At 36.9% G+C, this 288,358-nt stretch overlaps 1 protein-coding gene and 1 pseudogene across 37 annotated transcripts; one reads left to right on the top strand and one right to left on the bottom strand.

Moving 5' to 3' along the window:
* Nucleotides 1-13,154: 13,154 nt before the first annotated feature.
* LOC106145101 (large ribosomal subunit protein uL6 pseudogene) lies at nt 13,155-13,792 on the bottom strand (annotated as a pseudogene).
* A 74,013-nt stretch (nt 13,793-87,805) lies between these two features.
* Nucleotides 87,806-238,010, top strand: Arpp21 (cAMP regulated phosphoprotein 21). 37 transcript variants are annotated; one of them, XM_078038162.1, is made up of 22 exons: nt 88,205-88,612; nt 88,878-89,518; nt 131,198-131,374; nt 133,080-133,246; nt 134,209-134,250; nt 135,045-135,134; nt 139,177-139,321; nt 140,706-140,784; nt 141,460-141,519; nt 142,241-142,381; nt 158,904-159,012; nt 160,915-161,016; nt 167,141-167,178; nt 169,243-169,302; nt 173,068-173,300; nt 181,182-181,415; nt 187,508-187,689; nt 188,560-188,664; nt 189,668-189,931; nt 193,495-193,621; nt 236,032-236,180; nt 237,223-238,010. In XM_078038162.1, exons 4-22 carry the CDS (start codon nt 133,118-133,120, stop codon nt 237,478-237,480), a joined length of 2,547 nt encoding a protein of 848 aa, XP_077894288.1. In that variant the 5' UTR covers nt 88,205-88,612; nt 88,878-89,518; nt 131,198-131,374; nt 133,080-133,117; the 3' UTR covers nt 237,481-238,010. The 37 variants fall into 37 exon arrangements, 31 of the variants coding, with proteins under 31 accessions (XP_040145892.1, XP_077894288.1, XP_040145893.1 ...); XM_040289958.2 differs by lacking the exons at nt 88,205-88,612; nt 88,878-89,518 and adding an exon at nt 87,806-88,029; XM_040289959.2 differs by lacking the exon at nt 88,878-89,518.
* The last annotated feature ends 50,348 nt before the right edge of the window (nt 238,011-288,358 follow it).

Raw genomic sequence — 288,358 nt, 5'->3', positions numbered from 1 at the left:
TCCAACTGTTGTCATATGATGTGGATAGTCTGTTGGGACAGAGATCAATAATTTAAAAAGATGGTGATGTGTGCTGTGACAGGAGGGCTTTTCATAATTAGAAGGGAGCTTGTGGATGGGCTCAGGGATCAAAAGGTCTTTAATTTCCATGATGAAAATCATAGCTTGCCTGATTAGTCTTTGTCATCACTTGATGACCAAGAAGAAGATAACAAGAAGGGAGAATTCACTGTGGGAGGATATAATGGCATGAATACGGGTTTACACAGCCTTCCTCCAAACCTGATACTTTCTACCAGTACATGTTTCAAATGTACCAATAGTATAAAAACTCATGTAATAAAATTTTACTATCTGAATCAGTAAGAAGACTAAATCCTCAAAGATAAAAAGGAATCAAAAAACAACTATAAGTATAAACACCTCTGTGCTAGCCACCCAAAGAAGGATATGGAATATTGAAATCATTGCTTGGACAAAAGAAAAAGAAAAACATACTTGCCACTGTGGATAATTAATGATTCAGGGGAAAGGGGGAAATTTCTTTAACTTGCAGCTTATTTTGTTCTGGCAAGTGGAAATAAAAGTGAGCAGATAGAAGCTTCTCCCTTTGCAAATCATTAACAAAGACACTTAGGAAATGTGGTTTGAAACCCCTCTTCCTGTGAAGAGTGAATATTATGTATTCAGATTCGTAAAGCTCTGTGTGTTGCTTCTTTGCTGTCTGTCCTACTCTGTTGTTCTTGGCAGTAGAAAAGTAGAAAATGAGCCTTCAAATAAGACCCAAACTAAGGAAACTGGTAAATAATAACGTCATGAGAAATTCTTAAAATGTATTTACTGGAAATAGTTTAAAGCTATCTCTTGAACAACATTTGAATCAAAAAGAAAAATCAAAATCCCAACCACACACTACAAAACAACAGGAAGAGTCTCTGAATATGAAAATGTTTGAACAGAATGAAAAGACATTATAGAGTATTAAATACTTACATTATTCAACAAGAAAGAGAAAAATAAATGACTTGTGTTTTTTTTTTTAACCCCAAAATTATGGAGAAAAAGAACGCAATAAGGAAAAGAGAAGAAAACCAACAATAAAAGAAACATGAGGCTGGGGTTGTAGCTCAGTGGTAGAGAGGTTGCCTACCATGTGTGATGCACTGGGTTCAATCCTCAGCCCCACATAAAAATAAAGTTAAAAAAAAACTCATGAAAATTAATGAATTAGAAGATACTAAATTCATAAAAGCAGCCTTCATTTATAAATATCAGAATCAATGATTATTTACTTTAATAACTTCTAGCTTTTTCAAAGAGATATTAAGACAGGGGAAAAATCACAAATTAATGAAAAATAAAAGTAATCATATCACCAGAAACAGAAATAAAAAATTTACTGTAAACTGTATGCTAAACTATAAAATCTGGGTGTATTTTTTAGGAAATTAGAAATCAATTTAATTAGTGCCAAAGGTTAGTAAAATACTTTCAAAATTATTCAGCAACAATTTCTGATTATATATATCCTTAAAAAATAGAAAATAGATGAATAATTTTGATATTATCTCCCCCCCTCTGCCTCCGTCATCACACACACATGCACACAGTTACGCACATACTCATGAGCACCCAAACACAATTTCTGCAAATATTAAAAATGTCAAAGAATTTCATTATCATTTGATAGTAGTCTGATTACACTGGTCAATAGATTCTGAGAGATAAAACAAGAGACAGAAATATTACATTGGAAGAGACAAGATCGTTATTATTTGAAGATGCTATGTATACATACCTAGAAAACACATGAGGGGGACATAAAAAAAGAAAAATAAAGAATCCCATAGGGTGACTGGTTATAAAATTAATATATAAAATTAAAACATTTTTATTTCTATGAACAACAGCAAGTTAGAGAACATAGAGGAGATTTCCATCATGTTGGTGACATGGAGCATAGCATGCCTTTGAATGAAGCTCATAAGTGATGCAATACATCAAGAAGGAGAGAAAACTCTACTTCAGGGTATCAGGGAAGGGCTGGAGACTGCAAAACACACCTGGGCTTGAACAAGAGGGCTCCATACTGCTGACAACAGTATTCCCTGCCCTGCTCCAAGGGAGTTTACAAGAAGTTTATTAGTGTGTGTATGAGGTTGTAGGAGCTGAGGTTAGGGAAGGATATGTGTGTATGTGTGCATGTGCACACACTTGTGCCGGGAGACACACAAGAGAAGAGTGGATGATAATGAGAAGAAACAGACTCGGAAAATAATACAGTCAAATTAATAAAAGAATGAGACTAGTGGGAATTTTTTTTTCTTTTTTTACTATAACAAGAAAGGAAGAAACTGACCAGATAATAGACCATACAGAGCTTATTTTTTTTTTTTTGATTCTGGTAATGAGACAGAAAAAATGAATGAAATAAAAAATTCAGACACAGTCTCAAATAAATATGGGATATGAGACAAGGATCTTATTTCCAACCAGTGATATAGCTGTCTACATTTGGAGAAAGAAGAAAAAAAAAAAAGAGAAAGAAATACTGAACTTTTCTCTCTCTCTCAACTAAAAAAGCTGCTATATTAAAATATTAAATATAATTAAGTATTCAAAGGAACTCAAAGAAAGCATGAGTGATTTATTTGCCTTCTTTTTGAGAGGGAAAGGCATTGCTAACTATAACATGAATTCCAGAAAATATTCAATTTGTAGTAAATATTTAAAATGTTTATACTAAAGAAAGATTTTGTAAAAATACTGATGACAACTAAAGATATTATATAAGGATATTTTCATATTTATAAAGTTAGAGATAAAAATACCTTTCAGACAAATTACTTTCAGAGATTGTGAGAGACAGAGGCTCCCTAGAGAAGAAAAAGGTAAAAAAAGAAAAAACTTGAAAAGTCAGTACAGTTAAAAGAAAAGCAGAAATGGCAGATGGTGATGAGAAAATACATTTTATTTCATTAGCAAACAAATGCAAATAAAATAATCAGCCACTATTTTTTCATAAATATTTTACTATTTATAAAGACTAAAAGTTTGTTCATATTTAAATAAACTAATTAAAAGAGGATATTTTCTGAGTCAACCGGGAAGATATAAATGGAGATTTGGTGTTACTTCATAATAAAGGATTTGTTAATTTTGTTACATTTAACAATGATATTGTAGTTCCAAGAAAAAGTGCCTTTACATATTCTAAACATAAATTGATCATTTGAGGGATGATATCACATGATGTCAGAATTTCATTAAATTCTTCAGAAAAATAGAGGAATTAAAAAATAAAAACTGCTCATATTTTCTCTATATGGTAGACAGAGTTCTCCTCTGAGGTGGCTTTGAAATTTTTTTTTTGCAATAGTTAAATAAGATAACGTGTGACTCATAAAGCATAGGTCAAGATGGGATTGGCGGGGCTGGGGAACTAGCTCAGTTGGTAGAGTGCTTGCCTCAAATGTACAAGATCCTGGGTTCAATCCTCAGCACCACACACATACAAAAAAATATGGGACACAGGGCATTGTCCTGCAGCTATCAGCCAAATTGAAATTGAGTGCCCATTTTGAATCCCTGCCCTGATTGCCACAGTAGCAAGCTTACTTTAAGCCTGTGCTTTCGTAAATCTGGATTTCCCTCTGCCCTGGGGGACCAACAGTGTCTGGAAATGCTCCTCACCTCTGAATAGATTCCCTGGGTTCCTTCTGTAGACACTTTCTCTTCTACTGATCATTAACCGATATTATCCTCAAGGTGATATTTCTGGACTCCTCTGGTTTAATCCTTATTCCCCACCCTTCAGTTACAACCATACAATGCAAATTTTCATCTCATGTCCTGGTACATTGGTGTAGATCCTTGCTATGGTTTAGATGTGGGGTCCCCCAAAAGCTCACAAGTGAGAACATGCAAGAAGGTTCGGAGGAGAAATGACTGGGTTACAGTCTTAACCTAATTAGTGAATTAATCCCTGGTGGGATTAATTGAGTGGTAACTAGAGGCAGGTGGTTGTGGCTAGAGGGTGTAGTTCCTTGGGGGCATAGCTTTGGGTATATATCTGTATCTGGAGAATGGAGTCTCTCTCTCTAGGCTTCTAGATCACTTTGATGTGAACTGCTTCCCTCTGCCACACTCTCACCATGATGTTCAGCCTCACCTCAAGCCCTGAGAAATGGAGTTAGCCTTTTATGAACTCAGACCTCTGAAACCATGAATGCTCAAATAAACTTTTGCTCCTTATAGTTTTTCTGGTCAGATCCTTTAGTCACAGCATGGAAAAGTTGACTAAAACAATACTCTCCTAAGGAGATGAAGGGTTAGAATTAGCAGTCCATGAGCTGCAGGATCTGAAGCCTCTCTAGTCCTTCGGCTTGGCCAAGTGGTAATAGGACATGACAAATTAGTTAAGTTTATACATATGGCAAGTAACAGTTCTCAGGATGTAAAAAGGGAGTAATTAGTGAAAGTTAATATTATTCCCAAACACATACCCCTAAACTTATTTTCATACAATTAAGTGACTATTTGATATCTCCAACGACATGTAAATATTTTCCCCAAATCTGGCTCTTTTTTGATGTCCCTTCTGTTGATACATAATTCCACTCCCCATTTTGTTGTGAGAGGAAGAAACCTGGGGGATTAGTTTCTGATTGCTATTGTTTCAAATTCTCACAAAATGGGTGGCTTAATGACACAAATTTATTAACATGTATTTCCAGCTGTTGGAAATCTGAGAAGAGTTTTTCTGAGCTAAAAACCAAAGGCATGGCAAGACAGCATCCCCCAAGAGGTTCTAGAGGAGAATACATATCTGGACTTTCCCAGCTTTTAAAAGGTAGTTCATGGCCTGTTCCTTCATCATCAAAGTCAACTCAAATCCTTCTCTAATTCTGATGCTTTTTCCTTCCTTCTCTATATTTAAAGAACTTTGTCTTTATACTAAGCCTGCTCTGATAATACTGAATAATATTAGCCAGTAGCTGGTTTGCAACCCTAATCCCCTCTTGCCATGTAAGATAACATACCCATGGGTTCTGCAGTTTAGGAAACAAAAATCTTTATTGGTCATTATCTTTCAAGAATACCTAGTTACCCTTATTTCAGTCATACAAGTCCTCATCAAATCCATATAACTTTGATCCCCACACAAACAGCTTCCCTGTATTCAATATCCCATACCAGAGTAGATACTTGTTAAAATTGGTTAACCTATACTTGATACATCATTGTCACCCAAAGTTCTCAGTTGACCTAAGGTCCCTTCTTGGCATGGTGCATTCTATGAGTATGGACAAGATTATGACCATATACCTCCGACATAATTGTACAATACAGAGTGCCTTCACTCTGGTGACCCTCCCTGCTCTACCTGTTCACTTCTCCTTTCTTCTTAGTCCCTAGCAACGACTGATCCTTTCACTGTCTCCACAGTTTTGTACTTTCTAGAATGGCATATGTTAGAATCATAGAGCATGTGGCCTTTTCAGACTGGTACCATTCACCTCGCAATGTGTGTTTACGTTGTTTCTCGGGCACCTTTTCCTGGCTTGATAGCTCATTTCAGTTTCGTGGTAAAGAACATTCCCTTTCTCATAGTTTACTCCTCCATTCTCCCACTGAAGCACATCTGGTTTGTTTCCAAGTTTTGGCAAATATGAACAAAGCTGCTGTAAAGATTCATGTGAAAGGTTTCACGTGAGCCAAAGATTTGGAGTTTTTCACGGGGTGCAAAAATCCTTTAGTTTTTAATCTACTTCTGTCCAGTCATTTACCTCAAAGACAGCAACATCTGTTAACAATTCTCCCTAATTGCTGGGACCTATCAATCAATTATAGATACCAAATATTGAAACCAAAGCAATTTTCTTCTAAGTGAATCTTAACCTATGTCATGCTCTTCTTTAAATCCTTTCTTGGTTTACTAATACTTCTTGCTTTTAGGATATGATCCCATATGTTCATATGTTTCATAAATTCACCCAAAATTCTTAAAAAACAAAACAAAAACCATTTCCTAGAAGAGTAGTGTATCAGTGAAGACCAACCCCCACAAAGTAGACAATGCACTCCGACCAGGGCAACTGATGTGTAAGTTGAGGTTAATCACAAGGGATAACACAAGGGCATAAGATCAGTAGTAGCAGTTCTGTTTTTACCCTGAGTATGAATGAGTAAAAAAAAAAATGAGTTAAAAAAGTTAAAAAAAGAGGTGATTTAAATCTAGATTTTTAAAAAATTTTTTTATATATTGAGCAGTTCATCTTGGAAAAAGTTCTCTCTTCCTCGAGGGGAAAAATGTAGTTTGAAGCAACTGCATAATAGGGAACATATATTCTTAGTTTGTCTAATCCCCAATTCTCTGACACATTATCAGATCTCCTTTTGGCCAAACCTGCTGGCAGAAAATCAATGGGCGTGAAAGACCTGTTTCTTAGCCCAAGCAGGTCAACCTCCCATGGGTAACAGGTGGGCAGGAAATCTTTAGAGAAATGCAAATAGAGCATACCTGACTCAGGTAGGTAACAAAATATGTTGTCTTCAGTTGTAAGATTCATTCTGAAAAGTAATAAGACATCTGTCTATATAAGGAGAGTCAGGGAGAATATGGAATATATCCAGATACATTTGTAAGCAGATGCCTTAGTCAATAGACTGTGACAGCAAATTCTCTCTTTAAAAGTTTATTTATTTATTTTTATTGGTGTTTTTTAATTACTCACAAGAGTGGGATTCATTGTTACATGTTCATACATGTATACAACATGATTTTGTCAATCTCATTCCAGTATATACATATGTATCCAATGAGTGTCAAGGTATGGAATGCATTCACTATTAGGATCTGTAGATTTGGACTCCTGATTCTGGATGATAATCAATCTAGAGAAACATGAAGAAATGGAGGGACAAGACAAGAGTACATAATGGATCTGAATGAATGAAACCATTGCATGAAGCCCCAGGATAAAAGAGTTGTTTTGGTGAAACTAGCTGTGATTTTGATCAGAGGTCATTCACGAGGAATGTAGCCATGTTCTAAGGTGGGAGAGAGAAGTGGGAGAGAAAAAGCAAATCCCTAGGAACTTCATACCTAACCCTGGAAAAAACTTAAAGCCATCAGCTTTATGAAAGACCACGGATGATGGAGAAGATATAATAATTTGGTAAAATAATGAAGAATCTATCCATATGAGAAGAGACAAATGCCTTCCATGTATATAGGAGGAATATAGTGATACCACAATTTAAAAGGTAATATCACTTGACATCATAACTAGAAAATCAGCTTAATAGGTATATTGTTGAATTTCTTATAATTAAAAGATTTGGCATATGTTAAATAAACCTGTAATATCTGGATTATTAGTCTGTTCAATTAACAGTTATATAAAAATTAATAAAATTTTTAATTTTACTAAAGTACTTTTAAAAAAACAAATATAGGGAAAGAATTTATTAATGAAAGCAAAATGAGATGGGATTTGCTTGCATTAACATAGAGTCTCCCTAAGATCAGAAAACTTCAGCTAATTTCACCTATATATCACCTTCATTCCCTCTCAGGTTGTAAAGCCCTCTATGGGAAATAGCTTATTGCAATAATTGTATACTGTATAATAGACATTAGTCTTCAGGCTACAAAATTGCAATCTTGTTGACTTCAGTTTTCTTCACTGGGAAAAACAGGCAATTAAAAATAAAACTCTGTGTGTGTGTGTGTGTGTGTGTGTGTGTGTGTGTGTGTGTGTGTACATGTGCATGCATTGTATCCATTAACCAAAACCCTACCACTGTTAGGAAATGAATACACCTGGGATGGGTACCAACTGTGGCTACTAACTGTATTTAAATATGTGTAAGAAACTAATTCAGACCAGAAACATCACAGCTGGACATTAAATGGTGAAGGACAGTCTTTGTCTCTGTGAATTTTGTTGCAACTGAGCAGGATTCCGCATTTGAATGCTTGTGCTTTTGGCTACTTGGTCTTCTGTTACCCTTATGCTTTGCAAAACTGGCCTGATTCCTCCCTGTTATTCTGAATGGGAAAGATAATGTTCATTCCTTTCACAAGAGAACTTTCATTCTAGTATCTACTTATTTTGACATTAATTTCCTATTTAGTTTCCCAGTGTGCTGATTTGTGTTTCTCTGATCTTTACCTAGTCTGTGCTCTGATGAGCATTCTTATATTTTTTTTTGACATATCATACATTTGAATCAGATGGGATATAATTTCTCATTTTTCTAAGTATACAGGTTGCAGAATCACATTGGTCATGCAGTCACATATATACACACAGTAATAATAATGTCTGTTTCATTCTTATATTTTCTTGAAAGATTACAGCTAAGATAATGAAGCATATTCAAATTCGACATTCCAACACAAATACCCACCACTACAGGCTTGCTCTGCCTACTCAGTCTCCTTCCTCCTCTGCCCCACTTCCTTTCTCAACTGCTTCATTTCCATCAAAAGATAGTCTCTCCCTCTGTTTTCTATAAACTAAAACCTGTGAAGCTAGAGGATAAAAACACTAGAACAATAAGAAATATTGGAAAACATTTAGTTCCTACACTGATTTCATAGTGAACGCAGAATTCCTTCAGTTGGTACGGATTTTCCAGAGAGCTTAATTGAGAAAGATTGTCGTGAGAAATAGAAAGTCCATTTTCAGAATATAGTATTTAGCTTTAAGTGTAAAATTACTGGGGATGTAAAAAGAAAACAGCCAAAGGGGACATAAAACAAATGATTACCAGCAGTTAACACCTGAGTGTAACAGATTTATAGCCCCTTGACAAACAGGAGGTGAGGGGAAAGGGGTTGAACTGACCAACAAAATAAACTGTATATGAGCACTCACCCCAAGAAGGCTTTCCCGCTACAAGAGAACAGAGGGAGGTGGAGACAACTATAGGTATATTTCTTTATATAATCCAATAGGAGATGGTAAAACCTTGGCAACTATGTACACCCCATAGTAATTAGCCAATGAGAAACTGTAGCCGGGAGTTTGTGCACTAGGTAATACAATGTTGACTGAATTGCTTTGGATGCCTGCTCACCCAGACAAGGAGATCTTGCAAGACCATCAGTAAAGGCCTCACAGTTTTGCCATACCTCATGTCTCTTAGTTCACTCTTTGTGGTTGGGCCGGTAAACTTGTTTGTCACAATTGTGAAACTTCGTTTATATCCACTAGGAAAGAGCTCTCTGATTAACTAGTGTTTTCTGGTTCAGATATGGACTACCAGAATGAGATCCCCTGCACCAGAAATGGCATATTCTGGTCTGATATACCTCCTTTTTTTTTTTTTTTTTTTTTTTTATTAGCTGAAGGGTTCAAGATTCCTAGTGTTGAAGTAGCTATTTTCTATCCCATACCTAGTGAATGAGAAATAAGACTTTCTTAGTCCTAGGGACCCTGAATCTGGATATCAGAGGAAATCTCCAAGGGCCAAATTATCTTCACTTCTTCCTTATTCCAGCAAATCACGTTCATAACTTATCCCCTTCTTAAACTTATCATTTCTAACTTCTCTGCTCTGTCTCTTTCCTTTTTATACAACTGTATGTCAAATCCTTGGTAAATGGGTTTCTTTTTTGTCTCTCACTGATTATTGATCAACTCTGTTTTCAGCAATAGAAGAATCTTGGTGGGGCTGGGGATGTGGCTCAACTGGTAGCTTGCTTGCCTAGCATGCGAGAGGCACTGGGTTCGATTCTCAGAACCACATAAAAATAAATAAAGATATTGTATACAACTAAAAAATAAATATTTTTTAACAAAGAAGCTTTTTAATGCAATGTAATGTCATATTCCTATAATTTCAATCTCTAGCTTTAAAAATAATCAACACTATAAATATTTCCAAGATAAATGTTAATTACTGAAGCTATATGAAAAATTTTCATGATCTCAAATTTATACCTGGGAAAATAAAAGTCTCCTACCATGATCCAATGTACAATGTATTCACCTGCTATTTTGGTTTTGTCACATACTGAATGTGATCAGAAGTTCTCCCCAACAAAACCCCTAAAATATTTTCCCTATCCAGTTGTTGGTGACTGCCTCTCTATTTCTAGCACCAATTCTTACCTCACTATACATTGACACATATAAATTCAGTTTACTTTTACCTAAGAGAAATTTCATCAGGAGTACAGAAGCCATTTGAAATAACTGGGAGACTGAAGTTTCACATGAAGACTTCAGAATATGAAGAACCACAAAGAAAGTTAGCTCAGATGGTTCTGTACATTTTAAGAAACACAAATAAGTATTTTTCTAATAATGATGTTGATATCAAAATATTGTATTCAGTTTGGTCATAATTTCATTAGTTAGAAGTATATCTACATACTGATTTTCTTCTAAAATAGACCATTTGGAATCCCTAGCCAATTCTTTTCATTACTTTTCTGAAATTGATCAATTTCATCCCTGGCTTGTTTGACAGTCAACAAGGAAATTGAATTGCTTTTGAACAAGTAAATGGGTTCCCACTCCTTTCCTTACTTGAAAGAAAATACTTATTTGTAGCACAAATAAACACCACATATGTCCATTTCCACAATACAAAAAAATCTTTGAAGAAGTCACTCAACTAGAAAATATACTGGGAGTAAGAAACTATACACAAGTCTGGAAAATGCACTGGGGTAAGAAATAAATCAGTGTCTGTACCTATTTATTTCTTATGTAAAGGACAGCTGTGGTACCAAAAGTTCTAGTTATTTTAGGCATCTCTTCAACACATGCTTGGGTGGGGTTAGTTTGGGGGATATCTACACCAGACATACCAGAATATTTTCCCTTTCATATTATTAGTTGATATTGTTCTCATTTTTTCCTCATTTTAAGATAAAATCAGAACATATTGTATTTAATAATGTTTAAATTCTGGGTACTTAAAATCTCATAGCATCCTTAATTGATCTATATTTCCAAAGACCAGAGTCAACTTCAGCCTGTAGGAATCATGATTTCATACCACTTTTTCATGGATCATTTTCATGGACTTTGCAGCAAAGCCTTCTACTGTGTGGTTAGCTACTGGTGCCCTCCCTGAAGAGACCACGCCACTGGTTAAGTGAATCCATGATGCCCACAATCTGTCCTCTGTGCATTTTGCTGTCTGTGCTTCGCATGGTCAACCTTGTTTTGTTTTCCCAGTACTCTGTGGTGTCTTTGATGTTAATCCTAGAGTTATCCTGCACTTTGATCACTGAGCACTACTATTTTATGGCAGTTTCTTTGGGGAATGAGGGATCTGTTTAGGAATTACAACTTCAGAAATCTATTGATATATATTTTCTTTTTTTTTTAAAGAGAGAGAGAGAGAGAGAGAGAGAAGAGAGAGAATTTTTAATATTTATTTTTTAGTTTTCACACAACATCTTTGTTTTATGTGGTGCTGAGGATCGAACCTGGGCCGCACGCATGCCAGGCGAGCGCGCTACCACTTGAGCCACATCCCCAGCCTCGATATATATTTTCTAAGTGGAAGTTGCTTTAAATTATCATTATGAGAACAGTGCATGTTCTAGAAACAAAGAAATTATAGCAGTTTATATAGATTTATGTATAAGTAAATGACTGACAACAATAATATAAGGGATGGGAGTTTGGTATTTTATGGGATTTTATGTTACCCTAGGAACAGGATCATACTATTTGAAAAGCAGAGTTGAATTAGTTGTACATATATTTATTGCAAACTTTAGGGCAACCACTGAAAATGGTCAAAATTGAAAACATAATTGATATGCTAAGAAAGGAAAGAAAATAAAACAATATAAAATGCTCATTTTTAAAAAATAAAATGCTCATTTAAATCACAGATTCATAAAAAATGAAGAAAGAGAACATGAAAAGAGAACAAGTGTAACAAATAGAAAAGAGAACAAGGGTAACAAATAGAAAAGAGAACAAGGGTAACAAATAGAAAAGAGAACAAGGGTAACAAATAGAAAAAAATAACAAATATGATAGATACTTCTCCTATTATATCAATATCACTTTTAATGTCAATGGTCTAACTATATGAATTACATGATAGATATTGTCAGAGTGGATCAAAAAATAAGATCCAACTATATGTTACTCATGAGAAGTCCATTTCAACTAAGAAGACACATGGAGATTAAAAGAAAGCAAAGTACTTCCAGTGTCTGGTTTGCCATATAAAAAACTTATAAGTTGCCGGGCATGTAGTGCATTCCTGTAATCCTAGTGACTTAGCAGGCTGAGGCAGGAGGATTGCAAGTTCAAAGCCAGCCTCAGCAATTTAGGAAGGCCTAATTTAGGGAGATGCCTGTCTCCAAATAAAACATAAAAAGGGCTGGTGATGTGGCTCAGTGGTAAAATTTAACTTATGGATTAAATCCTCAGTACCAAAACAAAACAAACAACAACAACAACAACAAAAGAAAAACTTATATAATGTGAAGTTCTGTCCTAACAATTAAAAACCTGCAAAAAATGAAAAGTCAACAAATTTGAGCAATAAACAGGTTGATATAAGGAACCAAAACATATCAAAGCATAAACCCAGACATAAGACCCTTCCAGAGAACAATGCTAAGGTCAGAAAACCTGAATAGTAACCAGCAAATTTTATCACTATCAACAACTTTGAGTTATAACTCCAAGGAAACCCAGCATTTTTGTCGCCGTAACCAAAAGACTTGACAAGAACAATTTAAAGGAGAAAAAGTCTATTTGGATGCTCATGGTTTCAGAGGTTTCAGTAGGTAGACAGCTCCATTTCTTCAGGCACACGATGAGGCAGAACGTCATGGCAGAATAGCGTGGTGTAGGGAAGAAGTTCACATGATATTTAGAAAGCAGAGAGAAAGACTCCATTTGCCAGATACAAGCTATATACCCCAAAGGCATATGCACCCCAATGACCCACCTCCTCCAGCCATACACTATCTACCTTTATTACAGCTCAGTTAATCCCATCAGGGAATTTCTTCCCTGATTGGGTTGAGGCTCTTATAACCCAATTATTTCTCCTCCTCTAAACTTTGTTTTTTCCCCTTTGAAAGGACACTAAAGTTTATTCAACCTGTTGCAAAGAATTAAGTCCAAAGTCAATAGAGATCTTTTATTCATCACTGAAATATCAAATTGACTCCAGGACGTGTTTCTGTGAGTAGACAACTCTTAGATCTTATTCATCAGCCTGCTGCATTGTTCCTTTTCCAGAAACATAAATGCCATCCCAAAATTTTCTGATATCCTTGTTTTTTACTGTTGTGGCTTGCTGAATTAAAGCAGCTGAATTTGAAGCAAGTTCAAAATCATTTCCTTCAAGGATTAATTCATGTTTCTGAGCTTGAGACACTGAACAAGCAACACCTGTCCTCATCTGAACCTTGTGGATGTATTTTTCACCCAAGAAATTTTAGATTTCGACAAGAGACCTATTCTCCTGGATAACAAGGTTGATGGGGAAGTGAGCATACACAGACCTCACCTTGTAACAGAAACCCAGTGTAATACCCTTGATCATGTCCTGTACATGACTACAGATGGTGCAAACAGTGGCCAGTTCCTTTCTATTTCCCCATCATTTGTCAACTCATAGCCTCTTCTTTTTCTTTTCAAGGAGGCTGAGTTCTACATTGATATGATTGAAATCCCTCCAGGGGTTTCTCTTGGGCCCTTCACAATAACTGTGCATCCCTTCAGAGTAATATCGACATTTTCTGGAATGGTTCAGTCTGATTGATGAGAATGGTCTTCATTCTCGCAGTAGATGTGGCAAAGCTCACATGTAAAACAATGCAAAAAGGTTTAGAGGTGCTCTCAAAAATGTCTGCAATTCCCTTCTCAAGATGGGGTACTCTGGTTTGGATGTGAGGTGTTAATTGCAGACATTTTTGTAGGTTTTTCCTACAAAAGGTCTACCTGGTGCTCATAGTGACTATCAGAAATTAAAAAAAAAAAAAAAAAGAAATCCCCTCTAGCTTTCAGCAGAGGGAGAATAGAAAGCACCATCTTTAAATATGCCAGTGAATTTTTTTCTCCTAAATAATATCTGCACTAAAGAGAAAACATTTTTAGGCAGAGGCAAATCTGTTGGGGTTGTATTAGAGAGCCTAACTTACCTGAGGGAGAAGAAATACTTAATTCCCATATCTGCACCCTCCCTCAGTTAGCCTGCCCCACCTGAATAGGAAAAAAAATATATATATATATATACATATGTGTGTGTGTGTGTGTGTGTGTGTGTGTGTATCTGAGAAGCGGAGGTGAACTTCCCAGTCCAGGGACATAGCTCACCAAAAGAAGGAGAGCTAACATAGGACAATAGAATGCTCTCCCCTCACACCTTACCAAAACATTAACAAAGCCCAATGAACTCAGTTCTTTTACCCGATACATCATTTCTACCTTAAAAAAAATAAAATTAAACTAAAAGGCATACCAAAAGACTAAATACACAATAGGAGGAGACTAAGTCATCATAATTCAGAGCCAGATATGGCAGAATTGTTAGCATCATCAGACCAGAAATTTTGAAAACCTACTATTAATATCCCAAGTGCTTTAATGCCAAACATAGAAAATACATAAGAACAGATAATTAATGTTAAAAGAGAAAAGGAAAACATGTAAAGAACTAAGAAGTAATGTTAGAAACCCAAGCACCATAATACAAGTGAAAAATAGCCTTAAAAAATGGCCTTGTAGACAGGACAAGGTTGAAGAAAGAATCTCTGAGCTCAAGAATAGACAAGAGAAACTTCCAAAACCAAAAAGCAAAGAGAAAAAAAATTGTCAAAACCAATACAAAACAGAAGAAAACATGAAAGAACTATAGGACATAGAACTATAGGACAAAGGTATAACATCCAAATAACAGAATTCCAGAAATACAATGCAGGGAAAAAGGAAGAGACAAGTGTCTGAAGCAGAAATGAATAAGAATTTCACCCAAATCAATGTCAGATACTAAACCAGAAACCCAGAGAGGTCAGAGAACATCAAGCCAGGTTAGAGAAACTATACCTAGGCATATCATATTGAAAAGTAAAGAAAAAAATGCTTTCAAGATAGTAGGCAAAAAACTACTTTACCTATAGAAGGGAAAAGATAGTATTATTTCCAACTTCTATGCAAACTCTAAGTGATATATTTAAAATGTTGAGAGAAAAAAAACTACCATTTTTTTTCTAGGATTCTATCCCTGAAAAAATAAAATCTTCAAAAGTGAAAAAAAAAATAGTTTTTTTAAACAAACAGAATTGAAGGAAATTTTAGCAGTTAAAAATGATTTTTATTAGTAAATTGAATCAAACAATTTATAAGAAATCTGATACAACATGACTAAAATTATCACAGGTATTGCAAGACTGATTCAGTGTTTAAAAAAATAAATCAGTCTGTCATAACAGACTACAGGAGAAAAGGAAAACTTGATCACATCAATAGATGCCCCCAAAATGCATTTAGCAAACTTCAAAATTATTCCATAATAAAACTTCTTAGTAATCTAGAAATAGATGCAAACTTCTTCAACTTGATAAAGGATATCTACAAAAAAACCTATATGCAATATCCTACTTAGTGGGAATAGATTCAAAACTTTCTCATTAAAATCAGGAACAAGGCAAAGTTGTCCCTTCCCAGCTCTTCTTTGCAGCATTGCACTAAAAGTTGTAGCACAAGAAATAAGACAGGGGAAGAAAATAAAAGGTGATTGAGAAAGAAAATTAAAATTGTCTTTATTCACAGAAAATATCATTATTTTTGTAGAAAATCTATTAAGAATTGACAAACTCTTGGAACAGTTTGCAAAGAGCAGGTTGCAAGGTTGTTATAAAGTGTCAATCACTTTCATATGTACCAGCAATGAACAAATATAATTTGTAATTAAATAAATAGTATTACATAAACACGCTGAAAGAGAAAATAGTTAGGTATAATCTAATAAAAATTGTATACAAGCTATATGAAGTAAACTACAAAATTCTAAAAAAAGAAATCAAAGACAGGGAGATTCAGTTCTTCCCAGCTTGATTTTTATATTTAGTGAAATTCCAATAAAAATTCCAGCAAGTTATGATACTAATATCTGATTCTAGAGTATTTTATGGGAAGTACAAGTCCCCAAATTGCAAATACATATTGAAAGGGGGGTCCAAATTTGAAGGAAGGCACTACTTGACATCAACACTAGTGGACGGCCACAGTAAGAAAGTCAGTATAGTATTGGTAAAAGAGTAGAAAAATCAATCAATAGACTAGAATGGAGAGCTTAAAAATTCACCCACAATTGTTCCTACAAAATAATAATTGAAGTCACAAACTTATAACCTTTACAAAGATGAGTGGAAAATAAATTACAGACCTAATTGTAAAACAAAACAAAACAAACAAATAACAAAACCCTTAGAAGATTACATAGGGGAAAATTTAGATAACCTAGAGTTTATCAAAAATTTTTTAGATACAACACTGAAAACTTGATTCATAACATAGAACAATTGTTAAACTGGACCTTATTAAAAATTTCTACTCTGTCAAAAATATTATTAAGGGCCATAAAGAGAATCCACAGACTTAAAGGTAAGATTTTCAAAAACATATCTGATAAAGGATTTGAATTCAAAATACAAAGAAAAGAAACTCAACATGGAAAAACAACCTAATTTAAAAAAATAAGCAAAAGATCTTAACAGACTCCTCATAAAAACAATGAAAATTACATATTAAAATATTAAAAGTCCTCCAAATCTTGTCTGGTGTTGTGGCTCAGAGGCAAAGTTTTTGCCTTACACAAATGAGGCACTGGGTTCGATCTTCAGCACCACATAAAAATAAAGAAAGAAAATAAAGATATTGTGTCCATGTATAACTAAAAAAAAATTTTAAAAGAATCCTGCACATCATATGACATCGGAGAAATGCAAATTAAAGCACTAAGATACCTGTATATATCTATTAGAATGCCAAAATTCAGAACATCAACAACAACAAATGGTGGTGAGGAGGTGGAGCAAGAGGAACTCAATTTCACTGCTGTGGGAATGCTGAGTGGGTACAGTCACTTTGGAAGGCAGCCTGATAATTTCTTCCAAACCAAACCTACTCTTCCCATATGTTTCAGAAATTATGCTCCTTCATATTTACACAAAAGGCAGAAAACCTCGTGTGTATACAACAACCTGCACTCAGATGTACATTGCAGCTTTATTCAAAACATGGAAGCATCCAAGATGCTTTCCAATGCGTGAGTGGATAAGCTCTGGTACATCCAAATAATGGAATATTATTATTCAGTGCTGAAAAGAAATGAGCTATCAAGCTATGAAAATACATGAAAAATCTCAAATGCATACTATTAAGCAAAAAAAGTTGATCTGAAAAACCTGCATACTCTATGGTTCTAACTACATGAGAAATTGGAAAAGGAAAATAAAATGTGGAAATACTATAAATATCAGTGTTTCTTAGGGGTTAGGTAGAAGGGGAGTACAAATAGGTATAATACAAAAGGGTTTTACAGCAGTTCTATGGTACCATAATGATGGATGCTGTTTTAAACCCATAGACTGACACCAAGAACGAACCCTAATGTAAACTCTGAACTTTGAATGATCATGATGTGTCAATGAAGCCTTATCAATTGCAATAAATGCACCATTTATGATGTTGATAATGGAAGACCTACACATGTAGGGCAGAGGCCATCTAAGAAAACTCTATACCTTCTGCTCAAAGTTACGTTGAATCTAAAACACTTAAAAAATAAGGTCTATTATAAGAAATTAAAAATGCAGAAACTACATGAAACACATTGAAACTTTTGAGTGTTTTTTTAAAACTTTTAAGAATGTCACAATGTTATATACACAGATTAAGAAACAAATCAATAGAAAAGACCCCAGTAAAAGCGTTAGGGAGGTACCTGAATGAGAAGTTCATTGTTAACAAAACTTATGCATATATTGCACTTTTTATTGACTTGATTTTATATGTAAACAGAGAGGAACAGATCCTAGAACTTTTAAGGAAATCTATACACTATTAGAAAATAAAGAAAAACAAAACAAAATAAAATAATGAGGAGATTGAAGGGAAGTCCAGACAATGTAAGAATAAAAACAGTTAACCATGTTGTATTTGATACTTCTGAATGACAGGTGGTTGCATCTTTGAAAAACAAAAGGATGTTACAAAAAGCAAACAAAATCCAAGAAAGATATCCAAAAAGGTTAAAAAAAGTAGTGCAAAATATTTAATAAAATTACAGCATAATAAATCTGTGAGAACTTCAGTAAATATGATCTTTTCATATAACTGAATAGCAGAGAGGGGAAAAAAAAGACAAGCGGAGATATTATCGAGGAGTATAATTCAAGTTATTCCTGAAAGAAAAATCAGATGAAAAAGCTAGGAGTAATTTATTAAAATATTAATAAGACAATATTTAAAGAAATAAGAAAAATAATTTACAGATTAACCCCATAAGTACAATAAATGAAAACAAATAATGGCAAAATATACACTTAAAAAGTTTTGTAACACTTGGATTAAAGACAAAGTTTTAAAGTCTAAGAATTTAAAAAAAAAAAAAAATGACAAGGACTGAGCCTGTAGCTCAATGGCAGAGGGCTTGCCTAGCACAGATGAGGCCCTGGGTTTGATTGTCAGCATCACATAAAGATAAATTAATAAAATGAAGTTATTATGTCCATCCACAACTAAAAAATATTTAAAGAAATAATGGCAAACAACACACAGAAGGAAGAAACTCATAATTCCACTGCATTTCATACAATAAACACTGGGTGTTGGAAAGCAATTGGGGCAATAGATTAAAAAATCTGAGAATAATGTTGATCTGGAATTGTGTAGCCAAGCAGCTAAACGCATCCAAGAGTAAAAGCAGAAGAGATAATTTTCAAAAAAAAAAAAATATACAAAATTTTAAGATTCTCTAAATTCAATTTTTAAAATAATTTCCCCCAGATAAGTATATTTAAACAAGGTAATGACAAATGGACAAAATTAAATAAATAAATTAAATAAATAAACAAGGAAATCAATTGACAAAAGACATCCACACACAAAAAATAATGCTCAGGCTGCCATTCTTCAGAAAACATGCTCCACTATAATAAAAAATTAACCAAATAATAACAATCGTAATGTTAATGAGATAGCACATTGCCAGAATAAAATCGTCCCAGGACAGTAAAGTGAAAAGTCTAAAGAGTAACTAGTTTGGATCAAACACAATAGAGGACCAGAGAAATCTCTTGGGGTGAAAGTAGGGAAAAAGGAAATGGGATTGAAGGATTAGTTGAAGTTTAGACCATCTACATCATTTTAGAGTAAGTTAGTGACATTTGGTGACATGTGAGCTGCCAGTAAAAATTACAACTATTATTAATTTTATCAAAGCAGAAGTTTATAAGAAAGGAAATCTTACTCTAATATACTACATAATGTGATTAAAAATAGAGCCAAAACATTATAAATGCTAATTATTGATTTGACAAAAATATCTGATACATCTGTGTTTAATGATGAAGGAGAGAAAGCAGAGAAGGTATTTAAGAAAAATGTGGAAAAAAAAATCCGTTTTCCATATCCAAAATAAGCAATCATTAGATAATGTGTTACACTGAAAATATTGAGGTAGTACCCTAAGAATCTGTTTAAAAATATGGAAAAGTACTTCAAAAATACTAGAAATTACAAAATGTTGGAAGAATAAATAAGAATGGGAGAGGAGGATGAAGGGCCACTATCATCGTCCATTCTAAACTTTATAGTTCTTTTGATTTTACTTTTTTAGTTATAGTCTCATAATAATTTCATAAAATAAAATTTCACTTTCTGTACATCCAATAATAACTTGATGAAATTAAAAAACAATAACAAACCAAGAAAATGCCTGACATATACACAAAGCAGGTGTTAAAATCCTTGAAACATTATGTTTGTAAAAAAAGAAAGAAAGAAAGAGAGAGAGAGAGAGAGAGAGAGAGAGAGAGAGAGAGAGAGAGAGAAGAAAGAAAGAAAGAAAGAAAGAAAGAAAGAAAGAAAGAAAGAAAGAAAGAAAGAAAGAAAGAAAGAAAACTGGAAGTCACAATAGAAAATGGAGAAAAAACTGAAAATGGCAAAAGAAAAAATAACAATTAAAGCAAAAAAAAAAAAGTTCCATTTCAGCTGCCAACTGAGATTGCTAGGCCATTTTTATATACCATATTGTAAACTTTTTAAATATGGATCTATTTACACAGTAAGAAACACTGGATGATAGAATTTAAACTGAATAACTTTTCAGAAAGGCAATTCTTAGGATTATTGAAATATTTTAATAATTTTAGTTCCTTTAAAAATATTCATTCTGCTTCCAAGAAAGGATCCTAATCATATGATGAAAGCTGCCCACCATAGTATGATGGAAGAAATTTACATTGTATATGACTCCAATGATCACACCTGCAAACTTAGACCCTTAAAATAAACTAAATACCCAGCAAAGTGAATTCGTTTAGGTATTATGAAACATCCAAACAGTGCATGAACACATAAACGTGTTCATCTGCCTGTGAAGGACCTGAGGAGGTATTCTCTCCATATCATTTTGCTGAATTTCTGGAAGTCTGTTACACATATCGCTGCTTCTCATTACAGTACAGAACCTCCCTTTTGCAGCTTCTAGTACAAACTTCCATTCTGTGTAAGAGTTTCATTTTAATCCATTCTCCATGGATCCAGATTTTCGATAGCTTGACAGAGAATCCACCTCCAAGCCATTTTAGATGGAAAAGAGATAGTTAGCTTTAGAGGATGATGGAGGGATGTGAGTAGACAAGCCATTTTGTGCAAGGAATTCAGGTGAATTCCCTGGTGTTCAATTTGTGTGTGGCAGGAACCAGTGCAGCTTCCTGCCCCCTGAGAACTTTTGCTTCAGTGGACAAGCCTTTCTCCAGCTCTGCAGGAAGATTCTGAGCCCTTCATTTCCTCCTCTGTGAACATTTGACTTTTAGCTTCATCCACTCATGCCAGTGACCTCTTCTCTGCCTTCTTTGCACCTCCTTTTCTCATGTCCCTGTTGTCTCACTCTCGTTCTTTTTGTCTTTGCTTGAGTACATCTTTTCTTATTTTCATTTGCCTTTTTAATGCATTTGGGGGAAGGAAACAGAAACAGATATTTATGCAATCTCCTGTAACTATCGGGAACTAGAAAAGGTTCTATTTTTAGCAGGAAAAAACATAACTCAAAGTACTTTGATATGATGCCTGTGTCCTTTTTGAATTGAGCGATGCGCGATGTTATTGGAGTAATGATTTACCAAAGTCATATGAGGGAGGAGTGAAGAGCGGTTGTGTAGGATTTTTTAGCCCTGTTTTTTCTTCTCTGCCCAGGATCAGGAGCTGCATTGCTTCCTGCCACATACAGCTTCATTTATTTTTTTTTTTTAAAAAAAAAGATATCTGATTTTATTGATTTAAAAAATGACAGCGGAATGCATTACAATTCTTATTTCACATATATACTACAATTTTTCATATCTCTGTTTGTATACAAAGTATTTTAACACCCAATTCATGTCTTCATACATGTACTTTGGATAATGATGTCTATCACCTTCCACCATCCTTGCTAATCCCCTGCCTCCTCCCTTTCCCTCTTCCCTATCTAGAATTCATCTATTCCTCCCATGCTCCCCCTCCCTACCCCACTATGAGTCAGCCTCCTCATATCAGAGAAAACATTCAGCATTTGTTGTTGTTGTTGTTTTTTTTTTTTTGGAGGGGTGGGGTGGGGTGGGAGAATTGGCTAACTTCACTTAGCATTATCTTCTCCATTGCCATCCATTTACCTGCAAATGCCATGATTTTATTCTCTTTTATTGCTGAGTAAAATTCCATTGTGTATATATGCCACATTTTTTTATCCATTCATCCACTTAAGGGCATCTAGGTTGGCTCCACAGTTTAGCTATTGTGAATTGTGCTGCTATAAACATTATCGTGGCTGTGTCCCTGTAGTATGCTGTTTTTAAGTCCTTTGGGGTATAAACCAAATAGGATGGCTGGGGCAAATGGTGGTTCCATTCTCAGATTTCCAAGAAATCTCCATACTGCTTTACCACACAAATGCCCAACCACTTGCAAAGAGGAATCATGGCTTATTCACGGGTTGAGTCAACCTCCCTTGATATTCTAGGGCTCACACCAGCTTCAGGGAAACAACTCGGGCTTGATCTTGCTATCTAAGCATAGTCATTGGACCTGCTTATCAGAGATCATTAGCCATTACCATCCTACAGAACATGCCTCGTATATATTCCCAAGCCAGCTATCCATCTTTTTCTTTTAAAATATAGAATCCCATGGTTCAAACTGAACCATCCTTTAAAGCTTTGTCAAAGCTCTCAATTCCTGCACCCTCAAGCTTGGTTGTACTTCCATTCACCAAAGCTAGAACCTGTGACTCCTTGTCAGAGGACAGTCATCAGATAAATGATGTCTATTTGCTTACAGGAGTAGACAGCCAAAGGTGTCTGGGGATCTCATCCCCCTGGGGGCTCCTAGACAATGACAGCTGATGGAGTTTGGAAGCCCAAGTCCCTTGCTTTGGACCTGGATAATGGATGCCCAACTTATAGCCCTGAGTTCTCCTGTGGAAAGGCTGCAGCTATACCTCATGGAACTCCATCTGAGGTTACACCCTTGATCCCCTTCCTGTGCCTCCCTGTTCTGCTCCCCAGCTCTCTCCTGGTGGCACATTCTTAATACATTACTTCTACACACATCCTAAGCACTGGTTCTCCAGAACCTGACCCGAGAGGTGCAAGAATCAATTAGTTTCTTTTCTTATTTTTATGGAATAAATCAATATGTGCTGATTTTTTTAAAATAAAGCTGTGCTTCTACATCAACCATCTCTATAAGTTATTTTAACGGTAAGCATAAGCATAAATACCTCTAAGGATATTGATACCTACTAAGTTTTGAGAGAACATAGTTTTCATGGCAGAGTTTTAACAGGGGGGAGGTCAACAAAAAGATATCCTTAGATGTAGAAATAGGAGGAAATACGGCAGCTGTATATTATTCTTTGAACTTTCCTGAAGTCATTAAAACATTTTTTCTTTGAAAAATGAAATACAATTAGAATTCAAGAATGACTGACTTGTAGTGAGTATGTTTTCAGAAATTATTCTTTGTGTGGATGTACTGATCATGCAACCCATTTCATTAAGTGCTACAACTCATCCTGCAGGCAGTGCTGTCTCAGGAACACAAGTGAGCAAAGGAGCATAGGTCCTGCCCTCAAGAAACTTGCATTTTAGTGAAGGAGACAAACAATTGTTAATTATAGGACTATAACTTTCTTTGTTACTGTAGTATAAAAACTGACTTCCCAAATTCCTTACACTTTCCTCTGCTTTTAAAATGCCAGTTATTTATAGCCAATATCCATAAAACTGTTCAAGAGTTCTAACATACCGTTATTTTGGTGATGATCTGGTTGGTACTCAATATAAGGTTGTATAAACTCTATTTCTGTCCCTCCAAATCAGTGGACACTGATTTTTTTTTTAAATTGTGTTGGTTCTAATCAGTTATACATAACAGAATGCATATTTTCATAAATGGAGTATAATTTCTCCATTTGACATAAATGGAGTATAATTTCTCATTCTTCTGGTTGTACATGATGTAGCGTTTCACTAGTTATGTAATCATATATGCACATAGGATAATAATATCCAATTCATTCTACTATACTTCCTACCCCTATGTGAACACGGATCTTAAGGTCACCATTACCACCAGTCACCAGCTCCCATGATCCCTTTTATTTGAAAGTGTCCCAAACCACTGGATCCCAGCATGGGAGTCCCACTTCTCTTGACTTCTCTTACACTGTGCTCTTCCCTATCCTCTAGGGCTCCCTGTCCTACTCTTCTTTACTTCTGGGTATTCCTCAAGGACTCCACTCTCCTCTTGATCTACTCTCACTTGGAAGCACTGGGACTTCATGTGGCACCCCAGACAAGTCTCCTCCTAAACTGCATGTCCGGCCCTTGTTTCTCTAGCATCCCTCCTGGAAGTCTGTCTGCATGGGTATCTGATGCAGAATTCCAAAACACCTATTAAGAAGTTCACCCTCATTGAACTTACATAGAAGCATTGCCTCAAAATTATTTTCACAGTGATGCTTCTGCTCAAGTATTTTCCATTACTTTATTGTACTTATCTCTTGACATTTTTTGTCCTTAAAACCAGGATGTATCTTATTTCTGTTTACATTTTTAACTTAATGCTGTATCTACCAAATATCAAGAATGAAAATATATGTTAAATGAAAGAATGCAATGAAATATGCATGTTCATCAGGCCATTTGCTTATGGATTTGAAATTCTTCTGTATCAAGAACGAATGCATGAGCCAACTAGTTCCAAAAGTACTTACAATGCATGTACTGTATGTTAGTATGAAATTCTTTGAAGACCTAGACGTTAGTGTTATAGATCTTGCCTTGGAGGAGCTCACAGTCTAAGAAAAGCCAACAGGTCTATAATATCCATCCATAGTGGATTTTCTTCAAGAGGCAAGTTATTTTCTATTGCAAGAATCACTTGTAGTAGCAATAAAGACTTGTCTTCATTTAAATCCTCAGCACAATACCCATCACATAAATGACAATGTGGGGAAGTACTTCACTTTGGAGTGTATGCCTGGATTTTGAATTTCAGCTTCCTCTAAGCCTAGTTCAGTGGAAGACAGTAGATTGATTCTCACATCAAAAAGAATGTAAAGCTATATGTACTTAACCTTTGTAACCAGTGACTGCAAAAATAATAATAATAATAATAATAATAAGCAAGTCTGAGGAAGGGAAATGAGTTACTTGAAATTCTGCTTGAAGTTCTTTTAATCTTGTGAAGGATGGGCTATCAATCAATAAATAACAATAACATCAAGACATGCAATTATATTTTCTTACCATTTAAAAACACTGGAAAGATGTGGTTGGTTCCAGCAGCTTTTTACCTTTAAAAGTAATAACAGACTCAATCTCTACTTCTAAAAGTAGGGCATTAGTCAGGTCTGGGTTAGTGTCCTGTCATTGGGCTGGAAACATCCTTCCCACACACACACACACAAATTGGAAACTGCATCTATGTCAACATATATTTCCCCCTAAGCGTTCTCAAATTAGAAACATTTACATTTTGAAAATCATAGCTTAAATACTTGCACAAAGTAGGTATTTATAGTTGAAATATTAGAGATCAAGGTACTCATGTTGAGTGAGAAAAAGTGACTTACCTGAAGCACTGTTAAGTACTTCTTGGTGAACTATTATAAGTTTCATCTCAGTATCTAACATTCTGCTAACAAACTTGACTGAAGTAGGCCCAAGATGAATCCGTGAGTCATTTTGTAGTCAAGAATTCCTCTCTACATCAAAGGTATTTCATTGGCAGGTGGAGTCGAATGAGCTGTAATAAGTAAAAATGGATGGAATTATTATCAGTAACTGATGAAAAGTTTGTTTAAGTTGTTAGAAGTTAAATTAAGGAGGATACAGTGTAGAAGACCCTGCAGACTTGCTCTTATACCCATATGGTATTCATGTGTCCCCACCACTGGCTCAAATCCCCTTACCTCATGATCTGCTTTTCTCTGCCATATTGAGCAACCAATCCCTAGGATTTTTAGATTCTTTGACTTTCACCCATGTAATAAGGAGGATACTTAAATGGATATTTCACATGGCAAGTGGTCCTTTTAAAGAGATAAACAGATGATGTCAATATCTTAACTCTAGTGAACAAGTAAATTGAGGCACAGTGTATCCTGATCTCACCTCTTCCTCTTTCTTGCCTCATAATTCTGAGTTTTGAGTTGGAACCAACTATGTGACTTGGAAACCATCCCCCCCTTCTCTCTTTCTCTCTCTCTGTGTGTGTGTGTGTGTGTGTGTGTGTGTGTGTGTGTCTTCTGTCTTTTAACTATAAATTAAAACACAGGTGCAGAAAAAAGATAAAAAATTTACCTAGCAAATTATTAAAAGCAAATACTCTCATAATCACCACTCAGATCGAGCAATAGTCCCATTACAATCACCCAGTCCCTTCCTCCCTCCACACTAACCACTTTCTTGAAGTTCATTGTAGTTTTGCCTTTAAAAGCATAAAAAATGAATAGATGAATATGTTAAAAGGGGAAATAACTAATGAAGTAAGATATAAACAGAGGAATACTAAAGAGCAGTTATAAAAATTGCAATTGAATCATACAGGTAATCATCCTTTCATGAATGTGCACATTCAGTCCCTGCATCTGGGTATATATCCCTGTGCTTTTAGAGCTGACATTACATAGGAGAGACAGACAACAAAATTAATAAGTAGCACCAATTATAGCTAATGGGAAATTCCCTGAAGCACAACAAATGAGGTGAAGACATGGAGGGGGATAGAAAGGTACTGTCCCGGGAAGGGCTGTCTGAGCCATGAGCATTGGAGCAGGGTGGTATGAGAATTCCAATCAGAACAACAATGCAAAAAAAAAAAAAATCATTGCAAGAGAGCAAAAAGGCCAGAGTGGGAGAACAGTGGAGACTTATTTGAGGGGAGGAACGTGTAGATCATGTAGCACCTTGGAAACCACAGTAAGAAGCTTGGATTCTATTTTAATTGCATTGGGAAATCATCAGAAGGATTTGAGCAAAAAAGTAACCACCATCATTATGTTTTTGAGGATCCTGTTGGCAGTTGGAGGAGTAATATTTAGCAGGACTCTGGCTGTAAGCTTGGAGAAAGAGGATGGAACACGATTCTGCCCAAAAAATGATATGGAAAGGTCTCCAAGGCACACACTGATTTAGAAAAGAAAAGCAAACTATTTCTAATGGGTGATCCTAGTGATATAAAAATAGCAAAATTAGTACTTTCAAGTCACATAATATTAACTGGATATGTGTGTGTGTGTGTGTGTGTGTGTGTGTGTGTGTGTAAATGTCTATTTTAAAAGCTCCCCAGAGAGCTTTGAAAGGCAACATGCCAAACAGACCTAACTTTGGGAAACAGAGTGGGTTTGGCTGTGGGTGGGGGGGTGAGCCACTTTTGTATCATTTATTTTTGTTTTTGCAACAATAATGGATCCATTTGTTGTTTGAATATCTTAAATAATAATTGTAAGACTTTTAAAGCTGAAGCAAGCATTTGGGGAGTTGTGTACATAAAAATAATAAAGATTTTTAAACGGCTATCTTAAAACGATAAATATTGCAAAGAATCGGTGATTCTGGATGCACTCAATTCAGCAATTCTAAATTTAAAAATTTATTTTTGAATTATTTTCTTACAAAATTTATTTGGGAAAGGTTATTGACACATTTACATGGAAGGGGATTGGAGGAAAAGAGGAAGAACATGTGCACACTTATGACAGCTCACGAGGAAATTTTTTATCTAAAACTGCTGGTTGAAAACATCAGAGTACAAGTCAGTTTTTAAAGCCTAGGTGTTGGAAGGAGGATCTAGCCCCTGGCATCAAACTCTTGCTCCTGTAAGTGGATAGATTTGGAGAATATCATGCCAAGTGAAATAAGCCAATTCAAAAAAAAAAAAAAAAAAACAAAGGCCAAATGTTTTCTCTAATATGTGGATGCTAATTTACAATGGGGTGGGGGGTGTACTAGGGAAGAATAGAGTTACCTTAGATTAGGCAGAGGGAAGTGAAAGGAGGGGAGGGGAGGGGATTATGGGCTAGGAAGGATAGTAGACTGAAACAGTCATTATTTATGTGTATATAAAACTGCACGATCAATGTCACTCTACAACATGTACAGTCAGAAAAAGGAGAAATTATAGCCCATCTATGTATGATATATCAAAGTGCATAAATGACATACTACTGTCAGGTATAACTAACTAAAACAAATTTCAAAATTAAAAGAGAGGGGGGGGGAATTTAAAAACCTGCTCCTTCATTTTCTGTGGGGCTGAGCCAGGACAAGTCTTTTACCCTTTCAAAAGTTCCTTCTTCCTCTGCTAAAATATGGCTGAACATCTCTCCCAGATAAAGTTATTACAAGAAAAGCAGATGAAGGAGGAAGAGAGAGAGAAAAACTGTTATTTAACTGCAGCAGCAGCCTCTACCTTCTAAGTCAATGGCATCATTTCTCTGTAGAGCAGGTAATGATTTATTTACAAAACCAGAGATGGGATGTTTGGCTGTGGCAATATTGGTCTCAAAGTACAGGGAGAAAAACAGTCAGTAAAGTCAAGAGGATTAAATTGTCCTACATAATAAATAAGAATTCACTCATTTCTAGAAATGAGGATGAATTCTCACTGGAAACAGTGGTATTTGAGATTTAGAATTATTGGTTGGTTTAAAATCCTAGCTTGACCAGCAATATCCACTGTCCAGGTTGCCCCTATACAATGTAACAAATTCTCTGTGATTTTGTTTCGTTACATATAAAATCTGATACTAGTTTAACTTATATCTTTCTATTTTTACAAGAATTAAATAATTGAATAAATATACTGAAGCAACGAATGTGTTAATTATCTTGATTTAGCCTATCTACAATGATAAATATTTCAAAACATCAGATTATACATGATACATGCATAGAATTTTGTTAGTTTTAAAAAATAAAAGCCGAGGAAAAGTAGGTTAACAAATATAATGTGCTAAGAATAGCGCCCTGAAAGTGAAGTAAACAATAAATGCTATCATTATTAAATATTTATCTTCTGCATCTATTGTGCTGTAAAGTAACCTGGTAAGATTAAATTGCAATGTAGACAGGCATTTTGGAAAAAAGCAGTAACCCCAGGAGATCAGGAATCTAGACCCAGAGTACCATTTACTCACTGTGAGGCTCTGAGCCCAGTTGTCCCTGAAGTTAAATTGCTCTGTCTGCAAAGCATGAACTTTGAACACAATGACTCCAAATTTACATTTCTATTCTTACTATCAAACTTTGAATCTTTGATTCTAGGTAAACGTATCCATTACTAAAGTCCCCTTTCCTTTGTTGAAACACATTAAATACAAAGAGAGGTGATCTTGTTTTTCCATCCCAACGGCAGAATTCTACAAAGGTTCATAAAATTTTTAAAAAAGAGGCTTTTCATTTAAATCACATGTTTTTATTGAAATGCCTTTGCTTTAGTGAGACTTCATTTTCCTAGGTATACATAGAAAAAGTTGTTTTAGGAGGATGTGATGCTCCTTCTCTACTTTGGAGTTGACTTAATTTCATGGAAGCCAAAGTATGGGTATATGAAACCCTGGTTGGCTCTTAGAGTAACCAGAATGACAAGTCATAGTTTGGGGGAACACAGAGGATGCTCGAGGCATCTGTGAGTCCAAGTGAGTTAAGGTCTGAAAGGAAGAAGCCTGCAAAGGTCAAGGAGGATGCAAGGATTTTGTGGGTTGGAAAATGAATTCTCAGTTTTTCCCAAGATTAGCTAATAGGACCGTGACTTGCATGAGAGAAGAATAAATTCATCTTCAGACTTCGTGTACTGGGCAGGGGACGAGAATGCCTCAGACCACAGCATTGGCAGAAGAAACAGAGAAAAATGGACACATTTGAGGTATCATTATTCAAGGATATGGAATAACAATGCCCCAGAGAGAAAGAAGGCAAACAATGGGCTCTGGGCTCTGGACTTTTATCCTTTCCCAGTAACAATGAGCCCAGGGTAAAGAAGGCAAATGATGGCTCTGGGCTCTGAACTTTTATCCCAGTTACAATGGGTTTCAAGTTTTTTTGTTTGTTTGTTTGTCTTTTGAGAATTGAACTTGGAGGCACTTGACACTGAGACACATCCCCAGCCCTATTTTGTATTTTATTTAGAGACAGGGTCTCACTGAGTTATTTAGTACCTCGCCATTGGTGAGGCTGGCTTTGAACTTGCAATCCACCTGCCTCAGCCTCCCAGGCTTCTGGGATGACAGACATGCACCACCATGCCTGGTGGGTTTGGGGATTTTGAAATTTGTTTTCCTGGTTAGACTTCGAACTGCACAACTAGTTTTCTGAGTGCCCAGGTCTGGAATGATGAAGTCACACTAAACATTCTGCTATGATTAACTCTCCTTAAAACCAATAAAAAGCAGACCCCCCCCCTCTAGTAACCAATTGCCTTTTTCTCTCCTGAAAATGTGCTGTGTGCCATTTCACCATTGCCTAATAAAGACAGCTTGCTGATTTGTGAGGTCAGTTCCCATTTCAGTTATTTGTACTGACAATTATGAGTAACATTGACAGGACGATGTACCTGTGTATTTGGCTGGTCATGCAGGGAGAAAGAAGCCAACAAGGATGGAGCTAGTTTTCTAAATTAAGCAACAGTCTGTGTGTTGAGGTCATTGAACTAGATGGGAAAGATTAGAAAGAGAATAAACGTGAGAAAGAAAGTAGGAGAATCTTGATTTCCGTTTTGTATTATTTAATTTGAGGTGCAGGTGTGATTCCAAATGATAACACAAGCATGAGTGGGACAATTTGACGATAAAATCTATCCTTCCTATTGTGTTCCACCCATGGGTGACATTTTAAAGCTTTGGAAATGTGTGAAATTACTAAAGCAAAGCAAAGTGCCTAGCATCAACCCCAGGGAAGCCCAAATTTAGAGTGGGGAAGAACAAGGAGTACTTTTAATGGGAATAGAAAATGCTGAGTGGAACAGCAGAGTACAGTGAAGATGGGGGAGAATCTAGTGGACTGTGAACATGGAAACCACTGTTCGTATTATAAGAGGAGCTTCAGTGATGTCGTAGGGGCAAAATCCCCAGGTGAAGTTTTTAAAAAATGAATTGGAGGTGACTGGTTGTGTAATGCCAGATTCGTGGGACCCCAATAGACCTCCAGGAGCCAAATCCAATGCAATCACACAAGAGTCTTTATTGCAAGCTCGAGCCTGGACTCACATCCGTTCCCTAAGCAGTGGTCCCAGGGAGAGAGTCCAGGTCCTTTGTCCAGTGAGATTTTATAGGTTTGGGGGGATACTCTATGTGTCACAACATCACACAGCAAATCATTCCATACCTCGGGAAAATCAAACAACAACTCTTAACATTGATTAGCACATTCACTGGCGGGAACAAGTTGGGTAGGGGTGATTGGTTAGTACAAGAGGGGGATTACTTTTAACTGATTGGTTTAGGCCACGAGGGGTGTACGTGCTAAACTACATGGTTTCCCAACATGTTATCAACCACCATAAACTAGTGGTGTCAACTGGCATCCCAGGTATTTTCCCTGTCTCATGCTGATTGGTGGTTGCTAGGGGGTTGCTATGGGTCCTCACCTAGCCTAACTGAGTCAGGGACACCTGGCATGGCAGATCTCTCCTGTTATTTGTAGACAAACAACTCAGCAGAGTGGGTATGTGCTTAGGAGTGCTCTTTGGGTTTTTCCAAGGACAAGGGTCACGCCCCCTTCCTTGGACAGGCTTTGCTCTGAGGTAGAGTCTGGTTTCTCAAAAATGGAGTGACAGCAGTTTCTCAGTTGGAAACTACCATTGTGGAAAGTCCTTTTGCAAAAATTGGAAGCCAAGGAATGGAAGGGGTGCTTGATTAACTTGGATTTATTGCAAAGTTCGGGAGTGCTTTCTACTTGTTCTTTGGTATCTCTTCCTTATATTAACAATTTTTGACTAAAACTTTCTCATTTGTCTTTCTCATATTAAGAGTCTTTGGTTAAAAATAGTCCAAGGCTCACCATTCCTAGCTATTCTGTTGTGTTAAGTTGCTTGGAACTGATGGAGATCTCTGTTCCGCCAGAGCTTACAGAAGTTCATTTTGGAACTCTGGATCACTTCCTTATTGCTAACTAGAATCTAAGGATGACACTTGGGCAATTCAGTGGGGGTGTCTTATTCAGGTGTAGTGCTTGTTAGGAATGTGGTAGGAAATGAGTTGAGGAAAGAGCCACCTGAATTTTCCCAATTTAGCCCAAAGGGGGAAAAACCAGGGCAGCCAAGAGCAGCACCTTGTGCTGACTTTGAATGGAAATTGACTAGAAAAGTGTCTGAATAGGTGATGAACAGTTCAGACTATTCACCGGTCCTTCCAACGCCTATCCAGTGCATTAATCTTTTCCCCAAACTTCTTTTGTTTCTGAATAATCAGTCACTGGCTTAACCTCACATAATCCTAAGGACATTTTCTCTTTTGAACTGACTCAGAGGTAAGTGCTCTGCCCAAAGAGAGACCCACATGACTGGTATCTAGTAAGACAGGATATGAAAGGTAGAAATAACCAAGGAACTGTTAAAGAGTGAAGATTCCACTGATCAGTCTCCTGCTTTCACTCGATCCCACACAGATATTTCTGGCACAATTCAGAACCTCACGCCCCCCCCCCAAAAAAAAAAGATTATATTTGAGTAAATTGAGTTCAGGTAGCCTCTAATATTTATTTTTATTAGTGTTCAAGACACATTGTTTTTAAATATTTTGTTTTAGTTGTAGTTGGACATAATACCTTTATTTTATTTATTTATTTTTACGTGGTACTGAGGATGAAACCCAGTGCCTCACATGTGCTAGGTGAGCGCTCTACCCCTGAGCCACAACCCCAGCCCCTTGAGATACATTTTGCTATGCCCTTCGTCTGCATTTTCTTGCTTATTATAATGATCCTCTGATATAGAATGCATGCATGATGAAACGAATCTGAAACTTAAGAGATGTGCCAAGTCTGAAGAATGGGAAGAACACTAAGGTATTTTGGGTAGCAGCAGGAAAATGGGTAGGCTAGCAAAGGCCACAAAGATGCAAGCTGCATAGTTATATTCTCTTTTTGCTATCATCATTTCTCTTTCCAAATAATACCCTGACTTCATTTTGAAGAAATGTCTGTTGAAATCAGTTTTAAAATCAATAACTTTAGGGGCTTTGCTCTAGCAAAAGGGTGAATATGTGACTCAACTTTGGCCATTTCTTCCCTGGAATTTAAAACTTAAAAGATTGACATGTCTGAAGTCCACTCTGTTACCATGAATGTGGCCTGAATGACTGAAACTGCAATTGAGATTCTGAACTGTTTTGGTTTCTGCATTGCTTCTATAATCTGTCATTAGTTCAGTGAACTCCTGATATCCTTCTAGGGGATTTCATTTTGCTTGAATGTACTAAAGGTGAGTTTCTGTTGCTAGCAATCAAGGATCCCTGTTTGGTTCAGTGGAGAATTTCCATGAAAAGTTAGATTAGAAAAGTTAGAAAGGGAAATGTAAACACATACTCCTGATAGTGCAAGTTGAAAATGAACAAGTTGGAGCAGGCAGGAAAAAAATCTAATAGTGAGTGTGATGCTAGTATAACTATGAGATGGCACAAATAGGTTCCCGATGAATGAAAGGATGTCTAAACTTCTTTTATCCCAGCCTCCTACTACTGGGAGATCTCTGTAAACAGGTGTGAAAACTATGAATTCAGCTTTTGCTGGTTTGTGCTATGCAATGTTATAAACGTTACTGAAGAAATTGCTCACACACTATAATTGCCACAAAATTGTCCTGTACCCTTGAGCTCAGTAGGAACCACAGGGTCATCAGTTCCAATCTCATCCCTAGGAAAAGAAATTGAATTGAACTTCCCAAGAAAGCACAAGTAATTCTTGTTATTTTTTATCCAGAAGAAGTATATATTTTTTTCTCAGATAAAGGGTAGCACCTAAAAGTAACTAAGCAATCTTGTAAACTGTGACTCAAGGTTTAGAAGGGTCTGGTGCTAACAATCTGGAAGTCGACAAGGATCAGCCATTTTACAGTGTGATGTAGAGATTGCCTATGGTAATGCTGGCCATTCTATAGCAGGGCCAGTTTCCTATCTATTCCCACATTTCTTCCTCCTCCTTGCTCCTTATTTGACATCCCCAAAAATTATATATAAAATCATAACAGATATAGCACTAGATAGCAAGTGAAAGTAATGTTTCTCTTTATTTCTGCTAAACAAATTTAATCTTTATAGAGGCCCCATCCAGTTGAATGATAGAATACCCAATCTCAGTTATTGTGGAGGTCTCCTTCCTCCTACCATTAGGTATACAAACAATTGGAATTTATAGGTTGGCAGGGGAGAAAAGAGGAACTCTGCTCCTGGTCTGTATGGTCTCAACCTCTGTCCCTTGGGCATCTCTAATCGGTCCATGATACTGACCACAGACATACTGTCATATCTATTGTTCTGTCATCCCACCATGTACAGCACCAGGTGCTAAAAGCACTCCTGGCTGTTTCTCCCTCCCTAGGGCCTGATTCTTTAAAAAAAAAAAGTCACATTTCTTATCAGTCACTTCAGCCTCTTTATCTAAAAAAATTCATAATATTCCTTATCTTTACCCCAGCTAATATGGTCTCCTTGTACCAGACTTTAGAACAGTGGCTGCTTCTTTGTAGGTGGTGGTGGAGAAAGTTTTTTTTTTTTTTTTTTAACATCCTTAGTCTCTTTTTTGTACTTTGTTTTCCATAATGATATACTCTGTTAAATAACCAATATAGCATATACCTCGTCATGCCAAAATTATTTTGTTTCCCTTCAATTGTAAAATCCTTGAGGACATGAAAAGTTTGACATAACTTTATACCTTCCATTCCCATTTCCTGGACCTATTGAGCTCTCAATAAATGCTTGTTAAATAAAACATCACAAAAATTCACTATTGTAGTAAGCTCATCTTAATGTCTTTGCTCAGTTCCTGAGAATGGCTTTTTCGTGAAGTCATAAAAATGCATTGATGAGTATATAGCATCCCAAAACCAAGATTTTCAAGTGCTTTTCAATAATTAAATTCTGAGGAACAATTTAAAGCTTGCATAGTTTTCCTCTCAAATACTCTCTAGAGACAGCTGGTGCTCACTGGGGTTCATGGGCTTCATTACAAGTTCATTTTCCTGTCTTCAGTGTTGGAGGTACTGGCTGAAATGAAAAGGAAGCGGGTGGAGCACAGATTAAATAGGTGGAGTCAGGAAGGCAGCAGAGCCTTTGCACAGATCGTTAAATAGTAGGCATTGCATTCAGTCTTGGCCAAGCCAGGCTTTTGTTTTAAATGAAACCCCGCAAGTTGTTGCATGGACACGGGATGGCATTTAATGACTAAATTTCTGCAATCAGTTCAACCAATGTGAGGTCTTCAACAAATCCATTATGCACTTTATGCCTCATTTTCTCTCTCTGGATAATGAGGCCTATAAACTACTGTCCCAATGAAAAAGAGTAAGAAGTATCTTTGGATTTTCCAAATACCTAACAGCACATAGACCATAGTAGAAATTTACTATAATCCAAATCCCTACTTGGATTTGCCCCACCTAGAGGTTAGTAAAAGGAAGCCTGAGATCTTCTGTTCCCATCCACTCAAATCCCTGAAGCCTTGTCCCTGTGCTAGGACTGCTCAGAACCAATTTTCCATCTCTACCTTCAAACCATCCTAGGAATTCTGCTCAATCTTGAGCTACCCAGGCACATTCTCTTTCTTCTCCAACAAGAAATCTTTCCTGTCTTAGCCCACTGGTCCCAGTTCCTCCTTAATAATACTAGTTGGTATTGCTTATCATTGTTATTATAGCAGTGATTAATGCTAACTGTAGAAGAAAACTGTGTGTATCCAAAATGGTAGAGGGTGAAAATTCTTTGGTAAAAATTTTAGACTGCATAATATGGTGGTCGTACTGAACATTTGATAAGTAGTGATAGAGGGTTGACAACTTATCTCTAAAAACCATTTTTAGTGTATGCCTCGTGAGAAGGAAATGCTAAATACTTGCTTTGAATTATCAGCAGTATATATTTATGGAAATGCAAAAGATCAGACGTCCCAGTTCAATTTTCAAAGAACATCTGATCAATTATCTAATTTGATTCTCACTGAAAAGTTTATGAAGACTAATCCTTTAGTAGAAATTTACAAAGTAAGCAGACTGTGGATCTTAAGAGTTAAAAAAGAAAAGAAGGGGGTTCAGCTTTCTCCTTGTTATGTTGGGAAGTGGAATTGTAGGATGAAGGCTTTACATAATGCACACAAAGGCTTCAGGCAGGAAGATGGGCAGGAGCACCACACCTACACCTGCCATGGGATAGGAGGCCCGTGGGAGAGCTAAGCTACACCTATATTTGAACATCTTCAGATTCAGGGTTTATCTCCTATAAATACTTGGTAACTATTCATTGTTATGTTTCAACCTAAGATTTTTATCTTTGTTAAGTTCTTCACCTAGATCAACTTAAGTAGTAAATTGAAGATAAAAACCAATAAATGATCTAGTGCCTTTGGTTGGCCTTACCATCTCTGGTATAGAATAATTACTTAAAGAAACCAAGTATTTATTCTTTCATTGAACAAATATTTATTGAGCTGCTCATATTTTCGGGCACTTGTAGGGGTCCTGTGTTTGGGATTGGGATCTCTGATAGACTTCGTGTTGTGGCATGCTTGGTAGTTAGGAAGTTTCTGTGCAAAGGTACAGAATGCCTGGCTACTGGGAAACTCCCCTGTCAAAGACACAGGTTAGCTGGCTGCTGTAGCAACGTTCTTTGAGGAAGCTCTGTTTTAAGAGTTTTATCAGTTGGACCTTGATCTTAGGCATATAACTCCCGGGAATAGAGGAACTTGCTTGATAACTACCATGTTTCACTAAGCTCTGGTGCTTCTGAATCTGCCCACTTAACAGTAACTCGAGACAATGGACTCTCTTGGAGCTGCACAAAGCTCCTGACATTGCATATTGTAACTGTGGAATGTAACTGCAGAATGAGCAGCCTTACTATTACTCTAAACAATAATGTCGTTATGGTACTAATGACCTAATGTAACCTATTTGTATACATAAATGTGGCCGCTTGGGCAAGGAGCCACTTCTTTTCCTGCCTCTGCATTTTGTCTCTGTGGCTCCATTATTATTATTCCTTACAGGCACTCACTGTATCAGGGGCTAGTGATTCGCCAATAAGCAAAACAGGCAACAATTCTATTTTCTTAACGTTTATGTTCCAGGGGTGGATATGAAGTAATTGAAGTTGTCTGGCATCAGGTAGATCCTGGGCACTTTCAAGCACATACCTGGGCCAAGTGGACATAATATGATTGATTTAAATGTTTGCTTTCAGAAATAATGGGGGTTTTAGACTGTTTTTAAGTTTCATGTTGAAATTCCAAGCATGTAATGGCAAACATGTTCTCCATCTATTAATTTGTTCCGAAAACTTCTTCCTCATACAACCACTGCTGTCTGGGGAAGGGGCCTAAACTAGGGGATTGCATTATATAATCTTAGATCTAGACTCTTTTAAAAAATCTTTATTTTTTTTTAGTTGTAGTTGGACACAATACCTTTTATTTTATTTATTTATTTTTTTATGTGGTGCTGAGGATCAAACTCAGGGCCTCGCGCGCGCTAGGTGAGCGCTCTACCACTGAGCCACAACCCCAGCTCAAAGATAGACTCTGTTAAGGGTCTTTGGTAGATTACTAACACCAACTATTTCGCTGTGGAGACAACAATTGAGCCTACATGTGTCCAAGGAAATTATTTACAGAGTACCTTGAGTAGTGCTTAGTACATGTTGCATGCTTAATAAACACATATTTTTATTTATTTTCAAGAAAATGTGGAATCTTATAGGAATATCTTAGTCAAAGAACTGGCATGTTTTACTCAAATGTGTAATGGAAAGTATGTTCTCCATTTATTAATTTGTCATGAAAACTTCTTCCTCATGCTACCACTGCTCTCTGGGGAAGGGACCAAAGCTAGGAGGTGCAAGGTGTGGGTTCTATTCTTCTTGTAGGACCTGAAAACAAACTAAACTTTTGAATACCTTGTTCTTGTCATTTGAAAAAAATATCTATACTACCTCTTTCATAGAGATGAGATGACATTTGGATATAAAATTTTAAGTAAAATACAAAACATTGGAGTAATTTTTATGAATCTTAGTAATCTATAGACATAAAGAATTGGGTATGTTAATGGCCAATCTTCATGGCCCTGATTCATTGGTATTTTCTAAACCCTTTCATTCACAACCTTACTTACAATCAAAGAGATTCATGGGATTCATCTGATAGGCTGTAAAGATAGGCTGGAGTTGTGCTGTTGAGCATATAGAAGTGGCTATTATCTTTGACTTTCAGATGAATGTCATTTTTCAAGATGGAAGGCTCAGAAAAGTAATACACAAAGTGACTTGGGGTCAGAGTGGTCCTATTCTTTATCCACTATAGTCATTGTAGAATTCCAAATATTTAGTGTCATAGTGAGCACAGACACACACAACACCCACCCCTTATTTTATATTTACCTGGAGAACCAATTTGAGATTTGTTTGCTCTCTATTAATGGCAGATTTTTAAAAATGGAAGCAGAATACTAATAAATTTCCTTTGCCTCATCCACTGTGTATCATTCACAAATATTTTAATCCCCTAACATTCACTAACCCCTTGGTTTTAAAATCTTACAGATTTGAGAAGATAAGGGGCACAATATTAAAATATAAGTAAGAAATGCAAGGTGGTGGATGAACTTGGCAGCAATTTTGAATGACTTCATCAAGCATGACATATTTTATCAATGTCTTATGAAAGCTGTATCATAATATGGGATAAGGATAGAGGGGTTGCTCATCAATATTTTCCTGAAGCCTGCATTTTTACAGTTTCACATCAATTTTTTTGATGTCAGGTAGAGCTTCTACCTTCCGAGGAACATCAATTAAGTATGTTTTATAAGCTTTTACTTTGCTCACAGACAAGTTTTAAAGACATAAGTCAGCTCACACAAATGTAGACGTTTCTTTGGGTATCCAGAAACTTCTTCTATTGCATTATTTATTAGGGGCTGTATGGGACTTTAGAATGTCACTGAACATGCCAGAAATAAGCCTGAGCACAAAAATCTTGTGCCATAGCTTCCATAGCTGCTCATGTGATGGGATAGTGAGGTGCAAAAATAAAAACAAAACTAAGCCTTCTTTTCATTCAGTGATTCAATTGGAGTATATATATTATTTGACATACCTGTATCTAATGTGAGAGAAGTTTCTAGGTAAAAAGTTTTGCCTTTGTTCATCAGTTCATCAGAATCAAGTCACCACATGGGCAATAAACTGAGAAATATTTTGACTTATTTACTTTTAATTTTTTTAACCAACTACATTTCTTTGAAACAGTTATCTTACATGATACTCAATGCCAATGTTTTTATATAGTTCTTAGAGAAATATAAATCAAAATAAACAAGAAAAGTATTCTACAGCAAACATCTTTAGAAAGAAAATATGGAGCTAATATAGGAAGAGAAGTTAGAAACACAGATGATTCAGGGCTGAGGTTGTGGCTCAGCGGTAGAATGCTTGCCTAGCATGTGCGAAGCCCTGGGTTCAATCCTCAGCACCACATAAAAATAAATAGTGTGTGTGTGTGTGTGTGTGTGTGTGTGTGTGTAAATGCAGATGATGCAGTGGGTCAATTATTGTTCTCCACTGATTCTTACTATGGGTTAAATACCTTATCTCTGTTCTGTCCTGTAATATCACATTTTAATACTAATCTGCAGGTAGGTCAGCCTTCCTACTAAACACTGAAGTGACAAGGACAAAGCCTTACCGTTGAGTAGCAGAGGGAAAGCCTTGCATTCAGGAGAGGCAGAAAACAAAGTATGTTTGCCTTTATTGAAATATTTGTTCATTCTAATTGCTGTGAAAGAGGACCCTTCTCTGAACACATTCTTTAATAATTAGGATGAAAACAAAAAAGAAGACTAAGGCCGTAGGACTCAAGGGAGAAGTCTCAGAGCAATACCAACCAGAAGACAGAATAGAAGTTTCTAGAACTAGTCTCCTTACCAAACACAGATCTGAACAAACATTCAGGCTTGAAAAAAAAAAACCTTCACATAAGCTAAGGAATCCAGGTGAGAGATTATAGTATATTGGCAGAGCACAGAGGAAAAAACACACATTAAAGAAGGTAATTCCATATCACTCCTTTCATAAACCCATGAGGTGCAGCTCATGGAAAGTTACCCTTCCATTTGAGAGAAGGAGAGTGAATAGCCAATCTGCCTTGGACATTAGCACCAATCTGTCCCAATGAAACCCATAAACAGGTCAGCTGTCACAGACAGAAACAGCACAGGGCCATCACAGCATTAGACCAAGTCCTCTGGCCCCAATTCCTGGCCAACACTTGTACAGCTAGGCTCCAAGTTATCCCAGTAAAGGCTGGCATACATGACCTTGCTCCAGTGTGATGCGTGAGGCTCCAGAATCCAGGCCCATTCCTGTAGGCTCAGGCTCCAGGTCTACCCTACTGGACCCTGGCACTAGGCCAGCCTCATGGACTCAAGGACCAATCTGATCCCCGTGGGCCCATGCAGCAGGCTTGTCTTGGAGCCAGTCAAGCCTCTTTACTCAAGCTCAAAGATTGATCCAGAACTAAATAAATCCCCAGGGACCCAAAATTCAAGTTTGCTCCTGGGGATCCAGGCTCCAGATCTACTGTAGAGAAGTTTAGTGTCAGGTTGGCCCACTTGGATTCACATTCAAGGTCACTCCTACAATCCCAGGCACCTGGGCTGCCCATGCACACCCTAACTCTAGGAATGCCTCATAGACCAAGGCACCAAGCACAAAAGCACAAAAAGCAGTTAATGAAATCCCATGTTTTCATGATAAGCTTTCAGCAAGTTAATTATAGAATAAATGTAATTCAGTGTAATACGGCTGTATGTACCAAGCCCACAACTAATATCACACTCAAGAGTGTTAAATTAACAGCCATTCGTTTATGATTAGGAACAAGACAAGGATGCCTACTCTTACCACTTCTATTAAATATGGTACTGGAAGTCCTAGTTGGAGTAATTATGCAAGAAAAATAAGTAAAAGTCATCTACTATGGAAAAATAAGAGAATTTTTCTTTTTTGCAGATAACAACTTGTATGTTTAAAATCTTAAAGACTCTACCCAAAAACTTTTAGAACCAATAAACAAATTTGATTAAGAGGCAGGATACAAAACAAAAATTGCATTTTAAAAAAATATTTATTTATTTTTTTAGTTGTAGTTGGACACAATTCCTTTATTTTATTTATTTTTATATGGTGCTGAGAATCAAAATCAGGGCCTTGCACATGCTAGGCAAGCGTTCTACTTCAAGCCTCAACCCCAGCCCAACAAAAATTGCATTTTTATTCATTGACAAACATTTGTGTTTCTTTACACTAACAATAATCTGAAAAATCAAATTAAGATATTTTTTATTTACAACAGCATCATCATCAATAACAACAAACAAAATCTTTTAAATCAATAACTTTGGGGAGAAAGATCTGTACACTAAAAACCATAAAAAAATAGAGAAAGAAGATGACACAAATACATGGAAAGATGCTACATGTTCAAAGACCAGAAAATTAATGTTTTTAAATGTTCATGTTGTTCAAAATTGTCTACAGATTCAATACAATTCCTATCAAAAATCTCAGTGGCATTTTTCACAGAAATACAAAATAACACTAATATTTACCAAAAACTACAAAAGACCTAGAATAATCAAAGTGATCTTGAACAAAATGAACAAAGCTGGAGTCTTTACTACCTGTTTTTAAAATATTTTGCAAACTTTCAGTAACTAAACAGCACAAAAACTGACACATGAGTAATGGAACATAATAGAGAGCTGGGAAGTAAGTCTGCTTATTCCAGTCAATTAATCTTCAACAAATATACCACAAATACACACACAGGAAAAAATCTTCTTAATAAATGGTGTTAGGGGAACTGGATATCTGCATGCAGAAAAATGAAATAGTACCTTTATCTCATGCTATACGCAAAAAAACCCCAAAAAACTCAAAAACTCAAAATGAATCAAAGAATGAAGGGTCCGACAGTGAGAAACTATTAGAAGAAAATATTCTGAAAAAACTTCTCAACATTTGTCTTGGCAATGATATTCTGGATAAGCCTCAAAAGCACAGGCAACAAAAGCGAAAATAGATAAATGGGATTGCATCAGGCTGAAAGGCCTCTACATAGCAAAGGAACCTATCAAATCAGCAAGGATGTGACCAATGTAAAGGGAGAAAATATTTGCAAACTATGTGTCTGAAAAGCGTTAATATCCAAAATACATAAAGAACTCAAAACAGTTCAATTGTAGAAAAACAAATAGTCCAATTAAAAACGGGCAATGGACCTGAATTGATACTTCTCAAAGAAAGACTTAGAGATGATCCATAGGTATATGTCAAAGTATCCAATATCTAGAAAAAATTTGGAGAAAAAGAAATTCTTGTAGGTTTTTTGTGAGAATACAAATTTGCATAGCCACCCTGAAAAGTACCTAGAATTTCCTCGGAAATGTAAAAATAGAACCATCCACTCCAACAATCCACTTCTATGTGTATATTCAAAGGAAACAAAATCTCTGTCTTGCTCTCCCATGTTCAGGGCAGCTTAATTTGTCACTACCAAGATATGGTCTCTCAGTCCATTTTCTGTTGATAAATATAGAGATACACAGACCGAGTAATGCCGCAGTCTGGCTGGGCACAAATCTACGAGCCACTCAAGCAGCAACAAACTTTATTTCTGAACTCCACCAGCACACTCCACACACACTCCCCAGGAACTCTCCCGAACGCCATCCACGCTGCTCCTGCAGGAACACACCACACCAACCTAAAATCCCTCCCCCGGGCTGCGCACGCACTGACTCTCGAACCCGCAAGAACTCAAGGGAAACTCCAAAGTAGCGGGCGCCTGATGCAGCAAGAGCCATCCTATTACCGGACAGTAAAGGTCTAATATACAATTGAATCAATCCAGCATCATCTTAATGGCTTGCCTCTCAACCATTACTTCTGGCAAAATGCCAGGGGCCATTCCCACTGGGCTGTGGCTCTCAACAGGGTAAGTTTAAAGGAAACAAGTTTTATTTTTGTCCTTGGTTCTGATCCAAGATCAAGGTCACCTAATGATGGCCTTCTTGTTGGCAGAGTCCTAGATCATCCCAGGAAATCTCAAAGTGAGATGGAGTGTGATGGCCAAAGTAGCTTTTGCAGCAGAGCTGCTCTCTAGAAAACCTGCTAGTTATGTAGTCACTTTTTCAGAAATAAATCATCAATGGCAGAAATATTTTAGATAATGTTAATCATGCTTATTTGGAGACCTAATGATAGGAATTGGGTTACTTTAATGCTATTGATGTTGATGGGAGGAGATTATAGAGGAATTTCTGTTCTCCTATCAGTATATCAATATCAATATCAAGTATTGATATCAATATCAAGTATTGGGGAAAATAAATTTACAAAACAAATGGTTTAGTTCCTATTATCTATTATATTTAAGCTTATTTTAGAGGAATAATGATATAACACAATACTGCTGACAGTAGTAGTGATTTTTATTCTTGATATTTCTTATACTTTTGAAGTTGTTAGCAATGTGTATTTATTTCTGATAAAATTTGGTTAAATCTATTAAAATATTTTTGGATATATTTCCAGCAATCCACCTTTTCTTCCAGAGACTATACTTGCAATTTTGCTATAAATCATTCCAGATGACTAAATGTCTTTTGGTTCATACAATAATGAAGAGATCTTTATTTTTAACATTCAGCTGTACATTCCTCACTAGTACAGTTAATATTTTGATGGGATGGACTCTCTAGAATTTTCTTTCTGAAGCCTAACATAGATTCCTTTGTTGACTCAGAAAGTATAAATAGATTGCCTTGAATCTGAAAATCCTCTTCATAGTGTGATTGAGTCTATCCCTTTGATTCCATTAAAAATAATCTATACTCCCAGAGATGATTATTTTGGATTTATTAGTATATTTTATTTTTATTTTATTAATTTTGTGAGTACCATTATAAATTGCCTTTCTGAATATAAGTTCATAGAAAGATTTACATCTTGAAAGCCTAACTGTAAAGCAATTCCGGGCAGGATCAGAGAAAGTAGTTGGGCTGACAGCTGCATGCTTTAGCCATCTACACCTGCTCATGTGAGTCTGCTCAAGGCAAACCTGTAAAATAATCAAACCTGATCATTAGTGTGCTCTCTCTTTTTTTTTTTTCTTTTCACCCAATAACATCCTCAAGTCTTCAGAGGCCCAGGATTCCCTAATCAAGGCCTAATCTTCAGGTTTACTCCTTGCGAAGTGTCTCGAAAACTGTGTCTTACATCCTCTAACACCTGTCAAAAAGTAGTTGTTTTATAAACTCCGAGGAACTCTTTTCTGTGCGTTCCATGCTGCCAGAGAGCTGAACAGATTAGCCAATTGACACTATGTTTTAAAGGAAAAATAGGTATTTCCATGTCTCTTCTCTTTTCCCTCTGAATACATGAAAATTTCATCAGCAGCTATTTTAATATAAACAGCCTTTTACTTAAAGGCTTTCATCGATTAATGAACATTCCAGTTAAGAAGAGAAAGGAAAACAAAATCAGAGACCATAAGAAAAATTTAGATTTTATTTTTAGAAAAAGATATGCCCATACTGAATCTCAACTTTTCTTCCATATGGGAAGGAAAGATCACTGTCTATCTCCCCGCACTCAATGAAATACTGAGAGTCATAACACCTGAATTAAATAAAATCAGAGACTTTCTTCCTAGCACACACTGCCTCTTTGGAAAATGAGCTCTTCTAATTGCATAATGCAGACTTTCGTTTTTAAAATTTGCAGCAGATAATTCAATCGTCTCTGAATAGATAATAACCACCCATGTTGGATGACTCCGTGATCACAGTGTCTTTATTAATAGAGTTTCTTACACAAGAAAACATCACTACCCCATCCCCAAAGGCCGGAGAAGGTGTGCAAGGCAGAGAAAGACCAGTTGCCACAGCACTGAAAGGGAACTTAATGAATGAGAAGCAGTATCTGGAACAGGTAACCTGAGCTGGTTCTTAGTGGTAGGTAGGACTGTGGCTCTAACCTTAATTAACTGCTTTCCCACTCCATTTCATTTACAAAGCACGATCTGACAGGAATGGATAGGAATACTGAGGCACATGAGAAGGACCAAGAATTCTAGGAAGTAACAAAACTTCTCCTGCCTACTTCACAGACTAGGCAGAGTCAGGACCAGAACATACCAGGCTCTCTCCTTCCCTTGTCACCTTTCACTTCACCATATACTGATTTTGAAAATAGAATGTAGGGGCTGGGGATGTGGCTCAAGTGGTAACGTGCTCACCTGGCATACGCGGGGCACTGGGTTGGATCCTCAGTACCACATAAAATAAAGATGTTGTGTCCACCGAAAACTGAAAAATAAATATTAAAAAAAATCTCTCTCTCTTTCTCTTTAAAAAAAAATAGCATGTAAACTGAGTCTTTCAAGATCACTTCTGAAACTGAGTCTTTCAAGACCATTTCTGAGAGAAAGAGAGAGAGGGAGAGAGAGAGAGAGAGAGAGAAGAGAGAGACATCGTGAAACAATCAAACAATCATACATTTACCATGGCAAAAACATCCTCCGTGTGGATATCCTCAGCATCTAAATCTCATCACAATACCAAAGGATGATTCTGTGAACCTTTTTCATTCCACTTTCTATTCTAAGTCAGATGGTCCTTTCATTTTTCAGAACAGGAATTGAGATAACCAGTGAGCAAAAAAAAAGTGCTGGCCTCACTGGAGGAGCAGAGGTTTCATGTTTCAACTTTAATAAAACGTGTTCACACCTGTTGAACAGCATCACAGCCTTCCTATGGGTGCATTTCTTAAGGCTTAAGTCATTCGTAAATATTTAAAATTATATTTTTCCCAAAGACTCTTATGATTTCAGAATACCCATCAATTTTGAACAGCGAAACAAGGCAAAAATAAAAATCATGTAGAGAGAAGGGAACACAACTTCTGAGTTTTCTCCCACTTTGTACCATTTTTCTTAACTTTAATACACCTGTGTCCTTGGCCATCATACTTCTTTCACATCTTGAACAATCTTCTGATTTCTCTGCAGGAAATGAAAACTTTACAACCTGGTCCTTGCTAACCTTTCTAGATTCCCTTCTGGTCTTGATTTATATCCATAATGTTTTCAGCTATATTAAACTGTTAGGCATCCCACCAGCTTTTGCCTCAAGGTCCTTGCACCTTGCTCTTCTTTCCTTATATAATAGGACTTATCAGCAACCCTTAATCCCATTGATCCTCCTGTTAGTTCAATATCAATCTTCTACGTCCATAGATGAGTTTCACATGTGTTATCGTTTAGATATAAGATGTTCCCAAAAGTTTATGTGTAAGATAATGCAAGAAAGTTTAGAGATTAAATGATTAGGTTATTAGAAATTTAACCTACTCAGTGCATTAATCCACTGATTGGTATAAACTGGATGGTAACTGTAGGCAGATAAGGTGTAGCTGGAGGAAATGGGTAATGGGTATGTGCTTCTCAGATTTATGTTTTGTGGTAATGAAAAGATCTCTCTGTCTTTCTCTCTCTCTCTCTCTCTCTCTCTCTCTCTCTCTCTCTCTCTCTCCCCCACCCTCTCCTTTTCTCTCTCTCTCTCTCTCTGTTCCTGATGCCATATCTTAACCCTCTTTCTTCTGCCTCACTCTTCTGCCATGATGGCCTACCTTACTTGGGCATGAAGGATGGAGCTGGCCATCTGTGGACTGAAACCTCTGAAATGTGAGTCACAAATAAACTTTTCCTCCTCTAATTGTTCTTGTCAGGTCTTTTGGTCACAAAGACCTTATCTCCTGGTATTCATTCACTACCGTTGGTAGTCTCTTCCCACTTTTAATCAGAACTCATTAGGTAGGATGGAGTATAACTTCTACAACTAGTCAATAAGGCCTTGGGCTTCTGCTTTCTTCTTGTGGATTATTTGTTCTGGGGAAAAAACAAATGCCATGATATGAGCACATTCAAGAGGTGCATGATAGAGAAGAACCAAGGCCTCTGTTTACCACCAGTACCAAATGGGTAGCCATGTGGGTGAGCTGTGTTAAAATCCAATCCTCCAACCAGAGCCACGCTCTCAGATTATAGCAACCCTAGTCCACATCTAACTGCACCTCACATTACATCTTGAAATAGCACTTGCCCCATCAAATTTTGAATTCCTGACACACAGAAACTGTGAGACACAGCACATGTTTATTTATTTATTTATTTTTTAGGTACTAAGTTTTGGAGAGGTTTATTATGTAGCAATATATAATTAAAATAAGTATCCTTCTTGTAGATGTGATGATTGTCCCAGTGTGGATTGTATGACTCCTCACTGTGATTCTGTTGGCCTTAGCTCTTTCAACCCTCACACTAAAACATATCCAACCTTAGTCCTGGTATATGGAATGTTCTTATCTATTTCACTTGCAGCCTCAAGATGTTGAAAGGATTATTATTTGTCTCATCAGTGGAAGTTTTTGCCACAGAAGAAATTAAATGTTATAAGTGATGTATACTCTGTACTGGAATGGTTGGAGTGGTGATCTCAGTATTGCCACATATGAGAAAGGAAGAAAGATGTTTCTTCTTTCTCCTCTGTACTTAGATGTCCACGAGCATACAGTATCTGACTGTAGTTTTAGAGTCATGGTTTTCTTAGACAGTCTCTACAGTATGCAGTGATGGAAAGACCCCATCAGGACCCTTCTAGTTATCAGTTATAGATCAAATACACATTTACCTTTCTCCTACTAAAGTAATCACAAGGCAAAGACAAACTGTGCAGAGGATGAGATACAGAGAAATAACTTTGGGAAGATGAAGAATGGCTCAGTGAGGATTAATGTTACTTAGTAAAGTTGGTAAAGCTATAAACCTGGAGGATGGTTTTAAAGTTTATGTGAAAGGTAGTTTGATCCTTACCTCCCCTACAGATCCCACATAACCGGGCCCACACAATTTCTATAATGAACTGAACAAAAGAGAGTCTGGGGAGATTGAATACAGTGCTAAACTACAAATAGCAGCTGCCTGAAATTAGTTAGGTAGGCTCATACCTCCACAGTCAAGGCCTAGCAAAATATCTCATCCCGACATTGCCACTACTTGGAAATGCCCAGTCGATCCTCTCTCCCTTCATCACTCACCCAGAGGTTCCAACTGGCAGTCTCATGCCAGAATCTTTAATAGGACTAGGTGATCCATAATCAAAAACATGAGCTGAATGCCTCAACATTAGCAAGAGAGAGTGAAGCAAAATAAAACAAGATATCACAAAAGAAATAGAAAGTTGTCAGAGAAAACAGGAAAAAAAATCAGGAAGATAAATAACATGTCCAAAATAAAACTTTATCATTAATATTTCCAGAGAGATGGAGAAGATATTAAATCCATGAAAGAATAGGACATAGAACACAAAAATAAAGGGAGCAATTGGAGTACACTGAAAAGTTCATAGAAATGAAAAAATAGAAAAACTTAATCAACATGAGTTAGGTAGATTCAAAGGAATCTCCCCCAAAACTGAATAAAAATGCCAAAAAAAGGGAGAAATTGTGATAACATTAGAGGATCAGTGTATGAGTTTAACTTCTAACACATTAATTCAAAAAATCAAACAGAAGAAAGAAGTCAATAAAATTTCCCCCAAATGAAGGAGGTAAGTAGGTAGATCAGCTGGTCATTGGAACAGTGAGTTAGTAAAGACACAACATATGTGTGTCACGACACCAGAGATAAAGAAGAAACATACAGTAACACACACAGAAGGAAAGTGACAGGCTACATGTTTTTTAAATGAGAATAACATTAGCATCAACATGAACATTAGAAGCTAAAAGACCAACAATGAAGCCTTCAAAATTCCAAGGTGGAAATTTATTTCTACCCTCAAGATTTATATTTTGATAAATCATGAATCAAATACAAAGGTATAACATAGATCCTTTCAGAATGTAGAAGCTCCAAGTATTTGCTTTCATATATCTTATCTCAATAAATTACCAAACAGACATCTATTGAGATAGCCTGATCTTAGTATTCTGCTTCTTTGATTAAAGTCTTCATTGTTACATTACTTGACAAAGATATTAGAGGTTTCAGTTCTTCACAGGTGAAGTTAAATTTTTACAGAAATTTAATAAATTAAGATGTCCATAATCTGGTAAATGTTATAAAGTAAAATTAACTTGAGTCCCTCTCAAATGTATTCATTACAAGAAATTCAGTTGCAAAGTGATAGATATAAACTCATACTTTCTGCAGAATTTTTTCAATTTTAGCTAATTCATCAGAAATATTATAATAAATGGCATTAGTGACCTCAGTCTGGAGAGTGTTCTAGTCCATAAAACCCAAATCAGATAGTCACTGGCCTACGAAGAGAAATCATTCTCCAGTGATCATGCCAGATCTGCCTGTGTTTCACTCTGGACCAACACAAATGCCCCTTATTTTCCTGGATGCAGAGGAGTGTGTGTGTGTGTGTGTGTGTGTGTGTGTGTGTGTGTGTGTTTTCCTTTTAAAAAGCTGCACTGTTGGCCTCCCAGCCCCCCAAGAAGGTTGTATCACATCTTGGATGAGCCACTGTCCTAAGGTTCTGCCATTTGGGCACCTGTGACTCTTCACTTCAGCAATCACACAAAGCTCAACAGGGTAGAATCAGATGACCTGGCCATTCTCAAAGAGAATGAATTTTTGCTTCATGAATCAGACCTACATATTCCAGTTTGATAGAGTCAAGTAAATACAATTTGAGTCCCTTGACCTTCGAATGAATTCTATTCAGACCGTTCTTTTCTATGTAAATCTTATTACTTTCCTCTACTCTTTCTGCTAAGCACTTAGCATGCCTAGCAGAGGGCTTTGGCATATCTGGGTGATGTTTATTCTCACAAAATATTACTGTGTGTATAAATATTTCAGAAAGTATGTGTATGGCATGATACTGACACCCTAAATTTTAGATGCTGCTGGAGTAACGGGGTAGTCTGACTGCATAGTTTTGTTTGTTTGTAATTTATTATGGGCCTAGACAGATGCAGTCTTAATTACTCCAGAACAATTTGCTGCTGTTTGAATATTTAGTGGAATTTTCTAAGAGTACTTAAGATGCTTTCTCTGGCGAAATAAAGGTTTATAATGGAAGTTGTGGTTGTTGTTGATGACGACCCCAAGCCGGTATGTTCTTGTCTATGTGGACAGGGATGCAGCATGCTATGTTATTTGTGGCTTCAAGCATTGGCCCATTACCACTTTGTCTTTTGGCATGAACTAACTGTATAAGAAGGCTGGACAGGAGCTCCACTGAGGTGTTCTAATGAGGCTGGCCAACACAGACTCACAAACTGCTGAGGAAGATGGATTGTCAAATAAACCACCCAGTGTTCTGACAAGCTAGCTTGGTGTGATAATCCAGTTTAAGATCTTATTACATTATTCATTACTTTTCCCCCCACACTAATCTTCGCAGCATACTTCTGTTTTCTTACTGCCTGTATCCTCAGAGCCATGGAGATTGTTGTTTTATGTTAAAGATAAAGCCTTTCATTAGTTTGTCAATGCTTTTCAGTTAGAACAAGGGAAAACAAAAGATACCTAGTAGTTTGCTTTCACAGATTGCTTACTGCTACTGGAAAGTTCCCTGGCTGCAGGGAAATTAATTGTACATAAGTTAAAGTCCAGAGCAGGTTTAAAAGAAGTCCATGTCAAATAAGCATGGCAAATGGGAATAAATTAAAAGACTCCTAAACATAAAGCCCCTCACATAACACCGTTCCTCCATGTTAGTCTGTTTGCTTATGAGCAATTGGATATGTGGATGCAGACACCTAAACACTGCTGCCTTTCAGGTACCCAGATTCCCTCATCTTTTAACATTAGCACCATTGCAAGGTTAGAGAGAGTTAGCACAAAGATACAGTTAAGGAATTACAGAAGAAGAGTTGAAAAGTCTTAGAAGAAATTACCAGGATAAATCCATGAATATAACTCACGATAACAGCGACAAAAATTATCAAAGGAATTAAAAGGTTACACTTCAACAAACTCACATAATGCAAAATAAAATAGTAAGAGAGGGATAGAAAAACAAAAATTATATATACTTTAAAAAACAGCAGACATAAATCTAACCACATCAAAGACACTAAATACGATTAGATTAAATGCTCCAAAATACACGATTTGTCAGACAGGATTTTAAAAGAAAACGCAACTATGTGATGTCTACAGGACATACCCTTAAGATTAATAAATATTAGGTAGAAGTTAAAGGACGTAAAATATACAAGTGAAATGTGAAAAAGAAGCCATAAAGAAGCTGGAAGGGTTATTCTAACATGAAACAGAATGGATTTAAATTTTTCAAAAAACTGTTACTTGAGGTAACATTGTAAATACATATGCACCTTCTAACAGAGCCCCAAAATGCATAACACAAAAACTGATAGAATTAAAGAAAAAATAGACATGTCAACAATCATACTTGAACACTCTAATAGCCCACTTTTAACAATGGGCAAATCAGCTAGATAGAAAATTAAAAAGGAAGGAAAACACTTAAGAAACACTGCAAATCTGAGGCCTAAGAGACATCATAGAACTTGCCATGCAACAACACTGAGAACACATGTTCTCAAGTGCACATGGTGCACTCTTCAGAATGCACTATATACTAGGCCACAAAATACAATGCAAAAGATTGACAACACAGAGTGTCTTCTCTAACCACAGTGCAATGAAATTAGAAATCAATAAACAATTGAGAAAATTCTCAAATAAAATGGAAATAAGACACTCTAAATAATCAATGAACCAAAAAAGATAACACAAGGAAAATTAGAAAATACTATGAAATAAATGAAATAAGAATGTCCCATAGCAAAACTTAGGGAGTGAAGCTAAAACAGTGCTTAGAAGAAAATGTTTATCTGAGCACAAAGATGAAAGAATATAAATAACCCAACTTTAATAAATACATTGGAAAAAAGATTAAGCCATGCAGAAAGCAAGCAGAGAAATGGAGTAATGAAGATTAGACCAGGAATTAATAAAATGTAAAATTTAAAATGCAATATAAAATGAAAAGCCAAAACTTGAAAAAAATTGACAAAATTGATAAATCTTTAGCTAAATTGGACAAGAAAAAAAAAGAATACAAATTACTAAAATAGATTGCAGTGGTGGTTGCAAGAATCTCTGTATACACTAAAAGCCACTGAACATTCTAGAAAATTTAATGAAGATATCCATTTTGGGAAGGAAGAACGAAATCAGTTACTTTCAGATGACATGAGTTTTTGTATAGAAAGTTCTATGAATTCCACTAAAAAAATGATGAGAACTGACAAAGGTAGCTGATCATAAGATGAATAAATGATAACCAATAGTATTTATATACCATAGCAATGAACAATTGTCAGCTAATTTTTTTAAAAAGTCATTTATACTAACATAAAAACTACTCGTGAATACATTTATCAGAAGAGGTGCAAAAATCATAAAATGCTTCTGAAAGTTACAAAATATTTTTGAAAGATATTAAATTAACTGAAAAGTATCCAGCGTATGTACCTGAAGACTTAATTTTTTTAAATGGCAATAATTCTTTAATTAATCTACAAGAATCTATAGATTGAATAAGCTGAAAGTTACAGAACTCACTTTTTGCAATTTTGCAATTTCAAAACTTACTACAAAAGTAAAATTATCAAAAAAGTATGGTTCTGGAATGAGGATAGATTTAAAGATTAATTACTCTGGTCTGAATGTTTATGGACCACCAAAACTCACAAGTTGGAGCTTACTTACTGACATGATGATATTATGAAGCTGAGGCCTTTGGAAGGTGATTGGACCATGAGATAGAGCCCTCATGAATGGGATCAATACCCTTAAAAAAAAATAAAAAAAAAAGAACCAAAGAAATGCCTTGCCCTCTCAAGTACAACACAGCCAGAAGTCACTATCTATGAGACAAAAAATAGTCCCTAACCAGACACCAAATTACCTCATGCCCTAATCTTGGACTTTCCATTTATAAATTATAACATAAATTGATCTTATTTATAAGGTATTTATGGTATTCTGTGATAGTTGGCCTGAATGGACAAGGACATTAAGGAAATAGAATTGAAAGTCTAGAAATATTAGCATCTTTCTGTGGTCAATTGATTTTTAACAAGGGCGCCAAGACAGCCCAATGGGAATAAGAAAAGTTCTTTCAACAAATGGTGCTGGATATATAATTTGAAAGAATATCACTGGACACCTGCACTCTACCATACACAAACATTAAGTCAAAATGGATCATAAACCCAAATGTAAAAGCTGGAATTATGTATGCAAATAAATGTGACACTCTTAGAAGATAATATAAAAATCTCTCTGTCTTTTTTTTTCCGGAGAGCCCAAAATTCCAGGTAGCATAAGTGTGGTTCTCAGTGTTGATAAAACATCCAGGCGGCTGTTTTCTAGCACCCTTTCAGGTACTAATTAAATTACTTGAAATATAAGATGTATATATTTAAAAGGCTCATATTTGCCTCTTGAGACATTTTAAAAATAAGTCTTTCTCTTGGTCTCTCAATTAGTTTAGTATAATTCTTCTTCTTGAGAAGTATTCCTTGTACAAAACTTGTGCAAGTCTCAACACTGAGTTTTCTGATTGGAGGTTTTATTTGAATCTTCTTGCAAAACATGGAAGAGTCGTCCCCTGAAGAGGATATAAGCATTCTTTCCATCTCTTCCTTTTAATCTATTATTTTGTTTTCATTGGTATTAAATTCTATAAAGCAGAAGGATGCAAAATGAGGCCAAGGTGAGGCAAAAAGAGACAATGTGATGTAAAAATGGGTCTTTTCTACTTCATCACTCAACAGAACCATTGTAATGAGTAACAAGTACCAGGCATCCTTTTGGGCAAATAGAAGTGCTAAGTGAATGGAAGAAGAATGTGGTGAAAGAGGAGGAAGAGGAGAAGGCAGAGGAGGAAGAGTAGAAAGAGTCAGAAACAAAAGACAATAAGAGGTATGTGATACACATTACTTTTTTTATGAGTAATCGTATGTACACTTTATTTGCACACATAATCCCATGTGATCACTCTCCAAAACAGTTTTGAGGAGAATCAACTTTCAGAATTACATTTTGAACCTAAGAATTCTACAAGTGGGATTATCTGGCAGATGATAAATATGTGAATCTAGAGTTCATGGAAGATGTCAGTCTTAGAAGTATATTTTGAGAGTCACAAAATATATCACAGGATGGGATAAGATCACAGGAAAGGAAAGCTGAGATGTGACTATTTCAAATACAAAAGGAGAAGGGCCCACAAAGGAGGCTGGGAAGAAAGCATTCCTGCAGGTGAAGAGTTAAGAGGAGCCAGGAGATAAGGTTCAAGAGAAAGAGTGACTACGTGGGTCAAGTGCTGCTGGTAGAAAAGTAAATGAAACAACGGAAATTTGACTATTGCATTAATATGGAGATGAGTCAATGATGTTCACAGGGGGAAAAAATGTCCCAAGAGGCAAAGATGAACCTTTTAAGAACATTAGAGGGTAGGGAGAAAACAAAAATTGAGGCAACACGCCAGAATACTTAAGTATTGTGATATTAAAGTAGTCAGACAAGTGACAGCTCAAGGAAAAAAGGATCAGGGTTTTCTTCTTCCAGGATGCTAGATATTTAAGGTGTTTTTATTCTGACAAGACTAATCTAGTACAGATAAGTAACTAATCATGGGAGAGAAAATAGAACTACAAGAATAATATATTGAGAAGGCTAGCTTTCTTGGAAAAAAAATTCTTAAGAAAATTCCAATTTAAAATTAAAAAATTAAAATTAAATTAAGAACTGTTGTGGGGTGGGGAGAAAATGAGGAATACAATGTCAGTATCCAACAGACCAATTCAGAAGGGCAAAGAAAATCTCCCCGTTGGATTATAGTGTTGATCACCTGAATGGTTCTGTTGACTTTTAGAAAGTAAATCTAGTTGGGGAGAGAAGGGAAGCAACCTTTTAATTCCCACCAAACTCCATAAGTACAGATCAAATTACTAGTTAATGTGTGTAATGCTTAACATACTTTCACAGTCATTTTAAAAGCAGATAGGTGGTCAGAGGAAATTTTACAAACAGCTTTTTTTTTTTTGATCCCCAAACTAAAATAAGTGCTTCCACTATGCCCCTAGGCTCTTCTCATCTGAAATTAGGTCTTGGGTATAAGTTTCATACATAGCCTTTGGAATTTCCATTCTTTCCTAGGTTGTGCCATTTTATATCTTCTTGTAACTCTTCTACTCTTTTTGTTGTTGTTGTTCCTTGACCTTCCTCCCACTCAGTGCTTCTCTGACTACATGTAGAATTGCTGACTGGAAGATATTGCCCATGGCCTTCTTGTTCTACTCCCTGGTTATGCACTAATTAAGAAAATTAGGCTTCCCCAAGTGTGCAGCCTTATTCAAAACAGAGGAATGTGGGCAATCAACAAAGCTGTTTCTTTACAAAGGCAATGAGCAATGTATACTGAAGAGGAAAAGAGAAAGAGAAGATAAATGGAGGAAGGGGGGAGTGGAGGAAGGGAGAGAAATGATGGAGGTGGAAAAGCCACAAATCTAACACTTTTGTATAAAACATCTAAAAGAGAGGCTTTACTGGGCTTGAAAAGGTGGCCTGTGGATATTGTCTGATTAAAACTGATGACATTCAAAAGTTGAGGCTAATAAGAAAGCTTGTGATATGGAAGAATTATGATTTACAGGACAACAAAGCTTAAATGGCGCTTTCCTTTCCGTTTTGCTCTGCTATTATATATTATAATCAAAAACCTTTCCTCTGCAGCCCTACAGATCTAACTAGAAAGAGCTTCAGGACTTTATGAAGAATCAAAGATGAAGGTGTGTTTGCATATGTGTGATGTGTGTGATTGATGATTGTGAGAATCTCTCCACCTTTTACACTAACCTGGAGTTAATTTTTTTTTCAAATTATAAGAAGATTTGGGTTGTAGCCCAAACTATGGCTATTATGCATGATGGTTGGTCCTTTCTGATTTGCAGGGGAGATGTGACTATCTTGCTATTGGGAAAAATGCAGTTCAATATACATTTGAAAATGTCAAACAATATATTATCATTTATACTTAGGCAGAATAGAAACCACTATTAGACATCTGACTGGCAGTTCATATTCTTTGTCTTAGTCAACTCTTGCTGCATAACAAAATACCTGTAAACCCAGGGACTTAAAACAACTACTATTTATTAAGCTCACAATTCTATCTATTGGCAATATTGCCTGTGTTAGCTCAGTGAATACTCTGTTCTTAGCTGGACTTCTTCCTCTTGAATCTGTTGTTTGCAATAGTTCTTCAGCATAATTCCACTTTAGGAGTAGGCTGGGTTGGGTAGTATGGAGGCAATAGGACCATATGTCTTTTCTTACCTTTTGTTGTAATTGGATCACAGCCTAAATGAGTGCCTGAATCAGCACTATTACCCATGATTAGGAGCCAAGAGTGTTTAGGGGAATTGGGAGAGTGAAAAAAAATATGGAAGGCATTTAAAGGAATTCATTCATTCATTTATTCATCAAACAAAAAGATTGCTAAACTTGAGATGGCACTCAGTCTGATGGCGGAGAAAGATACATTACACTGAAAATGAACATGTGACAGGTTATTATTATTTGAGTAAAACTTAGGTGTTTCCTTCAGATGAGAAAAGTCTATCCCAGAGAGGAAATCATATTCATGAATTGATATTTGTATTTATGATTATCATTAGATGCATAGAAAACTCAGGTTTGTAAAATGATTCATTCTTCCCTAGGAGAAGTAGTACAGGATTCAGTGTGGTTTCACTGATGAGGTGGCTTGGAAGGGAAATCTTGAAAGAATGGGTAGGAGTGTGCCCCCCAAATCTGAAGCCACCTGTCTCTGAGTACTGAGGTGGCATGGGCCATGAGATGTTATTATTGAGCCATCCTGGTTAGTGCTCTGCCTTGTATAACAACAGAGGCACAGCATGACAAGTAAAGGGTAACAATTATGGTGTTCTAATCATGATTGCCGGGCTTGTTTCCTTGCCTTTGGGAGTTAGTTCTAATAGCTACAGAAATCAATGGGAAACCATGTTTTGCTGTAAGTCTTTCAGACAGAGAGGCTACTAATTGCTTCATAACTGCCGGTCTGACTGTGTTATCAACCTCACTTCTCAAGTGAATCTCTTCTGGGGTAATTCTCCTTTTAATGGCTATTTGTACAGAACCACCGCACAGCAGAGCCAGAATGGCCCTGGGAGACATCTTGTCCAGACTTTTATCTCTGAAGCCCTTTCTCCAGACACAATCCCATTTAACATTGTAAACGGATCAAAGAGGAGTGCTCAACTTGAGGAGCCCTTGTGTGGCCTGCTCTGTTCAGACACTGCCTAGACTTGCAGCTGTGGTGACCCAGAAGAAGCTTCAAGGACACCTGTCACCTGATAAAAGATAATGAAAATCGTTATCTTACCCGCAAGAGAATGGATACCCAGGAAAGTTAACTGATTATTCGAGGTCACACTTCAAAGATTTGTCATAGCTACCCAAGATTCATGTCAAACCTTCCACTTTACCATGGTTAGTATTCTATGTCCTGTTAGCAATAAGTATCGGGGACTGGGCACAAAGTCAAGAATGACATTTTGGCTACTTAGAATACAGTTCATCTAAACCCTTCCTCAGCTGAGACAATGTGCAGAACAAGGAATCTCAGAACCTCAAGAGCCTGCAAAGAACAAAGTGTTATCACTCTGGATATCTTTATCTCATTCCATACTCAATAAATTAAAATTTCCTAGGACATAATGAGAGATCAGAAATTTTGTAAGACTTTTCTGTTGATTCCTCTGTAGACTGTGAGGCAATGGACTCAGGATTTGACACTGGGATTATTGTTCCAGAGATGCTGTGACTTATAAACCCTTGGAATAAGAACTCCCCACGTGCAGAAGAATTTGTTATACATCACTTATTACAGGGAACAGATGACCTCAGTAGTGGAAGAATTACATGAAGAATTCACCAATAACTGCACTTTAGGTGAGCAGGGTATCTTCACACCAATGGCATTTTGTAGATTTCTGCTTGAACATCATTCCACAGTTATCACATGACCACAAGCTCCAAGGGAAAGGCTTTGGAAAAAAAAAAAATCAATGCTCTGGTTCAATTGCCTTTCCATACACAAATATCTGACAGTAAGAATCTGCTGGAGTTAGATTTCAGTCTCCAAAATTACAACTATGAAGATCTCTTGGAAAAGATCAACATATACATGTATTTTATGTACAGACAGAGACACATACACATATGTATGTATTCTAACTTTATAATGTTTAAATCAGAAAACTTACACCCACCCCAAATAGGTAAAGCAGTTATGCTTTGGTTTACAAAACAAAGGTTTGAGTTTGGAGTGTCTGTTTATCAAAGAGCTTATCTCTGTATTTTCATAAAGAGGGATCAGGACTGAGGGCCTCACACTGAGACAGCAGCAAGATTAAGACCTGAGTCAAAGTCCAGGAAAGAAAGGAAATAGCTGAATAAATTATGAAGTGGTAACCAATCATGCCTGCAATCCCAGTGACTGGGGAGGCTGAGGCAGGAGGATCACAAGTTCAAAGCCAGCCTCAGCAATTTAGTAAGGCTAAATTATTTGCTGTTTTAATTATTTGTGACTCTATCTCAAAATAATAAATAAATAAATAAACAATAAGGCCTGGGGATGTTGTTCAGTGGTTAAACACCCCTGGGTTCACTCTCTGGGGGAAAAAGAGAGAGAAAGGGCGGGGGGGGGGTGCGGGGAGGGGGAGAGAGAGAGAGAGAGAGAGAGAGAGAGAGAGAGATTTTTTTTAGTTTTTCTCATCAAAGGGGGGGAAAAAGTGACCCAGCACTCAGTTTTTTAAAACAGTGTGATTTTAGATGGAAAATGTTCTAGAGAAATAGCAAAGGGCCAATATAACAATGCCAATGATTCTGAGGATTGTTCAAAACCAAGATAAAACAAAAAAGCTTTGGTCCTTTCAACAGATACCCAGCACTTGTTATTCATACATACTTACAAATGACTTTTATACACTGAGTATAGAGTTGGAAAAAATTTATGGCTGTCTGCATGTGACACTGTCTATGGTTTAAGCAGCTGCCTCTGACTCTTATCAAGTTCATCAGCTCCTGCAAAAAGGTATATGAAGGGGTGATTCTATCTCCCAAAGAAGACAAAGAGGGTCTGCTATCCCTCATGTCTTCCCTGCTCTTTTTGTCATCCATGGCTGAAGCAAAGGGAAAGAAATAAGGGACACAGGATATGTTTCTTCAGAGGGTGAGATGGCCTTAGTCTATTTGCCAAGGCAGCAAGTGTAGTACTTGGATATGCATTGTCTCTGGAACCAGATAGTCCAGTAGGTTTGATGACTTTATCCGTGAGATCCTGCACGATGTATTTCATTGATTTGGTTTTTTGTGATCTCCAAGTCTTTGCTTTGTCATTTATAAGATGATAAAGATGTGAATGCTAGCTAGATCCCTCTCTGATTGCTAAGTTCACTTTTTTTGTACCTGAAACAAAATAAGTTTTCCTTCATGGCTGGTTTTCCCCTTAACCTTGATCACAGTCTCCTCTAAACCTATCTTCTTTGATACCTACATACTTTTGTTTATACTGTGTAATGAATCACTCAAGAGCATTTGAAACAACAAAAGTTTCCTGAGCTCTGTGGTTTTGCAGATTGACAACTTGAACTGGTCTTGGCTGGATGGTGTATTATAGTTTGGGATGATCTTGGCAAGCCTTGCTCAAGTATCTCTAATGAGCTAGTAAGTTGACTGGGCTGTCTGGAGCAATTGGGTAATCTACCTGTATGGAGAACCTGGATTTGTTCCCATGAAATTCATGGTGATACCAAGAGAACAGAGTCCGTGAGACCTCTTGAGTTCCAGGCTTAGATCAAATGCAAAGAAACTTCTGCCACATTCTCTTGGATAAATCAAATCACAAGCCCAGCCCAGATTTAAGGTATGCAAAGAAATTTCATCTCTTGAAGGAGGAGTTGAATCAAGAATTGGTGTAATTTTTACAATGTGCTGCAGCAGGCAAACTCTTTCTGGAGACCATCTTAATTGATGGAAGAAGTGTTGTACCGCATGGCAGGATGTCTGGTTTCTAGACACTTCCCCAAGTCACTATTATCATCCAAGTCACTACTATCATCCACAAAACAGGGTATTTGTAACAAATGATCTCTTTTCACTTAAAATTGCTTCTCCCTGTGATTGATCCCAAGGCTAAGACAAGCACGGACGCGATGCATTTATTTATTGGGGGGTTAGGGGCTTCACCTTTTTAATTTTTTTTTTCTTTCTGACAGGTGTCCTGGGAAATCCTTCTGGAGCAACAATCTGGCTCTTCTTCTCGTTTTGCCAATCTGATCACCCTAGGGTAGGATGATTTAACAGGAGTAATTAATCATTGTGTTTTCTAAAATTGGAAGCCAAGGCACATTAGCCTCATACCAGAGAGCATGTATGCAAGTGAGGGGGTTATGAAGGAGTGTGTGTAATGAGAGAGGTGAGAGTCTTATAATTAAGGAGGAGCATAAATAATAATGAAAGTCATTAGTGCCACTCGGTTGAAAGAATGTCATAAATGTAATTGGGACATTAAAGTGAAATCCATTATGACAAACATTAACACATACAAAGGAGGGGAAAAACGTGGTTATCTTGGGTTTGACAGATAGTGTCAGCTTCCAGTGGGGCCCAGATGGTACTCAGGAAAATGTTATGAGCAGTTTTATTTTAATATTTTTTGGTTATGTGATATTTGGGAATCAAATGACACAAACACATGAGGAATTTTCATATGCCTGGCCTTGAGGCAGCTGGCAGAGAAGAGAGGTGACCAAAGGCAGTGGCAGCCTGGAGGACTTCCATCTCGGGAGCATGCCGTTTTTTCCTTAGGGATTGCAGTCAGTCAAGACATCTGATGCAGGCTAGCATTTTTCCTCTGTGAGATTCCCTGTTGCACCAGACATGCAGTTTGGATGCTTGCTTTAAAAAAAAAAAATAGCAAAGTGTGGGGAGAGCGACAGGGATGAGAATGAGGACATTTAAACAATTATGCAGGAAATTATATGATGCTAAAATTGAACACGGACAGACTGTTCAATGGCAGGATTCCCACTCGTGGTGTGCTTTGCAAAGGGGAGGATATTTTACTTTCTCTACAGCACTGTAATTTTTGAGCATGAAATAATTTAGAATATAAAACAAAAGAGAAATTAAATATGTCTAGAAATGGAAGTAAGGAGAAAGAAAATGAAGAGAATTGTAAAAACAGTAAGAAAGAATTAAGATAAAGAAAATATGTATGCAAGAGTGTGTGTGTGTGTGCGTGTGTGTGTTCAAAGGAAGGGAGTCATAAAGGATGGGGATGGTTTGAGAAGGAAAATGTTTTCCTCCGGTGTTTCTTTTTAGGGCAGTGCAGAATCAAGGGGATCAGTTCCTGCCACACAGGGGTATCTTGAGGACTCAATGAGTCTATATATATATGTATAACAGGCTTAGCACACTGACTGGCAAATGGTAAACCCTCAATAAGTGAGAGTTATAATAACTATTATTATAAGCATTATTGTTATAGTATATCAAGGCTGGCAGAACAATCCATATATTTTGGGATCTAGAATTATTCATACATGATGGGGAAGTGGGAGGGGTAAACTGACATCAGTGTCAAGCCCACTGTATGCAAAGAGATTTAACTAATAAGTTAGCTCATTTAATCCACATTGAGAAGCTGCTCAGTAGGTATTATTGCCTATAATCAAGAAGACAAATATTCAGAGAGTTTAATGCATGTGAAGCAGTTAAAATAGTCACTGGCACATAATAAATGTTCAATAAATGTTACTTCTAGAGCTCCCCATTTGTGGGGGGAAGGAAGAAGCACTAGTTAAAACGCCATCATGCCTATGTGGTAGCTCCACTTCTCCCTCAATCCTGTAATCCTTTCCTTCCCCTCCACAGGAGTGGACCCCAAGAGCTGTCTTTAATAAGCATTCTGCACACTACACTGGCTCAGACTCTGAGTCCTGGGAAGCTCAAGTGGTGAGAATTTTGATTCTGCAAAGAGAAGAGGTATGACAATGAAAGGCCTTTCATAACTTCAGCGCTGAGCAGCATTAGTCAGGGGTCCCCTCCAACCAACCAGAGAAGATACAATCCTGTATTCAGGATCATCCTCAGGGAATGTGTCAGCTGGCAAAGGACATTGTTTATCTACCTCTGTACCTTGCTGAACCTCCCCCACTTAATGAGCTCTGATGTAGGAGGAACCTGTCTACAATGCACATCAAAGGCTTCAGAGGAGAGGGAAGAGGAGGAGGAGGAGGAAGAGGAGGAGGAGGAGGAAGAGGAGGAGGAGGAGGAGGAGGAGGAGGAGAAGGAGGAAGAGGAGGAGGAGGAGGAGGAGGAGGAGGAGGAGGAGGAGGAGGAGGAGGAGAAGAAAAGATTCATAAAGGAGAAACATTTGGGACAAGAAAGATATGCAGAGAACAGCCTTCCTTCCTTGTGTCTTGATTTAGAGAGCCTGACTTCTAACTCCAAATAAAAGAGAGCAAGACCTGAATTTTTCTAAGAGTAGGGCTAAAGAGGGACAGACATATGCTAGAGATTGGCTCACTTTTATTTGATTATTTGTTTGCTTGCTTTTAAATTACATTTTCATGCATCTTAAAGTAAATGAGTGATATAAAAATGATCTCATAATGAGAAGAGCAAATGGGTTGGCCCTTTGAGGATCTGGTGCTAAACCCATCCTGCTCGCCCTAGAGGTTCCCTTAAGGAAGATGATCTACCTACAGATTCTTTTCTACTAGGGGTAGCATTTTGTTTGTTTTTACGCTGAGACTTCTTCTTGTGTCTGCTTTTCCAAAGTTATACTTTTCTTTAAAAAATCCATATATCCAAATATCTACACTTATTTGTACAGGCTGTAGCACATTTTAGAATTAGAGAAAGGAAATTTCATGCATGGAGCAACACGCCCCATTTACTTCCAAAGAGTGTTAGTGTATTATCTTTTTCTTAGAAAATTAGCGGATTTTTAAATTATCAGCTATTTTGGAGGAAAAAAAAGATCTTTGTTATAATAAAATTAAAGTAAGTCAATATTAATCTTTTTTATATTTTTTAATTCTGGGTTTAACTTTATCTTATCTTTTTTTTAGTTGGATATTTAGATAATCATTTTTCAATTACTTAATCTACCATAAATCAATCAATGAATCCCCTCTGGGCATGGCTTAAGCTACCTTCCACTGATATGAAATGATCTTTTATTTTTAAATAGTTTTTATTTTCTGTTACTATATGCTTAGCAAATCAACTGTCTAGAAGCATATAATTTAATTTCCCAACATGTTTTAGAGGACATAAGCCCTTAACATATTATTGATTCTAATTTGATTTCATCGGGGATAGTAAATATTCTGCATTTCTTTTTTAAAATTAGACATAGATTTTTGTTTCCTTGCATATTATCTGTATTTATTATGTTCCATGTCTTTCAGAAGAGCATATATTTTGTTTTTGGAAGACTTGAGGTATTATAAAAAGCTATTAGACCATTTTTGTTAATTGTGTCATTAAATTCTGATAGCTTTATTATTTTCTCTTTTGGATTCAACCATTTACCCCATGAATTCTCTCATTTCAGCTTAAAATTTCTCATCCGTTTTCAAAAATGCCATCATTAGAAAGGGATTCTTTTGCATACTAATGATTTTTCATTTTTTTTTCACCCAAAACTATCTACTGCAGTGTCAGCAGCCTTGGGAAAGGTTACACTTCCCACTAGATTGGCAAAGGTACTTTTGCCATTTCTCTTTTCTCCTGGGCCTTTGCCAGAGTTGGCTAATTGATCAAGGTCTTTCTTCCTGTGGAGTCCAGATGCTACCTTGGAAAACACTGCTTGAACATACTGCTACCAACTGATCACAGTTTGACCTCCTTCCTTAAAACATCAGCAAGTCAAAGTAAGAAAGTAAAATTGAACAATTTATACTAGATTTGAAGGAAAATATCGAATCAATGTTTTCTGTTTTTTTTTTCCAGTCAAGTTGTTCAAAACAAGTAGGCCAACACTATTAAACATAGAAGATCTCATAGTGTAAATGTATCAATGAAATAACTACTGGGCAAAATCCAGAAAACCAAGAGATGAATCAAAATAAACAACCCAGTCTTAGAGAATCTATGGTCAATGGGATCCTTCAAAATATTATAAATAATTCTATTTATAACAGAATATACATAATTTGTACTTTGAGCATGGAGATAAAGAATGTTAGTGAGGAGAAAGAAGTTCAAATATCTGACCTATAATTCATATATCTCTAATTAGTAGGAGAAGATTACTGCTGAAGGAAGGAGGCTGTTGACCCAGTCTTGTCTTCTTGTGGACATATTGATAATTGAATCCTTCGGTAAATAGAGTAAGATATTTTCTATAAATAAAGGTCTTTATCTGTGGAATACTCTTAATGAACTACCCCGATTTAAGATTGTTGATGATGGACAAGACCAGTATCAATGAATTTATGACGTATGATCATCAAAGAACATCAAATAAACTATACAACTATCTAGAATACGAAGTAAAAAGGTTTTAAGACCCAAGAGTTTCCACTGTGTAAGAGTCCAACAAGTTTCAGCGAGAGTCCCATAAGGGAAATCTGATCCAAAGACCCTTTGTTCATAAGTGCAGGAAGAACCCAAGGAGCTTTGTAGGGTATCTGGCACCTCTCTGCTTTGCTTGATCTCTCCATTCCTACATATTGACAATATTAGTAAAACTTGATACTGGGTAAGACCATTTGTCTTACTTAGATTTGAAAATCAATTTTAGTGGTTAATAAAAATTAGAGAATCAAGGCAGAAGGGTAAAATTGCCTATTTCTTCTTTTGGCTGAACACAGAATCAAAAAATATGGCTCAAAATTGAAATATAGGACTAATAAATGTTTTCATCTCAACCTTTTATTGGTTTTCATAATTTTTTGATGTTTATAGGTATTTTTAGGAAATTTCACCTCTTAAGGTGAATAAATTCGTCTCTGTTGTTTAACAAAACTTTTGTGTCATTTGCATTGCTTTTCCCTTTACATTGAGGTATTTTATTATTATTATCATTACCAAAAGTACCATGTACAAAAATAACCTCCCTAAAGCAATTTCTTCCTTCACAGATATGAACATTATTTTTGTTTTTGTTTTTTTAGAACTCACACACTGGAGAAATTATTTAACCTTGAATTCTTTACAATGGGTATTAATGAGTTTTAAATGATAAAAATTTATCAGTATTTATTGTTAAATTACTAGCCAGCTTCTTACTAGGGACTTGTTTCAAAAGCATAAGATCTTTTGGAAAAGGAAGAAAATAAGGTTACTAACATTCCCAGTCCCGCCATTTTGTTTCCAAACTGAAACTTAATACAAATTCTTACTGTTTGTGTTCATTAATTCTTTCTACACTGAGTGGGCACTCATTATGTCCAAAGCACTTTTTAAGTGCCAACAACAACAAAAGAAGGATAATCTTTGCCTCAAGGAACTTACAGCCCAAAGGAGGAGTGGGTAATTGAACCTTTTGGTGGGTGTATGGTGAAAAACAACAATGCACAAAGTGATTTGGGAATTTGGAAGAGGAGATAGAAACTCTGCCTTGGGCAACTAAGGTAGATTTTCAAAAAAAGTAGACTAGTATATAAATTAAGATATCTAATCCATTGCATATTGGGTTGTTTTAAGACTTTGACATTCCATCTTTCAAAATAACACCTTGAATAAGGTGCAAAACAGAACTGCCTGCCACAGAGAAGCAGTTTCTTAGGCCATCTCCATAACAAAGTCCAGGGAACATTCCCTGGCAAACCGAGAGATGTGAGTTTTGATATCACTCTAGTGCCATAAACTTGTACAATTAACATTGTCAAAAATGTGCATTTGTGCAGTGTCATAAACTCTCTTGGTTTTTATTTCCATCATTATGTAGGAGATGGAGTTAAATAGCCTTGGCCACTACTTTTCAGACACAAGAATCTGAAGTGTAGCCTTGTGCTTGCTATGACTAATAATGCAGAAGAGAGAGACTGAGGTAACTAAAACCCAAACTAGGAGGCATTGACTTACCAATGAGACAGTAGGTGGTGAGAAACTGATACTAGAGGTTAGAAAGATGGCAAAAGGATTATCTAAAGTGTTACTTGCAGTAACCTAGGAAGCAAATCACATGTCTTACAAATGTTGAGGCTGGAGGGAGAGAAGATAGAGACAGACATGTTAGTAGGGTGTGAAGAATATTATATGGTTTATTGCCCTTTGGCAAAGGGTTAAAAGAAAGAGACAAAAATCTAGATAGAAATGGTGGATTTGCAAGTAGAAATGTTGGAAACATTATTTTGGAAAAGCAGACTGCTTCTAGACTTGGGGTAAGATTGGCTTATAGAGAGATTTTTTAAAATGGAAACATGCCCTATAGAGTTGATCGTTTGATTGAAATGATGTAAGTAAAAAGTCAAAGTTAGGCATAGCCTATATATTTACTGTTAAAATTTTCCAGAGGAATAATGTACATCAGGGAAAAGATCAAAAAGAGTCTGGCTTCACACCTATTTTTGCACAGATTATCTTGGAAACAGAGAGGGGAATAAGAGCTGGTGAGTTGGGTGTGAGGGGAAAGGGAGGAGGAGTGGAATAAAACAATCTCAATTTGAAAAATCACTACGAGTACAGTCATGAGCACATGGAACTTACTAAAATTAAAAAAATAAGTTTTTAAAAAATCGTCACTATGAAAACATGAAGAACTTGAGACTGATGATCCTTTGGCTCTCTGTAGGTAGAAGATAAAAATAAGCAACACAGCCCACCCAGAGGGACAAGGAGGAAAGTGGATAAAGAGGGAAACCCCGCAGAATGCATTTCTTAGAGACTTCAAGAGCAAAGGCAAGGTCACATCCCTCAGAGAGAATCACTAAGACCTCAATAATTATCTGCACCAAGAAGGTAGAAGACTTTAAAAATGTTGGAAGAATTTCAGAATTCCCACAAATTCATGACTCTGTGCACCTTCCAGTTTTGCAGTTTGCAAATGGAAATGTTTATTGTGGATTATCCTCTTTTTATCCAACTACTGCCTATCAGGCTGGGTTCCCAGCAGGACAGACAATCTCTTTGAACTCACAGATTTCTGGAATTTTCTCTAGAACTTTTACTGGACTTGCTATCATGACTCATATTCATTGCTGGGAGATGGTAGAGTTTGAATTAAATATGTTGATGCCTTGGTATTGTAGATTGTCTCCTGTGGCAATAGTGTATCTTTTATGTTTGGGAAGAAGGGAAAATAAAACATACTTTTGGTGTAATTGTATGACTGAACATAAGAAACATTTCTTATGTATACAGCGTCTGAATTTAATAATTTTTGCCCATATCTATAGGCACTAATTATTCAACAATGTTTGAATAAATAATAGTAGACATATTTTTTAAAATCATTGTATTAAATTTTCATCTCTTGACTTCTTTCAAGTAAAATCAATAATTATGTTATTATTATAAAGTTCTTTGTATAACTTGTGTTCTAGTGACAATAGTGATATGAGGATTAAAACAAAGTAAAAAATATTCAAAACACATAGAATTAGAATATGAAAAAAATATGTTTTCAATAGAAAACATTTAGAGCATGTGTTTTCAGGATTGTTAATTTTTTCCTAAGTATTCATTGACTTTTATTAAAATTAATAAGTAAAAAAATAAAATGGTAAATCTTTTTGTTTGTTTGTTTGTTCTTTATTGGTTATTCAAAACATTACAAAACTCTTGACACATCATTTTTCATACATTCGATTCAAGTGGGTTATGAACTCCCATTTTTACCCCAAATATATATTGCAGAATCCCATCAATTACACATCCACATTTTTACATAATGCCATATTAGTAACTGTTGTATTCTGCTACCTTTCCTATCCTCTACTATCCCCCCTCCCCAAACCTAATAAGACTGTAATTTGTATTTAGAAATTTATTTAAGTCATCTCCAGTCCTTTTGGAAATAAAACTTCTCACAATTGTAGCTTTAAATGTCCGTCTAGTTGTCAATATGAATATTCAATATTACTTGACCAAATAAAAATACTAGATGTAAAATTAAATTTCAATTTTTGATAAATAACAATAAATTTTAGCGTAAATATTCCCCAAATAGCTCATGAAATGTAGTTATTCTAAAAATTATCAATTTTTATTCTAAAATTCAAATTTATATAAGTATTCTGTATCTTACCTGGCAATAGAAATGTGTATATTATATATATATAATATATATATATATATATTATACACACACACACACATATATATAATACACACACACACACACACACACACACACACACACATATATATATAGAAAGATAACAACTGGTAAATACACATGTGCATACACAAACAAAACTTTAAAATTAAATTTAATTTTGCAACACATTTGAGTCACTTAGTATCATTATTGCCGATAATGTGATAAATTATACATACATAGAGTAATTTATAGATAAATACATATGGAACCATTAATTGAAAGAAAACCATGAGTAGTAACTAAACAGATACTTGGTGATATTGGGAACATATATCAGTAGACTTTTTATAAACATTAAATTCATACCCAGAGAAAAGATTTCACAAGTTCATTCATTTGTTTTTCTCTTATGTAAGTGCTTCTACAACCCAGATTCTACCTGCCTTCTGAAACAATTTCCATCTTCATATTTAGCAATGCAGCACACTTTCATGGGTTAGGAACACAGCTGTTTTCTGTTTCTAGGTCAGAGGGCAAAAGTCTTGAAGAGACTGGGATCTGGAATGGTGTTAGTCATGAGTATGGAGATTCAGAGTTATGACTCATACTGTACCAGCTCTTGATCTGAATGATATTAAAGCACATGTATTCTTTGATAGGAGTGTGTGGCTCATGTGTGTGCACATGGGTATTTGTACAAAATCCTAGACTCTCTCAGCTTAGGATCCAGAGCACATATCTGTCATAACCAGTGAAAAGATAATAGGATCAATAAAGTAAACTGTACATTTCTCTCCAAATATCCATGTTCCAGCAAATTTCTCAATCCCCCTTGGCCATTTTTCACATGAGTAGCTCTGATCAGTGGTCTGTGAGCAGAACTACTGTGTGCCATATTTATGCCAAAGAATTTCAGAATTGGTGTGACATCCTTCAACTGTCTCCTGCCAATGAGACCATGTCAATATAGTAGATGATAGACCCTCCACTCATGATTGAGTGGAGAATAACCCCTCACCAACTCATGTTAGGAAAGTAGAAAAGTAATCGTTTTTAAAAGGTTTTCCATCCAAGAAATATCCAGTACCTGATGGCTTCACTGCTACAGTCACCAAACATTACCAATTAATGTACTAATATGAATTCTACTTAAACTATTACAAACAAGTGCAGAGGAAAGATGCTTTCCAACTGATTCTATGAGGTCAGCATTACCTTTATAGTAAAACCAGACAAAAAAAAAATAAGAAAGAGAGAAAAGAAGGGCAGAGAGAGGAAGGAAGGGAGAAAGATGGAGTGAGGGAGAGAGGAAGGGAGGAAAAACTATAATCAAATATCATTTATGAACATAGATGCAAAAATTCTCAACAAAATACTAGAAAATCAAATCAAACAGCATATTATAAAGAATATTCACCATGATCAAGTAGAATACATCCCAGGGATGCAATGTTGACTCACCATATACAAATCAATAAATGTAACACATTACTTTAACAGAATAAAGAACAAAAAGCATATGCTTATTTCAATGAATAATGAAGTCCTTTGACAAATTTCAACATCTCTTCACGATAAAAACTTCAAAAAATTAGGAATAAGAGAAATGTAAACCAACATAGTATAGGACACAGTTGACAAATTCACAGCTTATACACTTAATGGAGGAAATTTGAAAGCCTTTCCTTGAAGATCTGAAACAGGAGGATGCCCACTCTCACCACTTCTTCTTATTATAGTATTAGAAGACCTAGCCACAGTGATCAAGCAAGGAAAAAAAATGCATCTAAACTGAAAAGGCTTCAAAATATACTATACTACAGGGCTATAGCAGCCAAACAGCATGTTACTGGTATAAAAACAGATACATAGAACAACATAACAGAGTACAGCCCAGAAATAAATCCATGCATTCACAAGTAACAGGAGACTCCATGTAGTATGCACGTATTTTCAGAGTCTTCATAAAAGTCTAAACAACAAGCAAATCTGAATAACATTGATGTAAGATACATACATATCTAGGATTAAGCCATTGAGAAGGGGACATAATGAAACAGAAGCAAAGACAGTGAGGACATTTGGTAGTGATAGGATGGGATTGGAGAGTTTCATAGGTAGATTTCAACAGTATTGATAATTTTCTAGGTAATTTTCTAGATACTCTGGCTAATGGATTTAGAGCTATTTCTTTTGTGATAAAATTTCATACATATTTTTTAAGAGAGAGAGAGAGAGAGAGAGAGAGAGAGAGAGAGGACAGAGAATTTTTTAATATTTATTTTTTAGTTTTCGGCGGACACAACATCTTTGTATGTGGTGCTGAGGATCGAATCTGGAACGCACGCATGCCAGGCAAGCGCACTACCGCTTGAGCCACATCCCCAGCCCTTTCATACATATTTTATAAGTTCTTTCCTATATGTCAAATATTTGATTTTTTAAAAAAATTGAAATACAATGGAAACATCTTTTACAGGAATTAACTTTTTTATTATTTAATAAAGATCGTGCTCTATGGCTTTCTTACTGGTGTATAATTGTGTTGAGCTACATAAAGAAATAAAAGCAGGAACATATAAATGCTAGAGAAGGAAAGAAAAAGAAGTGTATAAAAAGCACGCTGATTTTTGCCAATATCATATTGGGCCTGAGGCAGTGGAATAGCAGCCATGGCTCTCTGTTAGTATCATAGTATCATGAGGGATGTTGAACTTAATAATCACAGAGGAAGCATGATGGAGCTGCTAATGTTTTAGACCCTTCAGGCTGCTGTAATAAAACGCCATAGACTGGATGCCTCATAAGCAAAAGAAAGTTGCTCCTCACATTTCTGGAGGCTGGGAGTCTAAGGCTAGCACACTGGTCTTGTCAGGTTCTATCAAGGGTCCTCTTCCAGACTTTAGACTGCCAGTTTATTATTGTATCCACACATGGCAGAAAGAGGGCAAGTGAGCTCTAAGGGATCTCTTTTATAAGGGCAGCAATCTTTTTCATGAAGGCTTCACCTTCGTGCTTTAATTACCTCCCCATGGTGTGACTTCCCCATCACATGGGTCATAAGAATTTCAGGATATGAATGTTGGAACTACACATTCAGTCCATTTGCAAGAAGGGGTGTCTGCAATAATCTTGCATAGGGAATTTGAAGGCATTCATTGTCCTCTTAAAATTTTCATTTTCCTAATATAAATGGGTGGTTCAAAATCCTCTTACTTATCACGAAAACTGATGTAATAGATTGAAGAAGATATAAATAAATAGAATGAAATCCCATTTTCATGTACTAAAATGATTATTGTCATTAAAATACTGAGACTACACAAAATGATCTACAGATTCAGTGAAATCCCTAGAAAAAAAATATTCATGAGGGCAGATAACGTAACTCAGTGGCAGAAAACATGCTTAGCATGCATGAGGCCCCATGTTCAATGTCCAAAAACTTAAAAGCAAAAAACAATGGCACTCATCACAGACACAGAAATGTTAAAATTCATAAGAACCCATAAATACTCCAAATAGTCAAAATAAACTTGAGCAAGATGAACATGCCTGGAGGCATCAACTACCTAGACAGAAGGAAAAGCCACATTTTCTGAGCTCTTCATTTAAATATGGAAAGAAGCGGTTTCCTTGTAAGATATGTTGTGGTTTATTTCGGGGAGCAAACTTCCTAAGCAAGTATTAAAGGCTGGGTATCAGAAGCAAATATTGAGCTCTCTGACATATTAATGACATTGAGAGAAGAATGATCAACAACTGATATTATTTTAGTGACACCATACAACCAACTCTAGGGAAGATGTTTCCAGGCCTTACCACAGCAAAAAACTGCATGCCATATATCCAGAGCACCACATATTGCAGCAGCTACGCCTTTAAAACATACAGCTTCAAAATCACATTCACATGTGTTCACTACCATTTTCCTCCATCCTCAGCTCATGTTGCCTTTTAAAAAAAAAATGGTACAAATTAAATTATACAGAAAGGTGTGTTGCCTTGTGGCATATTCATGCACACAGAAAAACAATTTGATTAATTTTGCTGATCTCAAGACCTTGCCATTCTCCTCTTCCCCCTCCCATGACCCCTTCTACCCTACTGGTTTTCCTTCTAATTTCAGAGTCTCTTTTTTTTTTTTTCCTGTTTTGTTCCACCTTTCAAGTTTCCACATATGAAAGAAAATATTGCTACTTCTCTCTCTGAGTCTGACGTGTTTTGCTCTAAATTATTGTGTTCAGTTCCATCCATTTTCCTGCAAGTAATATAATTTTGTTCTTCTTTATAGCAAAATAGAACTCCATTATGTAGATATACCACATTTTCTTTAGCCATTCATCTGTTAATAGACACCTAAGCTGATTGCATAACTTGGTTATTGTGCATTGTACTGCAATAAACATGGGAATGCATATACCTTTAAAATATGTGGACTTTCCTTCTTTTGGTTTTTCTGGATCTTAGGGTAGATCTATTTTTTAACTTTTGGAGGAACCTCCATATTGATTTCCATGGTGCTGGTGTACTAGTTTACATTGCTGCCAACAGTGTGCAAGTGTTTCTTTTTCCCCTGCATCTTTACCAACACTTATTGTTTTGTATATTCTTAATGATAGCTGGAGTGATTTGGAATCTCAGTGTAGTTTTGATTTGCATTTCCTTGATGGTTAAAGAATGTGAATGCTTCATATTTTAATTGTTGGCAATTTGTATTTCTTTTAAGAAGTGTCTCCAGTTCATTTGTCTATTGATTGCATTTTTATTTTAATGTCGCAGGGTTGTTGTTGTTGTTCTTGTTCTCTGTCAGAGGAGTAGCTGGCAGAAATGTCTCCCTTTTTAAAAGTTGTCTCTTCACTCTGTTGTTTCCTTGCTGTGCAGACGCTTTTTAGTTTGATGCCATTTCATGTATTGATTCTTTCTCTTATCTATGGGAATCTCATTCTGGAAGATGTTGCTTGTATCTATAATTTTAATTGTTTCCCCTATTTTTTTTTCAAACAGCTGCAAAGTTTCTTGTCTTATTGATTGATTGGTCTTTGATCCATTTGGAATATACATCCTTTCGTATAGGATGATTCACAGTGTTTTAGAATTTGACTCTATTGGGAGCTGCCTGGGTGGTCACATTAATATCTACCAACTTTTATCAATGGAATAATATTTTATTCATTGAATTAGTCCAAACTTCTTTAACAATATGTTTTTTTCAGAGACTTAGCCCATGGAGATTCTGCCCATTAGATTTCTAAATTTTATTTTTGGTGCAGAGATTGAACCCCGGGGGAACTTAACCACAGAACCACATTGTCAGCCACCCCACCCCCACCCTCAACATGCTTAAAAAAAATTTTTTTTGTTGTTGTTGTTTTAAGACAGGATCTTGCTCAGGTCCTTACTAAGTTTCTGGGGCTGGCTTTGAACTTGTGATCCACCTGCCTCAGCCTCCTGAAACTTGTGAAATTGATATGTCCAACTCTTTGAAGTCCAGAGAATATTTCTGACGGAGCCCAATACACCACACTGCAAGGTGGCCATAGCTTTGTCTTTGTCAATTAATTCCTCCCTGGAGCATAGAATTGGGCCAAAGATAAACATTTTCTACCTCTTACAGGATGAAATTGTGAGCGAAGCGCATCAAGAATTTATCAGGTGTACTGCTTTTAGGCAAATGAGACTTTCAGCAATGTAGAAGGTGAGGTTGAGGCCCCTGGTGAATGCTGTATCTTCCCTTTGTGACAGTTTTATGATTAACATTGGGACTCCCAATATCTAACTTAATAGTCCTTCCTCTTAATGATCTCACTGTGCTGCCCTTTCTCATTACTTTCACCTAAATGCTCTCTGGTCTGGTTCAACACTACTCTTCCTCTCCTAATAGGCCTGTAGATTCTGGATGAGTTATATACTTTCATCGCTTTCTTTCCAATCATGACCTTTTCTTTATCTTAGCTAAGTAACATGTGGGATACCATATTTACTTATCCGATATTCTTTGCTTAGAACTAATGCTGTTTCATTTATATTTTCATTGATACCGGTGCCAAATATCATCTATCCACTCAAGCCCTCTTGTTCCTGCCTTTATTTTATTTCAAAACCCCTCTTCTTAGGTTAGGGACTTGTTGTATTCTCTCATAAGCAGGAAAAGTTGCCCTAAAACCTTTTTTTTTAATCTTTTGTATGAAATACATCAACAGTGTTTCATAAGGATGAAGCATCTCCCCCAGCCCACATTTCAAAAATCTTGAAATTTACATCTTTTCTGTCTACTCAAGTAAATTCATTAGACTATAGGCAGTTTTAATGATGTTATTAGAGTGATAACACCAAACTGGATTCATGTTTAAAACAATTGGAAAATTTTGATACCTGAATATCACTTGTAACAAATTGCAGCATGTTTTACAACTGACTGCAATACTCTAAGATATTGCACTGTGGTTAATAATGAGTGAGCATAAAGAAATATTCTTAAACATTTCTATCTTAAACAGAAAAACCAGCTTAGATTGTATCCATCCTGGATTAAGTGAATAGATCCAGCAGGGAGATTCACAAAACATTTCAGAAAGCCCCGAGAAATAGTTTCCCTGTTTATATGCATCTAGTGACAGAGTTTAAGTGTTTCTGCTGTTATCCAAGCCTCAGCGCTGCTAAGATGCTTTTATTCTGTCCTTATCAAACTTTATTCTCTAAAATGTATCCAAGTCAGAATTGGTTGAATCAAATAGGCTTGTGTTTCAGAGAGAAGGATTCAGTTTTCAAGCTTCATAAAGAACATGATGCACGCAGTAAATTTAGAAACTAAAATGGAGATAGTGACAGATAGGCAGGTCAGCCTACTTAACACCAGATTTAGTTTTCTTTTTCTAGTCTTTCTTGATTGGGGAAGACAGAAAGGGAACCACGTGAATGGATGCCTAGGCTCCCTTTTGTATAGACATGGCGATCAACATGATTTGGGGGGGGACCAGTGGGGAGTGGGGTACCAGGGATTGAATTAGGAGCACTCCATCCAGCCCTATTTTGTGTTTTATTTAGAGACAGGGTCTCACTGAGTTGCTTAGTGCCTTGCTTTTGCTGAGGCTGGCTTTGAACTTGCCATCCTCCTGAGCCTCTGGAATTATAGGCATACTGACTCCTGCTCTTTGACAACAGAATATAAGCAGGAGAACCTGGTGATGATATCTCTCCCCCATTCTCAGAATCAGTGTCTTATGTGTTCATTGTTCTCTCTTGTTTTTCAATTTTCCTTTCTTCTTTCACGGAGCTCGAGGGAATATTGAGTCTTATTTCTAGTGTGGCTGAGTAAGCTCCTAACAAACCAAACCACTCTGAGATAACAATAATCAACTCTGGGGAATAAAGACCAACAAGTTCTTGAAGGGAGTTGATCCTTGAACCAAAGAATCAGCAGGGACTGACTTACACATTTTTATGGTCTTCAGCTTGCAGAGTATCAATCCGAGCCATGTGTGGCCAATAGAACTACTTATGGAGGAGAGTAGAGTAGTAGGCTAATTCCTGCTGGCTACTAGCCTGGAGGACCACCAGAAAGTTAGGGGAGATTTCCACAAAGGCCGTAGGTAGGGACAAGGAGTCCCTCTGTCTATAAGGTCAGGTAAACTCTTTGGCTGATTCTGATCATACAAGCACTGGACAGAATGCAGGCAGTCCAATTAAAGAGGAAAATGAATGACTTGAAATTCCAGTTGCTGTCATAAATATTGAGTGTGCAGTTTGAGCCCAATCAAATTAAGTGTCTGCTTAAACAAAAATATCAACATTTGTCTTTGAAACAGGATAGTAAAAAGATTCTTCATGTTATAAAATTCAGGTGGCATGGTCCATGAAATAATTTCAAGTGTTATACAATGTGCATAAAAATGTTACTCATTCAAAAAAAAACAAAGCTATGAAGGCTGACTTTCTTGATACAGATAGTTATGTTTTGTTACTTTTTTTTTTTAGTTTTCAGTGGACTTTTATCTTATTCATTTATTTATATATGGTGCTGAAAATTGAACTTAGTGTCTCACACATGTGACGAAAGCACTCTACCACTGGGCCACAATCTCAGCCCTAGTCAGGGTTTTGTAATTAGTAAATAAGAACTTTGTGGTGCTGGGGATTCAATCCAGGACCTTGCACATGCAAAGCAAGCACTCTACCACTGAGCCACATCCCCAGCCCACATTATTTTATATCTTTGTAGTTTTTTTTTTCTTTTCAGTTTGTTATGAGATCAAACCCAGGGCCTTGCATATGCTAAGCAAATGCTTTACCACTGTCCTACACTCCCCAACCTAAAAAACTAAATGAAAATATACTTTCAGTGAGTAAGAAGATAAGAAACCTGAAAAAAATAACACTAAAAAAAATAAAACAGAAATTCCAGAAATAAAAATTATAGCATCTGAAAATTTTTGAAAACTGATATTTTATTTTATTATTTTTTCTTTTTTTAAAAAATTTTTATTGTTGGTTGTTCAAAACATTACATAGTTCTTGACATATCATATTTCACACTTTGATTCAAGTGGATTATGAACTCCCATTTTTACCCCATATACAGATTGCAGAATCACATCGGTTACACATCCACTGATTTACATATTGCCATACTAGTGACTGTTGTATTCTGCTGCCCTTCCTATCCTATACTATCCCCCTCCCCTCCCCTCTCCTCCCATCTTCTCTCTCTACCCCATCTACTGTAATTCATTTCTCCCCCTTGTTTCTTTTTTCCCTTTCCCCTCACTTCCTCTTGTATGTAATTTTGTATAACCATGAGGGTCTCCTTCCATTTCCATGCAATTTCCCTTCTCTCTCCCTTTCCCTCCCACCTCTCATCCCTGTTTAATGTTAACCTTCTTCTCATGCTCTTCATCCCTACTCTGTTCTTAGTTACTCTCCTTATATCAAAGAAGACATTTGGTATTTGTTTTTTAGGGATTGGCTAGCTTCACTTAGCATAAGCTGCTCTAGTACCATCCATTTCCCTGCAAATGCCATGATTTTGTCATTTTTTAATGCAGAGTAATATTCCATTGTGTATAAATGCCACATTTTTTTTATCCATTTGTCTATTGAAGGGCATCTAGGTTGGTTCCACAGTCTTGCTATTGTAAATTGTGCTGCTATGAAACATCGATGTAGCAGTGTCCCTGTAGTATGCTCTTTTTAGGTCTTTAGGGAATAGACCGAGAAGGGGAATACCTGGGTCAAATGGTGGTTCCATTCCCAGCTTTCCAAGAAATCTCCATACTGCTTTCCAAATTGGCCTCACCAATTTGCAGTCCCACCAGCAATGTACAAGAGTACCCTTTTCCCCACATCCTCGCCAGCACTTGTTGTTGTTTGACTTCATAATGGCTGCCAATCTTACTGGAGTGAGATGGTATCTTAGGGTGGTTTTGATTTGACTTTCTCTGACTGCTAGAGATGGTGAGCATTTTTTCATGTACTTGTTGATTGATTGTATGTCCTCCTTTGTGAAGTGTCTGTTTAGGTCCTTGGCCCATTTGTTGATTGGGTTATTTGTTTTCTTATTGTTTAATTTTTTGAGTTCTTTGTATACTCTGGATATTAGGGCTCTCTCTGAAGTGTGAGGAGTAAAGATTTGTTCCCAGGATGTAGGCTCCCTATTTACCTCTTATTGTTTCTTTTGCTGAGAAAAAACTTTTTAGTTTGAGTAAGTCCCATTTGTTGATTCTAGTTATTAACTCTTGTGCTATGGGTGTCCTATTGAGGAATTTGGAGCCCGACCCCACAGTATGTAGATCGTAGCCAACAGTTTCTTCTATCAGACGCAGAGTCTCTGATTTGATAAGAAGCTCCTTGATCCATTTTGAGTTAACTTTTGTGCATGGTGAGAGAAAGGGATTCAGTTTCATTTTGTTGTATATGGATTTCCAGTTTTTCCAGCACCATTTGTTGAAGATGCTATCCTTCCTCCATTGCATATTTTAAAAAGTTGTTTTTAATCAGGCCAAAGAGAACATGTATTGTTTCTGGGTGGATTTAAGACTATATAAATAATAAAAATTCATAGGACTCTCTAAACACTAAGAGAAAATAAGCTACTCTGCTATCAAAGGAATCTGCAAGTTTTTAAATATGCATATATATTTATATATGTACATACACATGTGTATATATATTTTTGTTTATACAATATATATTATATATTTGTGTCATATACATTACATTTCATAATATATTATAAACATTTTTAGCAATTATTGGTGTAAGAAGATGTGCCATATATAAATTATAATGTGTAATATGTAATACATATACTTTATATTTATATATATATGTATATATATATATATAGTATATAAAATAAGTATGTTATAGTATAGTTGTGTGATTTACTACATAAGTATGCATGCACACATATGCCGATGCATGTTTTAAGCAGACTAATATAAATAAAAAGAACAATTGTGAAGATGAAAATAAAGCTACACTGCTGTCAAATCTGTACACTTTCATATATAGTATATATAATACATTTTCTAATATGTTACATGCATTTTAACATACATAATATATGTAAAATTCATAATATATAATATACATTATAGGATATAAATATCACATTAGTTGTTATATATTTATTAGTTATGTATGACTATTTATGAATATATACTATATATGAAATTTTTGCCCTTACCTTTGTTAATATACAGCCACCATGAAAATACATTTTCCCAAGACGAATTATGGATAAAGTAGTATGTTCTAGTATGTAAATACAGATCTTTTTGATAAAGTGATTTTTGATCTTCTTATTCATTGCTCATCAAAACCTTAAAAAGTATTTAGTTCCTTTTACTATAGTATACTAAGTGCTCCCTGAAGCCTCTTCTGGTCTAAGTCCATACAAATGACAAAACTGAACAGAAAATATTAAAAGAGTGTCTTTAATGCATGAAGAGTGTCTTTAATGCATCAGTGATTATGGGAGAGGAAACACAGTTTGAGGAGGAAATTTGATCGAGGAAACAACACAAGTCCTATGCTGAAAAAACAGGAAGGAGTTTCAAATAGACTTCAGCTCCAAAGGTAGTGACTTCCTGAAAGCAGAGGGATTGCAGTGCCACTGGAAAGCATGGCAGTATGCAGCACCACAGTGGTATCCCTGTCTTGTTTCCAGAAGACCCATGCATCCACCTGTCTCCTATTTTGTCATGCAGTGAGATAAAAGAAATAAAAAGGTACCCACAACAGCACCAGAGGAGGTTCATTTGTTTTTAAGGTGTGGAATAATAAAAAGCACACCTGTATACCAGCAATCAGAACACAAAGGTATGATTCCTGAGAAGTGTAAAGTGAAAACTTTAGCACAAGAAGAACTGGAAAACAGGAACAGCTTGGAAAATATTAGTTAGATTCCAATTGTTGGATTGGAAATGCTTTCTTAAATTCTATCTTTAAAAAGTCAATGAACTCAGATTTTTAATATTGATAATTCTTCCTTTTTATTAATACTTTTCTGGAAGATAGAGATTCATAAAAAGTTAGTATATTATTTATGTGATTCTAACTTTTCCTGAAATACCTGAAATAGGTGGAAGACCATTCAAAAAAGTGAAATCTTAGACCAACCGAATTTAAGAACACATAATATACCATTGGAAAATGAACAAAATAAAATTTTTAAAAAACATATGTTTAAGGAACAATAATATTAAAAACTAATAAATGATTTAAAATGAATACTAAATATCCTAAAAAGAAAAATGGCAAAGTGAGATGAGAGAAAATTAAATGGTGCAAAGAAATGAGACAATTTTTTTAATTGATTTTATCTTTTAAATACATGACAGTGGAATGCATTACATTTCTTATTACATATATATACCACATTTTTTCATATCTTTGTATATAAAGTACGTTTACACCAATTAATGTCTTCATACATGTACTCTGAATAATGATGTCCATCACATTTCACCATCATTGCTAACCCCTTGCCCCGGCCCTTACCTTCCAACCCCTCTGCCCTATCTAGAGTTCATCTTTTCCTCCCAAGCTGCTCCTCCCTAAGCCACTATGAGTCAGACTCCTTATATTAGTGAAAACATTCTGCATTTGTTTTTTGGGGATTGGCTAACTTAGCATTATCTTCTCCAACTCCATCTATTTACTTCAAATGCTATGATTTTATTCTCTTTTATTTCTGAGTAATATTCCATTGTGTATATATGCCACATTTTTAATCCACTCATCTACTAAAGGGCATTTTATGGTGAAAAAACCAACAGCTCATATCAGATATGAGTCCCAAAATAAAGGAGGATGAGGAAAATCAAATGGGAAAAAATTATAGAAATAAAAAAGAGGCTTCACTTTGCTTAACTATAGGATAAATGAAAATAAATCAATCAAATTAATCCTGAGATTATATTTTTTAAAAGGCAAACAGTTGTATGGGTTTAAATAAAGCATAACTATAATACAGAAAAATACAAGTACAATACAAACATTGTTAAAGGAATATATATTAACACATATTAGCCCCAAATGTTCTAGATTCTATATTAATATTCAACAAAATAAAATCTAAAGTCAAAACATTGATATTTGTAAAAACATAGTTAACTTTTGAAAAAACAAACAGAATCTATCATGGAAACATTAGTTATAACTTTGAATCTGTCTAACAAAACATAATCAAAATGGAAGAAAGCAAATATTGCAATGGTTGTTATAAAAAGAGAAGAATAACTCCATAGTAATAATAGGACAAGTTAACCCTGTTCTCTCAGAGACTGGTGGATCAATGCAGATAGAACTAATAGAACAATAAAAGATTTTTAAAATAATATAAACAGCTTAATACTATATATTTAAAGTAAGAGATTCACACAGAACTTTGTACTAAGAGAACATGCATTGTTTTTAAGAACACAAGGTTTGTTAACAGAAATTGTTTATTTCCCAGATACTAAAAGATATCTCAACAAATCAAAATCATTGACTAAAATTAAATAATTATAATTATAATTTATTTTAAATATAATTAAATCCATAATTAAGGAACATTCCCTCAAAAAAAAACCAAAGCTTTTTTTTTAAACTTAAAAAGCTGAAAGATCTTTTAAATAATTTACACTGAGAATTACAATGTAGAACCAAATTATAAGTAATCTTTAATGGTAAAACCTTTGCTACGTGGCAAATATATGCTAAGATGAAAATGAGCATTTTAGGTGTATTTAATAAAAAAGATACTTTCAAATTTAATGAGATAAGTTTTCTTCTTACCATCCTAATAAAAATTGACCAGCTGTAAAATATTATAAAGATAAATATGTAGGGATTAATGAAATACATATTTTTTTTTCAAAAAAGTCTGCTCTTTGGAAGAACTAATATAAAAATATTAGTTCTGAGAATATTAATAAAAAAGGTAAGAGATGGTACAATTTAAAAACTTTAGAAATTAGTGAGGTTATAATAGAAATAACAGTGATACATAAATCCGGGACATTAAAAAATGTACTAAAAACTAAGAAAGATTAATCAATTTACATTTGGGAAGATAATAGCAAATGAAACCAATTCTCCTGCAATCCATCTATAAATTCAATCAATGTCAATGAAAATACCAGTATGACATTTTATGAAATTTTATAGGCTATTCCTAGGATTCAAATGGAAGTATAAAAGTAAGAATAAAAAAACAAAAACAAAAACATGGCCAGAATAATATTAAGAATAAGAAAAGCATGGGGTCTTCCTTGAAAGATATCTAGCCATATTTTAAATTGTTAGTAATTAGAACAATGTGATATTCGTTAGATGAAAATTTAGTGTCTTCATCACATTTTAGATTAGAAAAGAAATAGCTGAAGCTTACAGTTTCAAGGAACTTGTTCAATTCTCACAGTAATTTGATGACAGATTCAGGATGAAAACTCTGATTTTTCTGAATCCAAAGCCTAGGCTCTGTTTACTACAGTGAATGTTTCTCCCTCCCATGTCATTAGACTAATAGTATATAAAGCTGGAGAGTCTAGATGTGCCCCAGTAACAAGCAACTTCAAATCTCTGTGGTTTAAACCACAGTATTTGTTTCCCTTACTTAATTTACACTTCTCCTGGAGACAGTGTTGAAGTTGTCTCCATGCAGTCATTCAGGTATCCAAGCTAATGGAGGTTCTATCATCCTATAAATTAGATTGTCTGGATGTTTGACTTCATTTGTCACCATGAGGAGGTCAAGAATGACCTGGAGAACTCCATACATGTTTTATTTCCACCTCTCCAAAGTTGTCCACATCTGTTGCATGCACATTTAATTGGTGAGAATTGTCACATGTAGGCTAGGGAGTGTGCTGGGAGTGTGGTGACCCTATGACCAGGACAGAAATAAGACTTGGATAAGGATGAGCCCAGGATTACAACTTCATGTACCAAAGTGAAAGTAATTATGAATAGATCATCAAATGATACACATTTGATTCTTTCTTTCTCATTTAGGTATCTAGCTTTTTAAAAATTGTATTCCTGAGTATATGTGTCTGTACACCCCTCCTAGGAGTTGGGGAATAAATAGATGATAATGTAAATTGAATCGGTGCTTTTGGCTCTGTCTGGCTAAAATGATATACAAATGAGAAGGATTAAAACAATGAATTGGAGGTTTGCCCCCATAAATTCCCAGGGATCTGTTTAATTCCTAGAGAGGAAGAAGGAAGATCCTTAGTTCACCAAATTGTACCTTCTTGGCCTGGAAGTGTTCACTCTGCTTCCCCAAATATATACCCTTTTTATAGAAGTTGGGTCTGGGTCAAAGGAAAAGCCTTCAGTAAAAAGGGAATTAGTAAACTCACAGAATTTGTCTTGTTCTTTTTCCTTAAAAAGTTTTTACCTTATTTTAAGGCAATTCATTCAAAACATCCATATAAAATACATTTCAAAACGTTTTTGACAGTATATTTATATCTATATGATTTATGCTAGGAAAAAAAGGTCCATCAACTCTTTAATATAAGAGTCAAATCTTTAATAAATTAGTAATCCAAACAAAACATGTGCTGAAGCTGATATAATGTCTTTAAATCTATCGTGTCAAAAATATAAAATATAATTACTCTTCGAATGAAAAATTCAAATTTTAAGGATTTGCCTTAAGGGGAAATCTCCCAACTTGGACACCATGCTTATCAATAGCTTCTATTTATGTATATATAGCATATACATGTTCAGGACCTAATAAGCTGCTATGCTGCTATTAACATATTTATCTATTCAACAGCATGGAAAGAACCATCATGAAATATTCTAAAGTAAAGAGTAGATCACAAAGTAGAAGAACTGATTATAAAGTAACATGTATTCTATAATCCATATATGCAAAATATCTATGGATTTATGGATATATATGCATAGAGATTGGCTAAGCACAGAAGTGATGGCAGTTTGGGTGGTAGTATTTTGGGAGATTTTTATTTTGTTCTTTTTATATTTTGATATCCCCCCCTTTTTCCAAATGTCTCTATACATTTTGTAAATGTATATTTATTTTGAAAAGATAAAAAGAAACTTTCTTTAAAGAGTAGCTTTGGAGAACAAGTCGTACATTTATGCAGAATTATGTATCTGCATATTGTTCTTCTTTGGGTGCTGGATATTGTCCTACAGTTGGGCTTCCAGTAAAAATCTAAGTACCATTTTGAAATATTGACTGCCCTCACACAAAAGTGCACACATGCACGTACACACACACACACACACACACACACTTCTTTTCACTTTAAGGTATACATTACAGTATAAAAATGCAGATGTCCTGTGGCCCGGGAGTGTAGCTCAGCAGTAGAATACTTGCCTATCATGGCAGAGGTTCTGGATTCAATTCTAAAACCACAAGAGAGAAGAAAAATTAAAAGTGCAGATATCCTGTATCTGTTAAACACGGATTTCCATGTTTATATTTATGTTCCAATCATTCCTTGTGTTTCAGGGCTATGCCATTTACCTCTTTTCCCCATGTATCCTTGTAACATTTCTTCTTCATTTCTACTTTCAATTCTAGGCAAGGTTTTAAAAGAAATCAAAATCATCTTTGGGGTTCTTGGGGGATTGTGATTACTTTGTGCAGAAGCAGTCCTAACACAGGCCAGGTAGAGAGGCCTGTTGCTGGGCATCCTGCACCCACCCCTGCTCTGCAGTCAGGAAGGTCAGGTGCTCTGCTTCTGTCTCACATGCCTAGACCACACCAAAGCTGCAGAGTTCTTAGGGCATGGATGCAGAAGAGGAAACACAGTGCCCTGGGCCCATCAGAACAATAATACTAAGATTGCTCCTGAATGGTGGTATATTTTGCCCAAGAAATGCTGAAAAGAAACATACAACTTTGCAGCCTTTCTTGTCTTTTATTGCTCAGATACTCAGTGACAGGTTTCCTAAACCTCTCTTTAACAGGCTCCTCCTGTTTCTTTTTATTATCCCTTCTCTAATTCAGATGCATCTCTGTGAAAGCACTAAACACATTCATTTTAAAGGAAATTTCTCGGTTTGCCTTAAACCAAAACAACACTTTGTGCATGTTCAGGCCAGTGTTCATTTGTGGTCTGCCTGCAAGAACTCTAAGAGTTCATGAGATAATTTTCTTATACTGCACACAGCCTACTGCAGAGGAGACATAGCTGCCACCAAGGGATCTGTGCCATCAGAACATTTGGTTTCTAGTCTCCCAAGTCCTCTTTGTTTTTGATCGTGACATTTCTTCATGCTCAGATGCATACGTGATGTAACATTCTTTGTTGATGTTCTGAAATGTGTTTTGGAGTTATTTTGGCTTAGCAAAAAATAAGAATGGGGCTCTCAACTTTTCTGGTTGAAATGTTAATCTTGCCTCCCACCCCCACCCCCCATCTTTTCCCCCTGCCTTTCTATACCATACCTATTTGCAAAGCTTTAAACCCAAGACTGTATTTAATAGACCCTAGACAGTTTTGTTGGAAACAGGGCAAATGAGAAGTATCTCTAGCGGATTTGTGGGCCTTTATTATGGTGGGGGAGTATGCCCTAAAGGGGAGTTCCTCACAGCCTAATTGTTGAGGAATGATGGAAGCTCAATAGCATGGAAATTCTACTTCTCGCTTCAGCTGAAAAGTTGCTTATAAAGGTAGCAGGGCTATTCTAGCAATTTGCCTTATTTTGAAAATCCAATTTGGGAGCTTCATTAAAGGGCACTAATTTAGTGTCTTGGGGGAATGTGTGTTTAAAGGAGCTTGTCAACAATCTTAGATGTTTGCCAGTGTGTAGGTGAGCTCAACTCCCCAGGCTGGGGTTACCTGGTTACATGTGTGCTCCTTCATTTCAAACATGATGCCAAATAAGCTCAAAAGCCCTCAGATCCACAGTAACAGCCTTTCCCTCTGCCTGCATGACCACCTCCCATCCCTAATGTTAGGATGCTTTCAGTGTATCATGTGAAATCGACAACGTGAATCTGTCACTCAGAGATCCAATGAGTTTAGTAGTAGTTCACAAATGTCAGGCCAGGCTGTAAAGCATGGTAACTATTTCAAATCACTTAAGCAAATAACAAACACTTTCTGAATGTCTAGAATAATAACTTATTGCTCACTGTCTGCCCAATATTCCCCAAAGTATATTTAAGCCCCACATTGGGGACACACAATTTTAAAAATAGATAGCCAAATGCTAATTATCCATAAGGCCTCAAATAAACTCAAGCCTTCCCTAGTTTCTAATTATATTGACAAAATACTATGAGAAAAGGTAGAAAATTTAGTTGAAACAAAGTAATGTTGTTATTCTTTGGGATGCTTCCTTTTTCAAACAACGTTTAAATTCCATGAGATAGTGCAATAAATTTTGTCAACAAGTTCATCTATGCATTGCTAAGATCTGGAAATATTGTTTTATTCTTCTATCTTATCACTGGAGTTTGTACTAAAAATATTGACTGAGTTCTTCCTTTCACCAGTCAGTGGTTATAATTTCTAATCCAGTTTATAGGACTGACTTGCGTTGGTTTAGTAAATTCTTAGTGTGGGATCTAATTTCTTGCAGAAAGACTGTGCAAGCTGCTAAGGTTTTCTGTTAATTGTTGACCTGTCTTTCCTTTCGGGAGATGCTTAGCTGTGGTCACATCCAGAAGAAATATTCCATGTGCTGTCAATCGTATGCATTTATGGCTCAACATGGCACAATTTCCCATGTAGACAAGCAGGCTTTTCAGAATGTGATTTGAGATGAAGGAAATGGAATCAAATTCAAAATACTTCTAATAATTTTCCATTAAGTTTTATATGGCTGAAAAAAATACTTACCAAAATGTTTTGGGAGATGACTGAGTAGGAATGATGGAGATGGGTAATAGTCCTGAATTCTTTAGGTTTGATGTGTCTGATACTTTACACAGTAGATTCATTCATTTAGCAGGGACTAAAATCTCAAGGAGAAAATTTCTAAGAGTTGAAAATAACTATTCTTCAAAGTCTAGTATAATCTTACTCTATTGTATTACATTTTCTAGAAGTACACATAAATTAAGATTGAAAATCAATAACTTAGCATTTGTGAACATGGCCACAAAACCGTTTGTGGAAATCATGATTTTATAACAATGTGGAAGGCACATCTTTTAATAAATCTGTTTATGGTGTCTGACATTAGGAATGGGTGTCAATAAGTGGAACAAAAGATATAGACATTTTCATGACATGTTTTATGCTAGTTATTTATTTGTTGTCTATTCAGGGGGTTACTAATTGCAGCTGGTAAAACTTGATTTTTCTCCTGTTCAGTTTATTGTGGGATGGGCATTCATTGCACCCAATTCATAGTTATTCAGTGTCTACATTTCAGAAGCTGAATTGCTGGATATCATCAATGTGAGCTTTGGCAATTCCATGCAGGAGTGTACAACTATAATTTTCCTGCACATTAATAATAACCTAGCAAAGAAGCCCAGAATCAAATGCCTTGATCTCAGTCGGGGGCAGAAAGCTAGAGTGGTGTCTCTTGGCTGGTAACCTATAGCGTTGGAAAAGTAGGCTCTACAGTCACTCAGGAGGAGTGGGCGGTATTCCGGAAATTTTATTCCCTCTCTTTCACTACGCGTTTTTTTCTCTTTCTTTCTTTCTTTTTCTTTTCTTTTTTTTTTCCAAAGTGTGTCCGGCGACAATAAAAAATAAATAAATTACAGATTATAAAAATAGACAGTACATCTCCAAAACAAACAGGAAAATCAAGGCTTTTATTTCTTCAGGTGTCAACTCTGTTCCCTGCCCCAAGCCCTACCCTGCCCCCTACCCTACCCGGGTTTCTAAGGCACCTTGCTGATTCTAACTCAGTGCTCAAGCGGGCTGCGGGCTGGGCAGTCGCCCACACGCAGAGCACTTGGCGCTGCGCTACCGGACTTTTGGTCTTGCTCAAAGCCAAAGCTGAGAATCTCTAAGAACTCTGAGGCTTCGGATTCATTCTGGTGGGGTGAGGTGTTATTATTGTGGGATTGTCTCTGCAGAGTTGCCCTGGAGAGTGAGCGCCGAAGGGAAGGAACGGTACAAGGCTTCCCAAGTGTTCCCCAGGAGTCAAGGAGGCACCCCTAATAGCGGTACGCTGGAGAGCTTATGCATGGGGGGCGGGAGGAACTCGCGCCTGCAGGCTGGGAGCGGGGAGGCGGTGTGGAGGGGCAGGGGGCAACGTGCCAGTTTTCTCTGATTAATGATGCTCACGCTGCCGCGCGTGGCTCATGCGCTTTGTCTCCAGCCTTGGGGTTCGCGGAGAGCTGTCCGGGGGAATGGGTAGCGCCAGGAGCGCCTGGAGCACCAAGCAGGTGCCTGCACTCGGTTTTAGCCAGCTCTGGTCGCACGCGGTAGCAGAAAGGCCCAAGGCATTGACAGACACCCAGCCTCTGCCACTTCCCGGGTGTGGCGGGTCAAGAAACCCGGGTCTCAGGCCCATGCGACTGTGCGGCCACGTGCAACATTCGCTTTGCCCTCAGCCTGGGCGGGGACCGGACCCATCCGCGGCTGCAGGGAGGAGCAGGGCGCCGCCCCCGGCGACAGTGCCAGCCGCGTGGGAGGGCACGGACCAGCCAAGGGACAGACAACCGAGGCAGTCGGGCAGGGGACGCGGGACCGTGGGACCGATCGAGGCTGGCTGACTCTGAGTGAGACTGGAAAAGCGACGGACAGGTGGGAGCAACCAGATAGCCCCGAGAAAGGGAGGAGAGGACCACCGGAGAGAGAGAGAAGAGAGGAGAGAGAGAAAGAGAGAGGAGAGAGAGAAAGAGAGAGAGGAGAGAGGGGAGAAAAGAGAGAGAGAGAGAGAGAGAGAGAGAGAGAGAGAGAGAGAGAGAGAGAGAGAGAGAGAGAGAGAGAGAGAGACTCTGGCTGAGACAGACACAGAAATAGAGGATAGAAAGAGAGAAAGAAACACTCGTGTGCTCCCTCCCTCCAGACGCCCTCCTCTGACCGAGGGAAGTGGCCAGGGGCTCAGAGTAGGAGAGGCAGTATAGGCACAGAAGACGGCAAGAGAGACCCTGCATTGCTGGTGGGATCAAGGGACTCTGAGGGGCGGATAGACCAACGCAAAGACTGGCATTCTGAGAGAGTGACAGCTTCAAGAGCAGAGCGCAGCAAGGCGAGAATCCTGCGCTGAGCTGCCAGACTGACTGACTGCGGGTCACACTGACAGAAGTACAGACAGAAGAGCAGACAGGAGTCCGGGTCACATTCACTCTCTGCAGCCAGTGGGGAAGAGAAGGAGGCGGCGGTGGCGGCGCCCTGAGTGCATCAGGAGCGGCGATCAGCCGCAGGGGCAGCGCAGCGGGCGCGCAAGCCCCAGTCGCTGCAGCCCCAGCCAGGCTGCCACAGCTGTGTGGGTATCCCAGCCCACTATGCAGAAAGCTCTTAACTAGCAGTTAAATAAATCGGCCAAAAAAAAAAAAAAATCCAACAACAGAAAAGGAAGCCAAAACCAAAACAAAACCAATCCAGCCAAATCAATCATTAAGAAACAACAATATTAATAAAAGCCAAAAACTAAATCAAATCAACCAAGACACCAAGAAGCTGGGGGGATATCCACTGTTCGTCAAGGTAATAAGTCTTCCGACGTGAATGTGCACGCCTTTCATTGGGTTCTTTTCTTCTTTCTTTCTGGCATATAACTGTGCTTTTCTTTAGAATTGTCTCTCCTCTGCATTTCTTCTTTGTGTTTGTAGAAAGCTGGTGTTGTTGTCCATGTATTGTGTTTCCGTGTTTGGTGAAGGGATGGGTGGGCTTCCCTTCCCCCAAATCAGGCAGAAGTGGAAAGCTGGAAATTGAAAATGACAATGTTTTTCATCACAGAAGTTTTCAGTGATTTATGTAGGTTTCAACATAGAAAGTTTCGGATGCTCTTAATTCATCTGAAAGAGAGCCATAGAGAAAAAGGTAGAGAGTTATAATTATAATATTGTCCTGGCAGGACTAAGGTCTTGGGTTCCCAAGAGGTTTTTAATTTTACACTCTTGTTGTTGTTTCATTGCAACCCCCAATTTAATATCTTATTGTAGAAATGGTGGTAGAATTGAGTTGAAGTAGACAGTTGTTTAAAAAGTTTCTTGGGAGGAAAAATTGACTCACTCAGTGTTTATGCATAGAAATAAAGCTGGTGTGGAAGTGTCAACTGCTCAGGTTTAGTATTTGACCACCTTCTGAAAGATACAAGTTTAAAAGGAGAAACAGAGGGGATAATTGAAATGTATAGGCATGAGAAGCTCTGTGCAGTGCAAAACTGGTAGAAATTACTTTCATGAGGTTGTGTTTAGAGTGTAGAAACTCATTTTGATTTTTGGTTTTTTAAGTGTATTGGTGTAACACTTTAGTTTCTCCAAATAAGAATGACATTACCCAAAGTTGAAATGAATCTGTATAGAATTGTGCTCAAAAAGAGAATAAATCCAAAGGATCCTCACCTCTTTCTCACCTGCTTCAGAGAATAAAACTGCTATGATTGTTTTAGGTAAACAGAAAGTGAAGATGACAGGAAATCATTTTTTATTTAGTAAAAGTCAGAATACCTTTGACACACACTTTAAAATAAATGCATCTATTCCTTTGATCCCCTGTATTTGTATTACCACAGAGCTTGCATGTCCTAATAGGATTTTAGCTAATGTCATTTTCATGGAAAACAGTCATTTGAAAGCTGAGAGCTCTAGCTATGTTTTGTTCAAATAGCGAAGTAATCTACTATTTTAACAGAAATTGCTTCTGCCGCATTCCTAATGTGGGATTGCATGTGACTAATTGTGTATACTTTTCAGATTTATGTAGGTTTTCAAGGTATGTATTTGCTTGTGTTTGATCTTATTTTTCCTTTGTTATCACATTATTTTACTTCTTTTCAATGTGACTAACAAGATATTTTTAATTGTGTAGAGAATGAGTTTAGGTGTATTCTTGGAGAGCTACCCATCCATATAACAAAAGGTACCAAAGAATAATCTGTTACTATCTTTGCTTGTCAATGCCATTATGATTTGTTTTAAATGCAATTTTTAAAAGCATTTGGACTGCTACAGATGCACGACTCAGTTTATCCTCTGGCATGATTGATGTCATTTGATGAATAGAAGAACTAAGTTACTGGAGATGAATGCTTATTTAACAGAGTACTTTGTTTGGGTGAGGCATATTTAAAAAAAAAAAAAACTTATAAGGTTCCTGGAATTAACTTTCAGTTTCTTAGTGACTTAATTTCACTACATGCTGATTTCTCTTTTACAACATTCAGCTCAGATCCAGACAGGTTTGTGTTTGCTATTAGATTTGCAAATTGCTGATCTCCCAGTGACTTTCTCTCTTAGATCCCAATTGAGTATGGTTACCTTGAGAACTGTGGCATTAGCCCTGTTAGAGCATGCTCCACTGGGGACTTCTGTGCAGTCTATTTTTAATGCTATTTAATGAAGGAGCAAGCACCTCACTCAGCAATAAAAGAAGCATGAGGAAAGAGAGCAGTATGTGATTATGGATACTGGAGAAGGATATTTGGAAAGGTAAAGAGTGGCTGGTGGGTAAAGTAATTTTAATCAGGTCCTAATATTGTATTAATGGAAATCAATTGGTATTAGTGAGAAAACTAGACATGAATAGTTTGATATTTTCATAATCCTTTTTACTAGCTCTTAGAAAGAAGACTCAATAATTTGAGTTCCTTAAAACTTGAAGGAGATCTAATGAAAGAGTTCCTGCATTCCTACTAGTTTTAATACAAGTGTCAGAATCTTGGATAGAAAAAGTAGAGAAATAATCTCAAATTCCTAAAATATTGTTCCAGTGGATGCCTTGGAGCTAACAGAACATTCTGGGAATAAAATAACTAACATCTTTTAAGGTACAGTGAATAACCTGAAGCTCTGCCTTGTGAACTGTTTTTCTTTTATGAACTTGATGTCTTGTCTAGAATCATGGCAACTAAATGAAACAGGAAGTTTTGTTTGAACTTGATAGAATATTTTGCTTGTTTTGTGTCTTCTACTTGGAGATAAACATCAAGGATTATCTTTCTAAAGGCTAACTGTTTTTTTTTAAATGTAGATAGCAGAGGCAGCACTGGTAACTTTTGGAATGTCATAATGAGGGGGAAAATATCTTAACATTGTAATATGTGAGATACAAGAAGCCACCTGTCTGCAGAGTTTGCCTATACACAAAACACCTTTCTTCAGGTAGAAAGTGAGAATGTTTAATCAGAAAGGTCTTCGTTGTTCCTTTTCATACTAGCACCATGCTATAATCAGTTTATTTCTTTGTTCTGAGTGAAGCTAATTAGACAAGATGCTTAAGTAGTTTCAAAATTAATAAGCATGAGAGAATGTGAGCAGTTTATATTAAATGGGGAAGTAAGTCATATAATTATTTATTAATGAAGCTATTAGAATGATGTACAAAGTTGTTCTTAATTTTTGCCATTTTTTGTGGTGTGTGTGTGAAAATCACCCCCTAAATAAACCACTAAGGGGATACTGTGATTTTGTTTGTTTTTTTGTTTGCTTTTCCAACTTAGTCCTTCTGGGGGGTGGACGGACAGTCCACACTGGTCGTCCTCTTTTCCTTTGTGGTCATGCCATTTGGATCATAGTGCTGATACCTTTTTTAAGCTTCTCAAGTCAGTGGGCAACCTCATTTGAATTCCATGTGCATTTTGTCTGTGGACAAGATAATGATAAGCTACATGAGCAAAGCGTGGAATGAGTCAGCCACTGAAGACACAACACGCAACATAGCCAGGCATGAATATGAGTGAGAATTCCTTAGGACAAGGAGACAGTTTGAAGTCTATGAGGTCGGAAACTGCAAATGAGCTGCTTGGGTAGAAGTCAGTGTAATTCAGATCTGCTTTGTGACAAGGTTAGGAAAGAATGTGTGTGGGGCTCCAAAGTGATGTCGACTCTGAAAGCCATTTCTTCAGATGGTAAGTACAGGCATCTTTCTAACTGGTACCACACGATGGTAGCGTGCTTAAGAATTCGTGAATCTCTAATCACAAAAAGAATTGGCTTCCATATAAATGCAGTATATCACATGGGAAGTTCCTAACATACTTAAGTCAGTGATGATACATATAAAACCCACACTTCCTCTCTTAATACAAAGGATCTTTATTTTTTTTTTGAAGAAATCTGTAGTTCCAGAACCTCTGCATTTCTTCGCTTTCTTTTTTCAATCTATCGTTTCACCTTAAATATGAAAAATGAGTTGTAAACAGTGATATAAGTAAATGCTGGAGGACCATTAAAGGTAAAAATAAATATTAACAAGACATACCTGCAACTGAATTTATTTTTCTCAGGGATTCTTTGCTTCTGAGTATTAGGTCTTTTAAGACTTGTGTATGCTAAGTTCAAACAATTTATTTCAGTGCCTCAGCATTATAATTTAGATTAATTTGGCTCATATTGAAGAAATCTTGGCCATTGATATTGAAGTATTTAATATTTGTCTTTACATCACAGCCACTTCATTCCTATGAGCATTAGGTAAGGGCTCTTAAGGATTGCAATTGTATACACATTAAGCTTGATAAGAATAAAGTACTTGAGACAGAGTATCACTTTCATTCAGTAATTTTTAATATTAGCAGAATTGCTATCTTGTGGTCTCAAAATCCTCTGTGGTCTGGAGATATTTTCTTAAGCCATAAAAATGCCCATGTAGCATTTTCAAAGCACCTCTTTCTAAAATTACTGGGACATATCTGTGCCTAGGAGAAAAGCTATACAGGCAAAACAAACAAACAAAAAATGAATAGAAATAATTACATTGGGACAATAGAAGGGATATTTAAAAAAAAGCCGGGGGGAGGGGGTGTCTTGAATACACCAAACTGGCTGTTTGCTTTCAGTTTGAATCCTTAGCATCCTAATGTTCCTTCTTTTCTATAGCATAGATTCTAATATTTTCTAATAGCATAGATTCTATTATTGCCAGGTGGAGAGAATGTTAATCATTGTCTGTGGTCATAATAGATCAATATTTTAAATTCTTCTACATACTTTTCCTAGGAAACAGGAAGTTTCTGACAGTTTTTATAACCCCACTTGATATACATGACAATGCGACAGGTTTATAAGATTTTTATGAGTTTTATAATCAAAATTACGATAAAATTGCAATTGTGACTTATTAAAATGCTGAAGAATTAGTTCAAAATTGTCTCACTGAAGGCATATATTCATAATTATTCCTCAGTCATAGACGCAGATGGCATTTAAAAACTTCACAGTTGTTCCTCTTATCTAGCAACAAAAAATCATTTCATATTCTCCAGGTAGAGGGGGAAAGGGCGTATTCATATTTTTTTTCCAAAACAGATCTTTTACCACATTCCCAAATTTAGAAATTCGTTGTGGTTAACACACAAAATATTATGATTTTGTTAATGCACTCACTTCCGTAAATAATAATCTTGGTTTTTAAGATAATTGCAAACAAAATTTGGTTTTAGTTTAGAGACAGAATCGAAGATTTTTAATAGTCCAGCAATTGCATCACTCCATATTTCAAGTATTTTGGCAAATTTTACAGAAGTTAAATTGGCATATTGTGGGGACAGGTTTCTATGCAGATTTGCATTGTGTAATAGATCATCTTTTTTCCTGCAGCTTTTTCATTGAGACTTACAGAGCTTATCTACCTAGGTAAGCTTCATCATCTCTCTCTAATTCGTTGTGTTAGGGGCCTAAAAAAGAAGAAGTGGCGACATCACCAAATTCAGTGTTAGAATTCTTAATGGATGAGCATTCTTTTACTTTTGTTTATCGTTGGTTGCTTCTTTATTACATACTAAATACCTGAGATAAGAACAAGAATCATCTCTTGAAAAACAGAACCCAAAGGAATATTAAGTAGATTTCCTTCTAATTGCCCAGATACACTGACTTCAAGACATGGCAGTCCATCGAATCAGATATTAAAGGGGAAAAACTTAATTCATGTTGACATATTTTGATCTAGCTGAAATTAAAAATCAACATAAATAACTGAGGTATGATATTTCAATGTCTTTAAAGAAAAAACTAAACATCAATTCCTAAAAGTTGTATGTTCCCATGTCCAAATAAAATAGCCCTTGATATATAAATCAAAGGGCCTAGGGATCATCTATTCATCCAATATTTTTATTTGCATTCACTATCTCAAGATGCATTCAGATGATCTCCACCTTGTTAACATAGATCTAGGAAAAATCAGGTCACACTGGTCAGCAGGAGGTGGAGGAGGGGCAGGTTAAGTCACTGAAACCCCACTACTTTTCCTGTTTACCTTTTATTGGCAAAATAAAAAGCTATCAAATTAATTTTTTTTAGCTTTTTATGTTTCTAAAACCATAAGATAAAAATTCTCATATGAAGTTATGTTTATTTTATGAAAATATTCTATATTGGTATATTTTTTCTTAGTATTTTGCTTGTTAATATATACATAACTTTGGTGAAAATCCCTGTGGTGCTGGCATTGAATTGAATTTAATCATCAAAAAGCTGTTGGATAGGGGTTGGGGTTCTGGCTCAGTGGTAGAGTGCTCGCCTAGAATGCATGAGGCACTGGGGTTGATTCTCAGCACCATATAAATATAAAATAAAGATATCGTGTCCACCTAAAACTAACTAACTAACTAAATAAATATTTTTAAAAAGCTGTTGGACAAAAAAAACCAGTAGATTCCATATGAGTATGTGACAGATCATGATTTCTGCACCATTTGCAAGCTTTAACTGCTCATGGCTTCTTTAGAAGAAGCTTTTTAAAATGTTCTCTGATGAAAATGGAAATTTATTTATTTATTTGTTTGTTTGTTTGTTTATTTATTTATTTTAGAGAAAGGAGACTTCAGTTTATAGTCAAATCATGACTCCTTAAGCCAGTGTAGTACATAGTTGTATTGAAATTGCTATTATATTCTGCCAAATTAAGGAATTATCAGGATTCTGCAGTCATATCTATGATCCTGCTTCTTTTACCTGGCCTACAGGAACAAATGAGCTAACACTCTTACATTCGATTATCTTATGTTTTCATATTTTATTTTTTTAAATTTACTTAAAGAAGCTGATGTGAGAAGAATTTTAGGAAAATACCAAACAACTAGTGTTGTACTAAATTCATATATCCCACTGCAAACAACTAGTTGGCATTAATGATTCTTCATTTTTTTCATTTCTGTGCCAATTTAACTTTGATCATAATGAATTTTCTTGGGGAAGATTAGAACCTTTTTCCAATTTTTGCATAATCACCCACAGACATCTGGAAAGATAAAAGAAAATACAACATGTTATCATGTTTTGATTAAAACAACAACAATAAAAAAAGCAACCTGCTTTGCCCTGGTTTACCCCTGGTTTTTAGCCCTCTAACAATTGAAAGCCTTAATTTTTAATTATTATTGCAAGCAATCTCTTTATTCATAACTACAGATGATTTCTATTTTAGTAATTTTATTAAACACCAAGAAGTGGAGAAATATACATAGTTAATTTGACAGAGTTTATATGTTATAAAAATCTTATACATCATCTAAGAAAATTATATAAACACTCTTCCAAGAGGGGATTATTTTATTTCACTAATGATTGCAAACTGTTGTTTGTCAGATATGATGTTGGAAACTGTAGACAAATGTTTTGAATTCACTTTTAAATTGAAATTCAGGTTAAAACTAATGAAGAGGACTGGGGATATAGCTCATTGGGTAGAGCACTTGCCTAGTATGCGGAAGATCCTGGGTTTGATCCCCAACACCACCAAAAACCAAAACAAACCCTAATAGAGAGGTTGTATCCCAAAGATCTGCTGGAAGCTCACTCAAGAGTGAGCAGCCAACCTCTGTGTGAAATAAGAAAGTCTTTATCATGGTGGTGCCTAGGTCTCCACGAGATTCTGCAGTGTTGGAGAAATACTCAAAATTTGTATTAAAATAAAAGGTCTAGAGGAAAAAATGTGGTGCGTCCAAATCTCACTTCTCTACACACCTACCTACATAAACATGAAATCCATCACCTGAGTTGGTATTTGGTCCTGGTGTCTGCCCTCTGGGTCCATATAAATAACTAATATTGTGACCTCAGAGGCCAAGACTTGAAGCCTCTATACTTCATAGTTTCTTCGGGAAAATTGTGTAATAGCATCAGTCCAATATCCAATCTAAGCAACTTACTACTTCCAAGAATAGCAATTTAGTTAATTCCTCATTGTTTCAATTTTCTCATTTGTAAAATGGGAATGAGATCTACCTTGCAGGATCAAAGCAAAACAAAAGCACCTGACATATGGATATTATTGCAAAAAGAAACCATGATTCTTTCATAAAAAAGCTTTAGAAAGAGACTTAATTTTGTTACATAAATGATATATAGTTCCCTTTAAGAAATTTTTTTTCTAGTACTTTAAAGTACAGCTCTATCCCACTGCTACCCTATAAAAAAAAATCTGATGGTTAAAGTTGATAACTAGATTGATTCTTTCCTTGCCTATAAAAAATCAAAGGCCAAATCAGTAAATAATCTCAGAGGTGTTTATTATATAAGGATCACAATATCTAATAAGGCCCTTATCTTTCCATTAGTTTATAAGGGGAAGAGAAATGGCCAACTCAGAGTTGTCTAAAAGTGAACATACAGCTATTATTTTTCCAGAACATTTTATGTGTATAATTTCCAGCATCTAAATGGGGAAGCTAAACAACCAAATCTTTAAGTGAAGCATTTGTAAAGGCTTCACAGAGGAATAACCTTGAATCCTGCCCTATTCAGTGGAAGTCAGTAGCATGTTCAGGGTGGCTTGCGAGGTGGAAATAATTTCTACTGTTTGACAAAGCAAAGGGAGCTGTGGGCTTGCAGAGGGGCTCCCTGTCACTTCCACAGAAGGCTTTGGTTTTTGTCTCTGAGAACTGGGTGAGCTGTTTGGACAGAGCAGCTGATTTGGCCTCTAATCCTAGAGTATCTGCATATAATTTTGCTTAATGAGTCAGCACTGTGCCTGTGCGAATATGGCCGGAGGAGGGAAGAGACTTCTCTCATAATTGAGGTTTAAACACTTGCCTTCCCTATCAATCAGGAAATGGAGACCTACAAGCAGTATTCAGCCTAGGAGAAGGTCAGTCAGATGAACCACTAAAAGCATCAGATACCTGCATTTCATTTTCTCTTATAATTTGGATGTCAGCCATTCTTTGGGGGCTCATACAAATCAGAAAGTTAGCCCATGAACATTCTCAGATGTCTGAGAATACATTTATGTTTCTTTGCTATCAAAACATTTGCTGGGAAACACATTTTTAAAAATGCACACGTCCAGAGAGGAGGAGACGGAGACGGAGAGAGCTAGTATCAACATAGTACACATGTCCCAAAAGCCCATTCCTCAATATATTTTCCCACTGTCCTTAGCACTCCTGGCCTAGTATATGCTTCCACATACCAGACATTTCATCAACGTTCCTTGAATTAAAAATTGACCTTTATACTCTTGATGGCATCTAATATTCAGGATTTAAATACTCTAAGTGAAGTTTTAATTGTATTTCTCCCTAAAATTTCAGCATAAGTAGATTTGACATTCATCTTTCTAAAAGAACAAAGAGATGTCCTTATCTATAGCACTGTTACTGCACGAGAGATTATTTTGCCTCCTACAAAGAAGTTTCTTCTTCAGATCTCAGGAGATGAAGAGGAGGTCTTTGGAAATAATGAGGCCTCTTAAATTTCAGGATGCTTAAGCAGAATACATATGTCACTTTTCGATCCATGTGGAGGGAAATTACAATTAATACTCAAAAGTTGTTGCTGTCTTTGAAGACAGGATAAGGCAAAGGTAAGTTCACAAGAAATTTTCACATTGTTGGCACGCAGAACTGGAGGCTTCTCATCCTCACTGGATATGTACTTCTGGAGGGATTCGATCTAGTGAAAGAGATCCAGCATGTCTGGAAAGACTTCACTCCTCTCAGGGACTGGGCAAGTAGGCAGTGCTGAATTAGAAGGCAGGGTGTGGGGGAAAGCAGGAAGACAATACTAGCAAATCAGGGGTTCCAGACCCCTTTCTGTCTTGGAACAGCTTTCACCAAATGATAGGAGAGTAGCCCTTCTTTTTCTGCTACATGGGAAAGATGTTAGGATTAATCTGACTTAAGTGGCAAACCACATAATCGACCCAAGGTCTCATTAAGAACTGGATAATATATATATATCTGTAAAAATGATATTTTTGAAAATAATCTTGTTGGAAAGAAAGGGATGCAGCTGAGTAAATGTGAAATACCTAGCAGCTCCAGAGGCAGAGACAAGAGGATCTTGAGTTCAAAGCCAGCCTCAGCAACTTAGCAAGGCCCTAAGCAACTCAGCTAGTCCCTGTCTCTAAATAAAATACAAAAAATGGCTGGGGATGCGGCTCAATAGTTAAGTGTGTTCAAACCCTGTGTTCACACCCTGGTACCAAACAAACAAACAAACAAACAAACAAAAAGAGTTTGCTTCCTTAATTTCCTACATTTTAAGAAACTCTAAGTAAGTGTACTGACTGAATGATCTTTCACTCAATCATCCACTTCCTAAAGAAAGCCCAAATCTGGAATCTTATTTTAGAGAGATGAGGAGCACATTCTATGTGAATGACAGACTTTAAGAATACATAGAAAAGTACAGCAGGCATTCTCATTAGGACACCCAGCAGAATATATTAGGGACACACTGAATCAGAGTAAAGGAATGTCCATATAAACTAAATTGCAAGGTCAGCCAAGTTTTTGTGTGATAGTCATCCAGACTTATCCTTGCTCCAGATATTTATTGTTTTTTTCTTTTATTCATTCATTCTTAATTTTTCAAATATGTATGGAAACTTTCTTGTGTGTTGGATCTTGTGCCAAATATTTGAGAAACCTTGCTATATAAGATGTCCACAACATCTGGGGAAAGTGAAGACATTTTAAATGTTTTGAACAATGGATCGAATGATTGAGAGTCTAAGGAAAATCCAAAATGATTGACAGATGATTTTCCAGACAGTAAAGCAATATGAATTAGTTTTGACAAGTTAGAAAAAAATCTTTTTTTTTAACCAATGAAGTTAATTAGGAAAATCAACAGAGTATATACTCTGAGGGTAGAAACATATTTTGCCCTGAAAACAAGCATAAAGAGTAAGCAGCACTGCTAAGTTTTGTGGGGGAAATTGGATTGATGGTAGTAGGCCACAAACTAAAACCATTAGTTAGGTGCATCTCTAATGAGAAAGATAAGGTCAGCTAAAATTATGTACCTGGGATTATGATGTCCCATTCATATTCTCCTTTGTTGATCCCACAGAATCATATATTTACTATATTACTTTCTAGGGCTACAATTGATTTTAATTGTGTTGGGATTATAAATTTGTGAATTTCTATATTGTGTGTTTGAAAAAAGGAAGCTGGAAATTTTTTTCCAGAAAGTCTTTAAAAAATAGTGCATGTGATTAAAGGGAAACAGAATTATAAGTGGTTCTGTAGGAAAACCACAGAGGAGTAAAACATTTGATGTGTAGGTCACCTGAAGGATGACTTTTTTTTTTTTTTTTTGAAGTGCTGCAGTGCTTTCTATTAGAAAAGAGAAAAGATTTGGGTATTTGAAGATAGAGAAATATCTGGATTCATTACCCTAACCTGGTTCATGACCCGACAACTTGCTAAAGTTTTGTACAGTGAAAGAACCTACTTTTAGAAGTTACCTGTAAAGCAAGCAGATGATTTTTGAGATCTCTTCCAGTTTATCACTGTTATGATTCAATAATGACATTTTGTATAATAATCATGGATCTGTTTGTTATTGTATTGTTCATGAATTTTTATTATGCTTTTTTCCCCCGTTAGCCTTGAAAATAAGGACTAATGCTACAAAAATAAGAGCAAAATGTTTAGAAGTTGCTCTTATCAAGAATAGGTTTTTTTTTTTTTTTAAAGTATACTAGTTCCTAGGCCTGGACTGGGATCCAGTTTGCAACTTACCAGTACCTGTCTTAAGCCTTCTGAGCATCGGAGGCCTCATTTATAAAATGAGTTTGTTGTTATAACTAAATATAAAGTGCTTGACCCATCGCTCAGTATTAATTTTTTATCATTTTTTTTTCTGGTGCTCATAGTTTTGCTGGTTTTGCTCTTATTGCCATTTCGGTTTGATTCTGTCATCCTCACATAAATAAAGTCCTTCCACAGGAAGTGATTTCAGGAGGTGGGAGTTGTCTTTGGTATTTTGTTCATGAGTAACTGGAGACCATCCTCAGCATAGCCACACCTCACATGATAAGTGCTTACATGATAGCCAGTAATTCAGTGGGGGCAAGCCCATCTGTGGGCTCAGGGACCCCGGGCCATTCTTTCTAGAGATGCTCTTTGCGTGTACAGCAGGGTGGGACCCTTTTATAAGCCGCATGCGTAGTAAGGACTTGAGAAAGAGATTTGGGCATGGATGATGCAGAATTCTCTGTGTATACAGAATTCCACTCAGCATTTCATAATCTGTTAATATGACTCATCCACAGTAAGAAAGGCTCTGATGCTGATGAAGGAGGCCTCCTTCTAAGATGTGTCTAGTAATACCAAAAAGAGTTGAGTCTTAGCACCCACCCAGGAGCAATTTGGGACTGTTATCTAAGACCCAGAAACAATTTCAAATAAAACATGGTAGACTGGTGACTTGTTCCCCCTGCAGAGAAAACCGATGACTATATCCAGCAGATAGCCATTTGTATAATCAGAGAGTCACAAGACAGATCTATGAAGAGAACTCTAAAATCAATTTTCTTGAAATCACTAGAAAACATTACCTCATTGTTTTGACCTGCCTGTGAAAATAGATGTTTTGATGTTTTAAGAAAAGATGAGAAGATATCACTTGTTTCATCATTTATTGATTAGATCCTTGGGCCTGAGCAAGGATCAAATGGTTTGTTCTGTGAGCCAAGGAATTTACAGCATTGAGACAGACCCAGACCTGCGAGCTTAAAGGGGCTAATATATTTCACTCCGAGTCTTGGTGAACTTATTTAATATATTGAATTGACAGAAAGCCAGCATTTAGGTATTCTTGATGAAGTACATCAATAATAGTAAGGAAGATCTAAATGAAAGGAATGTGATGTTTTTCTGAACTTGTTAGGAGAGCTACCTGTGGCCATTTGTCGTGGAAATCTGTACTTATTTCTGTATTGATTAGGTCATTAGTACCATTTGTTCTGCTCTGCGGGAATTACTTCACTTGGCTTGCTACCTCTGCTCTCTGAATTAACCTTGTTTCTTCAGGCAAAAATTCTTATCAACATAGAGATCCCAGATTTCTGTAGCCCTGTCCCTATCCTTTACTAAAACCACAGGGAGAGGGATAAATAAACATCAGTATTCTTCTGTTCATTCTGAATTTACCTTTGGCTCATTTGTGATCAGATGCTACTTATAGAGTTGTTATTTTCAAGAAATAATTTGTTTTATTATTTTGCCCTGTAAATGCTAGCTAATATTCATTAACTGCTTCCCGTGTGGGAGAAACCTTGTGTACCTAAAGGATGTCCTAACTGCTCTGCATTAGGACATTTTGGTTGTGGTCACAGTAGTGTCAGTATCTCTGTTGTGGCATATTTGTCTAAGGAAAAAAGAAAAATGTATATATATACATTATTTATATATTTTAATATATATATATATATATATATATATATTTTAAAGTTTTTTCTTTGTAATAAGAATTATCCTGGAATATGCAATTGCCATAAAGAACACAAACAATTAAATGATCTAATCTGGAGATCAAGAATGGAGAATCAGAGGGTAGGGGAAGGTGATTTAGTAGTGAGGCCAAGACAGGAAAGGAAATTAATTTTTGAAATGGGTGCAAAGTGGGTGGAAATTAGTCTGCATGCGTCACAGACTGCACTATGGCTGCATTTGTGCCAGGCCAGGTGCCTTGTGTTAACAGTTCCTGATCTCATCTGTCCTGACACACTTTCACTTGCCATCCTGGAAAGGGATTAGATTGAAGTCAAGGTGATCTAAGTTTGAATTCTATCTCTGCCTTTTACATGGCCAAGTTAACTTTAAAAAACAAAAAAGTTTTTTTTTTTTTTAAACAAGTTCTCATCTGTAAAATACTTGTGACAACATAGTAGAAATGCTAGCTCCTTTCTGCTTCCCTACATGAACTAATTATCCATTAAAACTTGGAAACTCAGCTGGGGCATAGCTAAGTAGTAGAGCACTTGACTAGCTTGTGCAAGACCCTTGGGTTCCACCTCTAGCCCCACAAAAAAAGAGGGATACATGTAACGAAATTAAATATCATTGTTTGTTTTGAAAATGCTTGAAGGCTGTAAGGACCATGGATAACTGAAAATGAAAATAAATTTGAGGCATAGTTAGATACTGCTTTATTTTTCTGAGGACTTAGAAACATGTATTACATAATTTAGTAAAAGAATAAGAAAAAAGACTCTAGTGCATTTACATCAATAGCTGCCCTCATCACCCAATTTAATGCAAAGCAATACTGCTGGTTTAAGTAATTGAATGGTTTACACTTAAAAACAAAGATTCCCAGTGATAAGTGAGCAAGGTTTGGGTTTTCGAGTTTTGTTTTTTTTTCCTTGGAGGAGGGGGGTTCATTAATTTTTTTCTTTTTTGCATTTTTTTCTCCCCCAGTGCTGGGAATCAAAACCAGGGCCTCTCTCACATGCTAAGTAAATGCTCTACCATTGAGCTCCATCATTCTTTATACTTAAGGTATATTACCTTCTCTTCAAATTTGTATTCTAAGCTATTCCTCTGTCAATTTGAAGGAAAGTGCTGCACTATTCATCTAGAATCTGTCTTCTGTCCTGTAGGGAAGAATTATTACCAGGTAGATGAACTTACTTTCAGTTCATCTATCAAATCATGCATATGCAGTTTACTGATATTGAATATGACAGTATTCCTGTTAACTGATAACCTTTATCCTGAAATCATCTAGGAAACTTGAGTTAGAATTAGCCAGTGTGCACTTTCACCAGTTTGTCCTCTATTTGTGTTCTACCAAGAAAACCCCAAACACCTGGAACTCATGCATACTCCTCTGTCTGAGCTTTCTGTGTTTGTTTGGCAGAGGGTGACCGTTGCTTTTGGCAGATGTACAGGATCAAAGGGATCTTTTTTTTTTTTTTGCTACCCTCAAAGAGTCAGTTTCTCAGTCAAAGCAAAGGAAGTGGTGAGGTTAACAGAAGTTTCAGCACTATCCTGAAATAAAAGTTAAGCGTAGTAGGTGCAATAAACCTGTTTACTAAGTATTTGTCAAAGGTAGGGACTTTGTTAAAATATTTGAACCAAGAAATTTAAAGACAATATTTAATTTCCACTAATCAGATGTCAGGTTTATTTCATAACTTGAAGAAAACTACTAACCAAAATAATCTTATTTGTTTACCTACACAGTTACTTTGAAGATATGGAAAATCATGTAAATATAACATTTATTTTATATTAATATATTTGATATGATGCAAGGAAACACATTCCCCCAAATATCTTCACCCAATTTATCATGTGCATTGGCTAACTTTACCTGGATAAGCCTTGACCCAGAACCTAAAGATTAGCATTAATTTTATTGCTGAGAAACTTTTCTCTAACGTGAGAACAGAACAGCAGAAAATAAATACGCATATTCCTTGATAAATATATGTGTTCATATATTGACATATGCATTTATATACATAAATAGATACATAAACCTGATACATAAATTAATAAGTATATTTTCCTGTTATATATGAATTTTGGATCTCATATTATAAAAAGCAGAATCTCTGTCTTTATGAGATCAGTGATGGTGTGATCCAGGCTAATTGGTATTCTACTTCCTTTTCCATTGAAATTATTTTATTTTACCTCTTGGACAGTTTTCTGTTAAGGACAGGGTCACAGGACAGGGTCCATGAAGAGAGGAAACCTAAATGTCTTCCTGATTTCAATTCATCAGCATAGGTAACATGGGAAGATAGAAACAGATAAGTAATCTATTGTTTTGAATCAAGACTCAGAGACTTCTGTACATTCAGCTCCTATTCCATAGCATGGCCCCAGCGACCAAGTGAACTATACAGTCTACCTTATAAATGCCAATTGGTGATCCAGGGCGCCTATTTCAACACAAATGAACCATTCCATTCTATAAGCTGGACCTATCATAGAAAGAAAACGAGTGTGAATGTTCTCCTGCTATCTCAAGGGGAACCCTCCTACTGTGGCACTCTTTCCTTCTGTATTACACAAAAGGGTTCATCCTTGAAGTAGTGGTCCTTAAAACTGCTCAGGCATTGCAATCACATGGAGTATTTCTTAAAATACAGAATTTTCTGGCTCAACAGATGCAAGATGGGACTCACATGTGTGCATTTCTAACAAGTTTCTGGTGAGGCTCCTGCTGCTGGTTCGTGGACCACAATTTAAAACCCACTGATTTAAAATGAAAACTTTCTTGTCAGAATCTAGAATTTTGCATAATGGATGTTTCATAATCTGAAATATTAAAGGGATACTGTAAAATTTCAACATAAACTAACTTCAAAATAATTTTTAACTTACTTTCATTTGAAATTGTGTCTCAAGCATAGCATCTTAAAAAAAAAGAAATGAGGATTACAGATTCTACTACACAGTCTGTTAGGAGCCTCGGTTTCAGGCAATTCGAGGACAATGCAATTTTTTTCCTTGAAGTCATGTACTGAGAATCTATGGTGTGGAAATAGAATAATCATCCCTAATACACAAAATTGTATCTTCTAAGGGTCAATAAATTGCTTTAAAAAATCAGAGCTGGGCAGTGTACACGCCTATAATCCCGGCGGCCTGGGAGACTGAGGCTGGAGGATTGAGAGTTCAAAGCCAGCCTCAACAAAAGCGAGGTGCTAAGCAACTCAGTAAGACCATTTCTCTAAAATAAAATACAAAATAGGGCTGGGGATGTGGCTCAGTGGTTTAGTGCCCCAAATTCAATCCCTGGTACCAAAAAAAAAACAAACAAACAAGCAAAAAACCCAAAAATGATGATCAGTGAAGTTTAAAAGTGTAAACACAAATATCTGTAGACAAAAATTTATAACAACCTTATTTATTCATAAGTGATCTGAACTAGAAACAACCAAAATATTTGGAAAGGTGAATGAATAAACTGTGGTGCATTCCTACTGTGGAATATGACTCAGCAATAAAAAAGAAATGAGCTACTCATCCTTGCAACAGTTTAAATGGATATCGAGGATAATAGGCTGAGTGAAAATAGCCAATCTAAAAAAAAAAAAAAGTTATAGTCTGCATAATCCCACTTGTGTAGCCTCTCAAAATGATAAAACTGGTAATAAAGAACAAATCAGTGATTTCCAGGGGATATGACAAAGGGAAGTGTATGACTGTAGATTGATGGCAGGAGGCTGTTTTGGGGTGACAGAACTGTGCTGCAGCCTGGTTGTAGTGACGGTTACCCAGACTGATACAGGCGTTAAAATTCATGGAATTGTGCAGACCTTCCAACAAGTCAAATTTACCATGGGACAAAAATTTTAATTAAAAAAACCCCTGAATTATAACATCTTTTATTTTTACCAGGTAGCTATTTTGGCACCATGATGTGGCATTAAAATATCCACTTATAAAAATGAATAAAAAAGTCTTAATTTAAGCAAAAGAAAAAAAAAACTATGATCTCTATGAGCCCATATAAATAAATTTTGGAAGTTAGAAAAGTCTGCCCAACAGAGCATTCCCATACGTCACCCCAGGCCCCTCTTCCCTATTTCTTCACTTGTTATCTTTCTTGGAACTCTTCTTTGCAATCTTTGTTGCTTTCAAAATGATTTTCAGAGGATGATTTGCTGTTTTCACTGAGGCTAGCTGTGAAAAACTGACAACCTTGGAACTGTCACTCAGACACCTGTCCCATAAATGCTCAAGCCTGCAGAGACTGTCAGCCTCCACAGCTTTCCTAGCCCTGTGATGGCAGCCTCAGGGCCTGCAAAGGGGGCCCAGACTGTTCTGAAGTAGTTATGACTTTTTAACACAGAGTCTTGAAAGAGAGGTGTCTGGAAGGTCAGGGTTTCCAGAAATGCCAGCGTTTTAATTCTAGCCAGAGCTTTCATTAGGTAATATTGACAAACATCTGCTGAATGGATGCATTTGCTTTTCTCTGTGAAAGATAGTTAAAAACGAATGTATCTATAATCCTAACTATGCGGGAAGTACTCTCTGAGTGTTTATGTATATTAGAGTGTCTAATTCTCTCAGTTTTCGGTGAGATAGGGATTCCTTATTTCTATTTACAGATGAGGAAACTGAGACACAGAGACAGTTCACAACTTGTTCACAAATAGTGGTGGAGTCAGATTTCAAACCCCAATGTCCAACTTGAGAGTTAACCACTAACAACCCCTTCTCTGTTTTTTGTTTAGTCTGTCCTGTTTCCTATCACAGCAGACTGATATCTTTGTTACCATTGCATTTCAGTCTGCACATAACCCACCAGCCCTGAGACACTTCTTAGATTCTTATGCAGAGCTGACCTTATTGTACCAGTTGGGCAAAGCACTCAAATTCTAGTGTTGGAATCACATAGGATGCTACTGGATCTGCCAGTTTGGGCACACATGTGGGTAGAGCTGCAGCCAAGGGCCGAGGAAAATGCCTGGCAGTACTGGAAGCACATGCACTCTTATGGAGGCATATGTGTCGGCCAGCCCTACTGTGTGGCATTTTCTGTCTTGCATATGCTTGCATCTTAGAGAACCTGGAAGCTGCTCTCCTATCAGTCAGAGCTGAGCACACCCTGGTTAAAAATGAAGCTTGTCCTACAGGAAGTTGGTCATAGAACACTGTTGCTGACCTGTGAATCTGTCATCCAGCCACCCTCATTGAGCAGAGAAGGTCGGGGCTGGAAAATGTGGAGAGGCACCTGTCTCCTTATCCTATCCTTTCTCTGCTTCACCTTGTGAACCTGATAGGGTGAAATAAGGATGCAATCTAAATCTTAAAAGTAGAGGGTTTTCTTTTCTTTTTTTCTTTCTTTTTTTTTTTTTAGTTCCAAGGCAAAAATAGCTTCTTCACTTTGGTGATGTTCCCACAGAAACATCTTTTTTTGTTTGCTTGTTGGTTTTAGAGATAGACAACTCAGTCTTTAATGACAGCTGTGGGTTGAGGTTGTACCAAATTAGGGTCTGCCTCAGTCTTCAAAGTAATTTTGAAGAATCCAGCATGATGGTCAAGGTGAGATACTACGAACCATAGAAAGAGTCCTTTCCCAGATAGGGTGATGTTTTGGCCTTAGACTAGAGGTCATGTGTCCATTTTATAGTAACAGGGATCTCAAGAACATTGCTACAGAAGAAAATATTGAATATACATTTTTGTTTTTCAGTGGGATGGTTGAAGGAACCTCAATTCATGTTTCTGGCTGGGCAGAGCCGACACCATAATCTCTAATTGGTAAAAGGTGTAGTTATATGGTTTGGGGTCTTTCTGTCATAAGTGACCATGACTATCAGTGGATATTATGTAAATTCGCTTCTTGGTGAACACATTCCAAATGCATAAATTGAAGGCAGTGAACAGAGCACTGGATTTCAGAACTGTGTGTGAAGAATTTCAGTACCATTGACCTTGTGCAGGGACTTGATCCTCTCTCTGGATCTCAATTTTCTTTTTCTTTTTTTTTTTCTTTCCTTCCTTTTCACCTTTCCTTCTTCCCTTCTTTAATATGCATGAATGATGAGTTGCATTGAGAATTAAAACATTCTGTATAAAGCCTTCTTTCCTTTTGGCACTTGGCACATAAAATATATATGAAAACATGGTAGCTATCATTTTTGTAGCCATGGAATTATGTTTCTGTGTTTCAGTTGAATTAAATATGAACAGCTATGGGAATTTGTGGTTATCATTATCTAGATACTAACTTTGTGATTCACTTTGAAAACGGTGAATGTACACTCTCGTTTTCCCTTGGCTACAAAGCATGCTCCCAAGATTCTTCTGGTGAAATCTCCAAAAGACTTGTGAAGAAGTAATTTAGTTATGAGCTTAATTCCAGTGCAGCCATAGAGGTAAATATATACCTATAAAATGAAGCACTTGATGCTTGAAGTAGCTGCCCTCTACATAGCTTCTTTTCTGAACCTCCCCTCTTTGGCCTCAGGTTCTGGTGACTGGACATAGGCTATGCTGAATTTCGGGAGTGAGTGTACAAATGTTGTTCTCCCGCAGGATGCACAGGATGCGTGGTGAGAGATGAAGCACCAGCCAGCCTTCTGCAGCTGGGAAGAGCAATTAGCAGCTTCATGAATTAGGGTCTTGTTTACACTGTTGTCCAAGATAATCATTTGTTTGTTTTAACTAAGACGCTCTATCTTCATCAAAGGCATCAATCCTCATATTTAAATGATAAGATCTTTGAATCTCATGATCATGTTTGGATTTCACAGCGGGAACCTCTTCGAAGCCCATATTTTCTCTCAGCTGACTTTGGTAATCAAGACATTAGTTATGTATATTCTATTTCTTTTCTTCAAGCAGATATGAAAATGTGATGGGATCTGTTCCGTCAACTTTTTCTCTGATACAAGGTCCATTTTAAGAAATACCTTTGATGTGAAATCCTGGGATACTCACACATGTGCGTGAACAAACACACCCATAAACACACACGTAGATATGAAATAATTATTTTACAAAATAGGTCATAGCCTTACCTTGGGTAATGTATTCTAATTCTTACCTATTCTGTGCTAGTTGATTTCATGCTAGTACACGAATTCTGCTCCCTTCTGTGTTCTATTAATTTCATTGAGGCTATGGCCAATTATTTCATTTCATGACTTACTAACAAGTCACACCTAAAGTTTAAAACACAATGATCTACATATAATTTCACTTATTCTATCTTATCTCTTAGATTTGTAGAAAGGAGCCCATGTGGCAGGACTGTGTTCTTTTGATCTTGAGCTGTGTGATCTTAATGCAAGGATCCCAATATTGTGTTCTTTCCCTAAGTAAAACTCAGTCAGTACCTTTGAAAGATGAGAATTACTTCTAATCATTCAGTAAGCACTTACTGATGATACAAATACTTTATTTTGGAAATCATACATATTAGTCATTAATTAAACTATATTCACTTGTCCCAGAAAGGGACTTCTGGCATAAGGTGGTCAGTGAACACCTAAAACGTGTTTTGCTGACACAAGTTGTAATCTTCATGCAATCAGAGCATTCACACTTCGGCTATTTTATTTATACTTTTAAAACCTATTTTAGAGAAGAGGAAGAAGAAGAAGACCACTTTAGAATATGAAACTATAAATATAATCGGTCAATAATTTATACTACTAGAAAATTGATATACCTTTCCTGATTTAGATGATTGGAAGACATTCATAGAATAAATTAAATTTTAGGAATATTCCTTAATTTCCTTTTATATCCCAGACACCTTCATATCCTTGGCACCAGAAGTAAGCAAAGCATTGTCCTTGTCCTGGGAGAACTTAAAGCTTCACTCTGAAGTAATTTCAGGGCTCTGTGATCTGTGCAGAAGTAGACATGTGTACCCTAATAAGGAGCATCAATATGAATCCAGAGGAACAGATCATGGGGAGTGGGCCGTAGACAGCTAGGGGACTTGGCAGGGAAGAGGTAATTCCTAAATCTGGTTTTGTTGGTTAACACCCAGGTCTAAATCAGTGATCTGTAACAAGTTGTAAGATGGATTTCTTACCAAAAAAGGAAACCTTCAGAGTGGAAGTGGCTGGGGTATGATTCTACCTGGTGCGGAGCTTCCTCCTTTACACCTAAAGAATTATCTGTCTGGTTCAGGAGCAGCTCAGTCAGGGGAGTGTGGATGCAGGATGACGCCTGGGTGCGTAAAGATTCACGCAAGTTCTTGTAATAAAAACATCAGACAACTGTTTGGTGACAAGTGTCACAGGTGTACATTGCACCATCTGCTGGCATAGGGAGAGCATGAGATGCATTGCCAGGGGCCCGAGCAGTGTTCTAGCCCTGACAAGCCTTGCTGGCATCCTTCTCCGGGATTCTCAGGTTATGTACCTTGAATTTTTTTTTCCCCTTTTAGACTGAGTGTCATGCAAGAGGTAGTTTAATAAAAAATCATAAGGTGTCACCTTTAAATGACCAAAATTATTTAAAATATTTGCACTTAAATGATTTAAAAAAAAATTTTTTTTCTTCAGGGAATACAGGTGGTTAGTCTATTCACACCTCTGGGAAAAAAAGCCAAATGACATCTTTAAATAGTTGGCTCAGTCATCACAGGATCACGGCTTGTCCCACATCTCTCTGTGCTTACTCTTGACTTCAGCTTCTGATTCTGATTTGATCCTTTCAAATGTGAGCAGTCTGAATTCTGATTCTGCCCTGTTGCCACATAAATACCCTAGGGGTTCACCCTCAGTTTAACCTTGATCCTTTGCTCTGTTAAACCATTGTAGATATTGACTGTAGCCTGTGCTGTTGGGATCTGCACTACACCATCCCAGGTGAAAGATCTGGGATGGAGAGCCATACTTGGATTCTCAGGGAGGGCAGGAGAATGGCTGCTTCTAACTCTTCAGTGTGTATAGCAACAGTTAAGATAACAACTAACTTGATGCTCAAAGTTCTCAAAGGGTAGTTGTCAGACCTCAATGGAGAATTACTAGCCCTTAACTAAGGATTCTGAGTAAATGTTTCTGTTCTTACGTGTAAGTTAATACTCTCTTCATATTGTTGGATGAATAATCTTTTTCTTCCTTTCTTTTCTCTTTTTATTTTATCATGCCTGAACCTCAACTACAGATTTTCTTTGAAAATTAGTGAAGTACCTGGAGAGATTTGTTTGGAATTCTTTGTTTAGTGCACTTACTGAAAACAAAGAAATAAGTACTCGGAAAGCTAAATTGATGAACTCCTTGTTTTCAGCAGATTATACATTTATTGAATGCAGGTGCTATCAAGAAATATATGATCTCTGTCTTTGCACCCTTCATACTTTCTATCTAGTAAAGGGCCTTGCATCAAATAGCAGCTGAATAAATAATTGCTTATCAACTCCAGTGGGATTATGAAGGGCTGATTACACATATGAGCACATGCACATGGATTGTCTGGACAATTAAAGCCATATCCTCCAAGAGACTAAAGGTTTTTCCTTGCCGAATTTACATGCAAACATCAAATATGGAATAGAATTTGGCATTCTTTTATGGATCCATTGTTGTACATGAAAATCAGTTATCGAACTGCACTCATGAGAATGATGACTCATGATGCTAACACTTCAGCACCTTGAGGTGTATTCACAGAAAGAAATCATGAATGAATAATGGGACACAAAGATCAAATGAGATAAAGTGACTCTGAGTCCTTACCAGGAAAGCCCACAGAGTCCCGTTCAACACGTAGGAACATGATGTGTTACCTGCTCTTATAATTGTTTAGGCTGTTCCTTTACTAGCATTTTGAAGAGGATGTGTACATGCTCTGCAAGGATTATTGAAACTTGAAAGTAAAGCAGCATAGAGAAAGAAGAACATTTGTAAATACCTTATGATGAACTATAAAATTAAAAAAATCTATATTCTGTTCTAATTGAGCTTTTTTATGTCCCACCTCTTTCCCCACAGAGCATTTTAGGTAATCAATAATAATGCATATATGCATATTTTCCAGCAGAAAGTGAGGCAGAGTTGATGCCTTTTGACTTGTTCTATGACCTTGGGAAGCTTCTCGGCTTCCATGTGTTGTTCCATGTGTATAAGAGAAACAGTGAAAGATCACTAACTGTGAAAGGTTGTGAGGGAAATGAGATAACTTTATATAAGCTGATTAACATTTTATAAGTAGTAACTAATATGTTATCATGATATCTTGAGTTCCTATTATGTGTTAGACATAGTATTAGCTGCTGGTGATTTGGAGATTTAAATCAGAGATGTAATTTTTCGAGATGACTGCAAATAGCCATTCTTAAATTTGGGGTTAGAGTTTATGTAGCATTATAGTGCCCTCTATGAGTAAAGTAAGTAAAAAAAAAAAAAAAAAACAGAACAGAACAAAACAGAATCACATGTCATGTGTAGATGAGAATTCACAACTTTGGAGGAAAGTCGTAGTTGTTTATTTTTTTTTTCTTTTTATAAGAATTAAATGTGGCCACATATGAACCAATAACCAGAGTTACTGATTGGTAAATATGTGCATACTATATACATGCTTTAGCAGCTTTATAAGTATTGCAAGATTTGATGAAGTGATGAGATAGAAGGGTTTTGAGAGGTGATTTAGAGGAGGTGGAGGTGGTTTAAAGATTGATTCTTAACACGGGTTTTATTGTCACTGCATAGTGTTTTCAGCCTTCTAAAAGGCCATGCCCAGGTGTTGAAGGTAAGATTCTAGGAAGCAACCTCTGAGCTGGAGTTTAGAGCACAGGATGTTTATTAAGGAGAGTTCTTGGAATCAAAAACCTTGGATGGGGCAGGAAGAGGAGTGAGATGCGGAGAGGGAAACGGTGAGCTACAATCAGGCCAAAAGAGGAGGATAGTCTCTGCCAATCCCACAGGGACCTCTGCAGATAGATTCTTAACAAGGGTTTTATTGTCATTGGCCTTCAGAATGTCCCATGCAAGGCTGACCAGGCCCTATAGGCCCTGCTTGAAGAGTTACTAGTTATTAGATGTGGACTCCTTTAGGAAGGGGTGTGGTGTGAGGTGATACAGCTCTAGCAGCTGAGACAGTCCTTCAAGAGGAAACAAGTCCTCAAAAGGAGATTGGTGCCCAACACCTGAAGTCTACTGGGAAGATAAAAAAATTAACACCAGATTGTCCTCAATACCTTGGCACAGATATATCTCAACCCCTCTGTTGAACAAAAATTGTCATGTATCGCTGCTAGGGATTAAAAAAACATCTTTATTAGATGTTGGTCAGTTTTTCCAAAGAACCTATGATCTATAAGAAGTTCTCAGGTCTCTCATATTATCCCTAGAAATGACCATAAATTACGTACAAATCAGGGTCTCTCCCACCTGGACTGAATCATCTAACAGTGAACTTAATCCAGAAGAACTTTTTATCATGGAAATTTTCAAAACATGTACAAAATGGAGATAAATGTATGCACCACAGAGTGTCAATATTTTGCCCTTCGTGTTCCAGAAGAATTTTTAATAGCATAAGGCACAGCCTCCGTGTTGATCAGAGACAGAGCCGGAAGGGTGTGCTCTCAGAGCGGGGTGAGATTTCACAATGCTTGAAGTCAGGAATGTCTCTTAATAGCACTGACGTGACTGCAGTTGAAGCTGTCAGAGCCGTGATTCTGGGAAGTGGCATGCCCACCCCCACAGTCCTTCGGAGCAGTGCCGCTGGCTGCTCACATTTCCACTGTCCTGGCTTGGCTACGGGAACTGGATTTGAACTTGGACTGTGCGCTGATGTCAGAGGCTATCTCAGTGTCCCAGGGCATCCACAAAGGCTATGTCCCAAGTCACAGATCAGTAAAGGTGCTGGGCATCTAAGGTGTTCGCTTCAGTTTATAATTTTGCTATATAATTGAGGAGTCTCCTCTGGAACTTGGTGAACATGGAAGTCATCTGACCAGCCTCTTAGGGTCTTGGCAATTTGGGGGGTCCCAGTAAAAAGCCTAAATCAAAATTTCTGTTTAGGAAAGAAGTATATCAGGGAAATTGTAAATGTCTAAAGCAGTGTTTGGGATCTAACTAGAACCTTTCTACTTGAACATCTAAATCACTACTGACTCCCTACAATTCAGGTCCACTGACGGCTCTGTCAGAGCCCTGTTAGACCACGTCTTCGCTGGGCTCTGTCCTCAGTGTGAAAGGCCCTGGCATGCCTTGGAGTGAATCAGCAGTCCACTTCACCCTTGTGGAATGAGCAGGACTTTGTTGGTTGTTTGGCTCTGGAGCAGGTGGTGGTGGGGGTTGCGGCTGTTGCATTTCCTCTTTGAGGTGGGGGCTCAGCTGTTTCCTTGGTCATGCGCCCTTAGTAAGTGGCTGGAGGAGGCAGGAGGCCAAGAATACAGCTGAGACTTGAGCTTCAGCCAAATCCCAGCAGCTGCTACTCTGTTCTCAGAGCTGGAACAGACTCCAGGCTGCTATGTGGCCTGATCTGGCATTTGGGGTGGGGCCTCAGAGGAGTGTCACTTGCATATTCTGAGTGACATAACGCACCTGCTATTTTTTTTTGTGTGTGTGTGTGTGTAGCCTCATTTGAGGGACACTTGTCTGACATTCAAATTATTCAAAAAATTTTAGATTGCTGAAAATAACAAAAACTTTCACTCCTTTGGAGTGGTTGAATTTGTATGTCTTAAAGGGATTCCTTTTAAAGTAAATCTTAGGTTATATCTGAACTCAAAATGTATAAGTTTTAAAAAAATATGTTTTAGTTGTAGATGGATATGATACCTTTATTTTATTTGTTTCTTTTTATGTGGTGCTGAGGATTGAACCCAGTGCCTCACACGTGCTAGGCAAGCACTCTACCACTGAGCTACAGCCCCAGGCCCCAGAATGTATAAGTTTAACATAAACATGACTTAGTTTACATTTGTCTGTCCACATATGCATGGAAGCAGCTGGGAAAAATATTGGACTAGCAGTAGGAAGAACAGAATCCAAGTTTTTGTGTGACTTATGCATATAGATAGGTCATTTTGGACAATGCATTGCCTTTAGCTTAAGCTTGTGTGTGTGTGTGTGTGTGTGTGTGTGTGTGTTTCATGATGCTAGGGATTGAACCCAGGGTCTTGTGCATGCAAGGCAAGCACTGTACCAACTGAGCTATATCCCCAGCCCTTAAGCTTGTTTTTAAAAATGTGTTAATGATATAATAAATCTCTCAGATCAGATTATGCGGATTTATATTCTGAAGTTAAAAAAATTGAAGAGGGAAATTATGAACTCTATAAATACCTACACAATCCAAGTGTTCACTTAGACAGACACACATCTGCATATCTATTTCTACGTAGCGAAAGGTAATGACTTTTAAAATGACTTACCATAGAGTTGCTTTATATAATATAAACAAATCCATTTGAAGATAAGAGATTGTATCAGTCATTTGGGATTTAGCTATTTCCTTTATTGGAGAAACAAGACAAAAATGCTCTGGGTAAATACCACACAAGTTCATGAAAAGATCCTCCCATTTGAAAGCTCTGGGCTGCTGAAAAGCTACTTAATGACCTACTCAATTCTTGATGAACCCACTCATGCCTCCATGAGTCTCCTAAAGGGTGCATGCAGAATATATGAAGGCATGAAGCTTATTCTATTCATTAATAGTTTTGGAGAAAAAAATAATAGGATGCATGTGTTATGTTTTCTAAAATAACCAGGTCATTGCTTATGGGGAGATGGTGCAACTGGTCTTTTCCTTTCTCCTCAGACCCTTAACTCCAACCTCTCTACTCAAGGGACATTGGCTAGAAGCAGGAGCTTATTAAAAGTGACAAACCTATTTGGGGCTTCTGAGTAAAGTAGATTAATATACAATATATATGAAGAATGCCACAAAAGATTACAGTTGTCACGTACTGTTCCCTGTATTCAAACAGAGGGAATTTAATTTCTTTTTAACTAAGTCCCCACCACCTCACAGAACTGTTAATTTTATCTGAAAAGCTCTTTGATTAGTTCTGTACAGAGAAAAGTAAGCTTAAAGAGATATTCAAGTCAGTGGTTCCATCCTTGAATTATCAAGAAATTTTAGCCCAGTCATACCTGCGATTATTCTTGACTTCGTTGTTAATGAATTTGAGTTGTTTTGATTTTGGTATTTAGTCCAAGCACAGTGCATATTTTATGAGAATTTAAATGTTTATTTAATTAGTCTTGAGAATCTTTTGGCATTTTATTAAATTATGTAGTTTGTGTGTCGTGTATTTTCCCTTTGTTTTGTCTTTGACATTTAGTTAAAATATGCCTTTTCACAGACTAAATTCCTTTCATTGTACATTTGATTAAATGTGATTATTCTTTTTTTATTGATTTTATTTTTTAAATACATGACAGCAGAATGCATTACAATTCTTATTACACATATAGAGCACAATTTTTCATATCTCTGTATATAAAGTATGTTCACTCCAATTTGTGTCTTCATACATGTACTTTGGATAATGATGTCCATCACATTCCACCATCATTGCTAAATCCCTGCCCCCTCCTTTTCCCTCCCACCCCTCCGCCCTATCTAGAGTTCATCTATTCCTCCCATGCTCCTCCTCCCTATCCCACTATGAGTCATCACTTTATATCAGAGAAAACATTTGGCATTTGTTTTTTAGGGATAGGCTAACTTCACTTAGCATTACTGATAGTTTTATTAATAAATGTTTGCATTGTCTTTACTTTCTTATTTTCTGATGAAATGAGTAATTACACTGCAACCATGAACATGCGCCACTGTGTGATTAACACTGCAAATAGGCATTTGAATTTTTTTTCTATTTTTAATTATTTTATGGCTATAAAGGTAAGGCATTTCATTTGAAAAGCCTTGAATATACCTGTGACCTCAACTCTCTCTGATGAATCCCTTGACCTGATTTGCCTCTCATATCACTTTGTTATTTGCCCTCAGGCATGTTGTGATTGTCACCCTCCTTCCTTCCAGAAGTATATGGAGGAATGTAGCCCAGTGGTAAAAGCCAGGCTTAGTATGTGCAAGGCTCTGGTTTCAGACCTCAGCACCACCACCAACAACAAAAAACTGTGTATGGATGAAGTTGAAGTTTCAGAATCAGTCTGTCAGAATTTGAACTCTGCTCTCATCCCTTCTTAGAATTAAAGTTTGATATGATACTTAATGTCTCTATGACTTACCTTCTTCCACCCTAAAACTGGATTATTTTACAGTCTCTATTTATATTTGCGTTTAACTTTGTTTTTATGTGAAACCTCAAATTGTATTAGAGTAAAGTTAGCTTTATTTACCAATGTCATTTATGGCAGTGATAATGATAATGATGGCTGGTAACTAAATGTTAGTTTGGAAATGAGATCACGGTGTTTTAAATTCTGATTAGGCACCATAGTCTCATGACTGGTTAAATTTATCTATTAATTCATCAAGTAAGTAATTTTTCAAAGAATTACCAAAAATTAGACACTTTATTTGGTGTTTTAGTATACTAAAAACTTATTTTTAAACAACTTCTGTGAGAAAAGCATAAATAATTTTCACATTCTTTCTGAAGAAATGGCAATTTTTGTTGTTGTTGTTGTTTGTTTGTTTGTTTTTTTTTTTTTTACAATGATCATTGAAAATTGGGCTCCATATATAGATTTGCTCTCTTTTTTATGCCTTTTGGAGGGGTGTTGAATTAAAAGAAGAGAAAAAGGCATGGAACATTTCTTCTTGCTAATTAAAGGAATGTGTGATCTTTCTGAAATAGGACTATAAAGCATGCCAATTCACAATTAAAAATTTGCAACAGTATGCATATAGCATATAGCATCACTCCAAAATAATGTACTTTGAAAGTCAGTAGTAGGGCAGACTTCTGGACAACATGTACAGTCTTGAAGAGATACTGATTTTCAAAAGAAGATCTTCATAGCCTGGGATCCTACCAGCTTAGCAGTTGGGTAGAAGTAATGGTGACTTGATCTTGTCTGTCAAGTTGAACATCACCTGCAGCACTTCTTTTCTGAAAAAAACAAACAAAAACAACAAAAAGGAACTCATCAGCTCATCGAGTCAATTGGTCAAAAGGAAAACACAAATTTCCTTCCCAAGAGATGGACAGTTTCCTTCTCTCAGAAAACTTTACTACTTTTCATTGCAAGGCATCTCTGATTTTATTTTTGAAAGAAAGCTATATTAATAAATATTATATTTATTGTATCACATATATATTCAACATCTATCTATCTATCTATCTATCTATCTATCTATCTATATATATATATATATATATATATACACATACATTTCTATGTGTATGTATGCATAGGAACTTGTTTGTGAAAAAAGTTTATTTTAAGATGTCTAGAGACTACATAGGCCATGGTGATGAATAGGATATCAATTGCTTATTATTGCCAGCTAGAAAATAAACTTTTGTTCCAGTGTTTATTTTAAGAAACGGCCAGTCCTGCAATTATCTTTCAAAAGCTGCTAGAGACATGCCTAAAAAGTTCAATTACATTTTCAGCACATAAAACAGAAACAAAAAAACCCCTAGAAGTATATTTCAACTTTATTTGCATACGTAACCTTGGGGAAAGAAAGAAAATGTTGCACCATAATACCTTATAAGAGGAGGTTTCCTAAATTTTCTAGCCAATTTCTGATCATATTGCCATGTCACAAAGTCTGCAAGAAAACCCAGGCCATTCAACCAGCTATATGAAGAAAACAAATAGGTCCTAAGGTAGATTTTGTTTAAATCAGAGCATTTTTTTTAAAGGAAATATGTTCCAAAATTGGCTTCATAAACCCACACATGAGTGTCAGAGGAAGTCCATCTAACTAGATGGACAGCATTTATTTTCACTTTTGTAGGTAGCCTTAAGCTTGCCATCTTGGGAAGCCCAATGTATTGCTGGTAGACCCCATCACTGGTATGTTCTGTGGGCTGGCTACTCTTCCCTTCACTCCTGCCAGGGTCTCTGAAGTTTAGAGCAATCTTGACCTGATCTGGACATGACATTTCTGGTCATGTTCAAGCCACAGAAGAGTAATCAGGCCACAGAGAGCGAGCACTTCCAGAATCGAAAATAGAACCTTCTAGGCTGTACAGATAGTTTTGGACCACACAAGATTTCAAATACCTGGGATTCCACATTTGTACATTTGCAAATAGCCTACATTCAGATGACACAAAGTACATACACACATACAAACATTTAAAATTAGGATACCAATAATGCCTTTGTAAGGTTAAAAGTTGTCTTTTGTGTAAACATGAATAGGATTATTTGGAACTTTTAGATCCAAATCATCCCTCTTGTCGTCATGCAGATAACTTCTGTGAGGCTGCAGATCTTATTGCATTCTTATCTTCTTTGTATCTTCTTCTCTTTTTTAGTGAAATAAAAAAATTGTTCAAAGCACAGAGCACATTTTTCTATATATCATTTTATCATTAATATAGGACAATGCTATTTCCATTATACCTTTTATCTATAATCATAAAATCTCTCTGTTAGGTACTAGTAAAAAGTCCTGAATGACTTGTTGTTTTCATAGTTTTATATCTATTTGTGAGAAATAAATTTTATTACAGATTTCATCACAAATTGCTCCCAATACTTCATATTCCATTTTTATATATTACTTTTGCAAGAGAGTTCCTCCTTCTTTCATTGGTTCGTTCCTTCCTCTCCTCTATCCTTTTTTATCATTATAAGTAGAGAACAATTATGAATTTTAATGATCATATAAATTTTCTCCACATTTAAGCTTTGGGCTTTGTATTAAGGATTCTATACCCAATAAACAAAAAAAGATTCTGCTTTGGAAAACGCCTTGCTATATATTATGAATGCAACTACTGAATTTTCTTATTTATATTTAAAATCTTGAAGGCTTTACAAATAAGCCATTAGCTCAAAAGCTGAGTATTGTATATCACATAAGATTGACAGATATTTCACTTCCGTGATATATCAAATCATAAATTTAATTTTTTGCTAGATAATCTCACCCTGGAATTTTCCATATCTATAGCCTGGGTACACACTCCTGCAAACTTTGAACAACTACACTTTCTAAAGTTTCTGTTCTCTGGTGTAATAACAGATATTCAACCTCAATTCTAGAGATCAGGTTGTCTCCTTGGTTGCAGGGATGCCATAGCACATTTGCTTTTTAAGAGCAAGGCTGCACATTAGAAAAATCGAAGTGGTTGATTTAGCTTCCTGTGTTTTTTTCCCCCGGAAATGTCAGTCTGCATTGAGTTCATCGGGAGTTTTCTTCTATTGAAGTCTCTGAAAAGTAAGTGCACTTCAAAATTCTTTTGTCTTTTCATGTCACCTGTGTACAAAACCAAGAGCTCTTTCTAAGCTCTTATCTTAGACATTATGAATCCATGAATTAAAGCCCCAAATCTTCAAGTTCATCATCAGGCATCCATGGGGAATTTCTGAACACAACTGTTTTCCTTCAGTGGTCATGGGACTATACACCTAAGTCCAGACTTGACCTTGTGCTTTCTGATGTCAGCTATACTTTTTGCCAGTTGCTTCATTTAGAATGGTAGGAGAACTTGTTTTCTCTCACTTCTTTTCAAAACTCACAGAATTCGTAGCAGCTATTCTTTCTGGTGGGGGTTGGGGGGTGGGAGGCACTAGGGATTGAACCCAGAAGAGTTTGACTACTGAGCAATATCTCCAGCTCTTTTTGAGACAGGACCTCATTAAATTACTGAGGTTGGTTTTGAACTTGAGATCCTCCTGCCTCAATCTCTGAGTAGCTGGTATTACGGGTGTGTACCACCACACCCGGCAAGCTGTTATAAGATGTGAATGGTTGGCATTAATTAGTTTATAATAAGGGAACTTCAGAAAGCAAACACCATTTTCCTTAATTCCACTTTTTCAAGACTGAAAAACTGGTTGGAAAGTTTGCATAGAGGAGAGTTCATCAGGCAGATGACATTCACTGGCAATGCTTTTTAATTTTGAATGTAACTACCTCCTTCATTGTCCCTTTAAGCAAGAATGTATTAATTTAAAAAATACATAAAGTCAGGTATAGGGCAGGGAGGGAATGAAATCTTTATGTTCAATCATCTGTTTCAGACAGAGTGGGCATATGATTATAATTCTGACATTGAAGGCATCAGGTGGACCAACTTCAATCTATAGCCTTTTAACCACATATTTCCTGTAAGTAACTATCCAAACAGGGCATCTGAGGTTCAATCAGCATGGCCACAGATGACTTCAGAGCCCAAGGACTGCCCAACACAAACAGATGTACACCAGGTCAGATGTTTTCAGTAGGAAATTATCTTCTGGCCAAATCATGGGCATACTAGAAAAACATAGATTCTTCTCCAAATGTGTTTTGAGGTTGTTGAAATGCTTTTCTTTTTGCTCTCTGAGTAAACTGGGGTAGATTGAGTTCCTGTTCTGTGTGAAGCAGCATACACGTACCCTGCTGTCCAGGGAACTTAACCTAGTGCTGATATGCATCATCTGGAAGATTCCTTTAGAATGCTTATATTTAAACTTGACCAAACCTTCCATATTTAGAAATAAAAGCTTTAGAGACAGTCTTCTGCGTATTTGGTTTCTGTTTTATTCTACTAGAGTCTCTGTAAGTCTTCTGTAAGTCTTCACCCCTCTCCAAAGGTGCATGGCTCCTTTCACTTCCTAGCTGCTTTCCTTGTCTTCCAGGAAACGAAACATCCAATAGGATACTGAGGCCACCTTTCCTTAAACACTTGAGGTCCTGAACTAGACCCTTTCACCTTTTGCACCCTTTCTTAGTTCTGAGGTAGATGTGTTGTTACTCACTTGCATCTACCTTTTTTTTTTTTTTCTTTTTTCAACCAGGGATTAAACCCAGAGGTGCTTAACCACTGAGCAACATCCCCAGCCTTCTGTCTCGCTAAATTGCTTAGGGACTTGCTGAACTGCTAATGCTGGCTTTCAACTTGCAATTCTCCTGCCTCAGCCTCCAGAGTTGTGGGCTTATGGGCGTGCGCCACCACACCCAATTGAATAGTTTTATAGAAGTTTAATTGTGAGGAAAACTCCATCACATCGTTGCTTACCCACCAAAATAAATAAATAAATAGGCCAAGGTTGAATGCCTCCATTTATATTTCAAGCGCACTCTCTTACAGGAAGTCTGAGGGATAGTAGGATTCGTTTATTGGACACTTACGTTATTGTCTGGCAAATATGTTGATCTCAGCACAGGGGCTTCTTGGTTTTCATGGCTGTGCCTGCAGTGTGCAGAAAAAGGAAAAACACCTGAGAGGAGGAAAGCGCCCGTGTTTAAGAAGGCAGAGCAGATCACTGTGATGTGCTTGTGTAAGAGGTGTGATGCGCATGTGCAATCCCCTGTGGTGCCATATGAACACCTCTGCACCCTTGCCGTGCTTTGTCCTGAGGGGAGGGGTGACCCACAGGTGGGGGTCCTGTGAGAAAGAGCACTCAGAGAAAGTTCATGAAGCAATTGACAAGAGCACAACTGGGAAAGAAGAAGTGCTGCCTAGAGGAAATGCTTTCATCCAGAAGTATGAACAGGGCCCAGATGTCTGGGCAGTTTAATTATAATCCACCATGCAGTCAGTCCATACCATCCCACTGCTTGCAAGTTCCTTCAGGCTTGGGGAACTTTCATTCTGGGGTTCGGTGCCTTCCTTTTATCCTTAACGATAATATCTTTTCCATTGACCCTGTTTTCTGTTAGTTCTATTCATTAGCTTTCTTTAGATGGCTTTTTAAAATTCACCACCAAGAAAACTTTGAGGAAACTTAAGTCTAACCTTGGCAGTGACATACATTGTTTGTATTATTTGCTCTCATCCTCTGGATTGTTTGCCCTTAGGTACCTTCATGTGTTGACTTCTGTTGTCAGTTTGTTAGCTCCTTCAGCTGCAAACACACTCTCTTTCCTTGATCAGTTCCTGGCTAGGGACACAAAATATTCCTAGAGTAGGTGCCCATTAAATAGGCTTCAGCACTTATTTATAGGTTTTGTTTTATTTTTTGGTACTGGGAATTGAACCCAGAGGGGCTTAACCCCTGAGCCACATCCCCAGTCCTTTTTATTTTATTTTAAAATTTTAAGATAGAGTCTCACTAAGTTGTTCAGGGCCAACAAGCGTGTGCCACCAGCCTGGCTTCAGCTCTCTTTTCAATGGCTAGGCCCAACCTCACAGAGCTTAGTCAGACCAAAGCATTTTGAGATCCATGCAAACAGAGCATGTCATGATTTTGCCATTGGGTCAGTTTTGGTGGCTATTGGTTAAATTTAAGGGAAATTTTAATCCTTGCCACCTGGGTTAATAAGTTTCAGAGTGATCAGATGTCTGGCTTTTAGATGCAGGAAGCAAAAGCATAGTGAAGTCACCCAGCCATCACTGACTGGTGTCCAGGTACAGTATGGCTCCTCCTTTCATTCACTTAGCCAAGAAATCCTACTGTGTGTCAGGCACAGTTCTCAGTGATTAACACAGAGTTAGACAAAACCAGGCAGAAAATCCACCTGATTGTGTGGCTTACATAATAGTAGGGAGAGAGTGTTTTTCACTACTTAAAATTTGTTACTTTGTTAAAGAGTGACTCATCTGCCTTGCTGAGCCCTAAGGGGATCCAGTGATTGAAGGAGCCATCAGCCAGCTGACTTAACACTCAAGAGACCAGGGCAAGCAGGCAGCTTTTTGCATTCCTCATCATAGGCTTAGTGACAAATGAATGCAGTTGATGTGGGGATAAAACGTAATAACTATGTAGAGCATTCCGGTCCAAAATTTCCCATGTAGTAAGCACTCAATAAAAGGTGGTTGTTGCTTTATTAGTGTGGTTGCTGGATTTTGTAGAAAGAGCTTCCTATCTAGATGTGAACACAAAATTATAGCCCCTAGCTACCGGATGTAACTAGAAGCTGTCTCTGAGTTTCTCTGGCATTCTACTTGCTCTGCTTGGGATGGCAGCAGACATCCATTTCTGTTAACCACGCTCTGCCCTCACTCTCCCTCCCTTTGTGGAGTAGAGCACACCTCCTACATCATTCTTCTCCAATCACAGATCCCTCCACCTCCATTTTGCTTTTTTTATTTTGGGGAAATGCCTTTCCACATCTTTGGTCCTTGGGAAACATCCTTTTATTATTTTTGCTGTGGAGGAGGAACACAAACAATTCAACCTTCTATGCTGATTCCTTCAGAGTAGGTATAATAATGATGGATTTGTTAATAGTCATTCTGACAAGGCAGCTGGAAGACATGACACATGCATTTATGGTACCCAAAACGGATAGGTATCAGGATATTCATAGGTGAATATAGGGAAAACAGAAGCCTCATGGGAAACCTCAAATTTCCCCTAATTTATATATAGGAAAAAAAAATGACATTCATGGCCATTTCAAAAGTCCCATAAAATAGCAATTCATCAGTTTTTCTTGACTTTTATTCATTGTATCTAAATGCCTGTTCCTTTCTTCTTTTCTATGAAGAAGGTTTTAATAACTCAAACACTTAGCTCCCACTCTGGCTCCTATGACTGCATCACATTTGCTAAGTTTCATTGTTTTGAAATGACAGATGCCTTTTTTTTACTTCTTGTAGGAATGAAGGAGAAAAGAGTTCCTGTCAGACATCCTGATTATCTTTAAAATTAATATTTCTCCTCCCTCTTAAAAATGCCTCTCCCCTTTGTGATGAATTTTATATTTTTGAATCCTTTAAACCAGAATGGAAGACATGAATTTTGTGATTAATCTTTGTTCTATCCCAAGATATAGCCAATGTAAAGAATTGAAAAAAAAATGGATTATTTCCTTGGCATCCAGATAAAAAGAAAAACTTTAAAAAATGCATTGAAATGAATTGAATTAAACTTAAAATGCAAAAGTTCCAGGGTCTACAAATCCAGCAAGAGTATCATTTCAGGGAATCATTGCCTCTTCCCATCTCTACAATTGTGCTGCTTGGTGTAGGAGATAACAGATCAGTGAAATTGAGAGAAATAATCCAGAGTAAGTGTATAACTTGATGGCATTCCTGTAAGATCTAACTATTAAAGTACGTTTTTCTTTTACAAAGTCATAGGGCATCGTCTACAAGATCCCAGCTGCATTTGTAAATTCTTGGGAAACGTAGTTACAATTAGGAAGACAAGGGCTATTGTTTACCTCCAAGATCCTGCTTTTTTTTTTTCCTTTAAAGATTAGGGAGATGCTCAATTCTCAGCATTACATGTGATCTGTCACCAATATAGAGTCTAATGAATTATTTCATATTAAAAACTGAACATGGCTTTCCACAAAACCTGAGCATGTTCTATCTTGGAATCGTGTAGCTACGTAGTTTTCTGTGTGGCCTCTGGACAGATAGACACTCTGAGCTCTGGGTGTGGAAAGAGGAAGTTGGGCAGATAGCAGACATTTTTAGGGCATTCTGACAGCTATGGTGTGTGGGTTTTCAGGATTTTCAGAGACGGACTGAGCAAATGTCTGGAGGCCCAAATATGTCCATGAAATTTTGGGGATAAAAATAGGGAAGAAACACACATGCTATTATTAAAGGATATGCTCATATCTGTTTCTGTTCCGTATTTGTGAGCTGATTCTCAGGGAAAGAAGATAGTGATCCAGTGAAAATAAATGTGTGGATCTCTCTTGCAACATCTTGAAAATTAATTGTTTCTATTAGGTAAATATGGTCTAGATTACTAGTAGAGGCATCATTAAATGATAAGAATTTGTGAAAAGAGCTCTGACCTTCAATCAAAATGATTTTGTTTGTGACCCAGATCTGCCACTATAAGGTGGTGGATCTTGTCCAAATCACTGTATTTGATGTCAGCTACACTAGCTGGTCTGAAGGTTCTTTGTACCTCTGTGGTTCTGTATGTACTTTCACTCTTTTTTTAAAGTTCATACCTGGTCAGAGGTTGATGACAATACTCCTCATTTGGATAGATCATGGCTGGACTCTTAATAGAGTGAGGATGGAAATGTAAAGTAGTGTTAGAATGCATGGATTATGGAAGTTGAGGCCATTTGCAAATCCTTGGACAAGTACCAGTGGTTATTCAGTCAAACTAAAATCAGCATCAGCCTCAGTGCACTCAGAGATAGCTGGGGCTTACTTTATAACATGGCATTAGGAGACCATTGACCCCAGTCTCTGTGTCTTTGACTTTGGTTATATTTTTTTGTTTGTTTGCAATAAAAAATATACCAAGAGATGGGCAAGTCATTCATATGCTACCAATCAGGTGCTCCATTCCATCTAGCTGTCTTTCCCAGATTAATGATAGCCTGATATTTGCACTGCCTTCAACTATGTCAAGAGTAGGCTATGGACAAACAATGTTTAGAATTGATAGTGTTTAATACCCTCTTTTGGTGAGGCACATTGGCCCCATGTGCATTGACTCCAATTGAGGTGCAAATGTTCTCGGAACATCTTATTTCCCCTACCTAATCTCTTTGATCTTGTGGGGTCCACATTATATGGATAATTAGCAAAGCGTATTTATCAAAGACAAGGCTGCTAAGAAGATGATACAACTTATTGGGTACCTGTACAGTCAAGTACTAACTAGAGCATAGAACTAGTTTGTATATGTATGTGTCATCCATATATCAGAGGAAATTTTGTAAAGCAGAATACCACTTTTCCCTCTTGTACTATCATTTGTTGGCCTTGATCTTTTGGAGCATATATTGATTTGTTTATTTTTTATTCATGTCATATTTGGAAGAAAGAAAAAAAAATTTCAAAGGGGGATTGTGTTATTTGACCTGAATATCATGTCTTACTGTAGAATATCTTTGTACTTGTTATAAGAATGAAGAAAAGAAACACTGGCACATGACCTTTTTGCTTTAGATGTTTTCATTGACATTAGACTTGTTTAGTTTTGAAGCATTCATATTATCATGAAACTGCTGTTTTTTACAAAGCTTTGGCATTCATTCTTGTCATTGTTGTAATCCAGCTAAATATTGACCTATGTGATTTTTCTATTCAGGTTTATTACAATGAAAGAAAAAAAAAAGTGAAATTCTACATATGAGCTACTTTATGTTTTTAAACTGCCCAATTCTTTGACTAAGCTTAAACACGAATATTTATGTAATATATTTAAGTTCCCTAAAATCTTATGTTAACATTCCTTTTTTTTTTTTTTTTTTGAGTAACTGGGGACAGAACTCAAAGCCTTGTGCATGCTAAGTAAGTAAGCACCCTACCACTGAGCTACATGCCCAGCCCAAATTTGTTTTCTTAAATGAAGAATTGATTTTTTAAATTTTTCTTCTGGGTTCTTCTTCCAAAATGGTGTTCTGATTATTTTATTATTTGCATGATGGCTCAAGAATCTTATGGAATATTTGTGTATTTGTTTGACCAAAAAGAGTTTAATTAAAAGGTACAGTTCATGGTTGAGTGTTTATCATGCATGTATTAAAAGATAAAATTTTCTTTAGGAAATTAATTTATGTGAAAATTTCTTCTTAATGTTTTCGGACACCTTACTAAGATATGATCAATGAGTACTCATTGTTGCTTTCATTTCTGAAAGGTTTACATTCCAATATCTTCTCTTTAAATTTAACTTTACAGGTTCAAAATCTTTTTAAAATGTTAGCAGAGTAACTGTTTTGAGAATGGGTACTATTCTGGTTTATACAGTTCTGCAGTGTTTATGTATTTCATGTGAAAAATTGAAAACTGTCTACTGTAACTGTGATATGCAAGTGGTTTTCATTAGTAGAACTGTGACCTGATAAAAAAAGACGAAAATATAATTATAAGAGGAACATTTCAATTGTCCATATAAGTAGATCTGACTGTGTGGTTTTGTTATAAAGTATCTATACTGATCTGGGATGAGATTAGTCATCTCTGGGTTAAGTTTTAATGTAAGTACTGTGTAGAAAGTAACTAATGAATTGACGCTCACAACTTGCAAATAGAATTCAGCCTAAATTTCCGGTTTAGATACACCCTGAGAACTAAATCCCTGCTGGAATTTGAATCAAATCCTGATCTTGCTTTGCCTACGCGGCAGCACACTGATTAACATATGATACATGCAAGAAAGTAGGACACAGTTTGTTGGTGGTAAAGATAGAATATTTGGTGCTTTGTACTGGGTCTTCCTCCTCTTTCCCTCTTTATCTTATCCCCACAATCCTAATTGTTGTGATCTTCAAATCTAAAGCAAGCTAAGCAAATAAAAACAGCATAAATATAATATGGAATTATTGTCTTCATTGTAAATAGCAGCTAGCATTTTTGATCAATTTCCTATGGACCGTTTTTTGGCCTCTATCAAATAATAACTCCCAAATTATGGTTAAAATTACATTGCTATTGATGAGAACTACACTAACTTTTATTTTGTGTATTTATTTGTATATCATCTCCTCCCCTTTCCATCCTTCCAACTCTAAAAATTAAAATTTGGTCAGAGTATCTATTAACAAAATGTTGCAGAAAAACATATTCATTAAATATAGTTCAGGTTCTTTGTGCAAATGAGAGAACGTGGAACAAATGGAGATTAAATGGCTATGGAAGGGTGGGGCTAGTTTGGGGAACAGAATGCTGGAGTAGGGCTGGTTTCCTGGCACCACTTTCTTAGCAAAGAGAACAATTTTAATCAGTTACAAAAATATTTGTGATCCATATGTTCCTCTCTGCTCACTCCCATATGCCCATATTCTCTTTTATCTCGGTAGATGATGACTTTATGATTCAGGCATGCAAGAATAATACCTCGCTGACTTTAGAGCTCAGTGCTATTTCAAAACCCTGTTCTGGTAATTACGCACACATATATATCCAGTCTGTTAGCGCTTGGAGTTAGTTATGTGAATATCAGTTTGTTCTTTCTTTGTGGAGAGAATTATATCTTGCATCCTCCTACTGAAGCTGGAATCATGTATCTAAGGCTCAGATTTCAAACTGCATTGCCCTTCACCTGCTGGATTAAATGCCACTGTACAAATATGACAGTCAGAAAGAGAAGGCAAAGGGGTTGGCGATGACTGTTGATAACTTCATTCGACTTGGGAAAAAGAAAACAGAATCCAAAAAGCATTTGGTAATTCCACTGATTGCTGATGTTTCTTCTAAGAAAAATTAGGTGATGGGTGTGTTAGTTAATAGATCCTGATTTTAAGACACGGTGACTTCTATTTAATATTGAGTGTCAGTTATAGTATTCAGCTGGTCAAAATTGAAACATTCAAATTACTGTTGACTAGCAATCCATTTTGTTCTAACTGCATGTTTGCTTATCTTTCAATAGCTATATGATATCCAAGAACAAAAGATGCATGTTTTAAAGACAAACTACCCATCTTGATAAAGCATAAATGAATCCAGAAATTATTGCCTTTATAAGTGATTGTATTTTCAACAGTTGTTTTATTCTTGCACAATAATTGGCTTCATAACCCAGAGTGTTGTTAGAACAGTCACGGTGAAATCCTGTAAGGAACCAGCCATGCTCATTTAAACTGGTGGAGGGTGGATGGCAAGGGGGGCAGTTAGGGTTTTCACAGATGGGCATAAGATAGAAGAGGTGTGCCTGCTGTTGGCAGTTAGCAGGTGTGTACAAGTAGTTTTACAGCAAGAGGAAAGAGATAGGGTTTGGTTTTGGCAAACATTATTAGGAGCCCATCTCTATGTTTGCATTCAAGCTGTCTTTGCTGTTACTCCTGTAGGAGTTGTGAGCAAAAGAAAGTGCACATTATAGCATGTATTGTTTTCAACAGATTCGGAGTTTGCAAATCTTTGAATCCCTCTGACAGTGTTTCTTCGCTGTCAAACAGAATGCCCAGCTGGTGGAGCAATCCTAATGGGGAGGGAGGGGTGTGGATAGACTGTTCACCATGCAACAGGGATATCAGGAATTCTTCTCGAACTGTAAGTGGAGTAAAAAGAGCGCTCTTAGCCATGCCCATTAGGAAAGTTTTCTTTATTTCCTAACTTTAAAAAAAAAATCTTTATAGACAATGCTTCATTACATCAGAAACTTTAAATTTGCTTCACTAAGGTAACTTTCACAAAGAGTCACAGAAACAGAATTAAAGTATATCATATTAATCTATAATTAAGACAAAGACTTGGGTTAAAAAAGGAGACAAGGCTGTTGCTCATAGGTGATTTGGGTTCTCATTGAGGCAAACACACAAGCTTGTTTTTTTTTTTATTTTTTTAACACAAAGTGCGAGATTTCACTAAAAAAGGTTAAAATTGAAGTGAGTAATCTTCAGTGCATAATGCAATTGTTAATTTTAGCTCCTTGCGTGGGTGCCGCTCTGACTTGAACAGCCGGCTGTAGCCTTCATTAGAGAAGAAGCAGGCAGCTTGAGACAGGTGGAGCTGGATCAAGCTGTGAACGTGATTTGCTGGAATCTGGTCATTAGTGTTAGAAAACCAGTCTTATTTATTTTGTCCTTCACCCTACCATGATTATTGCAGTTATTATTATTTACTTTTCGTCTTTTTTCAGGTTGACGATGATGCGTCAAACTGTGTAAGGGAACCGCATGGAGATGGGCATTCTGAACTGTTAATGGGGACATGGGACGCCAGTTGCCTCTGATTACTTGTGTGGATTTTCCCGGTGTAGAACGACAGAAGCCGCTAGTAAGTCACCAAGACCTACAGCAGGAATTCTGCGTGAAAGGTAAAGGTCCTCTCTGACTGTCACCTCATCTGTATTTTCCTATTATGACACCAATGTGCCTGTTCGTGTGGAACATTTCATTGACTGTAACCACGGTAGATGGGGATCCATATCAGAGGCTTGTTTGGCTAGTAGTTTGGAAAACTAGAGCTCAATTTGTTCACTCCATTTTACATCTGGTCATGATCTGCTTTTTTTTTTTTTTACTGAAATGTTCTGATAAATGAGTTAAGGCAACCAAAGTTCTTTCTCCTCCCCCCTACTCAATACACTGAGAAACAAGCTGTTTGCTAGTGGGAAACAGAACTTTTAATTTGTTAACCACACATACTGAGTGCCAGTAGGATCTGAGAAATCTGTCAGAATGCACCGGATCCTAAAACCTTCCCAAACTTGAAAGCATTGATCATTAGTCACTTAAAGACTTCAAAACACTGTCCTTTAGGAAAACTATTCCTTTTACATTCCCACAATCCTTTGCCAAAATGAGCCTGTGTATTTTAAAGATCATTACATCCCATCTGTTCTGTCATGGTAGATTTTAGCAAATTTGCAATAGAAATTGCTGTGGTATAGATTTTTCTTATGCTTCCTATTTCCAGTTGGAAATAAAATCATTGAATTAGTAAATGGTAATTAAACACTCTCCAAGAAACATCCAATACTAATTATCACTGGACAGTCGTTACTTGGGAATTTTTATGAAAAAAAAAATAACTTTCTCAGTTATAGCCTCTTTCTCTCTCTCCACTTTTCCTTCCTCTTTTCCTACATCCTTCCTTCTTTTTTTTTTCCTTTCTCATTGCTTAAAAAAATAAGGAGGAAGTCAGTGCTAAATTATTCATGAGCCTCCTCTGACAGCACATCAGAAGGGGATGTGTCAGAGATTTTATGGAGGTAGGGAGGAAAAAAAAACAATAACAGGCTTTAACTTTGAAAAGCCATTTCCAGTGTCTGTATACTAGACTCTTGTGAGCCTGGAGTAGCGGAGTTGAGTCGCGATAGCTTCATTAGAGCTGCCTGCCAGACTTCCTCTGCAGGATCCTGCAGCACCAGCAACTGACAAGAGCCTGGGAGAGGGCTTATGCTTTTAATAATGTAGCTGTCAGTTTGAAGCCTGGAAATATTGACCCTAAAAGGTTTATTGCCAAAATTAGATCCCATATTTATACTGAATTATTACCTCTTCAGTTGATTTTTGCCCCTTGTTGAATATACTATATTCTTTGTACTAGGTAAGTGTGTCTGTGGTTCAAACTTGAAAATGATCTTGGAGTCATTGTAGAGATGCTGCAGAACATCATTCCCACCTCTTGACCCAGAAGTTGAAGTTCAGCTATTCAAGAGTTAGAGAACTATTCTAATTTTCTTCCTCCACTTTGTAGCAGGGCATGGGCACTGGTAGTTGTGTGGGAGTTAATGTGTCTTCATCTAAGATTAGTGGATCTGTTTTGATGGCAAGGTATATCACAAGTGTGCTTGCGTGTGTGCAGAAGTGTGTGGATGGGGTGACCGCATCTGCCTCTTATGCGTGCACTGGGTACTTGATTTCATCTCTTTTTATCCTCTTTTTCATATAAAATTGATGGGGATGCCTGAGTTGTTCATATGAATTTGCATACAAAGGGAGAAAAGAAAAATGTCAACAATTAGAGTCAAAACTTTAGCTGCACTGATGATATTTTCTGATATCTTAACCTCCTAGGGCATCAAACTTTGTTATTTTAATTTGCATCTGGGAGAATGTCTGAGCAAGGAGACCTGAACCAGGCGATAGTGGAGGAAGGGAGGACTGAGCAGGAGACAGCCGCTCCGGAGAATGGCATAGTGAAATCAGAAAGTCTGGATGAAGAAGAGAAATTGGAATTGCAGGTAAGTCTGGATAGACCCCCGATTCTCATACCACTGTGTGCTTTTTTCTCTTCCTTCTTTTCTAAAATACTTTGAAGATGTGTTTCTTCTTTTTTAAAAAGAGTTTGACTAGTTAAATGGTTAGGAAATATTTAATGTTAATCCTCTCCTTTCCCAATTATGAATAATTTTTTTTCTTGATTGAACTATACTCTAAAATGCCTTTTGAAATGAAAAATATCTAAGGAACATATTTAATTACCGAATTTGCACACATCATCCCAGGACCAGTTGCTAGACCACTTTGAGTGATACCTGCAGGGCCTCTCCAGAGACACCTTTGGGCTCTCTGAGTTTTAAAAATGGGCTTGCAATTCTATGGAAAGATGAAGATTTGATGCACAGCTGACTGAGAAAAGTCAAAGACATAGCTCTGGTGACCTTCGTGGGCAAGTTAAGGTTTAAATCTTATTATCAAACAGAGTCAGAACACTATAGGGGAAGTATAAGACTGGCAGTGAGTGAAGGAAGTGGACAAGTGTTATAATTAAATACACTAAGATTTATAGGGGAAAGAGATTTGGTAGAGGGAATACAAAGGGTACTTAGAAATGGTGTGTGAGTATCAATTTCCTTTGAACTAAACTTTGAAAGTGTTAACTCTTTAGGTACCAGTAGTTGGCAAAGACTGAGATCACAAAATGGTCAAAAAAACCTCGAGGCCAGTTTTTCTCCTCTCTTGTATTTTTTTTTTTTTTCTGAAAAGAGAGAGAGCTGAAAGTTAACACTTTGGGGGAAGCTGGGAGCTAGGTCAGGGGTTCTCCCTGGTAATTGGAATGCCTGGTCAGTATTGTTAATTTCTCTACTATTTGGTAGTGATGCCTTTTCTTTTCCACTTTCTCATTCTCTTTCTCCTCTCTCTCTCTTGCTTGTCTGTTCACTATTCTTTTTCTTTTTTATTTCATTTTGTTTCTAACACACAGAGGCGGCTGGCAGCTCAGAATCAAGAGAGAAGAAAATCCAAGGTAGGGTTCTTGAGATTCTCGGTAGAGCCATAGCGTGGATGTTGTATATTTCACATTGGGGATAAAGGATTTGCCAACAACTCAAGGAAGTTGTGTGCAGATGTGGTGGGTCGCAGAGGGGTCGGTGCTGTCTTCTTTTAATGTGATCATGTTCACAGTTCACAGGTCTCTTTCTTTCCTGCTCTGTATGCTTTTTTTTTTTTTTTTTTTCCCAGTTCCAGCATTTAGAGTTTGGATAACTGCAGATATATACATTTGATCTATTTTCACACTTGAAGATTTCATGGTGCTTTCTAAAACACATAGTCTTTTGTTTTATTTTTATTTTAAATAAAATTTGGGGTAGATGATTTAGTCTCACCAACTGATTTCTGCCTTAAAATAAATAGGTACGGCTATTTAGTACACTTTATCATTTAATCATCTTCTCAGTCAAATCCCTCTGAGCATAATTTTAGTGGAAGTTGATTTTATCAGCTATTTTTCTCTTAATATCTGTATGACATGGCAGCAATTCATTCTTCATGTGTTTCCAAAGTAATGGGCCCAGTTGGCTAAAATTGTTCCTTGCATACATCCACTCATCTTCTCCTCTGTCTCCATCCCCATCAACAAGAGAGGTCTGATGCTTTGCCCAGGTGTAGACAGTACTGAGCAACAGACTTAGAACTTGCTTTTTAAAATTTTGGAAATGTCATGTGGACCTAGAGATGATTTGACAGCCTGAGCATGCTTTCTGTTTGTTTTCTTTATTTCTCCTTCTCTCCCTTTCTTCCCCCCTCCCCACCCCTCAGTCAGGAGCAGGAAAAGGTAAACTGACTCGAAGTCTAGCCGTCTGTGAGGAGTCAACAGCCAGACCAGGAGCTGAAAGCCTTCAGGATCAGGTATAATCCCTGTCACTATCTTGAATTGCATGAGCTAGACCTGTCTCTGTGTGCATGATGATAAATTTGGCATTGAACAGTGTTTTGGGGGAGAAGAGTACACCTGAAGAAAGAAATACTTTTCTTGCTTCAACACCTGTTTATGAGACATTTTAAAATAGTTTAAAAGCTTATCACAGAGTATTACGTTTGTTTTTTTCCAGACTCTCTGAAAACTGCAAATGGAAAGGAATTCAAAAGAATTTAGATTAAAACTTAAATAAAAAAAAGTAAGCACAGTAGTGCTGAATTTCCTCCAAGGCTCTCTCTTGATAAGGCTGAACCAAATATAGCCCTAAGTACCCTGTCTCCTTCCTTGTTGGAGATGTCTTACCTCTCAGCTCCCCAAAAAGCACTTGCCTATAAGAAACACAACCGTTGGCTCGTATGACACTTGTGAAATAATGACTAAGGTGCATTGAACTTTGAAGACATACTTTACGGGCTTTGGTGGAGATTGCTCAATACTGCAAAAATTATCCAGAAACGAATCTGAGCTAATGGTGAATTTAAGTTAACATTATTAACATTTCGCTGCATCTCCTTACCTTTAGTTTTGCTCCTTACGGCAAGATTATTGGGCTCCAAAATTTTAAATTTCAACAAAACTCTTGTATGACAAAATGAAAAAGTTCACATCATATTTATTTTTGTTTGCCTTTAGGCAGCACATTAGCTTTTATAAAAATAGTCTTGCTGCTGAAATTTTGCTTATTTTTTAAGAGGCTGAGAGCAGTCAGGACAAAAGTTAAAATGATTTATCTGAGCCCAGGGGAGGGAAAATTGATTAAGATGTCATTATTTTTGTTTGGTTTTGTTTTGCTTTTCTCTCTTCATTTTAATTGAAATACTCTAAATTCTCTTCATGGACACAGAGAGCATTGAGAGCACTTTCTTTAAAAGGACCAAAAATAAATCCCTTATAGACTTTTGTCCTAAGAGTATTTTTTTTTCCTAGCCTCATTTTCTTAACCTGCCACTCATGTCACAAGGCATGAACAGGCTATCATTCAGTGACCATTACTATGTTTCCTTCATCTGCTTTATTTAACTTGGGCTCTGAGAAATGTGTGGCTTTTCTTCAGCATTTTATTTGTGCTTCTATTTTTAATGGAGATTTGAAAGGGGGGAATAATGTGAATATCATGGCTTGTATTATTAAATGTTGATTGATGGCTTATAATGTACTGCACATGACATGTGTTAACTCTTCAGAATGACAGACCCTAGCCGAAGTAATGCTCCAGTTGTCTCCCACTCCTAGTGCCAGGCAGAGGAGGACAGCCTCTATAGACTCAATCTGCTTTTAGTCCCATTGGACAAAACACAGGAAGACATTTTTTTTTAAGACATCATCTGTATCATAGTGTCCAACCTGGACCTAAATCTAGTTTCTCCGTATGATTGGTGCAGAGAAATCAGATGCAAACGGTGCTTTGTTCCTGCTGGTTCCAAGCTCAGAAAACAAAGAGTAGCTTGTAGGAGAGAATTAGAGCCTGCAAGCTTTTCTTTGACTAGCTGGGAGTGGTGGGAACAGGGGGCTGATAGAAAATACCCAGACACACACATAAGCAAGTGGCCCTGCTACCTTTTTAGAGACTAAAAAAGCAGATCTTTGAGTTTATGTGCAATGCCTTCATTAGATCTCACCGGCACTAGCAAAATGTGTGGACTGAACCCAGAGAACAGTGGCAGAAGTATACAGTATATGGATTGTATGGCTTCCCCAATGTTTGTATATTCACAGTATTTGGAAAACTGCCTTCATTTTCCTGTGTGGAAAAGACTCTCTTGCTACCTGTATTACTTGATCTCAGACCCATACCTGATGGTTCAGTCTGTCCTTAAGTTAAAGGAAGTTTGCTTTTCTAATGTTATACTATTTACCTATCAGTGTATTACTGCAACTTGAATCATTCTTTTACTGTTGTTGGATATAAACTTATCCTGTACCAATGTATTTATTAACACTTGTATTTTATTATTGAGTATATCAATAAAAATATTAAAAAATAACAGATTGTTTTTTACCAACTCTAAAGCACTTTTGTGTGTTCTTTCAACACCATAATGCGTATTTATGTATAGAAAAATAGTTATTTTTTTCCTGAGTGTAGTATTTGTCAACACATGGTATCAGTTTGTACGTATTTTTTTTTTTTTGTAGTGAAAGTTTTTCTGTGCCTCTGCTCTTGCATTTAAATTGTATTTCCAAGCCTCTTTGATTGTAGATTCAAGCTTACAGAGGCTAAATGTTTCAGTTGGTTTTGAAGAAGTAATGAGACCATTTTCATGACCAGGGTGCCCAATCCAGTTTCCCCCCTTAATCAACTGGCAAATCGATTCTTCCCCATCACAGCCCGCAGTCATGCCTTAGCCAGAAGTGTCCCAGTGTTTTCCTGAACAAGTAGAAGCAAATCATTACCCTCTAGTCTGCTTGAACCTTTGTCAATTAAGACATTTTTTCCCCAAATGGTGTTGTGAAAGGCACTATAATCAAATTACATTTCATTTTACATATTTCATGTACATCCAATTCCCCAGGATAAACATGTGGCAATCAAATGAAAAAAAAAAACAGATGAGATAAATATTTATCAGGAGAGCATGTTTTATTTCCTCCTCCATGTTTTTTGTTTGTTTGTTTTTCCAAGCATGGTGACTTTGTTCTAGCCAGGCGTTCACAATGGAACCCCTCCCAACAAAAGAGATTTGGCTTCAGAGGACTTTTGTTTTATGCCTGTTAGGTTAGCCAGATTTGCCAAGAACCATTATGAATACCAGATTGGTCACAGTTTGAGGAGGTGCCGGCATCGATTTAGTCACATGTAAAGTGAGCATTAGCTTGCTTTTCCATGAGAGACACTATTAGTCACTGGGAATACATTTTCCCCCTACATCATAAATTTTAATGTCACTCCTGGAAGGAAGCTTCCCACCATGTGATCTCTTACATAAGAACAAATGGGCTTCGTGTTGGCTGCTTTGTCATAATTTTAATTATGACATAACTTTTTTCAAAAAACTAATAAACATGACATGGCTCATTCTTCTTCAAAACAATGAACATACTATCAGACAAACCACTAGCATTTGTGAATTAATGCAAAATGAACTGTTTTTCAGCACAAAATAAATACTAGAGAGAAGATCCAGCTCCCAAACTGTACAGGGTCAATTTTATATGAAGCAAGAGAGGGTTGGAAAGAATCTATTTATATTTTGGAAAGGATTAGTTGATACTAAAATGAAAAAAAACCCAATTAAGTATTTATGTAGAATTTATGAAAAAATGTAATTCTACTGGCTACATTTTCTAAAAGGCAATGCTTCTTGTAAATATATGTCATAATGACTTATTGATGGCATTTATAAACAATCATGATAATCCATACCTGGGATTCCTGGTGTCATAAAGCTTGATTTATCATAGTAGGAGTAAATTATAAATTTAAAATTAGGAGTATTGTAAATTGTAAAGTAGGAGTTTATTATAAATTGGGTATTGAGGGCTTTCATTATGTCTGTTCTATCTGTAATAACAATTCGTAAAATCTGTCTGTCTATGTTTGTGCCAATTTCTCCTTATAAGGAGTTACAAAAGAACTACGAAAATCTTTTTTTTTTTTTTTTTTTTTTTTAAATACATGACAGTGGCTCTGATGTAAGCTGATGGATGAAGGAATTTTTCCTAGGGAGTTAAAAATAAGCCTGTAGAAAAAATAAGAGTTGTGATCTACAGGAATTTAACTTAGTTGAGGTTAATATTCATGAGGCAAAGTTTCAGTACTAGATGTTTCTCATGACCTCCCCTTGACTTCTAAAGTTCAATTCACCTTAAAGGGCAATTATTTTTCTGACAGGTTTAATTTTTACCATTTAAGAAAAAAAAAAGTCTGCACCTGGCTTTCATTTTTCTGTATTTAATAACCTCTATGCAAAATGGAAACCAGACAGAGATTATTAAATCTGGCCCTAAATTATTATATTTTCTCCCCAACAGGAATCAATTCATTTACAGCTTTCCAGTTTTCCCAGCCTGCAAGAGGAGGATAAATCTAGGAAAGATGACTCTGAGAGAGAAAAAGAAAAGGATAAAAACAAAGATAAAACCTCTGAAAAACCCAAGATCAGAATGTTATCAAAAGGTGAATGTGAAAATGTTTCCTTGATTTCCTCAATTTGGGCACATATGTAGTTCTAGAAGTTGTTCTAGAGAGCACATGCATATTCACCACCTGACAGGCTCTGCATACGATTGTATATGTGTACATATGTGTGCGTGTAAAAGATGTGAACTTGATTTCATTTCTGTTCATAGTCTATCATTTGTGTAGTTAGGATATTTTTGGATCACATAATTCTTTGTATTCACATGTGAATCTCCTGTTTTCAATTGCAAGCTGTACAAAGGAGTAAATATAAATGTGCTCTTAAATTCAGATTGATTAGACCAGTTAACTTGGAGTGGTGAACAGCAATGATACCCAGTTTTCTATCTTAACCCTCATGTTTATCTAAAAAGGCAAATGGCAACCAGATTTTGTCAGTCAGTGAGGTAGTCTCCCAAGCAAGCACAGAACTGTATGGATTACCTGATTCACATCTTACCTGATTTTGGTCTCTGCACCCATACACTGTCACCCAATGTTTCATTTTTAAAAATACACATACTACTTTAATACACATTCTACCCTTCCTATCCCCCCCAAAAAAAACAACCCCAAAAGTAATCCCTTCTACAGCTACAGCCTTTTGAATATTGCCATACATATCACTGTACAAAATAAACCTAAGTTGAAATGAAGAATGTGACGCATAAATAACCTTTCAGTAGACTTTTTAAAGATAACTGAGAAAGAATTGGGCATGTGATCTGCGGAGGAGTGATAACCACTCCTAATATCAAACAACATTTTGGTTTATAACACTTGTCTCTGCTGCTCTATGCCTAAAACTCGAGGTGTACACAAGAGTCAAGAAGCTCATCTTTTTAAAGTGGTTATGGAAAGTTAAGTTTTATCTAGCATCAGGAGACCTGAAAGACTTGGGAATGTTTAGTGCCCGCCTCTGTGTTTTGTACTGATTAATATTTAGGAGGTCTTGTAACAGAACTTTCTTTTTTTTTTTCACCTCCTTCTTTCCAAGAGAAAAAGGATTCTGTAAGATCTCAAGCTCTAGAGCCTTCTCTAGAGGTTGGGATTTTCTGTGATGTGGAGGCAGTGCCTGGCTGATTTGCAACATAGGGTGAACATGTGATAATTGGCTCTACCCCTCCCAACACCAGACTGTGCCCACTTCCCCTTCCATATTTGGGTCTTTCCACAGTCAGGATCTTTTCAATCCCCAAGCCTTATTTTCATTTTGATGTCACACTGCCAGGTTGCTAGTTATGCAACATATTTTTTTTTTCATAACAATAGCTTCATCTAGAATGTACCTGAGCTGGAAGGAAAGGAGGCGGGCTGGGTGAGCATTTTCTATCTCATCTTCCCGCCATTTCTTACAACTCCACCCTTCTGTTTGTTTCAGACTGCAGCCAAGAATACACCGATTCTACAGGCATAGACTTACATGAGTTTCTGATTAACACTCTAAAGAATAATTCCAGGTAAATTATTAAACAAGTCTCTTTATTATTGGAAGGTTCAAATAAAATGTTAGAGTTATTTATCCAGATATTTCTAAGACAGTTGTACAATGCAGATGCCTTTCTTGATGGCTTAAACTATCTCCTGCATTTCTTTTTACCTGTTTCAAATTTGCATGTTTATTATTGATAGATTTATAACTCCTGGGTCATTACTTTAATGAATAAATGATAGTTTATCAGCTTTACTTTCCTGGTCACAAAGAAATAACTGATGAAGAAGGAAAAATAGAGAGTAAGATTATTGATATTAAGTAAACCAATTAGGTTTCAATTCAGTTTTAGACCTATCTAAATCCAATATCTGGGCTTTACTTTATTTCGGTTTCCTGTGAATTTAAAACAGTTTTTTTAATTGTTATGTTTTATGGTCTTTATGGCTTGAATGCCAACATAAACATTGACTATAAAATTTAGATACTACCAAAGATTTAACAAATGAGAAAAAAATTATCTGGAGCAAAATGAAATAATGTGTAAGTGAATGGTTGGCATGTTCTAAAGAAAAGTGAGATGTAGTTTTGTAACAATATGCATTTAAATAATCTTCTCCATGCATATAATTAACTATTTATGTCCTTGAGATATGGAAATTACATAAAAACTTTAATTCTAACATTTTTTTTTTTTTTGCAGGGACAGGATGATACTCTTGAAAATGGAGCAGGAAATTATTGATTTCATTGGTGACAACAAGTATGTTAAATGGCAGTGCTGGCTGATGAGATGATGGGTTTTAGTTTGATATTTGGATTAAATTACTCATTTTGGACAGATTTAGGCATAAAATATTGTTTAATATGTTTCTTGATTTGTTAAATGGAGATGTTATTGGGAGTCGTATGCTGATGGGGATTGTTGCTTGGACCACGCGTGCTCCTGCTTGTTAAATTCCTGACAAAATGGCTATTAAACAGGGGGCCACCAATTAGCATAGAATAGCTGTACCACGAAGCGACCCTTTTCATTTTTATTATAGTTTTTTAATGGGCTCCAGCTGGCTGCAGTCAGTTATGCCTGGAAATAATTGTGCTGCTTTCAGTGTAAACTGGGTAATGACACATCTCCAGATAGGCATCTGTAGTCACGTATTATGTCATATCATTTGTCCTCTGCCTGGCTCTGTTGATAAGGTATCATGGACAAAAATAGAACACTTTCCAACAGATATTAAGTTCTCTTTGGCAGGAGAAATGTGCAACTATGAAACAATAATACGTATTGTAGCTTAATCAATACGTCTATAATAAATGGAAATCTTGCCTCGAAATGGGGACACTAAGTAATGCCAGAAATGAAAGCAAAAGGCTTAGTGGTTTGGATGAAAGAGAAATAGTTTTGTGTGTCTACCTGTAAAACGTGCTGTGGACAAGAAATGAAAATGCTGATTTCGCTTTTTCTTGTAACTCTGTTTCAGTAATCATTATAAAAAGTTCCCTCAGATGTCATCGTATCAGAGGATGCTTGTCCATCGGGTGGCAGCTTACTTTGGATTGGATCATAATGTGGATCAAACAGGAAAATCTGTCATTATCAACAAGACCAGCAGCACCAGAATGTAAGCCCCATCACTGTATTTATTTAGCATTTTCTTTTTTTTCTCTTATGGGTTCATTTATAAGAGCACAGTATTAAATTCAAAGTACATGACATTTAAAATGTGCAGTGTTCTTTATCTTTTGCTCTTATCAGTAGTAGTGTGGCATTTATCTGTAGAAGATGATCTGCGATCCAAGAAAAGTTTGTAAAATTCAGGCAATAAAGTGAATTTACTTCCTGATATTTTACATAGCTCTTGAAACATGATTCTCTTCTTTCTATCAATAGTCCTTGAAATTACATACAAATCCATGGGAAATTTTATGTCCAAATGTAACTCAAGTTGAAAGTAAAAGACTTTTAAGAAACCATGACATGTACAGAGTAATGGTCCTATTTCCCCTTTTCTGATTTGTTGACATCTATCTTATTGTGGTTTCCAGGGTAATAAAACCCCCTGAACCTGGAGACAGAAATCCTGCCTCTAAATTTCAATTCTACCTACCAGTTGTGTGACTTGGCACTTGTCATTTAAAATCTGCCATCTCAGTTTTTTTTTCCCCCTGCAAAATGAGAGTTTTGAGCTAGATGATATCTAAGTTTTATCTCTAAAAGGAAGATGATAATTTGTTTTTTCTTCTTAAGATAATCACTTGATTTCATCTTAGTAGATTATTGTTGTCCCACTGAGTCATGAAAAGCATAATAATGAGTTTTAATTTGCTTTGAAACTTGGAGCTATCTCTCTTTGACCCATGGAACTTTTGAGTACAGTGCAAGCCACTTCTATAACAAGAGTCATGTTAAACTCTTTAACTGTCCAGTGTAAAATATTCTCTTTTCTAATTCATTTTTCCACACTGTGCTTAGTAAGCTTAGGAATACCCTGTGAGTGAAGGGAGCTTTTGTGTCAATCTGAGTATCATGATTAAAATATTCTTTTTTTTTTTTTCTTTTTCCTATTCACTGGGGTTGGAACAAGTGGGGATAGAGATAAGCCTCTTTGTCTACTCAGGGATCACTCTGTGCTCAGCAGAGGCAGAGGGAAAGTCACACTGGAGAGTACAAACTAGGAGACCTGGGACCACACTTGGCTATTATGTCAGGGACACTGAGCACTTCACTTCTCTGGGCTTCAAATTATTTGAATATATGCCGGACTGTTTGAAGTGGATAATGTTTAAGGGCTCTTAAAGCTTCAGAATTATTGAGTCCTGGGGTTATATTCTATTTTACTGGCAAAACACATTTTAAAATTTATCAGTTTTCCACTCTATCTGATTGTTGACACATGTGCCTCGTATTTTGAACAGTAGTGGAAGTTAAAGGTTATGTCTCTTAATCCTTCACATCTTCCCACTCCATCGAATACTCTGGCTCGTTTTTGTTGTTGTATGGCTGTTGATGTTTTCTATTCTCCATTCTGTTTTTTTCCTGTGGCTTTCAGGTACCATAATGTAGAGAAGTGCTGATTGGAAAAAAAAAAAACTACCTCCTTTTAATTTTTTTTCTTTCTCTTTCTCTATAAGGCCTTAAGGAAATATGAAAAACCCTCCAGATTAAGTAGATTAAGTTTCATAGAGTTTCACCTGGTGGATAGATTTATCTATTAGATACACTCTTGGTAATCACAGTCATGAATATATAAAAACATGTTTGTAGAATAGTTTTTGAGAATATTAAGCCTTTGTAGAAAGGCTCTTGCTAAACTTCAGTACCTCTAAAGCTGCTTTGTTCAGTATGGTAGCTATTCACTTTTCGATTTCAATTAATTAAATTTAAATAAAATTAAAACTTTGAAAACTTAGTTTTCCCTCTAGGCTAACCACATTTCAACTGCTCATATTGGATTTATAGACTGTTTTCATGATTTTGGAAACTTTTATTCGTCAATTCTTCTCTAAATCTTATATTTTCTGCAAGTTTCCAAGTAACACTAGAGGTTATAATCTGTCCTTTAAAACTTTAAATATCTGAATAACAAACATTGTAATATTAGCCCTTTTTACTTCCAAAAGAATGCCAGCATTTTTTGTTTGTTTGCTTTTTTTTTAAATGGCCATTTTATAATAGACCTCACATACTTATAAGTTCAGGAAGAGTGAAAAGCATCTCTTGAAGATTTGATAGCTCCAGCAGAAATGCCAGGGCTCAGTCTTGGCCTAGTTCTTTGCTCTTGCATTTCCATCTTTACCCACCCTTCTATGAGTCAAATCCTCCCTAAACAAAAGAGACAGAAGGCTACATGTCATGGACTTTCAAGTATTTTCTGAAGAGTCTAGCCTGTCATTGTTCAATCGGTAACTGCCAACTCTTAGTGTTCTATTCTGACCATACTTCTGACCATCTTTTATCTGATTGGCTATTAGAGGACAGGGTAATGGTGGAGGTGATTCAGGGATAATTGACACCTATTAATAAGAAAAGAGGATGAATTAAATGTTCTTTTTCAAGTGGTAACAAGTCACATTTTTCAGGACCTGAATCATTTTCATGGTTTTAGTGAAGAGAAAATAGCATTTTGCAGAGACTTGTATGTTGGATTTTAAAATTCTATTGCCATGAAATTGAAAGTGGAATTGAAGATAGGAATGGAGCATTCACAACAGGCTATCCAAGGCCCAGGTGTCTTGGGATTTTTGTTGTTGCTATTGTCATTGGTTTGTCTTTGGTTGGAGGGTGTCCTTTGGATTTTCTGAAAATTTTAAGTGTTCTCTCATCAAGGCAATTGACATGTGATAGTTAATGGGAACCATATTATTTTAGACACATTGATTTGAAATATTTTCATTTATTTGATGGAAGGAGGCAGGGATGAGAATTTCTCAGATGGGTTCTTGTGAGTTTTGTGTTTAGAGAATACCTTTTCAATTTATACCAATTTGTGTTACTTCAAGGAAAATACACAGAAATGCATATATTAAATGGCACTATGACTTTGGAGAAATTAAACAAAAATGTCAGTTGAGGACATAAAAGTCAGCTAAAAGTTTGGGGGAGGTAAAACATTCTTTTATAATTTTAATGTTTCTTCTTTACTAACACACTATTGGTATATAAAGTGCTTCTCTAACTTAGATGCAGACATAATTATGATACTGTTAGCTAAACATTGGCCATGATTTATTTCCCAACATAATGCTTTTCTCAATGAAAGGCAGTTCAAGTACTTTGAGATAAGTGACTTCAGAAGGTTTAGATTTTCATGAAAACTAGTTTTACATGAAGTTCAAACTATTTAGGTCATAATGACAAATGTGTGAGGAGAGTGTGTCTGTGTGTCTGTGTATGTGTGTGTGTGTGTGTGTGTGTGTATGTTTAATTGATTTCTAGCATTTTCTGAACATACTTAGATATAATATATAATAAATTTTTCCTTTCATGATGGAAATAATTTTTCTCAGGACATACTTCTCAGCTGATATCATCTCTTACTTAAAATAGCGTTATCTACAATTATTCATTGTAATGGATATTTTCCCCTTGTCCCATGTACATTTTTACATTACATCCTACAAACTAGGTTTTATAAAGTTTGAGGCTTGAAGAGGAGCAATAGTTAGCATGACTGGAGCCTAAACTAGTAAGTCTAATAAAAAAATTCTTAAAGAATTCAATTTTCTTAAGGAGAACTATCTCAAAAACAGTGAGCAAAATTCTCAAAAATATTTCATGGATTAGATGGGAATCCCAACTCTTTAAGCCCATCATTGTCTCAGAAGAAACAGAGATTGAAGGACTGTCGTTTTTGTTAAGATATTTTTAAATTTCAATTCATTACTATTAGTGGATGATAGAATCTTCCTGCAATTGGATAGTTCTTACAGGATTTTCTGTACTCATTATATATGTGACTCGTTGAAGGGGTACATATATTAAATTTAAGCCTCGCTTTCTTCCATTTCACTTTTTCCCCCAAAGAATGAAAAGACCACATCTTAAAAAAATAATATTAGTGTAGAATGTGAACTTATTCATTATGTTATCACAGAATTAACGCCACAAGCTACCTAGATGACCACCCCTGTGGCTTCATACTATATCCATAATAGCATCAGTGAAGGAAGAAGAAGAAGAAATATGGAAAAATAGTTGCAGTAGAGTCACTAGAGGTTTTCTGTTAATATAATCAGGGTTCTGGGAGCATTTGTGAATTTCCTGATGATAGCAGAGTAGTCATATCTTGAAGTCTTGTTGTATACACAGACAAAATTTTCCAGACAGAAAACACTTCCAGCAACTGCAACTTATCAACAAATCTATACCCTAGCATCTAGACTTCAGTCTCTGTAGTTACACAAAAACTAGAAGATAGGACTTCGGTCACACTGAATCTTACACTCTGCTGACAGAAACGGGCTATTCACTTCAGAATCTGCTATCTTAAAAGCCGAAAAATGTAATGAAACTCATTGCAGACCCATAGTAGGCACCTAGCAAGTATCTAGAGAATGATCAAAAGCCCACTATGTTAAGTACCCACTAGAAAATAAAAACAGATTTTGTGGGGACTACCAACCTACCTAATTAATGGCTCATGTAGGCATTTACAAGGGTATTGAGGAGAGTTAAGACATAAATATATAAGGTAAGAAGAGGGATACACTGAAAGTAGGAGTATAAGATGCAAACAAATTTATGATGATTTTTACATTTATTGAGCACTTAGGTGGGCATTCTGTATAGATAGTTGTATTTAGTTCTCATAGTCATCTAATGAAGAGGATTTTTTTGAAAAATAATTTTTCCAACCTTATCGAAGAGAAAATTTACTGAGGGAGAGTGAATGAGTTGCCCAGATTATACTGCTACAGATAAGAATAGAATCCTGATCTTTTGGCCTCAACTCCAGGGACTTTATGATTTTATACTTCCTGGAGACAAATGTAGAGAGAATGAACTAGTCAGGTCCAGTGGAAGTTCACATGAGATCGGAGGGGACACTGGAGGAAGTCAGCCCTTAAAACCGTAGACCATGAGGGTTGATGTACATAACATGATGATTTAACAAGATTAATCTGCTACTCATGAGTGGGATGTATTCAAGCACGAAGACTAGGTTGACTACTTTGACTTTTGCCTTTAGTGAGGCCTAAGGCTATCCATGGAGAACAGGAAATAATATCTGTGTCCTTGTGAGAGACTGTTCAAGATGCTACTATCTGAGCAAACTGATAACACTTGACTAAGACACTTGCCCTTGCAGTACTATAACCTCCTTGGTTCTCAGAGATCACCAGAGTACGAACAGCCGAGTGTATGGGACCTATAACTTCCAAGCACACTGTTGGTCCATAAATGGAGTCTTAATGGCTCAAAAAGCTGCTCATCAGAACTGGCTGCTATTTGGTTGGAGTAACAAATGCAGCCCCTAAGGTGAGGCCCTCTCCACTGTGTTTGTTCATGCTTAGTTATCCCTTGCCCCATATATTGCATTAAATGTTTTATTTTCTGGCATCTTTTATTTCTTACTGTTGGAATTCTTTATTTGTTGTCAGATCAGATGGTGACATCCAATGAATCCCTTGAAAACCTAGGGTATAGGTATTAGAGCCGATGTCAATTTAATACTACAAATGATATTGATAATGTCTTTACTCTCTGTACTGTTTCATTTTTTATATTTAGGATTGAGGCTAGAAATATGAAGATTGATTTTGTTAAAATATTTTCTATACCACAGATATTTATTCTTTTTTATATTGAAGTATTTCCTTTCTCTCCCACCACCCCCCATCACAACTTTCTCTCTACTTATTTTTCTTTCCTCTGTGTTTAGCACAAAAAGGCTGATTGTTCTTTCATTAGATTTTTTTTCACCATCTCCTCCTTTTCTTTATCCCAGAGGTAGGATACTCACTTATATTGTACCATTTAGAGGCTAGAAACCATCCACTTGCATTAGTGTTTTCCAAAAGGCCAAGATTAGCCACAGGCAATGAGAGTCCCTGTGTATCCGAACATCTTTGCATATGTCAGAGCAACTGTTTAACTTGTCCCAGGTAATTTTCATGTTAAAAGGTTGTCATCTCTTGAACATTTTTCTTTTTTCTTTTCTCTTTTACATCCACCTACTCTCATTGCCTTAAATCCCCTACTTTTTTTTAAGAGTGCAGAGCAAAGAACGGATAGCAAATCCACTGGAGGGGACTAGTTACAGATTACCATAACTGTAAAGCAAGAAAGGTGGTCCAAAAGCATTGATTTGGGCTTGCATCTTAAGGGGCAAGTCTAAGGACACAACCTTATGATTCCAGGAAAGTGGGAGCCTGGATGTTCTCTGAGTGTTTTCCTGGAGTGCTGAGGGCTGCCTAGTAACTGGCCCAATCTGCTTATTTGTTCCAGAAAAGAGAATTAACTGAGCTTCTTAGTAAATATTTGCAAATGAGATAAATTGATTTTGTTAAGAGTCCCTGAACTGATGGATAATTACTGCACTCAAGTAAGGTTCATGGGACCTTCCACTCTCTCAGTTGACAGATCCATAATATAGAAGTAGAATGCAACACACCAAGGTCAAAAGAACACCTGCTCTGCTTATTTTCCTGAAGGGGCTAAGGCTTAAAATGTGATTTTTTTTTTTTTTACCCGAAGGCATTTCACTTCCTGCAGGTGATTTTATTTATATCAAAATAAAGCAAAAACATTTACAAAACAAAACCAAAAAAATGCATTTTTTCCTCCCATGTTTGTTGTATTTCTTTCCCTTTGTCTAGGTATGTGAGTAGCACTGTGAACAAACTGAGCAGATCCTGATATGGATGCTCACTTAATAATCCTCTGACGAAGACCAAACATCAATTTATTTAAGTGCCTCTTAGAAATCTGTGAGTGGTTGGCTGGCATCGTGTCATTTCTAAACATGGTAAATTTACTGTGCACTTTTTTTTTATAGGAATGGCATTGAAAATCATCTGAGTAGAAGACAGAGATAGAAACCTGAGAATCACATTGCTTTCAGGAAAACCATGAAGTTTATTTACTGACCAAACACCTAGTTCTTTTTTTTAATTAACACATAATACATGTGCAATATATTGCATAAATACATATATGCAATATAAGGTGGTGTTGGAATACATATTGTTTAATGATCAAATGAGAGTAATTAACAATTCAACATTTATCATTTTTTTTTGTAAGGATACAGTTCTTTAATCTATATTCAGGTTCAAAGTGAGACTTACTATTAATGTCAGGCAAACTTCATACAATTTTCCTCAGATATGATATTTTCTCCATATTATTATTTCATTATACCTTAGAGAATATGAGATTCTATAGATAAGAGAAGTTAATGTCAGAAATATGCAATAAGAAGAAAAATTAAGTTTCTTATATTCCTTTCCACGTGAAATTATTTATGGGTCTTTTAGTGTAAATAATTTACTATTTAATTTTGGAAATGAAACATACAGGTAACATAGTATCCTTAATTTATTTTTAAGAGTCCTTTTATTGAATAATGTTATCTTTAACATTGTATTTATTCACTTGCTTATTCATTCATTTATTTTGCTCCCAACTTTATTGGTAGATAAAGCTAGACTATTTTATAGGGGGGAAAACTGAGATTCAAGTCTTGATCTTACCTAGTCAGTAGATCAAGATCTTAGCCAGGACTTTTTCTTATTCTATGTCAGGGAAGGGAGAACTAATGTTAGTATAAGCTGTGTCCACAATTAATGATGACAAACAAGAAGAAAATCAAGCAGTAATCTAGTGCCCTTTGTTACCCATTGGTACTTATAAAATACTGATATGCATTTGATGGATTTTTAAAATTATGCAGAGAACCAAATTAAACAATATTAATACTCACATGGGTAGTAAACCCAATAATACTGAAAGAGAAAATCTCCATAATAACAAAACACTCTGGATTAAAAATTGTCTTGGCATATTTAGAAGTGAGGTGAAGCCCAACTCTATGTTCTTCAACTGTGTCAGGCATAAAAGTATTTCTCAGGTGTTCAGTACTGTGAGTACTGTGCTTTAAAGAGAAGTATCACTATACAATATACTCATGTTCTGTTCACTGTTAACTTGCAAAGCCAAGATCATTTTCATTAAGACCATCTGTGTGTATGGGTGTAAAAAGTAGATGATGTTTGCAAGTCTGGGAGTGCAAGGGTGTAAATGAATCATATGCATTACACAGTTTAGTACAGTTAGAGAAAGGTTCACCATTCATATGATATTATCATAAACATATAATAGTTCTTAAGGGATCATAATTAGGCTGAACTAGTTCTTTCAAGCTGCAGCTTTGCTTCTGTGGACAGAAGAATTAGGCCTAGAACCTGAGGGCTTCCCTCATTGCTGCTATCTGCCTTGACAGTTAACACCTGTGTAACAATTGTACCTTGGAAGTTTTAGGGAATACTAGTTGTGCCTATGGATATCATAATAATATGTCATGTTGCTTGGAATGAATCTTTAAGCTATAAATGAGAGTCTACTAAGATAAGCAAACATTTACCCAGTAACTTTTATCCCAGTTTTTCCTTCCCACTTTAATCTTTCCTGATTCCCCAGAGGATCACATCTCCTAATTTTTCCATCTTTACTTCTTACCTTCTGTTCTTCAAACCAGTAAAACAAAAAAAGTAGCATTTCTTTATGCATCCAAAAAAAATGGGTAATTTTTTTTTTGTCTGTGTGTGTGTGGGGTAGGGTACCAGGGATTGAACTTAGGGGCACTCGATCACTCAGCCAAATCCCCAGCCCTTTGTATTTTATTTGGAGACAGGGTCTCACTGAGTTGCTTAGCACCTTGCCATGGGTAATTTTCTGTCAACTGAACAGGACTATCAATCCTGGACTTACCCAGCAAACTGAAATGCCATATTCCTATGTAAGTCTCAATGGAAAATTTTTTGTACAACATTATTGTAAATAAACAAAAAGCTTTCATTCCAAGGAACAATAATCATACTTAGTAGTTTCCAAAGACAACATTACTTTCATAAAACTTTGCCTCATTTGGAAATACATGAATCAAACCATTATTTGAATATTATAGTAGAGATTGGATCTGTCATGATTAAAATTAACAGTAATGAAAATGTTGGTTCAATATTTATTGGCATGCCTTTAGATTTTGCCTCCTCAGAAAAACCTGAACAGCATAAGATAAGGTTCTAACATTTACTAAATGCTTTATCTTCATTGGGCTGAATAGTTTACTCGAATTATCTTATATCTATTTAATCCTCCCAAACACTTTAAGGTAAGTATCATGACTTTCTATTTTACATAACAAAGCAAATAAACAATACCTCTTCCTTGAAAAGGTTATATAAATTGCAAAAACTCTTATAATGACTGAAAAGATAAGACTTTTATTAGATTTGCTTCTCAAAGTTAAAGTTATGTCTTTTTTTTTTCCTACCAAGAATTGAACCCAAGAGCGCTTAACCACTGAGCCACATCCCCAGTCCTTTTTTTTTTTTATTTTGAGACAGGGTCTTACTAAGTTGCTTAGGGCCTTACTAAATTGCTGATGCTGGCTTTGAACTTGTGATCCACCTTCTTCAGCCTACAGAGTTGCTGGGATTACAGGCGTGTACCACTGCACCTGGCTCTGTCTGTATTTTTAACAGCATGCTAATTATTAAAGCTATTGCTAAGTTAAATAGAGTATGCTAGTTCAGGTTCATTTCACATGAACTTGCTGCATCAGTCTTACTTTTTACAGAGCCAAGTTTTGAGCCATTGGATATATTGATGCTATTATCTCTTAATGCATCACATAATTTGCACTTAGAAGTATGGAAAATTTAAAGAAAGGCAGTGTACAGATAGTTAAGTCATCTTTTTAGCCAGTTTATTACCACTGGGGGAAAAAGCCTGAAGTAGAAAACTTTCATGAAAATTCTCTGGTGTTGATAAAGAAAGCATTCACCATCAATTTAGTGCTGAAAATGAGAAGTTGAATGTGTGTACCCAGTGCTGTGCCTTCTGCCAGTTAGCACCAGGAGAGAAGTGAATGAATGTGCAGTGACCCAAATGTCACATGTGTGGGATAAGGTTCAATTATTTGTTCAGAGCCTTACTTGGAAAATACTTGGGAGGGTTTTTTGTTTGTTTGTTTGTTTGTTTGTTTTGGTATGACAGCAGAATGCATTACAATTCTTCTTTTTTTATTAATTTTTTTTAACTTGGTAGGTTTTGAAAGTCTAAGGAGCCTAAAGTTGTCAGAAGCTAATCCTAAATCTTACTCATAGACTAATCCTAAAATTGAAGATTCACTCAAATAGCAAGCATTTTAACTGATCGCTTGGCACTTATGGGATAAAAATTGAAATATTTTTAGAATTTCAAGAACCTGGGCATATATCAGATGTTATCTTTGTACTTGAGACTAGATTGTGCATACTATTTTATTGCTTTTTCATGTAAAATAATACACAACTCACTTTAAAGATTTGCTTTTCTCTCATGTAATTTTTCTACCATAGACTTTATTTTTCATTCATGGAAAATTTGAACTTTTAGGCAAACTTGGAGAAACATGACTGTTAAGCTAAGTAGATCTGTCTGAAAGGTATGCCTGTTTGGTTGTGTTACAACACCACGATCAATACAGTTCATGCATAACCAAGCTCACAAACTTAGGATAGCATATTCCATATCTTGAGTTCATGTGATTTCTTTCACTTTTTCAAATTTTGTAGTCATCATTTTTTTCTTATCCTTTTATTTCTTTTTATCTCATGATTATTTGGTCTTCTCCTCTAGAGAGGAAAAATAAGGTCTTCAGGTTGTACACTATCATTTAGTTATGTTTGTAATATTACTATTAGTAAATGCACATTTCTATGTATATAGAACAAGAAGGACATAGTAATGAAGAGAGTGATTTTGCAGGAAGGGAGGAGTTTACATACACTAGAAAGCTTTGACGTGAATAAGCCAAGACAAGAAGCAGGGAGAAAAATTACATCTGGCATTTCTTAAAAAAAAAAAAACAATACAGTAGAAAGACTAAGAATTGCTTTGACAAATGAAACATCTAAATGCTCATTTCATCTGATTATAAAATAAGGCATACTGTGGAAGAATGTTTTCTAAGTATTCATGTTGAAAAATACCTTAATTGTCCTTAATCCAGCAATTAGGTATAAATCACTATTAAGTTGTCAAATTGGTTTCCTGTCTTTCTGAGCTAATAACTTTTATTATTTTGTTGGTATGAAATGCATGTTTATTATAATAAGCACAAAGATATAAAAGGTGAGAAGGAAAGCTTCCTGTTATCCTGGTGATCTCACCAACTAGACATACGTACTGCTCGCAGTATTTTATTATTAGTATATGTTATAGTTTTAACATAAATATGATCAAGGTATAGCTGTTTTTGTGAAGTGCTTTTATGTGCTAGTCCATATTATTGGATATCACTTAATATAAATGCATACTGCAGATTGCCCAGTTTCTTACCCAGTCCACTATGTATTTCGATGCTGTGAGCAATGGAACAATATCTTCACAATTTATTACTATTTTCTTTGCATTCATTCTTAGAAATTAAATCACTTTGTTAAGGCAGATTCATATTTTTAAGGCCCTTTAATCCATAGATCAAATTGTTCTCCAGAGAAGCAGTACCAATTTAAGAGGTGTCTTACAGACCTTTGTTGTCTTTGAGTACCCTGTGCCCTGTGCAAACGTCTTTTGTGAGTAGTCTTGGGTAAAGGAGAGTCAAGGTGCTTTTTATTACTCTACTTGTCTCTGTTTATCTTTGCAATATACTATAGAAACAGAGAACAATGAAATTTGAAAAGGTGTGCAAAATTGGAAAGATGAGTTTAAAACATGCTAATTAAAGAAGCTGGCTACTAATACTTTATATGTTAGATTTGTAAGGTTTAGTCACATTGAAAAGAGAGTGAAGTGGTATAAAATGACAAACTGATAAGGACAATGGTGAGGTTAAATTATTTAAGAAGAATATAGGATTTTCTTTTTATTTTCAAAAAATGATGCCAAAATTTTAGACATGTTTAATTGTAAATTCCAAAGTATTAAGATAATAGTGTCATATAGTTTTCTCTACTATGTTGGCAACAAAAATGTATTTGATAAGTGTCTTACCATCAAAAGATTGTTTTTCTGTTCTGTGCAAGAACCCTTTCTTTCTTGAGATGCTTATGCATATTAATGACTACCTTTCAGTTACTCGGAATGAAATTCAAAGACTTCTCTTTGTAATCCAACATATTTAGAATTAAATTCTTTCATTATGTGTGGATGTAGGAAGGGATCAAACTTAACTATTTGGAAGAAAAGTAATAAGTTTGTTTTCAGGAACATATCAGATTGGGTAAACCATTTAAAATACTTCATGACCAAAAAAAATATTTAAAATAATAATGAATATTCATCTATTTCAAGCTTCCAGGGGAAATTTTCTGTGCATCATGGAGCTAGAAAGAATACCCCATAAGGCTAAAATCCACAAGGAAAAGAAAAATTAGGCATGTATGATACATGGGCATGAGACATATAGTAGAGTCCAATCATCATCAATTTAATAAATACCATGACCTTTTGTAGCTTTGAGAATTTTAGAGTTACATTCCCACATTAATACATTAAAAGTAACTCATTACCCTTTTAAATAAAGGCCTATAATATATTATTTTACCTTCATTCATTTTATGTCTCAGAAATAATATTGCTATGGTGTTAAATTAGTTGTAAAAGGAATTTTTAAAAGCTGTAATATAATGGTGCATTATCAGTAATTCTTAGTTTAATCATTGCAATATTTCAGTTGTATACCTTAGTCTGTATGAACTTAAACCAAAATTGCTTTTTAGCTTTAGAGTCATAAATAGTTCTCTATAAAACCAACCTAGAAAAATATTACTAAGTTTGTTTAATTCTTTTTAAAGTAAACTTTAAATGATTACTTTATAATCATTCAAAATATTTTTCAGAAAAAAACATGATGGATTTGTAATTTAAATTACTGCATTCAAAGTTTTGAAAAAAAAATCTTAAGATATTTGCAAAGCAGTTATTGAGAATGCACATTTTATAAATTACATCAGAAGAAGTAATATTCTTGCTCTAAATATTTGAATTATCGATCGGAACAAGACTTCTGATTAATTTTTGGTTATGTAATTGATGTATTTTTTTCCTAAATATACCCTGCTCTGAAAAACAAATAAACAGAACTATTAAAAATGGAAATGGAATTTTAAAATAATATTCAAATAGCTCTCTTCTGACATACTTTAAACTGAGATGTTTCAAAACTAGGAGAGTTAAGATTCTCATTTCCAGCTTTCTTCCTTCCAAGGATCCTCTCAGATTGAAAACAATAATACATAAACATGTAATAAAGTTTTATATGTACTATGTATTCATATAAACCTATGAATTATAAAATACATATTATACACATATAATATATTTAAATACATGAATATATATTAGGTATACTTACATCTCTATAATATGATTAATTTTGGTCAACATAAAACATAAATATAATTTTTTTGGTGGTGCTAGAGATTGAATTCAAGGCCTTGTGCACGTGAGTTTAGCCCTTTACCAACTGAGCTATATTTCCAGCACCCACAAATTCAATTTTTAAAGATCTTCTTGATTCTCTAAATATTTTTTGTTGTTGTTTTGGGGTACTGGATACTGAACTCAGGTCCACTTGGCCACTGAGCCACATCCCCAGCCCTATTTTGAATTTTATTTAGAGATGGGGTCTCAGTGAATTGCTTAGCTTCTCACCCTTGCTGAGGCTGGCTTTGAACTCTCCATCCTCCTGCCTCAGCCTCCTGAGCCATTGGGATTACAGGCTTGTGCCACAGTGCCAGGCCCTTGATTCTCTAAATTTTAATTTATATTCTTACTAAAAACTCTTTCTTGTTCTATTTTATAATTACAGAATTTGTCCTCATATCTTATTCTTTGACTCTTTTAATCTTTCCCTGAATCATGATGATTTAAGAATAGCTGTACTAAATTTTTAATCATTCATATATTAATTTATTCATTTGACTGAATCCTTTCTGGGTGCCACATATGAATGTAGGCACCAAGGGTTAAATATTTTTAAAAAACAAGATCCACCTGGGTGTGATGGCATACCTGGAATCCCAGTGACTGAGCAGACTGATGTGGGAGGATCACAGTGGAGGTCAGCCTTGGCAACTAAAAATAAAAATAAAAAATTAGAAGGAATGGGAATATAGCTCTGTAGTACAGCACCCCTGGGTTCAGTCCCCAGGACCAAAAACACAAAAATGAAAAAACAAAGTCTTGTGTACATGAAACTTAAAGTCTAGTTCTAGTTGCCATTCTTAATTCACACACTAATGTCGTTGATCTTGAAGCAGACTTAGTTTAGAACATATTCATTCACCTTATAGTCATAAATCAAAAAGTCTACATTCTGAGACCACCTTATTTTTACGTGAACAATTACAGAATGTTAGAAAGAAGACCAAAAACAAACCCTGTAAATGTAAACAAATCATTTCATTCACTAGAGCTTATCAGCCTGCAGAGCCCAGAGACATGAGAAGAAACCTAATTAAGATTGATACAACCGACATCCTTATTTAAGTCAACATCCTAATTTCATTTGCTATAAAAAACCTATATAACAATGTATAAATATTTTTGAAAGTGACAGCTAAAAAAAAATAATAAAAACTTCTGGAGAATTTTTATCACCTAGTGTGACCCAAAACTATACACAATTACACAGAGCTATTGTCAGACTTGCCAATATACATGAAGTGTCCTGGGACTATTCTACCCCAAATGATGTTTTATTTCTCTACTGTACATGGCTCCTTTACTATAAAGTGCAGTTTATTCATTCCTTATGTTGCAATTTTTAAACATTATTTTTAGTTATATGGACATAATATCTTTATTTTGTTTATTTATTTTTATGTGGTGCTGAGGATCGAACCCAGTGCCTCACACGTGCAAGGCAAGTGCTCTACCACTGAGCCACAACCCTAGCCCTTATGTTGCAATTTTTAATGTTATAGTTCTGATTCCAGAATGTGTATTGCATTTGATTACATTTTATTTTAAGTTGGGTGGGAAATGTTCACGTTGATCACTAAAGTGATGTGATAGAGGTTTGTGTTCTGTCAGCTCAATGTGCATGGTGAAACCAGAAAGGGACTGAACCAAGTGTCTATGAGAATGTGACCAGGCTGTTGGACGCCTGTGGCTTAGTAGGCCAATCTATACAGTAAAAAGAATCACTAAGGGATGGTTTCCTATTCTTTTAAATAGGCAAAAATGTCTGCTTTTACTGCATCCAGCTTTTACTATAAGGATTGAACAAGGTAGTGGCACTGCTTTGCAACAATTATAAAACAGCTCTAGAAACGGTAACTGATATTATTGCAGCTTTCTACTATTACCTGCTCATCAATGTTATTATCATTTATATCCATGTATTTAAGAAAAGAAAGCATCTCATCAAGGTTTGAATTATACACTGAAGCTACTTCCTTGTTTTCAAAGTGCTACTTGCTTATTTTGTAGTATAATCAAATGATGAGATTTTCTTAATTACTGGTCACCCACCTCGAACAACAGGCACTGCAGTGGAGTCCCAATGACTAAAGGAATAATGAACCCAGCAGGGATAGAACCCCCCTAAGCTTTAGAAGTAATATATCAGACATGACAGAGATTCTTTAACGAGATTCATAAATTACAACTGCTTCTAAACTAGGGACAAATATTTTTGCACTTCCTCTGTGGATGAATCCAAGACTAAGTCATTCCTTGAGTTCTCTGGTACATAGTGACATCGTGGGAAATTAACAAAGAAGTGGAGCCCTTCCCTTCAATAATACCAAGTGATTAAGAGAACCTAAAAAAAAAAAAATCAATTGACTAATCAATAGTGTGTAACTGCTTGGAGCATTTTTTTCCCCTATACAATCAGTCATTGAGTTGTTTAAACTAAATATCTCATTTCCCCAATTACTGAGCTGATTTGCAAACATGGTCAAGAATGTCAGCATCTAGTGGAACAAGATTCCAGGACGTTTGTCACAAACAATTTTTAAATGATCAGCTCCTGCTACAGACTCAGAAGACTCTTAACATATCATGAGAGGTATTCTCCAAGTTTCCAGACATTGGTGGATTAAGATACTAACCCTGTATATTTGTTTGAGAATCAGAGTGGGAATTTGTTTGAATTCAGGAGTGATGGAGGTCAAAATCACTAAAGAGAACATCTATATACAGTCTAAAATGTGCAGGTCTTTAAATTTTTTTCTTTAACTTCAGCTATGGTGATCAGCATGCAGCAACCAAGAGTCTGAATTCAAAACAACAAAAGGTTATTCTAGCAACATGTAAAGAATCCCTGCCTGTATATTGCCAGCAACTCTAATATCGGAACAACTTCTAAACTTTTTTTTTTTTTTTTTCAAAAAGTTAAATGCCACGGTGGGGGAAAAACACTAAGAGATAACTTTAAACAGAGGAAAAACTTTTTTTATTGATATGTTTTACTTTGCTGGCAGACCAGAGCAAAGGTTTTGTGAACATTTAAAAGATGAAAAAGGTGAAGAATCCCAGAAGCGGTTTATCTTGAAGCGAGATAACTCTAGTATTGATAAAGAAGACAATCAGGTTGGTTCTCAAGTTTGAGAGTGGCTGACGTTGTTGTTTTTGAAGGTGGGCTGACTGATGTTCTTGTTGTTCCTCTGTTGTCCCCTCCCCGCCTCCCAGCCCTCCCCTGCCTCTGATACTACTGCCCTCTCTCCAACCCCTGGCTTCCCCTTGCCTCCCCCTTTGGCATTCAATGGGTAGCCAAAAACTGTCTGGTTGCTTTAGCAATGGCTCTGTGTTGGGCTGCATGGGTGGTGCTTGGCGCAGTTCCTGCTGCATGTCTTGTGGGGGGGGGAGCGGGTCGGGGTGCCACAGGCTCCGAGCTGTGGGGAAAAGCTTTGTCAGTCGCATTTCCAGATGTCTGTGTAACTCTGGCAGTCGTTCCACTCCCTACAGCTTTGTCCTTCAGTTGTGCACAAATTGAGCTGGATTTTCAATACGGACCGATGATCAACCGGTGTAGCTGTAAAGAACAAACCTTGTTATGGTGAGGACAGGTGGATTTTGCAACTATCCTAAAATAAGACTTCACAGAAAAGACTATGAGTTCATGTTCTAGTCTCCCACCCCCTTCTCCTGCCCATGTTTGATGGTCCATGTAAACTGTCTGCTCGTTTTGCATGAAGTGTAGCAGAACTTTTATCCTTGTGTATTGTTTGTGACAAAACATTGTGTTGTTCTAGAGTAGCGATAATCATGGTACTTCCGACAAGGGTAAAGAGACTTTACGAAATCTTTTCTCTAAGTGGGGGGAGGATGTGGGGTCCAGGGTGACTAGGAAGAACACTAAGTAAAACAAATTTTTAAATGATAACAAGCACAGTAGAAAGTCAGCTGAATGCCATTACAATTATACTTTGTGTCTCTGACAATCAAAATAGATTTTTTTTTTTTTTTGGAAATGACTTTGCTTTAGAATTTTTAAAGGTAAGACAATATGCATCTCACTCAAGTTATTTTAATTACTCTCCGTGAGTCACTGGAAGCCAGTGTGTGCATTTCTGACGCACTTTTTTGAAACCTGTTCATCATTTGTATCTCGTTTACTCCCACCACTACCACCACCACCACCACCGAGCTACAACGTGGCTCATGTTGCCCATGAGACATGTGCCTGCGTGGTGCACTTAGTGGGTGTCTGTCGCGTGGATGGGTGAATGCGGTCAGTGCAGAGCATTTGGTCAGGGATGGCGAAAATTAGGAAGGCAGTTGAGATGCAGGAACTGGTCAGATGAGAGAATGAAGAGCACTCCTCATGCTGGGTTCTTTGAATTGTTTTCTTCTACTGACCCTTATCCACAAACAGGTTTTGTTAGATTTAGTTTATAAGCCTGAGGTCCTTCTTCTTATATCAAGGGCAATTCACAGAATCAGTCACTGAGTGAATAAAAATGCAAATCAAGAGATTGTATCCATATCTTTCTTTCTGTCCCCCACTCTATTTGTTCACTTACATTTTGTCCAGTTCTGAACTTTTCAAAGCTATTTCTTCCTTTGGTGACCTTGAACTAGCCATTTCTTCTTCTTCTTCTTCTTTTTTTTTTTTTTTAATTTTAAATAAGCATTTGGACTCCTTCTGAGGAGTCAGATTATCCAGGATAGCAAGGGAGACAGAATCCATCCCGGGTGAGCCACTACATACCTGCACTGGCTGAACACCCAAGGTACATTTTAGATGCACCTGTGCTACTTGCATCCAGCAAGGCAGCAACCAGGAGCAGCAGCAAACATTTGTAGTCATTGCATGCCACGCACACACGATACATGTACCCCAAACAGCCTCTTTAGGGGCCAGAGGGAGTGAGACTTGTCATGCTTCATTTGTTTAAATGAACATTTATTATTCTTAGCTGACAGTTGCTTAACTGCAGATTTCTAACAACTCAACATGGATAACCGTCCTGATTTCTTTTTTCTGTTCAGCAAAACAGAATGCATCCATTTAGAGATGACAGACGAAGTAAATCAATTGAAGAGAGAGAAGAGGAATATCAGAGAGTGAGGGAGAGAATATTTGCACACGATGTGAGTAGTTGTTTTAATTGCCTCTTTAGTGTGGTCCTTCCATCAGCAGTAAGGCAGCCTCATTCCCCAGACAGTGAGCTGGCAGGAAGTAAGGAGACTGGAGCCAGGGAACAAATCGAATTGCAGCAAACCAGAGGTGTTTCTGGAAGAGGACCTTGGTTCAGGGAAGTGATGGAAAACTAGCCAAGGGTCTAGGTGTGTTCCTAGGGTATGACTGATAGGGATAGAAAGGTTTAACATTAGTCAACAAAACAGACCTTCAGTACCAAGGAAGGATATCTGACTTGCAGCAGTACTTTTACATGCATATCAGGCAGCAGATCACCGGTTAGTGTATATTTTAGTACACCAACATTGTGCAGAGGAAAGAATCACAAAAAGCAGCCCACTGATCATATACACACATAGAACCATATAAATATCCAGAATATTTTCTGAATCCTTAGAAAATATGGACACTTCATTTTCCTGAAGTTAGATAATCATATTCATCTTTTTTCCTTGATTTCAGATCCATTCAGGTCAGAGAATAGTCTGTCAAGGAAGTAATCATAAAACAATTTCTTTTGTTCCTAACAAAGAAAATGGGACAGGAATATTTTTTTAGCCTTCACCCACTATGGCCAAGAGAAAATGCAATTAAATGAAATAAAAATAACAAGTAAACAAGAAAATGTTTGGTTAAAATGCAAGGACTTTAAAAGGGCAAGTAGTCATTGTAGCTTTCCATTCCATGAAATCACTTGGGGCCTCCTCAAACATTGTGGGTTCTTTCCTTTGCAGAAGGGAAGATGTGAGCTCCTTTGTAGTGCTCTCCATGGCCAAGGCTTTCAGCTTTGCCTCAGCAGGGGCAGTGTTTGACTCCTGCGGCAATTTGCTCCTAGAGACCACACAGTCCAGCCTAGAGAGCTTGGCGTTAATGCTCAGCACAGAAGCAGGAGGGCTGTTGTCCTGGGTGGCTTCAGGCCAAGCCAGTGTCTGTGACCTTCTGCAAGTGCTGGTTTCTTCATCTAAGGCTACAGGAGTGATTCAACCTCTTCCAACTGCACTTCTTTCACATTTGAACCAACCCCAACCTTCTAGAATATACTAAAATAGAATTTTAATGACGGGTGCCCTAGAACTCTGAAATCGGGAGAGTGTGAGAGTGAGATGGGACTCTCCATGGCTGGAGGTCCGGATGCAGTTCTGTAAGATTCTGCAGATGTAGGGGCTACTTAGGCTTTTGCTGTAGACATAATTTTTGGTGGCACAAAGCACAGATTGGCACACTGGGGTTTTCATTGCATTTGCTAGATACAAGAATGAAGTGATGAGAGGATCTAATTTTGTCACAATTGGAAAAGAATACCGACAGTAGGCTGGGTGGCAGCATGTTCCTAAAGCCTTCACAGAGAGAATTTTTTTTTTTTTTTTTTTTTTTTGCAGATAGATAGTTCATTTTTCTTCTTCTGTTCTTACATGCACTATTGCTTTCATGCACACACATACACACTTTTTTTTTCTCATGTTTTGGTTCTGGAAAGTTAGGTGATTTGTGAACAAGTTGTTATATTGAGAAACAAATACCAACTGCAGACATAATGCATAGCAGTATTACGTTTTTTTTAAAAGTTGTGTCACAGAGATAGGTGACAGAAAGTACTCTTGCAAATGACTGTCGGGCTGAGAATGATGCCTGTGCTGCCTTTCCTTAGTGATTCTCAGGTCCCCGAGCAGTCATGGTCATCTCAGGGAGCAGGAGTCTGCACACCCCCCTTTATGCTGACTTCCTTACCACCCTGCTAAAGAAATTAGCTGCTAGGGACCTATGATGTAGGTTAAACCATATCAGGCCATTTAAAGACTCCATGGCCACTTGCTCTATTTATTTATTTATTTGTATTGACAAGCTGGTGATTGAACCCATGTCTTCCGCATGACAGGCAAGCACTCTACCATTGAGACACACACCCAGCCCTATTAACATTTTTTAAAAAGTAAAAGAAGACTTAATTGTGAAAAAGCTCAAATTCCCAGCCAGGGCCTTAACCTTTTCATTGCACCACATTCTTTGGCAGCCTTCTTTCAAATGATATGACTTGTTCCCTCTGTAGACACAGAGATGTGAGCTGCTTTCCTAGGCTCTCTGGTGACCATTTCTTGCTTTAATAATTTAAATGGGTCACCGTCCCATATCTGGCACTATTTTGAACCTGCCATCAAAGGATAGGACTTTAAAATTAGTATCCTATACCGAAAATACACTCACAGAAGGGTTTCCAGAATCAAATGGAAGTTCCAATATCACTTATAAGATGTTATGTGCATGAACATGTGTGCATGTTTCCAAGGAGAAATTCCCTATCATTTATTAGATTCCTACCAGTTTTTATAAGCCTTAAAAGCCTAAAGACTATATGTACATTGTCTTTCTACCTGACCCTATACCTTGCTAAAGATACTTAGGTATACCACTAGGTCTTTAGTTATTTATTGCAGTATGACAAATTATCTGAAAATTTTGAAGTTTCCAACAAACAAAAATGCTTATTTCCATTTCTGTGGGTCAGGAACCTGGGAGTGACTCAGTTGGGTAGTTCTAACTCAAAGTGTCTAGCTGGAGGCTGGGGCTGCTGTCATCTTAAGGCTTTACTGAGTAACTGCCTGTGTCCATACTCATATACTCAAATGGTTATTGGCAGGCCTCCGTTCTTCCTTGGCAATAGCCTGGAGGACTCAGTTCTTTACTAGGTGGGCTCTTCCACAATCTGCTAGTGTCTTTGTGGATGATAACTAGCTCTCCCTGGAGAAAGTGATTCAAGAGAGAAACAGAGACATCTAAAGATGGAAGCCACAGTCTTATATAACCTAGTCTCGGCAATAATGTATGTTCTTTTCTGCCATAGTCTATTGGACACATATACTAACCTCAGAACAGTGTTGGAGGTCCCACATAATGTCATGAATATTAAGAGGCAGGGAGTGTTGGGGGCGACTCTACACGAACAGAACAGTACTGTATCCTCTATGACACAAATTTTTAAGGACGTAGCATAGCAACATAAACTTTCTTGAATAACACATGTAATAACAGATCTCCCTCACCACTTATATCATGACAGCACATATTAAAGGGCTTTCATCTGTACATTTCTAGGTTCCCAAGTGATCACTGATCACGGCCCAAACTGTTGAGGCACAGAATTGTTCTTTCATAAGGTAATAAAGTAAGTTAGGTCAATTATAAAACAAATGCAAAGAATCCAGCATAAGGAAATTATATTATAGAAGTATAACCTTTTTCTTAGATAATCTTTAATTTAGTTTTCTCATAATTTAAAAATTGAGCCAACAAAATCAGCTTTCTTCGGTAATTATAAGTAGCAGAGTTAGTCAAAGCAGTTCAAATATTGAAAAAGCATTCGTAATTTTTTTTTTGCTACTTGAAGCAACAATGAGATGAGAAATACTTTCTAGTATTTACAGTTGAACGAAAATCAAACTTATTTTAAAATTAGAGATGTTTTTGTGTATTTTCCATATGTATCTTGGTGTCTAAGGTGTGTGTGAGTGTGTGAAGAGTGTGAGGGTGTGTATGCACTTTTATATGCAGGCACATAATCAAAAATGCAAGTTTCTTTGGTGGTTTTTCTAGAAAAAAAAATTCAAATACAGGTTGTTAATTTGAGTATCTTGAAATCAGACACATTTATTAATTATTTGAGAGCTAAATAGGTGTTCAGATTGCAGAAGAATTTAGCTCTCAAATAACAAATCAGCATGTTTTTATAGTCAGTAATATTTGGGATCCAACTCTTTTACTTTGGCAAGGATTTCAGCTTCTTTAATGGTTAATTTTGTATGATGTTGCTAAATTGGGGGAAATTTGGTTGAGAAAACAACACAATTGGGAAAGTTATGTTTTGCCTGGATGGTAATTAGCAAAAAGGTATCTGTGTATAAATTGGAAATTAGGGAAGAGCTTGTCCAGGGTCTTCCCAGCCCACACTGAGATCCCTCTTCAGGGAGAAGGATTCAAGGATATGTATGTGATGCCACCAGAGGTGGGGGTGGGATGTGGGAGAGAACTCTGTAACCCATTAGGCAAAATCATTTTTCTCCTTTTTTGAAAAGGGAGCCTTTTATATCTGGGAATGCATATAAGTGACAGCTTTGAATGTTGCACTTAATTACTGTGACAATTTTATCCTTCTCTGCTATTAAATGTGCAAGTTATTAATATAATTTTTTTAAAAAAAGTTTTATTTTCATCAGCTATTGAATCACAGCTAATAACTACCTGTGTCTTATTTATGAAAATGTGGTAAAGAGGTGATGAGATGATTTATTAAGGACCTTTCCACAAAAGTCAGAAAAATACTCTTGAGTTATGTTTTTTGGAGAGGTATCCTTGACTTGCTTTTTATCCAAAGAGTTTGAAAATCTTACTTTTTATTCAAAAAGTGTGAGTTGCTTCATTTCCTCCCAAATGCTGTTAGATTCACAAATCTGAAGAGGTCGGTATGTTTTTTGAAAATCTCCTTCTTCTGAGAAGTGGATTTCCCGATAAGTCCAGTCCCGTGCAAAACAGTATAAACTTAGTTGACCCCTTTCCAACTGATGTTGAGCTGAGAAGTAGCAGAGTATCGACCTTATAATGTATACCTTGAAACAACCTCACTTTCTTTTATGTACCATGACTTGACTCAAGTTGGTAGGTAGCAAAACCAAACTAACAGAAATAAAGAGGCTAGGGTATTTAATTTACCCTGAAAAGATCTTTACAGGAATAAAGTTGATGGCACATTATTTGTATTTTTCTCACTTTCTACGTATAAATGTCAAATTTCAAAAAGCTATTTTTCTGAAAGTAGAGATTTTAATTGGCTCTTTTTGCTTTTTGATACGTTAAGGTTTTTGCACACCTGAGATTATGGATACCTTTCCAATACAGAAAGGTTGAAACAAATGATTCTAGAGATGTCTTCACTGAATGCTCAGACCACTGAGCAAAACACCATGTCTGACTCCATCCCCTCTGGTTTAGTGGAAGGAAATGATTTCTCCAGCAAATTGAAAAGAGAAACCAATATCCTGCTTGCCTCTTTGAGCGGCGGTTACATTAGCAACATCTTTTAGTTCAAGGCTCATTGAAAGGTCGTTAGTATTTCTTCAGTTTTATTTTATCTTAAAATAGACCAGCTATGTCTCCACTTATGCCTTTAATGGTCACTTATTCATCATTTAGAAAATATACACATAATATGGTGCTTGTATACTTATATTTAGAAATTTAATACTTTGAAAGTGGTCTTGTGTCCCAGCACCATAGTTTTCCTAGACTCCTCTTATTCTGCTTGTTTAAGTTTAATCTGATTCACCATTCCCCAGCATGTAATTCTGACAGAATTCTATCTTCCCCACCTTGTATATTAACCACAAGATAAGAGAGAAATGAATTTTAGGCAAACAGATGCCAAAAAAAAAAGTCATTTGTTTCCTATGTGCATAACTAAGAAATATCAGATGGAGTTTGATAGTTTTTTTTTTTTTTTACTAATTAGGTTTGATTCATTAAACTTGTGTTCTATCCTCCTTATTTATTATGATCACAGATAGATGGCATTTCTTCAATTTTGAGAGACTAGTGGTTAATCGCTTTTTTTTTGTGAGAGTTTATAGTTGCCAGGTATGTTATTGCAGAATTGTGGCTTCACACTTCTCCCATTCTTAGGTGGATTCATCCAACTTTGCATGCTGTGCCTTGATTTGAGCCTGTTCCCCGGCTTCTGTTGGTGACCATACCTCCACAGCTCCAGAAGAAACCACTCGCTGCTCTGACTCTTGAAGGTGGTCATGGGTTTCTCCAGCAATTTCATTCACATTTCTCTTCTCACCGTGAGGCTGAACGGGGCTCAATCTGTTGAAAACCTGGAGATATCCCCTGTGCTACATGAGAATTGTTGACTCAGTTCTAACACTAACCTATATTTTTTCCTTTTTAAATTTCTGTCTTTTGTACATATTTTTCTTAATCCTTTTCCCCTAGGAGGGGAAAGGTAATTTTAAAATCAAGAAAGGATTTGGGACCCCCTCAGCATATCCAGAACATCTGATACAATGCTTTTCTTTTATTTTTCAGTCAGTTTGCTCCCAGGAAAGCCTTTATGTGGAAAACAGGTAAAATGAAATTTTATTTTTTGTGTCGTTAGAAGAATAGTTTGTCATGTGTGTCCTGTATATTCTCATACACATATATATCCCATATATAATTGTGCTTGAATATATGTATAAATAAATACATATATCTGTATGTGCACGCATATATATTCACACTTATGTTATTTAACATGTCTAAACCCACACATATATTCACTTATGTTATTTAGCATGTCTAAAGAGTATTTAATTCGGGGAAAAAGTTCTCTCAGTTACTTTCAAACAGAGGCTTAAACAGTTTCCTTATTTAGTCTCAATCCTGTGTCCTTCCCAAGGCGGAATTCCTGTTACCTTCCCCAGGCATTGAAACAAGGAAATATTGAGTCTACACAGGAATTTGCAACTCCATTGGCTTACTGAGCAGGCTGCTTATAGGACTTTATTAGTCACTTCTGTCCTATAATTCTATAGCTATACAAAAAAAATAATTGGAATAATATTACTTTAAGTTTCTCATTCTTAAATATCAGTTCATCTTCTTAAAGAGCTAACATGAAAAACCTCATCTAGAGCTGGGTGTGGTGGTGCATACCTATAATTCCAGCAGCTCAGAAGGCTGAGGCAGGAGGATTTGAAGTTCAAAGCCAGCCTCAGTGATGTAGCATGGCCTTAAGTAACTCAGTGAGTCTGTGTCTCTATATTAAAAAATTAAATAAATAAATAAAAAGGCCTGTGGATGTGGCTCAGTGGTTAAGCACCCATGGGTTCAAACCCTGGTACAAAGACAAAGGAAGCAAGCAAGCAAGCAAGCAAGCAAGCAGAACTGTCTGGATGTAGCAGTTCACCTGTCTTGGAAGTTAGTAGAGGGAGGTAGTTATGAATTTATAGTGTATCTTTGGAATAAGACTAGACATTTTTCACACTTAACATATATCTTTCTAAAAGTACCTTTTTAAAATGGACCTAAATCAACATAGATATTAAAGTGTCCCCTTGATTTAATTGAAAATATTCAGGAGAAATTAAGGAATCCATATTAACAAGACTAATCACATTTAAGATGTATTAAAATCTACAACTTGATTTAGAAATATAGTATTCATAAATAAGTTGTTGGTGAATTTTATTTCAGGTATTGGCTTAATGACTGTTCCACTAAAATTGGTTAAAATGGAGACTAATTCAATGCCAGTACCAAGATAAATTAAAACTCGGCATTAGAGATAACTGATTGAAAAAAAAAAAACACTATATGAGCACTTGGAAATCTTCACGCAACTGAAATCTTCACGTAATTTTCTTTTATCTTAAAAAGTATTATAAAATAAGTCTATATGATCTTGTATTTTAAAAAAATATGATTCATACAGAATTTGGCAAATTTTCCTATTTTTAGGGAAACTGAATCCAGGAGCATTAACATTTTGGTAATGATTCTAAAGCATTCCAAATTCTATATCCATACAAAAAAAATTAAGTATTAAGTAAGCATTTGCAATTTATTTGGGTGGGAAACCTTATTCCTTAGTCTTCTAACCAGTAATTTCCCCTACCTTACAACTTAATTCTATTCACCAATTGGCTTCTATTCAACATTACAAGAATAGCGCACATATACACATTGCATATGTGAAGTCTTGGTGGTTCTAGAATTGAGTGGTTTTCCTTTAAAAAGAAATCTATTTCTAAAATTATTGCCTCTGGAATGTCAATATTTCATCATGCTCCCCAAATAAAAATAACTTAATATTACTTAAGAAAGAAACCACTACTTATATGTTTTGTTAAATCTCTTATCATATTTATAGTGATTTCTTTCATTATCCTCACTCCTTCTGTGTCCTATATTTCTTCTCTCTTTCCCTTCTTTCTTTTCTGGCATCTGTGCCTTCTTCCTAGGGTAGGGGTCTTAATTCTGTCACACTGTCATTAATTTATTATGACCAAACTTAATGTCGCACAAATGAACGTAGTGTGTGGGAATTTACCATAAAGGTGTGCTATAGCAGAGTACACATCCATTTAACATAAGGCATTTAGTATCCTTAGGTTTTATATCATAAAAACCATGTTTTTCATTTCCAGTAGGCTCTTGGAAGACAGTAACATATGCAATGAGACCTATAAGAAAAGACAGCTCTTTCGGTTGGTATGGTTTACTTTTTTAAACTGTGTTTTCAGATTATGTGGCAGAATCCATGTTAAATATAAGTGTATTAGTGTAAAATATTTCCGTTCATGAAATAAAACATGTTCCGTGCTCTCACTGCAGAGTCTGTTACCCAGCTAGTGTGGTATCCTATGGATCATGTGAGAGGTGGGACTGGAAAGCTCTCCCTTCCTACGTGGTTCTCCAAGGTTCTTCTGCTGATTTTGTGTGTTTCGGGACTCACTTTGGCAGCACACTTATTTAGCATTCCCAAACTCTTTCAGCAAATTATACCAAGTTAAAATTTCTCTGGCAGTTTGAAATCGAGTACATATTTTCAGTGCTGGAAAGTATATCAATGATAACTATTTGGTTAACTAATTTTTAGGTCTCTACTTTCCCTCATAAGATTCAAATGTATTTTTAAGCACGAATTTTATTTCTAAAGGAGGCTATGATGTTCCTTCCAATTATAGTGAGCTACTTAAATTGAGATCTGTGTAGGATAATGGGAAAAGATAAAAAAAAATTATTTTAAAGTTCTGTGTTCAGATGAAAGCTCCATAAAAACAGAGGGACCACACCTATTTTTATTTTTAACCAACCTATCAAATATATTAACATATTTGTAAATAGTAGGATACCTCTCTGCTACAGGAAAGGCAAAAACAAAAAAAAGTTTCCGATTAAGAAGAAAGAAAATACTAAGAAATATAGATAAATTGGGTGTTCAGAAATTATCTTTATGCCATTATATCTGAATTTAGTGAAATCAGAACAATTGATTCCTCTACACTAGGGCAGAAAAAAAATCCTGCATCTCTTTCTTGAAAACCCAGAGAAAAAATAAAATTTACCATTACCCTTATAATCACGCTATGAATTAATTTGTATAGGCTAATATAGATAAAAACATGCATTTCACCCCCAAGAAGATGTTAGGTTTACACAGGCCCCAAACTTCCCCCTTTGAGGAGTTGCACTATATTTAGGTCAGCCATCCTAAACATAGATTCCATCACCTACCAAAATGACCAAGGACAGAAACTCAGAAAGACAACTTAGCACAAAGCCACCTACACAGTTGTGAAGGCAATCCAGAGTGTACATCATCCATAACTTGGGCAAAAAAAATTTACAATGTTCAGAAATGTAAGAAAATGGACACATCAGTTGTTAATCGTCACAGAATGATTTTAGAGTATGTGCTTTGTGTCTCTCTTAGGTTTAAATTCTAGTTGCCTATGAAAGGGCCACCTCCAATGACTGGATATTCTATTCCTACTGTTTTCCTAGATTCTAGTTAGAGGGGTCCAGCACTGAATTTAAGAGGGAAAGGGAAACACCTGTCAGACATGTTTTCTATAAAGTCTATGATTTCACACTCTGACAGATATGAAATTCAACTCTGGGCATCACCCTGCCATTGTTGGGCTAAATAATCAATGAATAGAGTAGTACAAAATATGTTTCAGTGTGTGAATACCTACAACCATAAAATAGATTCACATGCTATTTTGAATCTCATTAATGCTAACTCCCGGAAGTAGCAACTTATTTTTAAAATGTACAGATCTTGGCTTGGGATGATGAGTTGAGTCAGTAATCAAAGTAATAAAGCTAAGAAAATCTCAGGTTGTCTTACTGACCAAGTGATGAGGCCAGTCTAGAAGACCTCTCTTCTCTCTAGAAATAGCTCTACCAGGTGGAAGGGTGTAGAGTACAACGTAGGACCAATTTGCATCCAGGGAGAGTGGTGCTTACCTCCTTTGCAAAGAAATTTCAGCTATGCTGACATATAGAAGTCTGGATTCCTCACATGTATGTGCACAGGTCATGGGGAGAGGCATTTTGAAGCAGAAATAGTGATGGGAACAAGGGTTCACTACTCATTTCTTCTGATGTATCCTACATCCTGAGGTTAGGGACCATCCCACATGCAAGCCAGTGTTTTTCTATAATAAATATTCCAAATTAACTACAAATGAGATTATTCTCATATACCTGGTGAATTCATAATTGCTAAGTAATGATTTAGCCAGACCTTGTCAAAGAAGGAGCAACATAATCAGAATTACACAGGAGAAGAATGACATTGAATTTGGACATGGAAAGAAAAACTATCAAGAATGGAGCATCAAGTTCTTGAAAGGGCAGTTTTTCTATATCCTATCTCCCATGGCTTTCTTATATTTTGAAGGAATGTAAGAACTAAAATTACCTGGCCATTGCTGAGGGTACTTCCTCCTGGAGCCTGGTCTTTTTCAGATGGTTCTTATTTCTAAACCAAGGACCCGAGGTTCTGAGAACAGAGAATGTAAGGAAACATCCATAGGGAAGGGGGCAGGTGGCAGGGCATGGAGTGTTTTCATCCAGTGTTCTCTTTGAAAATGTTTTTTTGTTTTGTGAGTTTTCTGTTTCACTTTCTCCCCTTGCTTGATGAAATTCCTGTCACAGATTAGCTATTTCATTTTTATTATCTCTTGGATCCATTTGAAGCAAAACCTAAATTTCTGTGCACCTTCTGCAGAGTGTAATTGGTGAGTGTTTAAATGAGCTATGCATACCTCTAGTATATCTCAATAGCAATAAAATTATTGTCTTTAAAAGAATATTTTTAACAAAGCTCCTGGGTCACAGTTATGAGACTGGATTCAGGACTTGAACGTGTCACATTTTATACTGATATAAAATTAAGGGCCATATTTATTGCCCATGATATATGTCCCCTTTCACTTCTTTACAATCTACAAGAATCTTAGGATATTTTATCCATGGCTTATTTCCATCTTCAGAAAAAGTGTCAGAAGTATTAACGAAGTTACTTTTTGAGCACATTGGAAACCAATGAAAATGCAATTGTTTTTTATCAAGTTTCTTAATAGAACACATGCAGCTTTGCATACTCTTTAAATGACTCTGGAGGTTTCAAGATTCACTTCTGGCTATTGGATTACTTCTAGTGCATTCACTGTATTTGAATTTTGAGCAAGTATGATCTTTCACTTCAAGATATTTCTGGTATTTCCACTGACCCCTCTGGAAAGCTTCTTGTCAGTGTGTGGCGTATAGTGTTGACACTGTTGTTTTCACAGGCTTTTCTGTATGAAAAGGATTAAAAGGCTATTTCCTCTACCATGAAGGTTAAACTCATCAGGTGTAATTCTTACCAGGGGTTAGCAATTTCTGTGACTTCTGTGCTGTCTGTCATATCCTTTGTGAGTTCAGATACGTATCATAAAGTTGTAAAACAGACTAATAAGTAGCTTTTCTGGACCTGTATGGATTTTCCAAGCCAATTATTCGCTGCTGAAGAAACAGAAAAAAAAAAAAGAATACCCTTCTTTCATGGGAATTCCTTTTAGAAGCATTTAAAATTATAGTTACCTCTGAACACGAATTCATTGTTGGATTGGCTCACGAGAACTTATCCCCCTATCCTCTCTGCAAGAGAAGCTAACAATTATATTCTATGCCATGTTTTTCTAGTTACTTCTTCTTCCCTGGCAGAAGGATCATGTGACATTCCTAGGTTTGGTTTTTCTGTTTGTGACATGTGTGTCATATGTGATGTGTTATCTGTCTATACATCATCAAGGTGCTTGTAGCAGTGTTTGGGGGAGCTAGTGGCTTAATTAAAGGGTTAACAAGAAGGGTCTTGCATAGATGACTCTTCCAAGAAAGGCCCCATCTATGCCCACCCACCCCATTCATGCACCGTAACTCTGTTCCTGTGCGTCTTTCTGATGGCCATGCTCCAGGGGCAACAGAGATAGCTCAGGGAGAACATCTGGGAGTCGGCAGAGCAGCTCGGAGAATGAACTCAAGTGGTCGGACCACCAGAGGGCCTGGAGCAGCACAGATTCCGACAGCTCCAACCGCAATCTGAAGCCCACTATGACCAAGACGGCGAGTTTTGGGGGCATCACGGTGCTGACCAGGGGTGACAGCACATCCAGTACCAGAAGTTCTGGGAAGCTGTCCAAAACAGGTAGTTAGTACTGAATGGGTTTATGTCCTCTGGTGTTTTGGGATTCTACCTAACCCTTCCTGTCACCATTCTGTCTTTGAATTAACTAATAACAATGACATTGATTACATCACATTCTAGGCAATTAGAAGGTACGGTTTTAATAGGCTACCCTCTCTTGCTGTGCACCTAAGTCAAGTTCTTGAACTCTTTAATCTTCAGTTTCCTTATCTATAAAATGTAGGTTATCATAGAATATTACTTGAACCCACATCAGTAGGCTTCAAATTTACTTCATTTACATTTAGTTACTTACTTAAGTTTTCCCGGTAAACTTAAATGAAGTTGAAATTAGATAACTTTCATAAAAATGATTACCATGGCTCTTACACATAGCAACTATTTAACTAAAGTTAGCTATTGTTTTTCAATTGAATACTAAAACTTATTCCTTGCAGCTACCCATATTAAAATATTTGTAGATTTGATTCTTGCATCAACATACTGTCAGTATGATACTGAGTAAGTCACTTGCCTCTGTCTGCCTGTTTCCTCATTTGAGATATGGAAATAATAGTATCAATGTTGTAAGGTTATCAAGACTAAAAACATAAAGATTTTCAAAGCCACTTGAATAATACCTGGAGCATTATAAGTACCCAGTAAACACTCATTCATTTTTATTATTGCCATTTAATATTTTCATGCCTGTTTTACATTTAAGTGAGTCTTAGAGAGGTTTAGATTTTCTGAGTATGTGCCTTTTTTATTTCTGTGATTTTTTTTCTTCCCAAATAAATAATTTTATATAGTTAGATGGATATAGATTTATACATGTAGATACGGTGATATAGATAGATAAAGTGATATATATGTATATACATGCAAAAATATGTATTATATATCATATATGTTGGTTTTTTTTAGTTTTAGTTTTTATTCATTTATTTATTTTGTGTGTGTGTGTGTGTGGAGGGGGGGTACTTGGGATTGAATCTGGGACCTTACAAATGCTAAATCAGTGCCCTACACTGAGCTACATTCTCAGCTCTTTCTTTTCTTTTCTCTCTCTCTCTCTCTCTCTCTCTCTCTCTCTTTTTTTTTTTTTGAGAGGGTCTCACTAAGGTGCCCAGGCTGGCCTCACACTTGTGGTCCTTCTGCCTCCATCTTCTGAGTGGTTGGACTTAGAGGCATACACCACCACCCTGGGCAATAGTGATACTTTGAGTTAGGTATATCATTCAAGTTAACATGGACAGTCTTTAGGAGGTGAGTGATAATGGGAGATCCAGGAGAACCAGGATCAAGAACTATTTGACCCAGTTTTAAATTGATGGAAGCATGACACTTGGTTTTGCCTTCGAAAAGCAGACTCCCTGACTATTACTAGGGGCGGGAGTTGAGAACTGAGGAAAAGCAGACTCCCCAACTATTACTAGGGGCACGAGCTGAGAACTGTGGTTCAATGATCTGCCTTAGGTGTTAGGACATGCTGGGGGAACATTCCTGGGCCTCGGGTTGCAGGTGAGTGGAAACTTGGGCAGGGATGGTAATGATGAATGGAGACCCCAGTTGGAGTGTATAGACATGGGCTGCCCTGCATTGGGAATCCTTTCCCTGCCATACTTTGCACTTGGGCTAGGGCAGGTGAGGAAGGGATTCTGCAAAATCCCTTCATTACACTGATGGTTTAACATGATTATTTTGTTGACATATTCCTCCCACAAAATTATCCTATGTTTTCCCACATAATAAGAAAATGAATAGCATTCATACAATTGACAGTCACTACAATATACTTAAGTGGTGCTTCTTAGAAAGATCCAGGGGACTCATGCTCTCTTCCTGTGAATTCTGTTCATCAGTTGTTGAGTTCTTGATTTCTTACTCTAATTAATTGTTCTCGTATCCCACTACTGCAGCAGCTGAAGTCAAGAAAATCCACTGTGGTGCTCTTGAGCTCTCATAAACTAAGAAAGGTTAAATACTTTTAAACCTTAAAATGCAGAAACCAAGTATCTTAAATAGTGCACTTAAAAATTCCAGTTCACCAAAAGAGCTCTTAAGATTTTAAAATTAATCATCATTTTCCACGCACCAACCCCCAGTCACACATCCCTAGCAAAGCTCTTTGGAAACATTTAATACACTTGAAGAATGCTAAAATGCCATGTTCTTTGAAGAATGATTAGAGATTGTAAGTGCTCAATATATATATTTTTCCCCTTTTAAATTTAAGTGTCTCCATTTGAAAGCTTGTCAAGGTGTAGGCATGGAAATGGGGAAAATTTTTTTTTAAAAGAAGCTCAAGATAGGATGTCAAAACAAACTTACAATTTCCCAAGATGGTTTTATGAAGTAAAGCTGTCAGTTTTGCTGTCACAGAGCTTCAGATCAGCACAAGTTTCTTTTCTTTCTTCTTCTTCTTCTTCTTTTTTTTTCCTTTTACTTCATTGTTCAGGTAGAATTGCAAACTTTTTAAAAAACTTTCAGAGACTGAGTCTAGAGTATGACATTTAAGTTACTCTTCCCCTCTTTTAATTACATGGGTTTCAGCTTTAAATAGGTAATAATGAGACTTTTTTTTCCATGCCAGAAGCATGCTTTCGTACATTTTAGTTGAAAGCATCTTACTGAGGACTGAAAGTACAAGCACATCCACATGTCTGGCATGCATCTGTGGGGGTCATGTTGCCATTACATTGTCCTTATGAAGAGCACTTGAATGATGTTTGTATTGCAACTTCACTTTTTCTTGGTAATGGCAATATAGTTGAGAAATAGGACTGAATTGATTTCTTCTTATATTGGTCAAACACTACTGTTTTATTATCATCCACCATTTCACTCCGGAACAGGGGTTCTCCACTTTAGCTGCACCTGAATCAGCTGAAGGACTTGTTAAATCACAGACTGTAGGTCCTGCCCCAGAGATTCTGAGGCAGCAGCTGAGGAGTGGGGCCCAGAAATGTGCATGTTTAACTTTCCAGATAATAGACAGTGCTCTTTGTTGAGCAACCACACTTTGCAAATAGCTTTTGTAGAGATACAAGATGTCCTTTGGCTTTAATAATTTTCGGTGTCATGGCCAGTGGTTTTCCAGATGCTCTGGTGTCCTCCCTGTTTTCACATTCCTTGTCTACATACTGTTTCTGCATAGAGTAAAATTTCCTTTCCCTACTTCCTCTTTTTGTTCATCTTTCTTGCTATTGCTAATGCATCCTAATATTATGCTAATATGTACTATGCTGGTAAACTTTCTTTCTGCTGTCATTTTGGAAACCATGGGTTCTTCTACTGACTGTGTGCACACCCTCCCTGCCCTGATCTGGAAATATTTTCTTGAATTATTAATTCAGAAAAAAAAAGAACCTTTGTGGTTTGGGATCCTTGTTAAAGAAAATTAGTTCTGCATGGGTTAAATAAGCAACGGAAACTTTGTTGATAGCTCTTACAATAAGGGTTAAGGCAGTCCCCATAGGGGAAACCGAAATAGCTCCACTGAAATCAAAGTGGGAGAGATTTTAAGCGTTGGGATGAGCATGGGGAAGTTAGAGAGGAGAGATTTATGTATTAAAGGCACAAGAAATACTTTAATAAAGGTGAGGTGAGGGGCTTGGAAGGAACCTGCCTCGGTTTGGGTCAAGTAAGGGAAACTTTAAACCACCTTCTTTTTCACTGTTCCTCTTGTATTTAGTATAGGGCTTGCATTTCACAGAAAAGTATTCTGAGGTCAAAGGAGGAATCATTTCCCAAAGAAGGCTAAGCTAGAAAGAAGCAGACAAGAAACTAAACCCAGGACCCTGTCCTCTACACTGCTCCCCTCCTCATCTCCCAACCCCCAACCCTGCCCCATGGAATCAGCTCCTGCTGCTGCCTCCAACCCAGTCCTCCTATTGGTTTGTATTTTTTCTTTGCCTTGTGATCTCTTTTCTCCTCTGTTTCCATTTCCCCTTTTTTCTTCTGTTTCTCTTGAGAGTTCATCTGAGTCACCTAGCCACTCTGATGTATTCTCCCTTTTCCTATCCTAAACTGCCCTAACATCGAATTTATTTAATTATTTATTGATTCATTCATTCTAATCAGTTATACATGACAGCAAAATGCGCCTTGATTCATTGTAGAAATGGAGCACAATTTTTTTATTTCTCTGGTTGTACCCAAAGTAGGGTCACACCATTCGTGCGATTATACATGTACATGTCCATCTCCCATTCTACTACCTTTCTTACCCCCATGCTCCCTCCCCTTCTCCCCTGTGCCCCAACCAAAGTTCCTCCACTCATCCCACGCCCAAATCCAAAGAGTGAGTTCACCAGCAATGTATGAGTGTGTGCCCCCTACTCACCCTCCTCACCCCTGCTTCCATATTCTAGATTAGCATCCACTTATCAGAGACAACATTTACCTTTGTTTTTTGGGGGATTAGCTTACTTCACTTAGCATGATATTCTCTAAATCAATCCATTTACCTGCAAATGTCATGATTTTATTCTCTTTCATTGCTGAGTAATATACAGTAGTGTATATATACCACAGTTTCTTTATCCATTCATCTATTGAAGGGTATCAAGGTTGGTTCCACAGTTTGGCTATTGTGAACTGAGTTACTATGAACATTGACGTGGCTGCATCACTGCAGTATGCTGTTTGTAAGTCCTGGAATAGCTGGGTCAAATGGTGGTTCCATTCCAAGTTTTCTAAGGAATCTCCATACTGCTTTCCAGATTGGCTGTACCAATTTGCAGTCCCACCAGCAATGTATGAGCATGCCTTTCCCCCCACATCCTTGCCAACACTTATTTTTGTTTGTATTATTGATAACTGCCATTCTGACTAGAGTGAGATGAAATCTTAAGAGTAGTTTTGATTTGCATTTCTTTAATTACTTGAGATGTTGAACATTGTTTCATACATTTGTTGATCGATTGTATATTGTCTTCTGAGAAGTGTCTGTTCAAGCTCCTTAGCCCATTTATTGATTGGGTTGTTTGGGTTTTTTTTTTTTTTTTGGTGTTAAGTTTTTTTGAGTTCTTTATATATCCTGGAAAATTGGTGCTCTGTCTGATGCTTAACATCAAATTTCTGTGTCTGGAAGTACTTGGCACTGGCTTGGTCAGGACCCTGGCTCTCACATATGTGACATGATGGTGAACGAATAACCTAGAGACTTAGAACTTGGTCCATGTAGTCAAGTTGCCGAGGTTTGAACTGAGACTCCACCACACACTATGTGGGCCTTGGAAAATGCATTTAGCCTGCCTGGGGATCAGCTCTCATTTTCAAATGAGGTTGCTGTCAAAATTAAACCAGACAGTCATAAGGAGTGATTAGCACCCTGTTTGTTGCATGTACCATTTAAATACTGACATACCATTTATATACTGACCAAGGCCATCCTTAAGCCTCTGAACAAGGGAAAACTGGAACACTTTCAACTTGCAGCAACCAAAATCCTAAAATTTTTAAATATCAATTCCAATGGATTTTAACCATTTGAATACATCTAATCTTTGCATTTTATTATTATTGTTAATAAATCCCGCATTAAAGCTGGGCTGACTTTGAGTAGACTACAGCTCTACAGATTCTAGCTGATAAGATGCTTACAAGGCAGACACAGATGGTTATGCACCAAACTGAAAGGCCAGTTAAAAAGCCTTAGCTTCATGTTTATTGCTGAGCTTCCCTCTGAGGATCTTTGGTTTTTATGTCTAGATTGCAAGTGTTGACAACTTAATTCAACTTTAATCTTCTTCTTTCTTACCACCTACAACATCAAATCATTTGAATTGTTTCCCGCTCTTTTCTATTGATGCTGTTACTTTTCCCCCAAGTGACAGAGGAAAATATTGTCATTAATGGTTAATGGTCATTTTTCTGAAGCCAAAATGAACTCACTCTTTGGATTTGGCTTTGGTTGTTCATTTTCTGGATGCACCTTCCCCCAACACATACCCAAGCCAGCCCTAGCCCACACCTTAACTCAGATTTTGAAGGTGCATCCTTGGCCCCAGCTCCTCTCCTCTCGCTGTCTAACTCCTCAGCCTGGAGATAAGTGAAATCAATGTTACATGACTTTAAGCATCTCCCTTGCACACTTTGGGGAGGCAGTGAAGAGTCATCATGAAAGGTGAGGCTGTCTTCCTAGATCAGACATTCCCAGCTCTGACATTATCTAGCTCCATGAGCTGACTTAGGTTATCAACTTCTCTATGTTCACTTTCCTTATCTATACAGGTACTAGTAGTAGTAATTATTATTAAAATGTTTATCCAGGTGCTTACACATACTAAGTGCTTGATAAATACTACTGTTTTCCTTCTTGAAAGTTGCCTGACTTTCCAATTGCCCCTCTTCTCTGCAATTTCATGTCATAGTCCTATCCACTTTTCACTTATTTTAGAAAGTCTCCAGTTAAGCTAAGAGGGTATTTTCAGAATCTTGAAAAGAATGATAACTATTGCTTGTATTTTTTGATCTTTTATGACACAGAGGAATATATTTTGAATGACACAAATCGATAGTTGTGGGATGATTTAATAAATGTTTTTACTACATTTTGCAAACCATGTTATCATCCAGATCACCTATTAGCTTGAATTTACAATAATGGGAATTTAGTTTGGTGTATCTTCTCTCTAATGCTCTGGTTAATACTTAGTACCCAGAACAGCTATGTTTGATGCTGCTGGAGCTGTTTGGCTTTTGCTGCATTGAAAGACAGAGAGTGTCCAGTAGACCTGGGATATGACAGATGTTTTCTTTTTTTGTTTACAGTTGAGGGAGACACTATATGATTAGGGATCATTTCTACTTGGTGGATTCTACACGTTGTCCCAGTTGTCTTCATATTTTGGAAACACATAAAGATCCCCTATATTTTTACTCTTCTGAGAATTGAGAATTGAGAATACTCAATTCCAACTGAATGATGCTTGATCATTATGAAGGCCAAGTTGTCCTTATTCCAGCCATCGACTACGTTAATAAGAGTTCTTCAAATATGTGGAATACAGTACAAAATTTAAGCACTTAAATATGTCTTGTTAACACTAATAATAATGCCCACCATCTGTTTATACCAAGCCCAATATTTGGTTTCTCCCATTTTTTTTTAACTTATATCCTTAAATTCTATGTTGTTCTATCATTCTACAAACAAAAATTAATTTTCAGTAGTTTAAAAGTTTCCCCTGGTCAGCTGGTTAGAAAGAGTCAGCATCCAGATTTATCCATGCCTCCCTGACACTTTCAGTCCTGTACATATTCTCCTAAACCATTCCATTCCTTGAAAAAAAAGATGCTATTTGCTTTTTAAATTTGTTCATTCTTTCATGCTATGCTCCCAAGAGGAATGATCTAGTTTTTCTACTCACGAATGAGAGAAAAAGGTTGTTCCTGATGATTCCCTTTCAAAACTCAGCTGGGTGTTGAAGAAACAGTACTTTAGAACCATGCACATATTCAGGATGTACTAGGATTCCTTCTTAGGCTGCATTGTCTTCAACCCCTATCCTACTCATGTTACCACTGCAACTAATTGAGATATCTCTATGGCACTAGTTCTTCAAGGATATGAGAATTCACAAGTACTGAGTTCAGAGCTTCAAGATACCATCTCCCAATTTATTACTCCAGTGGTATGTGAGAAAGCTGACAGCTAAGAGTGCTCATCTTAATGCCTCTTTCCTCAGAAAATAGACCCATGAAAAATATGTAGCAATGATTTCAATGAAATGTGGGCCCAGTATTTAGTTAAACATTATTAATCTTGTCCTGAGGCAAGCACCTCAGTTACTTTAACGATGGGTTACAGAAAAGTAAGCCTTTAAACAAAGATCCACGTTCTCTCTCCTCTGTGTTGTGTACCAAATGACTTGTTGATTCCTATCGCTATGCCAGGTTCTGAGTCTTCCAGCAGCGCAGGCTCTTCAGGATCGCTGTCCCGTACCCATCCACCTCTCCAGAGCACACCCCTGGTCTCGGGCATGGCAGCTGGATCTCCTGGCTGTGTGCCCTACCCAGAGAATGCAGTGGGGGGCCAGGTCCCTCCCAGCAGCACCAGCTACATCCTCCTTCCACTTGAAGCTGCAACAGGCATCCCGCCCGGAAGCATCCTCCTTAATCCACACACAGGTTAGTTATGACCTATTTTAACAGAGATGCAAGATTATCAGTGGTTTGTTGTTGTGTTTGATTTTATGAATTTGCTAGTAAGTTTTCTGAAAATACCTGAATAGGAGGGATGAATGCATGAATGCAGTGCAGCATCTTTGTTTAGGAGGGATAGGCTACAGTTCATTTATATTTCCATATCTATACCAATACAGAAACGTTGCAGAAGATCCAATTTTCTCTCTGTCCTTTTTCCCTGACCATGGTAATTCTTATGTATTCCTGGGAAGAAATATCAGATACCATAGTGCAATGAGCTGGTGTATACTAATTAAAACCTTGTATTTCTCAGACCCAATTCCTAGTTTATGTAAAAACAGTTTTGTTTTGCATCCAAAGATATTCTAGGAATTTGAGCAATCCAGTGAGAGACAGTGGATTCTTCTATATAGAAGTGGCTCTCTCACCTTAGAACTTCTCCCAACTCTTGTAAGGAATTAAAAAAAAAAAAAAAACAGCAATAATGAAGAGGAAGTAAAAACAGAGCAAAGTTTTATGTATTTTAGGGATAATAGACCCAGAATGGTTTTGGAAAATTGTTTTTGAAAAACTGAGGAACATTTGCTTTGTAGAGGAAACTTCTAAATAAGAGGCAATTTTGTCCATGCCCCTGAGGAAGCAACATTGACAGCATCTGAAGACATTTTGATTATCATGACATAAGGAGGAAGGGGGATGTTACTGGTTCTAGTAGGTACAGACCACAAATGCTGCTTATATTCCCCAGAGGCACAGGACAGCCCCTCCCAGCAGAGGGTTATCTTGTTGAAAATGTCAGCAGGGCTGTGGTGGAGAATCCTTGCCTTACAAAGCTCGGCAGTGATGAGTCACTTCCTGAGAGGACTTTATTAGTGACTGGGGGCTGGGGTGGGGAATGGAACCATCTTGCAATAGATCCAAGGTTGAATTTAGATCATTCCAGAGTGTTTCTTCAATTATCTAAGTTTGCAAATGCGACGCTGGATGAGTATCTCATAAAAAACGATCTGACTCCATCTTCTTGCATATATAGTTCTACTAGTAATTGGGAAATTCAGAGAACACAAAAACTATAGTAAAGTAGTGACTTGAATAATTGCTGAATTTTCATAAAACATATGGCACATTCTCAAAGTATGGTGTTTGATTGAGGCATTTTGAAAATGCCATAAGCTTGAGGGAAAAGAAGGAAAAATCGTTTTATTGAAAACCATTTGAAAGCTCCAGATTAGATACTTCTAAGGAGGATTTTTGGATTGCTTTTATTTTATTTGGATTATTGTAAGCACTATAAAGGAAATTACAAGAAGACCAGGATTGTATTCATTACTCTGGGCACTGGATCAAAGTCTGATCTGACTCTCTTGGCTTAAATTCTTTCACTTTTAATTGAGATAGAGGACTTGCAGGGAAAAAAAAAACACATATTAAACATTTGTTTTGAGTGGTTTGTTTTAAGGAAAATTACAGAGTGTTTCAAAAAGGCTCAATAGAGTATTTTTAGGGTATAATGCAGGAATATTATTTGTAATGATAGCATGGTTGTGCATGGGTATGTGTATATTATCATCTATAATCTTGTTTATAGAAAAAGGAGTGCTGCTGGTGCCAAGTCCCAATTCTTATTCATTGGATGGAGTCACTTAGAGCTGTTATCAAAATATCTCTTTTGAAAGGATCTCAACTAAGGAAAAGGATATAATAACACTGTTGAACGGTTTCTCCACACACATTTGTCTGATCTGACAAATGCTAGACATTTAAATATCCCTAGACCAGAAGGAAAACGTATTACTGTGTTTTATAATGTAGTTGAGTGGTGAGATGCAAGGTGAGTTATGATGTTTCTTCTTTCTAGAATGCATTTATTTTTATAAATTGAAAATAGGCATGTGCATGTATATATATATATATGTGCATATATATATATATGGATGTGCTATATCTATATCCATATGTCAATCATATGGGGGGTGTGCATGTAAGTATGTATATATCTACCTAATCTCTCATCTGATCTCTACTGTTGAAACTGGCAGTTGGCCTCCTCTGGCCTGGACTCATTTTTCACTGTCATTGATGTGAACTCCCAGAAACCACAGCTCTCACCCTTCGCTATATAAGTTTGTGCCAAGCATGTGGCAGAAATTAATTCTTTGGTGTTAGGAACCAAGATCATATGACTGCTGTTCTTATGTGGATTGCCCTCAGGTTCATTTCCTTGTTAGCAGCATGTTTATAAGTTCCTTGTAAGGAAAGGTCGTATTTAGTCATTTATTATTGATTGATTGATTGATTCCCTGAAATAAATAACAAAGTCTGCTACCCCTTATACATGCTGATACAGATTGTGGAGCAGTTTTTTATCTAATGTCATGTTTTTGACAGGAATGAGCACTCTGCACTTAGTCCTTTTCTCTCACTGGGCTTTGAACTCAAGGTGTCTGGGCTTCCTCTGTCACTGGATTCTCTTACCTGTACCAGCACACTACTACCAGGGTCTCCTGGGTTTGCTCCTGCTGCTTGCAACAGGAAAACCTCCTCTAGGTTGAATTGGCCCAGGCCCCACCAGTCTTTTCTTTCTCCTGCAGTCTTTAGCAACTGCCATTCAAACTAATTGCCTGTATTCAGTTGTAAATTGTATCTGGGTTGGTAAAAAAAAAATCATAGAATATAGAAAGGCTGTCATTGCCTGACTTGAAAACCAATAGTTACCTGTCCCAGGTTTGCTAAGAAATGGCTTTTGTTCTTTACTCAGGCATCCATCTTCTTTCTCTCAGGTCCTTCATTCTCTTTGCCTTTCTTTGGTGAGCATAAAAAAAAAAAAAAAAAATCCATCTTGTATACCTTCTTCCCCTTTCCAGAAGTATCTGCAGTCTGTCTACTCAAGAGTCCTTAGCACTGTTTGTGTGCAATTATTTAGAATCTTCTCTTTCTTCTGCTGCACAGGATATTAATCATATTTCAAGCAGAATATCTAGAACTTATCAAAAAAGAACATCCAAATATGCTGGGGTTATGTTTTTAACCTGAAATAGGTCATTTTTCACACTTCTTAAAAATTGAAAGCCATAGAGTAAATATCCTTTCTTTATGCTTTCTGTCTTGTGTGTGTGTATGTGTGTGTGTGTATGTGTGTGTGTGCACGCGTGTGTACATATATGTGTAAGCACAGAGCGAGACTGAGTTTGAAATAAGTTCAAACAAAACTGTAGCCTTATTGCTATGGAGATTTTTTTTTAAAGTGAAGTATCTAAATTTTTTCTTTGGTCTTTCTAAATACAGAACAAACAAAAATGGGAAAACCAAGGACTAGAGCACTAAATAGGCTGATGCATTATTTTTTTTTAAAAAAATGAAGTACATTTTATCTTTTTCCAAATTACTGGCTTTGTCAGGAAATGATTTGCAGGTTTTGCATCTAGAACAAACTTATTCTTTTTTTAAGAAAGGAAATAGATGTAAAACAATAAAAGGTAGCTAAAATTAAATGTCAGTGGTGAGAAAACAAGTGCCTGGAATATTCAGAACATAAAAAAAAATAACTCTAGATTTAGTCATCATTCTGTGAATATATTTCTGGTACACTTATTTTCTCATCACAGAACATTGCTGTGGTCATGAAACTATTATCAGAACTTCCTTAGTCCTGTCACTCATGTTCACAAATAACGCAGTGTTTAAAACTTCTTGTTATATACACAGAAATATACATGCACTCAAATTCTTTGGTAATGATGGAGGACACTACGCTCCTGTTACAGTCTGATCACCAAGTCTGTTGCTCTTTACCCATGAGCATTTTCTTTGGTGTTTCTGCAGCCTCAGTATTTGCCCTCCCAACCTGTTCCATTTTACTTTTTAAATTTAATTTCCTGAGGTATAAAAACGCATAGGTAGAGTGTGTGACCTGCACCCACTGGAAGTGTTAGGCCTTGGTAAATCTTTGTATATGTGAACACCTGTGTAAACGTTACCCAGAATGAGTCATATAACATGTCTAGTCTTCCAGTAGATTCCCTCATGCCCCCTCAGCAATACCACAGTTCTGATTTCCATTGCCCATTAATTAGTTCTGTCTGATCTTATATGTAATAAATGGAACTATACAATAGATGACTTTTGGGACTGATTTGTTTCATGTAGCCTATTTGAATAAATAGCTCCCATTTTATAGCATTTGTTCTTGTTGTAGGAGTACCATGTGTACTTCCTTTTTCTAGAATATCCTGTTTCTTCTTGATGAGTTTTTAGATTGTATCCCTCTCTCCTCATCCCTTTTTGTTGCTATTCTTCTCTTCTTGTATAACCATTGATTCATTGTTGATTTTCATCTTCATTGTTAAAGAAAAGGCTTTTGTCTCTACCATCACATGGCTGCTAGCCCTGGATAGGAATGTTCATGTAACCCTGTGCCTTAGAGCAGTGTATAGACTGCAAGGCTTTGCTTATGTGCCTGAGGAGCCCTTGACATCTGTCTGCAGCTTCAGCCTAATGCCCAGTCATGGAGGCTGTTCTTGGAAACAGCCTGGGGGCCCTATTCTTTCCAGGTATTATGCTCAGTTTTCTAGAGAACATTTCTGTGAGTTCCACTTGGTAGACAAACCTCCTGTCTTCCTTTCCAATAAGGGCTTCAGGGGTTATGGAAAGAGGAAGAAAATGCTCACAAGCAGCACTACAACTTATCTGTCCATTTCCCATGTTCTACTTCTTCTCATTCTTTTCTTGCCAATACTGGGTAATATTCCCCTTTGAGGCACATCCTGTACCTCTTCTGACTTCTCATGAATTCATTAATGGCTTCCAATTTTGATTATTTCTTCTCCTACCCTAAGATTTCTTCTTGTGCCATGAACTCATTATGAATACTTAGATAATTCAATTAAGTTATTTTGGTGTAACAGAAAAAGGGAATGGACTTTGGAGTCTTATTATTGATCAAATAATTTTCTGGTTCTCTCACTTTTTTTTTTAATTGCAGAATAAGTTCGCAACTCCCTCTGAGCCCTGATTTTTTTTTAAATCTCTAAAATGGAAACAATGATGTTTTTATCAGAAAACAAAAGTAGAACAAAATGAAAATGAGATTGCATATTTATGAGGTTGTTGGAAGAGCTAAAATGGTGCATGTAAGGTGCCTGTCACGTTGGAAATCAGCTGTTCTCTCCTTTACCTCCTCTTTCCCTCTCTGCCATTTGCTGCCCTTCTCTCTCCTCCTTTCATCTCCGTATTCCTGAATTCTTTCTGGTGAGCCTTCATTTCTTTTTCTGAAAAGCAGAGAGGTTACCTTTCTTCCTCACTGAATCATCATGAGGCTGAAATGATACTATTTTGCAAATGAAAAAAAAAACTATTCTTCAAATATAAAGCAATATTATTAGCAGCAGTAGTAGCTATAGTGAAACGTGCAGCATTTCCTAAGGCAAAATAATATATGTATATATAAAGCTCCATTGCAAGATGATTCTGTGATGAGTTTATCATGCATCATCTTTAAAATAGGAAACCTATAAATCCCTGGTTATGTCCACTTAGAGAAGTGAGCAAATGGATGCATTATGTTCTGTTGGCTAGGTCGTTGTGGAACTGATGATGAGTCTGAATTGGCAACAAGGCTTAGTGGAAACAAAATAAATGTATGGTCAAATAACTTGTGACTGTGGGTAGCTGAAGTCGTGTAAATGGGAAGCAGCCATGCCCCTCAGTGTGTGTTATCTCACTGATGGCTGTGAGGTATCCGGCAGCACAACACGTCGGCTTTGTGAAAATTGCTTCTCCGCAGGTTTCTCCACTGGATGCCACTGTCCACAGGAACACTGAGCTCTGGCAAAGCTCCCTGAAGATGGTGGATTTGTTTTCTGCTTCTTAAATTGCTATGGGCTTACACTGTCATCTAACCTCAGCTAGTTTGGATCACAAACAGTAAACCTTCCCTCTGGTGGAGGTTGTGGTGTTTGGATTCCCACCACCTCCCCCTTCACTTCAGGCTAATTTTGCAGGATCTCTCAGAGTGCTTCTTTCAGTTAGGGAAAGATGGAGAAGTTCACTTGGATCAAGCTCTGATCCCATTGCAGGTCAGCCCTTTGTGAATCCCGATGGGACTCCTGCAATATACAACCCTCCCGCCAGCCAGCAGCCCCTGCGGAGCACGATGGTGGGACAATCCCAGCAGCAGCCTCAGCAGCAGCCTTCTCCGCAGCCTCAGCAGCAGGTGCAGCCACCACAGCCACAGATGGCAGGCCCTCTGGTCACTCAGGTGAGGGGCTGGCTGGAAGCCCTGGAGGGGGAGAATTCCCAGATGAAGGCTGCATCGCCTTCAGAGCAGCAGTGACCAGGGAGGAGGTGTATTTTCTAGGGATGCCACTCACAAGTAAAACCTGTCAGTCTAGCATTCTTTGTTGCAGGTGGACAGAATTTCATCTGATGTTGAAGTTTAGATAGAAATGTATACCCGCTCCAGTGCAGGTACCTGCAGAGGGAGAGCAGGTCATAGGGAAAAGGAAGATGTTTTTTTTCTTAAGTCTAGATGCTGTTTTTATGTATCGAGGAGTGTCTGTCTTACAGACTGAACTCATAATGACATCCAGGCTGTGTCTCATCTTGCTTATCCATTTCCATCACAGGTCCAATGCTCATGTCTGCAAAGAGTCAGTATTGAACTCGTTATCAATGGGAGGAATGGAAATCAATCAATTCCAAGTGAACTGCTGTTCATCCTCATGCCTCTTAGAAAGATGCATAACTGCCTCCTTTCCTAGGGAGACATGTGGACATAGCCACAGGAACCTGAAGCATTCTAGATAGGCAACTAGAATGAGCCGCTTTTTACTTTTTTTTTTTTTTCTTTCTTATCTCTTAGTCCTTGGGCCATACTTTTAGAGAATCTAACCACCACCAACACCAAATGGACATCACTAACTTCTCCAAGGAGTGTTCCCTCTGTGCAAACTAGCCTCCCTCAAGGCTGTCCCAGTCTGGTCTGCATGGCCTTGACTTTTCCTTGGGGGCTGGTTCTCCTCCCTGGGCTGCACTGATCCTAGAGGACCTGTTAGGGACAGCAGTCACTTCCTGTGGGACTCAATACCTGTGCTTTCCTGTTTCCTGATCAGCTTTTTCTTCCCCCTAGTCTGTCCAGGGGCTGCAGGCACCCTCCCAGTCAGTGCAATATCCGGCAGTCTCTTTTCCTCCCCAGCATCTCCTGCCTGTGTCTCCAACGCAGCACTTCCCCATGGTACTGTATTATATGGAATGTGGCTTTTCCCCTGGGAGAGCTCATTCACTTGGTTTGCTGTTTTCCTGTGCAGCTTGGGCTGATCCTGGGTGGGTGTCCTGGGCTGACGGTGAGGTGGGGGTTTGTGTGTGAATGTCTCATCCCTGAAAAATGCAACCCATCTCTGTACGACATCTCTTGTTTCCTTTCTGTTATCTGTCTAATGTTAATTGCTTCTATAATCTGGTTCCTTTTTTTTTTTTTAATGCTTATTGGCTAAGAAGGAATTGAAGGCTCTCAAGTCAGGAACAGAGAGAAACAGGAACTTGGTGTGAAGTTTGGGGAAATATCTCAAAGTCAGAGTCAAGATGGTAGCATAGCTATTATCACCCTATGTTCTTGATGCAGGTGTTCCCCTTGGATGCCAGTCCCCCAGTTTCTTTTCATTTTTACCATCAATGTAATAGATCCTTTGGGATAGTAGCTTGGAGCATTGTCCCTAAATTTCAGGCTCTGACAGTGAACGAATGCTCCCTGAATCAGGCATGTAATCCCACCCAGCCTGTTGGTAACTCCCATCCTAACTCCACCTTTGCAGCAGCTGTGGGTGGTGATGAGTAGGCATGACTGCTTCTCTCAAGAAGGCAGATCCATGACTGCTGCTGGGGAGACCAGCTGACCCTTGAGGACCTGGCACAACAAGCATCATCACCTTGTCTGAGCACCCATCCCGAGGATCCTGAGCCCTCAATCTAGAAAGAATACTTTGCTTGCATTGAATTGGGGTATTTGGGTCCAATTGTTTACCATCTCCAGTTCTTAAGATGATAAAATCCTGATTTCTCATGCAATACTCTTTTTTTCATGTTCTGACTGAATTATTCCTTTATTTCATTTTTTTTTCAGTTCATACTTCCTCCTTTCCCCCCAATTATAAGTGTATGTCCTGTGTGTGCCTCAACGTTAATGTTCTTGTTACCAAGTTGATCATCCTAATTTCCTCTTCTTTCCCTGTCTTTGGCAGAGAGATGATGTGGCCACACAGTTCAGCCAGATGAACCTGAGCCGTCAGTCCTCAGGAGAGACTCCCGAGCCGCCACCGTCTGGTCCTGTCTATCCGTCCTCCCTCCTGCCACAACCAACCCAGCAGCCCAGCTATGTCATCGCCTCTACGGGCCAGCAGCTTTCTACAGGGGGGTTCTCTGGCTCTGGTCCTCCCATCTCACAGCAAGTTCTTCAGGCCCCTCCCTCCCCACAGGGATTTGTGCAACAGCCTGCAGCTGCACAGGTGGGTGCACTTTGACCCGCTTTTCCATGTAGAACATCACCTGAGGTCAAGTTGCCTTACGGGTTCCTGTAGGTCTTCCCCACCCCCAGGACTTGTTTTGTCCTTTTGTTCATTGGTTGTGCACAGTCATAGGGCTCAGAAAGGAAGTTGAAGGAAACTGACCCAACCACCCACGGCATGACCCATTTTTTTTTCAGGCTGCTGGTACAGAGGCCATGAAAAGCCTCTGCTACCATGTGATGCCCTGTTCCTGGGATTGCCCAGGAAGGGAAGGCCTGTCCCCAGGGGACCCTGAACCCGCTCTTCCTGCTGCTCAGGAAATGTGGTTTCTCCCTCTTATCAATTCACAAGCATTTTTCCGGAGCTAATCGGATGCTCCAGGCAGTAGCTCCTCTATGAATATAAAGGAGGAAGTTAAACCAAATATCTACTGTCCTTCCCTCTCCCTGAGGGGAAGCAGAGCTCATGCCTGCTCTCACAGGTAGCCATTAATCATATTTAATTGACTTGAGCATGTAAGACACCACAGATCACTGATTTCTACTGTCTTCCCAAAGACTGATTATGTGTTACTGTTCACCACCAAACATCTCCGGTGCTCTCCTGGGTATCCCTTGCAGAATATTGGAAGTGATTACTGTCAAGATGTAAAATGCACAGAGGCATTTCTGGTCCATTTTCAAGGCACACATATCCCAAGCAAATTCTATCCTGATTATGAAGCATCGCATTGGACGAGCTGTTTAAAGTGCAGTGTCACCTTTGTATCACTTGTTTCACTGCCTTAACATCTTGAATAAATTATTTTGTCTTCCAGACACACAAAACCATCTACCATGAAATGATTTTCAGTCAGTTGTTCATTTTATTTTGAGTGATTAATTAATAGTTCATCCTCAAGTCTCTGTCTCAATAATATTTCTTCCCCAGTGGGATTTAAGGAGATGTGTAAAATAACTTTAAGTTACAGGAGAAAGGACTTCATTAATATATTAATTATTTTACTAATAAATTAAATACTTCAGCTTTAATTATTGGAGAAATTGCTTAGCTCTTGTAGACTAAGTAACATCGAAGTGTCCTTACCCATTTCTGTTGTCAGGGGAAATTGGCAGAGTGCTTAATTGAACACTTTAAAAAAAAAAAAAAGTCATTCCCCAATGAAGGAATTTCAAAATTAGTGAACAGAAAAAGAAAAGACGATTCAAAACCTCTGCTGTGTCTGCATCAGAAATACTTTCATTTTCTCTTCAACGGATTTTAAAAAATAGGAAAAAAATGGAGGAAAAACAGAGACAGTTCATGATCAGTTTGGACATTTATGAACATCTTTCTTAAAGAACCACAGATACTGGTATAGGTTATAACATATAATATCTTTCAATGCAATAAACATTTAAAACTCTAGTTATCTAAATATAGGACAATGGAAATCAACTCAGTTGGGACTCAGCCCATGGATGTTTATGGAAATATATTTGTGCAGAGAATAACCTTGAAGAACAATTTTCTCTGTCTTGTGTGTGCTTTCTGAATGCCCACTAGAAATAATAAGTAGGAAACACATGAACAAGGAAAAGAGGAATTTGAAGAAGGGAAATGGGAGAGTGTTTATCTTTTATAGTTCTTTCTCTAATTTATGTCTTTCCTATTCTCATCCATCTTTGGATTCTTCGTATTTTAATATGGTTCGTTGAAAATGAATATGTCTTCCTTTTGGACTAGCTTTACATCTCTTGCCCCTTTCTTCTTTGGAACCTTTCATATTGATCCTTCAAAAGGTTCCTCTTACCCCAGCTCACTGGGGTATGGAGGGCTGGTCAAGTGTCCCTTCCTTCACATGGATGGAGGTCCCCATTCCTCCAACTGGTGCTCTGCTTTACTGTGGAGAGGTGCTGGACAGAGGTGATCAGCTTCCCAGTGCAACTTGTTAAAAAGTAGCTTTTTAAAAGGTTTGCTTGAAATTTGACATTTATCCAAAATCATTAGTGCTCATTAGGAACTTTTCAAGTGTTTCCGTTCCATTCTTTAACCTTGAAGGTATTTTTTACATTTCATTTTGAGCATAATAGGGAAAGCCAAGGAATGGATATCAAATTCAGAAGCTTATATTTCACCCAGACAGTCTCTTCTTAAGAAATAAAATGCTATTCTTCTTTTAAAAAAACATGCAAATATAATGCTGATGAATGAATTATGTAGTAGCTGTTGTTAATATTGGAAAATGTGATGCATAATTGTAGTGATCTTTCATTGCACCACAAATTACCAAAGCAAAACTAAAACCTATGACTTCACCAGAATTATTTAAGTTTTTATTGTTGTAAACTGCCTCACCAAAAAAGGGTTAAGTTACTATTAGCAATGTATGCAATGAATAAATCAGTTGCCAGACGCAGACTGGTGATTGTTTTAGATTCATTCAGCCCATTACCCTTGAATGTCCATATTATTAGGTAATCAGAATTATAACTCGTAATGATTTCATGGAATCGCAGAACAAGAGTCACAAAAATTCTGTTATCTTTTGTTCCTACTTTATCCTGAGGGAAGAAAATATGTTACGTGTTTCAATAGCAAGATTGAAATAGAAAAGTATTTTCTATCTGACATGAGCAAATCAGAAAATAAAATAGCCATAAAATCACAGTTCCCAAATAATTGGTTCATAATTTTATTCTATGCATATAATACTCATAAGCTGTCTACGGGCTTGGCTCCATTTTCACTTTAGAGAAGATGATAGGAGAAAAGTCTGAGGCCTGAAGAGGGAAAATAATTAACTAAGATCAGTAGGAAAGTAGCCTTAATATAAATGACCCGAGGCAGGCAAAGAAGTCCTTCCAGATCAGAAGATACTTTATTTCAGTGGAAGTAATTAGAAGCTTTTCATTCATACCCAGTCATTAGGAAGTTACAGAGGGTGACATAAATGATATTTTAACATATGATATTTCCCCTTTTATATTGAACATATTTCCAGATTCTAGCTATGTGCAAACCACTCTGCAAAGTGCTTTGGTAGACTTTTAAAACCATTGTATGGCTCATGACTAGGTCAGCAATGGAGCCAGACTCATCACAGATAGCTCCTCTCTGCTCCATATGGTACCGGCTAAGGTGATTTGACCAGGGCTCACACACATGCCCACGATTGAGGGTGTCTTGTCAGTCCAGGTGCCTCTGGTCTCCACATGGCCTCTTTCTAGAGCAGAAAGCCTGGACTTCCTTGCTTAGTGGCTGGATCCTTCTCCGGAAGGAGTAAAAGGTGCATATTTTTTTTTTCTGAGGTTCAGGCTTACAAGTCTTTCTGTCTCATTTCACTGGTCAAAGTGGGTCTCAAACCAGCTCAGTTTCAAGGGCTTAGAGAATGGGTTCCACCTCATCACAGGAGAACATGTATATGGCACATGCCCATACACACAGGCCAGGCAGAAGTTTATGGTGTGAGCCCTCTTTACAATCTACTTTGATCATGTGACATCATAGATGGCAGCGTGTTTAATGTGAGAAAAGACTTATGTTTGATCCTCATTCTCCACTTTTGCCTATCTGTCTTCCAGATGCCTGTCTATTATTACCCGTCTGGTCAGTACCCTACCTCAGCCACGCAGCAGTACCGGCCCATGGCCTCGGTTCAGTACAGTGCTCAGAGGGGTCAGCAGATGCCACAGGCAGCACAGCAAGCAGGTACTTGGAGTCTCTTTTGCCTTCTGTGCTCCAGCCCAATCGTCTTCACGGTGAATTCCATAGGTGTACTCTTTGGTTGAGTGCCCAAGTGTGGTGATTTCAGACAGCATGTTCCCCTCCCCAGAGAAGCCATCAGAGCATTTGATCAACTCTGTGTGCAAAAGAAGCAGGCACAAGAAGGAGGTGAGGCACACCTCCGTCCAGCCTCCCAGGCATGCATGCTGAACACAGCCTCCACAAATTATTTTCGGATCTTCTCAGTTTATTTTAAAGCAGAGAGCTGACCACATCCCTATCTTCTTAGTTCCTATTTTTTTTTTTCCTCAATATCTTAAAGAGAGTGCTTCCCCTGTCCCTAAGGCTAGGGAAACCAAATTAGGTTGTTTTGATACCATCCTAAAAAGCACTGTCTCTGAAGAAAGCTACCGACAAAGCAGCGTGGTGTGTCTCGGTGGAACTCTGACTCCGTGGTTCACTGTCACGAGGGCCACGTGTGCCTCCTGCCCAGGGCCCGGCAGCCACTGTGCAGTGGGAAGGGGGGCCGATACACTGTACGAGAGTGAGTAGCAGGTCTCACAGTGAACCGGTCTCTTTCCCTACTGTGTCACACTCCTAACGGAATGCCGTTCCCCAGAGAGCAGCAGAAACCCAGCAGGGCTGAGTGACTTGAGCTAGGCAGAGCGCTGTGTCCTTCCTGCTGACCAAACTGTGGGAAAAAAACTGCTAATTGTCATGCTGAAGACCACCTGACTGGGAGAAGCTGCCTTCAGTAAGTAGGTCACCCTAAAGATCACATGCTCCCTGCTGCTGCTCATGAATGCTTTGCTCTGTGATCACATTGCTACTCCGAATATATGTGTATGCATATGTAATATGTACTGATATATGTATGTAACATATCCGTGATATGTACCATTTTTTTTGTACAAGCTATGGGAAGAAACCCACAATCTTTGCCAAGGAGCAGTACCAATCACAGACACCCTAAGAATACTAATGCTGACATTGCTAGCATTTGGTCAGAGTGGGGAAAGAATTAAATCGCTCTCTACTGTAGATGGTTGTATGTTCTTTAATTCATCTTATGACCTATTTAAAGTCTGCAGGAGAATTACAGAAACCTATAGCAGCCAGCCAGATTTTGTCTTATTTCAACACTATATTTGTTCAGGAAAGAATATATTTGACCTCAGAATGGACTTTATACTTCTACTGTCGTAAGAACAAAAATAGTTTCAAACTATTAGTTATTTTAAGAAAAGCACTTGGCAGTGTTTTCTGATTGTTGGAAAATGTTATTCTCTCTACTATTTTGGTGGTAACTGAGCTCTCAGTTTAGCTGTAGACTATCGAGATATATTGCTTGTATTTCAAGCCTGTCTTTTTTTTCCTGAGGATGTTTATTTAAAAAATTAATTTATAATCTCCTAGACCTTGGTTCAGAATCAATGGAGAAGTTTTCCTGTTGGTTACCAATGCATTTAGGAGAGGAAAGACATAGATATATCTCATTGTAATGATCTAGTTTTTATTTAGCTTAGTGTCATGGTGTGATGGTTGTCTAGAGAAGTATTTCAGACTTGTGGAACATCATCATAGAAAGGCTGCAAACCTGCTGGAATCCAGTAAGCCTATAAACTCAGGATCTGGGTGAGGGGCTGTGAAGGTCGAATGCATGTGAAGGTCGAATGCATGAATGCAACAGAATTCGAGTAAGAGCAAGTCTAGAGTTTCCCCCAGAATCCTATATTGCTGTTTCTCCTCTCCACTAACTTCACTGATGACTAACAATGGTAGGGAAAACATGCATGACATTTTCTCTTTCATAAAATATGTGGGAGAATTTATAGCTGCAGAAATTCCTCCTTGGGTTTCAGAAAGACTTAACTGGTCCCAACTCTATTCTGTGACCCCTGAGTGGCTTTGACTTGCCCAGTGCTCACACGTCACCATGAAAATGCCACCCCCAATGAATGACCATGACAGTGTAATAGGAGTGCATGGTATAGCAATATCATGCTCCAAATAGAAGTGAGGGCAGTGCTTCAGGTGTCACGGACATGAGAAGCAGTTAATGTGGTCTGTGGAAGGAGGAGAGGTGAGAAAAGGGAAATGATTTCTGAACAGTATGTTCCCCCCAAATGACAATTTCAGTACACATGGACAGACTTAGACCTGTGATTTCTTGGCTTTTGTGATCGTGACACCTGTTATCTGGTCCAACATCCCAACATAGTTTCCACTGTGGGCTGAATTGACCACTTTTGGGGAAGGCAGGTGGTATATCTGGCCTTGAAAAGAATCACCTCTGCTAATAAAATCCAAGCAACAGAGCTTGCACAATGGCAGTGCGATAATGCCTAGATGCTCTGGGTCCTACAGGTTTGGAAGGCCTTTGCTCAGCTAAGTGAAGGCAACAGAGACTTTCCAACAGAGTATGGCAGAGTTATTTGTGGGAGTAACTCAATACATGGACTATCTCATAGAGGAAAGAGCCTTTTCAGATCATGATAAAAGTCATGTTTTCTGGAGGATCTTGTAGATCAGCCTCCTCTGTCTTTAAGTCAAACTCTACACTAGTGAAATGTGTTTCTGTCTCACAGAGATACTCTGATTGCTCCTTCTCCTGTCTCCTGCAGTCTTGCATCCTGGGATCTGACCCTCTCCTATCCTCCTTTGGTACTGACACCAGCTGGTTTCATAGCATCCTTAGCTATCATATGATTTAGCATGTGAGTGGGACAAAATTATGTCCAGTAAAAATCAAATGAGATTTTAATCCCAGTTGGCTTCCTGGCAGTTTTTTGCCATATTTATTTAATTGCTATAAAAGCATTTCTTCATTTTCCTACATTCTTGACAGAATTGAAACCTCTGCCATTTACCACTTCTTTCCTAGGGCTTAAAACTATAGACAGCGAAATTTTATGAAGGAAACTGGATACCCTGCAATTGATTTAAGAGGACACTTAAGGTACACTGAAGACCAGCAGGCGGACATAATTCTTCCTCTTGGTGATTTTGTTCTCTTGACCTTATCAATAGATAGTCAAAGTCCTACACATGAGAAAGAAAGATCCCATGCTAGTGATGATTATAAATAAATGCCACTGATGTTAAGAAACGATGGAGAAATCAAATGATAGATTTGCAGTGATGTATGGAAATTGCAGCCATTTAAAAACCTTTAATATATTTAAAAACCTTTAATATAGAAATATCTCTAATGGAAGACATTGTCTGTTGTCAATATGATATTAGGTACCCCCAGAGAGGGAGAAAATTTTATTAGACACTTATTAATAACCCAGGACTACAAAGAAATACAGTTGCCAGGATAGAGCTAACAGGCCTATAGTTTTAAATCAATCTGGATTTTAAACACTTGGAAGGGAGAGTGTCTTGTCTTAGAATAGATTCTGTCAGTGGTCAAATACTGAAATTTTATGATAATTTCTAGAGCTTTTAAACTATAAATCAATTCCTTTATGGTTATAGGACTATTAAGATTATTTCATCTTTTTGGAGTTTCACTAGGTTGTGATTATCAAGGAATTGGCCCATTTCTTCTTAGTTCTGGGAGTGAGGTGCATAAATTTGATGGTTGTATTCTTTTATTATCTCTTTGGTAGCTTCAGAATATGTTGTGATATCTTGTTTTATTTTCTGATGTTGGTGATTTTTAACTTTATTTTATTGTTGATCTTGCTGGATTCATCACTTATTGATCTTTTTGAAGAATCAGCCCTTTAATCGATTTACTGTTATTTTATTGTTTCAGTTTCACTGACTTTGGCTCTTATCTTTATATTTATTTATTTATTTATTTATTTAATTTATTCACTTTACCTTTGTTTGACTATTCTTTTTATATTTTCTTCAGTTAGGAAGCTAAATGGTTGATTCTGGATCTTTTATCTTTTCTAATGTAAACTTTTAGTGCTTCAAGTTTTCCTTTCAGTCCAGCGTTAGCTGTATCCCACATATTTTGACATGTTATATTTTCATTCTCATGCACCTGTACATACATTTAAATTTTCTTTGATTCTTCGTCTTTGACTCGTGGATTTTTTGGAAGTGTGTGTTGTTCAATGCCCGAGTGTTTGGAGATTTTCCTATTGTCTTTCTGTTATTTATTGTAGAGTGATTCCATTATAGTTAGATAACACATTCTGTATGATTTCAATTCTTATAAAATTGTTGAGGTTGATTTATGGCCCAGAATATGGTCTATCTTGATGAATATTCTATGAACACTTGAAAAAGTGGATACTCTGCTGTTTTGGGTAGAAGTCTTGACAGATCAGTTAGATCCCGTTGGTTCATTTTGTCATTCATGTCCTCTCTATTTTTGTTGATTAGTTCTATCAGTTACTGAATGGTGGATATTCAAAACCCCAAATGTAAAATCTACAGTCCTAAAATAAATCTCCGGGTAAAGTTTTCCCTCAGTGTCTCTGAAGTCCGAGGATGGAGGAGAAAGTTTAAGGTGATTTGGAACATTTTATCATCTGGCATGCCTAAGAAATGTTATATGCCCTAAAAGAAGTTAGACAAATCCACCAAGATCTTCTGAAAGATGGAGGCCCTCTGAGCAGGAAGGGCAGGTGAGCAGTTGCTGTAAGCTGTTGCTTGCAGCTCTCAGTGCCAGGCTCTCGGCACTGCTGCTTGGTGTCAGCAGTATTACTCTAGGTTTAGGTAGAAGAATAATGAAGATGATGGTTTACAACTGACGCTTCACAGTTCTGCCTTCCTTTCAGACCAGGAGTATCCACATTCTTGAATGTCATGAAAGGGGATCGATATGAAGATATGAGCAGAAAAGAGGGGAAGGAACTAGGTTAGGGTACGATGGCAGCCAACCATTTGATGTGGCTTCTGAAGACTGTGGAGGTGTTTCTCACCTCTGCTTTAGAACAACCCTTTCCTAATCCACCCTCCCCCATTCACAAGTATCTGCTGAATGATTCATTTGGGGGCAAAACCCAGATCATAATGCATTTCCCTTTTTACTCTTCAAATTGTAGCTCAAGAGTTAACCATGAAAAGGAATCTTAAAAATGCTTCATATTGCAAAACAACAACCAACTTTTGGAAGGTTGCCATAAGCTTGTTAAAGGTATTTCTTCCCTATTCCTCTCAAGACTATGCATTGTATTTACCTGCAGCTAAATACAGGAGTTGGTGGAGATGATAAGGGTCAAAGTCTCCTTTTCTCATGTTTTTCACCTACATTTAAAATTAACCTCATGTGGACTTTTCTTATAGTCAGCAGCCTTTGTGAGGCATCACTAGTAGAACAAAAAATGGAGTGTGAATATTTAATTTTCCTAAAGGAGGAAACTGAGGCTGGGAGGCCATCCTCCTACCCAACATGGAGTCTCTCTTGTCAGAGCCAGAAAGGGGGCTTCGGCTACTTCATTGCTTACAGATTTATTACCACATGCCTATTCTGGAGACTAATAGGCTTACTCAGATGGTTTATAAATGTCTCATTTCTGACAATCTGCTTCTGAAGATGTAGGCTAAGAACCATCTAACACATACAAGTTATAAGAAAACCAGATGAAAAGAGTAGAAATAATACCTCAATGACTTGGAAATATGTTAACCCCTGTCCTCCTCCATCCGAGAGGAGCTGGACATTGCCCAACTCTCAGACTGTTGTTCTTTTGACAGAGAACTTGGTGTGAAGAATCTTTGCAATAGGCCTTCTCTTTGCCCAGTTAATCAGACTGAAAATGGATTCAGTTAAAGAAGTTTGCATGAATTAAGATCCCCCTCATATATATGCATAGGCATATACACATATGTATATGTATGTGTGTGTGTGTGTGTGTGTGTGTGTGTGTGTGTGTATACACACACATATATATTTTTTTCCTTGAAGAATGATGTGGGCAGAGGATGCCAGGTCAGAGAACATAGATTTGTTTGTTTTCTTTTGTTAGATGGTAATGCTGTCATAGTATAACGTAATCCACGAATCTGCAGGTGACACTCTGACCTTTAGGGTAAAGGTTCTGTTGGTTCAGACCTCCATTTTGGAAGAAACCATTTTCATGTAGAGGCTTCTTCATTAAAGATTGTCGAGCTGGAGGATCTCAGCCTATTATAAATACAAACTTTAAAAAAGGCCACTAGATTTTCGTTCCATAGAACAGATGCACCTTCTATTTCTGTAGGTACAGCTGTTCGGCTCCATCCAGCCCTTTTTATATGCACATCAACTACAGGCCTCTGAAGATTCCTCAAAAGAGCTTGTCAGTGCCCCACCTCACCCCTCACATGGGATTTCTGTAGCCATTGCTTCTTGACCTTTAATATGCATATCAACTCTCCAGATTGTTAAAATGAATATGAATGCAATAGATCTGGATGGGTCCTAAGATTCTACATCTCCTTTAAGCTCCCAAGGATGCTCATGTAGCCCAGAGTCTTGATGTTTTGCAAAAGATATATCCTTTCTAAGCTGTTGAAAAGGGGAGAGTTATACCCAGATTCATTCTTGATTTGATTTTATTTGTATTTTAGACACAATTCTAATAATATTTCATAGTCAGCATATCTGTGTAGATAGTAAGTATTGAGAATAACATTAATGCTTGTGAATCTGAATTTTGAGAGAAAAGATAAATATAGCATGATTCTATTGAAAGAACGAATCATTTTCATTTGGGCATATGCAGGGAGAGTGTGGAGAGCCAGAGTGAAGTGGGAGAGAAAGAGTACATTCTTTTTTCACCATATCTCTCAGTGGTTTATCTTTCCCCCATGGAAAATACAGTGCCTCGGCTCAAGTGATTGTATGAATATTTAAAAGGATTAAAGAAAATCTCTCAGCCATACAATTCAAATATAAATAAGAGCAAATTGCAGGTAAGTGTTATGTAATCAAATAGAGTGACAGCCTAACAAGTCAATTCATGTCTACAGTGAATATGCACATTTTTTAAAGTTCAAACATCCAAAGAATATGTCCTCTACCCCTCGAGCCACTTTCAGGGGTATAGTGTGTTAGGATTTGGGTATAGTTGATGATTTGGGGATTTCTGCAATTTTAAAGTACTAATGCTCCCATAGAAACTCATTTCGAGGGTTAGAATGGCAGGAATAAGCTGGTCCTGAAAACTAATTCTCATCACTCTGCCTTTAATCATTTTCATTTACTCCTGTTTATTTTTATTTGTCTGCAGTTCTGGGGATCAAACTCAGGGTCTTTCATGAGTTAGGCAGGTGCTCTACCACTGAGCAACTATCCTAGCCTCCCCACTCTCAGTTTTCTCTAGAATGTGAAACAATGGAATGAACAGGATGGCACTTTGGGCAGGAACATATGATTATGTGTGGTGCATGTGTGCTTGGAAATATACCAAAGGCACAGATCCCTTCCTAATAGGTCTATACAGCGTTCAATCAGTAATGTGTTTCGTTTTTTTAATCTCTTCTTGTAGAAGTGCTATTTCTATGTACCAGCATGTTGTTGGTATTAACAGCTCCAAGTAAGAAGAGTAAGAAAGAACGTTACTGCCTTTTTAATGTTGTTCTGGAACACATTTGAAATGGGGTAAAATGTACCTTAATGGAATACATTTATTTAACCAAAGCAGTTGAGTAAGGTAGATCCTGTGTTTTTTTCACTGGGCTTATTAAGCAGTCAGTGTCAATGTGATCCAGAGAGATTCTATCTTCAGAAATCCCTTGTCTCGTGCACCGTGCTTATGATATTAATTGATGTGGTTTTTATCCCTTGAGGTTGGTGGAGATGGGGAGAGGATGCATCAGAGCTGTAGAAAGAATGCAGGCTCTTGTTCTGACCAATAAGCTACATTAGTCTGTGGTGGTGGGATTCTAACTTAATTTGCCTTCCCTAAGATTCGATGATCAAAAAGAAAATTATTGGTTCAATAAGCATTCGTATAATTTCCATACATTTTAACATTTAAAATCTCTTAATCCATATATATATATATATATATATATATATATATATGTTTTAATTTGAGAAAATAATATGTTCATGCTCACTCAGAGAAGCGATGTGAAAGTTATTATCCCTGACAGCTCTCAGGAAGTGATTTGTACTTTGGGTATCTGTATTGTTATGTCATCAGAAGCAGAAGGGTAAGTTATCAGAGTTACATGAAGATTTAATTGTCTATCTGATTCCTGTTAACATCAGGGGGAATCACACAGATAAATCCTTGTGGAACACGCTGTTCTGAAAATATTAGTTTGGGAAGGGTTTCTATGGAAACGTTCATGTGTTTCTTTCATTAATTGGTCTAATTATTACATTTACAGAAATGAGAATAAGAAGTATTACACTGGGATTAAGAGGAAGGTTAACATTATTAGGAGGAATAATAGGATTCATGCTACATTTTTGTTTTTCTTTCTCCTTAAATCAAACCTACACGTTCCCCAAACCATGTACATGGCCAGGTTCTCTCTGTCCCTTAGGAGGTATCATAAAAGGAATTTATTCAGTACGTTTGCAAATTGTTGCTTTAGCACATTACATTTTATGTCTCTTTTGGTGTTTACATTTTCATTTGTTATGCCATTAGATACTACTGGTATGATTCCAATTTCTGTTTTTCTGTAAATATGGGAAGACAAATCATAGCAGTGTCTGTTTTCTGGCTACACAACAGAAAATGGGAAAGAGTAACCTTTTATAACAAAGAAAGAAAAAGGAAAGAGTTAGATTTGGGATGTTAAGGAAAGAAAGGTATCAAGAATAGAAATATATTTTTTGAAAATCCTAATGTTTTGATATACCTTTCATAAGAGTGAATCATAAATGCTTCAGAAAAACCTAAGGATTCCAAACTGCTTATTCAAAGAATTGGTTTGCTTGGTGATTTTAATCAAAGAATTTCATCAAAGATAGGATATATTTTGCCAGATGAAGTTTTGAATCCTCCTTTTCTCTCCTGTTTTCTCCCTTAGTGTTATTTGTTTTTTTTTTTTGTTTTAATTTCTTGTCAATAGTTTTTGCTCTCAGTTATTACCCTGATCTTTGTTCAGTTCAGGCCTTTAGAAATATATATTTAAATGTATTTTGTGTCGGGCATGGTGGCTCATGCCCATAATCCCAGCAACTCAGGAGGCTGAGACAGGAGAATGGCAAGTTTGAGGCTACCCTCATCAAGTTGTAAGGCCCTAAGCAACATAGTGAGACTGTCTCAAAAAATAAATAAATAAAACGGACTAGGGATGTGGCTCAGTTGTAAAGCACCCCTGAATTCAATCTCCAGTACCAAAAAAAAAAAAAAAAAAAAAAAAAGAAAATTAGTTCAGGTCTTTATATTTTCAAACTTAAATATATAATTTTAAATTCCTCATGGTATCTGGTTTCTGCCTCCTCCCAATTCCCAAATCCCAGATGGATCTTCTTTGTTATGTGACAGAGAGCTTCATTCTCCCACAGGCATTCACAATCTAACATTTGAATGATAGAGAAGAATGTGTTGGACATTCTTCCCTCTGGAGATAGGGCACAAAGAGTACTGCAGTACCTCCTGTCCACCTGGGTATCCCTGAAACCAGTGTGAAGTTGGCCCTTGGGTTTGCGGACTTAGAGCAATAGTGATTTAAAAAAAAAAAAATGAGGAAATTTTGTGTAGTATTATTTTTATCTTGGTTCCCAAATTCAGAGATGCAGTAGAACTCAAGAAAAGTAGTTAGGCTTTTGGATGGTGTTTTAAGTTGTCACTTCCAAGGGGCTCATTTTGCTTAAACTTTTTGGTGGGATTGCAATTTTGCGTTAAAAGCAGTATGCAAATCACTAAACTTAAAAGACACTACCTTAGAATGCATGGCACTGAAAGATCTTTCACCTTAAAATTCTTAAAATTCTTTCTTCTTTTCACTGTCCTCAGTTATGGCTTCTTGCTGCTTTTTGGGACACAAATGTAAATTCAGCAAAATCAATCAGCACGGACTCACTTGCATGCTAAATGGATTCATTGCATCCTAAAGTGTCCTTTCTCCTGGCCATCAGCAAAGGATCAAGGTTTTAATCAATCCTTCCAGGTCTGAAGTAGCATGGATCCTTCTTTCCAAATAAGTGACATAGTAATGTTACAGTTTGAGAGCCAGGCAAGGATCACTATAAGGAGGGAGGTTACAGCACTGCCTGTGTGCCTCCTTGAATTAACATAATTCTAAAAGAAACCCTGTGACTCACACTCCCTCTTCAGCGCCTTATGAGGGTCGCATACAAGTGGGGTCACTAATTGAATCTGTTGGCAGAGCAATTTTTCCCTGGCAGAGACATTTTGTGCATCTCTTCACCTGAAGAGTGTTAGCAAAGTGCAAGGGGCTTCACACCTGTGCTCCTGTCCAAATCCCCGAAGCCACAAACAGCCTCCCCTGTGATTTCATGCCGGTACTGTTCACAGTTGTCAGCCAATCCTGCCTGGCTGCAAAGATGAGTTTGATGCCCTTCAAGGACTCCCAGCCAATCCATAATTGCCTGATGACATCTTCCTCGATTCCCTCAACATTCCCTCAAAGGCACCTAGAGACTCGTTAAAATTGCATTTTTAACTTTCTCCCAGATGCTCTTACTGCTTTGTTATTTTAAAGGTTCTTTTGCAGTAGGTCCAGCACTGTTGCACCTTTTATGAGCCATTGTAGGTCATGACTGTTTTGAGGATAAAATATAAATGCATAAAGAGGGGCCAGAATAGAGCTGAAAACATACCTTGCTGAAACTAGGATATTGTAGTGAAGCACACATTTCAAAGGATTACAAGACTATACAGTGTGACAAGCTCAGTTCTAAGTGGATTTGCATATATTTTTGTTTCCTAAGGAAAACAATTTATTAACAGATTCCACTCTAATTACTCATCTATATGTAAGCAGTATGAGCCAGCGTGTGCTGTTATGATACATAGGTCAGAATGTTTGAGGTGACCTTAAGTGAATCTTGATGGAAACCTGATTTCCCCTATCAGAATCCTAGTAGTTCTGACTGGTAGGAACGGCCCAATTTATGCTCACCTGAGACTTTGGGACTGAGATGAACCAAATAGAACAATCTGAGGACTAAAAATAAATCAGAAGCAAATCTCCCACCTAGCTAATAATGCAGTAGCAGTAAGGAGATAGAAAAGACATTCCAAATGGTAGTTTCTGTATTTTTTTAAATAACAGAACATTTTATAAATTATGAAAATTAGACATCTAACTCTCATGCAACAATGAATTTTTATTTATTTTGCCTATTCTTTTATTTTTCTGGCTTTGAACCTGCATATGCATGTTCTAGGTACCAACAGGTAAAATAAGAGCAAATTATGCCAATTCCTTATTAATACACCATTCTTTTTTTTTTAAAGAGAGAGTGAGAGAGGAGAGGAGAGAGAGAGAGAATTTTTTTTAATATTTATTTATTTTAGTTTTCGGCGGACACAACATCTTTGTTGGTATGTGGTGCTGAGGATCGAACCCGGGCCGCACGCATGCCAGGCGAGCACGCTACCGCTTGAGCCACATCCCCAGCCCCTATATACACCATTCTTATTTATTCAAAACTTAATTTATGTTTGCATGTGTGTTGCTTCTTCCAACATTTCTGTGATGCTTTAAATAAGCAGAACTGAATTTGAAAATGACATGATTGTTTACATATAAATTTTCTAAACAATCTATAATTAAGCGTCTAGCACTAACAAGTGAATTTAACAATGCTGCAGAATACAAGGGCAATGTGTAGAAATCATTTTTAAAACACTAGAAGCAACTGGAAAAAATTAAAATTCCATTTATAATACTGACAGACATTTAATAGCAATAATTGGCCTTATAATAAATAAATAGCACTCTTGACCTTATGGTCCTGGGAGGCTTACCTCATTATCCAATCATCCAACAACCACACAAGTTGAGTCCCATACATCCAGCAGTGTCTTGTACGGTGTCAGCAATCACAACCTCTTTCTCTATTCAGACTTTGCTTTCTCAGGTTCCTCTAAAGAAACATATATTGCAGAGGAACTGAGGCTTGCAAAATCTCTCATTTGTGTATCTTCAACTTCTAGATTAAAAATATTTCCTAATACACTGTCATTAATGACTTCACTCCTTCTCTCCCCAAACAGACTTTATGGACACTTCAGAGCATTTTTCTATCTTCTGTCATCTTGTTTTCCATCTCTCATTGTTAAAATGACATGGTTTTTAAGTTGCTCGCACTCTTTGAGTTGAATTCTACCTCAAGTTCCTCTATGAATATGCTACACAGGAGGCAGTTTCCTTGGTAACAAGAATGTAGTGGGGAAGAGAAGCCCACCATGAGAAAAAATTGCTCCCTACCTTCTTCCCCAGGGCTCTTCTCAGAAAGCACCCTTAAACCAGGCACACAAAGCACCCAGGAGTTGCAGGTGTTCCTTAGTTCATCCATTGACTGTAAGACCCACTACAAATCACCTGCTCTGTTTTTCTACTAATGAAAGCTGTTCGGTTGTGGAATGGGGATTTTCTCTTTAGTGTCTTTAGCTGATCTTTCATAGATATTTAAGTAGAGAAAGGAAAATTGGGACTTAAGAAGTGTGTTCACGTGTGTATGTATGTACGCATGCATGCGTGCAGGTAGGAATGTGTTTGTTGAGATGAACTGATTTTTAATGAGCGGTAGCATTTATTTTTACATTTATTTCCAGTCTCTGAAATTTGCATAAAATATTTTTAAACTCTGGCAGGATTTCAATGGCATGTTGGGTGACTTCTATGGAAATTAAGGTATTAATTTGGCAGTCCTTTTGACACGCTTACTAAGTAGGTCTCTCAATAAGCCCTCATGAGTTCAAAATACTTCTCTCCCCTTTGAAAAATGCTGAGATGAATATAGACATGGGAATATATAAATAAGTGAATCTGCTGAAGTCCAATTTCAGGGACATCATTCAGTAAGTAGGGAGACCAACTGATGTGATTTTAAGCCCAGAGTTCTCACTCTGTCCCAGCAAATCAATATACCCACGTCAGCTGAAGTTCGAAGCTCAATCTCCTTCTAATCATTCTGTCCCTCTTACCTGTTTATTTCCCTTTTCTCAGTACTGTGATGGGGAATATGCACATCTAGTTGTTGGTTTCTAAATTTTCCTGCTGTTGAGCCTGTCAGCCAGTGAAGGGGGTTTCAAGTGCTTTAGACATTCTCTTCTCTTTCTGGGTAATTTAACTTCCTAAAAGCTGTTCCTCCTTAGTTCAGTTTCTAGTTCATCTTGGAACTTTAGGAATTTTGAGTTTGATGATTTATTTAGTGTCTCTTATTTAGAAAGCAGTCCTAAGAAAGATAAGAGAATTAGTGACTGCCCTTCAGCCTTCCCTTTTCTTTCTTCTCTCTCTCTCTCTCTCTCTCTCTCTCTCTCTCTCTCTCTCTCTCTCTCTCTCTGGTTTGTTTGTTTCCTTCTTTTGTGTCTTGGTGTGTGAATCCGCTGGAAGGTCTTTTCTCACCATCCTGGAGGCTAGATGTCTGCAGTCAAGGCATTGGCAGATTTGGTTTCTTCTTAACTCCTCTCCTCAGCTCACTGCTCTCTTCCTATGCTTCATAAGCTGGAAAATGGAAGAAAGACCCTCAGCGCAGGAAACCAGTGTACTTTGCCAGGTGTTCCCATAATGTCAGCGAATTTGCATTTTGGATTATTTTAACCACCAGCTTGAGTGAAGCAGAATAGAAACAGTGATCCTGGGTTCCTTCCCATTTTGAACCCCACTTATGTTATAGGGATCACGTTATACCTTTAGGTACCAGATGGCATAAATTCAACATCACCTAGTATGTTTGTGTGTATTTTATGCATTTTAGAAGCCTAAAAAATGGCATACCAGGGTTTATTCAAGAAGCTGTGAAAAGCAAACTTAAAAAAGACACCGAAAAGCTTGCATTTCAACCTTTGTTCCCCTTTCATTGTTGGTGGTGGTTGCTGTTGGTTTGTGGGGACGGTGATTGTAAATCATACAGATCAGTAACGCCAGCTCTCAGCACCACCCAGTACTGTCCTCGTGTCTCAGCTCACACGGGTGGCCCTTAGGGTTTGTGGAGCTGTCTTGAAGCCTGGCTACTCGAATTCTGTCCTTTTGCCTGGTGGTGACAGCCAGCACTTGTACCATGACAACTGCCATCTGGCTGCTTCTGCTTAGATTTGTAGCAGAAGCCCCAGTTGGGTGTGGGGATTGTGAGAGCTCCGGGGAAGGCAGAGCTTCTGTGAAATCACCACAGATGGCTTTATTTGGGGAGCTCACGGGCATGGAAGTAAAGCAGGAAGCAGAAAAATAAATCAGCGGGGAGTTTGATGTCTGCTGGTCTTAAAGGAACTTGAGATGAACCTCACTGATTGATTGGGACTATATTATGTACATGGGAGAACTTGGAGACATGGTGAAAGCAGATTGAAACTTTAAAGCCTTTGAAATTAAATAGCCCATCACAGCACTGAATATTCGAGTCTTCCTCAGGCAGTGTGATAATATGATGTAAATTAGCCATGGGAAAAAATGCACTTTCATGATTCCTTAATCCTTGTTTCTCAAAGGATATTCCACCTGCATTAGGATTGAGGGACACATAGAGAGGGATTATAAAAATACACTTGGCTGGCTATTCCTGAATTATGAGAGCTGGCCCGCTCCTCTCTCTCTCTTTATGGGGTTTCAGTATTTATGGGGAAGGTGTGTTATTCCAGTTTCTTTCATAAGCTCCCCACCTCCAAATATAACAGATCGTCGAATGCACACACAGATCAGCATTTCTAAAATGCATTCTCCAGCAATTACTATGTCATTAATATTTAAAAACCATTAGCTTAAAGCTAATCTGCTTTGAAAAGTCTGCTGATTTTTATTTCATCCTTTACGTTCAAAGGAACCCATGTTGGCAGGAATACTATTGGGTTTCAATCAGGCACACATTTCCGTTCACATTTTCCAAAGGCATCTCAGTTGCCACAAATACTATGTGATACAACAATGTTTGCTTTCTCTACATTCAGGGATGCATTAAAAGATGATGACCACTCGAAGATAGGTGGGTAGTTAGATGCAGGAAAAAAGTACACGAAAACTAAAGTGATAGCTGGCTAGCAGTATTTGGCTATTTATAAGGCAAAGATACTTATACACTACTCCTTAGACCTCTGTGCCTTCACCAGTGCTGCTTCTTTATACGGTAATCACTCTCATAAAGATTACTTTCTTTTTGAGAATAGCCCTCCTGCACTACCTCTTCTTGCTCTTTAGTGACCCTGGACATGATCCATCCAGGCTGGCAGCAAAAGTCTGTTCTTTATTCTGTTGCTTTTTTTTTTTCTCTCTCTCTCTTATAGTTTTACAGGGTATATTTTAAAATATTCCAAGGGAAAAATAATCTGTCTACAACCAATGTTTTTTTTTTTTTTTTTTTTTTTTTATTCTCAAGTGATGAGAAAGGAAACCCCCCAAAAATGTGTTTCCGGTAGGTGGAGTCTAAAGATTAGCGCTATAGCCAGCATTGATCTAATGCTGTAAGCAAAGAAGTTTGTACCAGGAGTTCTGTTTGAACTGGCTTGGTTTCCAAGGGAAAGCAGCACACCAATTTTGCAGGTCGGCATTCATTTACTCATTTTAGCAAGATTTATTGAGTCCCAGGTAGCACCAGGCCAAAATCTGATGATGCCTAAAGACAAAGACAAGGGGTTGTTCTGCATTAAAGCCATTTATCCTATCCATCCATTCAGATCTGTTGTGATTTACATCGTTTTCAAATAGCACAAAGCTTTTTTTTTAAACACGGAGCTTTTAATACCAAGGTCCAAAAATTTTGTCAAAATTGCACAGACAGGCATCTAGACAGACACACGAATGTATTCATGCGGAATACATGTGTCGTGGTTTCTACACTTAGAATTTTCTGTTTTCAAAGGTCAAGTGTTAGTTTTTCTTGATACCACAATTCTTTTTCCCCAGTTTTCATCTGTCAAAACGTCAAATTCGAAGCAGGATTGCCTTCCTCCTGTTTTTTTTTTTTTTTCTTCCACTGTGATTCAGGTTGAGAGAATGATAACAAAGCTTGTTAGAAATGTGTCTGAGATTGATTCTGACTGATAGCTAAGAAGCTTAGCTAAGAACAAAAAGCAAGGGGTTGCTGCAGAAATGCTGTAATGTGTGATTAACCGAATCCTGTCTTTTGCCCTGGTCTTTCCGTTAGTGGTCTAAGTGCAGCATTAGTGTACTAGAATCAGTGAGTGAGCCTCCTTGTCCCTTGGATAGAGCTCCGATACAATTTTACACGTGCTTTCTGGCCAAGGAACAAAACTCAGCCATTCCAAGAAATAAAAAAGTGTCATGTAAATTAAATAAAAGCAGAGTGCTTTCAATGCTTATTAAATTAAATCGAACATAGTTTCCTCCTACTGAGATGAAAAATAAGAAAGGCAGAAAAGACAAAAAGTTAGTCATTTAAAATAGGTTGGCTTCAGTAATTATCACATATAAATAATTTATTCTGTATGATGGAATAGTTAAGCATGAGAAGTCAAGAAGTGGATTGTCTGAGTTCAGATCTCTGTCATTGGTTGCTGTGTGACCTTGAATAAATTAATCACTCTGTTGTCTCAGTATTCTCAAATGTAAAATGAAGGTAATCCTAGCACTGACTCCTCAAATGCATAAATGCAGTATGCAAGTAAATTGCTTAGTTAAATTGTTGGTACTCAGTGTTGGACACATAGGGAGTAATGCCTGATGAATAATACAGCTGTGAGTACCAAACAGAGTTTGTATAGAGAAGAGTAGTTATTCTGAAGACTGCCTTTTCCAACTCTCCTCTACTACTTGGGGGATATCTAGAAGCAAATGCAGTAGAAAGTTCCATTTAGAAGTCTTCCATTAGAAATTTAACTTTATGGGTTTTAAATACTTGGTTACAGAGTTAGCGTCACATTTTGATACTTTGAGGAGGAAACAGAGCATTTTGGATTCTGTTCATTTGGTAAAATACAGGGTCATGGCTCTGCCAAGTTGCATTCTGGAAATACATTGTAAATCTCCACTGGTTAGGGTTGTAATGGTGCACGTGCTTAACATGATGTCAAATGCATTTTGCAGGGGCCTGTCCCTTTATTGATGTTAGCAAGGAAGCTTTGTTATTAAAAAAAAAAAAAAAGAACCATTGTCACAGAATAAACCAACAGGTGCTAATTAGTTCCTTTGCATGCCCTGGATAGAACTGCATGGGAGAGATTAGAATGGAATATACATTTTCCTTGGGATTTGGAGCCTTTAGGCATTTGATGTGCCAATTGCCTTCACTGGATTCTAGTCTGTAATTTATCATTGGAGTGTCCTACCCTGCTCGAATGCGCCTTTTGTGGGCAGAGGCAAAGCTAATATACTTTCCAAGTGTATTTGAATTGCTTCAATAAATCACAGCTGCCACTGTAAGCAGTTTTATCATTTGCCAGAACAATAAGTTATCTTCGTGCTTTATAGAAGAAATGCTCTCAAGACTTTTATTTGTGTAAATTGTAATGCATCATAACCCATTTCCCAAAATAAAATTAAGAAGCTTATTATATATCTCTCTCTATGTGTGTATATTATACACACATACACACACATATACACACACACATACACACACACACTTAGATACAAGGAAATATTCCAAGGTAATCATCTAAGCTCATCAAGAAATGGGGCCCTTTCTAATCCTGCTTATTTTATAGCAGCAATTTATTTGTTTATTATTACTGTGATGATATGAGCATTAAATGCTTACAATGGGGGTTAAATTTCATTTAGCTCTTTACTGCTGTAGCATTCCAGTGAAAACAGTCTGCAAAGAAATAGGACTACATACAAATTGCTCCCATTAGTTCTGCCATGTGGGAGTTGGAGAAACCTGATGTTTGACATACTGTCCTCCTCTAGTGTCAACTCTATAGATAGCCATTCCAATACATGGACCTGCAGAATCCAGTATTTGCCTGAAGTGATTTCTGGGATGAACTTTCAAAGTTTCTTTTATTTTACAATATCCAAACCTAGATTCAGAATGTACCTGATTTGAATCCTTTCGACTCCTGAAAGAGAAAATATGCTATATAGCAACACCATACATAAAGTTCTCATTAGTGAAAATATAATCTACTTTTAATTTTGTTTCTGGACTCCGTTCAACATGATGGGCAAGAAAGTGTGCTTTTTTTAAAAAATTGGCTTTACTCAAAGCTTCTCAATGTTTATAAACAAATTTGCCATCACTTTCTACTTTTTTTTTTGTAATTGCCTGATAGTTTATTTTAAGCAGAGAAAATAATGTCTATAAAGAAGCCAGGGTTTTATAACTAGAAACTAATTTATTTGTTTTAAAACCGAGCTTTACACCCAGGCATATTGTGATATTTGAATTAGATTTAATTCTTTCTACAGTTATTATCAAAAGAGAGCTTGAGTGTCCTTTGTGGAATCCTAGGCTTTTCCATGCACCTGTTTGCTATAGCTGTTCATTTTTATTAAAATGACTCTATAGCCATGATTAAGAAATCTATACATCCCCCCCCCCCCCCCCCGCATACCTGGCTTCAGGGTCTCTACACCAGTGTCCCACCCTCTAGGTGTTCATCCCATACAAACCCTCAAACTTCAGGCCCTAAGGCATCACTATCCTTTGAGCATCTTAGCTCTCTCCATCCCCAGTTCAATCAGAACCATCTCATGACTTTCATCTTTTAGTTTCCCCCACATTTGTAGGGTTTCTGCCTCCTTGTCCTCCTGAGGCCCAACCCAAGCAAAGACAACAACCCCCACTAAGCTCATACCTTGTCTGATGCCCCATGGATCCCTTTGTGTGTGTGTGTGTGTGTGTGTGTGTGTGTGTGTGTGTGTGGTGTGGTGTTGAGTGTGTTTATAGGTATGTGTGTATATGTGTGAGTGTGTATGTATATGAGTGTTTCTGTTTATAAGCGTGTACATACGAGTGTGGGGGAGGTAAAAGAAAAGATAACAAAACTGGAATTGGAGACATGAGCTCAGCTTGCTGACTGTTTTGCATATAGCATTGGACATACTCCTTCCTATTTCCTCCCTTTCCCCAATCCTCAACTCCTTTCTTTCTCTCTTTGAGTCCATGGAAAGGAACTGATGTCCTGCTTTCTAGAACTTATTTGGTCTTCAAATTCTGCTCCAAACAGTAGGCAGAAGGAGTACTCTCATTTTGGTAGATTTACTCATTGTCACAAAATATGTGACATTGGCCTTGTATGCCATAGCCGAACAGTAAGATCTATGGAATCTGTATCCTTTTCTAGAAAACCAATACCCCTATTTTATAAATACTCATTAGAAAGGAAAGAATAACAACCAACTTTTTGGTTGCTTTTTTTTGCTAATGTCATAAAATTTGATAACAATCAAGCTTTGCTGGGAAGAAATATACAGTAGTCCCTCCCCTTATTAAAATGAACCTATAGCCATGTCTGTGAAGAATGTGTTTCAAGACCCCCAATGGATGGGATGCTTAAAACCACAGATGTCACTGAACCTCCTCTATATTATATTTCTTCCCTGTACATATGCACCTATGAGAAAGCTTAATTTATAAATCAGGTACAATAATTCACCTCTGCTGGAAATGTGGCTGTGGCTTCTCCCTCAGCAGACACAACATCTCCAGTCATTTTTATACTTTCTATTCCCAAACCTATTCCTGAACACGGGCAACCATGCCCAAGTGCAGTAAATGGCACAGTGTCACTCATTGCAGAGGGTGTCTTGCTGAAGTCTTCATAGAGGCTCAGAGCTTTCTGGCACAACATGTTGCTGTCAATGGGAACACATTTTCTGTTCATCGCTCCAACCCAGAAATGAAACGTCTTTTCCATCTCCACTAAGCACTTATCACGTACCATGGCCATAACTTTTGCAGTTTGAGGTGTGACAGCAAAACTAGCACAGATTCCTTTTTCCTTCTTCACAATTTCATGGCTAGAAAATTGTTCCTACTGTCGATCTTAACAACCTAAGCATATGATTTTTTTTCTTTCCTTACTGAGTTGGGATACTTTACTTTTTCACTTTAAGAAAAAATATTGTGTTTTTTTCTCTGTGGCATATCCAAATGGCCAGCATCACTCATCTTGCACTTTGGGGCCATTGCTAGGTAAAATAGGGGGTTACTTCAGCAAAAGCACTGCAGTACTGCCACAGTCCATCTGATACCTGGGACAGTTGCCAAGCAATTAAAGAGCTAGTAGCTTACACAGCACAGATATGCAGGATGAAAGGCCAGTGTGGGTTGGTATGAGATTTTATCAAGCAGAGCAGCACAGCAATTTAAAACTTGTGAATTGTTTAGTTTGAGGGATTTCCACTTAATATTTTTAGACCATAGTATACTATGGGTCCAAAAAAAAAAAAAAAACTGTGGAAAGTGAAACCATGGATAAAGGTGGATAAAGGATGACTTCTGTACAATTAAAAAAAAAATAACACAGCGTGACTTCATAGAGGAAATTCGTTTACATAAAGACTTTCATTCACAAATTTGCTTTGTGCTAAAAATGCCATTTTAACATGTTGAGTTTTACATTTTTAAGTGCTTAATTGGGTGCAACTCCCTCTAATTTGTCTTTTCACTGAAAGCCACCTGCATCCTCTTCTAAATTATTACCATGTTACAGTATTGTTATTATAATCATTTTATCATAAAATGCTTGCTATTTGTTACCAAAAAGTATGTTCTTCAAATACTGGCATGCCACTTTTTAGTGCTAAATTTATTTTTAAAGCTAAATTTATTTTTAGTAAAAAAAAAAAAGTGCTTTCTGTTACAAATATTAAGAGGGCTAGAATAAAGGAATTTTTCCTCTGGGTGGAAGGTATGGAAATAGGTGGTGGGTACGAGTAAGTGATTATCCAATGATACTTGAGGAAATATCTCTTTCACCCCCCACTGTTACCTGCACAGTAAAGAGCACATTCCCAGCTGAAGCCATACCATCTTGTTAAGAAACAGAAAAGGCAATTTGATATGGAAATATAGTGTAGAGAAATTGTTTAGAAAGGCATATGGTATTTTGGCATGGAAAGATAGAAAAATTTACCCCTAAGTATAATAATAAAAAGTATACAACTCTTGTGAGGGTGTCGGGGACATGTGAGCTCACAAAGAAGTAGTTTCACAATGCAGGTGACTCATGACCTAGAGTTGCCATGTTGTAGCAGTTCATAGACCCATGGCCTTAGGGTGAATCAAAGGTGGCTAGAAAGTGCCTCTCCACGTTTGTTCATTACAACATACTCATTTGGGGAAAAAAATTGTGTTTTTTATTTTCTCTGGGATTAAAAGAACCTATTTTGTATGATGCTGTGGTTCTCATCATAGCCTCAAACTAGGCTTCTAAATTCTCATATAAAAGAAACATCTTTAATCCTTCAGATGTCTAAAATTACTCCTTTTTCTCATTTCTTATCTTTTCACTAAAGCAAGAGTACTTGGTTTTACCTGTGGTACTTCTTTTTAAGAGCATATTCAGTAAGATTGGTGAAATGGCTCAGTATTCTTAGCCTTGGGAAGCACTTGATGCTTTTAGAGTGCAGGCTGCCTTCGCTCTTGGAAATGTGGCCTCTTATCTCAAGGAATCATTCTGAAATAGCGTGTAGTTCTTTTTACCACAAACAGCATTAACCGTAGCCAAACAGTTGCTGCCACATTTTTAGAAGACTTGAAGCATCAGTGTCTTACTCCCAGGCTTTTGAAGTGTGAATGTACTTGGTTATGAATTTTTTCTGGTGGACAAAGACTTTGCCAACCTTTGTTGATACCATATTGCTGATCATGTTCTGCGTATGGTAGCTAGCCTGCCAGAAGAATGAAATATAAAATGTTAACATTTTAGATAGAAGCCTGCTGACTGTATGCCTACGTCATGATTCTTTATCACCTAATAGACTTTTGTTTCATTTAGATAATGTATGCTACAATGGGAGGAGGTGTTGGGGATTGTTGCTGTAATATATCATACTGATCAGTGGATTGCTGATTGGCCTGATAAATAGAATGAATTAGTAGTCGATAGACAGGACTTGAAATTTTCAAAGGAAAGCAGGAGAATGCCCATAAGTATTGGCAGAATATTAAGGTAACGAATTGATGGAGTGGTAGGAGTCATTCAGTACTCTCATTTTTAACCTGGAGAAACTGCAGTGCAATAGGTTATATACCTTGCTTGAAGCCACAGAGCTCATCTCTATGTGACCTCAAGTTCCCTAGGAAAGAATATCCTGTTTCTTACGTTTATTGGGAACTACATATACCCAGGAACAGGAGTCATTTTTAGCCAGGATGGGAACTCAGAAGACTGGAGAACCAAGCTTCTTTTCAGCCTGGCCTAGAGGTCTGTTTCCCTGGCCCAGATGCCCACTGGTGTGCATTGCTGCTTTATCTTGCAGCCTCCAGGTTCAGCTAGTTAGAAAAAGAGATATTATGAACCAGATGTGGTGGCACATGCCTGTAATCCCAATGGCTCCAGAGGCTGAGACAGGAAGATTGTAAGTTTGAGGACAGCCCCAGCAACAGCAAGACCCTGAGCAATTTAGGGAGACCCAGTCTCAAAATACAAAGAGCTAGGAATGTGGCTCAGTGGTAAAGTTCCCCTGGGTTCAATCCCTGGTACAAAAAAAAAAAAAAAAAAAAAAAAAAAAAAAAAAAGGGAGAGAGAGAGAGAGAAGAAAAAGAAAAGAAAAAACAGAAATGATGTTGTACAGCACCAGGAGGTAATTCAGTTTTATCTGTCAACATTCATTCAACCCTCACACTGTACATTTGTTGGCATCTTCTGTGTGCAGGCATTGTGTTATAGGGAGCGTATGATAATCATAGTGGGCATGACTGAACAAAGACAATACAGAAGCAGTCTCTTAAGAAAATTATCATTAAGAAAAAGGGAAAGTGACTTTTCAAATTATTGCACAGTCATGAATCTAACAAAATATATTTAAAGGCCTTTGGACTTTAATACGTTTAGATTAAGAGGATTTGTTTTTGGTGTTAGTTTGGTTTCCTCTTCAATCATGCTAGTATAGATTGACTTGATTAACAGATTTCTAAGAAAATTCAATCACATCAAGCAAGATTCTTTCTTTTTAAACAATATAATATCAATTTTGGTTCAGACTCAATATTAATTTTTGGAAGTAGCAAAATGTAGCTGTTCTAATTTTGGCTGCAACTGATTATTGCACCTGTTCAGAAATGGAACCTTTGATGAATTTGAGAAATTTAATTTGAATCATTTGGGGGCATCTGTTGAAGTCTCCAATATCATCATTATTTATTTATAGAAGAGAAATAAAAAGAAATGATATTTAAGGGGGAAATATTGCTGGGTGCGATGGCTCATATCTGTAAGCCCAGTGGCTTGGGAGGCTGATGCAGGAGAATCTTGAGATCAAAGACAGCCTCAGCAATTGAGCGAGGACCTAAGCAACTCAGTGAGACCCTGTCTCTAAATAAAATATAAAACAGGTGGGGATGTGGCTAAGTGATCAAGAACTCCTGGGTTCAATCCACAGTACCACAAAAAAAAAAAAAAGAAGGGGAGGACTATCTTCCAGAGCTTAAGGAATTTGTGCTATTATCTACCTAATTCAGTTTAGCCCAGAATGTAGCTTTAGAGTTATATCTACCATGAGGAAACTGTCGCCAAAAGAGACTAAGTGACTTGCTCAGAGCCATACTACTGAGTAAAATTTTAGTTTGCCAAACAATTGATCTGAGATGAGCTCAGCAATCCTCATTTCTGCAACTGGGTATGTTTTCTGCAACTGGGTATGTTTTCTGCATTCACAGTTGAGTCAACATCCTCCTGGGTGGACCCCAGAGTCTCAGGTTCTCTGTCACATTTCCACTCTACCTTCTTTCTAAGCCATCATGATTTTTTTTCTTTTCTTTTGGGTCCAGTGAACTTACTCTACAAAATATAATCCTCCTCTCCTTATTTTACTTTAGTTTGGGCAATCTTCTGTGTGTGTGGGTCAATGAACTCTTAGGAACAGCTAAATTAAAGAGCTTTGGATGCCTGAAAACAGCTGCCCAGGCTTTGCCTGGGTTGATGGAATGATGCCAGCCTTGGTTTGCAGGAGCCTGCCAGCACCTGGGTCAACTCCCCGTCCAGCGCCCCACTCCTGTAAAGAAACTTGGCATTATTGGTTTGCAATTATTTTGCCTATAGAGGGCTGATCTTCGTAGATATTTTAGTTTTTATTAAAGTGAGATAAAAAGGATTTTGTGCTTTAGAAAGTGGCTACTTGACCCTCATCTTCACCATTAGTGTTGAGTTTCTTATTATTCATGGTACTCAAAATGATGTCTTAATACTGAGTAAAAATATATATTGCCAGCCGGGTGTGGTGACTCATGCGGTAATCCCAGCAGCTTTGGAAGGCTGATGCAGAAGGATTGAAAGTTCAAAGACACCTCAGCCACTTATCAAGGCCCTAAGCAACTCATCGAGACCCTGTCTATAAATAAAATGTAAAAAAGAGCTGGGATGTGGCTTGGTGGTCAAGTGTCCCTGGCTTCAATCTCTGGTACAAAAAAATTACATATATATTTATATTACATATATTTATATATAAATATAACATATATATATATATATATAATATATGCAGAGTGTGATGCCTTCTCAGCAAACTCTAGGGTTATTATGTCCTAGCAGCAAATAAGTTTCTCACTTCAAGTCACATCTTAAAAAATTATAATCCTAAGCAACATGAGTTTTCTAGATGCCAGTGTGCTAAAGGGTATCCCATCAATTAATTCTCGCCCAAATCTCATAAGATTGAGGCTATCATTGAATCATCTTCTCCATTTTACAGACAGTGGAAATAGAGATTTGGCAAGGGACAGTAATTATTCCACAATGTACAAGGAATCTGTTTCAAATGCTGGGTCCTTATTTTATTATACATTATCTCTCATGATTCAGCAATTGGTGCTGAGAGAGAGAGAAAGAGAAGCGGGGTCGGGGAGTAGATATTAAACATGTTTCTTCCCCAAAAAATGTTTTGAGCAGTCTTAGGATGCAGTGTGAGCATCCACTGAGACATCATTAGGTGTGCTGTGATGAGTGTTAGGTATCTAATAGCAGCTTCCTCGTACCAAGGTAAATGCAGTTGTAACCATTTATTTTTAAGCTGCTGCACTATGTCCTTCATCATGATTTCTTAATAATGCCAGGCCACTTAGGAGTTATTGCTCATGCAATTTCATCATGTGAGCTTTCCAAGGGCCCCTGCCTGCTGAAATACCAACTTTTCTTAATTAAAATTTTATTCTCAAAAGAAACAGATTTATATGTTTTTTTAAATTTAATAATAAAACTCATTATTATGCTGCATCTTTGGCTACATCTATTTAAATACAAGCACTGGTCACTTTGTGTTGTCTGACATCACTACCAGTCTCTGACATCACTACTAAGACAGTGTCAACAAAGCTGATGTTTCTGTAAGGACATTATGACATCTCCATTTTCATCAAACACTTTCATAAGGCAGTGTCTGCATTCTGCTTCTGCTTCTGCTGTAAATCATGTTAATAGTGAGGTCTAAAAATTTAACTGCTACTTTAAATATTCCTCATGAGTATTCTTATGGTAAGATGGAGAACATCCCCCAAAATGTGCTTACAGATTTAATAACAGGTTCAGAATGATTCCATGTGAGAAAGTCTTAAAAAATATGGCTTGAAATATTACTAAATGAAAAAAAAAGTTAAATGTTATACTTTATATTTTGGTATGATCTTATCAAAGTAACTTCCTTTGTATATTTAATTCACAAATATCCAAGAAATATCTTGGAGAGGTATTTGTTGTCTTTTCTGAGTGAATGCCTGCATGTAGCAGGAATTGCTCTTTATCAATGTAAATGTATTCCTTGTGAATTCCTCCAGCCCTCCCTCCCTCTCACACCCTTTTTAACTACTTAGAATCTTGCTAGAGCAGTGTTTTGAGAAGTAGACTCCATTTGAATTATGTTATATATAAATGATAAAGAATGAGAATTGCTCATCTCGCCTGTCCAGGGGTTTTGAATTTTGAATTTCATGACTGGATTTCTGGGGTTCTTAAAATCTGAAAAATTTTGTGCAAAATGCTTTGTTATGTACCTGAATATAATAGACTTGAAAAGTGTTCAACACTATCAAATTTTCAAGGTGATTCATCTTCCTCTGTAAGTATTAAACATCTGTGGCCCATATCAGTAATCTTTCTCAGTAGTGCCCTTTATTTTATTGTCTGTTTCACCCCCTTTCAAAAATTAGTGAGGAAATTAAGTAGCACTTTCTTTCTTCTTTATTTTATTTTATTTTTTGGTAGTAGGGATTGAACTCAGGGGCACTCGACCACTGAGTCACATCCCCAGCCCTATTTTGTATTTTATTTAGAGACAGGGTCTCACCAAGTTGCTTAGCTCACCTCGCTTTTGCTGAGGCTGGCTTTGAACTCATGATCCTCCTGCCTCAGCCTATTGAGCTGCTGGGATTACAAGCGTGTGCCACATGCCTGGCTATTCAGTAGCACTTTCTAACTTATCTATTCCAATAATTTCTGTTTAATTTAAAGATTTGAATATCAAAATTCCATTCTACCCCACTCCCCAAAAATCTATTTTTGAAGGTGCACTCTGAGTGAATAACTAGCAAAATACAAATTAAATGTGCATGTATTCCATGACTCAGTCAATTATTCATTTTGGCACTCTTTGTAACTTAGCTGCCAAACTGTTTGAAATAGTTTTAATTCTTAGCCAAATATTCTTCAACTTACATGCATAGTAAACTTTTCTTTAAACACTGGTTAAAGAAAAGAAAGAGAAAACAATGACCAATGCAATTTATGAGGAACACAAAATGAATAACATTTCTAAATTAATTTCAATAAAATGTTTACTATATTCATAAAATATATATGTATGTGTGCATGCATTATACACATATGCATGCACATATGTACATAAATGTTATGTGTGCATATTTATGTAGAGTAATCATAGAATTTATTATCTGAATCCATACCTATTTGAGAGTGAAAAGAAGCCACTAATAATGACACTAGAGCACCAGCATTAATTAGCACATTTAGTCACCCTATATAAAAATTTGCCTGTTACTTAAAAAAAAAGTTAGAAGTGAGAGAGGTATATTTTATTCTCCATTTTATGCAATGTATTTTATCTTGTGTATTAAATAAGAGCTATCAATTAAAAGTAATAAATAGCCTGAGTGAATGCCTGCATTTGTCTATGTAGCAGGAATTCAAAAGATTAAAAAAGGAAAATAGTGACATTTATTCCAACTTGGCTTTTTGATTAGAAAGAATAAAGGCTATCTATAATCCATAATGTGGTTTGTGTGTGTGTGTGTATAGCTACTTACAGAGAGCAGCATGAATCCTTTTGTCTTATCTCATAAATTAGAAACAAAAGACAAAAACCATCAAAACTAGCCAGTTGGCATTTTAAATGCATAAAGCATAACATTCCAAACATCAAATGAAAAAAATCATGCTTGGTCTATCTTGGCATTTAAATATATCTTTAATTTAATGTCTGTTTTGTTATTCATTGAATTCTAAGGCCAACTTTCCAAAAGATATCTGTTCACAAATCACAATTTTATTAACATAAATAGAAGGTAAATTAAACATCATGTGTCTCTTATGAAAAGGGAAGAAGTAAACTTGGCCCATATATATATATATATATATATATATATATATATATATATAAAATAAAACACTGTATTCTAAATATACATATTAAATAAATATATATTCTAAAAATATATATTAAAATACAATCCATAATATATTAATGGAAAATATTATGCTTTTTTTTTTCTTAAAAATCACTTGCTCAATCATCTAGCACTAGAAAAGAATGGTTGGTTAGGTAAAAATATTTGTGAAGTGGAGGTTTTCTATACTGTCTGCAAGAGACCCAGGTCTGCTAGGTGCTAAGAAGCATTGTAGTACTCTAACAAGTTAGGAGATGGGCCTTAGCAGAGCAGCTGCCGGGGGAAGCAGAGGACAGGGATCATTGCTTTGTATCCTGTCTTTGATGTGATAACAGGGACTCCATTTAAAAGACCGAAAGGCACCTGCTTGAATTCAGAGTGTACTCCCACCTTTCACTCTGAGATGGTTTTAGACAAGGAGAGTTCTCCTTTTCCTGAGGACATGGATGGGGTAAACAGAGCTTTGATTAGGAGACCAAAAAAAGAGGAGAACTGGGTTTGTTTCTCATAGGGGAGCAGGAACAAGTCTCAAATTGCTGAGTTCTCGATGATACTCATGGCTGCAGCCTCTAAGGAATACAGTGGCCTGGCTGCCCTGAAGTTACAGCCCAGAAATCAGTGTTCTTCCATAGCTTGGCATGTGGGTCCAAGTGCCTGTCCAAATGATTCCTGCCCGGACATCTGCTCCTTAGCCACAACCAGCTTGCCTTTTCCACTCCCTGCTGTACCAAGCATTTCGTCTGCCTTCACATTCAGAGCTGCTTCTGCTGTATTTGCTACTAGAGATTGCAGTTTCTATGTAACTCAAGGGCAGGAAAGCATATTGATTGCATGGCTCTTACACTTAATGACTAGGCCTTGGCTCTTATGGAAATTTTGTGTATGGAAGCCAGGATGTTGTTAGCTAGAAGAGGCAGTTTCAAAATTCTTCTTCATTTGTTGGTTTGCAGCAGGTGTGGTCTGTCCATCCTGGTACTAGCAACTCTTTTATTTATTTATTTATTTAAGGTATAATTCTGGAGAGGGAAAAATTTTCTCATTTACTGAGCACCATTAGGTAGATATTGGGTAATGTGACTTGCTCAATACCAAAATAGCATTTTGTAGTAAATGTCAGGTATTGAGCAAGTCACATTACCCAATATCTACCTAACCTTCACAAAAAGCCCACAAAAGTTGAAAATGATTTGTTCCCAGTTTGTAGGCAAGAAAAGCAATGCTTGAAAAAAATTAGGCAATTTTCCAGTCACACAGCTCTTCTTTCCAAAGAAGAGATCTTTCTTTGTCTGATTATGAAGCCTGTGATTTTTCCACTTGGAAACAGAAACTTCTTAGATGTAACACCAGAAACTTGTTTTAAGTCTCATTTAGGTGTTCCTTCATCCTATTTTATCTTACTGATGGTTGCTTTGAATATTTGAATAAGTGATGTCTAAATAAACATGAGACTAATTACAGCATAGCATTTTCTAAAGCAAATATGCTTCAAGAATGCAAGAACCAGTTAGGGACATTGCAGAATTAAACTAGGTCTTCCTTTTTGTTAATATATTTTCCCTGAAATGAGCTTCACTCATTGTTATCCATTCCATCTTAGCCATCTGGTTCCACAGCCAGCGAAGGAAAATGTCAAATTCAACAAAATGAGTAGTACTGCTTGAGTCGAATCATAATTTAACTTTTTTTTCCCCCTTGCCCTACAGGATATTTAAACAGTGACATTATTTAATAGTACTTTCCAAGTTATTACCAATTCCCTACAAACGTTGCCATTTCCTCCAAATGGAAAGACGAGCATTAGGGCAGTGAGTCAAAATATTCTACCCTAATACCTAATGACATATAAATTTGAGAGTTAACATTTACTTAATTGCCGAAAGCAGTCATGCTAAGTGCATACTCTGACATATTATCAGGTGTTACAAAGGATCATTTCTGAAGGGAACAAAGTTCTGTAAAAGCAAGAGACGGTCATCAAATGAAGCATTATCCAACTCTTTTTAAAGCATCTTCCCTTGAGCAGATTTGGCCCAGTAGCTTGGAAATGCTCCATGAGGTAGGAATGCATTTCTGTAATCTGTAACAGGAAGGGGCTTGCTGGTTATTCTATTTACTGTCCTCATGTCACTTAGGCATTCTCTAGCCTTCTCTTCTGACCCCATGAACTGGATCTCTCAGCTGACATTGCTCTGTGGCTTCTAGGTCAATTTTGCTAATGGAAGGCTTCTACAGCAAGAGATCAAAGGTCAGAGGGAGAAAGAGCAAGCTGAGTCTCTTACCTGTTCTCTCCCTGCCTTGAAATGTGGTGGTTCTGGCAAGAGGCCCCTCCTCTCAGGTCTCACTAGCCTCTGGTACCACTGGCTTCTCTCCTGAGACTAACAGGCCTACGGGAGAAAATGGTTCACAACTGTAGGCTCTGGATGTCTCCCTTGCTTATTGGAGTCTTTTTTTTTTTTGCATACTTATTTGACAAAGCTCCCTTTATTAATATCTCTAGTTGGATCATCAAGTTGTATTCTGTGGCGTGGACCCTGAGGACATGGGAACCTGTGTCTTTAATTCTGGCACTTCTAGACTGCAGAGTCTTAAATGATCTGCCCTGGTTTTTTTTTGTGCTTCTTTTTTTTTTTTTTCTGTAAAATGAGAACAATAATGGTGCCTATCGAGTACGATAAAGTACATGAAGGAACATCACTGTATTGCTTGGTTAAAGAGAGGAGAAAGCTTGTTTTTCCTGTTTGAGTTGGTACAAGTGTGGTCTGTATTAATCCATGACATGGTATCCTCAGAATGATTTATTCTTCCCCGATGCCCTGCTCTGTGTTATTGTAGAAGAGTTTATTAGTAACGACTGGAAGCAGAATAGGTGAGTTCCAATTCACGAGTATAGATATCCTCTCCAGGATCCAGTAACTATAAGATAACCACAGCATAACTGGTGTATGTGTCAAAAGGAAATGGCAGTTTTGTTTGATTCTGAAGCTCTCATGCATTGTTACCAAAATAATGGAACACAATTCCTGGAGGGATTATTTAGGAAACCAAAACATTGCAACAGTGTAGTCCGAAGGAAGCCTTATGATTTGTACATTGGGGAAATAATTAGTAGGAATAGGATGTTAGTCCTTGATTTATGAGATATTCTGTATGTGATACTGTGCAGGAAGCTTTCTGGGTCCTCTGACCTGTAGCTTCATCACCCAGAGCTTTTTGTACCAGGATATTTCCAGATTCATTGCTAATTTTTGGGTCAAATGACACAGGCTTAGTGAGACCCCCAGAGAAGGCCAGAAAAGCAATGAATAAGGGCTTTATATGAAGGAACATAGAGAGTCCAGGAGTGCTGTTTGCTTTTAGGTCAAATGAAGGTGAAAGCAGTCCAATGGAGCACAACCATTGGCCAGCAAATTCAGTTGTGTCCTAAACAGCACAAGGCTGCAATAATCTGATTTGGTCTTTCACTGGTGTGAGAATACCAGCCAGAATCCTGTTGAGATGCATTTTCCCTTCCCTTCCCAACTTTGGTGCTATATCATCACCCTCATCCCAGCAAGGAGACGACATGGAATTAGATATCTATGCTGTGTCCTCCTGATTTGCTGTTAGAAGGAGTTTTTCCCAGAGTCAAGGAGGACAAGAGAAAACAGCTGCTGCCTGTCCAGATCTTTCTTTATTCTGTTGTGATGGTGATAAATCATTTTCCTTCTGCTGCCTCTCATGCCTTGGGCTTCAGGCTCTGTTCACTGTGCATTGCTTCTTCATTATTTTCTCTCAAGTTTATGTTTGTTTGCTTATTTTCCATTATGTCCCTTTGCAGGATGCTTGTAGGGCAAGGGAGATAAGGAGGTTTCTTTATCAACATAATCACTGACTGTTATGAGGCACCAAATGTAGAATACAAGGACAGGCAGAAATGTGTCAAATAGGCTTCCTCTTGTAGAGGGCTATGTTGGAAACAGGACCTAAAAAAAAAAGGTGAAAAAACAAGATCTGAAGACATAGTAGGCAAGCAGAGCATGCAAAGAACAAAGGAAGGTTAATTCCATCTATCGCCCGTTGCCAACCAAGTGATATGTGTTTTACAAGAGGGACATTAGCCCGTCCTGATGCCCCTTAGCAGAGAATTATGTCCCTTTTACAGATGAGTAAAATGAAGTCAGAGAGAAAAGATGGGCTCCATAGAATCTGATTTGCTGGACCCTGTTTCTTCTTCTGTGAGGGGAAAGGTAATACTCGGATTGAAAAATAGGTTTTCAGGGAAGACATGTTTATTGAGACTTCTCACTTCAGATAAGTGAACCCACTTCCTAAAGGCTCAGCAGTTGTTCCCAAAATGTAGTCCCCAGACCAGCAGCTTCAACATCATCTAGGAACTTGTCGAAAATACAAAACTTCAGACCCCAATCCAAATCTACTGAATCAGAATCTCTTGGTGTGGGGATTTGGCATTCAGTGGGCCCTTGGGTTTCAGAACCATTGACCCAGGAGGACAGAGTGTTCCAGGTGGGATAGGAAGTGGGCATTCAGAGGCAGAGAGGCAATGCGATGAGGCTTCAGAGCTCTGAGACGGCAGCGTGCATACCTCACTGTGCACGGATTGGCCTTGAATAGCACTCTGTTGCTTGCTTCAAAGTCTAACTGGTGTCCCATTAAGGCTAAAATGTGAGGCCCAGGCTAGGCTCCCACAGACTCAGTGTTTGCACAGTCTCACCTTGCTGGGGTCTCAGCCCAGAGGGCTTCCTCCTCCTGAGGGTTTAGGGAGCTGTGTGGGCTTTGTGGAGGAGCTCTCCTGCAGCCTTATGAGGAAATTCAGGCAATGAACTCCTGACATCTTAAAGTGCTCTTGCTCCATTTGAGTGCATATAAAGCACTTTTAACCATGATGGAAAGCAGGTACTACCCTTGAAGGCCTTGGGGTGAAGGGTAAAATTAACAAGTGAAGGATCTGAATCATTTCTCTGGCTACCCTGGAGCAAGCCATTAAAAAAAAAAAAAAAAAAAAAAAACGGAACTGCACTGTCTTGGTAGAGACAGTCTGCCCTTGAGGGCTGATTGGAAGAATCTTCAGGACAGACCATCTGTCCTTCTGTTGTACTTCCGCTTTAATTAATAGGAAACCTGATTTAAGTGTTGACCATACTTCCAATTCCAGCCAGCTGAAAAAATAGGCACATTAGATTTGTGTGAGCAAACCTGCAGACTTCTGAGTGTTGCCTAATCCAGATAAAAAAACACTTTTAAATAACAATTCTCTACACAATGAGATTAAACATCTTCCTTATTGCTGTTACCAAGACTGATCCTGAGTTAGTTGCTTATGTAAGGAGACAGAAAGTATCTCTTTACTCCTGTCGGTGACATCATCTGGGGCCCAGAGGCTTTGCTGGAGGGTCATCTATTGCAATACCAATGAAAATACAGAATAACAGGGAATCAGAAGTCACATTGTCCAATTCTAATTATAATCACCACTTTAAAAATTGTTAGCCTAGAATCCCTGCTGGAAAATATTGGTTATTGGTAGAACACATAAATTTATATCAAGCTCAGGTGTATTATTGCCGTAGGCTTTAATGAGCTAGGTAAAACATAATCTAGGGCCAGTCAGTTTGCCTGAGCTCAGACCCTTTTGCCCATGTGTTTGCTGATCATCTCCATGTACTTGTTTCTCCTGCATGTACAGCTAAGGAATTACAATTACCTGCTTCTCCAAATCAGAGCCTGGAGATTTCCTGTTGTCTCTTCCCTGCAGCTCACTGATGCCAATTTCTAACATTTCTAACATCCTAAATACCTCTGATGCGTTCCATTTTCCCATCCCTGTTCCCTCTGCCTTAATTCATGTCTTCATTGTCTCTGTCTTAGGTTATTGCTATTGCCTATTAGACCACCAGTCTCCAATTATGCATATTCACCAGTGTCTCCTGGAGAATCCTTTTGAAGTTGCTGTCTTGTCATTTTACTGCTGTGCTTACAAACCTTGCCTGGTGCCCAACCTTTCAACAATAAGGTCCAATTTAATAGCATGATTTTCAAGGCCCTAGGACTTGAGTTTAGCTCCATTTCTGTCCTCTTCTACTATCTCTGCCTATTGCTAATCTGCTGCCATCTCTACATATTCATCATCTTTGGACATGTTTTTGACATTCCTGGGCTTGGCACATGCTGACCCTTATGCCCTTATGTTTCTGTTATTTTTTGTCCTGATTCTTCCCACCTGACCCCACTCCATTAGCAAACATCAACTCATATTCTAATACACTGTTTGAAATGACCTCCTGGAAGGTTTCAATGACATATTTCCTAAATGGCTCACGCACACCTGAAGTAAAGCACCTGAAGTACTCAATGGTTTTGAGAATCTAAGACTGGTGGTACAAACCACCAGTTTCTCTTTAGGGAATATTGCCACCACTGGTGTAAATACCGTGCTTGATTGTTAGGAGTTATTCTTGTACCAAATGACAAAGAACTGCCAATAAAGTTTGTAGCAGGAAAGACCAATAGAACAAAATTTTAAATGAATTGCAAATTTGATTGATGTCGAATATTAGGGCAGAGGTGTACCAGAGGTAGCTCATGCTAGTTCAAAGACCCAGCTCCTAAAAATATCAAGTACTGTGTCAACTTGGATGTTAAGCTCTTTGTTGTTTGAAATCAGCTGTGGTGAGAAAATTGACACCAGGGAAATCAGCAAGCATTACAAATTTCAGAGCTTCCTTTCTCTCTCCTTCCTTCCTTCCTTCATTCCTTCCTTCCTTCCTTCCTTCCTTCCTTCCTTCCTTCCTTCCTTTCTTCCCTCCCTCCCTCCCTCCTTCCTTTCTTCCCTCCCTCCCTCCCTCCTTCCTTCCTTCCTTCCTTCCTTCCTTCCTTCCTTCCTTCCTTCCTTCCTTCCTTCCTTCCTTCCTTTCTTCCTTCCTTCCCCACCCACCTCTCTTTCTCTTCAAAGAGCCAGTTTTCCTGCACAGCACTAATAATTATGATTACGGTACAATTAGTTCTTTTCATGTCCAGCAAATGTGTGATACAAATGTGGGATAGATCTCATAGATCCTGTTTCTGACAGGTCATATCCTGAGCATCTCTCTGTGTCCTTTCTCTCATTCCTACCACCTCTGCCTTAGTTCATAATTGCATGGTCTCTGCCCTAGCTCATTGATGTTGCCTCCTGGTAGACTCTAACACTAGAACAATATTACTGCTGAATCTACCACTAGAATAGCATTTGGATAAGAATCCTGTCAGTCTAGAATTTAAGGAGATAATTATGTTTGACTGGGCATCATGATGCAAGGGGCTTTCTTATGTAAAAAGGGTCTTTTGGATTCATTATCTGTTGCCTATGAAATAGTTTTCCTCTTGTAGTGATGGGTAAATTTCCATACATTGAATCTGACCCTAGCACTTATTTTGAGATAGTTGGCCAGGACTGGGTTATACCCTGTAGCCAAGCAACAGTGACAGTAATTTGATCACAATGATGTTGACCCCGTGACTTTTGACCTCATGATTATCCTGCTCCAGTCAGCTGGTCAATAGCAATTCATCAATGGAAATAACCACCAGGGGGGTTATTATCCTGGAGCCAGTTATTACAGCCATCTCCATCTTGACTTTGCCCCAAGCATGATCTGGGGAAAAGTTTCTTGTGTCACCTCAGCAGCAGTTTCCTGCCACCCAGGTGGGTTTTAAGTATGTCCACAATTAACACTGCTGGTCGAGGTGCAGGAATGCCACATTTTCTTCTAAGCCATTCAACCTAATTAAGAAAGTAAAATGTCTGTGAGTCTTTCAGGCAGCCTTTTTCCCTCTGGGTTGTTGAAGCTCTCTGGCTGTCAGCACAGCACTCTGGGCCAGGAAAGTTCAGAGCATTGCTTCAATAATATGACGGCCTCTTCCATTTAAAATGGAATTCAATGTTGCTTCCCTGAGAGGCGTTCATTGAAATTCTGTGCATGATCTGTTCCTCTAGTCATTTAACAGTGTCTCTCATGTTTGCCCTGATTTAAAAAGAAAGAAAGAGAGAGAAAGAAAACCAGCTTTGTATTTGTGATAACATGGATCAGGATGGTATAATTGCAGTGAAGAGGCCCCCGAGCTTGCAGTAATAGGATGGTTCGTCTGATGTGTACTGCCATTAGAAAATGACCCATGCATGGATGTTCTCAGGGGACAGTAAAGAGGCTTTTAAGAATTACACTCTGTGCAGTGTGAAAGCTAATGAGCAAAAGAGCAAGTACGAAGAAAAACTACTGCTTCAGGAAGGCTGGTTCCACTTAGGGCCTGTCACAGCTTCCCTCAAATTCATTAGGATGGACTGGTCTTCACTGGGACGTGGACTGCATTACCTCCATTCCCAGGCAGGCTCCCTGCAGGCCATTCTTGCTGCATGTTCCTAAGGAATTAAAACCACTAAATAATAAATGCTGACGGAAAAGAAAGAGGATGGATTCAGAGACCTGCCAATACAGAAGGTGAATGAGGGCATTGACATCAAAGATGAAAGAACTTGTATTAGGCTTCAACAGGAGGAAAAAAAAAATAGAAGCAATTTCTTGCACTCCCTCTTTTGATAGAACCATTATTTACAATTTCACCTCACATATAAAAACAGAAGAGTACCTATTTATGACTTCCCAACTAGGTATGTTTAGCCTGTATCTTAACACGTGTAAGATATTATATCTTTAGCACATTTAAAAATAAAATGTCTTTCAACCTTGTCTATGATGCTTTCTTGTTTCAAGTGTCCTACTTAGAGTTTTGGGGTCTTATAAATTGGGATATTGGCCTAGAGTCATAGTGCCTCAAAAGAGTCACAACAGTCTTTTTCAAAATTGTCCTCACTGAAACTATAATTCCTGGGGATGATAACCTGGGGTATGTATGAGATTAGGGCATGCTAATGAAATCAGGTAGCTTCTTTGGTGTCTCAGGGCCCATGGTCTCCAGGTAAGTACAATTACTGATGTTATCCTCTACTTCACACGAGGAACGAGTATAGTCTAGGAACAGCTGCTTCCCCAAATCCACCTTGCTGAGGCGAAAGGCAGTGATTTCTTTCAAGAACCATAGGGATCCTAGGATATCAAGCTCCATGTCTGCTCACCCTGTCTGAAGCTACTTGGTTACACCACAGCTATATAAGCAGATAAAACAGAAGGACTTCCCACCCTACAGCCAGTGCCCTAGTAGTGAAATAAAACTTGGGGTTTGGGAACAAACCTAGTGTGTTAGCAGAATCAGCAGTTTATAGGTATTCTGAAATGCAGTCAGCTATTCTGGGGGATCTTGTTCCAGGCCCTCACCTGATACTCTAAGTTGTTTTGCAGAATCCCTGTTTAATCTTCTTTCCCTTGCCTATTACTATCTTCCAAATACGATGAACAGTCTTTGTTTCTGAAGGCCAAGTGAATTTCCTAGGGATAGCCAGTTGTCTTGGGAGAGTCACAGGACTGAATTGGTTCATATAGAACTGAACTATGTTTACCTTCTATTTTACGATTTCTAAGATGATTTTTGAGGGGGGAATGGAGTAAATATGCATTCTCTTTAAAAGTTGTGAGGAGGGCCATTATTTGAAATGGTCTTAGTAATTGAAAACTGTAATATCAGATAACATGATGCTAATAAAATAAACCAAAGAACTGGAATCAGTTTGGAAGCCCCCCCCCCAACTCTTCACCCTCTTTGCCTGGTGTCCCACTACCTGAGTAACTAGTTTTTAAAACAGTTATTGAGCGGTATGAGTTGGTTTCCACAGGGCAGTTGTTCTCTACCTTTGATTTCCATTCTTTCTTTGATACTAACAGAATCCTCTTCAACTAACTGTGAAGCGTAATTCTTTTCCTCTTAATTGTTGTTACCTATTGAGAAAACAATTAATGCAATAAATGGTCATTGAATACTTGCTCCATGAAAGAGATAATGTTAGGGGTGTGAGAGTTGGAAGAATGAATAAGGACTAGTATATCCATTCAGTCAGCAAGAGCAAGGACACCGAAGTCAGAAAACCACACTGTAAATTCTAGTTTTCCTGTACAGTAGCTGTGTGACCTTGATGAGTTACTACATCTTTTTAAGTTACAATTTTCTGTTCCATAAAAGGAGTTTAGCAATAGTGACTGCTTCTCAAGATTGTCATGGCAAAAGCACTTAATTCACTGTTTGGTTTAGAGTCAGTGATCGACACATATGGCTGATTTATAATAGTAAATCTTCAAAGCTGATGAAAGTGTACAGAGACTGATAGGAAGCCAAGAAACAGAACTAGGTGGATATTGGGAAGCAGAAAAATGCACAAACTATAAAACTGTAGCAAAAGGAGAATAAATAGTCCTGGATAAACACTTTTCTTCTTCATATTCTTTACCAGCTATGTCACACTCAAGAATTTGCTGAGCTATTGTAATTTTACCTCAAACCTTGAACAAAGTATGGTTTGAATTCAGAAGCAAGCAGTGTGATGATTCCTTAGAAACTAGGGGAAATATCTGTACCTTGGTTCATCCAAGCCGAGCAAGTGTTGTATTGAAGAAGATTATTAAATCTAATCATTTGAAAAGATATTCTACCAATTGAGAATTCTTCACTTAATAAGCACACATGTAAATTACACTGCTTGGATGAATTGGGGAAGCAAGAACTGGCTAACTTCTTAAGAAATTCACTGTTTTATTTCTTCTTTTCCTGATGTTCAGCCTCTATAACCAGCAAGAGCAAGGGTAACAGAAACTCCCAAATACAGGTTACCACTTTGTCATTTCACTTTTTCTCAAAATCTTGTATCTGTAACAAAGTACTAATAAGAGTTAAAATAATGTCAGTCACAATCTTACCAATTTATGTTGCCTAATTAATATCTTCATAATTAGGCTACATCAAGAGAAATATTTCCTTGTGTGAATATTAACAAATTATCCTCAAACTACAAAAAAAAAAAAGCGTTCAACAACTGTTGTACTTTGGCAGAAACCCTGTTCAGTTTCCAGATTTATACAATGCAGACATTTTAAATTTTATAGCTTCTCCATTCCAGCAGAGTACATTCTTTATTTGCTAGTAGGCATTTGTCCATTCCTAACCTTCTTACTTTCAGAAAATAAATGACACATGTGACTTGAAAATTGAATCCATCTTGACTGAGAATGAAATAATAAAAATAGCTAATGTCTTTATCATCTCCTTAGCAAGCCTACAAGGCACAAGACTATTGCTGTCTCTATTTTGTAAGATGCATTATATCTTGCTAATCCTCAATAAATATGAAAAAGTTGTCATTTCACAGCTAAGAATTGACAAACCAGAACACATTTCTCATTTGAATAGACAAGATAAGCAGGTTGCCACCAGCACTGCCATCTCTGCCTTGGGGGTGTGCAGTGTCCCAGGCAGACACTGTTGGTTCATTCTTAGGTCACAGCTATCTCATTTCTATTTATCTATTTCTGGAACAGGGCTCAGATTCACATTCCGGACTGCCTCCCGTCTTAGGGACCATCCTGCAACCTACCTTCCCTGACATAATTTAAAGAAACGAGCATATACCGTACCCCCCTCCCCAATTAAACCATACCAGATGTAAATTTCTTGCCTGGAGAGCGAATTGAGAAATGAATGGGATTCATGAATATAAATTGAACTTTCCTTACACTTAGGTTTTCATCTTGAAATTGGAGAGTATTTGCTCCCCACATAAATCCTTATTTGCCTTAAGTGTGTTTACTGTGGGACCCCAGTGCGGAGCTGGTAGTCCATTGCTATGCATAACTGAATATTAAAGCTCACAAATCACCAGGCAGAGGAGGCCGCGGAGGGAGACACTGTAGTGCAGCTGAGTCTGGGTTCACAGAGAGGGATCCTGCTCTTCTGGGCTCTCTGTCTTTATTGGGAGGGGGCCACCCAACCTCCTGGCTTTTTGTCTCCTTGAATGTTATTGGATGTTTGCTTCCTCTTCTTCCCAAGATGCTCTGATTGTATGATTGTCTTAACATCTCTATTCTGGTATAGAGGCTGTGTAACAAATCAATCTCTTATTTCTCACCTCAGTTTACTTTTGAATGAAAGGACTCTGAGAAAGGATGTAAGGGTTCATTAAGCAAATACATAAATAATTTTGAGACATTGGGGCACCCCAGTTTCTGTTTCCTCTCTTGTCCTCTGTTCTCCTTTCCTCTTATCTCTTCGTTTGCTGAGTGGTTGTGTGTATTTTGCGAAAGATCCTTTGAGGTCAACTGGGTCTTCACTATATTGTCACATGCAAGCCCCAAAATAGTGAGATGTTTCTTTCATTTTTCAACCTGTACTTTGACTCTTTTGCCAGATATGAGACTCTATGATAGTCACAATGTCGTGCACTTGACAGTGAGTTCACGTTGCTTGCTGTTTGCTATAGGGTTAAGTGGAAAGGTAGATTGTTGGTCATAAGTTTTAGCCATACTAAGCTGTGTATATATATATATATATATATATATATATATATATATATAATCACTCATGCTACAAAGCACTTGATGTGGTTTAGAATAATGTCATAACGAAATGGCAAAATAGCCTCATATTTTTTTTCAGGGCAATTGGCTATTTGAAATAGAAAGGAAGATTTAGAATAAGAACCAATGATAATATTAACCAATTAATATTAATTTTGCAATCCATGTTAAAAGAATTTTTTTCTCAAGTACCTCTGCATATGAGGGCTTCTAATAGGTAGTTTTAGCAGTGATATGGCCTTAGTTGCATTTTTTTCTCAGAGTCTACTGATGTTTTCTTTACTGAATAAACTGTAAACACTTTAGTTATATAGCACATTGGGTTGATACAATTAGACTTAAATAGGGTGCTAAGCTTTGACTGTGTACGATCGTCAGAATGAAGCTGGAGGGCAATTGGCCATTATCCTTAACCATAGGATAGCACAAGAGATTAAAATAACTCAGTAAGTCAAAACCTTTGTGAGATGAATTCAGGTAATTCATGGTAATGTGAGATAAGGGAACACATAATGAAGGACAAAGGGTAAATTAAAGTGACCACTGGTTCTACCTTCCCATTGTAAATACAGACAAGATATCCCCAAGTGTTCCCTTTCAGGTCTTTCATACTTCCATACAGGTCCTCCAATACAACCAGCCAGTCCCCAAGTTTTCCCTTTCAGGTATTCCATACTTAGGACACTGTGTTTCTAGCTCATTTGGTGGATTGAGCCAGTCTCCTAATTCACTAACTACTTGCAAGCCATGTTTCCACAATATTTCTGGAAGGAATAAAAATATATATTTTATATAACAAAGAAGAACAAAGTATTTTTTTTCCTGTAAAGACTATAATTTTATCCTGTTTTAATATTAAGTTAAGGCCCGCACATGAATTCAACATGTTATTTATTAATGTTGTGTACTGCTTAGGTGTTTTTTAACCTTGTGTTTCATTTTTATAATCTGGTTGTAAAACTTAGCCCAATGTTTGTGTTAAAAAAAAAAATTCTAGGATTGTAAAATTCTCCTCTCTCAGAGGACTGTGTTAAGACAGCAGCTCTACTTATTCTCAATTATGCAGTATAGTGAATATTCTAAGCTCTGGAAACAAGACGAAGGGACCCTATTCTAATATCTCTATCACTGTGTCTTTTTCACCTAAATCATAACTATCTTCCCAATATCTATAAACATACTTCACAGTTCCTTAGGTTTGGGGGTGTAGTTGAGAAGAAAAGAACTTGCCTCGTACACACAAGATGCTAAGTTCAATTCTGCAGCACCACCAAAAAAGAAAAATGCATTTAAAACCACTCTGTGACAATTAAAATAACTGAAACAAATCAATTCCAGTCCACTTTGAAAAGAGAGAAAAGAAAATTAACCACTGACCCACCCAGAAGGATACAAACAGAAATTCTAAAGTGTTATGTTCTACATTATTAATGTAATTAGTACTTGGTCACTTATTAAGTATGTTTGACCAGAATTTTCTTCGAGGAACTGGTGGTGAAGCAGAATGAAAGCATGGCACACCTTTCACCTCCTGTTGCCCTTTTGTCTAAGGCAGTGGATATTTATTTACTCAGGATGGCGAGGTCATTCCATTCACTAAGACATGGAAAAACACAAGTGATCCAGAGTTAATAGGCTATTTGACAGTCTCTGTGTGAAATGAGGTAATTACAGGAAAGTGGGATAGTAGGGGAATAAGTAAATTTAATTTAAAAAAAAAACTTGATAAACTGTGAATTTTCCAAATGTCATTGAAAACCAAAAAAAAAAAAAAAAAAAAAGCCAAATATGAGAAGTGTAATTTAGCAGCCAACTTATGTCAAGAGACCTCGGTCCTTTTGTCATGAGGAATTTACCTTCATCGCATGTACTCATGGGCTCATTCTGCATAAATATCAAAATGTCAGCAAACTTTTTGGATCTGTAATCTTGTCTGCTCTTCGATGTAAAAAAAAATAATAAAAAATAAATTAAAGGAAATTAACATCTGGATAACATGTTCATGATAACAGAGATTGAGATGCTGAAGATGGCCTTCTGAATAAGTGTTCTTATTTCTTGGAACCTCGAGGTGTTCTTCCTGGCACCACCAGTTCAAAAGCTCACTTTTCTTTTCCTCACAGGTTATCAGCCAGTCTTGTCTGGTCAGCAGGGATTCCAAGGCCTTATGGGAGTGCAGCAGCCACCACAGAGTCAGAGCGTGATGAGCAGCCAGCAAGGAACTCCGGTGCAAAGCGTAATGGTCTCCTACCCAACCATGTCTTCTTATCAGGTGCACACCAGCTGTTTGGAAAACTGTGGATTACAAAGTAGTACTGGGCCAAAGTAGAAGCTGTGTGTACTTTCCTGTTTGGGGTAATTAGCTGGGTGGTAGGTGCTTGGCCTACTACTGTTGTTAGTTGACTTTGAATCAAGATTATAAAAGGCAAGTTGAAAATAGGAAACCTGTTTCTGTAATGGCAGGGATTTTGAATGCCCTGCTAAATTTGTTTCCATATTAACTTCCTATTCATGGAAGAAAATTCATTGAAGTTCTATTGGGGCATTTTATTGAAATTTTACTTATTGGTAGAAATTCCTCATGATGATTTTCCATTTTTGTATTAATTTTAAGAAATTTTATTTTACAATAATTTTAAGCTATGAGAGATTTTTAAATGATATCTCAGATTTACGTAAAGGGCACTTATGGGTTTAACAACTGCATTATATAGACTAAAACCAATTGTGTATTTCAAATGGGTTATGCACCCTGTTGTGATTTATATCTTGAAATACACTGGAAATAGAAATTTGTATCCTGAAAAACACAGGAAGAAGTGCAGTGCTTTAATCTTAAATTTAGCTGCACCAGTTTCTTCTGGTTCCGTGGAACCTACCTTAGCCTATCAGGTACAAAGCCCCACTTATTATGGGAGACTCCATAAACTAAAGATATGCATGGCTTTCCAAGCTGAGAGACGTCCAGCATGAGAGATTCAGACTGTAGTACCAGGAGAACATCAACAAAGGAGGGAAGGAAGCTCAGAGCTAACACCCTATGAGCATCTACTGCCTGCCAGACATTACATTCTGTACCATTCCTGCAGTCCTTCAGTGGCTCTTTAAAGTAGGTATCCTTATCCAGTTGGATTAGGGAATCAGAGAAAATAAATTAATTTCCCCAAGTGAAATAGCTGGTAAATGGCAGAAGTTGGATCAGTGACTTGTAAGGTCTAACTCAAAAGCTTGAGTAAGTTTCATGACACCGTCTTACTCATTGACACATCAGAATAGCCTCTTCACATATGTTTCTTACTTGTGTCTTTCTCCAGGTGCCAATGACGCAAGGTTCTCAAGGACTGCCCCAGCAGTCCTACCAACAGCCAATCATGCTACCTAACCAGGCAGCTCAAGGGTCACTCCCGGCCACTGGAATGCCTGTTTACTGTAACGTTACACCGCCAAACCCTCAGAACAACCTTAGGCTGATTGGTCCACACTGCCCCTCCAGCACTGTCCCTGTGATGTCGGCCAGCTGCAGGACAAATTGTGCAAGTATGAGCAATGCCGGTTGGCAGGTCAAATTCTGAGAGGTCTGGCTGTGGTTTATTTCATCAGCTATTACTCATGGCCTTTAAGGGAAGAGGAGCAAGTTGGGAAGACTGGCTGAGGACTTAAGTATTCACTCAACACTCAAAAGATTGCTGCTGGTATTCTGTAAAAAAATAAACAAAGACTAATACACATGTTAGCTGGTTAATGGTGCATATTTCTGTCATGTCTGCTAGGTATGCCTTTATAGCTTAGCTAGTGACATGAATTCATCGAGGTAAGATTTTCTCCTACCACTGAACACCACTGTGTAGATTATAATATCCCTCATTTGGATTAGTTTTGTACTTTGTGTTGAGTTTGTGATGCTAAAAGTATTTAAAAATTATATACTGAATCACATTGTACCAAAGCTGTAATGGAAAAGAAAAGAAGAATTGATGAATGGAAGGAATAATTTATATACATTATAGAGTTTTCTTTTTTTAATGCATATATACTGTATTGTAGTGTTTAATCAAAATAAAACTATTTGACCTTATGGAGGAAGGTCATGTTTTTACCACCAGTTTGTTCCACTCTCTTTTTCAATATGTGTTTTTGATGTGTTGCTGTTATCCTCTTCAAAGACAATTTTAGTACACGAACAAAAACACGTTCTAGGTATTTGCAGCTGAACTAGTATCACATTAGGAGTCTTATAGGCAAACTCTCAACCAACAGCATTTTTTTGTCATAATATTATAGGGATCCTAAAGATAAGATTCATTCATCAAGGTCACATTTTGAAGCATGTAACTTTCAAATGGTATTATAGCACTGTTGAATGCATGTAGCCATACTTCACCAACTAGGAAACTCAGTGTCATTGGTAACAGCAGCCCTCTAACAAGCCCTTTCTCCCTTCACTGGAGTTCTACCACATACCTGGAAAATAAGATACCTTTGCTTCGGTGAAAATGAGAAGACACACAGTCTATTTCCATCAGTTACATTGGACCATACAATGGAAAATACCTCTGGTTTTGACAGTGAGCCAGTAACTCAAAGATGCTCATGTTTGCCCCAGTACCAAGATCAATACAGCAATGATTTAGTCATAAAGATCTAGAACACTAGTGAAGACATTTAGAAGAAGCCTGTGGCTATCTGATCCCAATGTGTTTAGTTCCTTATAGATTCTTCAGTTAAAACTGAGTTATGATGACCTCTGAAAAGTTGTAACAGAACTCTGAACCTTCTGAAAGATACTTGATTGGGAAATAAAACCTCACAGCTCTCACTTTACTCTCATAGCACAATGATTGTCAGCTTTGTGTTTTATACTCCCTGCCCAAAGACCACTGTGACCAATAGCTGTGCACATCTGGAAAGTACATCTGGAAAATTCACATTGTTTTGTGTATTATCACACTCTCCATGTTAGATTTGCCAATTTCATGTTGTTTAGTTGTGTGGGGAGGCAAGCAGTTTAAAACTCTGCTTAACAGATTCCCATCCCTTAATTTCATACTATCATTTTCTTTTTCCCTTTAAAAGGGAACTTTTACAAATAGTCTAATTACCATCATTCCTTATAAAATTTGTCCCACTTTTCAAAATCTCAGTCTATTTATTTCTTCATCATAAATCTGATCATGAAAAGTGTTATAAAAAAGGATGTTCTATTTTTTTTTAATTGAGCCATTAAACCAAGAGTTGACCTGAGGAAGGACAGTATGTTTGCACAAATATAATCTTCCCCTAATGGAAAGAGGGGTTTGGCTAACATGGATAATATATTCTCTTTTTGGATTTCTGATCTTTCTCTGATCTCAAACTCAATGATCCAAATATGAGATTGAATATTTATCTCTTTTTTGAATATTTATCTCCTCTCAATGAAATTTTGGGAAATTTTTGTTATTTTCTTTAATAATTCTTAGAATTACTGAGCTTTCTTTTTGATGGAAACAAACAAAAAAAGTCAGGGCTTATTTACTTATTTTTTTTTGACCACTCTACCCCATGTGTGGTAGTCTTTTATATTTAGACATTTAATATTGCAATAAGTCCATTTGAATACTACTTTTGAACAGTCTTTCTTCCCTATTTTCAATAAATATTTACTTCTAATATTATGATATTCCAAATATTCCATTATTCCTCCAGTTATTTTCCATTAGAATATTTGAGGTGACTATAGAAACATAATTGTATTTGTAAAGCATTTTCAAACTTTATTCTTTAGAAAGCATTCAATTATTTTCTTGTTGGCTCATAATTTTATCACATCATATTTTGAATTACAGATTATTCAGTTTATAATCTAATAAGTATATGAGTACTTAGATATAGGAATACATAAATAGATCCAGTTATCTCAATGATCTATACCTTCTACAGGAATATAAAAGAATGATTTATGCATTCACTTATTCAGCAAAATGTCATTATATAGTAGATTATATACTGATTATGTGGCACCATTCAAAACAAAGGTATAACTAATTTAAAACACTTAGATTTATACTTGTAAACTTTCTCTTGGATACTCTTTAATATTTGGAACTAAATATTCTAACTAGGATGCCAATGAATTTAAGCCATGATCATGTTATTATTTTAAAATATTCCCATAGGGTGTGAGGTGGCCAAGACAGAATGTTACCCAGCTGTATAGAATAAGTTGATGTCATTAATTATAAACATAGTTGGAAGAGTCAAATGAACAAAGTTGCAGGTCTACCTTCACCTGTGCCCCAGCACTTAGATCTCGGGCACCTAGATCAGTTATGAACCAAAAACAAAATATTGTAAATACTTCAACCTAAAAGCTGTAATTAAAGTGGATCTTTTGGGTTTGGTAGCCCAATGATCATTTTATTTACAAATATTTTATATAAATGTAGAATGTCTATTTTCTAAAACATTTTTCATGGAAGATTCTTTCACTGGGATATTTATCATTGTAATATGAAGCAGACAATTTGAAGAGCAATTCTAATTGAGAGACAAGGTTAATCAAGGTTAAACGATCTTTTTAAAAGCTATCTGGTTTCTGGAAACCTTTAATATATCACTTAATAGCATGAATTTCCAAAAAGGAGACATAATTGGCATAGTTTCTCAAAGTTATTAGAACAAAATATCCTTTGTTCACAGAATAAATTTAAAGACTAATATTGTAAGGAACATTTCTTTAAAATTATAGCAGAAAATCCTAAACTAGCAGTACAGATTTAGTTTTTATTTTAATTTCAACAGTAACAGAATGCAATGCCACAACACCACTTCTGGCTAGATCACTTTTTGGCAACTGCTCTATTGTGTGCTATCTCAGTATTTTCTCCAATGGATATATGAAGCTGAAGGGAATTGACATAGTTCTAGGCTTTCTGTATCTTTATTTTTAAATTTTTAGTATTGAAGAACTCAATGCATCCTATTATATAGTCATACAAGTATAAAGTTGTCTCTAATGACTCTAACACTCCATGTGAATGTTAAAGGGAATAAGAGTGATTTATTCATTAATTTGTTCAGTATGCTTTTATTGCATATGTAACTAATTTCAAGACTTTGAATCATAGTCTATGGAGTCTTTACTTTTAAGAAGCTCAGAAATTTTCAGGATAAATTATGTCAGTATATAAAAACTAATTTAAAAGTTAGTTATAGGTCACATCTGAAAAATAGCACAAAAATAGGATTTGAGAGAAGGAAAAGATGTTTTCTGGATATGGTTTTATGAAGCTTTTGTTCTGTACCATGTGGAAAGATGGAATTGGGGCATGCAGAGATGGGTAGTCATGAGTGGGTCATAACCCTGACTAGAAAAAAAATGCCTAAAATAAAAAGAAATAAATGCAGAAAAAAATCAAAATACAATACAAGAGAGTTGGATAGGAGGTGACTAGCTAGAATAAAGCGATGAGTCCTAAAAATCTCACAGTATCCCTGGTTGGCATGGATTTGAATGCCTGGCGGAGCTAACAAGCAAGGAGTGGCTTATGAAAACTTTTGAACACAGGGTAATGTGATCACAGCTATGGCTCATAAAGAAGCGTATGCTTCAAAAAGTAGGATGGATTAGACTTGAAAAGACTCTTTATTAAGAAGCTAGAGATAAACACAATAATAATTAAGATTTTCCACTGAGCTATACCTATAATTAACATTATTGGGATAAATCAGAAATGAGTTCTAGCTCTAGACTTTGCACATAGAAAAGCTTTAGAGATGCTTATCTTATTTTTCTCTCTTGGACATAACCTTTTGCATCAGAGCAAAAGCCCTATCTTAAGCTGCATCACAAAGCACAATAAGTAAAATCTCTCAGGGTAAAATAAGACAGCTGAATTTAGAGACAGCAGGGGGAGGCTGACAAGGCTCCATCACAATGTATTTAGTATCGACATACAACATGCAATGAAAACTGATATCAACTCCCCATTCTCCCTTGTTAAAAAAAAAATGTGAGAACACTTCTGTGTTACCACTTAATTTTTTTTTCCTGGATTCTTATGGATGCCACTGCTTCCACCCAATTTAAAAACTATTTGCTTCTTCCCAGGCTATTGGGTCTAAACTCCTCTTTACTTAGAAAGGTTGTTTTCTCTAGATGTTTCCCATTATTTCCTCAATAGTTCTCAGCTTCAGTGTTTATTTCAAGTTCAAAAATTTTTAATTTTTTTGCAGACTCCAATCTTCCTTCTAAAAAGATTTGCCGCTATTAAATGTCATCAGGGGCAAGAGATTCTTACTCTTGGAGGTGGGTACTCTGCTGCTCTCAGCGCTGCGTTCACGGTAGGAGTGAGAGGCATCTGAAACTCTTCTTCTGCAGAGGAAAATCATCTCTTGATCCGTATCCTAACTGGGAACTGATTCTTCTACTGGGCATGATGAGGCTTCCCCTAAAGATTAGCCATCTCCCCTGTGAGCAGAAACCCCCGGAATGCTTTGATATTTGTATTTGTCATTTGGTTCATTTTACTGTGTTAGTCTATTTGGAATAGGAAGAGAGAAGAGGTCACACACTAAACAAACCGAGGGAGATGTAAATCTGAATAAGGGTGAGTGCCCATCAGAATCTGATGGAAAGCCAAGGATGGAGGTCTACTGAAAGTTCATGATGGTGTCTGTGCGGATGATACCCAGACTCAGCCCAATCTGGCTGGAGAGCACCCTATTCAAAAGTCACTTTTGGAATGCCCAGTGTCTCACCCCTTCAGTGTCTGGAGTACACAGGGGACACACGGAAGTTGAGAGTGGGGAGAATCACGGGGTGGGAGAAGGTGAGACATAGATGTACAAAAGTCCTGGCATTCCACCAGGGCAATTTTTGCTTAAGTTCTCCATCTTGCTCCCAGCTCCAGGATCCAGAGTTCTCACATAAATGGCCCAAAGAAATAGATCTGATACTGAAATGTAGGATACACCTAGTGTTGTATTGCTCATCCTTGTACCCTAAAAGTTTTACTGTGTTCATAGCTTAGAAAACATCATGGTTTGTACTGCCATAATGCTACCGTAAGGTCCTCTCTCCTCTTCTTCTTGTAGTTCTATTTTTATTTTTTCTTCATAAAGAATTTGCAACTGTTCTTCTTGAGAAAGTAAATCAGTGGGCACCTCTGTCTCTGCAAACATTTCTTCCTTTTGTGTAAAAGAGCAGTGAACCTCAGATAGTACAGGTTCACATTTCTTTAAAGAAATGTGAGGGAGTGAGCTTTACCTTTCCATCACAGGGCAGTGAACAGAAACACTGCGTACATGGTATATTCTCAGTCACTAGTATCCGTCTTGTGATTGTTTCCAACCTGCTGAAAACTTAGAAGCAGGAAAATTACCTGCTTTTCCCCCAGAAAGAGGATGCTCATCTGTCATTGTCAAGTGTTTAAAATTTTTGTTCTAGAAGAATGAGGCCACCTTTCCAAATGAAATGTACAAGCCAATTTCATCCTTTTGAAAGAGAAAGGAATTACTTAAGGTACTTAATAGTAATGTAATAGAGAGCAATGGCCTGAGACTGAAAAAAGAAGCAATTTTAAATTGGACATTAAGAAAATTTCACTTGAAGCAAGGGCAATTATACAATGAAATAATTTCCTAAGGGAGAAACAGTGAGATGCCATTAAGAGAGTTGTTTAAAATAGAGTAGATAAAAACACTTGCAGATGAATCTGCTGAAGGATCATTTTATGATTTATTGCTGTACCTTGCATGTGTGTCATTCACACCATAGATTCACCTGACTCAGTGAGTCTGTTTACCTCAGGGAATGAGCTGCTCTGTACCAGAGAACTAAGATGTCTGTATTCTCCCTCTTTCCCCTCCCCCCCTTTTTTTTGTGTGTGTGTGTTATAAAACAAAATGTAAAACTTTAAGTGAATCCGAATATAAAAGGCAAGAAGAATGTAGAGTACTACAATTGTAGAATATCCACTCTGAGTCAGTGTCTCAGGACATTTTTTGATATACAGGTGCCTATGTGCATACACACACACAAGCACATGTTTCTATATCTAATATTGAATCTTATTAAAATATTTTATCTTCACTTAATCTAATTTAAACTTTTTTCCAGACTAATGGGTAGATTTTTTCCCCCCAAATTAGTGATTGCTGGTCAGTCTGTGTTACTCAGCAAGGGGATGCATGATAGGGTCATTGCTTCATAGGACCACCATATTGCATTTGGGTGGGATATTAAACACATTGCTTCCTGATATTGGAAATCAGGAGTTTGAATACCATCCACCCAGCACACACATATACTTGTGCACACACTGTTGAATTTGTGCTGTAGGATTTGTGCAAGTCCTTTAACATCCGCAGTTTTAAATTCCACATTTGTAAATGAAGATGGAGAGGCCATATTACCCAGGAAGTGTTCATGTACAGAGCTTAAGTCAATTTGCCGGGTACTGTTACCTATTATTCTAGATGGACCAAGAGGCTAACATATTGGCTTAGAAGATTCCCTGAAACTCTCACTATTCCTTTATGGAAATATATGCCTTTTTAGGGACTATTTTAAATTTTCTTTTATGCCAAGTGCCTTAAATCCATCATTCAAGACTTCTTTTCTGCCCTTGCTGTCCCCTAACTCTCTTGGGAAAAGCATCATTTCACACCCTACTCAGCCTCCCTCAGCTCTACCGCATCTTCCTCATGCTTAGTCCTGTCTGTCTTGGGTGTGTCCGCTGCAGGATGATTGGAATATGCACTTTTTTTTTAATCCAGCCTTATTCAAACATGTATGCAAGTTCCACACTACCAGGGGGGACAGACACAAGCTGGTGTGGGCTCCACTTCATATGGAGCAACCAAGTCATAAAGGCAGAGGCCAAGAAATGTCTCTGGGAAGGCAGGTGAACGTAGGTCACAGTTTTTTTATTCTTATTTTGTTTAATCTTGTCCTCAAACCCTGTCTCAGTTTTCTCTGGCTGGAATAATGAAATGTCACAAACTGGATGACTTAAATCAACAAAAACATATTCTCTCTCACACAGTTTTAGGACACTTGAAGTAAAATATCTGAGTGTTGTCAAGGGTACATTTCCTCCGAAGACTCCAGAGGAGGATCCTTCTTAGATCATTCAGCTTCTAATGTCCTCAGGCATCTTTTGACATGTGGCAGCATAGTTAAAATTGCTGCCCCTGTCTTCAGATGGCCCTTTAGTATATGCGTCTTGTCTGTTTTTTTTTTTCCCTTCTACTTTTATAAGGATACCAGTCATAATATACAATAAAGTTTATGCTACTCATTATTTTTCCCATTTTACCTTGAGTACTAGGAGGCTTAGAATAAGTTTGAACTCTTGAAAACTACTGTAGCTTTCTCAACAAGAAATTTAAAATTGAACATAATTCAGGCTTCATTCCACTTTGGTAATTAGCATACCCTTTCTTTACAGTGTAAGTTGTTTTTGTTATTACGAAGACTGTTCAGTTATTAATACATCATTTTTAAACTTTCAAATGTAAGTGGGATTATTATTAAATCAATCAATTCCTATCTTTTACCACATGAAGAAATCAATTATAAATATTTTGCCAGTTTCCATGTAAAAACTAAAATAAGAAAGTTTTTAGAAGAAAATATAATGGCATATTTTGGGGACCTTGGAGTAATTAGGTATTTCTTAAACAGAAAACAGAAAGGCTAATGACATAGAGAAAAGAGTTAAATTAAATTTCTTGGAAATTAAGAAAATATATTCATCAAAAACCACCATTAAAATCCTGAAAAATGAAGCATAGATTAAGAGAACCTGCTTATAATGCATACAATTGGCAAAGCACTAGTATAACCACATATAAACCACAAAGAATTCTACAGTCAATAAGAATGAAGCAGTAAATACAATAGAAAAATGGACAAAGAAGTTGGACATCTATTTCAAAAAAGATAAAAGAAAAATATCCAAATGATTGATAAGGTGTGGGCAAAGATATGTGCCTTCATTACTTATTATGTTAATGCAAATTAACACTATATGAAATATCACAACTGAGTCACCAACAGAATAGTGACCCCCCCCCCAAAAAATAGGAACCCTTGTGCATTGCTGATGGGAGTATAAAGTGATTACTTTGGGAAACAAAGTGGTGATATCTACAAAAACTTCAGTCAGTATAATCCCATATTTGTATATCCAATGAAAATAATGCATACATTCAACAAATTATGTACTCAGAAATGTTCACAGCAGCACCATGTGTAATAGTCAAAAAAAAATAGAAAATGACTCAAATGAATTTAAACAACAATGGACACATTCTTAGACCATATCCTAACAGTGGTAAATCAGTGAGAACAAATGAATTATTTCTACATGCAAAAGCATGAATAAACTTTGTGAATATATTGTTACATAGTAGAAGACAGGTACAACAGAGCATTTGCTGTGTGATTTTATTCAATTAAAGTTCAGGTAATCTATGCTTATAGAATCGAGAGAGCTTTTACATTTAGAGGGTAGTAAGTAGAACACTAAGTTTTCTAATAATATAATATGTTTATCTAAGTATTGGCTACCCAGATTTGCTCAGCTTATTGAAAATCATCAACCTCTCCACTAAGGATTTTCCCACTTTTCTGTATGACTGTTATACTTAAAAAAATTGATAAATCAGTTACTCTCTAGTAAATAGTTCTTACCTATTTAGTTCTTACCTATTTATAATAGTTCTTATGAAAGGTTTTATTCTTTCATCATCTTGACAAAATTATAAAAAGTGCACTGGACAGGGGATAGCAAAAAAAAATGAGATTTAGATCTAGTAAAATTTTTTTTATGAGAAAGGGGCTGATTTAAAGTACTCTCTATTTTATTCCTATTCATATTTTTCTTTATATTGCTTTTCCCCCAAGCCTGGAAGGAAAAATGTAAGAAATCAACAATTTATCATTATTTTGTGTATTCTCCAATGTCAGGATCTTAAATATTGGGGTCCATATTGTGTCTTTAAAGTAGTGAACACAGCTGATAGGTGCCACTTACAAAACCTTTTTAGAATTCCTTGGAACCACCTGGAGTTTCAGTCTCCATAGGGCTGGGGTTGTGGAACGTGTTCTGGTGTGATGGGAAATGAATTCCATTCAGGATACATGAGACGCGCTTGACGCCCTTTTCTCCCTTAAGAGGATTCTCTCACTTGAGAAGTGGAAGTGTCTCCCTTTAACCTGGGCGCTCTGCATGAACAATTGGAGAAACCTACTGCCTTCTCTTACGTCAGGGCCAGGCATGATATTTTTGACTTTTATATTTTAAAAGCAGTGGAGACCTGTGTAAAAGGAGGGGTTTGGGAAGATCTTTCATCATTTAGAAACAGGTTTCCATTTCTGTGTTAACCAGCTGTATACTGGTAGATGCTACAAGCAACAAAAAGTTTAAGTACTCAGAGAACAACAAAAAACATTTTTTCCTCTCAATGGTGTTACAGGGTCTTATAAGGTGAATTAATTCTGCCCATGGGTTGTTAATATCAGAGTTCATGTCTTGAGAGCAGCATCCCTCATTCTCAGGCCTTCAGACTCAGACTGCAATCTACACCATTGGTTCTCTGGCGCTTGGAACTGCTGTAGTTTTTAATGGAGTAACCATCTTCAATCTTCTGCTACTGGCTTTCCTGGGTCTCCAGCTTGCAGATGGTGGGAATTTTCAGCCTCCATAATTGCATGAGCTATTTGCAGTATATATGTAGTGTGTGTGTGTGTGTGTGTGTGTGTGTGTGTGTGTGGCTATTAAGTCCCCTGTGAGGAAGGCCTGAGAAAATCATCACCGATCTTACCGACACTGATGTCCTTCTCACCAGCACAATCCTGATGATGAGTCATGATGTCATGATGTCCTTTGGCCCTCCCAACTCTGATGGGTCTTCTGATCTTTCATAATATATCCATTCCAGCAAACCCATGCCCTGGCCCACATTGCTCCCTCTACCATCTTGCAGGAAAGCACTTACTTTTCTACTTCCTCCATGCTGTCCATCAGAAAGTGATCTGAGTCCCTCTGATCACGCTGGTGAGGATCAGTCATATGGATGCAGTTCACTGAAGAAGAGTCTGATAAACATTCTTGGTTTGAGAGGTACTTTGAAGCAAAAACTCTACAATATGGAAACAGAAATACAAATATTTGGCAGGGGTTGGGTCTCCCCTGACACTTAGAATAAACAAAGGCAAAATGAAAAGTGTGAGGAAAATGTCATAATTCTTATTGTAATGATGATGAAAACAGCCAAAAAAAAATTTTTTTTGGGGGGGCATAAATACAAATATGGATAAGCTAAAAATAAGTCAATATTCTGAACAACCATATGCCAATAAATTTGAAATGAATAAATGCAATGAGTTCTTCTTAACTTAACTTAAGTTCTTCTTAACTCTTCTTCTCCCCAAAGAGTGTCTAAGCCTGATAGAATTATGAAATACAAATAAAAAAGAAAAGAATAAGACTGTCAAATTATAGACGAAACTCATTCATAAAAATAAATGCAAAATTTCAGAATAAAATATTAACAGATGGAACTCAAGAGTATCTGTTTATATTGATAAATAATATGTAGGTATGTATATATCATAATCAAGTTAGTTTTACCCAGGAATGCAGGGAGATTTAGAGTTGATGAAATCCATTCTTACATTCACTACCATAATTGAGTTAAATATAAAACCATGTTAATAGATGCAGAAAATAACTATTTGATATAATTATATGTGTTATTTATTAGAATAACTAAGTCCCTCTATCTAGCTTACGAGGTTAAAGAAGGAAATGTTTTAATTGGGAAAAAGTGTATCTCATTCAAATTTATAGCAGGCATTGTATTATAAGTGATACTGGATGTGCTCTTTTAAAATTAAAGATTTGATGAGGATGCTTGACAATATCATGTTTATTCAATATTGTCCTGAGGATGTAAACTAATACATTTAAAGAAAGCAAAACAGGATATAAAGTTTTGGAATGAATAAACAAACCTGTCATTCCCACATAATAGAATATTTATACAATAAAAATCTCATAAATATACAACCCAAATATAATATCTAACCCCAAATATGCAATCTATCATCGTCAATTATATGACCATGCAGCAGTCACACAAAAAAATGAGATGTAAAAATGATCAAGTATGTGTAATGTATAACAACAAAACCAGAATATGTATCTATCCAAATGATTTGAAAAAAAAATTCAAAGAAAAATAGTAAAAGTTTGAAACATGTTTAGAAGATCTAATAGATGGAGCAAGCATCTTGTTCAAGGTGAACATTTCAGGGAGAACTCAGTTTCAGAGATGCTACATGCTACCGATTATGTACACCCACAAATTTACATACTGAAGTCCTAATCACCAGTACTTGAGAATGTGACTATATTTGAGGATAGGGATCTTAAAGAAATAAAGTGAAATGAGTTCATTTGGATAGGTCAAGTTCAAATGACTGCTGTCGTTGAAGAGGAAACGAGGATCCTGACATATGGACATAGAGGAATACCCATGTAAAGACACCAGAAGAAGGTGGCCAGGTGCAACTCAAGAAGGATGATCAAATGTATGTTTGTTGCTTAAGTCACTGAGTCTTTGGTCCTTTCTTATGGTAGCCCAAGTAACCATACAGTTGAATATGTATCAGTTATCTATATATGAAAATAGGAATAAAAATGTATTTTAAAGACACTTCAAACTTGCTTCCTAAATTTCATGTGGAAAAATGAGCAGTTAAGAAAATCAAATGACAAACAAGATAAGGACATTGTCCTATCAAACATCAAAGTATTTCATACAGTTGTACAATTAAGGTTTCATAGTGCTAACACACTCATAAATTAATATATTTATAGCAATGAAATAAAGGGCTTAAAAACAGACACAAAATATGAAAAGAATGCATTGTGAACTAAAAAAAAATACTTAACCCAGTAACAGCAATGAAACAATGTTTGATCTCTATGAAAAATAAAATTAGATTTTTATCTCACTAGGTACACAAGAATAAGTGTAAGATATATTAAAATCCTAAATATGAAAAATAAAGCCGTAGAGTATTAAGAGAATCTATAGAAGAATGTTTTCATGTCCTCCTGTGATGAATTGATTTTTTATAGAAAAAAAAGAACAGAACTATTAATAAATTTTGATTGCCATAAATAAAACTCCTCTACAAAATGTCTCTATGACAATGTGGAAAGAGAAACTATTGACTAGAAACCATGATGTGGATACATGTGCATAGATAAATACACATATTGAAAATATGTAAAGAACACTTGCAAATCAACAAAATGACACATAATCAATAGAAAAATAGAAAACAGAATGGAATAGAATCAGTTCCCAGAAGAGTAAACTTAAGGATTGGCAAACATATAAACAAATGTGTGTTCTTGTTTTAGATTTCTTTCTGCTGCTTTCACAGAATGCCATAGACTGGGAAATTCATAAAGAATAGAAGTTAATTCAGTTCACTGCTCTGGAAGTTGGAAAGTACAAGGGGTACATCTAGTGAGGGCCTTCTTGTTATGTCCTACCACTGGGAGAGTGAGAAAGAAAGGAAGGGGATCAGAAAGAGAGAGCACTAGACAAAGGGGGCTGAATTAATCATTTTATCAAAAATCCACTCTGAATAAGCAACCAACACTTTAACAGCATTAATCTATGTGAGCTCCACCCTCATGAGCTAATCAAATAGCCTCTTAAATTCTCACCTCACCTGGCATGGTGGCACACACCTGTAATCCCAGCAACATGGAAAGCCGAGGCAGGAGGAACTGAAGTTTGAGGCCACAGTAGGCAATTTAGCAAGACCTTGTCTCAATTTTAAAAATAAAAGACGCTGGAAATGTAGCTCAATGGTAAAGCACCCCTGGGTTCAATACTCAGTACACAAAATGAATGAATGAACGAATGAATGAATACATAAATAAATGTGCCACTTCTCCACATTGTCATGATGGCAATTTAATTTCAACATGAATCTTAGAAAAGACATTCAAACCATCGCAATCATCAACCACTAATGATCAGGGAAATGAAAGAATTAAAATTCCAGATACTAGAATACTTTTTACATGAAGAAAAATTAACAATGCTGTCACAAATGTGTAGGGTGAGGATGTTGAGCAATGGAAAGTCTTGTTCACAGCCAGAGGTACTGTAGGTTGGTACAGTTGTCTATGGTAAGCACCCGCTATACCACACATTTCCACTGGAAAGAAAACACCCCAGATTACTCCTTTTGCAGGGGATTAAGACTGTGCTGATCACAATGTTTAAGGGGTAGGGTTTTTAAAAAGGAAAAATTTGAATTGACCCAAATGCCTATAAGTAGGAGAATGTATAAATTAATGCATTCACACAATAAAAGAGCACTGTACTAATAACAAATGAGCTAAAGTCACATATTCAATACAAAAATCTCAAAAAGAAAACTTGTGTTGAAATACACAAATAGAAGATAAATATTAGATATCATACTTAAATCTGAAAACATTCAAAATAATACTGTGTGTAGTTTATGAATATGGATAGAATATAATTAAAACATAATAAATATGCATGTGAATGATAAATATTAAATTCAGGTCAGTGATTAATTCTGAGGAGAAGAGAATGAAGAACAGAAAATATATTTACATATGAATCTTGAACTAGATCTGGAAATAAAGAAAAAAATGGTAAAGCAATAATTTCACAGAAAATAGATGGTTGAATACCTGATTGCAAAATTCTTCCATGGCTTCCTGAAACCATGATCTTTCAAATTTAACATTATTTTAAGATATGCATAGCAAAAGGTGTTTTGCTGTTTGTTTTACTTTTATTGGGTAATTTCTGAATTTTGTGGACCTTTGTAAGTGAGAAATATCTTACTATTCTTGTACATAGTTTATTAAAAACATAAATGTTTGGAGCTTTGAATATTTTTTCAGGCTTTGACATAAGTTGAATATTTATAAGCATTGCCAGAATTATTATTATTATTGTTATTAATATTTTCCCTGTCTTAGGAGAAATGTTGCTCCCCATAATTGTCTGGATACTGGGCCATCTATTTAAATCTATAAGTTTCTTAGTAGTATAAACCCAGCCAAACTGTATTTAGGGAAAAAAAAGAATATGAGAGTGTGTGTGTGTGTGTGTGTTTTACTTCAGGTTCTGGTTTATTTTCTCAGATAAGAAATATTGGATTTCTCAGAACTTTTTGGGCATTAAGTATTGCTGGTGTTTTGTATTCAGTTGAATTCAATTAACATTCAACTTTATTTTTATTGTTGCTGTAAACGTATTTACTAGACACTCATTAAATAGTAACAGAACAAACTAAATAAAACAGATCATAGGAGATGCTACAAAATCAAGTCAAATGAATTAATCATATTTAGGGTTTTCAAAACTGAATATACTTTTTCAAGGTCTTGATTACTACTCATGATAGCTACCAATGCTCACTAGTAAAACTAATTTGACATTGCTGAGTAATTTCTGTAACTCCAAACAAGTTAAAACTTTTCAACTTGAGTTTCTCAGAGATTTTTAAGTTTAAACATGGTTTATTGTTCTCTTTTCCACAAGATTTTGTACAACCATTAAGAAAGCATTAAATTGTGAATCTTGTAGCTATTCAGACTCTAGAGAGCATTTAATATTAGCTGATACCACTTAGGGTAAACTTTGAACGTTCATGCTGAGAACAGGACTACCATTCCTATGTGTTGCATCCTGTCTTAATATTTATTCATTCTAATGTTGATTTATTACACTATTATTCTGTCAGAGAGAAAAAGTAAAATTATTATCATTCGACATTTTTCATACACAAGGTATGCAAGGAGGAAAAAGAATAATCAGATAACATAAGTTAACCTGAATTAATATATAGGAGTTAGTAGAAAAACTTATAACCACCATAATAAGCAAGTTAGACAAAGTAGGTTTTCTGTTGTTTTTGATTCTTCTGTGTGTGTGTGTGTGTGTGTGTGTGTGTGTGTGTGGTAGGGATTGATTGCTAGGCAAGTGCTCTCCCACTGAATGATTATACCTTCAGCCCAAAAGTACAATTTTTAAATGGTTGAAATAATCAAGAACTTCAACTGAAATCTGGAATCTACTAAAAAAAGGAGAAGAAAAGTGGACGTTCTGAAACTGAAAAAGAAATATGACTATTAAATGGGCAGAAAGAGACATTTAGCAGAAGACAGAATTACTGAACTCAAAGACAAAAAAAAAATAACAAACTTTAAGGACGAAGGCACAACTGATGGAAACAGCAAAATAGCATGGGAAATGTGCAGGACACAGGTGGTCTAAAATACATACAAATGTAGCCCCAGGAGAAGAGGGCAAAGAAATGTCATAATGAAGGAATAAATGGACAAGGTGTTCCTAACATGTTGACATTTGTCATCCCACAGATACAAGCTCAGCAAAATCTAATAAGGTTAATACAAGAAAATTATGCAATTCTTTGGGACATTTGGTTTAAACTCGTCTGGGAGGTTTGTTCGGTAACAGCTGGGCTCACTTATGGATCTGCATGATCATCTTCTGGGTCACCTGGGTCCCATGGCCCACATAGTCTTAGCTAGGATAGATTGTGTCTGCCCCAAGAGTTCTGTTATCCTCAAGTGGCTATTGTGGCAGCAAGGGAGGGTTCCAAAAAAGAAAGAATTAAGGCTCAGGACTGACATAGTATCATTTGCATCACACTCTACTAGCCACGGCAGAAACACAGGGCCAGAGTACACTCAAGAAGTAGAATAGTCTTCACTTGATGGGATGCGCTACCACATTACATTTTGGGGAGGGTGGACATGGGAAGGAAATTAATCAGAGAATTTTGTGAACAATTTCCTAATGTTTATCCAAGAAATTCACATCTCTTGGCATACATACCGTTTCTCCTAATTCGTATGGACTGGAGATGTAGCTCAGTAGTAGAGCACATGCCTAATTCAAGGCAACAGTTTGATTTTGCAAACAAGAGAATCAAAGAGAAAGGATGCCACATACTCTATTTAAGGTTATAAGTGGGAAAGACTTCAATCTTTTATTATATACTCCCTTCCAAATGCTTATCCCACACATCTACAAAACTATACATGAGGGATCACACTTTAGCTAAACGTTTTAAAATATGCCTTATTTAGTTATTGAAGTGTTTTTGAAGTTTTACACTACAGATTTCAAGCAAAATTCAAAACCAATGTTCTGTTGAAAAGCATCCAGATAGCTAGGACCATGATACTTTGTTGCAGTAGTTGTATAGAGAAGGTTTTCACTCCTTTACATAGCACCAGAAGTCCCTGCTGGCTCAGCAATAGCTTCCCTCATTTAGACTACCTTCCTGGACTTCAAAAGCAGTTGAGCTTGCAACTTTCTGCTCTAGGCGTTGTTAATTAGTGACCAATATTAGCTGCCAAATTAATTTATGTATTTTTCTTACTGTAAAATAATGAAATACAATGATAATTAGCCATCTTTCCCCTTCTCTGCTCTCTGTTTCAAGAAGAATTAGACATGCACTGGGTCCTGGAACTGAGGATCTCATAACAATGCTGATTCTGACTCAGTTGGGACCATTTGAGATTCTATATTTCTAACATGCTTCCAAATTTTGGGGCTGCAAAATTCTAGAAGACTACTACCTTCCCAAGGTCCAAGACAAGATTTAGGAGGCTTTTTTAATTCACAACCTAAATTTCAACGATATAAAGAATTATATGGTCCAGGAGGAAGGCAGATTTCTGTTTGGAGAGAGAGAGTAGAAAAAATTACCCAATGTGGGGGAAAGATATTGGGTTTTGTGTGTCCTGTAATTATCAGTGACCTTTTTCCACTGAAAGCCAACCTCAGAGGAGATGTCAGGAACACAGAAATGCTGGCTAGCAATGACCCCAGGTTCTTACCATGAAGAATGGTAGTAGCAGAACAGACTTCATGAACATACACCCCACATATGGGCCCATGTTTAGAAACTCCTTGACATGGTTGAAATTGTACCATCTCCATCTTAAAAGTCTTAATAAAGTTGAAAAAGGGTACATGCATTTTTTTATTTTGCTCTAAACTCCATAAAGTATGTAACTATTCCTGAGAAACTGTGAGAGTGACCTCTTAAGATGTTCATTTGATAAGAAGCAGGGGAAAGCCATCCATATTTGAGAGGTGAATTTTTAATAGATCATCTTTTAAAAGTTTTATTTACTTGTTTTATTTTTTTTTAGGTTCTTAGAAAATAAACTCAGTTTTGTTATTTTTTTTAAAATGTATTTGTATGGGTGCATTATAATTATACATAATAGCGAGATTCATCATGTCATATTCACACATGTGCATCACATAATTTATCAGCCTCATTCCTCAGATCATGGTGGACTTATCTCTAAGTCCTCCCCCAATCCTGTCTCTCCATATCCCCAACCTATAAGTTTCAATGATTTTCTGCAGCCCACAGAAAGGGAAGTCCTTAGATATGATTAAGCTTGGATTTCATGTCACCATATGAATGCAGGCTAAGAATGAAATTTACTTTCATTCAGGTAAATAATGTGGCTTTTTTTTAAAAAAAATTCGCATTGTGGAATGAGGAACATAACCACTGCACGTGTTTGGAAAAACAGATCAATCTGGTTAAGAATTTTACAGGCAGTCAAGAACAGTTAAAAGTATATAAACAGCTAGCCAAAAGGACATGATGTCAGCTAAATTGATTGACTGCTAAATGGAGGGTAGCCTGTGATTACATCTGTTCGACAGACTCTGTTGTATCCACATCATCAAAGCAGTGTTAGTGTGGGCCATGAGCCAAGGAGGGAAGAGGGTTGCCTTACAGGGACCAGGCACTCTGGTGGCATTCATTAAACTGGATGCTGTCAGGCATCTTGAGTGATGAACTGGAACAGAAAGCAATTGACATTTGTTCCGTTCTTTCAAGGGAAGCTGGATGTGTGAACAAGGAGGGTTTGAAGAAGATCTTCATTAGTGATGAAGTGAAGCATCAAAGCTTTCAGGGGAGGCTTTGATGCCCAGAGGCCCAAGAAAATACATGTGTCAAAATCAGAAGTGAAATCCATGTTGCTTTTTTTTTTTCTCCTTTGACATCAATTGCCTTGTTCATGTAAAATTAATCTCACAGGGTCTATCTATCATACATGGTTAGAAATTAAGACACAATGGAGACTATCTGTATAATCTAATAGAATCGAACAGTGGTTTTCTTCCTTTATGAATTCGGCAGGTACTTTATCAGATAATACCATGTGAGAGACCCTCTGTTTTGTGCAAGGAACTGTAAAAAAATACAAAGATGAGTCAGCCCTGGGTGGTGTGGCAATAGAAATTCTTTTCGGCTGGGGATATGGCTTAGTGGTACAGCGCTTGTTTGCCTAGCATGTATGAGGCCCTAGGTTTGGTTAAAAAAAAAAAAGTCAGAAAGAAATGATTCTTTTCTAGAAAAACAAAACACAGACAAAAGTGGGGAAAAGTATCATGTCAGGTGAGGCTACTATGAGAAATGCTAGCAGTTGTGGTGAATCAGGAGCTTTACTGCTTCCTGGGAAGATTTGGATGGAAGACAATGAACAAGTTAATAGAACACAACACAGCCTTCTTGTTTGGCATTAAGAGATTGGTAGAGCTTGATTTTTTCATTGTTCATGGGGAAGGCTATTCTAAGTTCAAAAAGCAACATACATAAAAGCATGGAGGCAGGGAAGAGTGAGCATGTATGAAAACCTGTAGGGGAAAAATAGCACCCGGCAAAAGTTGCCACAGAGGGTAGAAATATAAAAGTACAAAGGTGTGAATCCCTTGGTTAGTGTTAATGCTTTCAATTATTTATTTATTGCTTCCTTTACTTCTGCTTGGAGGGATTTTACCGATTTTAATATTCTTGGGTTCATATTGATTCCTCAAAAGAAGCTACCACAGGGCTTGCTATTTTCTGAAATACGATTTTATTTTAAAAGAGTTTTAGGGTGAGAGAAATTACTGCAAAGATAATGCAGAAAAGCTCCATTTCTCTCACTGTTAATATCTGACATTGGTATATATTCATCACAATGAGGAAGCAGAATTGGTACTTTCTTACTAAGGAAAACCCATCCTTTATTCAGATTTCCTTCGTTTTTACCTGCCCGGTTTTTGTTTGTTGTTGTTCTAGGAGTGTATCAGGAACATATCAAATTTAGTAATCTCATCTCCCCAGGTTACTTTTTTTTTGTTATTGTTGGAACAATCTCTCCAATTTTCCCTGTTGTTGTTTTTTTTTTTTTTAATGACCTTAACAGCTTTGAGTGTTGATGCCCAGATATTTTGTAGCTTGTTCCTTCATTGAAATTTATGTAGTGTTTTTGTTCTGGTTCATCTGGGATTATGGACCTGGGTGGGATCATGAGGAAAAGTGCCATTTTCATTGCCTCCTATCAAGAAGACCTTTATTAGCATGACTTGTTGCCTTCAGTGTGAACCTCCATCACCTGGCTGAAGGAGTGGGCGTAGTGTCCATCAGGTTTCTCCAATACATTGTTATTTTACCTCTATTTCCATAGTCTTTAGGGATAATTGCTTTGGGGCCTGTGTAGTAGTGGATCTGAACTGGGCTGTGGGAACATTACTGTGACCCAGGATTGCAGGATACGTACCAGATAAAGGAGCAAAAGGTAGTAAGTCGTTCAGGTTGGTGAAACTCAGAAGCCATTATTTTTAAATGCCTGGGAGCCACTTTGCCCAGTTTGTGCAGTTTTTGTGCCTTTGGGAAAACTTCCTTAGGAGATTCATTCCAGTTGAAAACTCAACTAAGTGAAAAGGGTAGTCTTGTCAAAATGGAGAAAACGGATCTCCAATGAAGAGACAAAGGAGGGAAGAGTTCTAAGTGGGGTTGAGCTTGCCTTGTTTCAGTAGCCTCGAGAAGACTAGGGTAGTTGCTGCCATGCAACCCAAGGCCAGCTGCAGGCCATGAAGATCTGTGAGGCTGGAGGACTAGGTAAGAGTGAGAACACGCAGGGGCTGATGGGCAGGAATCCTCTAGGCAGAGCTTTAATAAACGTGTGGTCAGAATGATCCCGAACAACTGAGAGAACCTCTGCAAGAACTTTCACTCTTGGTTGAAATTCATATATGAGATGATTTCTTGCTTGATGTTCAAATATTTTCCTACTCTTTTCTTTGTAGTCGTTATAAGGTAGACGAGAAAACATTGAAATAAATAATTCAGAGAATCTCTTGCTTTCAAACAGGAACCAGTTTCTAACAACTATGAATAATACCCACCTTACCTGTAGAGGATAGTGTAAAAAGGACATCCCTGTACTCAGAGACTTTCTTCATGATCTTGGACTCCTTTGGCTAAATCCTCTTTTATCTTACTATTCTTTCTTTATATCTCTCTGCCCACCTCCACTCTCTCTCTTTCTCTGTGTGTGTGTCTCTCATTCTTCCTCATTCTGTCCTCCTTCTATTGTTCCCCCTTTCTTTTAAAGTCTATCTATCTATCTATCTATCTATCTATCTATCTATCTATCTATCTATCTATCTACCAACCATCTATCAACTATCTATCTATCTCTAGCCTGATCTAATTATAGAACCTCCAAAAGTAAATCTGTTAGCTTTGCAATATTAGCTTGACCAGAAAGATGCTGTTCTTCGACAATGTAGAATTACTTACTATTCCCCAAACCCATTCTGCCTTCTCTGTTTGTGCTGTTTTCCTTCCCTGGAATTATCTCCACCTGGCCCCAACATACAGAAACCCAGGGGATCCTACAGAAGTCAGTTCAAGTGCTATCTTTGCAAATCACTTCCTGAGAGACTAAATGCTAGAGATGTTTTTTCAGCTGTGTAGTGTTGGATCTGAACTGCACTTTGGGAAATTTCCTGTGACATAAGAATGCAGGATACGTACAAGATACAGGAACAAAAGGTAGTAGTTCAGGTTGGTGAGACTCAGAAACCATTATTTTTGAATGCCTGCGAGCCACTTTCCCCAACTCTGCAGTTTGTGCACCTCTTCCCTAGTAAAAGGTATCAGTGGCCCAGGTGGTCTGTAATTTTACTTCTTAATGAGAAAAAATGAGTTCTGGATGTTTGATGGAGGTGGCTGAGTCCCTGAGATGATGATAAAATCAGTAGCTTGGTCTCTGGAGTTGAAAGAATACTATGTAAACACATCTGTGAGTCACACATATTCAATTTAGGCAATTGCAGTTAGACATGTGATGATTCTATCTGAAAATAGGATCAGTCAGGGGGAAAAATGGACTTTGTGAAGCTGAACAAACAAGTCACTCACCAAAAATTGCAATTGTCATTTTATTCCCGAGTTCTTAGATGAAGCCGTCCATGTATCTGACACTCTGGAGAGTTCTTTGCTTCTTTTTCCTTCTGTGTCAAATAAAATATCCTCTATAATGTGTGTGGGTTTACCAAATATCTACAAGGACCTTGCAGTATTTGGTGCAGAGCAAGATGGACAGCAGGGTAGCTGTGCTCACTTGCCTTCTCCTTACTTACTTACCCACCCCGTCTCCTTCCCCTCTCTTCCCCCATCAAAGTGAACAATGATAATGAAACCTTCATTGGAAAGGTAATTGCATCTCCTGAACTAAACAAGATAACATTAGGGCCCTTTGGAAACACAAGCTAACGAACTTTATGTCCTTATATTTGTAAAAATATGATTTCTCCTTCTCCTTGTCCCTCAATCAGAGCTAATCTGAAATGTGCACTGTCATTATTTCTAAAGCCATATGGTCCTTTTTTTCTGAGCAAAATTATGCTCTAACATACTTCCAGTTACTGAGGCAGCAATTGAAGGTTGAGAGTCCACCTTTAGAACAGTATTTAAGAGTTCATAGCAGTTGTAGTAATAATAATGCCATATGTCATTTATTGGGCAGTCATGTACCAGACATGGTGCTAAGTACTTAGTATGTAGTATCTAATCTTTCCAAGCCAACCTCTGCAAAAGCAGTGATTATCCCCATGTTGCATTAAGGAGACTTCAGTTTCAGAAAGAATATAGGGCATACAGCTTGAGTGAGAGCCTAGATTTGATTCCAGGTCTAACAAAAGTATCAGCTTGTCATGTATAACAAATTAGAACAAAAATTCTAAAAATTTTTGAAATAAAATAAAGGGAAAAAACTAAATTAAGAAAGAAAAATGATCCTATTAACCCCTTGCTGGGTCACCACTCAGAACAATTAGAAAGAATAGCTCTTATCATTAAGACTAAAATTCACTTATTATTTTTTGAAGGTGGTATGACAGTGAGAATAGGGTCACTTTGGAAGTTGACCAAATGTTATGTTCTGCACTCGGTAGCAGAACCTGGATACTTGTGATGGGACAAGAAAAGGCACACTGACAATGCCGAAAGAAGTTCTGTGAATTTCTATGGATTTCTACGGAATCCAAGATATCAATGGGCACTAATCAAAGAATGATCCTTTAGACCCAATTTTGACTGAAAGCACTGCTAGGAAAAGAAGTTTGTATAAATAACAATTAAGACTATATTATCACAAAAATAAGCTATATAAACTTGCATGTGTTATCAGAGAACCATAGGCCATTGATAATACAGCACTGGCTTTTCAACAGGAAAGTTCTAGAAAGGTATAGACGAATAATTACATGAAGTCCCATCAAGAGGCAGCAATATCAGGAGGGGAGAAAAAAAAATCACATGTGTGTCTCCATGGCCTGAGACACAGGCTTGGAAGAAATGGTTCTCCTCATGGTTTGTAGTGAGGAAGTTTATGGATCCAGAGATCCATAAAGAGTTGTGCAGGGCCAGTTCTTCAACCTCCTTAATCTGCAGAGATACAAAACCCCAATCAAACCCCAGGTACCTAGGCTACTATTCCTGGATTCCTGTGGGACTGGCTTCCTTGAGTTTCTACCTACCAGGCAGTTACCTGAGGGCGTGATGTCCTTCCCAGGGTGGCGAAAAGGGTGGGGAGATGAACCTTTTTTATTAGCTCTTGGGGTGATTCTCAGAGGACCAGTAATTAGATGCTAGTAAATGAGGCAGTGCTTCTTAATTGCTAAACCCTATTAGCTACATGCCCTTTGATTGATAGGAAAGAAGGAGGCAGCTCTGACACTTGTTCTTACTATCTCTTCTTCTCCATCTATGATTACAAGTTGTGTTAGGCATTTGAAATGCAGTGGTCACGGGTGCAGCTCAAGCCAGCCCCACATCAGTCTACCACTTAACAACTAAACCACAGTTTTCTCATTCTCCAAAACAGGAACAATAATAATAGGTACTTAGGCAGGACTTATGAGATGATTAAGTGAATTAATATGAATAGAGTCCTAGGCAGATTATCTGGCATGGTAAAACTGCTTAATAAATCGCACAGCTCCTATTATAATTATTTCTGTGGGTGATATTACCATTATTTCAGTAAGTATCAATTACATGCCAGCCCAATGCCTGCCTCTGTGATGAATGCTGTAGTCATAAAGCAGGAAAGAACCATGGCCTCAAAAACACTAGAGCAAAGACTAACTGGGATAGAGGGGCCTTCTGAGAGAAGGCCTCTTGTTCTCTTGTGGGTCTCTTGTCCTACTTTGTTGATAGTTTCTGTCTTAATTGGGTTCCCTTTCAATGTAAGACCCTAAGACATGGATTCAAAAGCAAATATTTAATATTGGATGTGACCCCAGGAAGAGAATGGGAGAGTGAGTCAGATGAATAAGAAATAAAAGGTGGATAGTCTATATGCTACCAAGTGGGCAATCTTTCTGCAGAAAACTGACCTCAGTCCTGTGGGGACTCTGAGATAAAGTATACAGTGTACCTCTTCATGCTTCCTCCCAAAGACACAGAATCTAGGTGATTTTCCCACCTATCCTTCAACCAGTGAGGGAGAAGCTGAGTCGGAAAAATACCCTAGATTTTTTTTCCCCATCATTAACCTTCTGGAAGCTACATCTCCTTTGCTTGCCAGGAAATAGTCTGCAGACAGAAAACTCAGGTGTTAACCATGTGTACCTTTAAGACACTAAGAAGTGAATGTGGAAGAGATGGGGAGAGAGCCAATAACAGTGTCTGAAAGAGATTCAGTAAAGCTAGTACTTGCACTTGCCACCTCAAATACTAGTGTTCCAAGCCTGGCTTTGTTGAGGACTTTTGAGATTCCAGGGATTGACTGTGGTGCTATTCACTAATAATGACATACTGTCTGGATATGAGATGATGAAAAAGATGGTGAGAGATGAAGAAAAATACGGGCAAGATATCAGGATAGAAAACCAGGATGGAAGAAACAGGAGGATTTTATGTAGGCTGGTCTGGAATAAGCCATCCCAGGAAGTGTATCCCACACATGGAGAGTGAGAGGTAAGGTTGACTCAGGTGCAACAACAAAGCTATACCTGTGAACAAGGTAGAAAAATGCCTGGGATGTTGGAGCTATCATCTCCACCACAGGAGGTAAGTGGAACTTTCTCTGAGCAGTCCTGGATTCTCCATTTATATACGACTCCTGCTCAAAAGAATAAATTCCATGTTTTGACACCTTGCTGCCTTGGAGGGTCTGTAACTTGCCTTGCCCACTACAGCCTCTGCATAAAACAGATCAAAATATTCTCCATCCATAGATTATAAGTAAGATGCCCAGGTCCCACCAGTAGTCAGGTCAGACTGACCTAAACCCATGTTCTTTCCCTGCTTCTGTGGAGAGAGGACAGAGCCTCTGCCATGTGATTTCTAGGAACTGTGGCACAAAGAACCCCAATTAATTATCTCTGAAATTGAACTAAGAACATTATCCTGATTCTACTCTGTTTATTTGGTCTCTGATTCTCTCTGACATCCCCCATGTGTTCTGTGCTCCATTCCACATGTTAGGGCTAGACACAAAACCCCAACCCCTTCTATCTTTCTACTCTTGATGAGCATGTCCAATTTCACACACAAAACCAGATAAGAGTTATTAGACATTATATTAGATATTAGATATTAGGGTTTATTTTTTTCAGACAGAAATAAGACAGTGCTTGCTGAAGGCATTAGGATTGAATAGTGTGATTATTGTTGTTCCTGAGGTTTGGTGATCTCTGACTGTCTTCTCTGAATAAAGCTCTTTTTCCAAGGTTGGAGTCTGTCTTTGGGCTGATTTCAATAAGTTGTATACAGGGAGATGGGGTTATGAAGATCACTGGGAAACAGATACCTTATTTTAAACTGCATGTATTTTGAAATACAAGCTCTTTCTTATCCATCCCCTTGGCAGATTGACAGTTTGAATTTCTAAAGATCAGACCATTCAAATGTCAAAATTGCTCAGACAAAAATCAGGTTCCTGAAACACTAATGACCATTGATCATCACCAAAAACTGGAAAATATGTCTAAAAATGTGTTACACTATTGATTCTCATGAGATTCTGGTTAATAATTCAGGGATTGTTTGAGGGGATATCTGTGCTTTAGCAACAAGCTGATTCTTATGAAGATGATTCTCAAAACAGTATCAGATCAATAATAAATGAATGTATGTGTGTCTTTGAAAAAGAACTAGACAGTATGAATTAAGAAAACTGACGTTATAACCACACTTCTGGTGATGTGTCATATGGAAATGAATTTATAGATAGAAGGCAATACGTGTGGTGTGGTAATGTTCCCTGTCATCTTACTTAAATAGTGTTAATCCAAAAAAATGTTTAAATATAAAGGAAAATACACTCAAGAAAATTATTTAACGACTGTATAACTTATTTTCCTCAAATATAAAAATTAGAATTCTTACCTAGCATGGCTGTTAAGGTTTTAACATAAATGTCTGGCAAAAGCTTACTTTGTACCATTTCTATTATAATGTTCACATTTCCTCTCTCTCCATCCCTCTTGAAATATTGCACAGACAATAAACTGAAGTATACCAACTATGAAGTAAATTTCGTAGGTATTTGTGATGTGTCAGGTGAAAAGATGGGGTTGGTATTTTAAAGTATAATACAAATAATTAACAAATGTATATTATCTCTCACTGTGTCAAACATTCCATAAAGAGTCATGAAAACAATGATTAAGGAAAAAAATTCTGAGTCATTTCTGATGGATCTTACATTTTAGTTCAGAGGTGGACACACTTTTCATGAAAGGACCCAATGGTTAGTATTTTAGGCTTTGGACATATACAGTCTTCTAGTGCTCAACTCTGCCATTCTAGGATGCAAGTGTAGGACAGGTCCCCAGAAGGCTTTGGTGACTCAGCTCTTCCCCTATTCCTCATTGTAGTTCTCAGAATAACTAGAATGTGCCAGGAATTGCAGCATCCTAAGATAAAGAAGAATGAAATGGAACAGCCTGGGCTCTGTCCCTAGCCCTGCTATAGCAGAATGTCCGGCAACATGTTAGCACAAATAGACAGTAGCCCCCAGGGCCATGAAAAAACAGAGTGGATTGCTTTCATGGACCCTTAGTTTTGATGCAAAGTGAAGCCTAGCAGATGGTACTCCACCTGCCCGGGCAGCCTTTCTGATTCTTAGAGGACAGGCTCACCATGAATCCTAGGATTCTACTGACACTTGCTGCTTATCTGTGAGAAATCAAGTTGATCTACTTAATTTTGCAAGTTTTCTGTCTCAGCAGACTTGTGTGAGTGGTAGAGTAACTGGTACCCTGTGAACCTGATTCACAGAAAGTAGCCAAAGGCAAAATATAAAAATTGCTGTTGCTGTGTTCCAATGAATTTCATTTACTAAAGTAGACAGTGGGCTAGATTTAGCCTGCAGGCCATAGTTAGCTGGCCCCTGGTCCAATTTATTACAGTTATATAGAAAATAAAAGTGAAAACATTGTATTTCTTAGTCCATTTTGTACTGCTATAACAAAAATCCACAGACTGGGGGAAACTAAACAATTGAAGTTTTTTTGGCTTACCCTTCTGGAGACTGGAAAGCCTAAGATCAAGAGACTGTATCTGATGAGGGTCTTATTGCTGCATCAAAACATAACAGAAGACATGATATGGAAAAACTGCAGGAGAGTGAAGTGGGTGTGTTGTAGGGAAAAGAGAGAGATAGGGTGGGGGAGAGAGAGGAAGAAAGAAAGAAATAGGGGCCAAATTTATCCCTTTATCAGGAGTCAAGAAAAGAGCATCAATCAACCTATAAAGGAAGAGGTCTCATGAACTAATCACCTGGTTAAGGTCCCACCTTTTAATAACATCAGGATGAAAATTGAATTTCAATGTGGATATTGGTGATGACATTCAAACCACAGCAACAAAAGACTAGAAAGAAAATTTACCAAATGTTTAAAGAAGTGGCATTTAGGTAATTGAATCATGTGCAATTGATTTTCTTTGGCACCATTTTTGCATTCTACAAAATTTCTCAAATAAGGATACAACACTTCCAAAATAAAGGGGGATGGAAGGAATGCTTAAGACTGTTTATGTCTTATCTGAGACCATGGAATAGCGATGACACCCTACTCCGAGATTAAAGTATTAAGGTAAACATAAGTTTGTTAATTAGATTGATTTAATCACTTCACAATGCTGCGTGTATCACATGTTTCATTGCATACACACAATATTTATTTTTCAATTATATCTTAATACTGCTGGGTCAAACACTAACACAAAACATTGACAAGATATATCTAGACTATAGTTGCAATTTTAGAATCCATAGTGTGCTTTTGAACTTAAGCTCCGTGACTGCTCTCTCTTGGACAATTTCAACTGCATAGGATTTTATATGTGCATATTTATGTATTTATGCAGCTGTGATTTGGATGATCCCATTCTTCGTTTTATGCATGACCACACAAACCACTTAATCAGAACAAACTACATTCAATGGGTGTTTGTAATTTGTTTATCACCAAGCTAGGAGCTATGAAATATCAGATGAGACACCTCCATCTCAATTCTCAAGAGTAACTTAAAAAAGAAAAAAAAATAATACCAAAATGTGGGCACAGAAGAAAGTGTTAAAACATTTTCAGTTAGAGATAATGTTAACATCCTGACGCTGCTTCTCCTGGTGAAATGTGTGATGGGTTGAGTCATGCTCCCCCTAAACAAATAAATGTCAGAGTTTTTAATTCCCAGCACCCCAGAATGTGACCTTATTTGGAAATGGTGTCTTTGAAAATGTAACCAAATGATGATAAGGTCATTGAGTGTACTCTCATTCAACATGACTGATGACCTTAAAAGATAAGGGAATTTTGAATGCTGAGAGATTGTCATGTGAAGACAAGCAGAGGTCAGAGTCATACACAGACAAGCCAATGAATTCCAAGTATTTCTGGAAACCACCAGAAGCAAGGAAGGAGATATGACACATGTCCTGTCAACAGCTTGAGTTTGGTCCTCTAGTTTCTGGATTTATGAGAGAATAAATTTATGTTGTTACAAGCCACCTACTTTGTGGCACTGTGGTATGGCGGCCCCAGGAAACTGACACAATCTTAGAAGAGATTTACAATTTGGAAGTGTACTATTTGTGATTCCTGAGAGCAGGGTTTTTGCTTGTTTTTTGTTTTAGAATGCATTCAGTAGAGAGTCTCCAGATAGGCAGAGCTAATTCCTTCAAGTAAGCACCTCTGCTCGTACGAGGAGCTACAGCTTTTATGTCTTTCTTTGATCAATAGAAAGAAGTCACATTCTGGAACTTCCAAACCCAGGCCATGACTGCAAGGAGTTTTTCCTGCTTCTGTTTTGGAGCCTTGCCCTCATGTTCTAAGGAAGTCTGAGCATGAATGCTGAATGAGAACACATAAAGAGAGACCCCGAGTCCATCTCAGACACCCCCAGCCCCATCTGAGCTCTTAGCTAATTGTAGGCACTTGAGTGACCTCAATCAGCATCACGGGAAGCAGAAGATTGAGATGAGCAATGCCCCACTTCCTGATCCAAAGAATTGTGATAACTAATAAGCTGTTCTTTGTTTTATTTTTGTTTGAGCTTGTTTATTACATGGTAATGGGTGTTATGAGTATGTACGAGTGTTGGGAACCCATGGAGGAAGAAGAAGTGGAGGAAGAAGTAGGGATGGGGCTGTTGGGTAAATTACAAAGAATTAAGACGAAAATGAATGGAGGAAGAAGATGACTATTAAATAGGAGAATGAGCAGCGGGAGTACAGAAGTCAATCAACTAAAGACAAGGGGTATGTTGGACTTGTAGATCTGCTTGTTTCTAATCCAGAGCAGGTTCATAGCTTATAGGAAGGAGCCAGTGATTCAGGTGTACTAAGTCATCTTCAATGTCATTTTTAACTTCAAGCTCTTCAGAGGACTCACCCCCCACACACACACATTTTGTCCAAAGAACAGAAGCTTAAGACCACCCACCCCTGGGTTTTGTGGTTCTCTACTTCTTACCATTCTACTCTTTCTACCTTTGTCAGCAAAAAAGAAAAAAAATTAATTTTTATTATGTCTTTCGACAGAACTATTTTAAATGAATTGACCCAACTATTGGACATAACTATTTTAAATGAATTTTCATTTATTGAGGACTCTCATTCCTAACATTCTTTAAGAAAGATTCTGTTTCATCCTTTATGGCTCAGAAAATTCAAATTATTATTGGCATATTATCCTAGATGCATAACCTTGATTTGAGCCAAAAGTATGCACTGAAATGAACAAAGCGTTTATTTCATGTCCCTATGCTTCTCTGCACAGTGCTTCCTAAGCAGTCTTGATAGCAGAGTTCCCTTCTCTGTGTTCTTTTCCTATCCCATACAAACATAGATACAAAATTGCCATTAGGTAAATTTCACACTCCTATTTAAAAATTGAAGACAAATGCACTCTCTTCAAGCCTTGCAAGCTCCCATGCACTTTAGTTGTCCTTTTGACATGCTTCTCTTCCACAACTTTTCAAGTGTTTTTCCTCTATAGGTGTGACAGCTTCATGTGGTAGGCTGCCTTATTTATTCCTCTAAGTTCAGTATTTAACTTGGTTCCCAAGACATCAATTCACTCAGTAATGTGAACTAATAAATGAACGTATTATCTGTTTTTGGAATCTGTGGCATTATGGTCCTTTATGAGTCATCTAATTTACAATACTTGAGTGCTTCTCTGTCTTTACTTGAGAGGAAGTCACTGCTACTTGCTCCAGTGTACTTTCTGCTACCTTTCTGAAGTTTAGCTAGTTAAATCATCATTAAAAGATGCAGAAGATAAGGAATATGGAACAATATTATGTGGTTAAAAAAAAATCCCAAGGCATTCCAAAAAGACCTGTCAATCAGTGAAAATTCATGGAATGCAATTTCAAGCATCAGATGCTCCAGATACTCTGACAGCTGCAGAATCTTGTCAGCATATCACACTGGTGTCAGGGATCTTGGGGTCCCAGTTATGAGTCCTGCTGATTGATGTTCATAAGCTCAACTCTGCTGGCACCTGTTTGGGTGTATCACTGAAAGGCAAGCATGTAACACCACCACATTTAATTCTAATACTCAATTTCACATGTGTTCTTCATTTACATACAACAGTTGCAAACCTTTCATAGTTGTGAATTCTAACCCTGCAGGAATTCAAGGCTGGCATCTTCTAGGACAGGCTGACATTATACTCTGGAATGTGGTAGACAACTTCTGAGCCTTTCCAGGGATCTATGGCATGAATCAATTTACTCTTCAATGGCTCTCCCATTGCATACCTTCAGATATCAGATATACTGGCTCAGATGACACTTGTTCATATTATTTCCATCTTCCAAAATTAAATTAATTGACATATTGATGGTTATCTTCTGATTCTCAAATTTCATGTTTTTATTCCATTACATGATGCACATCTTAATTCTTATACTGCCATTTTATTGGAATTTAGGGAATATGTGAGGTAAATGTATTTATTGCTTTAGCTTTTTTTTTTTTGTACCAGGATTAAACCCAGGGATGCTTAACCACTGAGTACTTAACCACTGAACACCAAGCCACATTCCCAGTCCCCCTCTCCCCTTTTTGAGAGAGGGTCTTGTGAAGTTGCTTAGGGCCTCACTAAATTGCTCAGGATGGCTTTGAACTTGGGATCCTACTCAGCCTCCTGTGACCCTAGGTACTTTAGCATATTTACCTAAAAATAGTTTTATGTCTTTGGGCCTTTATTTTCAAACATTCTCTGGAATGAGAATAAGAATTCAAGAGTGGATCAAAGAAAAGCTTGGGTATGGGGAGATGAGCTCTTTCTACTCAGTCTACCTTGGCTGGGACTAGACCATTTGAGAGACAAGGGGTATGTTGGACTTGTAGATCTGCTTGTTTCTAGGCCAGAGCAGGTTCATAGCTTATAGAAAGGAGCCAGTGCTGAAGGTATACTTGGTCATCTTCAATGTCATTTTTAACTTCAAGCTCTTCAGAGGATTTATTGGTTATCTCAAGCTTATTGGTTAGGGTAGATCTCACAATTATGGTAGAGATGTCTAGGACACCTCCTTAAGGATCAAACTTCTCATAAAACTTCACATCTGAATGAAACTGGACCAGAGAAAAGAGAGAACAAAGTTTCTGTTGGAATAAATATTACTGTGCCTTACAGGATTTGCAGATGGGCTCAAATCTTTTAGCCTTGCCTCTATATTTGGGTTTTTAAAATTTTCATCTTCCAAGTGGAAGATTAAGAACTCTGATGGGGTTTTTGTAAAGGCAAAATGCAAACATAGCCCTCACATGGTTCTTTTAGAGCTGATAACAGATGATTCATTGTGCACTGAAGTTCCTCATCACTGTCACCAGCCAATCCCCACATTTGTATTGCTTTCTCCATGCTGAGAAGATACATGCCTGATATTGTTTGGTTTTGTTTTTCAACTTTCTAAAATTTACTTTTATATAGCAACTGGCCACTTCAGAATTTCTTCTGACATTCCCATCCAGTGGCTGAGTGACCATTTTGCCCTATCACAAAATGTTTCATTCTGAGAATCCATCGAGGATCACGTTCTGGCAGTTTGCTGACACCCAGGCTTTTTCCGGGACTTGCCATAAATATTGTCTTTCAACTTTGTGGTCTGGAAGTTATTTTCTTTCTATTTTTGTTAACTGTTCTCCTTTGACTGCATGATAAAATTAAAATGAAATTTTCCTTTTTCTCATTCGATAACTAAGCTAACATTCAATATGCAGATGCAACCCAAGCAGACCAAGTTAGTGTTCTTAACCACTGAAAATTCAATAAGCCCCTCTTCGCTTTTCCTTTCTCCTAAACTATGGTGCATTTGTCCCTCTGGAAGAAGGGGGTTTTGAGAACCAACAATGAATCCATTTCCTAAGTTACCAATAGTGAGGGCTTTTCATCCACTTCTCACAAATTTTTTTATGTGAAATCTCACAGACAAAAGCAACAGGATTTCTATTCTGTTGGCAGTTGTGTAGTACTACTATATCTTTCCACTACATTCCCTTTTGCTTAAAAGGGAAACAATTCCCAGATGGTGTAGTTGAGCAGAATAGTCAACCTGGGCATTTTGTAAAAGCAGGTTCTTTGAGATGGTAATGGTTTCTTTTCAAAATTCTCTTCTTTATCAAAAATATATTTAAGTCTATTTAAAAGCTTTAAAAAGATAAACAGGATAGTTTTAACTATTTTCATCTGACGGTTAAATCAAGCATACCTTTTAGACACAACTCTTTTCTCATCCTGTTTTAGAAATCCAGATTTCTTTTTTTTAAATCAAGATAGATCAAGGAATTTAATCATCAGGCTTATTCTGAGAGGGAAAAAAATGACAGATTAGATTTTATAAGGCCAACTGATAATGAGTTTTTCCATCCATCTAGTAAAGAGACAAAATATTTTCATTTTACCCTAGTCTTTAAGAGCTATACTGTATCTTGGCTTTATTTTGAAAGGGAAGAATTCTTACTATTCCTATCTTTCTCCTCCATATCACATCAAGGAATCTAGTGAGTGCTGTGACTTCAATACCACCCAGGTCGTGACAGGCACTCTTTTTGAGTCTTCTTGCTCTCTTTTGTAAAATGGAGTAACAATGGTCTACATGAAAATAAGTTGAGTTGCACTTAAGAAGTGGAAAATACAATGTCAACTTCACTCTAATCACTGTGTGTATAAGACATTTAGGTGTTATATAAAATACATATTTTATTTTATATTATATAAAATACATTTTTTGTACGTGGAAAGAAAGAAAGATAAAGCAGAGATAGAAGAGCAAAAGTAATAATATACAAAATTGAGATGAATAGGTGTTTATGCACATATACAGCATAAATATAATTTAACTGTGGCATAAAACCAAAGCTAACTACGATTACATCAACCTAACAGGAACATATTCTTAAAAGAAATATTTCCCTTTACCTTTACAGAGGCACAAAGTGAAAGAGCAAATTCAATTCAATCGCATTGCCATTTTGTTGTTGTTTAAATGTGAGCACTGTATAGAAGGTAGAATTAGGCTCATCTGAATATATTACATGAACATTTGCCAGTTTGATCTTTGTGCAGTACAAATGTGTTTCATGAATTCATGTCACTTCTTGTTCTTTTCAGTTGCTGTCAAATTCCTGACATTCTTTTTGTACTCTATTATTTGAATGGGGGGGGGATGGAAACACTGTGGTAAAAGGTGTAATTTTGGGAATAAAAACAGCCCTTAATGGTAGCTGTGGTGTGTGTGTGTGTGTGTGCATATTTGTGTGTGTGTGTGTGTGTGTGTGTGTGTAGGAGTGTTGTGTGTGAGTATGTGAATGAGGGTTATGTGCAGAGGGCATAAGGTATAAGATTAATTATTATATTGAAGAGTATTTCACATCATGAAAATATTGTTTTGAAAGAATAACTAAGGGATGAGAAAGAGATCTATTTGAAAGAGTCCTATGATCTCAACAAAAGGATTTGGTTATTGTCTGCCCCTTAATGCTCATTGAGCTGGTTGGGTCAGCCTCGAGGCACCTGATCAAGATATTTGAAAGGCATTTGTTATATCTCAGAAAACATAACTATGTGAACCATGCAAATATAACATTAGAAACTATTTTATTAATTTTAATGGAATTGCTCTTTGTGGCTCACAAACAGACTTCACAATTTATAAGTAGAATGCTGCTTGATAGAGGTATCATTTTTGTTGTGTTTAAGTTATTATAATGATAAGAGGAGTCAGCCCTCCCTAAGTCCTCCTCCTGGGAGCAGCTCATGACATATGCAGCACTCACAGCAGTCATTGCCAGACACTCCCCAGATAGCAGTGCATGCATGGTGTCTTTTGTTTTGGGGTGGGAGGAAGAAAAAGTTCCTTACATGCAGAACACAAAGGTGGGCCAACCATGGCAGGGGATCATGTTTTGGGGATTCCCTAAGATTGGGGAAGAAACAAGGTCAATAGTTTTTTTGTTTGTTTGTTTGTTTTTTTATGGATGGGAGACACCCAACTACACCTACTGCAGAGCTCCTTCAAGGGACAGGGCCATTTATAGGGTGACAAAAGAACGTAAAGTGTAGAGAGAGAAAGTGGAATAAGAAACTATGGTTGTGGCCTTTTGGGTGTCAAAATTCCCCATGATCAAATTTGGCCCAGAAATAGTTAAATATTTCTCCTACATAAAAGTATAAATACTGGGACTGTTGAACCTATTAGTGTTATCAAGCATCTAATAGGGATGGAAAGCCCTTCCTTACGCATTCTTAAACGCAAGGAGTCCATAAAGTCTGAATATCCTTGAAGAGGGGAAGGACTCCTACATCTCATGAGTGAGATTGAATATATCTACCAGCTGAACTCAGACCTACTTCACATGATTGAACCGAATGAAGGAATGTGCCATTTTTCACAACTGAGATTGTGGAATAAATTTTATATTTATTACAGTGTTTATTTTTGCATTCAGCCAAATCCATGAGATGGATACTCTACATGAGATGTTATTTTTCACTGAAGGAGCTGACAGTGTTGAGGAACATGAATCATCAAGGGCAATATTGGAATATCAGGGCATGCATAAAATAGAGGTCAATCCAAAGAACTGTGAAGTAAGCTAGAGATACGTGAAAGAGAAAAGCAGCATGAGATGGTTCTCAGAAGAAGGCTATTTATGGTAAAGTCATTTCTTGAGAACAAGAAATATAAATCTAAAGCAAGCCAAAGGAAAGATGAATTCTGATTGGGGCAGTGAAGTTAAAGTTGAAGTAGCCTCTGGGTCATACAAGTAAACCTCTTTAGCAAGCAGCTGTCTAGACCTGTAGGTCAGAGGAGAGATGGGAACTGGAGCTATGGGTCTGTGAGTTATTAATATGTAGATAATACTGAAAGTCCTGAGAACATTTGAAGTGGTCCAGGGAAAAGGGATCCACTGAGAAGAAAGTTCCCTGTGAATGTCTACACTAAAGGATTTCAACCAAAATCCATTTCCATCCTTGAACCTCATTTCCAACTGCTTGCTACAGGTGCCTTCAATTCTCCACTGTTTGGAAGTCTGCAGAAAGAAGTGAACCTTTCCACATCCTTGTCCACTTCTGCACACACTTAACCTTCTGTCTTTATTCTCCTTGCCAAATCTACCCCAAACTTGCTTTTATTGTCTACCATTGTGTTGGAATTTCTCATTCACTGATATTCTAATTCAGATTCTTGTAGACCTATAGTTTATGCCTTTTGAACTCCTTTATGTAATAAAGAGTCTGATTTCCCCTTTTCTAATGTTGAATGGCAGTTTTTAAGCCTTTTGCTCTGGACTTCCTGACCCAGGACTAGGAAATATAATTTAAAAATTTCCAAGTGTTCCCTTCTCTTCCATATACAGGAGTGTCTCTGCCCTTAAATAAAATCCCTAAGAAAGTCTCCTTTTCCTGATCTCTCAAGCCATTTTCAGACAAGCCATGAGCCACCTTGGGCTCCCCCAGAGAGTCACATTATGAGAGTGAAAAGCCTTTTCACGCCTTCCTGGTGTGCCTATGGTGTGGGCAGTGTCAACATCCGGGACCCAGTTGTCAGACGGTGTCCTTCTTGTCTGTGAAGGATGAACAAAACACTTCACTCACATTTTAGTTAAAAGTTGGAAATAAATACAAATGTGTTGAATACAAATGGAATACAAATTCCCAGAGCACCACTTGTAATAGTAGCCTCCTGGATGCCACTGATTCTGGGTCTCTGGGTTGTGATTGGACAAAAAAAAATGACACATTCATATTTGTTTACCACCTGTGTTAGTCGATTTTGCAACATTGTGACCAAAATGTCTGACAAGAACAATCAAGAGGAGGAAAAGAATTTGATTTCAGGGGCATCAGTCCATAGATGGTGGCTCCATTGCCCTGAGCCAAAAAAATGAGGCAGCACATCAGAGCAGAAAAGTACAGAGGAGCATTGCTGCATTCAAGGCTGCCAGGAAGCAGATAGATGGGAGGAGAAGGGAGCCAAAGGCATGATGCACCTTCCAGGGCACAGCCCCCAGTGACCCACCTCCTGCAGGGATGCCCCACCTGCCTACAGTTACCAATCTCAACCTAGGATCGACTGATTAGGTTACAGCTCTCACAATCCAAGCATTCCCCATCTAAATATTCCTGCAATGACACAGGAGATTTGGGGGAACATCTCCAAATCATAATCCCACCTGATACAACTCTCCAGGGAGTGAGAGTTGGTATAAATACAGGCTTTTGTATCATATTTTGATCAGTGGAAAAGAAATTTTTCTCAAAGTATGGACTGTATAGATGGAGTGAAGAGTTCAAATAAAAACGTGAGAAAGTTAACATATTCACAGATCTGGAAGGTCGTTAGTGGTGTGTGCAACTGTCATTCTTCCAGTGATTTCTGATTTAAGGAGACACAGACCAATCAGCTTTGCCTAGAAATGTGCTTTTCTTTAGGGTCTACAAGTTACAAAATACCCATCTTCTATCCCCACTTTGGATTCTCAACAGAATCTAGCATGCCCAGGAAGCAAAGAAATACACAGTGGTAACATGTTTAAGAAAATGTGTAGCCAGGCATGGTGGTAATGCCAGCAGCTCAGGAGGCTGAGGCAGGAGGATAGCTTGTTCAAAGCCAGCCTCAGAAAAAGTGAGGCACTGAGCAACTCAATGACACTCTGTCTCTAAATAAAATACAAAATAGGGCTGGGGATGTGGCTCAGTGGTAGAGTGCCCCTGCGTTCAATCCCTGGTACACCCCACCCTCTCCAAAAAAGAAAAAGAAAATGTGCATGTCTTGGTTTGGAATAAAGGAACTCTGAATCCAAATATATTCTTAATACTGACAGTGTTGTTGAGAAGCCAGAACGACAGATAGACTTGTGGGTCCAGACATCATATGGAAATTATAACCAGTCATTCTTTCTAAAAGGTCTTTTCTAGGCATGAAATAATATAAATATAGCTGAGAAACAGCTGAAGAGCCAAATATAGACTTGGTCAGGTATCCCACTCAGTCTAAGTTGTGCCAGACACACCACTTAGCAATGCTCACATTTGACCCACATGAAAGGGATAATTACCTTGCTCTCACAAGCAGTGTGTTGAAACTAATCACAGGTAGCCAATCTGGACCAACACATCTCTTAACACAAAGATTCTATTCAAGTTTCCCAGATTAAGTAACATCCTATAATATTAATGAATAGGCCCTATGCTGTTCTAAGTATCTGCTTTCTAGAATTAGCTACACTGAGACAAATCCTTTGCTCTAGGTAGCATTTGCAAGGCTGTGAGAATAAAGAAATATTGTTTATAACTCTTTCAGGTCATGTTGGTCTTTTTGCATTATTATTATTATTATTATTATTATTCTGGGACTCAAACCCAGGTCTTCATGCATACCAAGCAACCACTCTATCATTGAACTACATCCCTAGCCATGTTGGCATTTTTTGATGGATCCTGCCTGGTTCTATGATGGGCGAGCAAAGAATAATGTGTCTATTTTAATTTTTCTTCCTTTGCATTCAAAGCACAATGATGATCGTAGCATTAACTCTACAAGATATTGTCAACTGCAATCCCTAACAACAATAATCTTCTTAAGACAGACAATGAAAGAGAGAGAGAAGGGGGATCGGGTAAAGAGGTACACTTCTAAATGATTATATTTGCACCTTTTAAAGAATTTGTTTGGAGAGTTTGAGAGTGGGAAATAATAGACAGAAGATCAGGTTAATGCTTCTGATGATAATCCAAGACATTATGGAGGTCTGACCTATGGCAGTCACAGAGGCCATAGCACTAGTATTGAAGATGGAAAAGGAAGAAGTGAATTTGTAGGGTTGATTTGGGTTTTAGCTGCAGATTGACAAAGAGGAAAGAATGAGAATGAACCTTGTATTTCTGGCCTGCATCACTGGGCATGCAATTGCACCACCAATAGAGAAAGGGAGGACTTGATTTATTAAAAAAAGAAAAAGCTAAAAGCAATAACTACCATATATTAGGGATTTTTGATTGCCAGACAATGGATACAGTTCTTTATATGTTTAATTTAATCCCCATAACAACCCTATGGGTGATGAATAAGTTTTCTATCTTACAGGTGAAGAAACTAAAGCTTAGCAAGAATGATTAGCTTTCTTGAGGTCATCTAGTTAATAAATTATGGACAGAGGATCCCAATATATATTTCTCTAATTTCATAACAATTCTAACTTATGCAAATTCCACCAAACAATGAATTCTTTTGATGGATATCTGGCAGAGGTACTTACTTGACATGTTCTGTTACCCATTCATTTATTCATTCATTCACTCAGCAACAATTATTGGAAACATACTACATATGAGCCAGGTCTTTTGTTCAGGCTGTCTCAACGAGGGAAAACAGATTTCTATCAAGTTGTCATATTTTGCCTGGAGTATACATTCATTAATGTGCTTTCCACTCTGGCCTGGGGGACTATTACAAACACATGTCAGCTAATATGAATAGTAGTACAGGTTGTGCATCCCAAATCCCCAAATCTGAAATCAGTGTCAGCACTCAAAACGTTTCAGATTTCAGAGCATTCAGGATTTGGGATTTTTTGCATTGGTGATACTCAACTGGTAAATTCTACGCAAGTATCCCAAAATCCAAACACTGTGAAATATGAACCAGCTCTTATTCCAAGTATTTCATGTAAGGTATACCTGACCCATAATAATAGGAGTAGTTATTATAGTATTAGTAATAAACCTCCAAACCTTAGTGTTTTACTGCTTGCTTACAACTCCACATTAGAGGGAAATTATGAAGTCTTCAGAAACGTGATCTTCTTGGACATCAGGGTGAGGCTTTGAAACAGCAAAAGCAGGTGACTTTTCCAGAGCCATGCCCCAGACAAGTGACATTCACAACTCCTAAAATTTATCTGAGAGTGCTTTCAGAGCTATCACTCACTTATGCACTTCACAAGGACTTCTGACCAAGAGAGCAGGGAGCAGCTGAAATCTCGTCCAATTTTCCCTTGCCAAGCATCAGCCCATGGAGACTTTCCCACAGTTTTATCAGACAGTTTTCATTGACCACTCCCCAGACTACACATCAGTGCAGCCATGTCCTATCAAAGGGAGGGTGTATTTCAGATGCTCATCAAATTGCCTTGTGGACTAGAAGTACTCATAACTGATTGGGGACCCCATGACTGAAGGTAATCCATACCATCTACTGGATATTTGCTTTTTGAAGGTAACACCCTAAATATGAATAAAATACATTTCAGGCTGTTAAGAATTTCAGAATGTGATGGAAATTCTCTAAATCTTTTTTAAACAATTTGCCTCTGGATTTCTTATATAAGGTTGTCAAGGTGTAACCAACTGGCTAAGACTGAACAGATACTAGCAAGGGACAGAAGCACCTACAGACCATCCCATTTCTTCTAATTATTACTAATAATGACAGTGTCACACTGTTATGTTTGCTCTCTGAATGTTTGTACTATCTTTGCTACTATTTCCAGGCTATAAATGAATCGTGGCTTGGGAATTCACAGCGGTAGAATTTTTGAGGGTTTTATCACATACCCTGAATGGAATACTTTCATCCAATTGTGTTAAAAAAAAAAGTCAGACTGAATTTAGGTTCTCATGGAAACACTTTCTGAGACGAAAGGCTGCAAAACATCTAGAGTTGCCATTATAAAGAGGTCAGTGTTGACCACCAGCCAATGAAAAGAAAATATATATATCTCATATTCTAAGCATCCAATTGGATACCTTTGTTCCTGTACTCATGTCTCTCTGCTGGAGCTCCATATTCCTGAGTTTCTTACTGTTGCCCTTTATAACCGTGAAACCTCAGCTCACCCAACCATTCTGCATGTTTCCTGTTTCTTTCAAGTATCTCTTTGAAGCCTATTAAAGCTAGTTCTCTTTCTGTCTTTTTAGTTACCTTTTTAAATAGCCTCCAAACCTGGAGGTTCCTGATCTTACTCTTTCTGATTACTCTACCATGGTGCCTATAGAAAACAGATATCCAATAACTATTTCTTCACTTAATGATTCTCAGATTTTACAAAGTCATTCAGTCTCATGATGTCTATAGGAACTCACCGTTAGGATGAATAAAAGCCCAAATAAACGGTGAAACACACGATTTGTTTGTTTCCGATGGATATGACCTAAACGCTTATATGGAAAGCTGTGCTTATATGGTAAATGGAGATTGTTCACTTTTATTAGGTTCTGTGAAAACTGTAAGTGGAGGATTATTGATTTTTGCTTCTGGTAATGGCAGACATGGCAAATTAGACCAATCCTCTTTCTGGGAACAATTAGGATCACTGGAAATAAAGCCTGCATGTAGACATTGAATTAATTACAGGGCTGTGAAGAATTGCCAGAAAAGAAAATCTACAATAAGATGAAAATCTAGGGATTTAGTACTATTATTAATTGAGACTACTTTTCCCCTACAGTCCTATGCAGAATTCAGGAGAGAGAAAGTGGGGGGTTAAGGGGGCTGAGAGAGAGAAGCTCAACAGTACAATAGCATCCAGGGTTTAGTCAGAATAATACTTGGATTGCAAGCCTGCCATCCAGGTTTAGGATTAGGATTAGGAGTAGGAAAACTTTTTCAGTAGAGGACCAGAGGGCAGATATATTTGTCTTTGCAGGCTATACCACTCTGAAGCAACTACTCAAGTCGGTCCCTATAGTAAGAAATTAGCTGTGAGTAATTCATAAGTGGGACTGTCTATGTTCCAATAAAACTTTATTATAAAACCAAGCAGTGAGCTGGGATTGTGGCTCAGTGGTAGAGCACTTGCTTGTATGTGTGAGGCACTGGGTTAGATTCTCAGCAGCACATATAAATAAAGGTCCATTAACAACTAAAAAAAAAAAAGAAGAAGAAGAAGAAGCAGTAGGGTTGTTTGCTAATCCCTTGATGATAATCACAAAAGGATCCATCATAGGAAGGATAAATTTTTAAAAATTGAAGAGGATTTTCAAGGACATCTCGGCTTTAATTCGTATTAGTCCTTGAAATTGGACTAATGTGATCGTGGATTGTAGTAATCCTAGGCACTTGAAAGAAATAAATTCAAATCCTCTCTAGAAGAAGATACCATGCAAGGCCTCAATATATTTTTATGATTTTCTAGTTTTTATTTTGAGATATTTGTATGTTTATATGTCATTGTAGGAAGTAATACAGAGATGGTGACATCTTGGTTAACTATAGTATAATACCACAATGAGGACATAGATATTTATACAATCCACCCAATTTAGTTAGATTTTACCAGTCTCACCTGCACTCATTGTGAGCATATTTACTTATGTATGGTGTTCGTTGTAATTGTATTGCATGTGTAGCTACCTGTGGCCACCACAGTCAAGATACAGAAAAGTCTCATCACAAGTATCTGCCATGCAACTCTTCCATAGGATGTCACCCCTTCACTCCTCTGTAATTCCTGGCAATCACTAATATATTCTCCATCTCTATAATTTTGTCAGGAGATTTGGTTGCTGCTGAGGCCTTTCCCTTGACTTGTATGTTGTGAGTTTCCAGCTCTGTCCTCAGCTGGACATCCCTCTGTACAAACCCATCCATGGTGTCTCTTCCTCTTCTTGGGAGGATACTAGTTATATGGGATAAAAGTCCCACACTAATCTTTTCCATCACCTCATTAAAGACCTTATTTCCAAATACATTCTTAGGTACTGGAGGTGGGACTTTAACATATACCTTTGGGGAATACACAGTTCAGCCCAGAATAGTTGATCCATACAAGTCATGTGCATAAATAATCTGTTTCTTTTTATTGTTAGTAATATTCAAAGAAATGTATGTACCATAGTATTTTTAACTCCTTGCTGTTGGGTTATTTACAGTTTTGAATTACTGCAAATAAAGCTGTTATAAAGACTCAAAGCATGTTTTATTGTAAGCATGGGTTTTGCTCTTCTGGTCTAACCATGCAGTTGTTGAGTTTATGATAAATATATGTTTAATTTAAGAAATCTGTTCAATTAGTGTATTCTTTTTCAGAATAACTGTCATTTTATATTTCCAGCAGCAATGCTCCAGTGATCTGGTTTCTCCACAAACCCATCAAAATGCCATGTTATCACTGCTAAATTTGTTATATTGATAGGTATGTAGTAAGACATCATTGTGGTTTTTAACTTTCACTTCCTTAATCACTAATGATATTGAATATCTTTTCACATGATTTTTATATCTGTATATGTGAAATGTATATTCATATATTTTCTCCATTACTAATTAACTGGGTTGCTTGGTTTATTTATTTATTTTTTTAATGTTAGTAGAAAGAATCATTTATATATTCTAGACACCGGTTCTTTGTTGGTTATGCAGTTTGCAAGTATTTTCTCCCAGTCTGGAGAATGTCTCTGTAAGCTCTTCACAAGATCTTTCACAGAACAAAAATTTTAAATTTTGATGTGGTACAATTTATCAGTTTTTCCTTTTATGGGATTTGTTTTTCATATCAAATCTGAGAACTCTTTCCTGGGCCCTGAAAATTTTCTCCTGTGATTTTTTCCAAAAGATGTAAAGTTAATGCAAAGTTACATTTAAAGTTACATTTTAAATTCAGTCTGCCATCTGTTTTGAGTAAATTGTCATCCATGGTTTGAGGTTTAAATTAAGACTCAATTTTTTTTTTAACCTATGGAAGTCCAAATGCTATAGCACCATTTATTGAAAAAAGATTCATCCCTCCATTGAATTGTTTTTGCACCTCTATAAAAAAAATTCAGTCAAACATTTCTGTGTGTTTCTGTGACACAAATATATGTTATAAAAATCAAAACAAATCTTTTTGAAGAAGACTTTGTTCTTCCCACTGTTATTTCCGGTTATAGGGAGATGGAGGATTATTAGGAATCCATCATTAAAAAATAGATTAAATTGTGACAGATAAATTTGTATACTATATTTGTGCAGAGCTTAAATGCTCATTATTGAGCTCATTATTATAAAATTCATAAAAACTTACAATAAAATACAATGCATTAGAAAAAGATGCATGTTTATATAAAGATAAATTTGAAATAGGGAGGATAAAAATAAAAACAGGAAGAATACTGGGAGCAAAAATTAAAACACAAGGAGTTTTTTGAATTGGTGCACTGTTACATATTTATATATGCACATAACATAATTTGATCAGTTTCTTTCTTCAGTACCTCATCTCTCCCTCCCTTATTCCCTATGCCTGGGTTTCTTCCTGTGATTTACTGGTCTCCCTTCTACTTTCAAGAGATTCCCTCCCCCTCAATTTTTTTTTAACTCTGTCTCTCTCACTTCCACATATGAGAGAAAACATGGCTCTTGACTTTGTGGATTTGGCATATTTCATTTAACATGATACACTCAAGTACTACCAATTTTCCTGCAATAACATAATTTTGCCCTTCTTTCTTTATGAACTTACAAAAACTCCATTGAGTATCTGTACTACATTTTCTTCATGCAGTCATCTATGCTGGTTTCATAGTTTAGCTTTTGTGAATTGTACTGCTATAAACGTGGGTATGCACGCATCACCATAGTATGCTGATTTTAGTTTCCTTGGATAAAACCCAAAAAGTGACATAGCTGGGTCATATGGTATTTCCATTCCTAGTCTTTTAAGGACTCCATACTGATTTTCATAGTGATTGAAGGAAAATTTTAAATGAACAAGAAGAAGACTCTGTCAGTACCATGAATTATAGTGATTTCTGAAATAAATAAATCTAACTCAACTCTACACACTTAAATTAAACAAAAACAAAAATTAAAATGTGAACCAGAAAACAAAGGAATTTTGCATCTTCAGATAAAATAGTAAGACTTCATCTCAAAACACACACATGAAATATATTTCAATGTTGTCATCTATTGTATGTCCTCAAATATAACATACATAGTATTCTAAACTGGGTGTTGTGTCATGTGCCTGTAATCCCAGCTACTTAGGAGGTTAAGACAGGAAGATTTTGACTTTGAGGCCAGTCTGGGCACATAGCAAGACCTCTCTAAAAAATAAAATAATGAATAAATATGTATATTATATTTGTGTATATATGATTCATAGTATTCTTAAATGTGTCATCTTTCAGATTAAGCAATCAGCACAGTGATGGAAAAATTGAGAAATTTCTCAGTATTAATAGACAAAGTGATAAAAAAACATTTTCTGTTCCTTTCTACTGATCAGATTTCTCTCTTATTATCAAGAGTGTTGTAGATTTAAAAATAAACTGCTGTGGAGTAGCATAGTTATAATATCTCTATACCTATGTATCTATCAATCATCTATCTATAGTAATGTATATACCCAAAATAATACAAAACACATTATAGTACCTAACGGATAATCATAAAACACCCTTACACACACACACACACACACACACACACACACACAACTAAGATCGACAAATAGAGTATTTCTTGACTTCCATATGCTCATCTTTTTCCTTCACTCATACTCAAAGAGTAACATTATCAAAATTTAACACTTTCCTAATGCTGCGTTTATCAGAAACTGCTCTTGCCATACAGTGAGGCAGAACTGCATCTCTTTTCCTTCCCCATACTTTCTGCTTTCACTGTCATAGAGGTTAAATCTATATATGTGTACACCACAGTACAGTGCTACAATCATTGCTTTACATCACCTGTTTTTTAAAGAAGGTAGAAGAAGTTGTAAAATAATATATTTATAAATATTTTTATAATTATTCACATTATTTTAGTTTTTATTTCTCTTCATTACTTCTTGAGGATACAAGTTATCATCTGGTGTCATTTCCCTTCAACCAAATAATTTTTTCTGCTATTATTTTTAGGGTTGATATGCTGTTAACAATTATTTTCATCCTTGCTGACCTGGGAAAATCTATTTTGTCTTCATTACTGAAGTACAGTTTTGCTGGTTATAGAATTCTTGATTGACATTTTCCTTTTCCTTTCAAAACTTTGATTGCATCATTCCAGTGTCCTATGAACTCCATTGTTTCTGATGAAAAGTCAGTGATTAGTCATCTGTTTTTCTAGCTATGAGTCATTTCTTTCTTGCTGCTCTCACAATAATGATCTCATCTTTGACTTTCAATGGTTTAACTGTGATCTGTCTGGATATACATGTTAGATTAGTTCTTAGCTTTTTAGTATAGTCATTGCTCCACATCCAAATCTGTAGATGTTCAAGTCCTTACATAAAATGACATACTATTTGCCTATCAACTATACACATTCTCTTATATATTTTATAAATCATCCTTATTAATTATAATACATAACACAATGTAAATTCTGTGTAAATGTTTGCTATGCTCCATGGTTAGACAATAGTGACAAAAGTGTACATTTTCAGTATAGAGGCTTTTTAAAAGTATTTTCATTGTGCAATTAATTGAGCCCATGAATGTAGAAAATGTGACTACAAGAGCTGACTGTATTATGGATAATATTTTTCACAAGTTTGAAAGTTTTCAGTAGTTGTTTGTATTTTTAAAACATTAACTCTGTCCTTTATATCTGAGGCAACTATTGTATAGTCCACTGATATTTTTGATTTTGTTTTGGTCTTTAAACTACTACTGTTATTTTATCTATTTCCTATATATTCTTCAGATTAGATCATTTCTGTCAATCAATCTTAAATTTTATTAATTCTGTTATTTCAAATTGTTGCTGAAGCCCTGTAGAAAATTTGTTCTTTCACTTGTAATTTCAGTCTTCTAATCTCAGTCTCATACATTTTATCTCTGAGATTTTTATTTGTCAATTGTCATTATATTTTATTTTAGAAGTGATTTTATTTATTTATTTATGATAAATGCTTTGAGTTATTTGTCTGCAAAACCCAATATCTGAGAACACTCAGAAATAGCTTCTATTTACCCTTTTCATAATGACTTAGGTCACACTTCCAATTTCTTGAACATCTTGTGATATACTCTTAAATAATAGATACCTTAGATAACATATTGTAACTAGGCCCCCATGAGCATCGTTGTTTGTTTGTTTAGTAACTTGCCTGAACAAAATTTATGATCTCTCTCTTCCCCATGATGTATGCCTGCTAATAATCTCTTTGGTACTTTGTTTTTGAAAATGTTCTATATTTAAACCTGATGTCTTAGTGATTATTCCCATGATTATAGCTTATTTTTCAGCCACGTCTTGGTCAAATGTCTCAAGTCACTAATGTTTCTGTTGTCTGTTAATGGATTTGTTTGTAAGGTGGAGATTACATTCAATTTCAGATCATTTCAAATTTTCTCTGGTTTTTATCATTTTCTGAATGTTCTTGTCTATCCTGCACAAGAGTAGGCTCTGTTGGTCAGGGAAGTATGAGTGACAGGTTCTGATAGAGCCTCTTGTCATCCTAGGAAATGTGACAACTTTATCTAGTCTACTAGAGCTGTCTCATTCTCAGGGAAATGTCAAATCCTTGATTAGTCTAATAGTTTGCTTTTTGCCCCCCAAAACAATGACTGACCATACTGTCCACTTGCCACTTAAATTGCCCCTTTAATTGATAATGCTGAAATTCAAATGTACCCCTATGTAGCAATGATGATGAAGCTTATTTTATAGTCCACTATTCCCCTAGTGGAGAACCCATATTAACTAACTAAACTTGGTGGGGGATGGAAGCAGTCCCAAGCAGATAGTCATGTTTTCATATTCATACCCCAGTACAGTATTTTTTAAAAGTAAAGACTAATTTGTTATAAGCCTTTGGCTGAATCCTATTAAAATGGTGGTTTTTCACCAGTTTACCCACTTTTACTATTGCATTTAGAGGAAACAACTCAGATATTTTTATTTTGTCATGCAAGAAATCAGAAGCATACCACAGCTTTATGTGATGGTGTGTCCCAATTAATTAGCCCATGAACATCTCTATATACCTTTTCCCTTTATGTTGCTATGGTATTTTTTGTTTTGATGTTTTATATCTGTCTCTCTTCGCTGCATATAACAATGCTCTTGGTTATTTAATCCAACAACCTTAATAGTTTGGTGGAATATTTTAATAACTCTTAATTATTTTGATAAATTCAATATCTTCATTTTTGTATTTTTCTTCAATTTCTCATATTTTTTCTTTTAATTTTTTGAGGGTTTCTTTCTTCATTTTCTTTCTTTACTGACATAAACATTCTAAATCCACTGCACATTTCTTTAGCAGTTGCTTTGAACTTCTAATGTGTATGATTTCAAAACATTAAATCAATATCCTTATATTCCTCTCAGAAAATAAATGTGTATTAGACGATCGTTAACTCCATACACTACCATCCATTTTTAACTTGTATTGTTTTTAGTTCCATATGAATTAGACATTAAAAATACATGTTTTCTGTATTTATGTAACCCTGTAATTAGATATTAAAAAAATATTCTTCTATACTGTCAGGGCTTATTAACACTTACCCATGATTTTCTTTGCTCACAATTCCTTTTGCATTTTAGAGTAGCTCTGGGATTATTTTCCTTTATGCTGAAGTCCCTTTAATGAAGTTGTCTGGGTCGGAAACTTATTTTTGTTTTTCTGACACATCTTTATTTTATCTTCTTTAAACAACTTGAGATTTCTTTCAGTACTTTCATGGCATCACTGACAGTTTTTGAGTTCTATTTTTGTTACTGAAAAAATTAGCTGTCTTATTTCTACTTTTAGGCAATCACTTTTATTGCTTGCTGCTGAGATTTTCTGTTTATTGAGTTTCACACACATTCACTGTTATATGTCTAGATGTGGATTTCTTTACTGTTTTTTTATGACTGAGGTTTTTTTTTTTTGTGCTTCCTTAGTATAAAGTTTTGTGATTTAAATTCAAGAACAAAAATTTTTTGGCCCTAATTTCCTGATTAGATGTATTGTAGGTCTTCTATCCTACCTCCACTACATCTTAATTCCTTTCTTGTTTATGGTTTCTAACCATTGTACTTTGTATCATTTCCTTGGACACTTCTTCCTGTCTATTCTTTGTTCAATCTATCACGTAATGTCACCTTTGATACACTTCAGTAAATGTATATGTTTCTGTTGTTGTTGTTGTTGTTCCTGGAAGTAATTTTTTTTCAAATATACCTTGTCATAGTCATAGTAGGTTATTTATTAAGCAGGATTTAATTTTGTCACTTACTTCTTAAATATGTTATGAAGTGTTTGTTTGCAAAATGTGTAATTTTATGTTTTCTAGCTGATAATATTTATAGTTAACTCTTTTAATAATATATTGTTAAAAATAGGCACAATATTATACAGTAGCAGATTTTTAGAACTTATTTTCCTTGCATCAGTGGAATGCTCATGCTCATTGAAAAAGGATTCCCCATTTCCTTCATTACAAGTCCCCGATATCCAATATCATACTCTCTATACCTGAATTTGGCTACTTCAGGTAACTCACATGAATAGAACCATGCAGCATTCTTCTTTTCGTGATTGGTTCATTCCACTTAACAAATGTCCTCTAGGTTCATCCATGGTGTCGTGATGACAGGGTCCCCTTCTTTTTAAAGTCTGGGTAATCTTCCCTAGTAGGTACACACCACATCCTCTACCCATGCCTCTGTCTATGGACATTTAGGATGTTTCCATAGTTCTGCTATTGTTAATAATGCTGCAATGAACATAGGAGTGCACATATTGCTTTATGTTCTGCACTTTAATTCTTTGGAATAAATATTTAGATAAATACCCAGAAATGGGAATGCTAGATCATGCAATTGTATTTTTAAATTTTGAGGAACCTACATACTGTTTTTCATAGAGGCTGTACCATTTTACATTCCCATCAACAGAGTGAAAAGTTCCTTTTCCTCCACATCTTTGCCAATACTTGTTATCTTTTTTCTTTTTGATACAACAATGCTTAAATAACATTTTTTAAAATTTCCTCATATTTATTGGTACATTATACTTGTACATAGTGATGAGATTTGTTGTTACATATGTGTACATGTACAGAATATAACATTATATTTTGGCCAATTTTGCTCCCTAGCATTCCTCCCACCGTCCTCCTATTCACTCACCTCTTGGTCCCTTTCCTCTACTGATCTCCCTTTGAGTTTTAGGAGATCTCCCCCAACTTTTTTATTTTTCTGTTTTCCTCTCTAGCTTCCACATATGAGAGAAAACATACAACCCTTGACCTTCTGAGTTTGGCTTATTTCATTGTCTCTAGCTCCATCCATTTTTCTGCAAATGCCATGTTATGGTTTGGATGTGAGGTATGATAATGCAAGAAGGTTTGGAGAAGAAATGATTGAGTTATAACCTTAACCAGTGAATTGATCCCTGATGGGATTAACTGAGTGGTAACTGGAGGCAGGTGGATGTGGCTGGAGGAAGTGGTTCACTGGGGTCACTGGAGAGTGGAGACTCTCTCTGCTTCCTGATTAACGTGTTAGCTGCTTTCTCTGCCACACTCTTCCACCATCATGTTCTGCCTCACCTCCAGCCCCAAGGAATTGAGCTGGCTTTCTATGGATTAAGATCTCTGAAACTGTGATCCCTCCAATTTTTTCCTCTTCTACCATTGTTCTGGTCAGATCTTTTAGTTGCTGACAAAAATACGCCATAATTTCATTTTTCTTTATGGTTGAATAAAACTCCACTGTGTATATATGCCACATTTTATTTTTATTTTATTTTATTTTGTTTTATTTATCCATTCATTGATTGATGGACACCTAGACTGGTTCCATAGTTTGGCTATTGTGAATTGTGCTGCTATAAACACAGGTATTCATGTATCAGTGTAGTAAGATGCCTTCACTTCTTCAGGGTAAATGCCAAGAAGTGGTATGGCTGGGTTGTTTGTTTTTGATAATTCTGACAGGCCCTATGTTTTCGTGGTTTAAATTTGCATTTCTCTGATGATTAGTAAAATTAAGAATTTTTTAATGTGCCTGTTGAATATTTCTGTATTCTTTTGACAAACATCTCTTCAATAATAACATTTTAAAATGTTACTTGTTTTGTTGTTATT

This window comes from Ictidomys tridecemlineatus, chromosome 2, assembly GCF_052094955.1.
Source record: "Ictidomys tridecemlineatus isolate mIctTri1 chromosome 2, mIctTri1.hap1, whole genome shotgun sequence".
NCBI lineage: Eukaryota > Metazoa > Chordata > Mammalia > Rodentia > Sciuridae > Ictidomys > Ictidomys tridecemlineatus.
Note: the sequence above shows the minus strand (reverse complement) of the source record. Positions and strands in the feature narration are given on the sequence as shown.

What these genes read in the sequence shown, in the direction of transcription:
- Arpp21 (XM_040289958.2), top strand. Translation starts at nt 133,118, where the DNA reads ATGTCTGAGCAAGGAGACCTGAACCAGGCGATAGTGGAGGAAGGGAGG. An exon ending in ACTCTAAAGAATAATTCCAG is followed by an intron (nt 140,785 to 141,459) that starts GTAAATTATTAA and finishes TTTTTTTTGCAG; the next exon opens with GGACAGGATGATACTCTTGA. An exon ending in AGCCTTTATGTGGAAAACAG is followed by an intron (nt 167,179 to 169,242) that starts GTAAAATGAAAT and finishes TTTCATTTCCAG; the next exon opens with TAGGCTCTTGGAAGACAGTA.